The sequence below is a fragment of the Dipodomys spectabilis genome, unplaced genomic scaffold (assembly GCF_019054845.1).
Source record: "Dipodomys spectabilis isolate Male_0828 unplaced genomic scaffold, ASM1905484v1 ptg000173l, whole genome shotgun sequence".
Taxonomy (NCBI): domain Eukaryota; kingdom Metazoa; phylum Chordata; class Mammalia; order Rodentia; family Heteromyidae; genus Dipodomys; species Dipodomys spectabilis.
This window is the reverse complement of record NW_024870850.1, coordinates 1,265,137-1,494,340: the sequence shown is the minus strand read 5'-3', so window position 1 is coordinate 1,494,340 and position 229,204 is coordinate 1,265,137. Positions and strand designations below refer to the sequence as shown.

At 37.8% G+C, this 229,204-nt stretch overlaps 2 protein-coding genes and 2 pseudogenes across 2 annotated transcripts; 3 read left to right on the top strand and 1 right to left on the bottom strand.

Moving 5' to 3' along the window:
* The first annotated feature begins 22,893 nt into the window (after window positions 1-22,893).
* Window positions 22,894-87,571, top strand: LOC122119863 (vomeronasal type-2 receptor 116-like). The gene is made up of 7 exons (XM_042693931.1): window positions 22,894-23,006; window positions 27,802-28,090; window positions 29,531-30,334; window positions 34,099-34,326; window positions 35,404-35,527; window positions 36,427-37,312; window positions 87,385-87,571. Exons 1-7 carry the CDS (start codon window positions 22,894-22,896, stop codon window positions 87,569-87,571), a joined length of 2,631 nt encoding a protein of 876 aa, XP_042549865.1.
* Window positions 87,572-99,483: 11,912 nt separating this feature from the next.
* On the top strand, window positions 99,484-138,481 carry LOC122119862 (vomeronasal type-2 receptor 116-like). The gene is made up of 8 exons (XM_042693929.1): window positions 99,484-99,488; window positions 102,606-102,752; window positions 114,760-115,048; window positions 116,187-116,993; window positions 125,684-125,911; window positions 126,829-126,952; window positions 127,830-128,729; window positions 138,192-138,481. Exons 1-8 carry the CDS (start codon window positions 99,484-99,486, stop codon window positions 138,479-138,481), a joined length of 2,790 nt encoding a protein of 929 aa, XP_042549863.1.
* A 1,213-nt stretch (window positions 138,482-139,694) lies between these two features.
* Window positions 139,695-160,933, top strand: LOC122119861 (annotated as a pseudogene).
* Window positions 160,934-221,495: 60,562 nt separating this feature from the next.
* Window positions 221,496-221,991, bottom strand: LOC122119784 (annotated as a pseudogene).
* Between the last annotated feature and the right edge of the window lie 7,213 nt (window positions 221,992-229,204).

Genomic DNA, 229,204 nt, shown 5'->3' with positions numbered 1-229,204 from the left:
TTAATATCATCCTTAGAGTCTGTTTTGTTCAATACTTGAATATGTGTATGCAAACTTTCATCTTTTGCAATGATCCTGAGTTTCTTTTGTGTGACTTTTCTCTGTGTGTCTGTCTCTGTCTCTATCACTCTCATTCTCCATCTCCTTTTCTCTCTGCCTCCTTCCTCTCACTTTTTCCTCATATGGTGTTAGTAATAACTAAGCTATGTAAAAATACTCTTCAGTTTAAGATTACAATGTATATTTTTGGCATTTCTCTTATGATTAAAGTAATGCATCATAGTTTCATCTACCGTGTCTTCACATAACTTTCAATTTATTCTTGTTTAATCACTCCTTATTAATTTAGTACAAGGAAATTTCTGCATTAAATATACATAAGAAAGCTTTTTAATGGTATTATTTCTTACAATCTGTTGACACATGAACATTTTCATCTGCCACATTTCAAAACTCTTAATTTGGTAAGAAAAGCATCACTTAATGTTTCAAATAGGTTGACTTGGTGGCTTCTATACTATTGCTACAGAATCACATATTTAAGACATATAGACAATAGCACTCATTTCTTGTCTGTTCCAGTGGTCATTACATGATTCTTCTGAAATTAATTAAATGTATTCTTGAACTCAGGGCATAGACTGTCCCTAACCTTTTTCACTCAAGTCTGCTTTACCACTTGAACCACAGCTTCATTTCTAGCTTTTTCATCTTTTATTGGAAAGAAGAGTCTCATGGATTTTCCTGCTCAAGATGACTTTGAATCTCGTCTGATATTTTCATTTCAAATAAAAAAGACTATGAAACTGACTATTAATTTGTACTAATTAAATTTTAGTTGACAAGTAAACAATGTATTGACAATAAATATTGTGTGCATGATCTATTTTTTGAGTGTGTGCTGTTTAACCAATGTAAATGTAAATATACTATCTTCACAACTTCATCAGTATGGTAATCAAGATATAATTAAAATACTCATCAGTTTCTATTGAATTTTTCTCTTTCTTATTTGTTTCACACTTCCACTGCTACAGTTGTGTTTATATTATTGTGTAAAAAACAGTCCTCATTGTGTAAAATGAAAATATTTTGTTTGGGGGCTTTTATATAATGTATATATTCCTCGTTAATTTTTCTTAGTTGAGATTTCAGCAAAGTTACCCAACAATCTTTTCTCTTAAATGAGGGAATGAAAAGAATATATACGCGGTTGGGTTGAAGAGTTGAAGCAAGTATGTATGGGAGGCAGGCAGGGAGAGAATAATGGCACATAATAGGGAATCTGACAGATAAATAGAAGTACAGAAATACAAAAAATGGAACCAGTTAAATGTAGCCATATAAAATTATTTTTCTTTTGTGTTATAATAAAACTTTATTCATAAAAGGAAGGCTGATTTGGCCCCTGAGTCAAAGTTTCCCCATTTTTGTTTTGTGAGTGTGTGTGTGTGTGTGTGTGTGTGTGTGTGTGTACATGCACGTGTGTGCGTGCATCTGTCTGTATGCCATTCTGTCTGTGTCTGTGTCTGTGTCAAGTGGTATTGGGAATGCAATGCCAAATGAAAATTTTATCTGATTTGTTGTTGTTTTCAAAGGTTTAGACATATACTGTGAAAACATTAGGGATTTTCTATGCATGAATGAAAATAAAATACTGTAGGTCATTAGGATAATGTAATGTTTTAGAGAAAATAAAAAGTAATGGATAAAGATGCATCAGATAAAAAGACTTCATGTGCCCTATAAAACTATCATAATGAAATCCATTTGTAACATATACACTAGAAAATTTAAAGTAATACAAAAATTAAATTTAAAAGACAGTCCACTTACAGTTGGAAAAATAACTTCTCTTTGGTCTGTTTGCCTAAACTTAATTTTTTTGTTGTCGGTGATGGGGTTTGAACTGTGGACCTGGGTGCTGTGGCTCAGCTCTTCAGCTCAAGGCGAGCACTCTACCACTTGAACCACAGTGCCACATGTGGTTTTCTGGTGGTTTATTGGAGATAAGAGTCTCATGCACTTTCTTTCTGGGCTGGCTTTGAACCCTGATCCTCATATCTCAGCTTCCTGAGTAGATAGGATTACAGGCATGAGCCCCCATGCAGAGATAAACTTAATTTTTAATCCATTAAGGTAAACTAAACAGAACCTCATACTTGATTTTATATGTACTTTGAAATGTCAGCTTTACAAAAAAATTCTAAGATTTAAAACCTAATGGAGGATCTGTTTAAGACCTATACACTGAAAGTCAAACCTTTAAAGTCAGAAATTGGGAAACCAGGAAATAGAAAGAATTCTTATGTGCACAGAATGGCAGGATTAAAACTGTGAATGTGGCTATATTCCCAGTAGTACCCTATAGATTTAATGCTATTTCCTTGAAAATTGTTGGGCACTGTTTTGCGGAACAGAAAAACAAAAATCCCAAACCAAAAGCAATCAAGAACGTCTTTAATCACAATTGAGAATGTGAAGAGCCTTGTCTGAACCCAGGAGGGGCAAAGAGTATATGAGTGGGATGGCAGATACCTGTCATCCCACCTCTGTAAAAAGTAGAGATGGAAGGCATCAGAGTACCACTCAGGCCTATACAGATGTTAGTGTCCACAGTAGTACATGCCTGTAATCACAGCTATGATGGGAATGGACAAAAGGATTGAAATTCTGGGCTTTGTTCAGATCTGCTGGCGAGTTTGCAATATGAGGGGCACAGTAGACTAGTGATTTGGTCTGATATGTGTCTAGAATAGACTGATGCCTAGTGAGGGGTGCTCAGTATGCCCCTGGTCATGAATTTACATCTATTTTTTGAGGGACCGGAAGCAGCCTTCCAGCATCCAGATATGATATCTGGGAAGGAAGGCACTGGTCTCAATTATGCTTTAATGGGAGGTTGTCTCTGGACAAGTGCTGGGTTGGCAGATGCAGGCCTCAGAGGGAGTGTCTTCACTTGTATCCTAGAGTGGCATCTGACTTGTCCCCAGCTGGTTTCTACTTCACATGGACGTACGGAGTGTGGCCCTGCACTGGCAGGCTCTTGGTCCAGACCTGACTTGTTTGCACCTAGTTGGTGGCAAATGATTGGCCCCAGTCTGGCTCATGAATGACAAGTGGCTTGTGCTTGGCCCTAGGCTAACTCACACTTGGTGAACTAGTCTGGCTCAGCCCCATGGCTGGCAAGCTCTTCTCTGATGGGTGGGTACTTTGTATGGCATGAGGTTGGGGCCGTGGGGACTAAATTCAGGTGTCAGGGGTGGGCGTGAGATATGGAAAGGACCTGCTCCCATCAGGTGAGAGTGAGATTATCCACAGAATCTTTTAGCAGATCAGAGTTTTCTACAGGCAGTGAGGACTGGGTAGAATGCTTGGTCCTATTGCTGAACCAGTTTTAGTACCAGGGGTCTCTCGTTGGAAACAGACAAGTGAAGGGTTTGAGGAAGTCTTCTGGCCTCTTTGTCTTCTTCAAGTATGGTGTCCATAGAGGTAGGGGTTGGGCCTAGCACTCTGGGTCACCAGCAATGCTGGCAGTACCAGGAGATTGGTCCCTAGCATGGTACTCACAGTTCCTGGCGCTCATCCTGGGCTGACAGGCAGCACTGTGAAGGTCTTCTGCCTCAGGATGCTGCAGTCTCATGTTGTTGATCTGTGTCCCAGGGTGCACGAATCAGGATCCGAGTATTGTGAACATTTTCTGCATCTGGATGCTGTGGACTCACATTGATCTGGATCAATGTATGTGTTGATTAGGGTCCTGGCATTGGGAAAATTTTCTGCATGTTGATACTGTGATCTCACATTGCTGATCTGTGCCACTGTGTGCTCTGGTCAGGGTCCTGGGGCAGCCTTGGGGTCACTATTTGTGAACTTGTCATCATTATCTATATTGCAATTTTACCGTTAGTCTGCATTTAATAACAACAATGGTGCTTGCAACAGAAGTAATAGTTATTGAAGAAAGACAAAAGATTAAGTGAAAGGAATAGGAAATATATTTAACAAAATTCTTCAGACACCTTCCTGAACATCCAAAATGATAGAACCATTCAGATACAAGAAGCCTTTAGAACCCCAAACAGACCAGACCAGAACAGAACGTTTCACTCCCACATTGCTATCTGAACAGAATCAATAGATACCAAGGAAAGGATCCATAAACTGTAAGGGACAAAAGATCAATGACCTGCCTATAAAGCAAAACCAATCCCAATAAATACAGATTTCTCAGCCAAGACCATGAAAGCAAAGAGAGCCTGGAATGAGGTATGCTATGCCTTAATGGCAAATAACTACCAACCAAAAATAGTATATACAGATAAGCTCTCCTTCTTAACCAAGAGACAAATACAAACCTTCCACAACAAGAAATATGGAAACAATTGATCTCCACCAAACCAGAATTACAAAAAAATACTCAGACATTCTGCATATAGAAAACCAACAAGAACACAATATTGACTGAGAAAACCATATCAGAGAACCCGATAAATATAGTAAGAAAGGAGAAGGCACAGCACCTAAAAAAGTGGATAACAAGCCAGGAACTTCCAGAGACTTCTCAGTCCTAACTCTCAATATTAATGGACTTAAATCTCCTATTAAGCAACATACATTAACTAGCTCAATCAAAAAGACCTATGGGAGGTTCCTCAAAAGACTTCACATAGAACTCCCCTATGACCCAGCAATACCACTTTTGGGCATTTACCCTAATGTTTACAAAAAAGACCACACTAAAGCTACCAGCACAACTATGTTTATTGCAGCATTATTTACCATAGCTAAGATATGGAACCAACCCAGATGCCCCTCAGTAGATGAATGGACAAGAAAATGTGGTATATATACACAATGGAATTATATGCCTCCATCAGAAAGAATGACATTTCCCCATTTGTTAGGAAATGGAAAGGCTTGGAAAAAATTATATTAAGTGAAGTAAGCCAGGCCCAAAGAAACATGGGTCCCATGGTTTCCCTTATTTGCAATATCTAGTATAGGTATGAGTCAAGCGGAAAAAGTCAGAGAATGTGATGTTAGGAAAACGAACCCTCAAATATGTATTTTAATGTTTTTGTTTCTTTCATGCATGTGTTTCTAACGCATTTATAAGATTATTTCTTTGTTGCTTTGTATGTCCCTCCCCCACAGTGTAACCCCCGCTTTCACTATATTTGATGTCAGTATAACATGTGGAGGAGACGGGGACAAACAAGTCCTTTAAGGATTCAGGTGGACCTGTTGCAACAATGAGAAGTACAAAATGTCATGCCAAAACCAGCTTTACAATGTCGGTGGGGGGGAGGGGGGTATGATTGGGTGGGGGGGAGGGGGGAGGCTGGGAAGGGAGGTGAAGGGTAAACAAAGGAGGAGGCTGCAATGCTTGCTAAGAAATGTATGCATTATCCTGCCCATGTAATTGTAACCCCTCTGTACAGTATGTTCTCAAATAAAATAAAATAAAACTTAAAAAAAAAAAAAGACCTATGGCCACCTAAACTCTGATAAGAGAGCAAAAACACAGGATGGAAGGACAGCCTCCTTGACACATGGTACTAGAAGAATTGGCCATACACATGCAGAAAACTGAAGTTAGATCCTTATACAACACCTTGCACTAGAATCAATTTCAAATGGATCAAAGACCTCAGTGTCAGACCAGATACTTGTAATATTACCAGAAGTGTTAGGGGAAATACTAGGGGACCTTGGCACAGGTCAAAACTTACGTAAAGATCCAGAAACATGACAAATCAAAGAAAGGCCAAATAAATGGGATTACTTTAAACTGATGAGTTCCTGCCTAGCAAAGGACATACCTAGCAGAATAAATAGAAAGAATGGGAGAAGATATTTACTAACTACACAACAGAGAAGGGCTTCATATCTAAAATATGAAACTTCTTTGAAGAAGAAATAAGAACGGCCATTAGATACAGGCAGAAATGTTCAACTTCTTCTGGCCATGAAAGAAATGGTAATTTAATCACCTTGGGAGTCTACCTCATCCCAGTTAGAATGGCCATTATCAAGAAAACAAATAATAACAGATGCTGGCAGAGAGGTGGCCAAAGGGAATGCTTTTAACTTGTTAGTGGGAGTGTAAGCTTGTACAACGACTCCGGAAAGCACTACGGAAGTTCCTCAAAAGAGTAAACATAGAACTTCCCTAGGACCTAGCAATCCCACTCCTGGGCATTTATCCAAATGAACATAAATTGGTCCACACTAAAGCTACCAGCACAACCATGTTCACTGCAGCACTGCTTACCATAAGTAAAATTTGGAATCAATCCAGATGGCCCTCAGTAGATGAATGGATCAATCAAGAAAATATGGTATATACCCACTATAGAATTCTATGCTTCCACCAGAAAGAATGACATTGTCCCATTTGTAAGGAAATGGAAAGGCCTGGGAAAAGTATATTAAGCTAAATAAGCCAGATCCAAAGAAACAGGCTCTGCATGGTTTCCCTCACTTGTAATAATTAAAATATGTCTAGGATATTCTTAGCAGAGGATCACAATGGCTCAATAGTTGTGTCTATATGACTATATAACAAAATACTTATTGAAATCAAATCAAAAGAAGGTTTTTTCTTGTATGATTTGTAGACACTTCTTTTTTCTTTCTTTTTCTTCCTTTTTTATTTCCTGTTGTCACTTTTTTCTGAACCTTTTCTCTTGCACATAAATTCATCCAATTTGGAAAATGGAAGAGGAATCACAGAGACAGTAGGACAAAAAATGAAACAATTCGACAGTGGTACTCACCACACACTTCTGAAAATGAGGAAATGGAGTCAGAGGCACAGTGAGAGAAAATGGAGTGGCTAACACTGTTCAAAAAGAAATGTACTCATTATCTTACTTATGCAACTGTATCCCTTGTATGCCATCTTTACAATAAAACTTTAAAAAATAGAATTCCAAAGATGGATGGTTATAGTCTACATAACTTCTCCTAAATTTAGTCTTACAATGAATTCAATGTATGTACTAATATTTGATGAAAGGTATAGAGGCAAAATAGTGCTACTTTGCTCAACATGATTGAAAGTACTTCCATAGTTACTCTTTACTACATTACAAATATTACTTTTATGAAATAGATGTATGTAGCAATTCCTTGTTATATCATCAATTAATGTTTTTAGGATAGGCTTATAGCTTGAAAACCTTTATCTCAAACAATTCAAATAACTCATTATGGAAAATATTATTTCATACAAATTTATTGAATTCTGCTTTATATAATCATATGACTATCACACATGGTCACATAATGGCAATTCTTTCTATTCTCTTTTTAAATTCTATTTTCTGGTAAAGATGCTGTACGGAGAGGTTGCTGTTACATCAGTAAGGTAGTTACATTTCTTGTCAGGCATTATTACCCCTCCTTTGTTTTTCTCTCACTATCCCCCTCTCCTACCTCCCCCACTCTATTCTCTTCTCTTATTTTTTAAATTATTGTAAAGGTGAAGTACAGGTGGCTTTCTCTTCTATTCATCACTTCCTCTTACTTATCTTTCATATCGCTACTACTATGATTGATTACATATCCAATTGTGGAACTCTATTATTTTTACTGCTGTTGCAATATAACAATGTTTTAGCAAAAAAAGTGTCAATGTTGCCTTTTGAGGTGGTATTATTTAGGACATAAAAGTGTATTCTTTTATTTGTAACATCCTCAATATATTTATCAAGTAATGGTTAAGATATTTGTTTCTAATTAACTTATTTTTTCCTTCTGATGTAAGAAATTTTATGAATGGAATTGAACACTTACTACTGTGTAAAACACTAAATCTAGATTTTTGTGATGTGCTTTATGAGGCTACTGGCGGAATATTTTAAGCCTTTTGTATAATTTTTGTTAGTCTAGTGGCTTCAACACTGGGCCTGGGCACTGTCGCTGATCTTTTGTGTTCAAGGCTAGTGTTCTATCATTTCAGCCACAGCTCCACTTCCAAAATTTTAATTGCAGATGAGAGTGTCATGGACTTTCCTGCTCAACTTTACTTTGAACCATGGACCTCAGATCCAGCCACCTAAGTAGCTATAATTAGACATGAATCACGGAACCCAAGCTCTTGTCTAATATTCTAATGACACACTCAATAGTATCCCTTCCTACATTTTTCTTTGCAGTTTTAAGGGAACTTACACAATAGTTACACTCTGAAATGTAGGAAAGAAGAAAAGGTAGGCATGGAGGAATAGATGTATTGCAAAATGGTTGGATGGGAGACAGGCAATAGGTTAATGGCAGTGAGAGAAGTTCATGGGTAAATGGGTGGACATAGGAAAGGCAAAGAAAACTAAAACTAAAACATAGCAAGATATTAACATTTTACTGCTTTTTTCAAAAAGGTTCCTGTGAATTCTAACAAAATATTAAGAACTACTCATGTATGAAGAAAACCATTAATTGAGCACATTAAAATTGTTTTGAAAAGTTGTGGGTGGAACAAGAAAGAGGGATGAGGGGAAATTTATTTTTTAAAAAAATCACAAACATATGTCATAATGAATCCCATTTTTACAAATAAAAATGTAAGAAAATCTCCAGGCTATCTACAAATTCAATGTGAAACATACCAATAGTCCAACCTCATTCTTCAAGGAAATAGAAGAGGCAATCCAAAAATTCATACTGCACAATAAAAGACCCCAAATAGAAAAAAAAAAACCTTAACAGAAAGCACAGTTCTGGAGGAATATCAATACCAAATTTCAAACTCTACTACAAAGCCATAGTAATCAAAACAGCTTGGTACTGCCACAAGAAGAGTCATCAGGACCAATGGAATAGAATTGAAAACCCAGAAATGAACCCACAGACCTACAGTCATCTATTCTTCCAGAAGGGAACTAAAAAAAAGAACAGAAAAAAGACAGCCTCTTCAGTAAATGGTATTGGTAAAATTGATTAATCACTTGTAGATAACTAAATCTAGATCCTTATATATCATCCTGCACCAGAATCAACTCCAAATGGATCAAAGACCTCGGAGTCAAAGCAGACACTCTGAAAACCTTACAGGATGGAATAGGAGAAATCCTAGGAACAGGCCAAAATTTTCTTAAAAGAGAATCAGAAGCACAACAGATCAAAGAAAGGTTGGACAAATGGGATTGCATGAAATTGCAGAGCTTCTGCATGGCAAAGGATATAGTTAGCAAGATCAATAGAAAACCCATGGATTGGGAGAAGATCTTCACTAGTCATACAACAGACAAGGGCCTCATATCTAAAATATAACTGGAATTCAAAAAATTATATCCTCCGACAACAAATCCTCAAAGAAACAACTGCCCAATAAATAAGTGGGCTAAAGACTTAAAGAGAAACTTCCCTGAAGAGGAAAGGATGGCCAATAGACACATGAAGAAATGCTCAAGCTACCTAGCCATAAAAGAAATGCAAATGAAAGCAACATTGAGATACCACCTCACCCCAGTTAGAATGGCTATCATCAAGACTCTGATAAAGGGGGTGGGGGGGGTTGGGGGGTGGATGGGAAGGGATGGGAAGGGGAAACAAAGGAGGAGGCTACAATGCTTGATAAGAAATGTACTCATTATCTTGCCCATGTAATTGTAACCCCTCTGTACAGTATTTTCACAATAAAAAAAAAAACAATAAAAAACAACTCTGATAACAACATATGCTGGAGGGGATGTGGCTAGAAAGCAGTTTTAGAGTTCCAGTGAACAGTCCTAAGCCAGAGAATCACACCAAGTGTGCCTTCACAGGACAGAGAGTTAGGCCAGAGAGAGAAACTACAGGCAAGGAGACAGCCCTGAGCACTTGCCAGCAGCCGCCGCCGCGGCTCTCTCTCTACTTTCATCCCACCCAACTTATTTCCTGCTTTGAGATTAGGACTTAGTTAACACTCCCTGTGCCTTCCCACATCACTCTATTCTAATTTTTTAGCCACTTCTCTTCTTAACCAAATAATTTCTGGTTTACAAAATTCTTCATTGCAGTTCATAGCCCATTAATATATAGTTGTTTGATGTTGAATAGATGTATGTGTTGAACTAGAATGTATCTGCAGTCTATTGAATGTGCAAATTCAGACTTTGTTTGATGCTTGACTTAAGATAGTGTTCTAGCACAAAACTGGTGTTAATTTCACCCCAAATGGGCAGAGTAAGCAGGAAAAACACAAGAAAAATGGCAAGTTCAGGTATCTCAACTCCCACTCATGATAATCAGGGGACAGAAGAGATAATGAATAATACAGAGGAGAGTTCCCAAATAGTTCTACAAACACTGCTGGCAAACATAATAAATGAAAAATTAAAACATACAAAGGACTCTGTAGGAGCGTGATAGGGAGAGAGAGGAGGCAATCCAAAAGTTTATGCAGGAATATCATAAGCATAAGGAAGCTACTCAAAGACTGATACAGGATTTGCATGAGCAACTTGAGAATACTCAAAGAGAAAGGCAGGAATGGCGTGAGCAGGCTGAGAACACTCAAAGAGAACTACAGGAATCGCACGAACGGGAGGAAGCTAATCAAAGAGTAATACAGAAATTGAGAAAGCAGGATGAGAACACACAAAGATCACTAAAGGCATTCGTGGAATCCATTAACAAAGAGCTGAAGGAAGTCAGGGAGACCACAAAGGGAATGCTGAATGGAACCCAACAGAAGGAATGGGAATCCAAGGAAACCATAACCAATCCACTAAGTGATTTGAGAATAAACACTGAACAGCAAATTAAGGAAGTAGAGAAGTTGATACAAAATCTAAAACAAAGCTTCAACAAAGAATTTGAAGCCATCAAAGCTAACCAATTAGAAGGAAAAGAAATAAAAAAAAAAAAGTAGAAAGTCTGGACAGCAGGTTAGACCATGCAGAAGATCAAATCACGGGGAATGAAGATAGCCTAGACATTATAGAGAAAGAACATACAACAATCCAAGACAAATCCAGGAAATATGAGAGATCTATCCAACACTTGGAAGACACCATCAGAAGGCCTAATCTAAGGAAAATGGGTGTAGAGGAGCACTAGAAACAGAAGTTAATGGTCTAGGAAATTTGTTTAACAGGATCCTAGCAGAGAACTTCCCATACATGCAAAAAGATAGGCCTATTCAAATCAAGAAGCTATAAGAACTCCAAATAGACCAGACCAGAATAGGACATCCCACTGTCACATTATAATCCACACAGGATCAATTCAGACCAAGGAAAAGATCCTTAGAGCTGTCAAGGAGAAAAGATTAATCATCTATAAAGGGAAACCAATTAGAATCACCTCAGATTTCTCAGCAGAGACAATCAAAGCAAGAAGAGCCTGGAATGATGTATGCCATGCCCTAAAAACAACTATCAACCAAGAATACTGTACCCAGCTAAACTCTCCTTCATAACTGAAGGCCAAATAAAAATCTTCCATAGCGAAGAAAAATTGAAACAATATATCTCCACCAAACCAGCCCTACAAAAGATTCTTAAAGATGTCCTACACATAGAAAACCAACAAGACCACAATAAAGGTCAAGAAACTGCACCCAAACTGAGAATCAAGAACCATAGGAAGAACTCAGTTTTTGCAGTCCCCAAGAAGGTGGATAACATGGCAGGAACTCGCAAATATCTCTCAGTCCTTTCTATCAATATTAACAGATTTAACTCTCCAATTAAGCGACATAGACTGTCTAGTTGGATTTTTTAAAAAAAGATCCTTCTATCTGCTGCCTTCAGGAATCACATCTTGCCCGTAAAAACAAACACATTTTCAATGTTAATGGCTGGAACAAAATCTACCAAGCAAACAGCCCCAATAAACAGGCGGGAGTTACAATCATAATATCAGATGAAATAAACTTCAAATTAAAATTTGTGAGAAGAGATAAAGAAGGTCCTTACATACTAATTAAGGGATCTCTCCTTCAGGAGGATATTACAATTCTAAATATCTATTTGCCAAACAACAGAGCACCCAAATTTATCCAAGAAACACTACTTTCCCTCAAATGCCACATAGATCCAAAGACATTAATTGTTGCGGATTTTAACACACCACTCTCCCCACTAGATAGATCAACTCGGCAAAAACTCAACAGAGAAACTGCAGCTCTAAACAGCTGCATAGATCAACTAGACTTAAAAGATATCTACCGAACATTTCACCCAGCAGCATCAGAATACACGTTTTTCTCAGCAGCACATGGAACATTTTCTAAAATAGACCACATTTTAGGCCACAAAGCAAACTTGTCCAAATTCAGAAACATTGAAGTTACACCTTGCATTCTCTCAGACCACAAGGGAATAAAATTAGAACTCAACACCAAAAGCCACCAAAGAAAGTCCGGTAAAACATGAAGGCTGAACAACACACTGCTGAATCACGAGTGGGTCAAGGAAGAGATAGAAAGGAAATTCAAATGTTCATGCTATTCAACAAAAATGAGTACACAAATTACCAGCTCCTCTGGGACACAGGAAAGGCAGTACTCAGAGGCAAGTTTATAGCTCTGAGTTCCTACATCAACAAATTGGAGAGATCGGAAACCAAAAATTTAATGAGACATCTGAACCTCCTTGAAAAAGAGCAGCAAGATAAACCCCAATCCAGTAGATGGAAGGAAATAATTAAAATTAACTCAGAATTAAATGAATTAGAATCCAAAAAAACTATAGAAAGAATCAACAAAAGAAAGGGTTGGTTCTTCGAAAAAATTTACTAAATTGACAGATCCTTACCAAAGCTTATCAGAAAAAGAAGAGAACACACCTAAATAAATAAACTCAAAGATGAGAATGGAAATATCACCACAGAAACAAAAAAGATTCAGAACATTATAAGGGAATAATTCTCAAAACATTATGCTAATAAGTTTGAGAACTTGGCAGAAATGGACCTTTTCCTAGCAAAAATTGACATGCCAAAACTAAACCAAGATGAGTTAAACAATCTTAACAGGCCCAGATCAAGCATTGAAATAGAAACAGCAATGAGACCTCCTAGCTAACAAAAGTCCAGGACCAGATGGTTTTACAGTGGAATTCTACAAGGCCTTCAAAGCAGAGCTCACACCAATACTCCTCCAACTCTTCAATGAAATTGAAAGAGAAAGTTCACTACCGAACACATTTTATGAAGCCATCATAACCCTCATCCCAAAACCAGGCAGGGACTAATCAAACAAAGAGAACTCTAGACCCATTTATTTGATGAACATTGATGCAAAACTTCTCAACAAAATTTTGACCAATCGCATTCAACAATTCATCCAAAAAATCATACACCACGATCAAACAGGATTCATTTCAGGGATGCAAAGCTGGTTCAATATACGCAAATCAATTAATATAATTCATCACATCAACAGGAGCAAGGATAAGAACCACATGGTTATCTCAATAGATGCAGAAAAAGCATTCGAAAAGATCCAACACCCCTTCATGATGAAGGTTTTGGAAAAATTAGGAATCCATGGAACATTCCTCAATACAATAAAGGCTGTATATGACAAACCTACAGCCAGCATTATACTTAATGGTGAAAAACTAAAGCCATTTCCTCTTAACTCAGGAACAAGACAAGGATGTCCACACTCTGCACTTCCCTTTAATCTACTATTAGAATGCCTAGCTACAGCAATAAGACAAGATGCAGACATAAAGGGGATCCAAATAGGGAAAGAAGAAATAAAACTCTCCCTCTTTGCAGATGACATGATCTTGTATTTAAAGAATCCCATAGACTCCACTCCCAAATTACTCAAGCTGATTCAAAACTTTGGCAAAGTAGCAGGGTATAAAATTAACCCCCCAAAATCAATGGCATTTCTGTATGCCAACAAGGAGATAAGTGGGGTTGAAATTAGGAAACCAACTCCATTTGTAATAACCCCACAAAAAATAAATACGTAGGAATTAACTTAACCAAAGAAGTAAAGGACCTCTATGATGAAAACTTTAAAAACTTGAAAAAGGAAATCAAAACAGAACTTAGAAAATGGGAAAAACTCCCGTGCTCCGGGATTGAAAAGATTAACATCGTGAAAATGGCAATACTTCCCAAGGCTATCTGCAAATTCAATGCCATACCTATCAAAATTCCAACCTCATTCTTCAAGGAAATAGAAGAGGCAATCCAAAAATTCATATGAAACAATAAAAGACCCTGAATAGCAAAAACGCTCCTCAACGGAAAGAACATTGCTGGAAGAATATCAATACCAAATTTCAAACTCTACTATAAAGCCAAGTAATGAAAACAGCTTGGTACTGGCACAAGAAGAGACCTCAGGACCAATGGAATACAATTGAAAACCCAGAAATGAACCTACAGAAACATAGCCATCTAATCTTTGATAAGGGAGCTAAAAAAATAGAATGGAAGAAAGACAGCCTCTTCAATGAATGGTGCTGGCAAAATTGGTTACCTACTTGTAGAAAACTAAAGCTAGATCCTTATATATCATCCTGCACCAGAATCAACTCCAAATGGATCAAAGACCTCGAAGTCAAAGCAGACACTCTGAAAACATTACAGGATGGAATAGGAGAAACCCTAGGTCTCCTTGGCTCAGGCCGAAATTTTCTGAATAGAGACCCGGAAACACAACAAATCACAGAAAGGTTGGACAAATGGGATTGCATGAAGTTGCAGAGCTTCTGCATGGCAAAGGACATAGCTAGCAAGATCAATAGAAAGCCCACGGATTGAGAGAAGATCTTCACTGGCCATAAAACGGACAAGGGTCTCATATCTAAAATATAGTTGGAACTCAAAAAATTAAATCTCCCAACAACAAATCCTCAAAGAAACAACTGCCCAATAAATAAGTGGACTAAAGACTTAAAGAGAAACTTCTCTGAAGTGGAAAGAAGGATGGCCAATAGACACATGAAGAAATGCTCAACCTCCCTAGCCATAAAAGAAATGCAAATCAAACCAACATTGTGATACCACCTCACCCCAGTTAGAATGGCAAAAATCAAGAATTCTAATAACAACAGATGCTGGAGGGGATGACAGAAGGGAACCTTACTTCATTGTTGGTGGGAGTGTAAACTTGTTCAACCACTTTGGAAAGTAGTATGGAGGTTCTTCAAAAGACTTCACATAGAGCTCACCTATGACCCAGCAATCCCACTTTTGGGCATTTACCCTAATGTTTACAAACAAGACCACACTAAAGCTACCAGCACAAGTATGTTTATTGCAGCATTATTTACTATAGCTAAGCTCTGGAACCAACCCAGATGCCCCTCTGTAGATGGATGGATCAAGAAAATGTGGTATATATACAAAATGGAATTCTATGCCTCCATAAGAAAGAATGACAGTGCCGCCTTTGTTAGGAAATGGAAAGACTTGGAAAAAATTATGTTAAGTGAAGTAAGCCAAGTCCAAAGAAGCATAGGTCCCATGATTTCCCTTATTTGCAATATCTAGTATATATATGAGTTAAGCAGAAAGGTCAGATAAGGTGATGTTAGGAAAATGAACCCTAGGATATGTATTCAAATGTTTTTTTTTTTCTTTCATGCATTTGTTTCTAACAAATAATTAAAATTAAATCTGAATAAAATGAATTAGAGTCCAAAAAAGTATAGAAAGAATTAACAAAATGAAGAGTTTGTTCTTCAAAAAACTAATAAAATTGACAGACCCTAAGCAAATCTTATGAGAAAAAAGAGAACACACCCAAATAAACAAACTCAGAGATGAGAATGGAAACATCACTACAGAAACAGCCAAGATTCAGAATATAAAAAGGGGGTACTTCACAAACCTTTATGCTATTAAGTTTGAGAATCTGAAAGATATGGACAAATTTCTAGCAAATATTGACATGCCAAAACTAAACCAAGATGAGTTAAACCGTCTTAACAGCCCCATATCAAGCATTGAAATAGAAACAGCAATAAGAGACCTCATCTAAGAAAAGTCCAGGACCAGATGGTTTTACAGCAGAATTCTACAAGGCCTTCAAAGCAGAGCTGACACCTGTACTTCTCCAACTCTTCAATGAAATTGAAAGAGAACGTTCACTACCAAACACATTCTATGAAGTCATCATAACTCTCATCCCAAAACCAGGCAGGGACTCATTCAAGAAAGAGAACTATATACCCATTTCTTTGATGAACATTGATGTATAACTTCTCAACAAAATTTTGGCCAATCAACTTCAACAATCCATCCAAAAAGTCATACACCATGATCAAACAGGATTCATTTCAGGGATGCAAACCTGGTTCAATATATGCAAATCTATTAATATAATTCATCACATCAACAGGAGCAAGGATAAGAACCACGTGGTTATTTCAATAGATGCAGAAAAAGCATTTGACATGATCCAACACACCTTTATGATGAAGGCTCTAGAAAAACTAGGAATCCATGAAACATTCCTCAATACAATAAAGCCTATATATGACAAACCTACAGCCAGCATTATACTTAATGGTAAAAGTTAAAGCCATTTCCTCTAAATTCAGGAACAAGACAAGGGTGTTAGCTCTCCCCACTACTCTTCAAACTAGTATTAGAATGCCTAGCTATAGCAATAAGATAAGATGCAGACATAAAGGGGATCCAGATAGGGAAGGATGAAGTAAAACTTTCCCTCTTTGCAGATGACATGATCTCGTATTTAAAGAACCCCATGGACTCCACTCCCAAGTTACTTGAGCAGATTGGAACCTTTAGCAAAGTAGTAGGGTACAAAATTAACCCTCAGAAATCAATGGCTTTCCTGTATGACAATAATGAGAAGAGCACAGCTGAAATTAGGAAAGCAATCCCTTTTGTAGTAGCCACACAAAAAATAAAATATCTAGGAGTTAACTTAACAAAAGAGGTGAAGGACCTGTATGACGAAAACTTTTAAAACTGAAAAAGGGAATTAAAGAGAAATACGCAAGTGGAAAAACCTCCCATGCTCCTGGATTGGGAGGATTAACATTGTGAAAATGACAATATACAAAAAACTATCTAAAAATTCAATGGGATACCTATCAACATTCCAACTTCATTCTTCAATCAAATAGAAGAAACAACCCAAAAATTCATATGGAATAATAAAAGATTCCGAATTGTATAAACAATCCTTAGTAGAACGAACAGCACTGGAGAAATATCAATACCAAATTCAAACGCTACTACAAATCCCTAGTAATCAAAACAGCGTGCTACTGGCACAAGAATAGACCTGAGGACCAATGGTATAAGACTGAAGACCCAGAAATGAACCCACAGACCTATAGCTATCTAATCTTTGACAAGGGAGATAAAGAAATAGAATGGAAGAAAAGACAGGCTTTTCAGTAAATGGTGCTGGCAAAATTGGTTAGTCACTTGTAGAAAGCTAAAATTAGGTCCATGTATATCACCCTGCACCCAGAATCAACTCCAAATGGATCAAAGACCTCAAAATAAAAGCAGGCTCCATGAAAACATTACAAGAAAGAATAGGAGAAACTCTGGGCTCTTTGGCACAGGTAAAATTTTTCTTAATAGAGACACAGAAGCACAACAAATCAAAGAAACGTTGGTATTGCATGAAACTGTAAAGCTTCTTCAAAGCAAAGGACATAGCTAGTAAGATAAACAGAAACCACGGATTTGGAGAAGATCTTCACTAGCCATACAACAGACACGGTCTCTTATCTAAAATATAGCTGGAACTCAAAAAATAAAATCTCCCAACAACAAATCCTCAAGGAAACAACTGCCTGATTAAAAAATGGGCTAAAGACTTAAAGAGAGACTTCTCTGAAGAGGAAATAAAAATGGCCAATAGACACATGAAGAAATGCTCAACCTATCTAGCCATAAAAGATGCAAATCAAGACAACGCTGAGATTCCACCTCATCCAGCTAGAATGTCTATAATCAAGAAATCTAATAACAACTATGTTTATCACAGCATTATCTACCATAGCTAAGATATGGAACCAACCCAGATGCCCCTCAGTAGATGAACGGATCAAAAAAATGTGGTATATATACACAATGCAATGCTATGTCTCCATCAGAAAGAATGACATTGCCCCATTTGTTAGGAAATGGAAAGACTTGGAAAAAATTATATTAAGTGAAGTAAGCCAGGCCCAAAGAAACATAGGTCCCATGGTTTCCCTTATTTGCAATAACTAGTATATGTCTAAGTCAAGCAGAAAAGGTCAGATAAATTGATGTTAGGGGAATGAACCCCAAGATAAGTATTCAAATGTTTTTTTTTCTCTTTCATGCAATTGTTTCTAACATATTTATGGATTTCTATGTTTCTTTTTATGTCCCTCCCCCATGGTATAACTCTGCTTTCACTGTATTTGATTTTGGTATAATTTGTGGAGAGGCAGGGCAAAAACTGATCGTTTAACTAGGGATACAGGTGGACCCATTGCAACAATGAGATGTACAAGTCGTTATGTCAAAAAATTAAATTTACAATTTTGGTGGGTGAGGGAGGATGGCGGGGAGGTGGGGGAAGTATGGGAAGGGACGGGAAGGGGAAACAAAGAGGAGGCAACCATGCTTGATAAGAAATGTGCTCCTTATCTTGCCCGTGTAATTGTAACTCCTCTCTATGGTATTCTCACAATAGAAAAAAAAAAAAAAAGAAATCTAGTAACAACAGATGCTGGAGGGAATTTGGTCACAAGGGAATCCTACTGCATTGCTGGCAGGAGTGTAAACTTGTTCAACCACTCTGGGAAGCAGTATGAAGGTTCCTCAAAACACTCCACAGACCCAGCAATCCCATTTTGGGGCATTTACCCAAAAACTCACAAGTTCATACCAAAGTACCAGCATAACCATGTTTATCGTGGCATTATTTATCATAGCTAAGATATGGAACCAATGTAGATGCCCCTCAGTAAATGAATGGATCAAGAAAATATGGTATACATACACACACACATATATGCATATATATATATACATATATATATATGTATATATATATATATATATATCTTTGAATTCTATGCCTCCTTCAGAAAAAATGACATTGCCTCTTTTGTTATGAAATGGAAAGACTTGGAAAAAATCATATTAAGTGAAGTAAGCCAAGCCCAAAGAAACATAGGTTCCACGGTTTCCTTTGTTTGCAGTGACTAGTGCATGTCTAGGACAAGCCAAGAAGGTCAAAGGCTATGTACATACGACCACATGAGAAGTTAACCAAAATATACTCCAAGACAGGGACACAACAGCTTTTTTTCTTTCTTGCTAGTGTTTTTAATGTACTTACAATACACTAATTGATTCTTTTGCTTCTATTTTATGTTCTTTCCCCATGGCATAAACCCTGTTTTCACTCGATTTGATGCCAGTGCTCTGCACCTTGTATATATATTTTTGTAATTTGGGGAGGGGAAGGAATATGGCAGGATGCTTAAATGCAGATGCAGGTTGACCATTGTGACCACAAGATGTACAGGACACTATATTGGAAATGAACTTTACAATGTCCAGGTGGGGGGTGGCGGGAGGAGTTGGGAAGGTGGGGAGGGAAGTGACAGTAGGGGAAAAATAAAGGAGGAGATAACAATGCTCTCTTTGAAATGTACTCATTACCGTACTCATGTAACTGTAACCCCTCTGTACAATATTTTTACAAAAAAATAATATATTAAAACAAAAAAGAAAATATAAAAATGAAAACAACAGCAGTTAATTCATAGTTGTAAAAAAGTTAATTTCTCTTTTCTTTGCTCTGGCCTAAACCTACTAGAGGACCAAGATCTCTCCTTATGCCTCCCCTGAATCTAGCACCAGAACCCAATGACTGAAATACATTCTTCCTTATTCAGAACTTGAACTTTCTCAATCGTCTCCATTTTCCCCATTTGTCATGGCCTTTTTTCTACCTTAGTCACTACATTGAATATTTAATTAACTTTCTTTAACAAACTTGCTCTAAGGGAGGAAAGGTAAATAATTTCCATCCTTACACATTATTCAACAGAGTTTGGAATAATTGGCATAAATGTACAATACCTGAATGTTTCTGGAGCACTTTCTTTGTCAGTCATGAACTTGAACTTTGGGCCTGGATGCTGTCCCTGTGCTCTTCAGCTCAAGGTGAGCTCTCTACCACTTGAGCCACAGTGTCAATTCCGGTTTGCTGGTGGTTAACTGGAGATAAGAGTCTCACAGACTTTCCTGCCAAGGCTGGCTTTGAACCGTGATCCTCAAATCTCAGCCTTCTGAGTAGCTAGGATTACCAGCGTGAGCCACCAGCACCCCAGGTGTTTATTGCTTTTTTTTTTTTTTTTTTGATAAGGCATTATTTCTTCTTAACTCATCCTAGAAATTTCTAGATTTGCAGACTCCTCCGCCCTTTTCTGATTCCCTCAGAGGAAATTGACCACACACATTTTTGTGGTTCCTTTGGGCCGCAGTCACACATGGTGGTTCTTCACTTCTCACTGGGAAAATGACCACTCCCCTGCTTCTGTATATGGCAATTTTCCACCTGAATTCCTTGGAACACTTAAAAATGGTGGGTGGAACCTTTTCAACAATTCAGAAACTCTGGCAAGTCTATTTTTAAAACACCTTGTAAAAGGCTCACCTGTACTCAGGTCACATTGCCACTGTTTTGCACACAAGTGGCATTGGGAATGAAAAATTCAACACACAATGATTCTAAGGATATGGAGAACCTGCACTTTTTACTTATGTAAGTAAAGGATAAATTCTTTCATGTTATCTGTGCATATGATTATGAGAAAAAAATCTGCTAGGTTTCCTCATAGAGTACCTGCAAAATTCGGAAACATTAGCTCTATCTGACACAGTTTAATTCTTAAAAATACTAAGTGGAAAAATGATTCATTGTAGAAGATTCCTTTCTCCACATCTTCAAAGGAACTTCTGGCTGCAAGGAGACTTGTAGCCATAGGTAACCAGGCAGGTTACCTATGGTTGTCTCACGTGTGTACACACAAGCACAGTACATGGGCTGATTAAAGATGTCCACTAACAGAGCTTCTATTTCTATGACACATTGGAGCCATCTTCTAAATGCTGTGGCCAGGTGTCTCATGATCCCCTAATTTGTGATTGATCCTTGTTTTCTTAGTCCTTGGAAATTCAGAAGCTAAAACTTAAGATAAAGCTGTACTGTACACATCACAAAAACTATGAAATGTTTTGTATAAGCTGTCACTTCCTAATTAAAACTTTAAATAGCTCAGTAAATAAGAACAAGAATTTACAGATGGGATTACATCAAACCAAAAACCTTTGGCAAAACCAAGCAGTCACTGGACTGAACAGATGACTTACATAATTTGCCAATTAAATATCCAGCAAATGATTCAGAACCAGAATAGACAAGAAGCTCGGAAAACTAAACTCATAAAGTATCAACAAGCCAATGAACAAACTGGGAGACAACGTCAATACAGTTCTCAAAACCAGAAGTATACATGGCTAGTAAAGGAAATTCAAAGCCAAGCAATAGTTAATTATGTCTCATTCCACTGACAATGCTGCTAAGGATGTTGGTAAGAATGGAGGGAAAGGGCACACTTACACACTATTCATAGGAAAGTAATTTCATTCAACCACTGTGAAAATCAGTATATAGGTTCCTCAAGAAACTATAGATGTATGATATGAACTAGTGCCACCACCTTATGAGACTAAAGGGTACATATACACGGGTAAATAAACCATCTGTCCAGATAACATAGGCTACTAAGAATTTAAAGGTAAGTGATCAAATCCTATATAATGTAATAAATAGACAAGTGTGAAAGCCCCTTGGAAATATCATTAGGAAAGGTTTTCATTTCTCCTGAACTTCTAAAGTATGTGTTGTATATTGTCTGAGACCCAGTGCATGATGATGGATAAGTGTACCCAATGTGCACCCAACACTACAGCTTTGTACAGACTGTCCACTGTTCTGAAGTCTCCACATGAAATTTGGATCTAACATATGTTGGCAACTTGAAAACATAGAGTTGCTTTTGATATTGGTCTGTTTGTGATAGAGAAGACTTTCCTCTATTATGACAGGTTCTCTGACCATTCCATCATGGAAAAGTCTTGATGTATGTTAGCATATTTAGTAATAATTATCTGTTGAATGCAAAATGGAACTCAATCTCAGCACTGACTTTGAGTTATTCACATGTAATTGCTAGTTTCAGTAGCATCATTGCTTTCTCAGGCAACAATAAATGGGCACATTTCTGGATTCCTCTGTATATGGAATTCATCTTGAAACCTCCCTGTATCAACCACCATGTTCTGTGGTTATTATGGACATTGTGTGTGTGAACACACCCTCTGGCTATGATGCCTTCATAACTTCAGTTGATATCCCACAAGCATAGACTTTGTGTGAACATTTCACCATGTACTGGGCATGGCATTTTCTGAGGCAATCCAGTTGCATCATCACAACTGGCTTTTGTGAGCATAGTTTCTTGGCACAGATGTTGACAAAAAAAACATTCAAGATAACTCCATCTCTGGAGCCTCACTCTCTGCGGTCTTGGATGAAATCATAACTCCTGGGGTGAAGGAGGCAAATATACAAACATGTTTTCCAACTCATGTTTTTCTCCTGAATGAAAGTTACAGATGTAGAGCCCCAGGAAATACTTTTACACATGACTTCGGTGTATTCACAAGAGTCTTTGATGAAAGGAGAGCTGTGTTGCAGATCTCTATCAATAAAAAGACACATATGCACACATAAAAATGTATATGAATATACATACCTGACATGAGGTCCTCACTTCTAGACAGAATTTCAGTGAGGCAGAGGCTTCAGGGATGTATCTTGTGTCTTTCACACTCCTTCTCCAGCTTCCCCTCCCTGTCAGGTCCTTGGCTGGCACTAGCTGCTTCTCTACTATGAAGCACCGAGCACATATGGATGGAGATGTGATGATCACTGGCTTTTTCCCTCTCTACACTTTGGGAATCGATCATAGTAATAGCGATTCCACCAGACAAGACCACACACCGTAAGTAACTCTTCCTTTTATTCCCATTTACTGTTTTGTTCTGAGGATGGGCAGTGGCTGAGGGAGCTCTGGGTGCACACATCAATGTTCTGTCTCCTCTCCAGTGACCTCCTGTCCTTATTGCACCAAGAACAGCTCAATTTCATGATTTAGCTTTATTTCTACTGCTAGTATGAGAGGACTCTATCTTGTTCCATGTATCTTCTACTTTCCAGGCCAGTAAGGTCTTCACTTTAGTCCAGAATCTCTGCATCTTCTCCATCCCAGCTGCCATCACAGAAAATGAAGGAATGTTATTACAATCAAGCTGAGTCCCTGGAATGAGTTTGGGACTAAAAGGCTGAAGCTACATTTTCTGTCCCCCTGGGCCAATAATCTGAGAACTTTTCCTTTTTAACACCTATATTTTGAAGACATTGATAAAAATTCTTATTGGAGGCTGGTGGCTCATGCCTGTAATCCTAACTACTCATAGGGCTGATATCTGTGGATGGAGATTTGAAGCCAGCCCAGGCACAAAAAAAATCTGTGAGACTTTTATCTCCAATTAACAAGCCAAAAGCTGTCAGTGGAGATATTTCTCAACTTACAGAGTGATGATTGTGAGTAAAAAAAAAACCTCAAGGACAGTGTCTGATGCTGATTTCAAGCTCTAATATTGCCACACACAGACACACAAACACACACACACACACACACACACACACACACACACATTATTACTATAGTCAGGTAGATAATGTTCCAAACTAAGCATTGTGTCATTATTTCATGTCAGAAGTGCTCCACAATCCAAGCCTTTACCAGGCAGCTCAGCATTATCAAAGATCCCTTATTGGAGAATTTTATTAGCCCTGAAGAGTTCTGCCTTACTTGTGCACATGCATATTCTTGGCGTTTAGTCGGTACCAGAGAGTCTCAAAGCAAATAAAGAAAAAAGAAAAATGAGTGTAACGAACTTCAGGAAATGTTAGCAAACTATCTGATTCCTAGTGCAAGGGAACCTGTCATTGTTTTTTTTTTTTTAATCATTTTCACTTCTTTCCAAGGACCACTATGACAATGATAGCCTAAGGTAGCTGCCCAAGCATGAGAGTGTAATCACAGGACAGGAATTACTCTCCTGCTATCAAAGATATGTATCCTTGTCTTACATGTCACTGGTGTGCTTATCTTTCTTTCTTTTGTGGTGGTCCTGGGAACTGTCCCTCCACTGTTTTGCTGAAGGCTAGTGCTCTAGCATTTGAGCCTCATCTCCACTTCTGGCACTTTCTGGTGGTTTAATGGAGATTAAAGTCTTACAGACATCCCTGCCAAAGCTGGCTTCAAAACATTATCCTCAGATCTCAACCTCCTAAGTATCTAAGAATACAGGTGTGAATCACTAGTGCCTGGCTTAGTTTATTCTTTTATTCCCCACTGTTTAACCATATTTAGCTGATTTTCATTCTCTTAATTTTTCAAAATGTTTGAGGACTTTTGTTAGTGTGTATTATGATTTCAGCCAATGAAGGTTTCTTATCTGCCCACAAATATGAAATGAAGTATGGTCTGGGCTAGTAAAATTTTATGCATGGTATTGCCTATGGACAGCAGTATTTATCCATGAAGACTTTCTTGTAGCTAAATGGAGCACTGTGATTAGACATCAGTAGGTGAGAGATTTGACTCACCTCTGCACCCACTGATGTTACAGCAATGTTCCTCAATTTTTACACAATATGGTGCTTATGCTAATTATCTGGTTCATATTGTAGTTCCACCATGCATGTCTCATACTTTCAGTAGTCACTCACTATATTTATGACCACTTCAAATATCTTGTCCCATGTCTTTGTTCACTCTGCCACATCTGTCATTTCTTCTGCTCACTTTCAGAGTCTTGAAATAGCTAGGATTAGAGGCAGGAGCCATAGTGACTGGCTTGCTTTACACTCTTGATTGGCTTTTTCTCTCAAGGCTGATGTTCTATCATTTGAGCTATACCTCCACTTCTAGCTTCTTGTTGGTTGACTGGAGATAAAGAATGTCATGGACTCTTCTGCCCAGCAGGCCTTGACTCAAGACTCTTACCTCTCAGCCTCCTGTTCAGCTAGGATTGCAGGCATGAACCACCAGTGGAGGTAGTTTTAATTTCTTGAGGAATCTCCAATCTTTAAGTTTTATATACCATCACCAAAACTGCAATCTGTGTCTGAGTTGGTAGGCAACCCATTATAACTTTGATTTGTATTTTCCTGATTGCTGAAATAATTGAATCTTTTTCTCTTAATTGATTTTCCATTAGTACTTTTTCATTTTTAAATTATCTGTTCCTTGATTGGATTATCCATACTGTTTTCCACTATGCTATTATTCCTCTGTGAGATGCATAGCAACCAAGATATTTAACAATGCATTTGGCTAATTCACCATTGCTTTCATTGTGCTGAAGCTTTTCCATTGGATACAACAACAGCTGCTTTACATTTCCAGTGCTGGGAGTACAATTCAGGACCTTGTGGGTGAGACAAAGTATTCTGCCAACCCCTTAGTCAAATCCAGAGCCTAATTCTTGATTTCATTTTATGAACTATTTGAGTTGTATTTAAGTTACCTGTGTATGTACGCTTCCTTTCATTTTGTCTATTACTTGCAAAGTTCCAGGCTCTATTAAGAACTGACTGATTTTGAGTTTAAAAAAAATACTGGTGGAAGGGTAGAGATTAGTTTTAGTGTACATATGGAAACCCAGTTTCACAGTTCCACTCCATACTAATAGTGCCATCTTTAGGCCATATATTATTTGGCAACTTCTCTAAAAATCAGATATCTATAGTTGTTTGCAATTACTTCTTGGTCTTATATTTCTTTGATCCATGTGTCTGTTTGATCAATTTTTTCTGTTATTATGGCACCACAGTATAGAAAAACAGATATAAGGATACTTCATTATTGTTCTTCTGCCTTAAGACAGTGCTGGCTAATAGAGGATTTACTTTTTCATAAAATTTAGTCTTCCCTTTTCTATTTCTGTAAATGAAGTAATTACTACATGTATTTGATTTTTCCCCTCTTTATAAGAACTAGCCTTTCATTTTGTCTACCACATTTACTACGTTTGAACATTCTCAGATCTGTTGTATAGTCACTCTTACCAATAAGTTTTATACATATTTTAAATCTTATTTTCTTTATAAAGGAATTGATATTCAATGTGAGAGTTTATGAACACACTGCCTCTTGCTCAATGTCACCCCTTTTAACTTTCTTACCCACTCCTCTCACACGACTTCTTCTTTCACTTTCTTAATTTTAGATTATTTGTTGAATTTTGTCATTTAACAAAGCAATTTATGTATATAATAGCTTGATCATTGTAATCCCTTTAATATGCCCCCCTATACCCATCAGTATTTTCTCAGTTCTGTGGCCTATACAATGCATTCTTGCCTACATTCTACTCATTTCCCCTATTCATACTTCTATCTCTCTTCTGTTTCCTACCCTCCGCAACACACACAGGTATTCCTAGTACTCATTTTTTGTGCTTTGACATTATATTTCTAAAGAATTATACTAATTGTGGCCTTCATATAGTCACTTATACCTCAATAAATTCATTTATAACTGCTTGGGTGCTTACTTCCATTGTCATACAGTTACTGAATCCCCAAAACACTAATTTTGCTTTTCTGAAACACTGTTGTCAGCATTTAACAAAATTTTTATTCACACTCTTCACTCATGCTTCCAGTTTCCTCCTCCTTATGTGTATGATCAATCAGCTTTCCTTCAACCTATTTTCTTCCGTTTAGAAGATAGCACTCACATGATAGGCTTCCATGGGGATAATTTCTTATATGACTGTATAAGTCAAACAAGTCTATTCTTTCCTTTGTATTTCCATCTTCCCTTCATTGTTCCTTTTTAAAAATGCGTGTTGATTTCATGATATTAATTTCTTTATAATGCACATTCACACACACACGAACACATACAGACAGGACAGAGAGAAAGAAAAGTACTTTGATCCTCTTTACTCCTTTTTATTCTTTCTTTTTGGGATTTCAACCTAAATATATTGGGAAGAGGGTTGTGATCCTTGTATTTTACCATAGTGGTCTTGGAACTGGGAGTTCAATGTAAAGCTTACTTACAATTCTTTCCTCATCCACTGTGATTGAGATTCCTCTCTCCATGAGTTCATTGAAGTTGGATGCATCCATTTTTTAAAGTTTCATAAAGAAGAATAAAATTCCCTTACCTGATATTTGAGCTCTTCTTCTGGATGATATTGAAGAAAGAGCTATTCAGTGATTTGGGTCTGTGAACAGAATTTTTCTATAATATAGAAAAATATAGAATTTTTCACAAATAACACTTCGTTTCTGAAAGTTGCTCTTAAAGTGAACATTCATTAGTTAGCCTAGCCTGCCACGTAACATAAATTGGGTGATTAAACCACAAGATTTATTTTTCACACAGGTGGAACTAACTATGTTTTGATACAGGAAACAGAATATTTGATGTTTTATGAAAGCCTAATCCACGTTTAACAGACAACAGCTTTTTGTTGTGGTGCATGTGGTAGTGAGGGAAAAGCATGCTCTTTTTTGGTATTTAAGCCATAAATCTCATTTAGGCATATTCCCTTCGTGTCCTTATCTAATTCTATATACAACCATAAGACACTACATTCACATTCCATCCCAATTGAGGATAATATTTTAACATGTTCATCAGCAAAGAAGCAAGCATTCAATCCAGCAAAGTCATAAGTTTTGAAATACTCCTCAATTTCTATCCTATGCAGATTTATCTTCAAGAACTATCAGTTTCTTTTGGCCTTGGCTTTTGCTATTGAGGAAATCAACAAAAACCCTGATCTTTTGCATAACTTGACTCTGGGATTTGATGTCTATGATGTTCAATTTGGAGCTTGGAGGGTATTTAAGACTCCCTTCATTTGGCTCTTTGGGAAGTACAAGATTCCAAACTACTCTTGTATAAGAGACAGCAAGTCTATAGCAATACTAACAGGACCATTAGGAATAACATCTGCCCGCATTGGGACATTGCTGCAACTCTACAGATTTCCACAGGTGAGGGTGGGAAGGATACAAAAATGTCTAATTGGTGCCATTTTAGGTGTTAGAAGAGAATAATAGGAAGAGCCTTGATTTATGAGCCTATCCAATTTTATGATACCAAAAAATAAGCACTCAAAGACAGTGGGATATGTATATTCCTATTGTTTGGGGGAAGAGATAGACAAATTAGACAAACAAATGTATTACTTATTATTTCAAGTCTTACCAATAATTTCCTTGTGGTGTGAAGATATGATGAGCAGAGTACTGATGGTTCACACCTGAAAACCTACCTACTCAGGAAACTTACCTCCAATTAACCAGCAAGAAAACAGGAAGTAAATGTGTGGCTCAATGGAAGAGTACAAGCCTTGAGGTAAAAAAAGTCAAGCAAGTGTCTGACACCTTGAGTTTGTACCCATGTACTAGCATTCACATGCACACAAACACAAACACACACACACACACACACACACACACACACACACACACACACACACACAAGATATTATGTTGAGTTTAACAGGTCTGGCTTGGGACCACAAATAGAAATGTTTTCTCTCACATGCGAAAGTCAGATCTACAATGTTAGCATGTAGTATGAACCAAAATGGGACACATACATAGCCATTTGCATGCATACATGATCAAACTGACTAAAGTATGATATACATAGGGGTAAAACACCATGGTGGAATCCAAAAAGATGAAGCATATCATGTGAGGAGGGTAAATGTTAAGGGGGAAAGGTAGGGAATAGGAAATGGATGGGAGGGAAAAATAACACAATATTCAAAGTACATATCTGAAAATGGAATGAGGACAAATGAGTTGATAGAAATGGGAAGGTGGCTCAGTAGTACAGTGCTTGCCTTGCATGCATGAGGCCCTGGGTTCAATTCCTCAGCACCATATAAGCAGAAATGGCCCGAAGTGGGGTTGACACTCAAGTGGTAGAGTGCTGGCCTTCAGCTGAAGAGCTGAGGGACAGAGCCCAGGGCCAGAGTTTGGGCCCCATGACTGACCAAAAAAAATGGTGACAAAGATTAAGAGGCATCTTATAAGTAATCAGATAGGTTGCACAACTATTAAATAAAAATTCAGGGGCTGGGGAAGGTGGCTCAGTGATAGTGTGCTTTCCTGGCATGCATGAGGCCCTGGGTTAGATTCCTCAGCACCACATAACAAAACAAAGCTGGAAGTGGTGCTTGGCTCTATTGGTAGAGTGCGAGCTTGCCCAGAATAGCAGAGGGACAGTGCCCAGGCCCAGAGTTCAGCCCCACAACTGACAAAAATATATAAATAAATAAAAATTCAAATATTTTTTCCAAATATTAAACCAAAACCCTAGCTTTCACCTACATCAACTGCTTCTTAACAGACTTCAAGACTAAGATTATGATGGATGGCAATTTCCTCACTCATGGAGCATCCAAATTTTTTTCCCTTTAGTTTACTTTTGGGCCTTTTGATCATGCCCTGAGTGACCATCACAAGTTTCCTGCTCTCTATCAGATGGCCCCAAAGGACACATCAATAGCCACTGCAATGGTCTCCTTACTGCTTCATTTCAGCTGGAACTGGGTGGGACTGTTCACCTCACAAGATGAGAATGGCTTGTGGATTCTTCCTGAATTGAAAGAAGAAATGGCCAAGAACAGCGTTTGTGTAGCCTATGAGCTACTGATATCAAGCAAAGGCATTGCACATATAATCAGAATCATGGCAGTTTATAATGAGATAAATAAATCTTCAGCAAATGTCCTCATCATATATGGTGACAATGAATCACTACTAGATTTAATGCTATTTATTGAGCACATTTTAATGAAAGGCAAAGTTTGTATCATGAACTCACAATGGAATTTAAAAACAAGGAGATATTTCATGCTAGGCTCATTGCATGTACCTCTTATTTTTACACACCATCATGCAGATGTTTCTGGATTCACAGATTTTGTCAAGGCAGTTCATCCTTCCAAATACCCAGAAGACTTTTTTCTTGCAAAGCTATGGTTTCTCTCTTTTAATTGCTCAGACATTGAGTCTGATTGTATAGCATGGGACGAATGTCCTCATGATGCCTCCTTGGATTGGTTGCCTAGGCATATTTTTGACATTTCCATGTCTGGGGACAGTTACAATATATACAATACTGTGTATACTGTGGCCCAGGCTCTCCATGAGATGCTTCTTCGTCAAACAGAAGTTCAAACAATGGGAAATAGAAAATGGACAGCACCTTCCCCTGCACTGGTAATTTCTTGTATATTGGATGGCACACATCATGAGCAAAGGCACTTCCTGGAGAATATAGTGTATGAAATTAAATATTGGGTTGTTTGGCCAAATCCCAGGAAATTACTTTTTTGTTTTTTTTTAATCTGTCATGAGGCTTGACCTCTGGGCCTGAGCCCTGTCTGTCAGCTCTTCAGCTCAAGGCTAGCACTCTACCACTAGAGCTAAAGCACAACTTCCAGATTTCTGGTGGTTTATTGGAAATAAGAGTCACACAGACTTTCCCACCTGGGCTGGCTTTAAACTGCAATCCTCAGATCTCAGCCTCCTGAGTAGCTAGGAATACAGGCACGAGCAACCAGCACCAGGCCAAGAAATTTTTTTCCTTTTGTTTTTTTGGTACTGTTTTTATTCTAAAAATACCTTACGGAGGGGTTATAGTTACATGAGCAAGGTAATGAGTGCATTAACTATCAAGCATCGTTGCCTCCACCTGGTTTTTCCCCTACCATCCCATCCCTTCAACTTGGACAACAATACTCCCCCATTGTAAAATTTGTTTTCAACATAGTGTCTTGTACATCATATGGTTACAATGTTCCAACCTGTTTCCCTATTTAAGCATATGGTTTACACTCCCACCAAAAAGGTAGTAGGGTTTCCTTTTGGGCAGAGCCTCTCCTGCATCTGTTGACTATAGCCATTCTAAGTAGGGTGAGGTGGTATCTAAATGTTGTCTTGATTTGCATTTCTTTTATGGCTAGAGAGGTTGAGCATTTCTTCATGTGTCTATTGGCCATTCTTATTTCCTCTTTAGGGAAGTTTCTCTGTAAGTCTTAAGGGCACTTTTTAATGGGCAGTTGTTTTTTGAGGATTTGTTGTTCGGGGATTTAATGTTTTGTTTCCAGGTATATTTTAGATATGAGACCTTTGTCCACTGTATGGCTAGTGAAGATCTTCTCCCAATCAGTGGGCTTTCTATTCATCTAGTTAGCTATTTCCTTTGCCAGGCAAAAGCTATGCAGTATCATGTAATCCCATTTGTCCAACCTTTCTTTGATTTGTTGTGTTTCTGGGTCTCTATTAAGAAAATTAGGGCCAGTGCCAAGGAGCCCTCGAGTTTCTCCGATTCCTTCCTGTAATGTTTTCAGAGGGTCTGCTTTGACTCCGAGGCCTGTGATCCATTTGGAGTTGATTCTGGTGCAGAGTGATATAGAAGGATCTAGCTTTAGTCTTCTACAGGTGATTAACCAATTTTTCCAGCAACATTTATTGAAGAGGTTGTCATTCTTACATTCCATTTTTTAGCTTCTTTATTGAAGATTATGTGGTTATAGGTCTGTGGGTTCATTTCTGGGTTTTCAATTCTGTTCCATTGGTCCTGAGGTCTGTTCTTGTGCCAGTAGTAAGCTGTTTTGATTACTATGGCTTTGTAGTAGAGTTTGAAATTTCGTATTGATATTCCTCTATCACTGTACTTTCTGTTAAGGATTGTTTTCTATTTGGGGTCTTTTCTTGTTCCGTATGAATTTTTGAATTGCCTCTTCTATTTCCTTGAAGAATGAGGTTGGCATATTGATAGGTTTCGCATTGAATTTGAAGATAGCCTTGGGATGTATTGCCATTTTCATGATGTTGATGCTTCTAATCCAGGAGCATGGGAAGTTTTTCCACTTCCTAAGTTCTGCTTTGATTTCCTTTTTCAGGTTTTCAAAGTTTTCATCATAGAGGTCCTTCACTTCTCTACTTAACTCATAGATATTTTATTTTTTGTGGGGCTATTACAAAAGGAGTTGCTTTCCTGATTTCAGTCGCACTCTTCTCATTATTGGCATACAGAAAAGCTATTGATTTTAGGGCTAATTTTATATCCTGCTACTTTGCTAAAGTTTTGAGTCAGCTTGAGTAATTTGGGGGTGGAGTTTGTTGGATTCTTCAAATACAAGATTATGTCATCTGCAAAGAGGGAGAGTTTTACTTCATCTTTCCTTATTTGGATCCCTTTTATGTTTGCTTCTTGTCTTATTGCTGTAGCTAGGCATTCTACTATGAAATTGAAGAGAAGTGGAGAGAGTGGACATCCTTGTCTTGTTCCTGAGTTTAGGGGAAATGGCTTTCGTTTTTCACCGTTGTGTGTGTATAATACTGTCTGTAGGTTTGTCATATACAGCCTTTATTGTATTAAGGAATGTTTCCTGGATTCCTAGGTTTTCCACAGCCTTCATCTTAAAGGGGTGTTGAAAATTGTCAAATGCCTTATCTGCATCTACTGAGATAATCATTTGGTACTTACCCTTGCTCTTGTTCATGTGATGAATTATATTAATTGATTTGCATATATTGAACCAGCTTTGCATCCCTGAAATGAATCCTGTTTTATCGTGGTGTATGATTTTTTTGATGAGTTGTTCAAGTGGATTGGCCAAAATTTTGTTGAGAAGTTTTGCATCAATGTTCATCAAAGAAATGGGTCTATAGTTCTCTTTCTTTGACGAGTCCCTGCCTGGTTTTGGGATGAGAGTTATGATGGCTTCATAAAGAGTGTGGTAGTGAATTTTTTATTTGAATTTCATTGAAGAGATGGAAGAGTATTGGTGTGAGCTCTGCTTTGAAGGCCTTGTAGAATGCTGCTGTAAATCTATCCAGTCTTGTACTTTTCTTAGATGGGCAGTCTCTTATTGATGTTTCTATTTCAGTGCTTGATATGGGCCTGTTAAGATGGTTTAACTCATCTTGGTTTAGTTTTGGCATATGGATATTTGCTGGGAACTCGACCGTTTCTTCCACATTCTCAAAATTATTGGCATAAAGATTGGAAAAGTATTCCCTTATAATGTTCTGAATCCTGGTTGTTTCTGTGGTGATATTTCCATTCTCATCTCTGAGCTTGTTTAGTTGGGTGTGTTCTCTTCTTTTCCTGATAAGATTTGCTAAGGGAATGTCAATTTTGTTAATTTTTTCAAAGAACCAACTCTTTGTTTTATTGATTCTATCTATGGTTATTTTAGATTCTAATTCGTTTAATTCTGATTTAACTTCAATTATTTGTTTCCATCTACTGGATTGAGGTTTTAGCTTGCTGCTCTTTTTCAATGAACTACAGATGTCTCATTATTCCCTTTGTGCATTCCCTTTGGGGCTTCCCTGGATTCCTTCAGCTGTCTATTTATGGATTCCATGAATGCCTCCATTGATCTTTGTCTATTCTAACCATGCTAATGCAATACCTGTAATACTCTATGACTATTCTCAGCAGTTCCTGTATTAATCTTTGAGTAGTCTCCTCATGCTTATGACATTGCTGTACTAATTTTTGGTTAGTCTCATCATGCTTGCAAAGTTCCTGTATTAATCTTTGGTTAGCCTCATCTCATCTTGTTCCCTATCAATCTCACACTGAATCCTTTGCTGGTTTTCAATCTTTTCATTTACCATTTTTACCAGTAGTGTTTGTAGAGCTTTTTGGGAACTCTACTCTGGATTATTCATCAACTGTTTTGTCACCTGTAGCTAAACAACTTAGTACTGTCTCACTTCTGCCTGTTTGCATAGTATTGGTTTCTCTAATTATTTTTAAAAAGGCCTTCTGATCCTTTTCTGGCACATTAGGATTTAGAAAGATTATTTTCATTCCTACATGGAATTTCTCTTCCAATACTTCATTAGGTGGCTGTGCTACTCTTGGATTCAGAAACAGGGTCTGAAGGCAATCAGGAGCTTTTCTTACTTCCAGTTGTTAACTATGGGATGTACTTCACCATAAGATGATGTATCTCTTTTAGCTGCACCCTTTTCTGAAAAATATCCAATTTTACAATCCTGCTGGAGACCAAGTAATTTTGGGTGAGAAAAGGAAATTGGAGCCAGAGTATGACATTCTGAACATTTGGGATTTTCCAGAAGGTCTTCAATTTGATGTGAAAGTAGGAAAGTTTTCTCCATATGCTCTCCATGGTAATCAACTGTCTTTATCTGAAGATATGATAGAGTGGGCCATAGGAACTGCAGAGGTGGGTTGCATCTAATACAGATTTTTTAAATGTTACTTTATTGTAAAGATGCTAAATAGAGGTATTACAGTTACATGAAGAAGGCAATGAGTACATTTCTTATCGAGCATTGTTACCCCTTCCCTTGTTGTTCTCCCACTCTCCCTGCTCTCTCCCACATCCTTCAAATCATAATTTTAAGCATATATATATATATATATATATATGTAAAAGTCATCATTTAAATTTATACTTGCCTGCCTGCCAGAAACCTTCACCTGTAACCTATCTATTCAGATAGCTAAGATCTGAATAATCACCATTTAAAATTAATCCAAATATGAAGGTCTTTGAGACACTTATCACCAATCAACCACCAAAAATCTGGAAGTGGAGCTGTGACTCAAGTAGTGGCATGGTAAACTTGAGCAAAAAATGCTCAAATCCACCACTTAGACCTTGAGTTCAAGCCCCAGGTCTGACTACCATCAAAAAAAATTAAATGTGTTCCTAAATGTTGATTTTGAATATAGTCATAAAAATAAGTAATATCTCTCAGTAAGTTTCTAACACTATGATAAAGTACCTGATGAATCACTGTACTTGCTTGAAAGGTTTATTTTGCTCCATTCAGTGGAGATTTTTCATTCAATGATTGGTTGGCCCGCTACTTAGGCATCTTCAGTAAGAGGAATCATTGAAGGCACCTGTGAGAAAAGTCTCACCTCATGGTTGTTGGAAAACAAAGAGAAAGATATGATGGGTCTGGGGTTCACAAAATCCTATAAAAAGGAGGTTTTCCTCCAGGTTCTTCTCCATAATGACGTGAACTCAAGCCAGTTCATTAGGTCTCTGCACTGGACTTACTTTCTCACCATTAATTTTCCATACTTTTCACGAATTCAACTGGCTAAATATCAAGTTTATTAAGAATATTAAGAATAATGGCATATAGAATCTATAACAGAATTCAATTAAGAGACTACATTTACCCACATAGAAACATCATCCTTAATAATCTGATTTTTTTAACAATGGACTATTGGGAGAGTTGGCATGAGTCTAAACAATTACTGACACACCTCTGACTTTTGTCAGACTCCTCACTCTGTCTGCAGTGAGAGTTGTGGTCCTGGATTCAGGAAATCTCCTCAGGAGGGAAAGCCTGCCTGTTGCTTTGATTATAACCCTTGCCAACAGAATGAGATTGCTAATGGGACAGGTAAGTCCATGTCTTAGGAAGGAATTCTTCAATTCACTTTAGTTTTCCTCAGTCGAACCATGTCAATGCAAATATTGTGGATTAGGATGACAGAGCCCATTTCTCCTCTCTCTGTTATAGTGTTATTGCTAATGAAATATGATAGATCATGATTTTGAATTACATATTTAGTAATATTTTCTGGTATATTGCAGGCAAAGTTATCTCCAGAAATGCCTCTTAACAAGAATCATTAGCACAAGGGTAAACTCTGAAATGAAATTGAACATGTCTTATTAAGGACAGTGATCATCTTAAAAGTTGCATTTTTGTCCACACAGAAAAGATGAATCTTGAATTTTATTATTTTTCAGTACCCATAACTGTTCTTGGCACAGAACAAGTGTTCAGAAAGGTGGATTCAGTAGAAGAAGTGAGCATGACTATAGAGTGTCCAAGAGTGTTCTCTCTGTTTCTACTCTTTCACAGATAAGTAAGCAAGAAAAACATAATTAGGTGAATTCAAGTATGGGCCACAGCAATAAAATGGTTTTACAGAGACATGAACAAGACTGTAACATGTACAATTACAATTTTCAATAAGATTGCAGAATAGGGCACATTTCTCTTAATAAGAGTGAGGAAAAGTGTAGAAAATTGTTGATAGGAGATTCCAGTATCCCCAAATTTCAAATTATTAATATTTGTAACCATCACTGAGTGAAAAAAGTTGAATATAAAAGCCTGAATAAAGAAGTAGATTATAAGGAGAACAGGTTATTATTTAGAAAAGAAACAGAAAATGCATTTATTGTAACTGGTGACATGTTAGGATAACATCTAAGTGAACAATTTCCTAAAATCTTTGAAGTAAAAGAAGTTCACAAAAGAAATTAATGGTAGTTTACACTTCCCACCAGATATGGAGCAGTGTGTGAAGTGTACAGATCATCAGTATGCCAACACACAGAGAAACAAGTGCATCCGGAGAGATGAAACTTTCCTGGCTTTAGGAGATCCCTTGGGCATGGCTCTGGCCTGCATGGGTATTTGTTTCTCTTTGCTAACTGCTGCTATTCTTGGAATGTTTCTCAAACACCAAGACACTGCCATTGTCAAAGCTAATAACCGGACTCTCAGCTACATCTTGCTCATCTCTCTCATCTTTTGTTTCCTCTGTTCCTTGCTCTTCATTGGCCGTCCCAACACAGTCACCTGCATCCTGCAGCAGATCACATTTGGGGTTGTCTTCACTGTGGCTGTTTCCACAGTGTTGGCCAAAACAGTAACTGTGGTTCTGGCCTTCAAGGTTATTTCTCCAGGGAGAAGGATAAGGTGGCTGCTGGTATCAGGAGCTCCTAACCTTATCATCCCCTTATGCACCCTCATCCAGATGACTTTCTGTGGATTCTGGCTGGGAACCTCTCCTCCCTTTGTGGACACAGATGCACACTCTGAACATGGCCACATCATCATCCTGTGCAACAAGGGCTCTCTCACCGCCTTCTACTGTGTCCTGGGATACCTGGGCTCCCTGGCCATGGCCAGCTTCACTGTGGCTTTTCTGGCCAGGAACCTGCCTGACACCTTCAATGAAGCCAAGTTCCTGACCTTCAGCATGTTGGTGTTCTGCAGTGTGTGGCTCACCTTCCTGCCTGTCTACCACAGTGCCAAGGGGAAGATCATGGTGGCTGTGGAGGTCTTCTCTATCTTGGCTTCCAGTGCAGGGCTCCTAGGCTGCATTTTTGTCCCAAAATGTTACAACATCTTGTTAATGCCAAATAAAAATTCTCTGCATGTATTCAGGTATAAAAGACATAACAGGAGAAATAAGCATTAAGATTATACTTATATGTTTAATTAGTAACAATTTCTGTACTAAATTTACAGTAATTTTCTCTTGTAATACTATTATGAAATTTTTACGTCAATTAGTAAGGATCTATTTTGCATTTTTCTAGTAGTAATAGTCACAAGTGATGGTGATCATCATTTAAACTGGAATTTTTTTCTATATTTGGGTTCCTCCTATTTAATCTACATTTGATTCTATCACACACTCTTCATGTCTATTCAATGTTGTCTCTCTAACTCACTTTTCTAAATTTTTATTATATTAACTTCCTGTGTGCATACCACCATGTTGCAGAGTCATCTAATACATTTCATTAATATTTTACTCTTGACAAATGTTGATCTTTTAATATCGTCATTAGAGACTGTTTTGTTCACTACTTGTATATTTCTACTCACGCATTCACCTTATGCAAGTTTACTGAGTCTCTCTCTGTGTCACCTTTCTCAATGTGTCTGTCTGTGTCTCTCTCTTTGCCATTCTCCATTTCCTTCTCTCTCTTCAATCCTCCCTCTCATGCTGCTTTCATCCTATGGCTTTAGGAATGAGCTGTTTAAGTTACAGAAATATTCTTCACTTTAAGATTACAATGTAGGAGTTCCGGGAAGATGGCGGAGGAGAAGCTGGAATCTGAACAAGCTCTTGCATAGAAAACAGTTTCAGAGTTCCAGTGAACAGTCCCAAGCCAGAGAATCACACCAAGTGTGCCATCACAGGACAGAGAGTTAGTCAAGAGAGGGGAAGCCAAGCAGACACATCTGAGCGCCTGCCAGCAGCTGCTGTTGCAGCGGCAGGGTCGCGGCAGCGACCACCGCCGCGGGGGCACACCTGAGACACATTCCGGGCCGAAGGAGCCAGACGCAGCGGACGAGCGGTTTCTACTCAACACCAGCAAGAACCGACAAGGAGCGGACAACTTCATCCTGCACTTTGCAGACCAGAGACGACCCAGGATCCAAGACTCGGCGTGAGTAGAAGCTCGACTTCCTCACTCCTTCTCAGGGAGCAGAGGAGGGAAGGCCACCCCTTCCCCCCCCAGCACCGGTGATCTCCATCTTGGATACCGACAAAGCTCGGAGGAGTGGCTAGCTCCAGCTCAGGCCTTGGAATAAAACTAGTCATTTAGCAGGTCACAAGAACTTAACGGCGAAGTGACCTCACAGACTCAGTTCCATCCAGGGAAAAGTCACCCAGCCCAGGCGCCAGCCATTGGAGTGGCTCTCCTCACCGGGTAACCAGAGCCAGAGGCTGCCCCTCCCTCTAGCAGCCACCACAATCAATTGAAAAACAGAAACCCTGAGAATGGCTCCAGGCTGGGTGCTGTGAGTTTTTTTCACAAAATAGCCCCAGGGAAAAGCTACTGTTGGTTGAAAGGCCTCAACTCTACCCAGAACCTAGCCTCATCACTGCATTCCCCTCTTTTGTGATTCTCAAAGCAGATCACCCTCCCAGTAAACTAACCTGGGAGGGGGATCTCAAAATCTTGGGTAAAGCAGAGCATTTTTCTGCCTGTTCCAACAAACTGACTTAAGAAACCAATCAAGCCACAGGAACTCAAGCTGACCAGAGACTCCAACCAGACTCTGGTTACAGACAAAAGGGAGATACAGGACTCTTCCCACCCCTCCCAAAAAAAAAAAAATCAAAGAACTTTTTTTTTTCTTCTTCTTTTCTTTTTTTCTTTTTTTTGTTTTGTTTTTTTTTTGTTTTTTGTTACCTTATATATATAAATTTTTTTTTTTGCTTTTCTAAAACTTTTATTAATCTTTAATTTTTGCCTCTTCTGAAAAAATAATTGTTTTCCATTAACTTTTTTTTTTTTCTCCTCTTATAATTTTTATTTTAGGAATACGTGAATGTGTGTTTTCCTTTCTTTTCTTGTCTTCTTTCTCTTTTTCTTTCATTCTTAATTATCTTTTTGTTTTTTGTCTAGCTCTACTGAACTTCTGATCTTTTCTTCTCACTTTCCTATCCTTTCCATCTTTTCCTCTTTGTTCTTCTTTATGTGACTTAACTCTTGTCCTGCACATCCTCAGATAAACCCGTAGTTAACCAGTAGACCCTATCCCCCATTGTGTACACACTTAATCCACAAACTTATTACTCAATTCAAAACCTCTGAGACTTAAACTCATTAATAGCAGTACTACCTCTTTATACCTATATAATATTTTAAGCATTTTTTTAAAGTTTTTCACATCTCCTCTATGGCCCTCCCTTTCTCTCAACATATTCATATTCCTCTATAAATAGATGGTCTTTTAATCTCTAAAATAACATTAATTTTTACGTTTCTATTTTTTTTTCTGGTCTCTTTTCATTCCCCTTTCCCTTTCTTCTTTCTCTCTCTCTCTCTACTTGCATCCTACCCAACCTATTTCCTGCATTGTGATTAGGACATAGTTAACTCTCCCTGTGCCTCCCCACACCAATCTATTCCTATTTTTTACCCACATCTATCCCTAACCCTAATAATTTCTGGTTTTCCAAATTCTTCTCTGCGGTTCGAAGCCCTTTAACATATAGTTGTTTGATGTCGAATAGATGTATCTGTTGAACTAGATTGTATCTGTAGACTATTGACACTGCTGTCAAACATGATAAATGAAAAGTTTGACAACGTACAAAGGACTCTGTATGAGCATGACAGGGAGAGAGAGGAGGCATCCCAGAAGTTTATACAGGAATATCATAAGCATGAGGAAGCTACTCAAAAACTGATACAGGATTTGCGTGAACAACTTCAGAATACTCAAAGAGAAAGGGAGGAATGGCGTGAGCAGGCTGAGAACACTCAAAGAGATCTGCAGGAATCCCACGAACGGGAGGAAGCTAATCAAAGAGTAATACAGGAATTGAGAGACCAGGTAGAGAACACACAAAGATCACTAAAGGCATTCATGGAATCCATTAACAAAGAGCTGAAGGAAGTCAGGGAGACCACAAAGGGAATGCTGAATGGAACCCAACAGAAGGAATGGGAGCCCAAAGAAACCAGAACCAATCATCTAAGTGATTTGAGGACAAACACTGAACACCAAATTAAGGAAGTAAAGAAATTCATACAAGACCTAAAACAGAGCTTCAACAAAGAACTTGAAGTCATCAAAGCTGACCAACTAGAAGGAAAAGAGATAAAAAACAAAGTAGAGTGTCTTGACAACAGGTTAGACCATGCAGAAGATCGAATCTCAGGGATTGAAGACAGCCTAGATATTATAGAGAAAGAACATACAACCATCCAAGACAAGTCCAAGAAATATGACAGATCTATCCAACACCTGGAAGACACCATCAGAAGGCCTAATCTAAGGATAATGGGTGTAGAGGAGCACCTAGAAACAGAAGTTAATGGTGTAGGAAATTTGTTTAACAGGATCCTAGCAGAGAACTTCCCAAACATGCAAAAAGATAGGCCTGTCCAGATACAAGAAGCCTTTAGAACCCCAAATAGACCAGACCAGAATAGGACATCCCACCGCCACATTATAATCCACACAGGATCAACTCAGAACAAGGAAAAGATCCTTAAAGCTGTCAGAGAGAAAAGGGTAATCACTTATAAAGGGAAACCAATTAGAATCACCTCAGATTTCTCAGCAGAGACAATCAAAGCAAGAAGAGCCTGGAATGATGTATGCCATGCCCTAAAAACAAACAACTATCAACCAAGAATACTGTACCCAGCTAAACTCTCCTTCATAACTGAAGGCCAAATAAAAACCTTCCATAGCAAAGAAAAATGGAAACAATACATCTCCACCAAACCAGCCCTACAAAAGATTCTTAAAGATGTCCTACACATAGAAAACCAACAAGACCGCAATAAAGGCCAAGAAACTGCACCCAAACTGAGAATCCAAGAACCATAGGAAGAACCCAGTTTTCGCAACCCCAAGAAGGTAGATAACATGGCAGGAACTCCCAAATACCTCTCAGTCCTATCTCTTAATGTTAACGGACTGAACTCTCCAATTAAGCAACATAGACTGCCTAGTTGGATTAAAAAACAAGACCCTTCTATCTGCTGCCTGCAGGAGTCACATCTTGCCCGTAAAAACAAACACATTTTCAATGTTAAAGGCTAGAACAAAATCTACCAAGCCAACGGACCGCATAAACAGGCGGGAGTTGCAATCCTAATATCAGATAAATTAGACTTCAAATTAAAATTCGTGAAAAGAGATAAAGAAGGTCGCTACATACTAATTAAAGGATCTCTCCTTCAGGAGGATATAACAATTCTAAATATCTATTCGCCAAACAATGGAGCACCCAAATTTATGAAAGAAACACTACTTTCCCTCAAATCCCATATAGATCCAAAGACATTAATTGTTGGGGATTTTAACACACCACTCTCCCCACTAGATAGATCAGCTCGGCAAAAACTCAACAGAGAAACCGCAGATCTAAACAGCTGCATAGATCAACTAGACTTAACAGACATTTACCGAACATTTCACCCAGCAGCATCAGAATACACGTTTTTCTCAGCAGCACATGGAACGTTTTCTATAATAGACCACATTATAGGCCACAAAGCAAACTTGAGTAAATTCAGAAACTTTGAAGTTATACCTTGCATTCTCTCTGACCACAAGGGAATCAAATTAGAACTCAACACCAAAAGCCACCAAAGAAAGTCCGGTATCACATGGAGGCTGAACAACACACTGCTGAATCATGAGTGGGTCATGGAAGAGATTAGAAAGGAAATTCAAATGTTCATGCTATTCAACAAAAATGAACACACAAAATACCAGCTCCTCTGGGACACAGCAAAGGCAGTACTCAGAGGCAAGTTTATAGCTCTGAGCTCTTACAGCAACAAATTGGAGAGATCTGAAACTAACAATTTAATGACACATCTAAACCTCCTTGAAAAAGAGCAGCAAGATAAACCCCAATCCAGTAGACGGAAAGAAATAATCAGAATTAAATGAATTAGAATCCAAAAAAACTATAGAAAGAATCAACAAAACAAAGAGTTGGTTCTTCGAAAAAATTAACAAAATTGACAGACCCTTAGCAAATCTTATCAGAAAAAGAAGAGAACACACCCAAATTAATAAACTCAGAGATGAGAATGGAAACATCACCACGGAAACAACCAAGATTCAGAACATTATAAGGGAATACTTCTCAAAACTTTATGCTAATAAGTTTGAGAACTTGACAGAAATGGACCTCTTCCTAGCAAATATTGACATGCCAAAACTAAACCAAGATGAGTTAAACTATCTTAACAGGCCCATATCAAGCATTGAAATAGAAACAGCAATAAGAGACCTCCCAGCTAAGAAAAGTCCAGGACCTGATGGTTTTACAGCGGAATTTTACAAGGCCTTCAAAGCAGAGCTCACACCAATTCTCCTCCAACTCTTCAATGAAATTGAAAGAGAAAGCTCACTACCGAACACATTTTATGAAGCCATCATAACCCTCATCCCAAAACTAAGCAGGGACTCATCAAAGAAAGAGAACTATAGACCCATTTCTTTGATGAACATTGATGCAAAACTTCTCAACAAAATTTTGGCCAACCGACTTCAACAATTCATCCAAAAATCATACACCACGATCAAACAGGATTCATTTCAGGGATGCAAAGCTGGTTCAATATACGCAAATCAATTAATATTATTCATCACATCAACAGGAGCAAGAATAAGAACCACATGGTTATCTCAATAGACGCAGAAAAAGCATTCGACAAGATCAAACACCCCTTCCTGATGAAGGTTTTGGAAAAATTAGGAATCCATGGAACATTCCTCAATACAATAAAGGCTGTATATGACAAACCTACAGCCAGCATTATACTCAACGGTGAAAAACTAAAGCCATTTCCTCTTAACTCAGGAACAAGACAAGGATGCCCACTCTCTCCACTTCTCTTCAATCTAGTATTAGAATGCCTAGCTACAGCAATAAGACAAGATGCAGACATAAAGGGGATCCAAATAGGGAAAGAAGAAATAAAACTCTCCCTCTTTGCAGATGACATGATCTTGTATTTAAAGAATCCCATAGACTCCACTCCCAAATTACTCAAGCTGATTCAAAACTTTGGCAAAGTATCAGGTTATAAAATTAACCCCCAATAATCAATGGCTTTTCTGTATGCCAACAATGAGAAAAGTGTGGCTGAAATTAGGAAAGCAACTCCATTTGTAATAGCCCCAAAAAATAAAATACCTAGGAATTAACTTAACTAAAGAAGTGAAGGACCTCTATGATGAAAACTTTAAAATCTTGAAAAAGGAAATCAACACCGAACTTAGAAAATGGCAAAACCTCCCATGATCCTGGATTGGAAAGATTAACATCGTGCAAATGGCAATACTTCCCAAGGCTATCTACAAATTCAACGCAATACCTATCCAAATTCCAACCTCATTCTTCAAGGAAATAGAAGAGGCAATCCAAAAATTCATATGGAACAATAAAAGACCCCGAATAGCAAAAACGCTCCTCAACGGAAAGAACACTGCTGGAGGAATATCAATACCAAATTTCAAACTCTACTATAAAGCCATTGTAATCAAAACAGCTTGGTATTGGCATAAGAACAGACCTCAGGACCAATGGAATAGAATTGAAAACCCAGAAATGAACCTACAGACCTATAGCCATCTAATCTTCGATAAGGGAGCTAAAACAATAGAATGGAAGAAGACAGCCTCTTCAGTAAATGGTGCTGGCTAAACTGGTTAACTACATGTAGAAAACTAAACCTAGATCCTTATATATCACCCTGCACCAGAATCAACTCCAAATGGATCAAAGACCTTGAACTCAAAGCAGACACTCTGAAAACATTACAGGATGGAATAGGAGAAACCCTGGGTCTCCTTGGCTCAGGCCGAAATTTTCTGAATAGAGACCCGGAAACACAACAAATCAAAGAAAGGTTGGACAAATGGGATTGTATAAGGTTGCAGAGCTTCTGCAGGGCAAATGACATAGCTAGCAAGATCAATAGAAAGCCCACGGACTGGGAGAAGATCTTTACTAGCCATACAACGGACAAGGGTCTCATATCTAAAATATACTTGGAACTCAAAAAATTAAACCACCCAACAACAAATCCTCAAAGAAACAACTGCCCAATAAGTAAGTGGGCGAAAGACTTAAAGAGAAGCTTCTCTGAAGAAGAAAGGATGGCCAATAGACACATGAAGAAATGTTCAACATCCCTAGCCATAAAAGAAATGCAAATCAAAACAACATTGAGATATCACCTCACTCCAGTTAGAACAGCAAAAATCAAGAACTTTAACAACAACAGATGCTGGAGGGGATGTGGACAGAAAGGAACCTTACTTCATTGTTGGTGGGAATGTAAACTTGTTCAACCACTTTGGAAAGCAGTATGGAAGTTCCTCAAAAGACTCCACATAGAGCTCCCCAATGACCCAGCAATCCCACTTTTGGGCATTTACCCAAATGATCACAAACAAGGCCACACTAAAGCTACCAGCACAACTATGTTTATTGCAGCATTATTTACCATAGCTAAGATATGGAACCAACCCAGATGCCCCTCAGTAGATGAATGGATCAAGAAGATGTGGTATATATACACAATGGAATTCTATGCCTCCATCAGAAAGAATGACATTGCCCCATTTGTTAGGAAATGGAAAGGCTTGGAAAAAATTATATTAAGTGAAGTAAGCCAGGCCCAAAGAAACATAGGTCCCATGGTTTCCCTTATTTGCAATATCTAGTATAGGTATGAGTCAAGCGGAAAAAGTCAGAGATTGTGATGTTAGGAAAACAAACCCTCAAATATGTATTTTAATGTTTTTGTTTCTTTCATGCATGTGTTTCTAACGCATTTATAAGATTATTTCTTTGTTGCTTTGTATGTCCCTCCCCCACATTGTAACCCCGCTTTCAGTATATTTGATGTCAGTATAACATGTGGAGGAGACGGGGACAAACAAGCCGTTTAAGGATTCAGGTGGACCTGTTGCAACAATGAGAAGTACAAAATGTCATGTCAAAACCAGCTTTAGAATGTCGGGGGGGGAGGGGGGGTATGATTGGGTGTGGGGGAGGGGGGAGGCTGGGAAGGGAGGTGAAGGGTAAACAAAGGAGGAGGCTGCAATGCTTGGTAAGAAATGTATGCATTATCCTGCCCATGTAATTGTAACCCCTCTGTACAGTATGTTCTCAAATAAAATAAAATTAAATTAAAAAAAAAAAAAGATTACAATGTAGAGGATCATCTGACTTTTCTCTAAGATTAAATTCTGTAATGCATCATAGTTTTCTCTTGCATACCTAAATATACTTCTTAATTTATTGTTGATTAATCATTTTTTACTAATTTGATACACAGGATTGTGAATGATAAATATATATATGATTACTTTTTGTAATGTAGCATTTATTAGAATCTGTTGAATATGAACATTTTTTAATTTTTGTTGTTGTTGTTGGCTGTGGGGCTTGAACTCAGCCTGGGTACACAAACTGAGATCTTCAGCTCAAGACAAGCATTCTACCATATGAGCCACAATGCCACTTCTGGTTTTCTGTGGAAATAAGTTGGAAATAAGAGTAGTCCTACAGACTTTCCTGTCCAGGCTAGCTTTGAACTGTGATCATCTGATCACAGTCTCCTGAGTAGCTAGGATTACAGGCATGAGTCACCAGCATCTGGCTATAACATGAACATTTTTATCTGTCACATTTCAAAACTCTCAATTTGATAAGGAAAACATGACTTACTATTTCAAATAGGTTGATTTAGTGGGTTCTATACTATTTTTACAGAATCATATATTTAAGATATATTGACACAATTGTACTCACTTCTCATCTCTTCTAGTGTCTGTTACATGTTTCATCTTACATTAAATTCATTTTGCATGCTTGAACTCAAGGTCTATACTATGCCTTACATTTTTCAACCTTGTCTGCATTGCTACTTGAACCACAGCTCAATTTCTAGCTCTTTGGTCTTTCCTTGAAAATAATAATCATATGGACTTTCCTGCCCAGACATTGAACCCCTTCTCACAATTACATATCTGATAGAGAAATGACTATATAACTGACTCTAGTTTGCTATAAATTAAATTTTTATTGAAAATATAACAATGTTTGGCAAAAACTGTGTGCATGTTCTTTTGTTGAGGGTACACAAATTAAATTAACAAATTAAAATTTAATTAATTTCCAACTTCTTCAGTATGTTCATCAAGATATAATCAAAATACTCATCAGTTTCTATTGAGTTCTTTCCATCTTCCTTATTCATTTTAGAAATTTCATGAACAGGGATGAGTTTATATTATTGAGAAAAATACTGGATCTTCATTGTGTGGTGTGAAATCATTGGGAGAACATGAGATTTCAGTAGTTACACATAATATGTTGTAGTCCTTGCTAATTTTCTTAAACTTTTCTTTTCTTTTCTGATTGTGAAAATATTGTAAAGAATGGTTACAATTACATGGGCAAGGTAATGAGTACATTTCTTATCAAGCATTGTTGCCTCCTCCTTTGTTTCCCCTTTCCATCCGTTCCCATCTCCACCCTGGCACACGACCCCCCCCTCTTATACAACACTTATTCTCTTAAATGTATAAACAAAAAGAATGAACACATGGATGGGTTGATAAGTTGAAGTAAGATTGGATAAGTGAGAGGCAAGAAAAAAGTTAATGGAGTTTAAAGGAAAAGTTTGTGGAGAAATAGGACAGAGGTAAGAAGAAAGGAACAAGGGAAATGAAGCCATATAAATTTTTTCATTTGTGATACAATAAAACTTTACTCATAAGAAGCAGGCTGGATTTGGCCCTTGAATCATGGTTTGCCTATCTTCCTTGTGTGTGTGTGTGTGTGTGTGTGTGTGTGTGTGTGTGTGTGTGTGTGTGTGTGTGTTTATGGAATTGGGAATCATATGTCATATTTTATATGATTTTTGTTGCTTTCAAAAAGTTTAGATATATTCTATCAAACACTGCAGATTTTAATTCATGGTTGAAAATAAAATAATGAAGGCCATTAAGATAAGTTAAATTTTTAGAAAAAATAAAAAGTAATGTACATAAGCACATTTGGATAAAATAGTTTGTGTGCTCATATAATACTATCATAATGAAACAACATTTGAACTATATATATATGAGTAAAAAATTAAAGTAATACAAAAAATAAAATCTAAAATCAATCCTCCAGCTGGGAATAGGTGGTTCATGCCTGTAATCCTAGCTATTCAGGAGGCTGAAATCTGAGGATCACAGTTCAAACCCAGTATAGGCAGCAAGGTCCCTGATACTCTTATCTCCAATTAACCACCAGAAAACCAGAAGTAGAACTGTGGCACAAGTGGTAGAGTGCTTGCCTTGTGCTCAAGAGCTGAGGGACAGCACCCCGTACCAGAGTTCAAGTGCCAAGACTGACAAAAAAATATCAATCTACTGCCGAGTCCCAGTGGCTCATGCCTGTAATCCTAGCTACTCAGGTGGCTGAAATCTGAGGATCACAGTTCAAAGCTAGCCCCATCAGGAAAGTCCCTGAGACTCTTATCTCCAATAAACCACTAGAAAACCAGAAGTGGTGTTGTGGCTCAAATGGTAGCAGGCTGGCTTGAGCTGAAGAGCTGAGGGATTGCTCCCAAGCCTAGAGTTCAAGCCCCACGACCAAACCAAAAAAAAAAAAATCAGTTTATGTAGAGTTGAAAAAAATACCATCTCTTTTTCTATTTGGACTAAAAAAAATTAATCCCTTAAGATAAAACAAACTAAAGATGAACCCAATGTTCCTTTCACATAAACCTTCAAATGTTGGCTTTACAAAAACAAATACCTAGGACTCAAAACCTATGAAAAGATCTCTAAAGACCTGTACAATGAAAAGTAATGCTATGAAATAAGATGTTGGATAACAACCAGAAAATGGAAAGACATCTCTCTTCAGAGATGGACAGAATTAAAATTGTGAAAGTGACTATATTCCCAAAAGTAAACTATAGTTTCAATGTTATTTCACTGAAAATTAGAGTGCATATTTTGCAGGAATAGAAAAAATAATCCTAAGCAAAAAACTAGTTGTGAGCACCTATAATCCGTATTGAGAATAAGGAGACCCTCTCTAAATCCAGTCTGGGATAAAAAGCTTAGGGGACCTCTTACCTGGGTGGAATGACAGATGTCTGTCATTCCAGCTCTATAAAAGGTGGAGATTGAGGGAATCAGAGCTCCTGTACAGTCATGTGCAGATGTTAGTCTCACTAATGGTGTATTCCTACAATCACTGCTAACATGGGAATGTAAAACAGCACTGAAGTTCATTTGCTGTCCTACTAGGAATTAAACACTTATCACAAAAAAAAATAATGCACAAGCCAGACACAGGTGGCTGATGCCTGTAATCCTAGCTACTTGGGAGCCTGAGATCTGAGGATCATAGTTCAAAGCCATTCCAGGCAGGAAAGTCTGTGAAACTCTTATCTCCAATAAACCACCAGAAAATCAGAAGTGGCACTGTAGCTCATGTGGTAGAGCGCTCATCTTGAGCTAAAGGGCTGAGGGACAACACTCAGGCCCAGAGTTCAAGCCCCATAACCAACAAATAATAATAATAATTAATAATAATAATAATGCCCACAGCAAGCTAGTTTTGATGACTCATGCTTGTAATTCTAGCTACTCAGGAAGGTGATATCTGAGCTTTGTGGTTCAAAGCCAGCCTGGACTGGAAAAACTGTGAGCCTCTTTTCTTCAAGTAACTACCAAAAATCTGGAACTGGAGTTATGGCTCAAAGTGGTAGATCACTAGAATTGAGCACAAAAAAATCAACAGCTGTTCCCAATACTGAGAATCCAGACATGGTATCAAAAAACAAAAACTATAAAAACAGAGAATAGAAGAGAAGAGACATAGAAGGGTTGTGATGGAGCTATATTACCTTTTAGTCTTCATTGTGGGAACCCTATAGTAAAATAGCCAGTCTCTCACATGACTCACAGCAGAAGAGCTAAGAAAATGAGGACTGGAAGCAAAATAGTTTAGAATTAATCAACAGCACCAGAGTGGATTTCAGGTAGGGCAAACATGACCATGGCAGCTGTTCTACCTCCTGAACTCCTACATCCCCACAGACTTACTTCAGCAGAGAAACAATGAACACACCTACATAAAAGCTGCCAGTGAAACAAAATGAGAGGCCTCAGGTGGGCAGGACATTAGGGCCAACTACACACAGCTGCATCACAGCTCAGCAGCTTCCAAGGAGGAAAACCAAGGCCAAGAATAGCATACACTGTGAGTGGATGGTAAATAAAGCCCACAGGTTGGTAAAAACTGAGTGAGCCTGGGGAGGGGGAGGAGGGCTAAGGGCTCAGACCTCTAAAATGTTCATTGAAGATCACATTGAGATCTTATGCTAGAAAATGCGTGCTAATAGACTCAATTCCACAGTAAAATCTATCAAATGTCAACCAGTACATTAAAACTGTCACTTTCAAGAAATGGACTGAGAATTATGACATTTAAAAAAATCATCACAAAGCAAGTTAAACATGTTCAGCAAGGCATCTACAAAACAGCAATCACCAGACTGAGGAAGAACTCAGAGAAATCATCAAATTCCACTTCCCAATGCAAAGTTTCTGAAATACCTAGGAATAAAGGTAACCAAGAAAGTGAAAGAGATATGCCAAGAAAACCAAGTAAGTAGAAGACATAAGAAGAAATAAAATATCTCCATTGGTCATGGTTTGGGAAATGAATATTGTGAAAACATCTGTATCACCAAAAGGATATATAGATTTAAAGCAATCCTTATAAGAAATCCCAAAGTCACTCTTGATAGAAATGGAAAAGTCAATCCAAAAACTGATACACAAACACAAAAGATCCCCCAAAACCCAAAGAGATCTGAAGCAAAGAGAGTAATGCAGGAGTTATTACAACACAAATTAGAGAGCCCTACTAACATACTCAGTATTGTACTTGCCAAACCCAGACATTCAAACCAACAAAACAGATCAGATGATCTCAAGATACATTTGACAAAGGAGTCCCCCTTGCCAACTCACACATATGCACAATCAAGATTGACAAAACTGCATAAAAGTCAAAAAACTGTAAAGCAGAACTCAGGAAGTGGAAAAAATCCCACACTTCTGGATTGGGAGGATTAATATAATGAAAATGGCAATACAGCCAAAAGCTATCTACACATTCAATGCAATACCCATAAATATCCCAAACTCATACTTCAATGAAATACAAGAAGCAAACCAAAAATTTACATGAACAATAAAAGACCCCAAATACCAAAAAACAAATCTTAGTAGAAAGAATAGTGCTAGAGGAATATCAATACCAAATCTCAAACTCTACTACAAAGACATAGTAATCAAAACAGCTGGTACTGGCACAAGAACAGACCTGAAGACCAATGGATTAAAACTGAAGACTCAGAAATGAACCTGCCAACTAATTTTCTATCAGGCTATATAACTATAGCCAACGAATGTTTGATATGAGAGCTAAAAATTTAGTATGGATGAAAGACACCTTTTCAGTCTAGTGCTGGCTACATTGGTGAAACAGTTGTAGAAAACTAAAGTTAGACCTTTATATATCACCCTGCACCAGAATCAACTCCAAATGGATCAAAGTCCTCAAAGTAAAAGCAGACACCCTGAAAACATTACAGGAAGGAATAGGAGAAATTATAGGACTCCTTGGCACAGGCTGAAATTTTTTTAATAAAAACCCAGAAACACAACCAATCAAAGAAAGGTTGGACAATTGGGATTGCGTGAAACTGCAGTTTCTGCATGGCAAAGAACATAGCAAGATATAGAGAAAGCCTATGGATTAGGATAAGATCTTCAGTAGGCATACATGAGACAAGGGACTCATAACTAAAATATACTTAGAGCTCAAAAAATTAAATCCAACAACAAATCCTCAAAGAAACAACTGCCCCACTAATAAGTGGACTAAGAGAGACAACTCTAAAGAAGAAATATAAATGGCCAATAGACGAGTGAAGAAATGCTCAACTTCTTTGGCCATAAAAGAAATGCAATTCAAAACAACATTGAGATTCCACCTCACCCCAGTTAGAATGGCTATAGTCAAGTAATCTAATAACAACAGATGCTGTAGGGCATATGGCCAAAAGGGAACCCTACTGCATTGTTGGTGGGAGTGAAACTAGTTCAAATAGTTTGGAAAACATTATGGAGGTTCTTCAAAAGACTCCACATAGAGCTTTCCTATGACCCAGCAATCCAACTTTTGGGCATTTACCCAAACAATCACAAACAAGGCTATACGAAAGCCACCAACACAAGTATGTATATTGCAGCATTATTCACCATAGCTAAGAAATGGAACTAACCCAGATGCCCCTCAGTAGATGAATAGATCAAGAAAAATGGTATAGAAATAATGACATCACCCCATTTGTTAGGAAATAGAAAGACTTGGGAAAAGTATATTAAGTAAATAAGTCAGACCAAAGATACATAGGCCCCATGGTTTCCCTTATATGTGGTAACTAGCATACATCTACGATAATCTCAACCAGGCAAGCAGAAAAGTTAGAAAGCTATGTATGTATGACCATATAAGATGATGCTAGGCAAAATTAACATCAACATAGGGGCACAAATTTTTTTTTCCTTGTCTCTATTGTTTTTAATGTATTATGTGATTTTTTTTCGTTCTTTTGTATGTTCATCCCCCATGATATAACCCCTGTTTTCACTGTATTTGATTCAGGTGACCTGCATGTATATATTTTTTCTAATTTGGGGAGGGGAAGGGAAATAACAAAATGCTGAAACAAGGATACAGGTTGACCCATTGTAACAATGAGATGTACAAGGCACTGTTGAAAACGAACTTTACAACTTCAGGGGTAGGGGAGGGAGGAGTTGGGGAGCTGGTGAGGGAGGGGAAGCTAGGGGAAAAACAAAGGAGGGGATAACAAAACCCGATGTGAAATGCCTTACTCATGTAAGTGTAACCACTCTGTACAGTATCTTTACAATAAAAAATTTTTTGAGGGCTGGGAAGGTGGCTCAGTGGTAGAGTGCTTGTCTCTCATGCATGAGGCCCTGGGTTCGATTCGTCAGCACCACATTAGCAGAAAAAGCCAGGAGTGGTGCTGTGGCTCAAAATGGTAGAACGGTAGCCTTGAGCTGAAGACCTGAGGGACAGTGCCCAGGTCCAGAGTTCAGGCCCTATGATGGAAAAAAAACAAATGGAAAAAAACATTGAGATTCCACCTCACCCCAGTTAGTGGCTATAATCAGGGAGGGGGTAACAATGCTCCACAAGAAATGTACTCATTCCCTTATTCATGTAACTATAACCCCTCTTACATCATCTTTACAATAAAACGATTTTTTAAAAAAAGAAATCTAATAACAACTAATGCTGGAGGGTATGTGACCATGTGGCCAAAGGGAAACCTACTGCATTGTTGGTGGGAGTGTAAACTTGTTCAACCACTCTGGAAAGCAGTATTGAGGTTCCTTCCTCAAAAACTACACTTAGAGCTGCCCTATGACCCAGCAATCCCACTTTTGAGCATTTACCCAAATGATCAAAAATAAGGCCATGCTAAAGCTACCAGCACAACTATGTTTATCAAGCATTATTCACCATAGACAACATATGGAACCAACTCAGATGCCCTCAGGACATGAACAGATCAAGAAAATGTGGTATATATACAATGCAATTCTATGCTTTCATTAACCTCCATTTTTAAAGTATATATGTGTTGTATATTTTCTGAAATCCAGTGCATGATTTGGGTCTAACACATGTTGTCAGCTTAAAAACATAGAGATGTTTTTGATAGTGATTTATGTTGGTGATACAGAATAATTTCCTCTGCTACCACATATTCTCAACCAGTTCACCATGAAAATGTCTTCATCTCTGTTTGCATGGATAATAATAATAATCTGTGGGGCTGGGAAGGTGGCTCAGTGGTAGAGCACTTGCATTGCATGCATGAAACCCTGGGTTCGACTCCCCAGCACCACATAAGCGAAAAGAAAAAAAACCGGAAGCAGCGCTGTGGCTCAAGTGGTAGAGCACTAGCCTTGAGCTGAAAGCTGAGGGACAGCACCCAGGCCCAGAGTTCAGGCCCCACGACCAGACCCAAAAATAATAATAATAATAATAATAATCTGTTTGAAGGTAAAATTTCAGAATGCAAAAGCAGAACTCAATTTCATCATTGACTGTGAGTTATTGACATATAATTGGTAGGTTCATTGACAACACTGCTTCCTCAGGCAATAGTAAATGGCTGTATTTCTGGAGGCTTCTTCACATGGAATTCTTATTGATAGCTGCTGGCATCAACCACTAAGATTCTATGGATGTTATTTACACTGTGTGTGGGAATCGGCCCTCTGGGTATGATGCTCTCAGAACTTTAGCTGGCATCTCACAGGCATAAACTTTTGGTGGACATTTCACCATGCACAGGACATTTTGTCCTCTGAGGCAATTCAGTTGCTTCATCCCAAATGGCTTTCATCCCTCTCCCCAAAGGTGATTATAAGGTATTGTAAATTTTGTATGAATTTAATGAGGATAGGGAGTGTGTTTAGGGTCTTTGACAGCTAAACAAAATGGAATATTAAAAATAAAATCTATTGAGGTCTAAGTATCAATTAGCTCTTAAAAAACCTACATTCTGTTTTTTGTCACTCTAAATGAGGAACTCAGGTATAGAGAATTTAATTCAATGGCATCTGGATAGTAATGCAGGGTGAAATTGAATCAATTTGGCATTCAGTAAAGATTAAAAAATAAATATAAGCCATACAATAAAGGGTTATACCCAAATATGGTTCAGAAATTCTGCTCAATGAATAACATTATCTCTGTCTTATGAGATGCTTGATTGTATTTATTTCATTTGCCTAAGAAAATAATCTTAAGGCAATGATACCTAGTGTAAATAAAAGGAATATGCTCTAAGGGAATAAGATTGAATCTTGTATATTTTGATACTATATTGTTAAGTCATACAATAAAGAATATCATTGATATATTCTAATTTTTACAAATGAGGGAAATCATGCAAGCTACTTTTCTTTGGGTCTCTTTTAATTAACTTAATAAAAATTTTCCAAGTCTTTCCATTTTCTTACAAATGGAGCAACTTTATTCTTTCTGATAGAAGCATCGAATTCCATTGTGTTGTGTGTGCATGTGTATGTGTATCACATTTTCTTGATATATTCATCTATACTGAGGTGGAGCTGGGTTGGTTCCATATCTTATTTTTAATGAATAATGCTGCAATAAACATAGCTGTGCTAGTTACTTTAATATGGCTTTGTTTATGATGATTTATTTAAATGTCCAGAAGTGGGATTGCTGGGTCATAGTGGAGCTCTATGTGGAGTCTTTTGAGGAACCTTCATACTGCTTTCCAGAAAGATTGAACAAGTTTACACTCATACCAACAGTGTAGTAGTGTTCCTTTCTGGTCACATCTCCTCCAGCATCTGTTATTATTAGATTTCTTGACTATAGCCATTCTAACTGGGGTGAGGTGGAATCTCAATGTTGTTTTGATTTGCATTCTTTTATGGCCAGAGACGTTGAGCATTTTTTCATGTGTCTATTGGCCATTCTTATTTCCTCTTCAGAGAATTTTCTCATTAAGTCTTCAGCCCATTTATTAATGGGGCGATTGTTTCTTTGAGGATTTGTTTTTGGAAGATTTAATTTTTGCAGATGACATAATCTTGAAGCAGGATACAAAATTAATCCTCAAAACTCAGTGGCTTGTTTTTTGTAGCATTATTTACCATACCTAAGATATGGAACCAACCCAGATGCACCTCAGTAGATGAATGGATAAGAAAATGTGATATATATGTGTGTGTATATATATCATGGAATTCTATGCCTCCATCAGAAAGAATGACATTGCCTCATTAATTAGGAAATGGAAAGACTTGGAAAAAATTATATTAAGAGAAGTAAGCCAGGCCCAAAGAAACATAGGTCCCATGGTTTCCCTTGTTTGCAATGACTAGTACATGTCTAGGACAAAGAGAGACGGTCAAAGACTATGTACATATGACCACATGAAGTAATGTTAAGCAAAATGTACCCCAAGACAGGGATACAAGTGGTTTTTTTTTTCTTGCTAGTGTTTTTAAAGTACTTACAGTGCACTATGTGATTCTTGCATTTCATTTGTATGTTCTTCCCCCACAGTATAACTCCTGTTCTCACTGGATTTGATGCCAGTGTTCTGCATCTTGTATATACATTTTTGTAATTTGGGGAGGGGAAGGGATATTGGGGAATGCTTAAATGGGGATGCAAGTTGACCCATTGTGACATAGCTTCTGCATAGCAAAGGACATAGCTAGCAAGATCAACAGAAAGCCTGCAGAGTGGGAGAAGGTTTTCACTAGTCATACAAATGACAAGGATCTCATATCTAAAATATACTTAGAAATCAAAAACATAAATCCCCCAAGAATAAATCTTGAAAGAAACAATTTCCCAATCAATAAGTGGGCTAAAGGCTTAAAGAGAGATTCTCTTAAAAGGAAATAAGAATGACCAATAAACACGTGGAGAAATGCTCAACCTCTCTAGCCGTAAAAGAAATGCAAATCAAAACATCATTGAGATTCTACCTCACCCAAGTTAGAATGGCTATAATCAAGAACTCTTATAACAATAGGTGCTGGAGGGGATGTGGACAGAAGGGAACCCTACTGCATTGTAGGTGGGAGTGTAAACTTGCTCAATCACTTTGGAAAGTAGTATGGAGTTTCCTCAAAAGACTCCACTTAGAGCTCCCCTATGACCCAGCAATCCCACTTTTGGGCATTTACCCAAATGACCACAAACAAGACGATACTAAAGCTACCAGCACAACTATGTTTATAGCAGTATTATTTACCATAGCTAAGAAATGGAACTAACACAGATACCCCTCAGTAGACGAATGGATCAAGAAAATGTGGTATATATACACAATGGAATTCTATGCCTCCATCAGAAAGAATAGCATTGCCCCATTTGTTAGGAAGTAGAAAGACTTGGTAAAAATATATTAAGTGAAGTAAGACCAGGCCCAAAGAAACATAGGTCCCATGCTTTCTCTTATTTGCAATAACTAGTACATGTATAAGACAAGTAGAAAAGGTCAAAAGGTCAAAAGCTATGTACATAGGACCATGTAAGATGACTTGAAGCCAAATGAACCCCAAGATAGGAACAAAAATATTTTTTCTCTCTTTCCATTGTTTCTAACATATTTATAATGTACCATGTGATTTTTTTGTTTCTATTTATGTTCGTCCCCCATGGTATAACACCTCTTTTCACTGTATTTGATGTCGGTGCCCTACACCTTGTATATGCACTTCTCTAATGCGGGGAGAGGAAGGAACAAAACAAAATGCTTAAATAGAGATACAGGATGACCCATTGTAACAATGAGATGTAAAAGACACTATGTGGAAAACAAACTTTACAACTTTGGCGTCAGGGGGTAGTTTGGAGGTGGGAAGGAAAACCAAGGAGGAGGCATCAATGCTCAACAGGAAATGTATTCATTACCTTCCTCTTGTATCTGTGACCCCTCTGTAAAGTATTTTTACAATAAAAAAGGTACAAAAATGGAATGGAAGTAAGACAGTCTCTTCAGTAAATGGACCTGGAAAACTGGTTAATCACTCGTAGAAAACTAAAGCTAGATCCTTATATACCACCCTGCACCACAAACAATTCCAAATGGATCAAAGAGCTTGAAGTCAAGGCAGACACCCTGAAAACATTGCAGGAAGGGGAAACTAGGGCTCCTTGACACAGGCCAAAATTTTCTTCATAAAGATGCAGAAACTCAACAAATCAAAGAACGGTGGGACCAATGGGACCAATGCATGAAACTGAAGAGCTTGTGCATGGCAAAGGACATAGCAAGCAAGATCAATAGAAAGCCCATAGATTGGGAGAAGATTTTCACTAGCCATACAACAGACAAAGGTCTCGTATCTAAAATATACTTGGAACTCAAAAAAGTTAAATCCCCCAACAACAAATCCTCAAAGAAATAACTGCCCAATTAATAAGTGGGCTAAAGCCAGAAAGAGAGATTTCTCTGAAGAGGAAATAAAAATGGCCAATAGACACATGAGGAAATGCTCAACTTCTCTAGCCATAGAAGAAATGTAACTCAAAACAGCATTGAGATTCCATCTCACCCCAGTTAGTATGGCTATAATCAAGAACAGCAGATGCTGGAGGGGATAGGGACCGAAAGGAACTCTACTGCCTTATTGGTGGGAGTGTAAACTTATTCAGCCAATTTGGAAAGCAGTATGGAGGTTCCTCAAAAGACTCCACATAGGGCACCCCTATGACCCAGCATTCCCACGTTTGGGCACTTATCCAAACGATCACAAACAAGGCCATATCAAAGTTACCAGCACATTTTTGTTTATCACAGCATTATTCACCATAGCTAAAAAATGGAACCAACCCAGATGCCCCTCAGTAGATCAATGGATCAAGAAAATGTGATACACACACACACACATACACACACACACTCACACAATGAAATTCTATGCCTCCATCAGAAAGAATGACATTGCCCCATATGTTAGGAAATGAAAAGACATGGAAAAAGTTATATTAAGTGAAGTAAGCCAGACTCAAAGCGCCGTATGTCCCGTGGTTTCCCTTATCTTCAATAAGTAGTATATGTCTAGGACAAGCAGAAGAGATCAAAAGCTATGTGCATATGACCATAAAACCTGATCCTAAGTGAACTGAACCACGAGAAAGGGACAGAAGAAATTTTATCTTTCTTATTGTTCTTTTTAATGTACTTATAATGTACTTTGTGATATTTTTTGTTTTTTGTATGTTCTTCCTTCATGTTACAACCACTATGATCACTGTAGTTGATTCTGGTGTTCTGCACCTTGTACATATATTTTTCTAATTTGGGTAGAGGAAGGGAAATAACAAAATGCTGATATACAGAAGGTTACTGCTACATGAGCTAGGTAATTAGTAATGAGGACAATTCCTTTTGAAGAATGTCTCTCCTTCCATCAATCTCTCCCAGTTTTTCCCGCCTGTTTCCACAAATGGGTAGAGAGGGGTTACAATTATATAGACAAGATAATGAGTACATTTCTTACCAAGCATTGTAACCTCCTCCTTTGTTTCCTCTTCCCATCCCTTCACAACCTCCCCCTTTCCCCCCCACCAAATCCTCCCCACTCCTCCTCCCCCTTCCCCCACCAAAGTTGTAAAGTTCGTTTTCGACATTACAACTTGTACATCTCATTGTTGCAATGGGTCCACATGCAATCCTATTTTAAACGATTTGTTTTTCCCCTTCCCCTCCACAAATCATACCGACATCAAATACAGTGAAAGCAGGGGATATATTGTGGGGGAGGGACATACAAAGCAAAAAAGAAATTATCTTATAAATGTCTTAGAAAAAATTGCATGAAAGAAACAAAACATTTGAATACAAATCTTAGGGTTCATTTCCCTAACATCACCTTTTCTTACCTTTTCTGCTTGATTCAGACATATACTAGATATTGCAGATAAGGGAAACCCTCGGACCTATGTTTCTTTGGGCCTGGCTTACTTCAGTTAATATAATTTTTTCCAAGTCTTTCCATTTCCTAACAAATGGGGCAATGTCATTCTTTCTGATGGAGGCATAGAATTCCACATTTTCTTGATACATTCATCTACTGAGGGGCATCTGGATTGGTTCCATATCTTAGCTATAGTAAATAGTGCTCCAATAAACATAGTCATGTTGGTAGCTTTAGTGTGGTCTTGTTTGTAAACATTTGGGTAAATACCCAAAAGTGGGATTGCTGGGTCATAGGGGAGCTCTATGTGGAGTCTTTTGAGGAACCTCCATACTACTTTCCAAAGTGGTTGAACAAGTTTACACTCCCACCAACAATGCAGTAAGGTTCCCTTCTCTCGACATCCCGTCCAGCATCTATTTTCTCAATAGATGCAGAAAAAGCATTCGACAAGATCCAACACCCCTTTATGATGAAGGTCTTGAAAAAATTAGGAATCCATGGAACATTCCTCAATACAATAAAGGCTGTATATGACAAACCTACAGCCAGCGTTATACTTAATAGTGAAAAACTAAAGCCATTTCCTCTTAACTCAGGAACAAGACAAGGATGTCCACTCTCTCCACTTCTCTTCAATCTAGTATTAGAATGCCTGCCTACAGCAATAAGACAAGATGCGAACATAAAGGGGATCCAAATAGGGAAAGAATTAAAACTCTCCCTCTTTGCATATGACATGATCTTGTATTTAAAGAATCCCATAGACTCCACTCCCAAATTACTCAAGCTGATTCAACACTTTGGCACAGTAGCAGGGTATAAAATCAACCCTCAAAAATCAATGGCTTTTCTGTATGCCAACAATGAGAAAAGTGGGTCTTAAATTCTCAAAGAAACAACTGCCCAATAAATAAGTGGGCTAAAGACTTAAAGAGAAACTTCTCTGAAGAGGAAAGAAGGATGTCCAATAGACACATGAAGACATGCTCAACCTCCCTAGCCCTAAAAGAAATGCAAATCAAAACAACATTGAGGGAGAGTGAAGGAAGATTGCGGAGGAGAAGCTGGAGTCTAAGTAAGCTCTCGCATAGAAAGCAGTTTTAGAGTTCCAGTGAACAGTCCTAAGTCAGAGAATTACACCAAGTGAGCCATCACAGGACAGTTAGTCTAGAGAAGGAAACCCAGGCAAGGAGACACTTCTGAGCCCTTGCCAGCAGCCGCCGCCGGCGGCAGCGGTGGCTGTGGCGGGCGAGCTCAGCCACCATACCTGAGCAACAGAGAGTCTGGGACGAAGGAGCCAGACGCAGCAGGTAAGCGGATTCTACTCAACACCAGCAAGAACCGACAAGGAGCGGACACCTTCATCCTGAAGTTCGCAGACCAGAAACGACCCAGGAACCAAGACTCGGCGTGAGTAGAAGCCTGACGTCCTCACTCCTTCTCAGGGAGCAGAGGAGGGAAGGCCACCTCTCCCAGCCCCAGCAACGGTGATCTCCATCTTGGATACCGACAAAGCTCGGAGGATCTGCTAGCTCCAGCTCAGGCCTTGGAATAAAACGAGTCATTTAGCAAGTCACAAGAACTTAATGGCGGCGTGACCTCCCAGACTCAGCTCCACCCAGGGAAAAGTCACCCAGCTAGGGCGCCAGCCCGAGGAGTGGGTTTCTTCACTGGGTAATCAGAGCCAGAGGCTGCCCCTCCCTCTAGCAGCCTAGACAAGCAATTGAAAATCAGTGAACAGAAACCCTGAGAATGGCTCCAGGTTGCCCTCTGTGAGGTTTTCACAAACCAGCCCCGGAAAAGCTACCAGAACCTAGCCTCATCACTGCATCCCCCTCTTTTGTGATACTCAAAGCAGATCTGTCTCCCAATGAACTAGCCTAGGAGGAGGATCGCCAAATCCTGGGGAAAGCAGAGCATTTTACTGCCTGTTCAAACAAACTGACTTAAGAAACCAACCAAGCCACAGGACCACAACCAGACCAGAGACTCCAACAAGAGGCTCATTAAAGACACAAGGGAGATAAAGGATTTTTCCCACTCCTCCCAAAAAAAAATCAAAGAAGTTTTTTTGTTTTGTTTTTTGTTTTTTGTTTTTTTGTTGTTTTTTTTTCCTTTTTTCTCTTCTTCTTCGTCTTCTTTTTTTTTAGTTTTTATTTTTGGTACCTTATATAAAAAAATTTTTTTTTCTTTTCTAAAACTTTTTTCAATCTTTAATCTTTGCCTTTTTTGATAAAAAAATTGTTTTCCAGAAATTTTCTTTTCCTCTTATAATTTTTATTTTGGGGATACGGAAGTGTGTGTTTTTGCTTTCTTTTTGGGTCTTCTTTCTCTTTTTTTTTTCTTTTTAAATTATCTTTTTGTTTTTTGTTTAGCTCTACTGAACTTCTCATCTTTTTCTTCTTCCTTCCTTATCCTTTTCACCTTCTCCTCTCGTTCTTCTTTATGTGACTTAATTCTTGTCCTGCACATCCTCAGATAAACCCATAGTTGACTATTAGACCCTATCCCCCATTGTGTACACACTTAATCCACAAATTGATTACTCAAGTAAAAACCTCTAAGACTTAAATTCCTTAATAGCAGTACTACCTCTTTATACCTATATAATATATTAAGCATTTTTATTTTTAAGTTTTTCACATCTCCTTTATATCCCTCCCCTTCTCTCAATACATTCACGTTCTTATCTAAATAGATTGTTATCGAATCTACATAATTTCATTAATTTCTACCTTTCTATTTTTTCTGGTCTCTTTTCTTTTCCCGTTCCCTTTCTTTTTTTCTCTCTCTCTCTACTTGCATCCTACCCAACCTATTTCCTGCTTTGAGATTAAGACTTAGTTAACTCTCCCTGAGCCTCCCCACACCAATCTATTCCTATTTTTTTACCCACATCTCTCCCTAACCCTAATAATTTCTGGTCTTCCAAATTCATCTTTGCGGTTCGTAGCCCATTAATGTATAGTTGTTTGATGCTGAATAGATGTATCCGTTGAACTAGAGTGTATCTGTAGACTATTGACTGTGCAAATTCAGACTGGGGTTGATGCTTGCCTTAAGATAGTGTTCTAGCACAAAACTGATGCTATTTTCATCTCAAATGGGCACAGTAAGCCAGAAAAACACAAGAAAAATGGCAAATCCGGGTATCTCAATTCCCAATCGCGATAATCAGGGGACAGAACAGATAATGAATAATCCAGAGGAGAATTCCCAAATAGCTCTACAAACACTGCTGGCAAACATGATAAATCAAAAGATTGAAAGCATACAAAAGTCTCTGTATGAGCGTGATAGGGAGAGAGAGGAGGCATTCCAAAAGTTTATACAGGAATATCATAAGTGTGAGGAAGCTACTCAAAAGCTCATACAGGATTTGCATGAGCAGCTTGAGAATACTCAGAGAGAAAGGCAGGAATGGCGAGAACAGGCTAAGAACACTCAAAGAGAACTACAGGAATCCCACCAAAAGGAGGAAGCTAATCAAAGAGTAATACAGGAATTGAGAGAGCAGGAAGAGAATACACAAAGATCACTAAAGGCATTCATGGAATCCATTAACAAAGAGCTGAAGGAAGTCAGGGAGACCACAAAGGGAATGCTGAATGGAACCCAACAGAAGGAATGGGAGTCCAAGGAAACCATAAACAATCAACTAAGTGATCTGAGAATAAACACCGAACATCAAAATAAGGAAGTAAAGTAGTTCATACAAGATCTAAAACAAATCTTCAACAAAGAACTTGAGTCCATCAAAGCTGACCAATTAGAAGGAAAAGAGACAAAAAACAAAGTAGAAAGTCTTGACAGCAGGTTAGACCATACAGAAGATCGAATTTCAGGGATTGAAGACAGCCTAGATATTATAGAGAAAGAACATACAACCATCCAACACAAGTCCAAGAAATATGATAGATCTATCCAACACCTGGAAGACACCATCAGGCCTAATCTAAGGATAATGGGTGTAGAGAAGCACCTAGAAACAGAAGTTAATGGCCTAGGAAATTTGTTTAACAGGATCCTAGCAGAGAACTTCCCAAACATGCAAAAAGATAGGCCTATTCAGATACAAGAAGCTTTTAGAACTCCAAACAGACCAGACCAGAATAGGACATCCCACCGCCACATTATAATCCACACAGGATCAACTCAGAACAAGGAAAAGATCCTTAAAACTGTCAAGGAGAATAGATCAATCACCTATAAAGGAAAACCAATTAGAATCACCTCAGATTTCTCAGCAGAGACAATCAAAGCAAGAAGAGCCTGGAATGATGTATGCCATGCCCTAAAAACAAGCAATTATCAACCAAGAATACTGTGCTCAGCTAAACTCTCCTTCATAACTGAAGGCCAAATAAAAACCTTCCATAGCAAAGAAAAATGGAAACAATACATCTCCACCAAACCAGCCCTACAAAAGATTCTTAAAGATGTCCTACACATAGAAAAACAACAAGACCACACTGCACCCAAACTGAGAATCCAAGAGCCATAAGAAGAACCCAGTTTTCGCAACCCCCAAGAAGGTGGATAACATGGCAGGAACTCCCAAATACCTCTCAGTCCTTTCTCTTAAGGTTAACGGACTGAACTCTCCAATTAAGCGACATAGACTGTCTAGTTGGATTAAAAAACAAGACCCTTCTATCTGCTGCCTTCAGGAGTCACATCTTGCCAGTAAAAACAAACACATTTTCAATGTTAAAGGTTGGAACAAAATCTACCAAGCAAATGGCCCCCATAAACAGGCGGGAGTTGCAATCCTAATATCAGATAAAATAGACTTCAAATTAAAATTCGTGAGAAGAGATAAAGAAGGTCGCTACATACTAATTAAGGGATCTCTCTCTCAGGAGGATATTACAATTCTAAATATCTACTCGCCAAACAATGGAGCACCCAAATTTATCCAAGAAACACTACTTTCCCTCAAATCCCATATAACTCCAAAGACATTAATTGTTGGGGATTTTAACACACCACTCTCCCCACTAGATAGATCAACTCGGCAAAAACTCAACAGAGAAACCACAGATCTAAACAGCTGCATAGATCAACTAGACTTAACAGATATCTACCGAACATTTCACCCAGCAGCATCAGAATACACGTTTTTCTCAGCAGCACATGGAACATTTTCTAAAATAGATCACATTTTAGGCCACAAAGCAAACTTGTCCAAATTCAGAAACATTGAAATTATACCTTGCATTCTCTCAGGCCATAAGGGAATAAAATTAGAACTCAACACCAAATGCCACCAAAGAAAATCTGGTATCACATGGAGGCTGAACAACACACTGCTGTATCAAGAGTGGGTCCTGGAAGAGATTAGAAAGGAAATTCAATGTTCATGCTATTCAACAAAAATGAACACACAAATTACCAGCTCCTATGGGACACAGCAAAAGCAGTACTCAGAGTCAAGTTTATAGCTCTGAGTTCCTACATCAACAAATTGGTGAGATCTGAAACCAACAATTTAATGACACATCTAAACCTCCTTGAAAAAGAGCAGCAAGATAAACCTCAATCCAGTAGATGGAAAGAAATAATTAAAATTAAATCAGAATTAAATGAATTAGAATCCAAAAAAACTATAGAAAGAATCAACAAAACAAAGAGTTGGTTCTTTGAAAAAATTAACAAAATTGACAGACCCTTAGCAAATCTTATCAGAAAAAGAAGAGAACACACCCAAATAAATAAACTCAGAGACGAGAATGGAAACATCACCACGGAAACAACCAAGATTCAAAACATTATAAGGGAATACTTCTCAAAACTTTATGCTAATAAGTTTGACAACTTGACAGAAATGGACCTTTTCCTAGCAAATATTCACATGCCAAAACTAAACCAAGATGAGTTAAACCAGCTTAACAGGCCCATATCAAGCATTGAAATAGAAACACCAATAAGAAACCTTCCAGCTAAGAAAAGTCCAGGACCAGATGGTTTTACAGCAGAATTCTACAATGCCTTCAAATCAGAGCTCACACCAATACTCCTCCAACTCTTCAATGAAATTGAAAAAGAAAGTTCACTACCAAACACACTCTATGAAGCCATCATAACCCTCATCCCAAAACCAGGCAGGGACTCATCAAAGAAAGAGAACTATGGACCCATTTCTTTGATGAACATTGATGCAAAACTTCTCAACAAAATATTCCCCAACTGACTTCAATAATTCATCCAAAAAATCATACACCATGATCAAACAAAATTCATTTCAGGGATGCAAAGCTGGTTCAATATACGCAAATCAATTAATATTATTCATCACATCAACAGGAGCAAGAATAAGAACCACATGGTTATCTCAATAGATGCAGAAAAAGCATTTGACACCCTTTATGATGAAGGTTTTGGAAAAATTAGGAATCCATGGAACATTCCTCAATACAATAAAGGCTGTATATGACAAACCTACAGCCACCATTATACTTAATGGTGAAAAAATAAATCCATTTCCTCTTAACTCAGGAACAAGACAAGGATGTCCACTCTCTCCACTTCTCTTTAATGTAGTATTAGAATGCCTAGCTACAGCAATAAGACAAGATGCAGACATAAAGGGGATCCAAATAGGGAAAGAAGAAATAAAACCCTCCCTCTTTGCAGACGACATGATCTTGTATTTAAAGAATTCCATAGAATCCACTCCCAAATTACTCAAGCTGATTCAACACTTTGGCACAGTAGCAGGGTATAAAATCAACCCTCAAAAAACAATGGCTTTTCTGTATGCCAACAATGAGAAAAGTGTGGCTGAAATTAGGAAAGCAACTCCATTTGTAGTAGCCCCACAAAAAATAAAATACCTAAGAATTAACTTAACCAAAGAAGTGAAGGACCTCTATGATGAAAACATTAAAATCTTGAAAAAGGAAATCAACACTGAACTTAGAAAATGGCAAAACCTCCCATGATCCTGGATTGGAAAGATTAACTTCGTGAAAATGTCAATACTTCCCAAGGCTATCTACAAATTCAACGCGATACCTATCAAAATTCCAAGCTCATTCCTCAAGGAAATAGAAGAGGCAATCCAAAAATTCATATGGAACAATACAAGACCCCAAATAGCAAAAACGCTCCTCAACAGAAAGAACACTGCTGGAGGAATATCAATGCCAAATTTCAAACTCTACTATAAAGCCATAGTAATCAAAACAGCTTGGTATGGGCATTAAGAACAGACCTCAGGACCAATGGAATAGAATTGAAAACCCAGAAATGAACCTACAGACCTATAGCCATCTAATCTTCAATAAGGGAGCTAAAACAATATAATGGAAGAAAGAGAGCCTCTTCAGTAAATGGTGCTGGCAAAATTGGTTAACTACTTGTAGAAAACTAAAGCTAGATCCTTATATATCACCCTGCACCAGAATCAACTCCAAATGGATCAAAGCCCTCGAAGTCAAAGCAGACACTCTGAAAACATTAGAGGATGGAATAGGAGAAACCCTAGGTCTCCTTGGCTCTGGCCGAAATTTTCTGAATAGAGACCCGGAAACACAACAAATCAAAGAAAGGTTGAATAAATGGGATTGCATAAAGTTGCAGAGCTTCTGCTTGGCAAAGGACATAGCTAGCGAGATCAATAGAAAGCCCACGGATTGGGAGAAGATCTTTACTAGCCATGCAACGGACAAGGGTCTCACATCTAAAATATACTTTGAACTCAAAAAATTAAATCCCCCAACAACAAATCCTCAAAGAAACAACTGCCCAATAAACGAAAGACTTAAAGAGAAACTTCTCTGAAGAAGAAAGAAGGATGGCCAATAGACACATGAAGAAATGCTCAACATCCCTAGCCATAAAAGAAATGCAAATAAAAACAACATGGAGATACCACCTCACTCCAGTTAGAATGGCAAAAATCAAGAACTCTAACAACAATAGATACTGGAGGGCATGTGGACAGAAGGGAACCTTACTTCATTGTTGGTGGGGGTGTAAACTTGTTCAACCACTTTGGAAAGCAGTATGGAGGTTCCTCAAAAGACTCCACATAGAACTCCCCTATGACCCAGCAATCCCACTTTGGGCATTTACCCAAATGTTTACAAACAAGACCACACTAAAGCTACCAGCACAGCTATGTTTATTGCAGCATTATTTACCATAGCTAAGATCTGGAACCAACCCAGATGCCCCTCAGTAGCTGAGTGTATCAAGAAAATGTGGTATACATACACAATGGAATTCTATGCCTCCATCAGAAAGAATGACATTGCCCCATTTGTTAGGAAATGGAAAGACTTGGAAAAAATTATATTAAGCGAAGTAAGCCAGGCCCAAAGAAACATAGGCCCCATGGTATCCCTTATTTGGAATATTTAGTATATGTACGAGTCAAGCGGAAGAGGTCAGATAATGTGATGTTAGGAAAATGAACCCTTAGATATGTATTTTAATGTTTTTTTCTTTCATGCATGTGTTTCTAACGCATTTATAAGATTATTTCTTTGTTGCTTTGTATGTCCCTCCCCCACAGTATAACCCCTGCTTTCACTATATTTGATGTCACTATAACTTGTGGAGGAGACCGGAAAAAACAAGTCGTTTAAGGATACAGGTGGACCTGTTGCAACAATGAGAAGTACAAGTTGTTCTGTCCAAAACGAGCTTTACAACGTCGATGAGGTGGGGGGAAGGATTGGTAATTGGTGGGGTGGGGGGAAGCTGGGAAGGGATGTGAAGGGTAAACAAAGGAGGAGGCTGCAATGCTTGGTAAGAAATGTACGCAACATCCTGCCCATGTAATTGTAACCCCTCTGTACAGTATGTTCACAAATAAAATATATTAAAAAAAAAGCAAATATACACTCAAACGGTAGAGGACTATGAGTAATTCCATAAATGAATGTACAGAAATGTTATAATGAAAGCTTTTCATTTAACTTTTAATGAGATTTTTCATTGAATAATTTAAGATAAAATATTAAAGACATACAAACGAAAACTGAAACTGCATTTTATTCCTCCCATCTTTTGTAATACTAGATATCCATGTGATATAGTAATTCCTAGAAATATTAGTAATTTCCTACTTCCTAAGAATTAAGTGTATTATTTGTTTAACACATTCACAATGTTAGAACATTCTCAGCTTACTTGTATAGTCATTCTTATCAATAAGTTTTATAAATTTTGAAATTATATCTTCCTGAGGTAACTGTACAAAAGTGTTGTCATTCAACAGATTAATTTATAAATACAGTGCCTCTTGATCAAGGTCTTCGTGTTCTTTCTGGGTCTTCTATTCTATTCCATTGATCCTTTGCCCTACCATTTTCCCAGCACCAAGCTGGTGTCATTACTATGGCTCTGTAATAGGGTTTGAAGTATGGTAATATCAGTTATCCAACACTGTTCTGACTGTTAAGTATTGCCCTAGTGTTCGTGGTGCTTTTTATTTTCCATGAACTTTTGGATTGCTTTCTCTATCTCTTTCAAGAATTTTGTTGGGATTTTGATGGATATTACATTGAATTTGGAAATTGCTTTGTGCACTATTGTCATTTTTCACAATGCTAATTCTTAAAATCCAGGAGTATAATATTTCTTTTCATCTGTTTAAGTCATCTTGCATTTCCTTTTCCATTATAGAGGTCTGTCACTTATTAGTTATGGTCCATGCATTTTATATGTTTGAGGCAATTGCTAATGAGGTTGCTTTTATAATTTCAGCATTGATCCTCTTAACAACAGCTTAAAGAAAGGTAATTGATTTTTTATTGTTTTTTTATTGTGAAAATACTGTACAGAGGGGTTACAATTACATGGGCAAGATAATGAGTACATTTCTTATCAAGCATTGTAGCCTCCTCCTTTGTTTCCCCTTCTCATACTTTCCCATCCTCCCCTGCCCCCCTCCTAATTCTCCCCCCCCACCAAAGTTGTAAAGTTCGTTTTTCCACATAACGACTTGTACATCTCATTGTTGTAATGGATCCACCTGTATCCCTATTTAAATGATGTGTTTTTTCCCTTCCCCTCCACAAATTATACTGACATCAAATACAGTGAAAGCAGGGGTTATACCATGGGGGAGGGACATACAAAGCAACAAAGAAATAATATTATAAATGTGTTAGAAACAATCACCTGAATGAAAAAAAATTGAATACACATCTTAGGGTTCATTTCTCTAACATCAGTCAAGCAGAAAAGGTAAATGATTTTTTTGGTGGATTTCATACCTAGCTATTTTGCCAATTTTGGAGACACTTAAGTACAGTATATTGTCATCTCTAAAAAGGCATAAATTTATTCTTGCTTCTCTACTTGGTTCCCATAAATGTTTTTCCCTTGTTTTCTGCTTTTGCTAGGAATTCCAATACAAGGTTGAAGACGAATGGAGAGACTGGATATCCTTGTCTTGTTCATGATTTTAAAGGAAATGGCTTTACTTGTTCACCATTGAGCATAATGTTGGCTATAGGTTTGTCATATACAGCCTTTGTTTTATTGAGGAATGTCCTAAAGGTCCATAGCTTCTCCCGAGTCTTTATCACAAAGGGTTGTTGGATCTTAGCAAAGGCTTTTTCTGTATTGATCGGGATGATCATGTGGTTCTTGCCTTTGCTTCTGTTGATATGTTCTAATATGCAAATTGACTTACATATGTTAAACTATATTTGCATCCCTGGGATAAATCCTGTTTGATCATAGTGTATGATATTTTCATCAGTGTTTGGATTCTATTTATCAGTTTTTTGTTGAGCATTGTTGCATAAATGTTCACCAACGAGATAGAGCTGAAGTTCCCTTTTCTCAATGTGCACTCATCTTATTTGAGGATAAGTGTAATGCTTGATTCATAAAATGAATAGTGTTTCCTCACTTTCTATTTCATTGAAGAGTTTGAGAATAATTGATAATAATTTTATAGGTCTTTTAGAGTTCGACTGCAATGCCACCAGGTCCTGGGCTTTTCCTGGAAGGGTCGTTTGCTATTGCCAATTCAATCTCATTGTTTGTGATGTGTCTGTATTCATTTGATGTTATTTATTTGGTTTTATTTTTATTGTTACTGTAAAGTTAATATTGACAAGGGTTACAGTTACATGAGTTAGATAATCAGTAATGAGGACAATTCTTTTTCAAGAATGTTTCCCCTTCCATCTCTCTCTCTCCCACTCTTTTCTTCTTGTCCTCACCCACAAGATGGCCAATTCATTTTCCACAGTGTCTAGTGAGTATCACTGTTGTACTTTTTTATCCTTGTTCAACCTTTTATGTGCCCTCAATTACCCTCCAAAATACAAACAAACAAAAGAAAATGTAAAGAGAACAAAACAACAGCAACAATGGAAAATAAAAATTTTTCCTTTTCTTGGAGTTTATTTCATAGTATATAATTTTATATAGTCATCTGTACATGTCTACCATGACTTTGTCTACCATTCCTATAGATATCTTCCCTTGATCTCTCTATGTTAATGTCTAGGGTACCATAAAATATATCATCTCCCAGTGTGTGTGTGTGTGTGTGTGTGTGTGTGTGTGTGTGTGTGTGTGTGTGTGTGTGGTGTGTTTGTTGTAGTCACTTAGTTTACTTGTAGATTTATGGACATGTTTAGTTACAGAAAGGAGGGGAAATATTCAGCTTTTATTTCTCTGGCTCTGGCTTACTTTGCTTAATATAATTTTTCAAAGTACTTCCATTTCCTTACGAATATCATTTTTTATGATGGATGAGTAGAATTTCATTGTGTATATAACATGTTTTCTTGTTCTATTTTCCACTGAAGGATTTCTACATCGATTGCATATCTTGGCTGTGGTAAACAAGGTTATAATAAACATGGTTGTGCTTAGGGCTTTAGAATGGCCTGGTTTGTGATCCATTGAATAAATGTCCAGTAGTAGAATTGCTAGGTCATAGGGAAGCTCTGTGTTTAGTCTTTTAAGAAACTTTCATACTGGTTTCCAGAGTGATTGAACAAGTTTACATTCCCAACAACAGATTCACAGAATTCCATTTTGGACACATCTCTGTCAACATATGTTAGTGTTAGTTTTCTTGATAAAGGCCATTCTAATTGGAGTGAGGTGCACTATCAATGTTACTTTGATTGGCACTTCTCTTATGGCCAGAGATATTGAATACTTATTCATGTGCCTCTTGGCCATTCTTTTTGCTTCCTCTGAAAAGTATCTCTTTTAAGTCTTTGATTTATAGTGAATGAAGATTTTCTCTCATGCTGTGGGCTATTTATCTTGTTAGCTATGTCCCCTGCTATGCAGAAACCCTTCACTTTGATATGATCCAGTCTTTATCCAGTCTTTCTTTGATTTGTTGTGATTCTGGATTTTTGTTTAGAAAGTTTTGCCCATTCCTAGAAGGATTAGGATTTCCCTTTCCCCTTCTTGAAATATTTGCACCATATCTGCCCTTACATTGAGGTTTTCTTTCATCCATTTAAGAATTGATTCTGGTGAAAGATGATATATTGTTATGTAGCTTCAATTTTCTGCATGTAGATACCCAATTTTGTGATCACCATTTGTTTTAGAGCTGTCTTTCTTCCAAACTGTGTTTTTGTCTCCCTTATCAAATATTAGCTGGCTATATGTTTGTGGGATCATTTCTGTGTCTTCTACTGTGTGGTATTTGTTCTTAGGCATATTCTTGTGCCAGTATCAAGCTATTTTTCTTACTATTGTTTTGAAATAAAGCTTGAAATTTGGTACTGATATTCCTCCAGCATGGTTCTTCCTAATGAAGATTGGTTTCGCTATGCTAGGTCTTTTCTTATTCTCTTTGAATTTTTGGGTTCATATTCCTAATTCTTTGGAGAAAATTGCTGGGATTTTTTTTTTGGGGTCCAGTCATGGGGCTTGAACTCTGGGCCTGGGCGCTGTCCCTCAGCTTTCAGCTCAAGGTTAGCGCTCTACCACTTGAGCCACAGTGCCATTTCTGGTTTTTTTTCTTTTTGCTTATGTGGTGCTGGGGAGTCGAACCCAGGGCCTCATGCATGCAAGGCAAGCGCTCTACCACTGAGCCACCTTCCCAGCCCCAGTTGCTGGGATTTTAATGGATATAGCATTTTTTGTTTGTTTTTTGTTTTCTTTGTTGGTCATGGTGCTTGAACTCTAGGCGTGGGTGCTGCTTCTCAGCTCTTCGGCTCAATGCTAGCATTCTACCACTTGAGCCACTGTGCCACTTCCAGTTTTCTGGTGGTTTATTGGAGATAAGAGTCTCATGGCTTTTCCTGCCCAGGCTGGCTTTGAACCACGATCCTCACATCTCAGCCTCCTGGGTAGTTAGGATTACAGGTGTGAGCCACCGGTGCCTAGCTTTGCATTAGTTTTACATATTCCTCTGGGCTGAATTTCCATTTTCAAGATATTAATTCTTCCAAACCAAGTGCACAGGGTATTTCTCCATTTCCTTAAGTCTGCTTCAATTTTGATTTCAGAGACAAAAAGTTTTTACATTATAGATCCTTCCCATTTTTGCTGAAGTTAATTTCAAAATATTTTATTTTTATGAGGCTATTACAGATGATGTTGCTTTTCTGATTGAGTACTTTGGGCACCCAGGAAGGGTGCTGATATTTGTAGTTTGCCAAAGTTTTGAATCAAATCAAGTAGCTTGAGTTAGGAATCCATAGGATTATTTCAATACAGGATCATATCATCTGCAGAGAGGGATAACTTTACTTTTATTCATATCACCTTTATGTGTTTCTCTTGCCTTTTTTCTCTTGGTAAGAATTCCAGCACTGGAGTTCCGGGAAGATGGCGGAGGAGAAGCTGGAATCTGAACAAGCTCTTGCATAGAAAACAGTTTCAGAGTTCCAGTGAACAGTCCCAAGCCAGAGAATCACACCAAGTGTGCCATCACACGACAGAGAGTTAGTCAAGAGAGGGGAAGCCAAGCAGACAAATCTGAGCAGCTGCCGCTGCGGCGGCAGGGTCGCAGCGGCGACCACCGCCGCGGAGGCATACCTGAGACGCAGTCCGGGACGAAGGAGCCAGACACAGCGGACGAGCGGATTCTACTCAACACCAGCAAGAACCGACAAGGAGCGGACAACTTCATCCTGCACTTTGCAGACCAGAGACGACCCGAGATCCAAGACTCCGCGTGAGTAGAAGCCCCACTTCCTCACTCCTCTGGGAGCAGAGGAGGGAAGGCCACCCCTCCCCCCCCAGCACCGGTGATCTCCATCTTGGATACCGACAAAGCTCGGAGGAGCGGCTAGCTCCAGCTCAGGCCTTGGAATAGAGCTAGTCATTTGGCAGGTCACAGGAACTTGGCGGCGAGGTGACCTCACAGACTCAGTTCCATCCAGGGAGGGGTCGCCCAGCTCAGGCACCAGCCACTGGAGTGGCTCTCCTCGCTGGGTGGCCAGAGCCAGAGGCTGCCCCTCCCTCTAGCAGCCACCACAATCAATTGAAAAACAGAAACCCTGAGAATGGCTCCAGGCTGGGTGCTGTGAGTTTTTTTTTCACAAAATAGCCCCAGGGAAAAGCTACTGTTCTTTGAAAGGCCTCAACTCTACCCAGAACCTAGCCTCATCACTGCATCCCCCTCTTTTGTGATTCTCAAAGCAGATCACCCTCCCAGTAAACTAACCTGGGAGGGGGATCTCAAAATCTTGGGTAAAGCAGAGCATTTTCCTGCCTGTTCCAACAAACTGACTTAAGAAACCAATCAAGCCACAGGACCTCAAGCTGACCAGAGACTCCAACCAGACTCTGGTTACAGACAAAAGGGAGATACAGGACACTTCCCACCCCTCCCAAAAAAAAAAAAAAAAAAATCAAAGAACTTTTTTTTTTCTTCTTCTTCTTTTCTATTTTTCTTTTTCTTGTTTTGTTTTTTTTCGTTTTTTGTTACCTTATATATATATAAAAAATTTTTTTTGCTTTTCTAAAACTTTTATTAATCTTTAATTTTTGCCTCTTCTGAAAAAATAATTGTTTTCCAATAACTTTTTTTTTTCTCCTCTTATAATTTTTATTCTAGGAATACGTGAATGTGTGTTTTCTTTTCTTTTCTTGTCTTCTTTCTCTTTTTCTTTCATTCTTAATTATCTTTTTGTTTTTTTTTCTAGCTCTACTGAACTTCTGATCTTTTCTTCTCACTTTCCTATCCTTTCCATCTTTTCCTCTTTGTTCATCTTTATGTGACTTAACTCTTGTCCTGCACATCCTCAGATAAACCCGTAGTTAACCAGTAGACCCTATCCCCCATTGTGTACACACTTAATCCACAAACTTATTACTCAATTCAAAACCTCTGAGACTTAAATTCACTAATAGCAGTACTTTATACCTATACAATATTTTAAGCATTTTTTTAAAGTTTTTCACATCTCCTCTATGTCCCTCCCTTTCTCTCAACATATTCATATTCCTCTATAAATAGATGGTCTTTTAATCTCTAAAATAACATTAATTTTTACGTTTCTATTTTTTTTCTGGTCTCTTTTCATTCCCCTTTCCCTTCCTTCTTTTTCTCTCTCTCTCTACTTACATCCTACCCAACCTATTTCCTGCATTGTGATTAGGACATAGTTAACCCTCCCTGTGCCTCCCCACACCAATCTATTCCTATTTTTTACCCACATCTCTTCCTAACCCTAATAATTTCTGGCTTTCCAAATTCTTCTCTGCGGTTCGAAGTTCTTTAACATATAGTTGTTTGATGTCGAATAGATGTATTTGTTGAACTAGATTGTATCTGTAGACTATTGACTGTACAAATGCAAACTTTGGTTGATGGTTGCCTTAAGATAGTGTTCTAGCACAAAACTGGTGCTATCTTCATCTCAAATGGGCAGAGTAAGCCGGAGAAACACAAGAAAAATGGCAAATTCGGGTATCTCAATTCCCAATCCTGATAATCAGGGGTTAGAACAGATAATGAATAATCCAGAGGAGAGTTCCCAAACAGCTCTACAAACACTGGTGGCAAACATGATAAATGAAAAGTTTGACAACGTACAAAGGACTCTGTATGAGCGTGATAGGGAGAGAGAGGAGGCATCCCAGAAGTTTATACAGGAATATCATAAGCGTGAGGAAGCTACTCAAAAACTGATACAGGATTTGCGTGAACAACTTGAGAATACTCAAAGAGAAAGGGAGGAATGGCGTGAGCAGGCTGAGAACACTCAAAGAGATCTGCAGGAATCCCACGAACGGGAGGAAGCTAATCAAAGAGTAATACAGGAATTGAGAGACCAGGTAGAGAACACACAAAGATCACTAAAGGCATTCATGGAATCCATTAACAAAGAGCTGAAGGAAGTCAGGGAGACCACAAAGGGAATGCTGAATGGAACCCAACAGAAGGAATGGGAGCCCAAAGAAACCATAACCAATCAACTAAGTGATTTGAGGACAAACACTGAACACCAAATTAAGGAAGTAAAGAAATTCATACAAGACCTAAAACAGAGCTTCAACAAAGAACTTGAAGCCATCAAAGCTGACCAACTAGAAGGAAAAGAGATAAAAAACAAAGTAGAGAGTCTTGACAGCAGGTTAGACCATGCAGAAGATCGAATCTCAGGGATTGAAGACAGCCTAGATATTATAGAGAAAGAACATACAACCATCCAAGACAAGTCCAAGAAATATGATAGATCTATCCAACACCTGGAAGACACCATCAGAAGGCCTAATCTAAGGATAATGGGTGTAGAGGAGCACCTAGAAACAGAAGTTAATGGTCTAGGAAATCTGTTTAACAGGATCCTAGCAGAGAACTTCCCAAACATGCAAAAAGATAGGCCTGTCCAGATACAAGAAGCCTTTAGAACCCCAAATAGACCAGACCAGAATAGGACATCCCACCGTCACATTATAATCCACACAGGATCAACTCAGAACAAGGAAAAGATCCTTAAAGCTGTCAGGGAGAAAAGGGTAATCACTTATAAAGGGAAACCAATTAGAATCACCTCAGATTTCTCAGCAGAGACAATCAAAGCAAGAAGAGCCTGGAATGATGTATGCCATGCCCTAAAAACAAACAACTATCAACCAAGAATACTGTACCCAGCTAAACTCTCCTTCATAACTGAAGGCCAAATAAAAACCTTCCATAGCAAAGAAAAATTGAAACAATACATCTCCACCAAACCAGCCCTACAAAAGATTCTTAAAGATGTCCTACACATAGAAAACCAACAAGACCGCAATAAAGGCCAAGAAACTGCACCCAAACTGAGAATCCAAGAACCATAGGAAGAACCCAGTTTTCGCAGCCCCCAAGAAGGTAGATAACATGGCAGGAACTCCCAAATACCTCTCAGTCCTATCTCTTAATGTTAACGGACTGAACTCTCCAATTAAGCGACATAGACTGTCTAGTTGGATTAAAAAACAAGACCCTTCTATCTGCTGCCTGCAGGAGTCACATCTTGCCCATAAAAACAAACACATTTTCAATGTTAAAGGCTGGAACAAAATCTACCAAGCAAACGGACCGCATAAACAGGCGGGAGTTGCAATCCTAATATCAGATAAAATAGACTTCACATTAAAATTCATGAAAAGAGATAAAGAAGGTCGCTACATACTAATTAAAGGATCTCTCCTTCAGGAGGATATTACAATTCTAAATATCTATTCGCCAAACAATGGAGCACCCAAATTTATCAAAGAAACACTACTTTCCCTCAAATCCCATATAGATCCAAAGACATTAATCGTTGGGGATTTTAACACACCACTCTCCCCACTAGATAGATCAACTCGGCAAAAACTCAACAGAGAAACCGCAGATCTAAACAGCTGCATAGATCAACTAGACTTAACAGACATTTACCGAACATTTCACCCAGCAGCATCAGAATACACGTTTTTCTCAGCAGCACATGGAACGTTTTCTAAAATAGACCACATTTTAGGCCACAAAGCAAACTTGTCTAAATTCAGAAACATTGAAGTTATACCTTGCATTCTCTCTGACCACAAGGGAATAAAGTTAGAACTCAACACCAAAAGCCACCAAAGAAAGTCCGGTATCACATGGAGGCTGAACAACACACTGCTGAATCATGAGTGGGTCATGGAAGAGATTAGAAAGGAAATTCAAATGTTCATGCTATTCAACAAAAATGAACACACAAAATACCAGCTCCTCTGGGACACAGCAAAGGCAGTACTCAGAGGCAAGTTTATAGCTCTGAGCTCCTACATCAACAAATTGGAGAGATCTGAAACTAACAATTTAATGACACATCTAAACCTCCTTGAAAAAGAGCAGCAAGATAAACCCCAATCCAGTAGACGGAAAGAAATAATCAAAATTAAATCAGAATTAAATGAATTAGAATCCAAAAAAACTATAGAAAGAATCAACAAAACAAAGAGTTGGTTCTTCGAAAAACTTAACAAAATTGACAGACCCTTAGCAAATCTTATCAGAAAAAGAAGAGAACACACCCAAATTAATAAACTCAGAGATGAGAATGGAAACATCACCACGGAAACAACCAAGATTCAGAACATTATAAGGGAATACTTCTCAAAACTTTATGCTAATAAGTTTGAGAACTTGACAGAAATGGACCTCTTCCTAGCAAATATTGACATGCCAAAACTAAACCAAGATGAGGTAAACTATCTTAACAGGCCCATATCAAGCATTGAAATAGAAACAGCAATAAGAGACCTCCCAGCTAAGAAAAGTCCAGGACCTGATGGTTTTACAGCGGAATTTTACAAGGCCTTCAAAGCAGAGCTCACACCAATTCTCCTCCAACTCTTCAATGAAATTGAAAGAGAAAGCTCACTACCGAACACATTCTATGAAGCCATCATAACCCTCATCCCAAAACCAGGCAGGGACTCATCAAAGAAAGAGAACTATAGACCCATTTCTTTGATGAACATTGATGCAAAACTTCTCAACAAAATTTTGGCCAATCGACTTCAACAATTCATCCAAAAAATCATACACCACGATCAAACAGGATTCATTTCAGGGATGCAAAGCTGGTTCAATATACGCAAATCAATCAATATTATTCATCACATCAACAGGAGCAAGAATAAGAACCACATGGTTATCTCAATAGACGCAGAAAAAGCATTTGACAAGATCCAACACCCCTTTATGATGAAGGTTTTGGAAAAATTAGGAATCCATGGAACATTCCTCAATACAATAAAGGCTGTATATGACAAACCTACAGCCAGCATTATACTCAATGGTGAAAAACTAAAGCCATTTCCTCTTAACTCAGGAACAAGACAAGGATGCCCACTCTCTCCACTTCTCTTCAATCTAGTATTAGAATGCCTAGCTACAGCAATAAGACAAGATGCAGACATAAAGGGGATCCAAATAGGGAAAGAAGAAATAAAACTCTCCCTCTTTGCAGATGACATGATCTTGTATTTAAAGAATCCCATAGACTCCACTCCCAAATTACTCAAGCTGATTCAAAACTTTGGCAAAGTAGCAGGTTATAAAATTAACCCCCAAAAATCAATGGCTTTTCTGTATGCCAACAATGAGAAAAGTGTGGCTGAAATTAGGAAAGCAACTCCATTTGTAATAGCCTCACAAAAAATAAAATACCTAGGAATTAACTTAACTAAAGAAGTGAAGGACCTCTATGATGAAAACTTTAAAATCTTGAAAAAGGAAATCAACACAGAACTTAAAAAATGGCAAAACCTCCCATGCTCCTGGATTGGAAAGATTAACATCGTGAAAATGGCTATACTGCCCAAGGCTATCTACAAATTCAACGCAATACCTATCAAAATTCCACCCTCATTCTTCAAGGAAATAGAAGAGGCAATCCAAAAATTCATATGGAACAATAAAAGACCCCGAATAGCAAAAACGCTCCTCAACGGAAAGAATACTGCTGGAGGAATATCAATACCAAATTTCAAACTCTACTATAAAGCCATAGTAATCAAAACAGCTTGGTATTGGCATAAGAACAGACCTCAGGACCAATGGAATAGAATTGAAAACCCAGAAATGAACCTACAGACCTATAGCCATCTAATCTTCGATAAGGGAGCTAAAACAATAGAATGGAAGACAGACAGCCTCTTCAGTAAATGGTGCTGGCAAAACTGGTTAACTACATGTAGAAAACTAAAGCTAGATCCTTATATATCACCCTGCACCAGAATCAACTCCAAATGGATCAAAGACCTTGAACTCAAAGCAGACACTCTGAAAACATTACAGGATGGAATAGGAGAAACCCTGGGTCTCCTTGGCTCAGGCCGAAATTTTCTGAATAGAGACCCGGAAACACAACAAATCAAAGAAAGGCTGGACAAATGGGATTGTATAAGGTTGCAGAGCTTCTGCAGGGCAAATGACATAGCTAGCAAGATCAATAGAAAGCCCACGGACTGGGAGAAGTTCTTTACTAGCCATACAACGGACAAGGGTCTCATATCTAAAATATACTTGGAACTCAAAAAATTAAACCACCCAACAACAAATCTTCAAAGAAACAACTGCCCAATAAGTAAGTGGGCGAAAGACTTAAAGAGAAGCTTCTCTGAAGAAGAAAGAAGGATGGCCAATAGACACATGAAGAAATGTTCAACATCCCTAGCCATAAAAGAAATGCAAATCAAAACAACATTGAGATATCACCTCACTCCAGTTAGAACAGCAAAAATCAAGAACTCTAACAACAACAGATGCTGGAGGGGATGTGGACAGAAAGGAACCTTACTTCATTGTTGGTGGGAATGTAAACTTGTTCAACCACTTTGGAAAGCAGTATGGAGGTTCCTCAAAAGACTCCACATAGAGCTCCCCAACGACCCAGCAATCCCACTTTTGGGCATTTACCCAAATGATCACAAACAAGGCCACACTAAAGCTACCAGCACAACTATGTTTATTGCAGCATTATTTACCATAGCTAAGACATGGAACCAACCCAGATGCCCCTCAGTAGATGAATGGATCAAGAAGATGTGGTATATATACACAATGGAATTCTATGCCTCCATCAGAAAAAATGACATTGCCCCATTTGTTAGGAAATGGAAAGGCTTGGAAAAAATTATATTAAGTGAAGTAAGCCAGGCCCAAAGAAACATAGGTCCCATGGTTTCCCTTATTTGCAATATCTAGTATAGGTATGAGTCAAGCGGAAAAAGTCATATAATGTGATGTTAGGAAAACAAAACCTCAAATATGTATTTTAATGTTTTTGTTTCTTTCATGCATGTGTTTCTAATGCATTTATAAGATTATTTCTTTGTTGCTTTGTGTGTCCCTCCCCCACAGTGTAACCCCTGCTTTCACTATATTTGATGTCAGTATAACATGTGGAGGAGACGGGGACAAACAAGTCGTTTAAGGATTCAGGTGGACCTGTTGCAACAATGAGAAGTACAAAATGTCATGTCAAAACCAGCTTTACAATGTCGGTGGGGGGGGGGGAGGGGGGGTATGATTGGGTGGGAGGGAGGGGGGAGGCTGGGAAGGGAGGTGAAGGGTAAACAAAGGAGGAGGATGCAATGCTTGGTAAGAAATGTATGCATTATCCTGCCCATGTAATTGTAACCCCTCTGTACAGTATGTTCTCAAATAAAATAAAATAAAATTTAAAAAAAAAAAAAAAAAAAAAAAAAAGAATTCCAGCACTATGTTGAAGAGGGATGGAGAAAATGGGCCTTCTATTCTTTTTCTTGATTCTAGAGGGAATGCTTTGAAATTTTCCCCATTAAGTATAATTCTGGCTATAGATTTTGTCATATACAGGAACTGCTTCTGAAAGATAGAAGCTGTATATTTTCCTTTGTTGAGATGTCGGTCCTTGTGTGAATGAGTAGAGCAATCAGAATTGAAAACAAATGTTTTCAGGCCCCAAATTCTGAGTGCTCTACCTTGTCAGTTGCATCCTAAGCTCCAAAGGGTGATGACTTTTGTCAAATGACTTTTCTACATCTATTGAGATGATCATGCTGTTGGGTGAGAGTCTGCTGTTAAATCTAGTTGGTTGGTGTAGTTTAGAGTTCTGAAGGTTCTTGGGTGAGTTTTTGCCTAACTGATCTATCCAGCAGTGACAATGATGTGTTAAAGCCACCAACTATCAATGTGTTTGATCTATGTGTATTTTTAAGATGTATATGTTTGATGAAATTGATTAGTCCAGCCTTTGGTGTGAAGATATTTAGAATTTTCATTTCTTCCCAGAATATAGTTCCCTTTATTAGTATGTAATGACCTTGTTTGTCTTTCTTTACTGATTTTAATTTGAAATCTATGTTAAAATATTGATTGGGACTCTGGCTCTTTTATTTATTTTCTTCCAACCCTTTATTTTGAGAATGCTTTGTTAGCAAGATGTGTCTTTTGTAGGCAGCAGATGGACAGATCTTGCTTTTGGATCCAAGAAGTCAGTCTGTATTTTAATTGGAGAGTTAAGTCCATTGATATTGGGGGTTAGGACTGAGAGGTGTCTGGTAATGCCTACCAGCTTATTTCCATCTTTAGTGGTCATGACTCCTCTTTTCCTGCTATGTTTCTCTGGTTCTCTGGTAAGGGGCAATTTCTCTGCCTACAAGTTATCCTTGTCTGTATGAAGGGCAGCTTTTAATATTTTTTTAGAGGGCTAGTTGGTTGGACATAAATTGTTTCAAGTTTTCTGTGTTATGGAATATATCAATTTGTCCTTGAATTATGAAGGAGAACTTTGCTAAGTTCACTATTCTTGGTTGATAATTGCTTGATTTTATGGTTTGGAACACAACATTCCTTACTCTTCTTGTTTTTGTGTTCTCAGCTGAGAAGTTTGTGCTTATTCAGATAGGTTTTCCTTTATAAGTAATCAACCATCTCTCGCTGACACATTTTAGGATCCTTTCCTGGGTCTCTACTGATCCTGTATGAATTGTAATGTGGCTATTTTTTATTCTATTCCAATCCAGCCTTTTGGGTGTCCTAAATGTTTCTTGTATCTGAATAGGCCTTTCTTTTTAGATATTTGGGAGGTTCTCTGCTAAGATTCTGTGAACTATGTTTCCTATCCCCTTGTCTATCTGCTCTTCCCCCTTGTATTGTGTATTGTTAGTCCTGAAAATGGCTTGTTTCTTAGATTTTTTCTGCATAATAACTTCCTGGCATGCCATTTAATCTATTCTATCTTCCAGATCTGAGACTCTGTCTTTTGTTTCATCTATTCTGGTACAGAATCTTTCCCCTTTCTAGTTTAATTCTCTGTTTTCTGTTTGGTCATTTCTGAGGGTTTCTATCTCTTACTAGAATTCTGGTTTTAGGCTGTGTAAAGACTCTTTACATCACAAATTTGTTTGTATTTTCCTTAATCTCTTTACTATCTTGGTTCAGGGTTTGTAGAGATCATTGAGGGTTAATGTGGGTTCTGATGCGCTGTGCAATTGTACTATTTAATTTTGACTGTCAGATGAACGTATTGAGCTGGTGAGGTTAAGGTTAGAATGGAGAAGGTTAGTTTTCAGGATAATATTTGATTGAGATGGGTACACGTTTTAAAGGAATTAGAGGAAAAAATAAGCAGGAGATAGGGAATGAGTGTGGTGAAGGATATAAGTGAGGGAGAGGAAGGAAGAGAAAAAGAAATGGAAGGGAAAGAGAAAAGAAGAAACAAACATATTGAGGAAGAAGTCAGGTAAAGAAAAGTTGGATTAAGCTCTCTAAAGCCTAATGCTGCCTTCTCTAAAAGGTCCAAGGTCATTGCTGTCTCCTGTCAGAGTTCAGCTCTTCTTATAAAGAGAGAAGGGCCATATAAGGAAGAATAGGTTATTATTTAGGTGTACTTTGCAAACAACAGACCATAACTTGTGAAAACACATATTTCAAATCATCACATCTGTAGACCCAAAACATTCAAGTTGGATATTCATGTTCTCTGAAGAGTGAGGAAGGGAAAGAGGGAAAAAGAAAAACATTCTTTGCTAAGAGATAAGGGCAGTTCTGCATTGCAGTTTCTATAGGAATGGCTGAATTAGGACACCTTTGGTGGAAGATCCTGAGTTTCCAGTGGTAACTTGACTCTAGTTGCTCCTAGAACTCTATGCAGCTGTTCCCATAAGAGATGCTTGGATGGGAAATGTAGTGGGAGATATCATTGTTGTCACCATTTTTCCTGTGTTGTGGTGAGTCCTGGTGCTGTTTTTGTGGTGTCTCCCTGGATGCATGTGCTCCCTAGGGTGTTGCTGTCCTCATGGTGGAGTTTGGGGAGAGTTGGGAATTGTCCTTTGCTGGTACATGGGTGGGTCCTGGTTTGTCTTCCCAGGTGCTCCCTTGCCTATGTGTGGTATTGATGTCAGCCAGTGGGAGTATGGAGGAGAGTTGGGAGTTTTAGTTTGCTGGCAGAGGAGGAGAGCTCTATCTCTTGAGACTTGTCACTGTAGCTCCAGATGATGTGGATCTTTTTCCTCTTCAAATATGTTGCTGCCCTCTTCAGCGGGGGGTTCAGTCAGGGCACTTTGGGTCACCAAAGGAAGCTGGTCCTTCAAGGCAAGGTTATGGGTTGGGTACTCACAGATTCTGGAGCCTGTGCTTAGTGGGCTAGGGAAGTCTTGGTGAGGGACTTCTTTGTCTGGATGTGTCCATGTCAAACTCCTCTTTCTGGTTTCCTCTCCTCTCTCCAGTCCTGTGGTGTGTCTATCCTCTTCTTAGTCTCCCTGAGCTGCCTGGAGTGGCATGGGGCCTAGACTGTCTGCTAAGAGTGAGTATGCGTACTAGCTTGCTGTCTTCTGCTTTTGCATTTATGCAGTGAGATATTGCATTAGAATTACTTTCTGTTTAAAGTTTGATTGGTGTGGATCTCTTGTGGAAAAATGTGTGGTAGGACCTTAAATCTCTATTTGGTCAGTGATATCTAAGGAGTTTACCTGTGATGATGCCACCATCTTATTATAAATATCAGGTCTGTTTTTGATATGCATCATTAGGGTATTGACCTGAGGTTTTTCTAATTTGTTGATGCAATCATGAACATGAACTGTTCTCTGGGTATTGCATTTTTGGTCCCCATCCAGTTGGTATTTCATGTTTTTATCTACATTGAATCCTAGAAATGATCAAATATCCTATCTAATTTCTTCAAAGACTTACTGATTATTCAGTAATGAATTGTTCACATTCTATGAGTTTGAGTATTTTCTGTGAAGGGTTTTCCTGTTGAACTCTACTTTTATTGTATTGCCAGGATACAGGATATATATATATATATATGTGTGTGTGTGTGTGTGTGTGTGTGTATTTATTATTTATTGTAAATACAATAAATACACACACATATCTACACACACACATTCTTGTATCTTTTTCTTGCTCATTAACAGTTCTGCCTTTTGGACTGGAAAATTACTTAAATATTACTTGTAGGAGTTGTCTGCTGGAAATTTATTCTCTTAACTATGCTTGTCTGGGGAGATTATTATTCCACCTTCATTACTAAAAGATATCTTTCTCCCTAAAATACTCCTGGTGGATAATTTGGATATTTTTATAGTCAATATTGTAAAGATACCCTGACATCTTCTCCTGACTCTTGTGGATTCTACTGAGAAGTCTGTGGTTCAGGAAACAGGGACATAGCTATGTGTTATGGGTCTAAATTCTCTTCTAGACTAGAGAATCTACCCTGTATACGTATTTCACTTGTGAGAGCTTGATCATAAAACAGTTTGATGTAGATGTCATGGTCAGAAATTTGTTTATCCTTTAATTTTTAGGTAACTTACATCCTATCCTTGTCTATGCTAGGAATTTTAAATTCTGTCACTACTTATTAGAACAGGCATTTAAAATTATGGGCATTCCCAACCATTTGCTGAATGCCAAAAACACTATTATTTGCTTTTTGGAAAATGCTTTGTCAACTTTTACAACCCTTTTTCACACATTTTCGCTCTTATAGTTTACATCTCTATATGTGTATATTCAATCAAGTTTTCTTCATGTTCACTATTTTCTTCTGCTTAGAAGACTTCACTAAATTTGATACGCTTTCATTGTCATTGTTTCTCATATACTTACACCATATGTTGAACAAATTAATCCTTTTATTTGTGTTTCCATCATGCCTTCATTGTTTTACTTTAAAACAATGCCTGTTTATTTCATTATATGAATTTCTTTAGAATAGGCACATGCACAAACACATCATTGCACACAGACAGGACAGAGAGAAAGAAACTACTTTACTTTGATCCTCTGTCTTCCATTGTATTGGTTTATTTTTCATATCTCAAACTAATATTTTAGAAAGAGAGTAGTCATCACTACATTTTACCATGGTAAAATGGAACTGGGATTTCAATGTAAAGCATTCCTTACATTTCTCTTCTCATCCATTGTATTTGTGGTTCCTTTCTCCATAATGACTTTATTGGAGTTGCATGCATCTCTTTAATTTTGGTACATAAATAAAAATAAAGTTGCCTCACCTTATATTTGAGCTCTTCTTCTGGTTGATATTGCAGGAAGAGATGTTCAATATGTTAGGTCTGTGAGCAGAGATTGCTGTAGAATCTTTCATAATTAACACTTTGTTTCTGAAAGCTGCTCATAAATTGAACATTTGTTAGTTAGACTGGCCTGCCACACAAGCATATAATATAAACTAGGTGACTAAAGTAGACTTATTTTTTACACAGATGAACTTAGTTACCTTAAGATAAAGGCAAGAGAATATTTGCTGTCTGATGAAAACCTAAAACAATGGTCAACAGCTATTTCCTGAGGTGCATGTGGTAGTGGGGAAAATCGCTCTCTCTCTCACTTTCTCTCTTTCTTTTTCTTATTGTGAAAATACTGTATAGAGGGGTTATAATTACATGTGCAAGATAATGAGTACATTTCTTATCAAGCATTGTAGCCTCCTCCTTTGTTTCCCCTTCCAATCCCTTCCCATCCTCCCCCCCACCCCCACACCCAATCCTCCCTGCCCCCCACCGCACAAAAGTTGTAAAGTTTGTTTTCTACATAACGACTTGCACATCTCATTGTTGCAATGGGTCCAACTGTATCCCTATTTAAGCGATTTGTTTTCCCCTTCCTCTCCAGAAATTATACCGACATCAAATACAGCGAAAGCAGGGGTTATACTGTGGGGAAGGGACATACAAAGCAACAAAAAAATATTCTTATAAATGTGTTAGAAACAATCGCATGAAAGAAAAAAAAAACATTTCAATACATATCTTAAGGTTCATTTCCCTAACATCACCTTATCTGACCTTTTCTGCTTGACTCAGACATATACTAGATATTGCAAATAAGGGAAAACCTGGGACCTATGTTTCTTTGGGCCTGGCTTACTTCGCTTAATATAATTTTTCCAAGCCTTTCCATTTCCTAACAAATGGGGCAATGTCATTCTTTCTGATGGAGGCATAGAATTCCATTGTGTATGTATACCACATTTTCTTGATACACTCAGCTACTGAGGGGCATCTGGGTTGGTTCCAGATCTTAGCTATGGTAAATAATGCTGCAATAAACATAGTTGTGCTGGTAGCTTTAGTGTGGTCTTGTTTGTAAACATTTGGGTAAATGCCCAAAAGTGGGATTGCTGGGTCATAGGGGAGTTCTATGTGGAGTCTTTTGAGAAACCTCCATACTGCTTTCCAAAGTGGTTGAACAAGTTTACACTCCCACCAACAATGAAGTAAGGTTCCCTTCTGTCCACATCCCCTCCAGTATCTGTTGTTGTTAGAGTTCTTGTTTTTTGCCATTCTAACTGGAGTGAGGTGGTATCTCAATGTTGTTTTGATTTGCATTTCTTTTATCTCGAAGTAGGTTGAGCATTTCTTCATGTGTCTATTGGCCATCCTTCTTTCTTCTTCAGAGAAGTTTCTCTTTATGTCTTTAGCCCACTTATTTATTGGGTAGTTGTTTCTTTGAGGATTTGTTGCTGGGGATTTAATTTTTTGAGTTCCAGGTATATTTTAGATATGAGACCCCTGTCCGTTGTATGGCTAGTGAAGATCTTCTCCCAATCCGTGGGCTTTCTATTGATCTTGCTAGCTATGTCCTTTGCCATGCAGAAGCTCTGCAATTTCATGCAATCCCATTTGTCCAACCGTTCTTTGATTTGTTGTGTTTCTGGGTCTTTATTAAGAAAATTTCAGCCTGTTCCAAGGAGACCTAGGGTTTCTCCTATTCCATCCTATAATGTTTTCAGAGTGTCTGCTTTTTCTGTCTCTCTCTCTCATCTTAAATAAGTTTCTGAATCTCATTCATGACAAATTCCCTTCATGTTCTTTCCTATTTCTATATACAAGCATAAGACAATACATTCATATTCCATCAAAATTGATAATGTTTTAACATATTTATGGACAAAGAAACAAGGATTCAATCCAGAAAATCATAAGTTTTGAAATACTCCTACTCAATTTCTATACTCATTATGTAGGATCTTCAAGAACTATCAGTTTGTTTTGGCCGTGGCTTTTGCTATTGAGATCAACAAAAACCCTGATCTTTTGCATATCTTGACTCTCAGACTTGATATCTATGATGTTCACTTCAGAGCTTGGACAATGCTTAAGAATCCCTTCATTTGGCTCTTTGGAAAATACAAGATTCCAAACTACTCCTGAATGAGAGACAGGAGGTCTATGGCAGTACTTACAGGACTATCAGGAATAACATCTGACCAGATTGGGACATTGCTGGGACTCTACAGATTTCCACAGGTGATGGTGGGAGATGTGGAAGTATACAAAAATGTCTAATTTGGTGGCATTTTAGGTGTTAGAAGAGAATAAAAAAAAGAAGAGAATGGTAGGAAGAGACTGGATTTATAAACCTATCAAATGTTGTGGTACTGCAGAGTAAGTACTTAAAGATGGTGGAATATATATTCCACTGTTTGGAAAAGGAGATGGAAAAGTTCAAACAGATAAATGGATAATTTATTGATTCAAGCCTTATCAATAATTTTCTTTAATAAATTACAAAATGGAAAATGACTTTGCAGTGTGAAAATATGTTGAGCAGTGTACTGATGGCTCACACTTGTAATACAGGCTGCTCAGAAAGCTAGTATCTCCAATTAACCAGTAAAAACACAAAGTGAATGTGTGACTCAAATAGTAGAGCACCAGTCTTTGGGGGAAAAGCCAAGGAAAGAGGCCATGAGTTTATGCACCTGTACTTGTATGTACAAACACATACACACACACACACACACACACACACATACAAACAAACACACACACACACACATAGAAAATGTGTTAAATGAAGAAAGTCAGCATCAGAACAAGAAAGGATAAATGAGTTCTCTCATATGTGAAAGTTAGATCTACAATATGAATATGTAATATGAAATAAATATGGAACACACATAGTTATTTACATAAATACATGATCAATATGGTATAATGAGGCGTGGAACTCCATTGTTTAACTTTTCTGATCTACTCACAGTATAAAAAAAGAACACCAGAAGGCTGAAGCATGCCTTGTCTGACTGGAGTAGATATTTAGGGGGAAAGGCAGATGAATACCAAATGGACAGATGGGGAAAACAACATAATATTCAATGTACATATGTGGAAATGGAATTAGGAAAGCTATGGAGTGGGTAGAGTTGATATAAATAGGAAGAATTCTTGGAAATAGTGACAAAGAGCAAGACACATTTTACAAATAAATCAACATGTTGTACAACTATTTGAAAATGATTAAAATATCATTTCAAAAATAAAAACTTACCTTCCACCTACTTCAGCTGGTTCTTAACATACTTCAAGAGTGAGATTGTGACTCATGTAGTTGTATCCCCTCTATACAATAAAATTAAAAATTAAAAAGCCAGGAAAAACAAAAGAGTCAGATTGTGATTGATGGCAATCTTCTCATTCATGGAGCATCCAATTTTTTTCCCCGTTAGTTTACCTTTGAGCCTTTTGATCATGCCCTGAATGATCATAAGAAATTTCCTGCTCTCTATCAGATGGCTCCAAAGGACACATCAATAGCCAATGCCATGCTCTCTTTACTGTTTAACTTCAGCTGGAATTGGGTGGGACTGTTGACCTCACAAGATGAGAATGGTGCATGGGTTCTTGCTGAACTAAAAGAAGAGAAGGTCAAGAAAAGAGTTTGTGTAGACTATGAGATAGTGATCTCAAGCCAATCCAATTCACATATATTCAAACTCATGGCAGTTTATAACAAGATCAACAAATCTTCAGCAAATGTCCTCATCATATATGGTGACAATGATTCATTAATAACTATAATAGTGTGTCTTGAGAAAATTTTAATACAAGGCAAAGTTTGTGTCATGAATTCACAGTGGGATTTCACCATAAGAACGAGATATTTCACTCTAGGCTCATTGAATGTACCTCTTATTTTTACACAGCATCATGTATATGTTTCTAGATTCACAGATTTTATCAAGGCAGTAAACCCTTCCAAATACCCAGAAGACATTTTTCTTGCTAGGCTGTGGTTTTTGTCTTTTAATTGTTCAGGTCTGAGTCTGACTGTGTACCATGGGACAACTGTCCTCATGACGCCTCTTTGGATTGGTTGCCTAGGCACATTTTTGACATGACTATGTCTGGACACAGTTACAATATATACAATGCTGAGTATGCTGTGGCCCAGGCTCTCCATGAGATGCTTCTTCAACAAACAGAAGTTCAAACAGTGGGAAATAGGAAAGGAACAGTGCTTTCCCCTGCAAAGGTAATTTCTTCTATGTTGGAGAGCCCACACGATGAGCAAAGGCATTTGCTAGAGGGGTTTCTTATTGTATGAATTTCAATATTTCTGGATGTATGCATGTATGTTTATGTATATATACACATATGTATATGTACACACATTTATATAACTGTATTCATAGGTCATACATACCTTGGATTCTGATATTAATGAATTATATTTCAGTATATGAAGTAATTTTCTCAAATGTGAAGCTCTATCTTTAATATTAACAAAACCTACTGTAAATACAAAATTGAGTAAACATAGATTAATGCTTAAAAATTAAATATATCAGGTGCTTTTGAGGCCCAAAAAATTCTTTATGTTGCAGTGTCTGTGAGATACTCTAGACCAAGTGCATATGCTCTTAAGTAAACACCAGGTCAGTAACAGGGATACAATATATTCCATGTTTCTATAAATTATGTTTTTTCAAGTTCAGGGGCTTAAACTCAGGACCTGGGCTGAGTCTCTTTGCGCTCAAGGATTGCATTCAACCACTTAAGCACAGCACTGCTTCTAGATTTTTCTGAGTAGTTTATTGGAAACAAAGCTCTCACAGACTTTTCTTCCCAGCCTGGCTTTGAAGCATGATCCCCTGATCTGGACCTCCAGAATAGATAAGAATACATTCATGAGTCACCGGCACCTTGCTGATAAATTTCATTAGTTTCCAATAACTTCAGCATGTTCATAGCTAATGTTTTGAAAACTGTAAATTCAGCTTTTCTTCAATCATAGCAAGATATGACCTACTGAACAGAATTGTCCATATTTTTCATAAGTGACCTGGGTTCATTCAACTTTTGGTATTAAAATTTAGTAAGTCAAACTATTAACATTCACGAAAAAGTGATTTGGCAAGCTATAGCAAAATGGTTTCTCTTGAAAAAAGGCCTTCTACTCCTTTTCTGACAGATAAGGTTATTTTTCAGAAAGATTATTTTATTCTGCCATAGATTTTCTTCTGGGATATTTCATTAGGTGTCTGTGATATTCTTGAATTCAGATTTAGAGATTAAAGGCAATCAGAAGCTTTTCTTACATTTTCTGTCAAAAATCTGGGAGTGTACCTCACCATAAGAAAATATCTCCCTTATAGCTGCACCCTTTTCTGAAGAACATCCAGTTTTACAGTTCTATTGGAGACCAAGTGATTTGGGATAAGAAAAGGAAATTGGAGCCAGAGTATGATATTCTGAACATTTGGGATTTTCCATCAGGTCTTGAACTTGCAGTGAAAATAGGAATGTTTTCTCCATATGCTCCACATGGCAATCGACTGTCTTTATCTGAAGATTTGATAGAGTGGGTCATTCGAACTACAGAGATGGGTTGGATCTAATCCTAATAATTTTGAGGACACACAAGTCAGCAAAAGTCACCCTTTAAATGCATACCTGGCTGAGTGTCAGCGACGTTCTCTCATAATCCTACTTACTCAGTGAGCTGAGTTCTGAATATCATAGTTTAAAATAAGCTCACCCAGGAAAGTCTCTGAGACACTTATCTCCAATTAACCACCAAAAATCTGGAAGTAAAGCTCTGACTCAATAGTACTGTGCTAAACTTGAGCAAAAACACCAATTCCAGTGCCCAGATCTTGAGTTATAACCCAAAGATCAGATCTGAAACAAGTAAATATGTTTCTAAATATTGATTTAGAATATTGTCATAAGATATAAACTATATATTTCTCAGTAGATTTCTAACACTGTGATAAAGTACCTGATGAGTTGCTCCCTTCTATAGAAATTCATTCAATGGTTAATTGACCTGCTACTTAACAGGCTACAGTGAAAGGAATCTTTGAAGGCACCTGTGAGAAGATTCTCACATCATGGACACTGGAAAGGGAACAGAAAGATACAATAGTCCTGTGGTTTACATAACCCTATAAAGTGGAGGTCTTCCTCCTTACCCTTCCCCATGTAACAGAAGATATGTATAAGACAACATATATGACACAAATTAAAGTAAATCCCATAGGGCTGTACACTAGGAATTACTTTCTCACCACTAGTTTCTACCTTTTAAAGATCTCATACATTTCAATAACTGAACAGGCTAGAAATCAAGGTTGTAGCATATAAGGTTTTGGAAATCATAGCTGTAACAAATCATAGCTGTAACAAAATTCAATTACTCCACTACACTCATCTTCATAGAAACATTATGCTTAATAATACATTATTTAAAGCAATGGTCTTTTTGGACTGTTAGCTATAAGTCTGAAGAGTTACTAAACATCTCTGATTTTCCTCAGACTCCTCACTCTATCTGCAGTGAGAATTGTGGGACCGGATTCAGGAAATCTCCTCAGGAAGGAAAGGCTGCCTGTTGTTTTGATTGCACCCCTTGCCCAGAGAATGAGATTGCTAATGGGACAGGTAATTCTGTGACTAATGAAGAAATTCTTCAACCCACCCTAGTTGTCTTCAACCCAAACAAGCAATGCAAAAGTTGTTTATTAGGATTACAGAGCCCCTCTTCCTTCTATCTATTAATAAATTAATTTTGAAAAATACAGGTATTGCTAATTACAATATGATAGATCATGCCTTTGAATTACTTATTTAGTAATTTTTAGTCTATTGCAGTCAAAATTTTCTCCAGGAATCCTTCTTATCACTGAACATTAGGGCAAGTAAACTCTAACATGAAATTTAAAAAAGTCTTATTAAGGACTGTTTTGATCTTAAAAGTTACACAAAAAATATGGATCTTGCATACCATTGTTTGACAGTTCCCAGAACTGTTATTAGCACAGGGCAAGGTCTCAGAAAGGTGGATTCAGTATGAGAAGTGAGCATGACTATTGAGTGCCTAAGAGTGGCCACTCTATTCCTACAGTTGCAGAGGTGAGTAGGCCACACAAACGTAAGGAGATGAATTCAAATACGCCATAGGATAAAATTAATGACTTTTTATATACACCTGTAAAATTACAAATTTAAATATGATTTGAAAAACAGTTAATGAGAGTGAACAAAACTGTAGAAAATATATTAGGTTTTACAATGCCTCAACTATTACATTATCAATAGGTTTGATAGTCACAGAAGGAAAACAGTTGAATAAAAAAGCCTGAAGAAGTTGGAAATAGGAGGTGGTTATGGTTTGGTAAAGAAAAATACTTTTATGATAGTAAGTACTGAAGTCTTAGGATTATACCTAAGTAAATAATTTCCTAAATTCTTTGAAGAAAAAGAAGTTCATAAAAACAACTAATGGAAGTGTAAACTTTCCACCAGAAATGCAGCAATGTATGAAGTGTCCAGAACATAAGTATGCCAACACACACAGGATTCAATGCCTCCTGAGAGCTGTAAGTTTCCTGGCCTTTGGAGATCCCTTGGGCATGGCTCTGGCCTGTTTGTCTATGCTAACTGCTGTTGTTCTTGGGATGTTTGTGAAACATCAAGACACTGCCATTGTCAGGGCCAATAACCGGGCTCTCAGCTACATCTTGCTCATCTCCCTCATCTTCTGTTTCCTCTGTTCCTTGCTCTTTCTTGGACATCCCAACAGTCACCTGCATCCTGCAGCAGGTCACTTTTGGGATTGTGTTCACTGTGGCTGTATCCACAGTGTTGGCCAAAACAGTGACTGTGGTTCTGGCCTTCAAGGCCACTTCTCCAGGGAGAAGGATGAGGTGACTGCTGGTATCGGGGGCTCCTAACTTCATCATCCTCATCTGCATCTTTGTCCAGGTGACTCTCTGTGGACTCTGGCTGGCAAACTCCCCTCCCTTTGTGGACACAGATGCACACTCTGAACATGGCCACATCATCATCCTGTGCAACAAGGGATCCCTCACTGCCTTCTACTGTGTCCTGGGATACCTGGGATCCCTGGCCATGGCCAGCTTCACTGTGGCTTTTCTGGCCAGGAACCTGCCTGACACCTTCAATGAAGCCAAGTTCCTGACCTTCAGCATGCTGGTGTTCTGCAGTGTGTGGGTCACCTTCCTGACTGTCTACCACAGTGCCCAGGGGAAGGTCATGGTGACTGTGGAGGTCTTCTCCATCTTGGCCTCTGGGGCAGGGGTTCTAGGCTGCATTTTTGCCCCCAAATGTTACATCTTGTTAGTGCCCAATAGAAATTCTCTGCATGGTTTCAGGGATAAAATACATAGTAGGAGACATTAGCTTTCTTATGATTAAACTCCTGTTTCATTAGTATACAGGAGGTCTGGTCTAAATCTACAGTAATTTTCCATTGTTCTATTAATGTGTATTGTGGAATTTTTACTTCAATGAATGAGGATCTATTGCTCATGTTTCTACTAATGGAAGTGACAAATGGTGGGGAACACCATTTCAATTAGAATTTTTCTTGTATAGTTTTGGTTCCTTCTATTCCTCATATTTGATTCCTCCTTCTCCCTTCTCAGTTTCTTTCACTGTTGTGTTTTGCAATCATGTTCCCAAATTTTCAAGTATACTGACTTTGTTTATTCACACTAATATGTTGAAAAATCCTCTAATACTTTTTATTGAGCTTTTCTTCTCATAAAGTTTCACCTTTTAATATGATCCTTAGAAATTGTTTTGTTCAATACTTGTATATTTCTACTCACACATTCACCTTTTTCAATAATCCTGAGTCTCTTTTGTGGCACTCTTCTCATGGTCTCTGTCTCTCTTTCTCTTTGCCACTCTCCATCTCCTCTATCTTCCTCCTCCCTCTCATGCTTCTTTCTTTTTTTCAAATTATATTTTACTGTAAAGATGCTGAACAGAGGTGCTACCATTACATGAGTAATGCAATGAGTACATTACTTGTCGATCATTGTTACCCCTTCCCTTGTTGTTGTCCCACAATCCCTTCCCTCCCCCACCTCCCACACTCCTCTCACCCCACCCTACCCCACCTGACTGGAAGTTTATGTCTATGACAGGATGAAGAGGTCAAAAGCTATGTACATATGACCATATAAGCTGATGCTAAGCAAAATGAACCCTAATATAGGACACAAGATTTTTTTTATCTTTCCTGCTGTTGTTTTTATTGTACTTATAATGTACTATGTGATTTTTTGTTTCTTTGTATGTTCTTCCCAAATGTATAATCCCTTTGTCATTGTATTTGATTCTGGTGTCCTTTATCTTGTATATACATTTTTCTAATTTGGGGAGGGAAAGTGAAATAACCAAATGCTGAAATAAGGTTATAGGTTGACCCACTGTAACAATGAGATGTACAAGACATTCTGTTGAAAATGAACTTTACAACTTTGGAGGGGAGGAAGGAGTTGAGGAGGTGGGAGGTAAGGGAGAGTAGGGGAAAACAGGAGGGGGTAACAATGCTCAATAGGAAATGGACTCATTACATTGTTTATGTAACTGTAACCCTTCTGTACAGTATCTTTACAATAATATATATATATATATATATAAAGATAAAAGTCCTTAATACATCATACTTTGTTCCTCTATGGTTGGCTATACCTTCCAATTTATTTGTGTTTAATCATTCTTTAATTAATTTTGGTATGTAGAATTTTGTGCATTAAATATATATAACATTATCTCTTATAAGTTTATCACATTTATAATCTGTTAAAACATGAACATTTTTATATGTCACATTTCAAAAGTCTATATTTGATAAGGAAACATTACTTATTGTTGCAAATATTCTGACTTAGTGGGTTCTATACTATTGCTATATAATTAAGACATATCGACACAACTGCACTCATTTCTTGCCTCTTCTAGTGTTCATTACATGTTTCTTTTGATATTATTAATTCATTTATGCATGCTTCAGTTCAAGGCTTACACTGTGCCAGGCACCAGTGGCAAAAGTCCTGCAATCCTAGCTACTCAGGAGGCTGAGATCTGAGGATCGTGATTCAAAGCCAGCCCGGGCAGGAAAGTCAGTGAAACTCATCTCCAATAAACCAGAAGTGGCATTGTAGCTCAAGTGGTAGAGTGCTATCCTTGATCTAAGGGACCGTGCTCAGGCCCAGAGTTCAAGCCCCATGATGAACAAAAAAAAAATAAAAAATAAAAAAGGGAGTACCATCATGGCTTTTCTGCAAAGACTGGGATTGAATCCTGATCCTCAAATCTCAGGCACCTGAGTAGCTAAGAGTTACAGGCATGAGCCACCAGCCACCAGCTCTTACATATTTTAAAGATGTACTCAATAGTATTCTTTTCTAGATTTTCATTGCAATTTTAAGTGAACTTACACAATATTTACACTCTGAAATGTATAGGCATGGATGAATGGATGTATTGAAAGATGGATGGATGGATGGGAGGCATGGAAGATTAATGTGAGTGAGAGAAGTTTGTGATTAAATGGATGAAGGACATATGCAAAGAAAGGAAGGAGTGTAAAAATTTTGCTGATTTTTTTCAAAGATTTCTGTAAATTCTAACAAAACATTATGTCTAATGTATGAAAAAATAATAACGGAGTTCCTTGAAACTGGTTTGAAACGAGGAATGAGTGAATGTTATAAAAATCACAAACATGTATAAAATATCATTGTGAATCCCATTTTTGCAAATACACACTGATAAAAATAAATGAAAATATAAAAATGAATATTTAAGGTCCTTCAACTTCGAAGAGTTAAACAATATTTTCTCTGTGCCCCAAAGTTATTGGAGGACAAAGAGCTTTCCTCATTCCTCCCCTCAATCTAGCACCAGGAGTAATGACTGAAATAAATTCTTCCTTACATACAACTTGAACTTTTTCACTCATCTCTATTTTCTTTTTCTTCTTTATTGAGATTAATTATATAACTTTCACAGTAATGTGGTGTAGTGATACTTAGCTAAAGTCACTAACACATTTTAACCTTCACAATGCAACTTGTCATTGTCTTCATCTACAAAGTTTATGAACTCTACAGACTTTAACAATAAAAGCATTTCTTCCAAACTAGGTGATTTGTACATTTCTTTCCCTTTGCTTAGTGTCATCTGTTTCCTTTCTCTCTGTCATCTTTACCTCCCATCGCCACCCTTGAGTTGCTTAGTTCACTTTCATCAATGTGCAGAGCAGCTGATGGGCCACTCTGATGTATTTTTTCACCTGTTTGCCTCTAGTTCTGGGCCCTCCTACTAGTTTCCCTCAAATGTGTACATCTATACACCATATATGGGTCAAGAACATAGAGTCATCTAGAAACTACATGACAAATTAAGAAGAGGTCCTTTGTTTCTTTGGTCCTATTTAATCATCTGTTTTCCACATTTATAATGCCTTTCATTCTATTTCAGTCACTACATTGAATATTCAATTGAATTTATCATACCAAACTTGCTCTACAGAAGAAAAGGTAAATGTTTTCCATCCTTTTATACATAATTCAATATAGCCTGGAATAAACGGCATGAATGTAAAAAACTTTCTTAGCATATTCTAAAGACTTTGGGGTAAATCTCTTAAAATACTTTACATGTCCTGTAAGATTCAGATCAAGAGAAGAAACTTGTCCCATTACTGGAAAGAGATTTTGTTTCAGGACAGAAAACTACCCTCCATGAGGGCTTTCACTGTCAATATGTACTTCTCCACCGACATCTTCTCTACTCACTCACAAAGCTGTTGAGCAATAACAAGGCTGAATTTAACAAGGAGAGGGAATTCACCTTAACCAGAAATACCAGTGTGAATCACTGAAACTTTCTGTCATGGGTCCCCTAATCTAAACCAGATACACTGGAAGAGTGAACTAAGAAACAAGGAATCTCAATATGGTTTTCATTTGCATTTCTTTTATGGTTAGAGAGGTTGAGCTTTTCTTCATGTGTCTATTGGCCATTCTTCTTTCCTCTTCAGAGAAGTTTTTCTTTAAGTCTTCAGCCCACTTATTTATCAGGCAGTTGTTTCTTTGAGGATTTGTTGTTGGGGGATTTAATTTTTTTGTGTCCCAAGTATATTTTAGAGAAGAGACCCTTATCCATTGTATGGCTAGTGAAGATCTCCCAATCTGTGGGCTTTCTATTGATCTTGCTAACTATGTCGTTTGCCATGCAGAAGCTCTGCAGCTTCATACAATCCCATTTGTCCAACTTTTCTTTGATTTGTTGTGTTTCTGAGTCTCTACTGAGAAAATTTTGGCCTGTGCCAAGGAGATCTAGGGTTTCTCCTATTCCATCCTGTAATTTTTTCAGGGTGTCTGATTTGACTTGGAGGACTTTGATCGATTTGGAGTTGATTCTGGTGCAGGGTGACATATAAGGATCTAACTTTAGTTTCTACAGGTGATTAACAAATTTTGCCAGCACCATTTACTGAAGAGGATGTCATTCTTCCGTTCTATTTTTAACTCTCATACCGAAAATTAGGTGGCTGTAAGTTTGTGGGTTCGTTTCTGGGTTTTCAGTTCTATTCTATTGGTCCTCATGTCTGTTCTTGTGCCAATACAAAGCTGTTTTGATTACTATGGCCATGTAGTTGAGTTTGAGAATTGGTATTTATATTCCTTCAGCTCTATTCTTTCCATTCACCATTTGGGTAATTATATTCCTTCAGTTCTTTCTGTTTTCACTATTCGGGTCTTTTATTGTTCCATATGAATTTTTGGATTGTTTCTTCTATTTCATTGAAGAATGAGGTTGGAATATTGATAGGTATCACATTGAATTTGTAGATAGCCTTGGGAAGAATTGCCATTTTCACGATGTTGATGCTTCCAATCCAGGAGCAGGGAGGTTTTTCCACTTCCTAAGTTCTGCTTTGATTTCCTTTTTCATGTTTTTAAAGTTTTCGTCAGAGTGGTCATTCACCTCTTAGTTAATTCCTACGTATTTTGTTTTTTGTGGGGCTATTACGAATGGAGTTGCTTTCCGGATGTCAGCCACGCTTTTCTCATTGCTGGCATACAGAGAAGCCATTGATTTTTGAGGGTTACTTTTATACCCTGCTATTTTGCCAAAGTTTCAAATCAGCTCGAGTAATTTGGGAGTGGAGTCCATGGGATTCTTTAAACAAAAGATCATGTCATCTGCAAAAATGGAGAGAGTTTTACTTGTTCAACCACTTCGGAAAAAAGTATGAAGATTCCTCAAAAGACTCCACATAGAGCTCCCCTATGACCCAGCAATCCCACTTTTGGGCATTTACCCAAATGATCATAAGCAAGACTATACTAAAGCTATCAGCACAACTATGTTTATTGCAACATTCTTTACTTTAGCTAAGATATAAAAACAACCCAGATGCCCCTTGGTAGATGAATGGATCAAGAAAATGTGGTATATATACATATACAAAATTTCTATCCCTCCACCAGAAAGAATGATCCACCCCATTTGTTAGGAAATAGAAAGACTTGGAAAAACTTATATTAAGTGATGTAAGCCAACCCAAAAAACATAGGTCCCATGGTTTCTGTTATTGGCAATAACTAGTATATGTTAGGATAAGCAGAAAAGGTCAAAAGTTACGTACGTATGACCAGATATGATGATGTTAAGTGAAGTGAACCCCAAGATAGGGACACAAATGGCTTTTTTTCTTTCTTAGTATTGTTTCTAACATTTATAATGTACCATATGATTTTTTTTCTTTGTGTGTTCCTCCCCCTTGGTATAACCCCTTTTTTCACTCTATCGGATGTCGGTGCCCTGCATCTTGTATATACATTTCTCTAATTTGGGGAGTGGAAGGGGAAAATGCTTAAATAGGGATACAAGTTGACTCATTGTTAACAATGAGATGTAAAATACACCATGTTATAAAATGAACTTTACTATTTAGACGGAGGAGGAGGGGAGTTTAGTTGTGGGAGGGAATTTATGGTGGGGAAAAAAGGATGGCGTAAACAATGCTTGATAGTAAATGTCCTCATTACCTTGCTCATGTATCTGTAACCCCTATGCACAGTATTTTTACAATAAAAACATATAAAAATGTAAAAAAAACTACAAAGAAGTCCTTGTGTACACTAAGGTCACAATTCATGTGGTGGCTCAATTGTCAGTGACCAGAAAACATACTCTTACACATCAATTATCATTAAATTCATGTACATTATTCAATATTTCTCAAGATCCAAATCTTCAGTTCACTGAACACAAGTCACATACAGACACTTGTCTCCAGAAAAACAAGCCATTCTCAGTATTTTCTGAGTTCATGCTGTTCTTGCACTTCCAAAGGTTTGTTCTAGCTTTTGTACCAAGGCATTTTTCTTCCTAACTCATCCTAGAAGACTGTAACTTTACAGACTCCTCGACCCATCTAAGATTCCTGACGCAGTGAGTGAAATGGTCTCAGACATTTTGGTTCCTTTGGGCAGCAGTCACACATGGTGGTTCTTCAATTCTGACCAGGAAGTGACCGCATCCTCTGCTTTGGTAGATCAGGATTCCCCACCTGAATTCTATGGAATATTTTTAAATGCTGGGTGGAACATTTTGAAGAATTCAGAAACTCTGACAAGTGAAGTCTAGTACTAAAACACCTTGTAAAAACTCACCTGCACCCAGGTCCAACGCCAATATTTTCCACACAAGTGGCACCAGGAATGACAAACCCTACATACAATCACTCTAGGGAAATAGAGAAGCTGCATTTGTTACTTGAGTAAGTAAAAGGTAAAATGCTTCATATATTACTTGTTATGAGTAGAAATACATTAGGTTTCCTAATACAGTAGTGGGAAAATTTGGAAACATTAGTTCTATGTAACAGTGTAATTCTTAAAAATACCAAATGGATAAATGCTTCACCATACAAGATTCCTTTCTCAGCATCTTGGAAGCAACTTCTGGATGCAGGAAGACTTCTCATCTATGATCCAGGCAGGTTGTCTATGGTTGCAAAAGTCCAACTTGCATACACACAATGGCAGTACATGTGCTGATTACATGTTTCCACTAACAGACCTTCTATCTCTATGCCACCTTGCCGCCATCTTCTCCAGGACCCTGGGGCCAGGTAGCTCAGGATGTCCTAATTTATGAATGATCCTTATTTTCCTACCCTCCATGAATTCAGAAACTAAAACTTAACCCAGTATGGAACAGATAACAAAAACAACAAAATATTTAGTATAGGCAGTCACTTCCTAATTAAAATTTCAAATAACTCAGTAAATAATAATAAGAATTTACAAATGTGATTGCATCAAACTAAATGCCTTTGGTTAAACAAAGTTAGCAGTCTCAAGACTAAATAGATGGCCTACAGAATTTGCCAACTAAACATCTGGCAAGTGATTCATAACCAGAATATAAAAGAAACTCAGAAAACTAAACTCCTAAAGAACCAAAAATCCAACTAACAAATTGCCAGACAAACTTAAGCACACTTCTCAAAACCAGAAGCATAAATGGTTAATAAAGGAAAAGCAAAACCAAACAACACTAAATTTTATGTCACTTCAGTGACACAGTCTATCATCAAAAATACAACTGAGGAATTTTCCTAAGAATATAGTGAAAGGGGACACTTACATATTATTCATGGGAACGTAATTTCATGCAACCACTATAGATGTAGGATCCTCAAGATATTATAGATTTATGATATGAACCAGTGCCACCACCTTGTGAGGCTGAGGCCCATTGCATGCATACATGTACACAACAAAGTTAATCCTCTATCCATCTAACATATGCTACTAAGAATTTTTAAAGTAACTGATCAGATCCTTTAAAATGTAATAATTATACAACTTTAAAAGACCAGTGGCAATTTCATTAGAAACGTTTTTTTCTTTTCGTCCCACATTTTAAAGTACATATGTGATGTATATTGTCTGATACCCTAATGCATGATTGTGAACAAGTGTACCAAAATATGCATCCAAAACTACAGCCTTGTGTAGAGTATGTCCACCGCCCTCAAGTAGCTCTGTTCTCCAGGGCCACTGAAGTCTCTGAATGGAATTTGGGTCTAACATATGTTGACAAGTAGAAAACATAGAGTTGCTTTTGATATTGATTTAGGTTTCTGACAGAAAAGAATTTCCTCTATTATCACATGTTCTCAGACCACTGCATCCTGAAATGTCTTGATCTATGTTAGCAACATACGTAATAGTTACCTGTTTGAAGGTAAAAGTTGAGAATGCAAAAGTGGAACTCAATTTCACCATTGACCTTGAGTTATTCACTTGTAATTGCTTGCTTCAGCAGCATCACTGATTCCTTGGGCAACAGCATTTCTAGAGGCCTCTGCACATGCAATTCTTATTGAAACTTCCGTGTTATCAACCACCAATGCCACCAATGTTCTGTGGCTGGCATGTATCTATATATCTCATCTCTCTCTTTCTCTCTCTCTCTCTCTCTCTCTCTCTCTCTCTCTCTCTCTATATATATATATATATATATATATATATAGTGTGTGTGTGTGTGTGTGTGTGTGTGTGTGTGTGTGTGTGAATCAATCCTCTGAGTGTGATGCCCTTATAACTTTCATTGACATCTCACAGGCATGGACTTTGTGTGGACACTTCACCATGCATAGGACATGGAATCCTCTGAGGGAGTCCAGTTGCATCAGATGGCTTTCATGAAAATAGTTTCTTGACACACACCATGGACCAAATACATCCAAGATAACTGTCTCTGGGGCCTCATTCTCTGCAGTCTTGGATGAAATCATAGCACCTGGAGTGAAGAAGGTAAATCTGCAAACATGTTTTCCAACTCATGTTTTTCTCCTGGATGAAGGCCACCAAAGCCAGGCCTCAGGGAAGAGTTTTACAAATTACTTCTGGTGACACACAAGAGGCTTTGAGGAAAGGTGAGCTATAGTGTATACCTCTGTCAATATAAAGACACATACGTACATATATAAAGATATATGAAGATACATACCTGAAACTGTGGGCCTTACTTCCAGCCAGAATTTCAGCTTAGAATATGATTCAGGGATGTGGCCTTTGACTTTCACACTCCTTCTCCAGTTTCCCCTCTTTATCAGGTCCTTGGCTGGCACTAGCTGCTTTTCTACTATGAAGCAACGAGCACACATGGATGGAGATGTGATGATCACTGGGTTTTTCCCTCTCTATGCTCTGGAAAAAGCTCATAGTAACCTTGATGCTTCCAGACAAGAAGAGAACACGCTGTAAGTAATTCAATATTTTATTCCCATGTACTGTTCTCTCCTGAGGATGGGTGATGGCTGAGGGAACTCTAGGTACACACATCAATGTCTGTATTTTCTACACTGACTATCATCTGTATTGAAGCAGGAACAGCTCAATTTCATTGTTTTATCTTGCATCTATTGTTGAGTGATTTTCTGCCTGCTAGTAGGACAGGACTCTATTTCCATACAGCTTCTCCTTTGCAGGCCAGTAAATTCTTCACTTTACTTCTGCATGCCTGTATCTCCTCCACTTCAGCTGTCATTGCAGAAAGTGAAGTGATGTTATTACAATCAACCTGAATCACTGGCATGACATCTGTACTAAAGGGCTATAGTTACATTTCCTGGCCCCCTAAGCCAGTAGTTTTGTGAACTTTTCTCTAGGAACATCTATATTTTGAGAATGTTGATAAAGTGTCGTATGGTAGGCTGGAGGCTCATGCCTGTAGTCATAACTACTCATGGGGCAGATAATTAAGAATGGAAGTTTGAAGCTGGCCCAGGCACAAAAATCTGTGAGACTTTTATCTCCAATTAACCAACCCAAAGCTAGAAGTGTGGCTCAAGTGACAGTGTGCTAGCCTTGAACATAAAAAGTTCAAGGACAGTGTCCAGACACTGATTTTATGCTCTAGGACTGTGTCTCCTCCTTGGCTCTCTCCGTGTTCTCTGTGTCTTGCTCTCTGTCTCTCACACATGTCCACACACATATTCTTATTATAGACAAGTAGTTACTGTCCCAAATTAAGCATTGTATCATTATTTTATGTCAAATATGATGCACAACCCATGCCTTACGAGGCTGGTTAGTGTGATAAGGATCACTTACTGGAGAATTTTATCTGCCACGGTAAGTTCTGCTTTACTTGTGCACATTCATATTCTTAAATTTGGTTCTGTAACATAGAGTCTCAGCAATACATAGCTGTACTTAAAAAAGAAAAGAAGTAGTTGGAGAGGTGGGGAGGGAAGGGATGATAGGGGAAAAACAAAGGAGGAGGTAACAATGCTCTATAGGAAATGTACTCATTACCTTACTCATGAAACCGTAACCCATCTGTACACTATTTGAACAATAAAAACATGTAAAAAAAAGAAAAGAAAAGAACTGCACAGAACTTCAAGAAATTCTAGCAAAGTGATTCCTACTGCAAAAGAAAATGTCATTGTGTCTATCATTTTCACTCCTTTTCAAGTACTGGTGTGACAACTATAGACTGAGGTAGCTGCCCACAATTAAGAGCAGAGATCCCAGGATAGGAATTGCTCTCTTCCCTGCAATAGCATATATTTTTCCTTATTGGTCACTAGTACATTCATCTTTCTTTAGTGCTGGGAACTCAGAGCCCGGCACTGTGCTGTCCTTGAACATTTTGCTGAAGGCTAGTGCTCTAGCACTTAAGCCACAGCTCCACTTCCAGCATTTTTGGTGGTTAAATGGAAATAAGAGTCTCACAGATATTCCTGCCCAAGCTAGCTTCAAAACACAATCCTCATATCTCAGCCTCATGAGTAGTTAAGACTACAGGCACGACACACTAGTGTCTGGCTTAACTTATTCTTTATATTACCCACTATTTACACACGTTTGGCTGATTTTCATTCTCTTAATTTCCCAAAAATATATTTGAGTGCTTTTGTTAAGGCATTGATATAGACACATCGAGTAGTATGATTTCAGCCAATGATGTTTCTTAGCTACCAATAGATATGAAGTAAAGTCTTACCTGGCTTAGGAAAATTTTATGTGTGCTATTGACTACAGATAGCAATAATTATTGACTAAGTCTTTCTTGTAGATAAATAGCACACTGCAATTAGACATGAGTAGGTGACAGATTTGACTCAAGTCTACACCCATTGATTTGGGGTGATGCTTATCAATTTTGATAAAAGATAGAGCTTATGCCAAGTACCTGATTCATATTGTAGTTCCACCATGCATGTAACATATTTTGATTATATTCACGCATTCTTTTATAACCATTTTATTGTGTCACACTTCTTTTTTCTCTCCAATATTTCCAATTTCTTTTACTCATTTTAATTTTTCTGAGGTAGCTAGGAGTGAGCCACTGATCATTGGCTTGCTTTACATTCTTGATTGTCTTTTCCTCTCAAAACTGATACTCTACCACTTGAGCTACACTTCCACTTATAGCTTTTTGTTAGTTAACTAGAGATAAAGTGTGTCATGGTCTTTTCTGTACCACCTTGCTTTGACTCAGAATTCTTAGCCCTTTGCTTCCTGTTTAGCTAGGATTGCAGACATAAGCCACCATTAGAGATAGCTTCAATTTCTTGAAGTATCTCCAAGCTTTACTTCTTATATACCTTTATCAAAAATGCAATTTTTGTCTGGATTGATATATAACTGATGTATATCCTGCTTGCTCAAATGATTGAACATTTTTTTCTGATGTGATTTTGTATTTCTAATTTTTTTATTGTGAAAATACCATACACAGGGGTTACAATTACATGGACAAGATAATGAATGCATTTCTTATCAAGCATTATTGCCTCCTCCTTTGTTTCCCCTTACCATCCATTCCCATCTCCCACCTACACAGTCCTCTCCTCTCCCCCCTTCCCTTCTACCCCCCACGTCAAAGTTGTAAAGTTTATTTTTGACATAACATCTTGTACATCTCATTGTTGCAATGGGTCCACATGTATCACTATTTAAACAATTTTTTCCCTTCCCCTCCACAAATTATACCAACATCAAATACAGTGAAAACAGGGGTTATACCATGGGGGAGGGACATACAAAGCAACAAAGAAATATTTTATAAGTATGTTTGAAACAATAGCAAGAAAGAAAACGCATTCGAGTCCTTATCTTGGGGTTCATTTCACTTAACATCAACTTATCTGACCATTTCTGCTTGTCTTGGAAAAAATTATATTAAGTGAAGTAAGCCAGCAACAAAGAAACATAGGTCCCATTGTTTTCCTTCTTTGCAATATCTATTTCTAATTTTTAAGTGTGTATTTCTTGATTAGATTTTGTCTCTACTGGTGTTTTAGAGTTGTTTTTCACTATTTTTTTCATATATATGTATATATATATTATAAAAAATACTGTACAGAGGGGTTACAGTGACATGAGTAAAGTAATGAGTACATTTTGCATCGATCAGTGTTACCTCCTCTTTTGATTTCCCCTACCACCCTTCCCTCCCAACCTCCCCAACTCCTCCCCCCAATTGTAAAGTTCATTTTCAACATAGTGTCATGTACATCTCATTGCTACAATGGGTCAACCTGTATCCTTATTTCAGCAGTTTGTTATTTCTCTTCCTTTTCCCAAATTAGAAAAATGTATAGGTGAGATTCAGGGCACCAGAATCAAATACAGTGAAAACAGGGGTATTACCATGGGAGAACATACAAAAGAAACAAAAAAATCACATAGTACATTATAAATACATTACAAACAACAGCAAGAAAGATAAAACCTATTTTTTTGTTTTTTTAAATGTTTTTATTACAAAAATAGTGTACAGAGGGGTTACAGTTACATGAGTAAGGTAATGAGTACATTTCCCATCGAACATTCTTACCTCCTTTATTTTACCCCTACCATCCCTTCCCTCCCTACCTCCCTAACTCCTCCGTCCCTCCTCCCCACAAGTTGTAAAGTTCGTTTTCAACATAGTGTCTTGTACATCTCATTGTTACCATGGGTCAACCTGTATCAACCTGCATTTTGTTTTTTCCCTTCCCCTCCCCAAATTTTGTGTCCCTATCTTGGAGTTCAATTCACTTAGCATCATCTTATATGGTCATATGTACATAGATTTTATCTTTTCCGTTTGTCTTAGACATATATTAGTTATTGCAAATAAGGGAAACTATGAAACCTATGTTTCTTTGGGCCTGACTTACTTCACTTAATATAATTGTTTCCAGTCCTCTCTGAAATGAATAGCTAGCAAGATTTTTAACTATTCAATTGTCTGTTTCAAAGTTTCTTTCATTATGCTGTATATTTTCAATTGAATACCAACACAGCTGCTTTAACTTCCATTTCTGGAGGTGGAATTTAAGGCCTTGTATATGAGACAATTGATTCTAGCACATAGTCAAAAGCAGAGATTAATTCTTGCTGTTGTTTTATGAGCTATTTGAATTGTATTTAAGTTACCTGTGTGTGTATGGTCCCCTCATTTTCTCTATTACTTGCAAAGTTTAGGTCTCTATTAAGAACTAATCTATTTTTTTATTGAAAAGGTCATGAGCTGGGGGTTACAATTACATAGGTAAGACTATAAGTAAATTTGTTTTTAATCATTGTTTCCCCATCCCTCTTTACATCTAACTTAACACTTCCCTCTCCCCCAAAAAAGTTGAAATGTTCATATCCTACATAGTGTCAAATGAATATCAATGTTGCTATGGCTCATCAATTGTTCTGCTGCTTCTGTGATTCTCTTTCCCCTCCACATATTGCATTGTCTATTATGCAAAACACAAGGTACAAAAAAACTAATAGAAATGAATAAAGAAAAAAACAATGATGAAGGTAAAAAAAAACCTATATGCAGGGTCTAATGAGAATCTCTTGTTTCCACAAGTTGTAGTTCCTGTTCATATGCTTCATTATCAAACCAAATGCCCCTCAGTAGATGAATGGATCAAGAAAATGTGGTATATACACACAATGGAAGTCTAGGCTTCCATCAGAAAGAATAACATTGTTCCATTCATAACTAAACGGAAAGACTTGCAAAAATTTTTATTAAGTGAAATAAGCCAGACCCAAAGAAAAGCTTGTCACATGATTTCCCTCATTTTTCAGAATTAGAATATGTGTATGATATTCTTAACAGAGGTTCTCAATAACCCAAGTGCTTAGTGCAAAGAACTAATCAATTTTGACATTAAAAAATATATGGTGTTTCACGCATAAATGCCCAGTTTCACAATGTCATCCCTTCTTATGGGTGTGGGGTTTAAGCCATGTATTATTTGGCACCTTCTCCAAGAATCAGATATCTATTGTTTGCAATTACTTTTTGGTCTTTTATTTCCTTGATCCATGTATCTGTTTTCATCAGAATTTTTTCTGCTATTATAGCTCTGCAGTATAAGAGAAAACCAGATATAGAGATACTGTCATGTTGTTCTTCTGCCTTAAGGTAGCTCAGGCTACCTTTTTCATAAAATTTAGTTGTACCTTTTTAATTTTTGTGAGGGAACTGATAGGAATTTTGATGGAGACTCCAATGAATCTGTAGCTGGTTTTTCAGTAATACCGCTATTTTCACCATACTGATAGTGGGATCCAGAATAATGGGTGATATGTGTTGATATGTGTAATTTTGTTGCTTTTGCTTTTGATATTGCACGATTTTTACTTCAGTCTTATCTCCCTGTTGTTTTTGTAAAGCCTCCTCTTTGCTTTATTGATTATTGCTATTGTGTTCTTTATTCTCTAATTCTTTTCCTTATACTTGATTATTTCATTATTTCTACTTATCTTGGGTTTATTTTTCTAGTTCCATGAGATACAGCATAGATTCTTTAGTACAGTGTCTGTACTCCTGATTTCAGCAAAGGTTGTTAAAGTGCCATTTCATTCCTCTTTTTCTGTATCTGTAGATTCTGATAATTGTTTTCATTTTTTGTTCCAAAAAGCAGTTATCTTCTTGAAGTTTGGCTTGAAAACAAATCATTTAATGATGCATTAATCACTGAATGAAATTGAATATTTTAAATGAAATTTATTTTTTTACCTCAAAAATAATTCATTTCATTTCCATGTTATGGGCATATTTTCGGTGTTTTCCTGGTTAATTTCTACTCTTACTACAGTGTGGTCTACAGATGTGCTCGACATACTTTCAATACTTTTTAAATCTGGCTAGATTTGTGTGTTATCATACGATCTCTTCTGGAGATCAAATGCTCAGTATGTTGATGAAAAATGGTTTATTCAGACATTGGTGAAATGTTCTATAAGTGGATGTGAGACTCATCTAATCAAAGGTGACATTTAATCCTCATACCTCCCTGTTGAGCTTCTCTGGATGATCTCTCCAGAAAATCTTCAACTATTAATATATCGAGGACTATTTCAAAGGCTGCTTAAGTAGAGTTAAGTGATTGGATAGTGTGTTAATATACATTTACAATTGTTATGTCATCTTGTTGATTTGATCCATCTATCATTACTACAAACTTGTCACATTCGGTTGCTTTGATTAAAGTCTGTTTGTGATATACGATGGATGCTTCTGCTTTCTTTTGGCTTTTATGTGCGTGAGCCGCCTTATTCCACTGCTTTTTTGTCCTTTCACTTATTGTTTATTTCTATTATAAAGCTGATGTACAGAGGGGGTTACAGTTGCATAAGTGAAAGAGTACATTTCTTTTGGAACAACGTCAACTGTTCCCTTGCTATGTTTGCTTCCCATCCTCAGCCACAACTTCAATAGTTTATTTTCAACATAGTGTCTAGTGAGTAGCACTGCCTCATTTGTTTACACTTTGTTCCACCATTTCTGTGCCCCCATGCTCTCACAAAAACACATGCATGAACAAACCAAAGGTAGATAAAATAGCAAAATAAGTAAAATAAACAAATAAACAAACAAAAACCTCTTGTGACCATTTACTGGAGTTCATTTTGACAAATATAATTTTGCATGATCAGATGCACATCGTTATGTCACCTTTGTGTTCCTCTCCTAAATATAATCTTTATTCACACTGTGTGGAGTACCTAGAGACCTGTACAATTTATCATGTTCAAGTGACTTTTTATTGTTGGTGGTGGTGGTCATGGGGCTTGAACTCTGGTGCTGTCCCTGAGCTCTTCAGCTCAAGGCAAGCACTCTACCGCTTGACACAGCACCGCTTCTGGTTTTCTAGTGGTTCTTTGGAGTTAAGAGTTTCAAGGACTTTCCTGCTTGGGCTCTCTTTGAACCATGATCCTCATATCTAAGTCTTCTGAGTAGCTAGGATTACAGGCATGAACCACCAGCACCCAACCCAAGAGTCTTTTTTAAATTTTTTTTTTTTATTTTTATCATTTGGCTTGTTTATTTGTAGATTTAGAAGTACATTCTAGCTACTACATTCAGAAAAACCATGCAAACTATGCTTCTCTGGGTCGGCCTTACACTACTTTCTTATACTCATTGAGGGCCACCGAGAGTGAATTGTGTTTCTTGGAATCAAACTATCATTTGGATTGGAGGTTTTATTCATTCAGACATTCTAACTCTTATTGGTAGTTTCTTGCGTTTCCATTCCCAGTCATTATTGACAGATCACTTGTCACTACTTCCAATATGTGACTTCTTCTTCAGGTTTATTGCAACTTCTTCCACCCTTGCTCTCCATCTAGAATCTTCTATTGAGTTCAATAGTAGTGACTTTTGACTTTTGGAATATGAGTTTTAATTTGTCGGTTATACATTCTGTGGTGCTTGTGGGGCTAAAATAGATTACAACAAACTATTTAGGAATGATGACAACTATCCTTGACAATGAGGATAAAACAGAAACAAAATATACACACACAAATAGTAGAGGACTGTGATCAAATCCATAAATGAATTACAGAAAGGTTATAATGAAATCTTTTCATTTAACTGTTAGTGAAACTTTTTCATTTAATATTTTAATATAAAATATTAAAGACATACAAATGAAAACTGCAACTGTATTGTATTCCTCCCATCATTTGTAAATTGGATATTCAATTTTATATTGATCTATGGTAATTACTAGATATATTACCAATTTTTCCCTCTTCATAGGAATTATGTGTAAGATTTGTCTACCACATTTACAATGTTAGAACATTCGCAGGTCACTTTTTATAGTCACTCTTACCAGTAAGTTTTATACAGTTTTAGATTTTTATTCTCTTTTGATAGAAGTACAACAAATTACCATTCAATAGAACAGTTTATGAATACAGTGCCTCTTGATCAGTGCCCCTTTCAACATTCTCACCCACACCTCCCACCTCACTCCCTTCTTTTCTTAATTTTAGGTTATGTATTGAATTGTTTTTTGCCATTTAACAAACAATTTATGTGCACTTTATGTATACTGATGTATATATACCCTCATCCTAGCACTCATTTTTTGGACTTGGACTCTATCTTTCTAAAGAATTATACTATTTGTGTTCTCCATAGATTCTATTAAACTCAGTTAATTCATTTATAAATGCTTGTGTGCCCCAGGCACATTTTAGTTCCCAACAATCATACAACTTGTGCTTCTCTGAGTCTGGTTTACTTCACTTAACACAATCCTTTCCTAGTCTTTCCATTTCTTTATGAATGGTTTGATGTCATTCTTTGTAATGGATGAACAGAATTCCATTGTGTATACAGACTACATTTTCCTCCACTGAGGAACATCTGGACTGCTTCCATATCTTGCCTATAGTAAATAAAGCTGCAATAAGCATGGTTGTAGTGGCAGCATTGTTGGAACATTCTCAGCTCAATGGTAAAGTCACTCTTACTAGTAAGTTTAATAGATTTTTTAAATTTTATTTGCTTTATGCAGTTGTATAAAGAGAGCAGTTGATGAATTCAGTGCCTCAATATCACTCCCACCTGAACCCCATGCTTCATTTTCTTAATTTTAGATTAGGCCTTGATTTTTTGCCATTTATCAAAGCAATTCATGTATACAATGCATCTTCATCTGTGTCATCCCTTCAATATGTTTCACCCAACCCTTCCCTTATTTGTCCTAATTTTGTGGCATATACAATGCATTCTTGCCTGCATTCTACTCATCTCCCATATTCATGCTTCTATTCCTATACATTTGACCTCCTACACCCTGCAGGTATTCCTAATACTCATTTTGTTGGGCTTAGACTTTATCTTTCTTAGTAATTACATTATTTTTGCTCTCCAAGTATTCCTTTTTTAAATTTATTTATTGTGAAAATACTGTACAGAGGAGTTACAATTACATGGGCAAGATAAGGAGTACATTTCTTATCAAGCATTGTTGCTTCTTCTTTGTTTCCCCTTCCCATCCCTTCCCATACTCCCCCTACTTCCCCCACTCTATCCTCCCCGCCCCCACCAAAGCTGTAAAGTTCATTTTTCGACATAACTACTTGTACATCTCATTGTTGCAAATGTGTCTACCTGTATCCCTAGTTAAACGATTTGTTTTTGCCCTTCCCATCCACAAATTATACAAACATCAAATATAGTGAAAGTAAGGGTTATACCTTGGGGAGGGACCTAGAAAGCAACACACAAATCATCTTATAAATATGTTAGAAACAATTGCATGAAAGAAAAAAAAACATTTGAATACTTATCTTGGGGTCTCCATAGATTCTATTATACTTCAGTTAATTCATTTAAAATGGCTTGGATACCACTCAGTGTGCTTACTTCCAGATTTATAGACACATTCTAGTTTCCATTAAAGAGAGAAATCATACAATCTGCGTTTCTCTGGGTCTGACTTACTTCACATTTCATAATCCTCTCCAAATCTTTCCATTCCTTTATCTTTTTTTTTTTTTTTTGGTCAGCCATGGGGCTTGAACTCTGGGACTAAGCGCTGTCTCTCAGCTCTTCAGCTCAAGATGAGCACTCTACCACTTGAGCTACAGTGCCACTTCCAGTTTTCTGGTGGTTTATTGGTGATAAGAGTTTCAGGGACATTCCTGCCCGGGCTGGCTTTGAACTGCGATCCTCAGATCTCAGCCTCCTGAAAATCTAGGATTACAGGTGTGAGCCATCGGCACCTGGCTTCCATTTCTTTATTAATGGTTCAATGCCATTCTTTATCATGAATAAGCAGAATTCCATTGTGTATATAGATGTATCTGGGCTAATTCAATACCTTGGCTATACTAAATAAAGCTGCAATAAACATGGTTGTGGTGATGGCTTTAATGTTTTTTTGTTTGTTCAATATTGGATATATTCTCAGAAGTGGAGTTGTTGGCTCCTAGGGTAGGTTTATGTTTAGTGTTTGAGGACCCTCCATACTACTTTCCAAACTAGTTGAACAAATTTCTATTCCCACCAACAGTGTAATAGAGTCTCTTTGGACCACATCCTCACCAACATTTCTTATTGTTTTCTTGATAATGGCCATTCTGAGTTGAGACACAATCCCATTTCGGTCTTCATTTGCATTTCTTTATGGAAAGAGATGTTCAACATTTTTTGATGTGTTTATTTGCCATTCTTATTTCTTCTTCTGAGAAGTCTCTCTGAAGTCATTAGCTCATTCATTACTCAGATACTCTTAACTGTGCTTCTCTGAGAACATCTTTATCCTTTCTTCATTTCTAATGGATATCTTTTGTAGGCTCAGTATTCTTTGTGGATAATTTACATATATTTTATCTGCATTATTAATGTAAAGATTTCTTGCCACATTCTTTAGATTATATGGATACTACTGAGGATTCAGCTATTAGGGAAATGAGAGCACACCTATATGATATGAGTCCCATTTCTGTTATAGTTTAGAGAATCCTCCCTGTATATGTATCTCACTTGTGAAATAATGATGAGACAGCTTGCTGTAGATGTTATAGTCAAAAATTTCATTGTCCTTCATGTTAAGGAATAGTACACTGTATCCTTGTTCACAATTCCTTTTTTGAAAATAATCAACTTTTGAAAAACCTTTTCACACATCTTCATTCTTACTTACAGTTTGCTTTGCCATATGTGTGGTTCAATTAGATTTCCCTCAAAGTCACTATTTTCTTCTTCACAAACATGATAGGTTTTCATTGTAATCATTTCATATATACCTACAGCATATGTTGAACAAGTTTATCCTTTAATTAGTAGTTCCGATGTGCCTTCATTGTTTCCATTTTTGAAGAATGTCTGTTGATTTCATTATATAAATTTCTTTAGAATGTGCATAACACATGTACATGTGGGCAAGTGCGTACATGTGCATGTGTGTGCGCATGTGCACGTGCACGTGCATGTACACATACACACACCTGGCACTCACAGACATGAAACACAGAAAAATAGAAGAGTACTTTGAAACTTTTTTTTGGGTGGGGTCCGGTCATGGGGCCTGAACTCTGGGCCAGGGTGCTGTCCCTCAACTCTTCAGCTCAATGCTAGCACTCTACCACTTGAGCCACAGCACCACTTCCAGCTTTTATTTTTGCTTATGTGGTGCTGAGGAATCGAACCCAGGACCTCATGTATGCAAGGCCAGCACTTTACCACTGAGCTACCTTCCCAGCCCACTCTGAAACTTTTTATTTCTCTCTATTTGTTCCTTTTCAGTTTCTCAATCTATATATATTTGGAAGAGAATAGTGAGCACAGCATTTTACCATGGTGGCCTTGGAATTGGGATTGCATTGTAATTCTTCCTTACAATTCTCTTCTCAACCTCCATATTGGATGCTCCCCTCTCCATAATTAGTTCATTGGAGTTGGATGCAACCCTTTTGCTTTATTGTATAAATAAAAATAAAATTCTCTTACCTTATATTTTAGCTCTTGTTCTTGTTGATATTCCAGGAAGAGCTGTTCAACAAGTTGAGTCTGTTGGAACAGTTTGCTATATAATCTTTCATAAATAACACTTTGCTTCTGAAAGTTGCTCTTAATTTGAACATTCATTAGTTAGTCTGACCTGCCATACAAACCCATAACACAACTGGGTGACCCAAACACAAGATTTCCAGAATATTTTCTGCCTCATGAAAACCTAATGCAATGGATAACAGCTTTTTGCTGTGGTGCATGCAATAGTGGGAGAAAAGGAAGCTGTCTCTCAGTTTAATTAAGTTTCTGAATCTCATTCATGGCATGTTCCTTTCATGTCCTTAACTAATTCTATATACAAACATAAGACATTGCATTCACATTCTATTCCAATTAGGATAATATTTTAACAGTCATTAGCAGAGAATTGAGAATTCATTCCATGAAAATCCTAAGTTTTGTAAAAATCCTCCTAAATTTCTATGCTTATTATACAGGCTTATCTTCAAGAACTATCAGTTTGTTTTGACCTTGGCTTTTGCTATTGAAGAGATCAACAAAAACCCTGATCTTTTACACAACTTCTCTCTGGGATTTGATATGTATAATATTCACTTCAGAGCTTGGACAATATTCAAGAATCCGTTCACTTGGCTCTTTGGGAAGTACAAGATTCCAAACTACTTCTGTATGAGAGAAATGAGGTCTATAGCAGTACTTACAGGACCATCAGGAATAACATCTGAACAAATTGGGACGTTGCTGGGACTCTACAGATTTCCACAGGTGAGGGTGGAAGATGTAGAAGGATATAAAAATGACTAATATTTCATGTGCTAGAAGAGAATGAAGGAAGAGACTTATGAGCCTATCAAATTTTGTGGCATCAAAAAGTAAGTATTCAAAATTATATGTAAAGTGGGATGTGTGTGTGTGTGTGTGTGTGTGTGTGTGTGTGTGTGTGTGTGTGTGTATGTGTGTGTGTGTATTCACTGTTCAAGAAAGGGGAAATGGAGAGTTAGAGCAGACAAATAATTTATTGTTTCAAGCCTTATCAATATTTTTCTTTAAGACAATCAGGAAATGGAAAAAGACTTTGTAGTGTGAAGATATGTTGAGCAGGGTACTGATGACCCACACCTGTATGCTAACTAATCAGGAAACTTATATCTGCAATTAACCAGCAACAAGCAGAAAGTAAATGTGTTGATCAACTGATCGAGCAGTCTTGAGGGGAAAAACCAAGGAAATGCATGAGGACATGAGTTTTCACCCCTCTACTGGCTTGTAACTACACACTTGCACACAGAGATGTGCAAGATATTATGTTGAATGAAGTAAGTCAGGCTCAGATCGAGAAATGTGAAATGTGTTCTCTCATATGTGAAAGTTAGATCTAAAATATGAACTATGTAATATGAAATTAATATGGCACATACACATAGCCTCTTACATATATATTTACATATGTATATATATATATATATATGTATATATATATATATATATATATATGATCAATCTGGTGAAAGTATGGTACACATAGGGGTGAAAGTCCATGCTGTGACTTTTCTAATAAAAAATAAACACCAGATTGCATATTTTGTCTGAGTCAGGTAGCTGTTGACAGAAAAGGCAGAAGAACAAGGAATGGATAGGTGGAAATAAACAATGTAATATTCAATATACATGTGTGAAAATGGAATTAAAAAAGGCAGGGAGTGGGTGGGGTTGATATTGATGGGAAAAGTTAATAAAAATTGTGACAGATCAGGAGATATTTCACAAATAATTTCACATGTTCTACAACTATTCAAAAACAATTAAACTAATTTTTCAAAACTAAAACAAAACCTACCTTCCACCTACTTTACCTACTGGTAATCTTCTCATTCATGAAGCATCCAATTTTCTTTCTCTTTAGCTTACCATGGGGCCTTTTGATCATGCCCTGAGTGACCATCACAATTTTCCTGCTCTCTATCAGCTGGCCCCAAAGGACACATCAATAGCCACTGCCATGGTCTCCTTACTGCTTTATTTCAGCTGGAGCTGGGTGGGTCTATTGACCTCACAGGATGAAAATGGTTCATGGGTTCTTGCTGAATTGAAAGAAGAGATGACCAAGAACAGAGTTTGTGTGGCCTATGAGCTACTGATCTCAAGCAAAGGTGTGTCTCATCTATTCAAATTAATCGAAGTTTATAATGAGATAAATAAATCTTCAGCAAATGTCCTCATCATATATGGTGATAATGAATCACTACTAGATTTAATGGTGTGTATTGAGCAACTTTTAATCAAAGGCAAAGTTTGTATCATGAACTCACAGTGGGATTTAACCATGAGAAGGAAATATTTCATTCTAGGCTCATTGCATGTTCCTCTTATTTTTTCACATCATCATACAGATCTTTCTGGATTCACAGATTTTGTCAAGGCAGTAAACCCTTCCAAATACCCAGAAGACATTTTTCTTGCTAGGATGTGGTTTCTGTCATTTAATTGCTCAGATGCTGACTCTGACTGTGTAACATGGGACAATTGTCCTCATGAAGCCTCTTTGGATTGGTTGTCTGGGTATATTTCTGTCATGACTATGTCTGGAGATAGTTACAATATATACAATGCTGTGTATGCTGTGGCCCAGGCTCTCCATGAGATGCTTCTTCATCAAACAGAAGATCACACAATGGGAAATAGAAAAGGAACAGTGCCTTCCCCTGCACAGGTAATTTCACCTTTGTTCAATGGCATATACCATGAACAAAGGCACTTCCTAGAATGTGTTTTATTCTATAAAATTAAATATTCCAGGTGTTTTCCCAAACTCAGGAAATAACTTTTTTTGTCGGTTGTGGGGCTTGAACTCTCGGCTTGGGCACTACTCAGCTCAAGGCGAACGCTTTACCACTTGAGCCACAGCACCACTTCCAGTTTTCTAGTGGTTTTTATTGGAGATGAGAGTCTCATGGACTTTCCTGCCCAGGCTGGCTTTGAACCGTGATCCTTAGATCTCAGCCTCCTGAGTAGCTAGGATTACAGGCATGAGCCACTGGCACCCAGCCAGGAAATAACTTTTGTTTAAATATTATGAGGTCTTACAGACATATGTTCAAATGCTCTTCTGAAATCAACTGGCCAGTAACAAGAATAAAATGTATTCCATAATTCTGTATATTGTTTTTATTTTGTTGGTTCAGAGGCATGAATGTTTTTTTTTTAATTTTATTTTATTTTAATTGAGAACATACTGTACAGAGGGGTTAAAATTACATGGGCAGGAAAATGCATACATTTCTTACCAAGCATTGCAGCCTCCTCCTTTGTTTACCCTTCACCTCCCTTCCCAGCCTCCCCCCTCCCCCCCCACCCAATCATACCCCCCCTCCCCCCCCACCGACATTGTAAAGCTGGTTTTGACATGACATTTTGTACTTCTCATTGTTGCAACAGGTCCACCTGAGTCCTTAAACGACTTGTTTGTCCCCGCCTCCTCCACATGTTATACTGACATCAAATATAGTGAAAGCGGGGATCTAGCTTTAGTTTTCTACAAGTAGGTAACCAATTTTGCCAGCACCATTCATTGAAGAGGCTGTCTTTCTTCCATTCTATTTTTTTAGCTCCCTTATCAAAGATTAGATGGCTATGTTTCTGTAGGTTCATTTCTGGGTTTTCAATTGTATTCCATTGGTCCTGAGGTCTCTTCTTGTGCCAGTACCAAGCTGTTTTCATTACTTGGCTTTATAGTAGAGTTTGAAATTTGGTATTGATATTCTTCCAGCAATGTTCTTTCCGTTGAGGAGCGTTTTTGCTATTCAGGGTCTTTTATTGTTTCATATGAATTTTTGGATTGCCTCTTCTATTTCCTTGAAGAATGAGGTTGGAATTTTGATAGGTATGGCATTGAATTTGCAGATAGCCTTGGGAAGTATTGCCATTTTCACGATGTTAATCTTTTCAATCCCGGAGCACGGGAGTTTTTCCCATTTTCTAAGTTCTGTTTTGATTTCCTTTTTCAAGTTTTTAAAGTTTTCATCATAGAGGTCCTTTACTTCTTTGGTTAAGTTAATTCCTACGTATTTATTTTTTGTGGGGTTATTACAAATGGAGTTGGTTTCCTAATTTCAACCCCACTTATCTCCTTGTTGGCATACAGAAATGCCATTGATTTTGGGGGGTTAATTTTATACCCTGCTACTTTGCCAAAGTTTTGAATCAGCTTGAGTAATTTGGGAGTGGAGTCTATGGGATTCTTTAAATACAAGATCATGTCATCTGCAAAGAGGGAGAGTTTTATTTCTTCTTTCCCTATTTGGATCCCCTTTATGTCTGCATCTTGTCTTATTGCTGTAGCTAGGCATTCTAATACTAGATTGAAGAGAAGTGGAGAGAGTGGGCATCCTTGTCTTGTTCCTGAGTTAAGAGGAAATGGCTTTAGTTTTGCACCATTGAGTATAATGCTGGCTGTAGGTTTGTCATATACAGCCTTTATTGTATTGAGGAATGTTCCATGGATTCCTAATTTTTCCAAAACCTTCATCAGGAAGGGGTGTTGGATCTTGTCGAATGCTTTTTCTGCGTCTATTGAGATAACCATGTGGTTCTTATTCTTGCTCCTGTTGATGTGATGAATAATATTAATTGATTTGCGTATATTGAACCAGCTTTGCATCCCTGAAATGAATCCTGTTTGATCGTGGTGTATGATTTTTTGGATGAATTGTTGAAGTCGGTTGGCCAAAATTTTGTTGAAAAGTTTTGCATCAATGTTCATCAAAGAAATGGGTCTATAGTTCTCTTTCTTTGATGAGTCCCTGCCTGGTTTTGGGATGAGGGTTATGATGGCTTCATAGAATGTGTTCGGTAGTGAGCTTTCTCTTTCAATTTCATTGAAGAGTTGGAGGAGAATTGGTGTGAGCTCTGCTTTGAAGGCCTTGTAAAATTCCGCTGTAAAACCATCTGGTCCTGGACTTTTCTTAGCTGGGAGGTCTCTTATTGCTGTTTCTATTTCAATGCTTGATATGGGCCTGTTAATATAGTTTAACTCATCTTGGTTTAGTTTTGGCATGTCAATATTTGCTAGGAAGAGGTCCATTTCTGTCAAGTTCTCAAACTTATTAGCATACAGTTTTGAGAAGTATTCCCTTATAATGTTCTGAATCTTGGTTGTTTCCGTGGTGATGTTTCCATTCTCATCTCTGAGTTTATTAATTTGGGTGTGTTCTCTTCTTTTTCTGATAAGATGTGCTAAGGGTCTGTCAATTTTGTTAAGTTTTTCGAAGAACCAACTCTTTGTTTTGTTGATTCTTTCTATAGTTTTTTTGGATTCTAATTCATTTAATTCTGATTTAATTTTGATTATTTCTTTCCGTCTACTGGATTGGGGTTTATCTTGCTGCTCTTTTTCAAGGAGGTTTAGATGCGTCATTAAATTGCTAGTTTCAGATCTCTCCAATTTGTTGATGTAGGAGCTCAGAGCTATAAACTTGCCTCTGAGTACTGCCTTTGCTGTGTCCCAGAGGAGCTGGTATTTTGTGTGTTCATTTTTGTTAAATAGCATGAACATTTGAATTTCCTTTCTAATCTCTTCCATGACCCACTCATGATTCAGCAGTGTGTTGTTCAGCCTCCATGTGATACCGGACTTTCTTTGGTGGCTTTTGGTGTTGAGTTCTAATTTTATTCCCTTGTGGTCAGAGAGAATGCAAGGTATAACTTCAATGTTTCTGAATTTAGACAAGTTTGCTTTGTGGCCTAAAATGTGGTCTATTTTAGAAAACGTTCCATGTGCTGCTGAGAAAAACGTGTATTCCGATGCTGCTGGGTGAAATGTTCAGTAAATGTCTGTTAAGTCTAGTTGATCTATGCAGCTGTTTAGATCTGCGGTTTCTCTGTTGAGTTTTTGCCAAGTTGATCTATCTAGTGGGGAGAGTGGTGTGTTAAAATCCCCAACAATTAATGTCTTTGGATCTATATGGGATTTGAGGGAAAGTAGTGTTTCTTTGATAAATTTGGGTGCTCCATTGTTTGGTGAATAGATATTTAGAATTGTAATATCCTCCTGAAGGAGAGATCCTTTAATTAGTATGTAGTGACCTTCTTTATCTCTTTTCACGAATTTTAATTTGAAGTCTAATTTATCTGATATTAGGATTGCAACTCCCGCCTGTTTATGCGGTCCGTTTGCTTGGTAGATTTTGTTCCAGCCTTTAACATTGAAAATGTGTTTGTTTTTACGGGCAAGATGTGACTCCTGCAGGCAGCAGATAGAAGGGTCTTGTTTTTTAATCCAACTAGACAGTCTATGTCGCTTAATTGGAGAGTTCAGTCCGTTAACATTAAGAGATAGGACTGAGAGGTATTTGGGAGTTCCTGCCATGTTATCTACCTTCTTGGGGGCTGCGAAAACTGGGTTCTTCCTATGGTTCTTGGATTCTCAGTTTGGGTGCAGTTTCTTGGCCTTTATTGCGATCTTGTTGGTTTTCTATGTGTAGGACATCTTTAAGAATCTTTTGTAGGGCTGGTTTGGTGGAGATGTATTGTTTCAATTTTTCTTTGCTATGGAAGGTTTTTATTTGGCCTTCGGTTATGAAGGAGAGTTTAGCTGGGTACAGTATTCTTGGTTGATAGTTGTTTGTTTTTAGGGCATGGCATACATCATTCCAGGCTCTTCTTGCTTTGATTGTCTCTGCTGAGAAATCTGAGGTGATTCTAATTGGTTTCCCTTTATAAGTGATTACCCTTTTCTCTCTGACAGCTTTAAGGATCTTTTCCTTGTTCTGAGTTGATCCTGTGTGGATTATAATGTGGCGGTGGGATGTCCTATTCTGGTCTGGTCTATTTGGGGTTCTAAAGGCTTCTTGTATCTGGACAGGCCTATCTTTTTGCATGTTTGGGAAGTTCTCTGCTAGGATTCTGTTAAACAAATTTCCTACACCATTAACTTCTGTTTCTAGGTGCTCCTCTACACCCATTATCCTTAGATTAGGCCTTCTGATGGTGTCTTCCAGGTGTTGGATAGATCTGTCATATTTCTTGGACTTGTCTTGGATGGTTGTATGTTCTTTCTCTATAATATCTAGGCTGTCTTCAATCCCTGAGATTCGATCTTCTGCATGGTCTAACCTGCTGTCAAGACTCTCTACTTTGTTTTTTATCTCTTTTCCTTCTAGTTGGTCAGCTTTGATGGCTTCAAGTTCTTTGTTGAAGCTCTGTTTTAGGTCTTGTATGAATTTCTTTACTTCCTTAATTTGGTGTTCAGTGTTTGTCCTCAAATCACTTAGTTGATTGGTTATGGTTTCTTTGGGCTCCCATTCCTTCTGTTGGGTTCCATTCAGCATTACCTTTGTGGTCTCCCTGACTTCCTTCAGCTCTTTGTTAATGGATTCCATGAATGCCTTTAGTGATCTTTGTGTGTTCTCTACCTGGTCTCTCAATTCCTGTATTACTCTTTGATTAGCTTCCTCCCGTTCGTGGGATTCCTGCAGATCTCTTTGAGTGTTCTCAGCCTGCTCACGCCATTCCTCCCTTTCTCTTTGAGTATTCTCAAGTTGTTCACGCAAATCCTGTATCAGTTTTTGAGTAGCTTCCTCACGCTTATGATATTCCTGTATAAACTTCTGGGATGCCTCCTCTCTCTCCCTGTCACGCTCATACAGAGTCCTTTGTACATTGTCAAACTTTTCATTTATCATGTTTGCCAGCAGTGTTTGTAGAGCTGTTTGGGAACTCTCCTCTGGATTATTCATTATCTGTTCTAACCCCTCATTATCAAGATTGGGAATTGAGATACCCGAATTTGCCATTTTTCTTGTGTTTTTCCGGCTTACTCTGCCCATTTGAGATGAAGATAGCACCAGTTTTGTGCTAGAACACTATCTTAAGGCAACCATCAACCAAAGTTTGCATTTGTACAGTCAATAGTCTACAGATACAATCTAGTTCAACAGATACATCTATTCGACATCAAACAACTATATGTTAAAGGACTTCGAACCACAGAGAAGAATTTGGAAAACCAGAAATTATTAGGGTTAGGGAGAGATGTGGGTAAAAAATAGGAATAGATTGGTGTGGGGAGGCACAGGGAGAGTTAACTATGTCCTAATCACAGTGCAGGAAATAGGTTGGGTAGGATGCAAGTAGAGAGAGAGAGAAAAAGAAGAAAGGGAAAGGGGAATGAAAAGAGACCAGAAAAAAAAATAGAAACGTAAAAATTAATGTTATTTTAGAGATTAAAAGACCATCTATTTATAGAGGAATATGAATATGTTGAGAGAAAGGGAGGGACATAGAGGAGATGTGAAAAACTTTAAAAAAAATGCTTAAAATATTATATAGGTATAAAGAGGTAGTACTGCTATTAATGAATTTAAGTCTCAGAGGTTTTGAATTGAGTAATAAGTTTGTGGATTAAGTGTGTACACAATGGGGGGTAGGGTCTACTGGTTAACTACGGGTTTATCTGAGGATGTGCAGGACAAGAGTTAAGTCACATAAAGAAGAACAAAGAGGAAAAGATGGAAAGGATAGGAAAGTGAGAAGAAAAGATCAGAAGTTCAGTAGAGCTAGACAAAAAACAAAAAAATAATTAAGAATGAAAGAAAAAGAGAAAGAAGACAAGAAAAGAAAGGAAAACACACATTCACGTATTCCTAAAATAAAAATTATAAGAGGAGAAAAGAAAAAAAAAAGTTAATGGAAAACAATTATTTTTTCAGAAGAGTCAAAAATTAAAGATTAATAAAAGTTTTAGAAAAGCAAAAAAAAATTTTTTATATATATAAGGTAACAAAAAACGAAAAAAAAAAAAAAAAGAAAAGAAGAAGAAGAAAAAAAAAAGTCTTTGTTTTTTTTTTGGGGGGGGGAGGGGTGGGAAGAGTCCTGTATCTCCCTTTTGTCTGTAACCAGAGTGTGGTTGGAGTCTCTGGTCAGCTTGAGGTCCTGTGGCTTGATTGGTTTCTTAAGTCAGTTTGTTGGAACAGGCAGAAAAATGCTCTGCTTTACCCAAGATTTTGAGATTCCCCCTCCCAGGTTAGTTTACTGGGAGGGTGATCTGCTTTGAGAATCACAAAAGAGGGGGATGCAGTGATGAGGCTAGGTTCTGGGTAGAGTTGAGGCCTTTCAACAAACAGTAGCTTTTCCCTGGGGCTATTTTGTGAAAAAAACTCACAGCACCCAGCCTGGAGCCATTCTCAGGGTTTCTGTTTTTCAATTGATTGTGGTGGCTGCTAGAGGGAGGGGCAGCCTCTGGCTCTGGTTACCCAGTGAGGAGAGCCACTCCAATGGCTGGCGCCTGAGCTGGGTGACTTTTCCCTGGATGGAACTGAGTCTGTGAGGTCACTTCGCCGTTAAGTTCTTGTGACCTGCTAAATGACTCGTTTTATTCCAAGGCCTGAGCTGGAGCTAGCCACTCCTCCGAGCTTTGTTGGTATCCAAGATGGAGATCACCGGTGCTGGGTGGGGGAAGGGGTGGCCTTCCCTCCTCTGCTCCCTGGGAAGGAGTGAGGAAGTGGGGCTTCTACTCACGCCGAGTCTTGGATCCTGGGTCGTCTCTGGTCTGCAAAGTGCAGGATGAAGTTGTCCGCTCCTTGTCGGTTCTTGCTGGTGTTGAGTAGAATCCGCTCGCCCGCTGCGTCTGGCTCCTTCGTCCCGGACTCTCTGTGTGAGCGCTCAGGTATGGCCGCAGCTGCGGTCGCCGCTGCGACCCTGCCGCCGCAGCAGCAGCTGCTGGCAGACGCTCAGATGTCTCTGCTTGGCTTCCCCTCTCTTGACTAAGTCTCTGTCCTGTGATGGCACACTTGGTGTGATTCTCTGGCTTGGGACTGTTCACTGGAACTCTGAAACTGTTTTCTATGCAAGAGCTTGTTCAGATTCCAGCTTCTCCTCCGCCATCTGCCCGGAACTCGCATGAATGTTTTATCTGGGTCCCTTTGACTTAGGCTAGCACTCTATCACTTGAGCCATACCAGTACATCTCTTTTTTTCTGAGTAGTTTATTGGAGACAAGTCTCACGGACTTTCAGCCCATTCTGGATTTTAGCGGCAATACTCAAATCTCAGCCTCCTGAATAGCTGAGTGTAGAGGTGTGAACCACCTGGCTTATGAAATCATTTAGTTACAGATAACTTCAATATGCTCATAGCAAATGTTGTGAAAACTGTAAATGCAGTTTTCCCTTATGAGTTTTTCAATAATAACAAAGGAAGACCTACTGAACAGAATTTTTCATATATTTCATAAATCATCAAGTTTCATTCAACTTTGGTATTAAAAATTTAGCAAGCTCAAAGTATAGAACTTCATAAAAATAGTGCTTATGCTAAGCTATACCTACACAATGGAAAAATTGTCTCATTCATAACTACTTACATCACATTGGTTTATTTTTTAATACAATTTTATTGTAAAAATACTGTACAGAAGGGTTACAGTTACATGAGCAAGGTAATGAGTACATTTCTTATCAAGCACTGTTACCTCCTCCTTTGTTTTTCCCCTACCACCCCTTCCTTTCCACCTCCACAACTGCTCTCCCCCACCCCGAAGTTGTAAAGTTCATTTTCAACATAATGTCTTGTGCATCTCATTGTTACAATGGGTCAATCTGTATCCTTATTTAAGCATTTTGTTTTTTGCCTTCCTCACCCAAAATTAGATAAGTGTAGTTTAAACGAGATGCAGGGCACCAACATCAAATACAGTGAAAACAGGGGTTATACCGTGGAGGAGGAACATACAAAGAAACAAAAAATTCACACGTTACATTACAAATGCATTAGAAAAAATAGCAAGAAATAAAAATCACTTGTGTCCCTATCTTAGGGTTCATTTTGCTTAACATCATCTTATCTGGTCATATGTACATAGCTTTTGACCTTTTCTGTAATTGCACATAAGGGAAACCATGGGACCTATGTTTCTTTTAGCCTGGCTTACTTTACTTAATATAATTTTTTCCAAGGCTTTCCATTTCTTAACAAATGGGGCAATGTCATTCTTTCTGATAAAAGCATAGAATTCCAGTGTGTGTGTGTGTGTGTGTGTGTGTGTGTGTGTGTGTGTTCACATTTTCTTGATCCATTCATATACTGAGGGGCATCTAAGTTTGTTCCATACCTTAGCTATGGTAAATAATGCTGCAATAAACATATTTGTGTGCTGGTAGCTTTAGTGTGGTTCACCTTGGTTTCTCTTTGGGATTAAAGATCATCTATTCCTTTTATAAGTGACCAGAATTCAAAAAGATTATTTTTATTCCTCCATAGGTTTTATTCTGTGATATTTCATTAGGTATCTCTCCTATTCTTCAATTCAGAATCAGGGATTAAAGGCAATCAGGAACTTTTCTTAGTTCAGGTTTTCTGTCTTAACTGTGGGATATACTTCACCATAAGATGATGTATCTATTTTAGCTGCACCCTTTTCTGAAAAACATCCAATTTTACAATCCTGTGGGAGAACAAGTGATTTTGGATGAGAAAAGGAAATTGGAGCCAGAGTATGACATTCTGAACATTTGGAATTTTCCAGAAGGTCTTCAATTTACAGTGAAAGTAGGAAAGTTTTCTCCATATGCTCTCCATGATAATCAACTGTCCTTATCAGAAGATATGGTAGAGTGGACCATAGGAACTGCAGAGGTGGGTTGGATCTAATCATAATGATTTTAAGGACAAATACATAAGCAAATGTCATCCTTTAAATTTATACCTGACTGAGTGCCAGCCACTTTCCTCTATATTCCTAGCTACTTGGATAGCTGTGATTTGAATATCATGGTTTAAAATCAGCCCAAGCAGGAAAGTTTATGAGACTGTTACTGCCAATTAACCACCAAAAATCTGGAAGTAGAGCTGTGACTCAAGTAGTGGAGTTATAACCTTGAGCAAAAAAACTCAAGGCCACTGTCTAGATCTTGAGTTCAAACCCCAGGATCAGCAGCAAAAAATTAAATGTTTCTAAATATTGATTTAGAATATTGTCATAAAATATAAATTATATCTTTTTGGTAGGTTCCCTACACTGTGATAAAATACCTGAGGAATCACTTTATGTAATGGAACATTTTAGTTTGTTCCCTTCTGTGAATGCTACTTAGGCAGCTTTTGTGAGAGGAAACTTTGAAGGTGTCTGTGATAAGATTTATTCTTCAGGGCCACCGAAACTTAGGCCTGGGGTTCACATAACCTTATAAGAGCTAGGTCCTCCTCCTTGCTTTGCCACATGTCACAGATGAGTAGGAGACAAAATATAATGACATGAATTCTCAAAAGCTCCATGGCACTGCCTATTAGGACTTTTTCTTCACCATTATTTTCTAACTTTTAAAGAGTCCATACTGTTCAATAGTTCAACAAGCTAGAAATTCAGGTGGAACATAAAAGTCTTTTAGAATAATGGGATATAGAATTATAACCAAATTCAATTAATTGACTGGACTGGACTTAGTTGCATAGAAACATTATGCTTAATAATCTGATTCTTTAAAACAATGGATTTTTGAAGAACTAGTTAAGAAAGTTTGAAGAGTTACTGATATATACCTGATTTTCCTCAGACTCCTCACTCTGTCTGCAGTGAGAATTGTTGTCCTGGATTCAGGAAATCTCATCAAGAAGGAAAAGCTGACTGTTGTTTTGATTGTACCCTTTGCCCAGAGAATGAGATTGCTAATGAGACAGGTAAGTCTGTAACTTACTAAGAAATTGTTCATCTCTCCTCCGTTTTCTTCAATTTAATGAAGTCAATGCAAAAGTTGTACATCATTTTACTTCTCTCTGTTAATAATTTCATTTTCACAAGTGGTAGTATTGCTAGTTGATATATGATAGGTCATGAGCTTGAGTTACAAATTTTAATGGTATTTTCTAGTCTACTGCAGGCCAAGTTATTTCATTAATCTCTCTTATCACCTAGGGTTAATACAACTATAAACTCTAATATGAAAGTAAACACAGTCATCTTAAAATTTACATTTTGTTCACACAGAACACATGGATGTTGCAAATATATTTCCCTCTGCCCAGAACTGCTCATATCACAAAGCAAGTATTAGAAAGGTGGATTCATTTTAAGAAGTGAGCATGAATATGTGCCCAGGAGTGGTTACTCTGTTCCTACTACTTCACAGAAGAGTTAGAGAGAAAAGTAGAATGAGATGAATCAAGGATGTGCCACAGGATAAAATTAATATTTTACAGAGACATGTAGGAAAATGTAAGACATATTATTTACAATTTTCAATTGGATTGCAGAACAGGGTATAGTTCTGTTAATAAACATTAGAAAAAAGGTGTAGGAAGTCACTGGTACATTAGAATGCCTCAAATGTCACATTATCAACAGATGTGATCATCACTGAAAGAAAAAAAGTTGAATACAAAAGCCAAAATAAAAAAGATGCAAATGAGAGGAAGTTATGGTTTAGAAAATAAATAAAAGTAGGTTTATGATACTTAATGTTAGAATTATATCCAAATGAACAATACCCTAATTTCTTTGAAGAAAGGGGCTTCACAACAAGAACTAATGATAATGGCAGCTTAAACTTCTTAACAGATATGGAACAGTGTGTGAAGTGTCCAGATCATCAGTATGCCAACACCCAGAGAGACCACTGCCTCCTGAGAGCTGAAAGTTTCCTGGCCTTTGGAGATCCCTTAGGCATGGCTCTGGCCTGCATGGCTCTCTGTTTCTCTATGCTCACTGCTGCTGTTCTTGGGATATTTGTGAAACACCAAGATACTGCCATTGTCAAGGCCAATAACAGGGCTCTCAGCTACATCTTGCTCATTTCCCTCATCTTCTGCTTCCTCTGTTCCTTGCTCTTTCTTGGACGTCCCAACACAGTCACCTGCATCCTGCAACAGATCACATTTGGGGTTGCATTCACTGTGTCTGTTTCTACTGTTTTGGCCAAAACAGTGACTGTGGTCCTGGCCTTCAAGGCCACTTCCCCAGGGAGAAAGATGAGGTGGCTGCTGGTATCAGGGGCTCCAAACCTCATCATTCCCATCTGCACCCTGATCCAGGTGACCCTCTGTGGACTCTGGTTGGGGACCTATCCTCCCTTTGTGGACACAGATGCGCAGTCTGAACATGGCCACATCATTATCCTGTGCAACAAGGGCTCCCTCACTGCCTTCTACTGTGTCCTGGGATACCTGGGCTCCCTGGCCCTGGCCAGTTTCACTGTGGCTTTTCTGGCCAGGAATCTGCCTGACACCTTCAATGAAGCCAAGTTTCTGACCTTCAGCATGCTGGTGTTCTGCTGTGTGTGGGTCACCTTCCTGCCTGTCTACCACAGTGCCAAGGGGAAGGTCATGGTGGCAGTGGAGGTCTTCTCCATTTTGGCATCTGGTGCAGGACTCCTAAGCTGCATTTTTGCCCCAAGGTGCTACAATATCTTGTTAATGCTCAACAGAGATTCTCTACATGGCTTCAGGGATAAAAGACTATGTAGTAGAAGAAATTAATTTTCTCATGTTTAAACTCATATGCTTGATTAGTATATATGTCTGGTATAAATCTACAGTAATTTCTCATTGTTATACTACTTTGTATTGTGAAATTATTATTTCAATGAATAAGGGTCTTTTGCTCATTTTTCTACTAGTAGCAGCCGAAAAGTGGTGGTGCTCACTTTTTAAATTCAACTGTTCCTGGTATAGTTTGGTTCCTCCTATTTAATCTGCATTTAATATTATCCCCTCTTCTCAGTTTATGTTCACTCTTGTCTTTCTGAATCATTTTTCTAAATTTTCAAGTATATTAACTTCTTTGTGACACTCTACCATGTTGCATAGTCCTTTAATGAATTTCGTTAGTATTTTTTTCTTTACAAAGTTTCATCTTTTAACATGATCGGTAGAGGTTGTTTAGTTCAGTACTTGTAAATTTCTACTCACATATTTTCCTTTTACAATAATCCCGAGTCTCTTTCGTGGGACCATTCTCTATATATCTATCTTTCTCTTTTTCTCTTTGTCTATCTCTATATCCTTCTAACTCTTCTTCTTCCCTCTCACTCTGCTTTCCTCAGAAATGACTTGTATAAGCTACTAAACTACTCTTCAATTTAAAATTACAATGTAGAAGAACCTTTTGGGTTTTGTCTTAAAATTAATGTCTGTAATGCTTCATAGTTTGCTCCACATGGCAATTATTGTTGTTTAATAACCCTTTATTAATTTGGTAAATAGAAATTTCTGCATTAAATATACATAAGATTATTTCTTATAATGGTATCACTTCTTACACTCTATTGACACATGAACATTTTTGTCATATTCGAAAACTCTGAATTTGATAAGGAAAGCATTAGTTATTGTTTCAATTAGGTTGACTTAGTGGGTTCTGTACTATTTTTTTTACCAAATCATATATTTAAGACATATGAACACAATCACATTCGTTTTTTGTCTCTTCTAATTCTTATTACATGTTTCTTCTGATATTAAGTAAATTTATACATGATTGAACTCTAGGCCTAGACTGTCCTTACCATTTTCACTCAAGGTTACCTTGAACCCCAGCTTCATTTCTAGCTTTTTCACCTTTAATTGGAAATAAGAGTCTCATGGATTTTCCTGATCAGGATGACTTTAACTCTCTTCTCACATTTATATTTCTGACAAAGAAATGACTATGTAAGTGACTATTAATTTCTGTTAATTAAATTTTTAGTTGACAATAAAACAATATATTAACAAAAATGTTTTGTGCATGCTCTCTTCTTAAGGGCATGGTGTTTAACAATTGAAAAATATATGTGTGTTTTATTTCCAACTCCTCAGCATGGTGATCAAGATATGATCAAAATACTTACCAGTTTCTATTGAGTTTTCATATAGACGTTACAATTCCATTATTAGAGTTAAGTCTATATTATTTTTCTATATTTCTATTGTAAAAATACTGTACAGAGGGGTTACAGTTACTTGAGTAAGGTAATAAGAACATTTCCTATCGAGCATTGTTGCCTCCTTCTTTGTTTTTCCCCTACCATCCTTTCTTTCCCCACCTCCCCAACTACTCCCCCCCACACCCTGCTGAAGTTGTAAAGTTTGTTTTCAACATAGTGTTCTGTACATCAAATTGTTACAATGGGTCAACCTGTATCCCTATTTAACATTTTTTTTGTTTTTTTTCTTTCCTCTTTTACTATAAAAATGCTGTACAGGAGGGGTTACAGTAACATGAGTAAGGTAATGAGCACATTTCATAGTGAGCTTTATTACCTCCTCCTTTATTTTCTCCCTACCATCACTTCCCTCCCCACAACCCCAACTCGTCCCACCCAACCTTCCACCCCAATATTGTAATGTTCATTTTCAATATAGGGTCCTGTACATCTCGTCATCACAATGGGTCAGCCTGCATCCCCAATTAAGCATTCTGCAATATCCATTCCCCTCCCCAAATTAGAAAAATGTGTATAAAGGTGCAGAACACCGGTATCAAGTCCAGTGAAAACAGGGGTTATACCATGGGGGAAGAACATACAATACAAACAAAAGAATCACATAGTGCATTGTAAGTACATTAAAAACACTAGCAAGCAAGAAAGAAAAATAAATTAAAAAAACCTCTTGTGTCCCAGTCTTGGGGTACACTTTGCTTAGCATTATCTCATGTGCTCATATGTACATAGCCTTTGACATTCTCTGCTTGTCCTAGACATGTACTAGTCACTGCAAACAAGGGAAAACATGGGACCTATGTTTCTTTGCGCCTGGCTTACTTCAGTTAATACAATTTTTTCCAAGTCTTTCCATTTCCTAACGAAAGAGGCAGTCATCTTTTTCTGACGGAGGCATAGAATTCCATTATTTTTATATATATATATATATATATATATATATATATATATAAAACATTTTCTTGATCCATGCATTTACTGAGAGGTATCTGGGTTGGTTTCATATCTTAGCTATGGTAAATAATGCTGCTATTAACATGGTTGTGCTGGTAGCTTTGATATAACCTTGTTTGTGATCAATTGGTTAAATTCCCCAAAGTGAGATTGCTAGGTCAGAAAAGAGCTCTATGTGGAGTCTTTTGAGGAAACTCCATACTGCTTTCCAGAGCGTTTGAACAAGTTTACACTCCCACCAACAATGCAGTAGCGTTCCCTTTGACCACATCCCTTCCAGCATCATGACAGTGCTCTTACAGGTATCCCCCACTATGTTTCTTGGACCAAAAGAAGATCTAGGGGCACAGCCACACTTTACCTCAAGAGATCCATGCCAATCAAACTCTAAACTCCTAAACACTTTTGCTACTACAAGAGGTCTATCCTAGCAGGCAAATAAGGAAAGAGGAAAGAGAGACAGTGATTGGGACCCCTGCAGAGCAGCTTCACCAGGAGGCTCCTGCTGCCCCCCCCCCCCCCTGCTCTGGGACTGTCTGCAGACTTTAAGCAGAGGAGCACCCAAAAACTGAAGAAAGCGCTCAACACTAGACCCACAGAAAGTTAGGAGGGAATCTGCAAGCGAATCCCCCAGCTCAACCCACCTCCTCCCCTGGGGCGGCTATGAGAAAGGAGTGAACTCAGCAATACTGCCATTACAATCGCCAGAAATTCGCACTACTGGGTAAGTCCCCAAACTCAGCCCAAGACTGTAGTGCTGACAGGATTCCCTTGGGCCCCAGCCAACCCCACACAAGGTTCCCAGGAAACCATAGCCACAACCAATCCATTGCTCTAAGCTCTTTTGGCCAACTCTCCTGAAGACTTGGCACTCTGCTGGGACCTGCTCCCTCCCTGCTGCCACCCTGGCTCTCACAGCCTCAGCACCACCAAGATTCTATAGGCATCTCCACAGAAACACCTAGCAGCTGCAGGCAGACAGCCCCAAGGCTGCCCTGGCTGCCGGCTGGCCACCTCCCTCTACCTCTGCTGCAAACCAGCATGTACTCCTGCAGCCCACATCAGCCTGCTGCACCAACCTCCACCTGGGACCTCAGCACCAGGACTCCCCATGCCACCACAGAGGAGACCCTTCAGCATCAGCAGAGCCACCCCCCCATCTGTACCTGCCAACGCCCAGACCTTCTGACTGAGAACCTGCCAACTCCATACTACCCTCCAGAGCACAGGCTCTGTGGTCCAGCACAGCACCAACTACAGACCTCATGAGTAACCCAACTGAGTCCACTCCCTGGGTGGCAATCCCTGTGGGATCCCAAAGCTCTCTGATCCAAGCCCCCTTCCAAAAGGGAGGGATCATACCAGAACAGAACAGGGACCTAAGCTCTGTTCCTAAGGCTCTTGTGACTACCTGGGAAAGCTGGGTACAGAGCTCCAGGCCTATGTTAACAGTCTACAAACCTGAAACCCCCAAAACTCCCTCTCACCAGGCCTGAGAGTGGGACTATGGATAGCAGGCACCCTCCCCCATCAAAAGCATTTTGTTTTTTCCCTTTTCCTCCCCAAATTAGAAATATGCAAGATGCAGGGCACCAGAATCAAATACGGTGAAAACAGGTGTTATACCATGGGGGAGGAACATACCAAAGAAACAAAAAAACCACATAGTGCATTAGAAATATGTTAAAAAAAACAATAGCAAGAAAGGAAAAACCATTTGTGTCTCTATCTTGGGGTTCATTTCACTTATCATCACCTTATATGGTCATAGCAATCCCACTTTTGGGGATATACGTAAATGATCACAAACAAGGGTACACTAAATCTACCAGCACAACTATGTTTATCGCAGCATTATTTACCATAGCTGAGATATGGAACCAACCCAGATGCCCCTCAGTAGATGAATGGATCAAGAAAATGTGACACATATATACACACATATATATGTATGTACACATACACACACACACAATGGAATTCTATGCCTCTATAAGAAAAAATGACATCGTCCCATTTGTTAGGAAATGGAAAGACTTGGAAAAATTATATTAAGTGAAGTAAGCCAGACCCAAAGAAACATAGGTCCCATGGTTTTCCTTATTTGCAATAACTAGTATATGTCTAGGACAAGCAGAAAAGGTGTAAAGCTATGTACATATGTCCACATAAGATGATGTTAAGCAAATTGAGTCTATATTATTGTGTAGAATACTGAATCCTCATAGTGTGAAATGAAATGGTTGGAAGAATATTTGATTTTAGTGCTTTTGCCTAATATTTTGAACCCTGCTCATTTCTTATTAGTTGGGATTTCGGTAAAGATGCATCATGCTCTCTGTCTTCTTAAATGAAGGAATAAAGAGAATGTATACATGGATGGATTAAAGTGCTCAAGCAAGAGTGTATGGATGGCAGGACTGGAGAAATCTAATGGCACATAAAAAAAGAAGCTTATAGAGTATAAAAAGGACAGAAACATGAAGAATGGAACAAGGAAAATGTAGCAATATGAAGTTACTTTTCTTTTGTGTTACAATAAAACTTTATTCATGAAAAGTAGGCTGGATTTGGCTCCTAAATTATGTTTTGCCTATCTTGGTGTTGTGTGTGTGTCTGTGTGTGTGTGTGTGTGTGTGTGTGTGTGTGTGTGAGTGTGTGTGTGTGTGGTATTGAGAATCAAATGCCATATGAAAAAAATTATCTAATTTTTGTTGCTTTCAACAGCTTAGATATATTCTATTAAGACATTAGGGATTTCACATGCATGAATGAAAATAAAACACTGTAGGGCACTAAGATAATTTAAATTTTTAAAGGAAATAAATAAACAGTAATGGATATGAGCACATTAGATCAAAAGACTTCATGTGCCCATATCATATAGAAATCCATTTTACCATATACACTAGAAAATTTAAAGTAATACACAAACTAAATTTAAAGGTCAGTCTACTTAGAGTTGATAAAATAACTTTTTTTTGTCTGTTTGGCCCAATTGAATTTTTACTCCATTAAGATAAACTAAACTAAACAAACACACAATTGATGTCATATTAACTTCAAATGATGGTTTTACAAAAAGTAAATAAAACTAGGATCCAAAATCTAATAAAAGACATAATAGATTTCTATGATGAAAAGTAAAGCTTTGAAGTAAGAAAGTGGATAAGAACCAGAAAATGGGAAGCATTCCTGTGTGTATAGACTGGCATAATTAAAACTATGGATGTAACAATGTTCCGAAAAGTATACCATAGATTCAATGCTATTTCCCTGAAATTACTGGAAATTTTTTCAGGAATAGAAAAAAAATAATCCTAAACCAAAAACCAATGACAAACACCTATAATCCTAGTTGAGAATATGAAGATGCTTGACGTATTTCAGCTGGGACAAAGTGTATATAAGATCTCTTACCTGGGTGGGGTAGCAGACATCTGTCATCCCAGCTCTGTAAGAATCGGAGATGGAGGGAATCAGAGTTCCAGTGGAGTACTGTACAGATGTTGGTGTCAACAGTGGTGAGCGCCTGGAATCACAGCTATGATGGGAATGTACAAAAGGATTGATGTCCTGGCCTATGTTTATGCCCGATGACATGTTGGTGTCATTTGGCACACAGAAGACAAGAGTCTTGGTCTGGTTTATTTTCTACGGTATCCACTAGTCATGGTGGCGGGGGGACTTGTTATGGCCCTCGTCTTGGATTGGCATCTATTTCCAGAGGGACCAGGAGCAGCATTCCAGTACCCAGACCTCATTTGAGATCTGAGGTGAAGGCACTGGTTCCCATTATGATTTAAAGGGAGATTGTCCCCACACAACTGGATTGAGACAGATGTGGGTCTCCAATGGGACCAGCTCCCACAGGCTGGTGCAGGAGATTATCTTCATTCATATATTTGGCCCGCATCTTCCTTGTTCCAGGTTTGTTTCTATTTCCCATGGAGTGAGGGACTCCAGCCACTGGACTGGCATACATACTTTCAAATGTTGACTTTATGAAAAAAAATACCTAGGATACAAATTCTAATGAAAGACCTGTAAAAGACTCCTATACTGAAAGGTAAAGCTTTGATGTAAGAAATTTGAAAAACTCCCCCTTGGTGTAATCCCTGTTTTCACAGTATTTGATGTTGGTATAATTTGTGGAGGAGAAGGGAAAAAACAAATTGTTTAAATAGGGATACAAGTGGATACATTGCAACAAAGAGATGTACAAGTCCTTATGTGAAAAAACGAACTTTACAACTTTGGGTGGGGGTGTTGGGAGGGCAGGGATGGTAAGGAGGAGGCAACAATGCTTGATAAGAAATGTACTCATTACCTTGCTCATGTAATTGTAACCCCTCTGTATGGTATTTTTACAATAAAAAACTTATTAATAAAAAACATACTTCACTTAATATAAATTTTTCCAAGTCTTTCCATTTCCTAACAAATGGGGCAATGTCATTCTTTCTGATGGAGGCATAGAATTCCATTGTGTTTATATACCACATTTTCTTGGTCCATTCATCTACTGAGGGGCATCTGGAACGATATTTTCACAATAAAAAATTAAAAAATAATAATGAAGAAAATACAGGAAAATAAAGAAATTGGAAAACCAGAAAATGGAAAGAATTCCTGTGTCCACAAACTGGAAGAATTAAAATTCTGAATGTGGCTATGTTCCTAAAAGACATTATAGATTCAATGTTTTTCCCCTGAAAATTTCTGGGCATTTTTTTTTCTGGAACAGAAAGGGAAATCTTTGTCTGAATCTAGGTGGGGCAAAAATTTTTTGGTGGACAAGAAATGTACTCATTACCTTACGTGTGTAACTGAAACCCCTCCGTATATCACCTTCACAATTAAAAAAAAGTTTATGGGATTTCTTGCTGTGTGGATAGCAGATGTCTGTCCTCCCAGCTCTGTAAGGGGTGGAGCTTGAGAGAATCAGAGCTCCAGTGCAGTCCTGTACAGATGTTAATGTCAATAGTAGTGCACTCCTGTAATCATTCCTATGATGGGAATGTGCAAAAGGATGGAATTCTGTCATATATTTAAGCCCAGTGGCTTGTTCACGGTTTGTAGCACACAGTAGACCAGTGTCTTGGCCCAGTTTGTGTCTCGGATAGGCAAATTCCTGCTAGTCATACTGGGAAGGGGAGGAGGGAGATGGCAACTCATTATGGCCCTAGTCATGGATTCATATTATTTCCAGAGGTGCCAGTAGCAGCGTTCCAGCACTCAGATCTCATTTGAGACGTAGGAGGGAAGGCACTGGTTTTGACTTTGCTTTCACAGGAAATTGTTCCCACACAAGGTCCTGGATTGAGACAGATGTGGGTCTTGTAGGGTGCGGGCTCCCACATTCTGGTTCAGGAAATTGTTTTCACTTGTATCCTAGGCTGACATCTTCCTGACCCCGGGTTGGTTTCTACTTCCTTCGGAGAGTGGGTGTGAGGCATCGGACTGGCAGGCTCTTGGCCCTGGGCTGGCTGGCTTGCACCTGGTTGGTAGTAAGTGCTTGGCCCCGCCCTGGCCTAAGCCTGGCAAGTGGCGCGTGCATAGCCCTGGGCTAACTCATGCTGGTGCACTAGCACGTGCTTGGCCCCCAGGCTGGCAAGCTCTTCTCAGACTGGTGGGTTATCTGGCTGGCCTGAAGTAAGGTCTGAGGGAGTCTAAATTCAGACCTCAGGGGTGACCGTGAGCTTTGGAAGGGGCATGCTCCCAACAGGTGAGAGGGAGATTCTCTCCGCTGTCTTTTTAGCAAATCAGGTTTCCACAGGCAGCCAGGATTACATAAGGTGTTTGGTCTTATTTCTGAACCAGTATTAGTACCAGTGGTCTCTTGCTGGAATCAGACAAATGAGAGGGATGAAGATGGTTTCTGGCCTCTTTATCCTCTTCGAGTATGGTGTCCTGGGAGGGAAAGGTCTGGGCCTAGCACTCTGGGTCATTAGCAGTGCAGGCCTCCCATGTGACTGGTCTTCAGATGGGTATTCACAGTGCTGCATGATGGTACTGGGCTGACCAGCTGCACTATGAAAGTATCCTGCCCCTGGATGCTGGACCCTCATCTATTTGATCTGTGCCCTTGGGTGTGCTGGTCAAATTCCTAGCACCATGAACGTTTTCTGCATCTGGATACTGTGGTCTCACCTTAACCTGTGTCGCTGTGTGTGCTGGTTGGGGTCCTGACATTTTGAAAGTTTTCTGCATCTGGTTGCTGTGATTTCACATTGTTGATCCTTGCTGCTCTGGACACAGGTTGATCTACCTATGAGAAAAATCTTAATTTGTACTGCAATTTTAGGCTTAGTCCGCATTTAATACTACCCTTTTTAATTAATATATTACCCCTTTTCTTGTGTCTTTTCTAATTGCTTTCCTAAATATGTAAACTAAAGTTCTGCCCTTCTATCATTATATTGCTTAGTTCTCTAAGATATTTCCTGCTTATCAACGTTCTAAATTTTAAAGTGCTCATGGAGTATGTTTGGTTCAAGAGTCTATTCATATATTTGCATTCTACAATATTCTTGAGTCTATTTGGTTCAATCTCTCCCTATCTCCAAATTGCCTTTAAAAATCTAGGAATGTGTGGAGAGCTGCGGGAGCCGACCAAAGATGGCGCGGCTGCTTGTCGTGGCCACGACCACAGATGGCGCTGGCTTCCGCCTTCTGCCTTCCCGATGGCGAGTGCTCTCTGTGAAAAACAACTCCTTATATGGCTATGGCTTGGCTACTGGCTTGCTTCCGTGTTTGCGACCCTATTGTATATGCCATGTGGCACCTCGGGATTGGCCATCCAGGAGGCTTATAACCGGAGTGCGGATGCGGGGAGGGAGAGAAGCTAACAATCAAGGTTCCTAAATAAACTGCTTTGAGAAGAATCCCGGGTCATGTCTTCCTTGCTGGTTGAGGTGGTTGTGACAGGAATGGAAGGAGTTCCAGAAGATGGTGGAAAATTAACAGGGGACCAACAGAACTCTCTCTGAAGAGCAGAATTTTAGAGTCTGGTTGGTTACATGATGTAAGCTGCAATTACACAGGGATTAATACAAAAGAAGAAAATTATAAGCAGCCTGCATACCAAGACAGATTTAAGCACCTGCCGGTGTCATCAGCGGCAAAGATGGTGGCTGGGGGAGCCATGACATACTGTGATGGCAGCAGAGACAGCATGCACTTGGACTTTCCACTTTACCTTCACCATGAACTCAAAGACCAAGAAAGGAAATCCACAACCCAGCTGGCCACAGACACATGCAGAAAGAACTCACCACATTGTGGATGGTCTGAAACACCACAAGAAAATGTGACCACCCCACCAAGAACATAATCCCTTCCTTCCAAAGAACAACACCTGGAAGGAAATTCTTCCCCCTACCAGAGAAGAATGTCATCTTTAATAGTGGCATGGAGTCTACCAGAGCAACTGAACAGTAACACTTGCTGGAGAAACAGTGACATTTTTCAAAATGGCAAATGACTCTGGTGTCCTTGCATCTCTCCTCTCTAGCAGAAAAAAATCTGACTCCAGGGGAAGGGGGGCAGCTCCACTCAGGGGGTGGCAGGGTCAGGGAGAGAAGGCCACACATCTCTCCAGAACATAAAAACGAGCTCAGCATCCAGGAATATTGCAGCCCAACCTGCAGCTAGCCAGGCATCTTGGAATTATAAACAAAAATTCTCACTAAAAAAAAAACTGGACAGGTCATAAAATTTGAGGACAGTTTCAGGCTGGGCCAAAAGGAAGGTCTTAGGATCTTGCCCCTCTCAGGATCTAGAACCTCTCAGGTTCTACCCCCTCTGTCTAAATGAAGCCTCTGCCCAGCTTCCATATGCAACTAAGAATTTTAAAAGTAAGTGATAAAATCCTATCAATGTAATAAATAAACAAATGTAAATGACCCTTGATAATATTATTAGAAAAGTTTTTTTCCTCCTGCAGTTTTAAAGTACATGCATGATATATTTTCTGACACCCAGTGCATGATAATGGATAAGTGTCCCACAACGTGCATCAAACACTACAGCCTTGTACAGACTGTTTATTATGCTGAAGTATCTCTGTTCTCCAGGGCCACTGAAGTCTACATGGAATTTGAATCTAAAATATGTTGACAACTTGAAAACATAGAGTTGCTTTTGATATTGACTTAGGTTTGTGATAGAAAAAATTTCCTCTATTATCGTGTGTTCTCAGACTACTACATCCTGAAAATGTCTTGATGTGTGTTAGCATATTTAGTAGTCATTATCTTTCTGAAAAGGAAAATTCAGAATGCAAAAGTGGAACTCAATCTCAACACTGACTTTGAGCTATTTATTCACATGTAATTGCTAGTTTCAGCAGCATCATTGCTTCCTCAGGCAACAATAAGTGGGTACATTTCTAGAGGCCACTGCATATGGAATTCTTGTGAGAACATCCCTGTATCAACCACCAATGTTCTGTGGCTATTATGGACATTGTGGGTGGGAATCAACCTTCTTGGTATGATACCCTTGTAACTTTACTTGAGGTATAGACTTTTTGTGGACATTTCACCATGCACATCAAATGGCATCCTCTGAGGAAATCCAGTTGCATCATCCCAAATGGCTTTCATGAAAACAGCTACTTGACACAGATGTTGACCAAAAAAACCATCCAAGGTAACTCCATCTCTTGGGCCTCACAATCTGTGGTCTTGGATGAAATCATAGCACCTGGGGTAATTCCACAAACATGTTTCCCAACTCATGGTTTTCTCCTGAATAAAGGCCACAGATGTAGAGCCCCAGGGAATACTTTTACACATGACTTCTGGGGACTCACAGGAGGCTTTGATGAAAGGTGAGCTATAGTATAGATTCCTATCAATAAAAGGACACATATGTACATAAAAAGATATTTGTCTTCGGGTCCTCACTTCTAGACAGAATTTCAGAGTGGCAGAGGCTTCAGGGATGTACCTTTTGTCTTTCATACTCCTACTTCTCCAGCTTCCCCTCCCTGTCAGGTCCTTGGCTGGCACTAGCTGCTTCTCTACTATGAAGCACCGAGCACACATGGATGGAGACCTGATGATCACTGGATTGTTCCCTCTCTACACTTTGGGAATTGATCGCAGTAATAGCGATTCTTCCTGGAAAGAAGACCACACACCGTAAGTAACTCATCATTACTGTTTTATTCTGAGGATGGGCAGTGGCTCAGGGAGCTCAATGTTCTGTCTCCTCTCCACTGACCTCCTGTCCATATTGTACCAGGAACAGCTCAATTTCATAATTTAGTCTTATATCTACAGCTAGTAGGAAAGGACTCTATCTTGTTCCAGGTATCTTCTACTTTCCAGGTTGGTAGGGTCTTCACTTTAGTCCAGAAACTCTTATCACTTCTCTATCCCAGGTGCCATCACAGAAAATGAAGGAATGTTATTACAATCAAGCTGAGTCCCTGGAATGAGTCTGGGACTCAAAGGATGCAGCTACATATTCTGACCCCTGGGCTAGTAATCTTAGAACTTTTCCTTATTAACACCTATATTTTGAAGACATGGATAAAAATTCTTATTGAAGGCTGGGTGACTCACGCCTGTAATCCTAACTACTCATGTGGCTGATATCTGAGGATGGAGATTTGAAGCCTGTCAAGGCACAAAAATCTTCAAGACTTTTATCTCCAATTAACAAGCCAAAAGCTGTCAGTGGAGATATTTCTCAATGACAGAGTGCTAGCTTTGAGTAAAAAAACTCAAGGACAGTTTCTGATGTACTGATTTCAAGCCCTAGGATTGCCACACACAAAGACACACACACTTATTACTAAAGACAAGAAGATACTGTTGCAAACTAAGCCTTGTGTCATTATTTCATGTCAGAAATGCTCCACAATCCAAGCATTACCAGGCAGCTCCATGGTAAATTTTCCCTTATGGGAAAATTTTATATGCCCTGATGAGTTCTGCTTTACTTGTGCAAATGCATATTCTTGGCTTTTAGTTGGTTCCAGGGTCTCATTAAGTAAAAGCCAATAAAGAAAAAAGGAAAATGACCATGAAGAACTTCAAAGAATTCTGGCAAATGATCTGATTCCTACTGCATTGTTTCTACTGTCATTGTTTTCATCATTTACACTTCTTTTCAAGTACCTCTATGACAAGTATAACATAATGTAGCTGCCCGAAGATGAGAGCAGAGATCACAGGACAGGAATTACTCTTTTCCCTGCTATAGTAGATGTATACCCTTGTCTTATATGTCACTGATGTGGGTAACTTTCTTTTATTTTAGTACTGGGAACTGGCCCTGAACTGTTTTGCTGAAGGCTAGTGCTCTAGCATTTCAGCCACATCTCCACTTCTGGCACTTTCTGGTGGTTAAATAGAGATAAGAGTCTCACAGACATCCCTGCCCAAGCTGGTTTCAAAACACTGTTCTCAGATCCCAGCTTCTTAAGTGTATAAGAATACAGGTGTGAATCCCTAGTGCCTGGCTTAGTTTATTTTTATTATCCACTATTTTACCAAGTTTACTTGATTTTCATTCTCTTAATTTCCTAAAATGTTTGAGTACTTTTTATCATGTGCTAATATAACTGCATTAAGTATTATGGTTTCAGCCAATGGATGTTTATTATCTACACATAGATATGAAATGAAGTCTGGTCTGGGATAGTAAAATTTTATGTGTAGTATTGGCTATGGATAGCAGTATTTATTCAATAAGATTTTCTTGTAGATAAATGTAGCATGGCAACTAGACATCAGTAGATGAGAGATTTGACTGAACTCTATACCCACTGATGTTACAGCAATGTTTCTCAATTTTTACACAATGTGGTGCTTGTGCCAATTATATGGTCCATATTGTAGTTTCACCACGCATGCCTCATACATTGAGTTGAGGCATTCACTATATTTATGATTATTTTTATATCTTTTGCTACGTCCTTTTTCACTCTGCCATATCTATCATTTCTTCTGCTCATTTTTAGAGTCCTCAAAATAGCTAGGATTAGAGGCAGGAGCCATGGTGACTGGCTTGCTTTGCACTCTTGATTGGCTTTTTCTCTCAAGGCTGATGCTCTATCACTTGAGCTACACCTCCACTTCTAGCTTCTTGTTGGTTAATTGGAGATGAAGAGTGTCATGGACTGTTCTGCCACTGCTGGCCTTGGCTCAAGACCCTTGCCTCTTAGCCTCCTGTTCGGCTAGGATTTCAAGCATGAGCCACCAGTGGAGGTAGTTTTAATTTCTTGAGAAATCACCAGTCTTTAAGTTTTATGTACCATCACCAAAACTGCAATCTGTGTCTGGGTTGATAGGCAACACATAATCGCTGATTTGTATTTTCCTAATTGCTCAAATGGTTGAACCTTTTGTTCTTCATTGGTTTTCCATTTGTACTTTTTCATTTTTAAATTGTCTGTTCCTTTATTGAATTATCCTACTGGTATATAAGTTTTGGAGCTGTTTTCCACTATGCTATTATTCCTCTATGAAATGAATAGCTAGCAAGATATTTAACAATGCATTTGGCTGCCCTAGCATTTCTTTCATTGTACCAAAGATTTCAATTGGATACAACCACAGCTTCTTTCCCTATCCAAGAATCAGATATCTGTAGTTGTTTGCAATTACTTCTTGGTCTTATTTTTCTTTGATCCATGTGTCTGTTTTATTGATTTTTTCTACTATTATGACAACACAGTATAAGTGCAATTTAGTGTCTTGGGAACGAGATAAAGTATTCTATCACTTAGTCCAACCCACAGCTTAATTATTGCTGTCATTTTATGAGCTATTTGAGTTCTGTTTAAGTTACCTGTGTATGTACATTTCCTCTCATTTTCTCTATTACTTTCAAAGTTCCAGGCTCTATTAAGAACTGACCAATTTTCAGTTTAAAAAAAAAACAAGTTGAAAATAGAAACTAGTTTTTGTGTGGAAACTCAATTTTACAATGCCACCCCATAATAAGGGTGCCATCTTTAAGCTGTGTATTATTTCATAACTTCTCCAAGAATCAGATATCTGTAGTTGTTTGCAATTACTTGTTGGTTTTATATTTCTTTGATCCATGTGTCTGCTATATTGATTTTTTTCTGCTATAATGGCAAAACAGTATAAGAGAAAAACAGATGTAAGTATAATTCAGAATTGTTCTTGTGCCTTAAGATAGCTCTTGCTAATAGAGGATTTACTTTTCATAAAATTTAGTCTTCCTTGTTCTATTTCTATAAAGGAAGTGATGGGGAATTTTGATGGAGACTGCACTGAATCTTCAGATGACTTTTCAATAAAAATGATTATTTTCATGAGACTGACTCTCACATCCAGAATAATGGAGTGTTTGTGTTGGTATGTGTAATTTTGTTGCTTTACCCTCTGATTGTTCATGATTTTGACTTCAGTCTGATCACACTGTTATTTATGTAGAACCTCCTCTTTGCGTTATTGAATATTACTATTGTGTTATTATTTTCTGATACTTTTTCTTCTACTGATTATTTCAATTCCTTCTACTGAGTTGGGATTTATTTTTCTAGTTTCTTGAGATGCATTTTATGGCCTTTAGAACAGTTTCTGCACTCCTGATTTAAGCAAAGAGTGTTACCCTTTCATTTTTTTCCCTCCCTGTTCTGTACCTACAGATTCTGATATTCTCTGTTTTGCAAGGAAATTTGTTTTGAAAAACAGTTCATTTAATTTTGTGCTAATCATTTAATTAAATTGAGTAATTTAATTTCATTATTTATTCATGGTTGAAAAATAATTCATTTCTAAGGTTATGTGCATATATTTTCTGTTTTTTCTTGTGTGATCTGTATATGTTCATGGTAGACTCAATATTTTAAAAACCTGGTTAGTTTTGTGTCCTATCCCATGATCTTTCCTGGAAAATTCTTGGTATGTTCATGAAAGATGATTTATTCAGACTTTGGATGAACTGTTCAATAGGTGAATGTGAAGCTCATCTTGTCAAGGGTGAAACTGAATTCCAGTACCTCTCTGTTTATTTTCATGATGATCTCTCCATAAAATCTTCAGCTTTTATTGTGTTGATTATTTTAAAGTCTGCTTAAATATAGTTAAATGCTTTGATAGTCTGTTAATATACATTCAGAATTGCTAAGTCATCTTGTTGATTTTATCCTTCATCATTTCATTACAAACTTGTCACATTTTGGTGCTTTCATTGAAGTCTATTTGATCTGATATGTGATGGGTACTTCAGTTTTCTCTTGTTTTTCATTTGCATGGACTGCCTTATTCCATTCCTTTTTCACGAATTGTATATTGTTATTATAAAGGTGATGTACAGCCTGATTACATGTACATGAGTCAGATAAAGAGTACTTTGCTTTTTGACCATTATTACTTCTTCCATCCCTCTCTGTCTTTCCCTCCCATCCTCACCCACAAGTTATATAGTTCATTTTGAGTATGCTGTCTAGTGAGTACTACTGTTGAACTTGTTCATGCTTTGTCTCATTGCTTTTGTGTCCCCATTCCATCCCAAAAAACATATGAATGAACAAAACAAGATAAATCAAAACAACAACAAAGAAAAAGAACCTTTAGTTTCCATTTCCTGGAGTTCATTTCAATGAATATTATTTTATATGATCAGATGCACATAGGTATAGAGCCTTTGCATTCCTCTCCTAAGATTATCCTCCCTTATTCTCATTGTGCAGAATGCCTAGACAGTTGTAAAATATATCATGTCTCAGTTGGGTGTTTTTATACTTAGTTTCTTTACTTGCAGATTTATGTGAACACTCTATATGCACATTCATTTCCCTGGGTATGGCTTACATTTCTTTCTTCCAGTCATTGAGGGACATTGATGGTGAACTGAGTTTCTTGGAACCAACAAATCATTTGGCCTCAAATTTTCATTCATTGAGCCATTCTATTGATAGATTTTCCTGCATTTCCATCCCAGTCATTATTGACAGATCACATCTCACTACTGCCATTATGTATCTTGTTCTCCAGGTTTCTTAAAACTTCTTCTACACTTTCTCTCTTCTTAGAGACTTCAGTGGCTATTGAGTTCAATAGTCGAGAATATGGATTTCCAGATTAGGAGTTTACATTTCTCTGTTTTGAACTTTGTGGTACTTAGAGGTATTAAAATAGGTTACAACAAGTTCTTTTAGAAGGATGACAACAATCCATGATGATGAGGATGAAATAAAAAGAGAAAATACACACAAATAGTAGAGGGTTATGATCAAATCCATGTAAATGTGCAGAAATGTTATAATGAAATTTTTCTTTAAATATTTATGATTTTTTATTACATATAATGTATATTATCATTATATATTATCATATTATTACATATATAATGTATATTATATATTACATATAATATACATAATATAAATTATGTATATAATATATTATGTATATTATATATAGTATTATATAATATATATTATATATGTAATAAAAAGTTTCATATAGATAGATAGATAGATAGATAGTCTGTCATGGGGCTTGAACTCTGCGCCTGGGTGCTGTCCCTCAACTATTCAGCTCAAGGCTAGCACACTACCTCTTGAGTCATAAGATCACTTCCAGTTTTCTGGTCATTTATTGGAGATAAGAGTCTCACAGTCTTTCCTGCCCCGTCTGGCTTTGAACTATGATCCTCTGATCTCAGCCTCCTAAATAGCTAGGATTACAGGAGTGAGCCACCACCACCCAGCTTTCATTTAATATTTTAAGATACAATATTAATGAAATACAAATGAAAACTGTAACTGCCTTGTATTCCTCGCCATCATTTGTAATATTGGATATCCAAATTTACATTGCTCTATAGTAATCACTACATATATTAATAATTTTCCCTCTTCAGAAGAATTATCCTTACAATTTGCCTAGAATATTTACTAGGTTAGAACATTCTCAGATCAGTTGTCTTGTCACTCTTTTTTTTTGGGGGGGGGAGGGTCCAGTCATGAGCCTGAACTCTGGGCCTGGGCACTGTCCCTCAGCTCTTTAGCTCAAGGCTACCGCTCTACCACTTGAGCCACAGTGCCACTTCCAGCTTTTTTTTCTGTTTATGTGGTGCTGAGGAATCAAACCCAGGGCCTCATACATACAAGGCAAGCACTCTACCACTGAGCCACCTTCCCAGCCTGTATTTTCATTCTTACCAATAGGTTTTATATAATTTTTAATCTCATTTTCTTTAGATTCTAGTAAACAGGAATTAATATTCAACATAAAAGTTTATGAATACACTGCCTCTTGATCAATGTCACCACTTTTAACATTCTCACCCACCCCTCCTACACCTCCTCTTCCTTCACTTTTTTTTGGGGGGGGGTCCAGTCATGGGGCCTGAACTCTGGGCCTGGGCGCTGTCCCTCAGCTCTTCAGCTCAAGGCTAGTGCTCTACCACTTGAGCCACAACACCACTTCTGGCTTTTTTCTTATGTGGTGCTGAGGAATTGAACCCAGGGCCTCATGCATGCAAGGCAAGTGTTGTACCACTGAGCCACCTTCCCAGCCCTCATTCACTTTCTTAATTTTAGATTATGTGTTGAATTTTATCATTTAACAGAGAAATTTATGTATATAATACATTTGATCATTGTCATCCTTTTAACATGCTCTCCTTTACCCATCCCTGTTTTCTAAGTTCTGTGGCCTATACAATGCATTCTTGCCTACTCATTTCCCCTATTCATACTTCTATCCCTCTTCTTTTTGTCTTACCTCCCCCCGACACACACAGATTCCAATTACTCATTTTGTTGAGCTTTCACTTTATATTTCTAAAGAATTATACTAATTTTGTCCTCTATAAAGTCTCTTATACTTCAATAAATTCATTTATAACTACTTGGGTGCTTACTTCTATTTTTACCCAGTTACTGAATCCCCAAAACACTAATATTTGCTTTTCTGAAATACTGTTGTCAAAATTTAACAAAGCCTTTTTTTGGTCGGTCATGGGGCTTGAACTCTGGGCCTGGGTGCTGTCGCTCAGCTCTTCAGCTCAAGGCTAGTACTGTACTATTTGAACCACACGGCTCTGGTGGTTTTTATTGGAGACAAGAGTTTCATGGACTTTCTTGCCTGAGTTGGTTCTGACCTGCAATCCTCAGATCTTAGCCTCCTGAGTATTTAGGAATATAGGCATGAGCCATCAGTGCCCGGTGATGAAACTTTTATTCACTCTTCACTCTTGCTTCCAGTTTACTCGTCCATATGTGTATGATCAATCAGCTTTTCTTCAATCTCACTATTTTCTTCTGTTTAGAAGATATCACCAACATGATAGGCATCCATGGGGATGATTTCACATATGACTGTATATGTCAAACATATTGTTTCCTTTTAAAAATGGGTGTTGATTTCATGATATTAATTTCTTTATAATGCACATGCACATACACACACAAACACACACTTGTACACACAGACAGGACACAGAGAAAGGTAAAAGAGTACTTTGATCCCCTTTATTCCTCTCTATTCTTTTCTTTACAGTATTTCAATCTAAATATATTGGGAAGTGGGTAGTGATCACTATACTTTACAATATTGGCCTTGGTCCTGGGATTTCAATGTAAAGCTTGCTTACAATTCTCTCCTCATCCACTGTGTTTGAGGTTCCTCTCTCCATAATGAGTTCATTGGAGTTGGATGCATACATTTTTTAGTTACATAAAGAAGAATAAAATTCCCTCACCTGATACTTGAGCTCTTCTTCTGAATGATATTGGGAGAGCTGTTCAATACGTTGGGTTTGTGAACACAGCTTGGTATAGAAACTTTCGCAAATAAGACTTTGCTTCTGAAAGTTGCTCTTAAAGTGAACATTGGTTAGTTAGCCTTGCCAGCTACAAAACATAATTTTGGTGCTTAAAAACAAGATTTATTTTTCACACAGATAGAACTAGTTATCCTATGATAAAAGAAATGGAATATTTGATGATCACGAAAGCCTAATCCATGTTTACCAGACAACAGCTTTTTGTTGTGGTGCATATGATAGTGAGGAAAAAGCATGCTCTTTTCAGCTGAATCACATTCATGACATACTCTCTTCATGTCATTACCTGATTCTGTATACAACCATAAAACACTGCATTCCTATTCCATCCCAAATGAAGATAATGTTTTAACATATTCATTAGCAAAGAAGCAAGCATTCAATGCAGCAAAGTCATAAGTCTTGAAATGCTCCACAATTTCTATGCTCATTATGCAGGTTTGTCTTCAAGAACTATCAGTTTGTTTTGGCCTTGGCTTTTGCTATTGAGGAGATCAACAAAAACCCTGAACTCTTACATAACTTGACTCTGGGATTTGATGTCTATGATGTCCAATTTGGAACGTGGAGAATATTTAAGAATCCCTTCATTTGGCTTTTTGGGAAGTACAAGATTCCAAACTACTCTTGTCTGAGAGAAAACAGGTCTAGAGCAGTACTAACAGGACCATTTGGAATAACATCTGCCCTCATTGGGAAATTGCTGCAACTCTACAGATTTCCACAGGTGAGGGTTGGAGGGATACAAAAATCTCTAATTGGTGCCATTTTCGGTGTTAGAAGATAATGATAGGAAGAACCTGAATTTATGTGCCTATCAAGTTTTATGGTATCAAAAATAAGTACTCCAAGCTAGTGGGATATGTATATTCCTACTGTTTGGGAAAATAGAAGAATTAGTCTAACCAATGTATTATTTATTATCTCAAGTCTTACCAATAATTTCCTTGTGGTGTGAAGATATGATGAGCAGAGTACTGGTGACTTGTACCTGAAACCTTAGCTACTCAGGAAACATTTCCAATTAACCAGCAAAAAGCAAGATGTGAATGTGTGGCTCAAACAGTAGAGTACAAGCCTTGAAATAAAAAGCCAAGCAAGTGTCTGATGCCTTGAGTTTGTGCCCCTGTACTAGCATGCACATTCACACAAACACAAGTACATAAACACACATATACACACACACACACAAGATATTACGTTGAGTGTAACCATTCTGGCTTAGAACGAGAAGTGGAAATGTTTTCTCTCATATGTAAAAGTTAGATCTAAAATGCGAGCAAGCCATATTAAAATATATAGGACACATATATAGCCATTTATATATATACATGATCAATCCAACTAAAGTATGGTATACATAAAGGTGGAACACCATAGTAAAATTTCTGGAATTCTAGAAAGATGATGCATATCTTCTGCAAGGAGGGTAAATGTTAAGGGGAAAAGGTAGAGAATAGGGAATGGATTGGATGGGAAAACAACACAGTATTCAATGTACATATTTGAAAATAGAAAAGAAAACTGAAGGCATGGGTAGGGTTGATATAGATGGGAGAAGTTGATAGAAATAGTGACAGAGATTAAGAGACATTTTATAAGTAATTGGATAGATTGTACAACTATTAAATAATTCAAATATTTCTTTCAAAAATTAAACCAAAACCCTAGCTTTCACCTACTTCAACTGTTTCTTAACATATTTCAAGACTGCGATTATGATGGATGGCAATCTTCTCGTTCATGGAGCATCCAATTTTCTTTCCGTTTAGCTTACATTTGGGCCTTTTGATCATTCCCTGAGTGACCATCACAAGTTTCCTGCTCTCTATCAGGTGGCCCCAAAGGACACATCAATAGCCACTGCCATGGTGTCATTACTGCTTCACTTCACCTGGAGCTGGGTTGGACTGTTCACTTCACAAGATGAGAATGGCTTGTGGATGCTTCCTGAACTTAAAGAAGAAATGGCCAAGAATAGAGTTTGTGTAGCCTATGAGCTACCAATATCAAGCAAAGGCACTGAACATATAATCAGAATTATGGCCGTTTATAATGAGATAAATAAATCTTCAGCAAATGTCCTCATCATTTATGGTGATAATGAATGAATCACTATTAGATTTAATGCTGTTTGTTGAGCAATTTTTAATAAAAGGCAAAGTTTGTATCATGAACTCACAGTGGGATTTAAAAACGAGGAGATATTTCATGCTAGGCTCATTCCCTGTACCTCTTATTTTCTCACATCATCATGCAGATGTTTCTGGATTCACAGATTTTGTCAAAGCAGTTCACCCTTCCAAATACCCAGAAGACTTTTTTCTTGCAAAGCTGTGGTTTCTCTCTTATAATTGTTCAGATGCTGACTCTGACTGTGTATCATGGGACAGTTGTCCTCGTGATGCCTCCTTGGATTGGTTGCCTAGGCACATTTTTGACATTACCATGTCTAGAGACAGTTACAATATATATAATGCTGTGTATGCTGTGGCCCAGGCTCTCCATGAGATGCTTCTTCATCAAACAGAAGTTCAAACAATGGGAAATAGAAAAGGGGCAGTGCATTCCCCTGTACAGGTAATTTCTCTTTACTGGTTGGCACACATCATGAGCAAAAGCACTTCCTGGAAAATGTACTGGATGAAATTAAATATTTGGATTGATTTTCCAAAACCCAGGAAATTACTTTTTTATCTATCATGGGGCTTGAACTCTGGGCCTGGGCACTGTCCCTCAGCTCTTCAGCTCAAGGCTAGCTCTCTACCACTTGAGCCAAAGCACGACTCTCAGTTTTCTGGTGGTTTATTGGAGATAAGAGTCACACAGACTTCCCACCTGGGCTGGCTTTGAACCATGATCCTCAGATCTCAGCCTCCTAAGAAGCTAGGATTATAAGCATGAGCCACCAGTGCTATGCCAGGAAATTATTTTGTTTAAATGTCTTAGAGATACTCTAGATATATTTGCAAAATTTCTTACAAATAAACAGGCCAGTAACAAAAATTAAATATAATTCATATTTTTATAATGCATTTTGTGCCTTTGTTGGCTTTTTGTATTCATTTGGTTTTTGCAGATCCTAGGGCTTGACATCAGGGACTGGATGCTGTTCCAAGATCACTTTGTACTAATACCTAGTGCTCTACCACTAGAGCCATGCCACCACTTCCAGCTTTTACTGAGTAGTTTTTTAAGAGTCTTATGGGATTTTCTGCCTGGAATGGTTTCCAACCATGATCTTCAGAGCTTATCCTCCTGAGTACCTAAAATTTTAGGCATGAGCCACCAGATCTTGGCTTATGAGTTGGTTTCATTACAAATAACCTCAACATGCTCATAGTTAATGTTTTGAAAACTGTAAATTCAGCTTCTTTCTATGAGTTTCTTGAATAATAGCAAAGGATCATCTGTTCAACAGAATTATCCATATTTTTCATATGTGATCTATTTTCATTCAACTTCCATATTAAAAGTTTAGCAAACTCCAAGTATAGGCATTCATAAAAAAATGATAGTTGGGAAAAACTGTAGCTAAGCAACCGAGTATTATCTCATTCCTGGCTGTTTGTTTGGAATTGGTTTCACTTATTTAAACAAAAATCCTTCTGATCCTTTTCTGACAGATCAGGATTCAGAGAGATTATTTCATTCCTCCATAGAATTTCTTCTGCTATACTTCATTAGGTGGCTATGCTATGCTTGGATTGAGAGACAGAGTTTGAAGGCAATCAGGAGCTTTTCTTACTTCAGGTTTTCTGTCTTAACTTGGATATACTTCACCAGAAAATGATGTATCTCTTTTAGCTGCACCCTTTTCTGAAAAACATCCAATTTTACAACCCTGCTGGAGACCAAGTGATTTTGGATGAGAAAAGGAAATTGGAGCCAGAGTATGACATTCTGAACATTTGGAATTTTCCAGAAGGTCTTCAACTGGAGGTGAAAGTAGGAAACTTTTCTCCATATGCTCTCCATGGTAATCAACTGTCTTTATCTGAAGATATGGTAGAGTGGGCCATAGGAACTACAGAGGTGGGTTGGCTCTAATCATAATGACTTTTTAAATTTCATTTTATTGTAAAGATGCTATATAGAGGGGTTACAGTCACATGACTAAGGCAATGAGTACATTTCTTATCGAGCATTGATTCCCTTTCCCTAGTTGTTCTCCCACTATTCCTGCCCTCCCCCATATCACTAAAATCATAATAATTTTAAGGACATCTATGTAAGTAAAAGTCATCATTCAACTTTACACCTGTTTGACTATCAGCAACTTTCACTTGTAACTTAGCTATTCAGATAGCTGAGATCTGAATATCACAATTTAAAATTAGTCCACACATGAACATCTATGAAGTTCTTATTGCCAATTAACCACCAAAAATCAGGAAGTGGAGATGTAATTCAAGGAGTAGAGTGCTAAACTTGAGCAAAAATGCTCAAGGCCACTGCTTAGAGTCTTGAGTTCAAGCCCCAGGTCTGATTACCATCAAAAAAATTTTTTAATGTTTTCCTAAATGTTGATTTTGAATACCTTCATAAAAATAAATAATATATTTTAGTAAGTTTCTCACACTGTGATAAAGTATGTGATGAATCACTGTATTTAGATGAATGGTTTATTCTGTGGCGTTTTCATTCCATAGAAAGTTGATCAGCTACATAGGCATCTTTGGGAAGAGGAATCATTGAAGATGCCTGGGAAAAGAGTCTCACTTCATGGTCACTGGAAAACCAAGAGAAAGATGATTCTGGGGTTCACAAAACACTATAAAAAAAGGAGGTTTTCCTCCAGTCTCTTCTCCATTTTACACATGAGGAGGGGACAACACATAATGACATGAACTCATGCCAGTTCATTAGGCTCTCCACAGGGACTTACTTTCTCTAAATGAGTATCCCATACTTTTCACTAGTTCAACAGGCTACTAATAAGGTTGCATCTCATAAGCCTTTGAGAATAATGGCATTTAAAATCTATAACAGAATTCAAATAATTGACTACATTTACCCACATAGAAACATAATCCTTAATAATCTGATTTTTAAAAAAAAAAACAATGGTATTTTTGGAGTGTGGGGTATGAGTCTAAACAGTTACTGACACACCTCTGACTTTCGTCACACTCCTCACTCTGTCTGCAGTGAGAGTTGTGGTCCAGGATTCAGGAAATCTCCTCAGGAGGGAAAGGCTGCCTGTTGCTTTTCTTGTAACCCTTGCCAACAGAATGAGATCACTAATGGGACAGGTAAGTCCATGTCTTAGTAAGGAATTCTTCATTTCTCTCTTGTTTTCCTCAGTCAAACAAACTCAATGCAAAAGTTGTGTATTAGGGTTGCCCAGCCCATTTGCCTTTTCTCTGGTATGGTGGTATTGCTAGTGAAATATATCATTGTTTTGAATTACATATTTAGTAATATTTTTGATATACTGCAGGCAAAGTTATTTGCAAGAATGCCTCTTATCATGAATCATTGGACAAGGGTGAACTGAAATAAATTAAATGTAAGTTTTATTAAGGACAGTGATCTTTTTTATGTTGATACTGTTTTTATTGTAAAAATACTGTTCAGAGGGGATACAGTTATATGAGCAAGGTAATGAGTACATTTCCTATCAAGCATTGTTGCCTCAACGTTTGTTTTTACCCTACTATCCTACCCACCCACCTCCACAACTACACTGCCCCCCACAACCCCACCTAAATTATAAAGTTCATTTTTCAACATAATGTCTTGTACATCTCATTGTTACAATGGGTCAACCTGTATCCCTATTTAAGAATTATGTTTTTCCCTCCCTCTTCCCAAATTAGAGAAAGTTATATACAATATGTAGGGCATCAAATACTGTGAAAAGCGGGGTTATACCGTGGGGGAGGAACATACAAAGAAAAAATCACATGGTACATTATAACTAGGTTAGAAACAATAGCAAGAAAAAACAAACCACTTGTGTCCCTATCTTGGGGTTCATTTCACTTAACATCATCTTATCTGGTCATATGTACATAATCATCTTTCTGCTTGTCCCAGACATATAAGTTACTGCAAATAAGGTAAATCATGGGACCCATGTTTCTTTGGGCCTGGCTTACTAAACTTAATATAATTTTTTCCAAGTCTTTCCATTTCCTAACAGATGGGGCAATGGCATTCTTTCTGATGGAGGCATAGAATTCCATTGTGTGTGTGTGTGTGTGTGTGTGTGTGTGTGTGTGTGTGTGTGTGTGTGTGTGTGTGTGTATCACATTTTCTTGATCCATTCATCTATTGAGGAGCATCTGAGTTGGTTCCATACCTTAGCTATAGTAAATAATTCTGCAATAAACATAGTTGTGCTGTTAGCTTTTGTATGGTCTTGTTTGTGATCATTTGGGTACATGCCAAAAATAGGGATTGCTGGGATACAGGGGAGGTCTATGTGGAGTCTTTTGAGGAACCTCCATACTGTTTTCCAGAGTGATTGAACGAGTTTGCACCCCAACCAACAGAGAAGTAAGGTTCCAGTCTGGCCACATCCCCTCCAGCATCTATGGTTGTTAGAGTTCTTGATTATAGCCATTCTTTTTTTTTTTTTTGGTCGGTCTTGGGGCTTGAACCAGGCTTGGGCGCTGTCCTTGCACTCTTCGGTTCAAGGCAAGCACTCTACTGCTTGAGCCACGACACCACTTTTGGTTTTCTAGTGGTTTATTGGAGATAAGAGTCTCACGGACTTTCCTGCCCGGGCTGGCTTTGAACCATGATCCTCACATCTCAGCCTCCGGAGTAGCTAGGATAACAGGCATGAGCCACCATCGCCCCGCTGATTATTCTAACAGGGGTGAGGTGCAATCTCAATTTTCTTTTGATTTGCATTTCTTTTATGGCTATAGAGGTTGAGCCATTCATGTGTCTATTGGCCATTCTTATTTCCTCCTCAGAGAAGTTTCTCTTTAAGTCTTTAGCCAACTTATTGGACAGTTGTTTCTTTGAGATTTGTTGTTGGGGGATTTCTTTTTTTGAATTCCAAGTAAATTTTAGATATGAGACCCTTGTCCATTGTATAGCTAGTGAAGATCTTCTCCCAGGCTATGGACTTTCTATTGGTCTTGTTAGCTATGTGCCTTGCCATACAGAAGTTCTGCAGCTTCATGCAATCCCACTTATCCAAACTTTTTTTGATTTGTTGTGTTTCTGGGGCTGTATTAGAAAAATTTCAGCCTATGCCAAGGATACCTAAGGTTTCCCCTATTCCTTCCCCTAATGTTTTCATGGAGTCTGCTTTGCCTCCGAGGTCGTTGATCCATTTGGAGTTGATTCTGGTTCAGGGTGATATATAAAGATCTAGCTTAAGTTTTCTACAGGTGATTAACTAATTCTGCCACCACCATTTACTGAAGAGGCTGTCTTTCTTCCATTCTATTTTTAGTCCTGTTATTGAAAAATATTTAACTATATGTCTGTGGGTTCATTTCTGGAATTTCAATTCTATTCCATTGGTCCTGAGGTCTGTTCTTGTGCCAGTACCAAGCTATTTTGATTACTCTGGCTTTGTAGTAGAGTTTGAAATTTGCCATTGATATTCCTCCAGCATTGTTCTTTCTGTAAAAGATTGTTTTTGCTATTCAGGGTCTTTTATTGTTGCATATGAATTTTTAGATTGCCTCTTCTATTTCCTTGAAGAATGAGGTTAGAATATTGATAGGTATCACATTGAACTTGTAGATACCCTTGGGAATTATTGCCATTTTCATGATTTTGATCCTTCCAATCCAGGAGCATGGGAGATTTTTCCTCTTCCTAAGTTCTGCTTTGATTTCCTTTTTCAGGTTTTTAAAGTTTTCATCATAGAGGTCCTTCACTTTAGTTGTTAATTCTTAGGTATTTTATTTTTTGTGAGCTACTACAAAAGGAGTTGCTTTCCTGATTTCAGGTGCCCTCTTCTCATTGTTGTCATAGAGAAAAGCCATTGATTTTTGAGGGTTAATTTTATACCCCGCTACTTTGCCAAAGTTTCAAATCAGCTCGAGTAATTTGGGAGTGGAGTCTATGGGATTCTTTAAATACAAGATCATGTCATCTGCAAAGAGGGAGAGTTTTACTTGATCTTTTCCTATTTGGACCCCTTTTATGTTTGTATCTTGTCTTATTGCTATAGCTAGGCATTCTAATACTAAATTGAAGAGAAGTGAAGAAATTGGACATCCTTTTCTCATTCCTGAGTTTAGAAGAAATGGCTTCAGTTTTTCACCATTAAGTATAATACTGGCTGTAGGCTTGTCATATACGGCCTTTATTGTATTGAGGAATGTTCCATGAATTCCTAGTTTTTCCAGAGTCTTCATCATAAAGGGGTGTTGGATCTTGTCAAATGCTTTTTCTGCATCTATTGAGATAACCATGTGGTTCTTATCCTTGCTTCTGTTGATTTGATGAATCATATTAATTGATTTGTGTATATTGAACCAGTTTTGCATCCCTGACATGAATCCTGTTTGATCGTGGTGTACGATTTTTTGGATGAATTGTTGAAGTTGATTGGCCAAAATTTTGTTAAGTTTTGCATCAATATTCATAAAAGAAAAGGGTCTATAGTTCTCTTTCTTTGATGAGTCCTTGCCTGGTTTTGGGATGAGGGTTAAGATGGCTTCATAGAGTTTGGTAGTGAAATTTCAATTTCAGTTTCATTGACGAGTTGGAGGAGTATTGGTGTACGTTCTGCTTTTAAGCCCTTGTAGAATTCAGCTGTAAATCCATCCTGAGCTTTTCTTAGGTGGGAGGACTCTTATTGCTTTTTGTGTTTCAAGGCTTCATATGGGTCTGTTAAGTTGGTTTAACTCATCTTGGTTTAGTTTCAGCATCTTGATATTTGCAAGGAAATAGTCCATTTCTTCCACATTCTCAAACTTATTAGCATAAATGTTTGAAAAGTATTTGCTTATAATACTCTGAATCTTAGTTGGTTCTGCTATGAGGTTTCCATTCTCAACTCTGAGTTTGTTTATTAGGTTGTGTTCTCTTATTTTTGTTGATTCTTTCTATGGTTTTTTTTTTATTCTAATTAATTTAATTCTGATTTAATTTAATTCATTTCTTTCTGTCTACTGGATTGGGGTTTAGCTTGCTGCTCATTTTCAAAGAGATTCAGATGTCTCATTAAATTGTTGGTTTTAGATATCTCCAGTTTGTTGCTATAGTAACTCAGAGCTATAAATTTGCCTCTGAGTACTGCCTTTGCTGTGTCCCAGAGGAGCTGGTAATTTCTGTGTTCATTTTTGTTGGATATCATGAACATTTGATTTTCCTTTGTCAATCTTTCAGCCCCCATGAGTTACAGGACTTTCTTTGGTTGCTTTTGGTGTTGACTTCTAATTTTATTCCTTTGTGGTCTGAGAGAATGGGGGCGTAAGTTCAATGTTTCTGAATTTGGAAAAGTTTGCTTTGTGACCTAAAATGCGGTCTATTTTGGAAAATGTTCCATGTGCTGCTGGGAAAAACATGTATTCTGATGCTTCTGGGTGAAATATTAGGTAGATGTCTGTTAAATCTATTTGATCTATGCAGTTGTTTAGATCTGCAGAATCTCTGTTGAGTTTTTGCCGAGTTGATCTATCTAGTGGGGATAGTGGTGTGTTAAAGTCTCCAAAAATTAATGTCTTTGGATCTATGTGAGATTTGAAGGGAAGTAGTGTTTCTTGGATACATTTGGGTGCTCCGTTGTTTGGTGAATAGATATTTAAGGGTCGCAATATCCTCCTTAAGGAGAGATATTAGTATGTAGTGGAGAGGTAAAAGGAAAGATTGAACTTAACGCAATCCTAATCTCACAGAGGAAATGGGTAGAACAGAATGAATAGAGAGAAATAAACAAGAAAAAATTGAAAAAACAAAAGTTTAAATTTTAGAAATGAAACTCTTAAAATCTATGTAAGTATAAACAAATAACACTGATAGTAGAAAAGGATAGAATGAGAGAAGGAAAAAGAAAAAGGAAAAAGGAAAGGAATAAAAAATAAAAAATTTAATAATGGAATACTTAAAAAGTATATAGGTGTAACCAAATAATACTACTATTAAAGAAGTTAAGACTAATATGTTGTGAATTAAGTAATCAATTTCTGAATTAAGTACGTTGAAAATGAAGGATAAGGTCTAATAATTGACGATGGGTATATATCTGTGGATGAGCAGAACACCAATTAAGTCAGGCAAAAATAAAGACAAAAATAAAAGGACCAAAATGTTAAAAGAGATTTAAAACATGAACACACACAAACACATACACACACCCTAAAATAAAAATTATGAAGAAATAAAAGAGAAACTTTTTTATTGAAAAATAGGTAGAAAAAGAGTTCTTTGATTTTTTTGGGTAGCTAGGGGGAAGATTTGTATATCCCATCTGTCTGTAACCAGTCTCATGGTGGAGTCTCTGGTTTGCTTGTGGTGTTTGGTTTTCCTGTTTCTTGATTGTTTCTTAAGTCAGTTTTTTTGAGCAGGCAGAAAAAAGCTCTGCCTTACCCAGAACTTTGTGATCCTCCTCCCAGGCTAGTTCAGTGGGAGGGTCATCTGCTGAGTATCACAAAAAAGTCAGATGGCTGTTTCTTCTAGCTTGGAGTTGCTGTGATGAGGCTAAGTTCTGGGTAGGGTTGAAGCCTGTCAGCAATCAGTAGCTTTTCCTTGAGTGGCTAGCTCTGGAGATAAACACATTGCCCAGCCTGGAGCCATTCTCAGGATTTATGTTTACTGAGTTTCAATTGTTTGTCTTTTATCCCTCCTCCTGCTGGGTGTCCTGTCTAGGCTGCAGTGGGAAGGGACAGCCTCTGGCTCTGTTTACCCAGTGAAGAAAGTCATTCCTCTGGTGGCAGAGCTCCCTCTGCCTGGGAAAGGCAACTTTCCACTGGGTGGAGCTGAGCCTGGCAGGTCGGATCAGGTTCCTGTGACCTGTTGAATGGCTCCTATTGCTTTCTTCCAAGACCTGAGTTGGAGCTAGTTGCTTGTGCCAGGCCTTTGTCAGTATGAAAGATGGGGTTCTTCTCCAGTGGTGGTGGAGGGGCTACCTTCCACTGCTGCTCCTTGAGAAGGAGTAAAGATGTCTTGGAGGTATTCATATCAGCCTATTGGTTTCGGGGCCATCTATGTTCTGTGATCAGCAGGATGAAGATTCCGGCTCCTTATCAGTTCTTGCTGGTGGTGAGTAGAATCCACTCATACACCATGTCTGGTGCCTTTGTCTCGGGATCTCTCTGTTGATATGATGGCCACCACCAGGGACATTGGCAAGTGCTCCTTGACCAAGCAACCGGGATTTTTCTTCTCTGGCCAAACTCTCTGTAGTGTGATGGCACACTTGGTGTGATTTTCTAGCCTAGGACTGTTCACTAGAACACTAAAAGTGCTTTCTATGCAAGAGCTGGATTAGCTTCCAGGTTCTCCTCTGCCATCTTCCTACAGATTCCACAGTGATTGTTTTAAGTTACACTTTTGTCAACACAGAAAAGATGAATCTTGCATATTGCTATTTTTCAGTGCCCACAACTGTTCTTGGCACAGGACAAGCGTTCAGAAAGGCAGATTCAGTTGAAGAAGTGAGCATTACTATAGAGTTTCCAAGACTGTTTTCTCTGCTCCTACTGTTTCACAGATAAATAGGCAAGATGAACATAATTAGATGAATTCAAGTATGTGCCACAAGAATCAAATTGTTTTACAAAGTCATGCAGGAAATTGTGACATGTACAATTAAAATTTTCAGTAGGATTGGAAAATAGGGCACAGCTCAGTTCATAAGAGTGAGGAAAAGTGCAGAAAATTGTCAGGATATTAGAATACCCCAACTGTCATGATGTTAATATATGTGATAATCACTGAAGGAACAAAGTTGAATTTTCATGTAAAAGCCTGAATAAAGAACTAGATGATAATGGAAACAGGTCATGGTTTAGAAAAGAAAAAAATACTTTTATTGTAAATGCTGACAGGTTAGGATAACTTCTAAGTGAAAAATTTCCTAAATTCTTTGAAGTAAAAGACATTCACAACAAGAACTAATGGTAGCTTACACTTCCCACCAGATATGGGCCAGTGTGTGAAATGTGCAGATCATCAGTATGTCAACACACAGAGAAATCAGTGCCTCCTGAAAGATGCAAGTTTCCTGGCTTTTGGAGATCCCTTGGGCATGGCTCTGGCCTGCATGGCTCTCTGCTTCTCTATGCTAACTGTTGCTGTTCTTGGGATATTTGTGAAACACCAAGACACTGCCATTGTCAAGGCCAATAACCGGACTCTCAGCTACATCTTGCTCATCTCCCTCATCTTCTGTTTCCTCTGTTCCTTGCTCTTTCTGGGCCATCCCAACACAGTCACCTGCATCCTGCAACAGGTCACATTTGGAGTGGTGTTCACTGTGGCTGTTTCCACAGTACTGGCTAAAACAGTGACTGTGGTCCTGGCCTTCAAGGCCACTTCCCCAGGGAGAAAGATGAGGTGGCTGCTGGTATCAGGGGCGCCAAACCTCATCATTCCCATCTGCACCCTGATCCAGGTGACAATCTGTGGACTCTGGTTGGGGACCTATCCTCCCTTTGTGGACACAGATGCGCAGTCTGAACATGGCCACATCATCATCCTGTGCAACAAGGGCTCTCTCACTGCCTTCTACTGTGTCCTGGGATACCTGGGCTCTCTGGCCCTGGCCAGCTTCACTGTGGCTTTTCTGGCCAGGAACCTGCCTGACACCTTCAATGAAGCCAAGTTCCTGACCTTCAGCATGCTGGTGTTTTGCAGTGTGTGGGTCACCTTCCTGCCTGTCTACCACAGTGCCACAGGGAAGGTCATGGTGGCTGTGGAGGTCTTCTCCATCTTGGCCTCTGGTGCAGGACTCCTAGGCTGCATATTTGCACCAAAGTGTTACAACATCTTGTTAGTGCCAAATAAAAATTCTCTGCATTGTTTCAGTGATAAAAAACCTAGTAGGAGAAACATTCTTAAGACTATACTCACATTTTGATTACTAACGTTTTTTACAGTAATTTTTTTTCTTCTTGTAATGCTTAGTATTATGAAATGTTTACTTCGATAATAAGGATCTATTGTGCATTTTCTAGTCGTGGTAGTCACAAGTATTCACCATTTAAAGTGGAATTTTTCTGCTATATTTTTGCTTCTTCCTATTCAATCTAAACATTACTCTATCATACCCTCTTTTTAGTGTCTTTTTCACTGATGATTTTCGAAATCACTTTTCTAAATTTTTAAATATATTAACTTCCGCTCTGAATACCACCATGATAGAGAGTCCTCTAATATGTTTCATTAGTATTTTACTCTTGACAAATTTTCCTCTTTAAATATCATCCTCAGAGATTGTTTTGGTCACTACTTCTGTATTTCTATTCACACATTCACCTTTTGCAAGTATGCTGCGTCTCTTTGGTGGCACCTTTCTTGATGTGTCTTTGTCTCTCTTTCTTTTTGCCATTCTCCATCTCCTTCTCTCTCAGCAGTCCTCCCTCTCAGGCTGCTTTCCTCATATGGCATTAGGAATGACTTGGATAAGCTATAAAAATATTCTTCACTTTAAGATTATAATGTAGAAGATCTTTTGACTCTTCTAAGATTAAATTCTCTAATGCATCATAGCTTGCTCTCCATGTCTAGATATACTTTTTAATTTGTTGTTCATTAATGAATTTTTACTCATTTAATAAATAAAATTTTAAATAATGAATATATATGATTATTTCTTTTAATGTAGCACTTCTTACAATCTGTTGAAAGATGAATAATTTTTAATTTTGTTGTTGGTTGTGGGGCTTGAACTCTGGGACTGTGTGCTCTCCTTGAGCCCTTCAGCTCAAGATCAGCAATCTACCATTGAACCACAGCACCATTTCCAGTTTTCTGGTGGTTAGTTGGAGATAAGAGTCCCACAGACTTTATTGCCAAGGGTGGTTTTGAACCAAAATCCTCAGATCTCAGCCTCCTGAGTAGTTGGGGTTACAGGCATAAGCCAGCAGTGCCTGGATGAAATATGAACATTTCAAAACTCTCAATTTGATAAGGAAAGCATGACTTATTCTTTCAAATAGATTGACTTAGTAGATTCTATACTGTTTCTACAGAATCACATATTCAAGTCATATAGACACAATTGTACCCATTTCTCATCTCTTCTAGTGTTCATTACAAGTTTCTTCTTACATTAATTAAATTCATTAAAATAATTAAATTTTTCATGCTTGAACTATACTGTGTTTTTCAATCATGTCTCTGTTACCACTTGAGCCACAGCTCCATTTCTAGCTTTTTTGGTCTTTCATTGACATTCCTGCCCACATAGACTTTCCTGCCCAAACTGAAGGCCAACCTCTTCTCACAGTTACATTTCTCATAAAGAAATGACTGTGTAACTGACTCTAGTTTTCTATAAATTAATTTTTTGAAAATATAACAATATTTGGGGAAAATTATGTGCATTGTTTTGGTTGAGGGCAGACTGTTTAACAAATGAAAATGTAATTAATTTCCAACTTCTTCAGTATGTTAATTAGATATATAAAAATACTCATCAGCGCTGAGAAGGTGTCTCAGTGGTAGAGTGCTTGCCTTGCATGCCTGAGGCCCTGGGTTCGATTCCTCAGCACCTCATAAGCAAAAAGAAAAAAAACAGAAGTGGCACGGTGGCTCAAGTGGTAGAGCACTAACCTTGAGCTGAAGAGCTGAGGGATAGTGCCCAGGCCCACAGTTCAGGCCCCACACACGACCGGACCCCAAATAAATAAATAAATAATACTCTTCAGTTTCTATTCAGTTTTTTCGATCTTCCTTTTTTTGTGTTAGGAATTTCATAAATAGGGATGAGTTTATATTATTGAGTAAACAAAGGGGGAGGCAACAATGCTTGATAAGAAATGTACTCATTATCTTGCCCATGTAATTGTAAGCCATCTGTATGCTATTTTCACATTAAATAAAATACTGAATCTGGGGCTGGGAAGGTGGCTCAGTGGTACAGCGCTTGCCTTGCATGCTTGAGGCCCTGGGTTCGATTCCTCAGCACCATATAAGCAGAAGTGGCACTGTGGCTCAAATGGTAGTGCACTAGCCTTGAGCTGAAGAACTGAGGGACAGGGCCCAGGCCCAGAATCCAGGCCCCACGACCGGACCCAAAAAAAAAAAATTGAATCTTCATTGTGTGATTTGAAATTGTTCGGAGAACATGTGATTTCAGTGAATTTGCACAATATTTTGTAGTCCTTGCTAACTTTTCTTTTTTCACATTTTTATATGTTTTTATTGTAAAATACTGTACAAAGGGGTTACAGTTACATGAGTAGGTTAATGAGTACATTTCCTATCGAGCACTGTTACCTCCTCCTTTGCTTTTCCCTTTCCATCCTTTCCCTTGCCACCTCCCTAATGCTTCTCTTCCCCACCTGACATTGTAAAGTTCCTTTTGTACATCTCCTTGTTACAATGGGTCATCCTATTATTTCAGCATTTTGTTTCTTCCTTTCCCCTCCCCAAATTAGAAAAATGTATATACAAGATGCAGGACACTGGAATCAAATACAGTGACAATGGGGACTATACAATGTGAAATTGTTGTGAGAACATGTGAGTTCAGTGATTTTGCATAATATTTTATAGACTTTGCTAATTTTTCTTACGAGTTCAGTAAACTTACAAAACACTTTTTCTCTTAAGTGAAGAAACAAAAAGAATGCATGGATGGATTTGATGTGTTAAAGTAAGATTGGATGGATGGAAGACAAGGAAAAAGTTAATGGACTGTAAAGGAATAGTTCATGGAAAACTAGGAAAGTGGTAGGGAGAAATGAACAAGGAAAATGTAGCCATATACATTTTTTTCGTTTGTGTTAAAATAAAACTTTACTCATAAAAAGAAGGCTGGAGGTGGCCCTTGAATCATGATTTGCCTATCTTGTGTGTGTGTGTGTGTGTGTGTGTGTATGTGTGTGTGTGTGTGTGTATGGTATTGGGATCATATGTCATATTTTATATGATTTTTGTTGCTTTCAAAAGGTTTAGATATATTCTATCAAGCACTACAGATTCAATTCATCATTGAAAAATGACGTAATGGAAGCCATTAAGGTAATTTCAATTTTTAGAGGAAATAAAAAGTAATGGATATAAGCACATTTGGAGAAAAGAATGCATGTGCCCATATAAAATGATCATAATGAAACCCATTTTTACTATATACACTAGCTTGATGTTGGTGGCTCACTCCTTCAATCCTAGCTACTCAGGAGGCTTAGTTATGAGGATCGCAATTCAAAGCCAGTCCAAGCAGGAAACGCTATTTGACTCTTAGCTCCAATTAACCACCAGAAAACTAGAAGAAGTGCTGTGGCTCAAGTGGTAGGGTGCTTCCCTTGAGCTGAGGAGCTCAGGGACAGCACCCAGGCCAGAGTTCAAGCCCCAAGACCAACAAAAGAAAATCAATCTACTTAGAGTTGGAAAAATAATATCTCTTTTGTCTATTTGGACTAAAAAAAAATTAATTCTTTAAAATAAAAGAAACTAAAGATGGACTCAAATTTGCTTCCATATATACCTTCAAGTTCTGGCTTTATAAAAACAAATGCATAGAACTCAAAACCTGTGAAAAGATCTGTAAAGACCTCTACAATGAAAAGCAAAGCTATGAAATAAGAAATTGTATAACAGCCAGAAAATGGAAACACATCCTATTTTCAGAGATGGGCAGAATTAAAATTGTGAAAGTGACTATAATCTCATAAGTAAATTATACTTTCAATGGTATTTCAATGAAAATTACAGTGTATGTTTTGCAGGAATTGAAAAATCCTAAGCAAAAATCCAGTCTTGAACACATATAATCTGTATTGAGAATAAGAATATCCTCGCTGAATCCAAACTGAGAAAAAAAGCTAATGGTATTTGTTACCTGGATGTGGTGACAGATGTCTGTCATCCCAGCTCTGTAAAAGGTGGAGATTGAAGGAATCAGAGCTCCAGTACAGTCATGTACAGATGTTAATCTCAACAGTGGTGCATTCCTATAATCACCGCTATGATGGGAATGTAAAAAAAGCATTGAAGTCCCTTTGCTGGCACTGATAGGAAAGGAGCATAAAATCACAAAAAATAATGCACAGAGCAAACTGGTGTTGGAGACTCAGGCCTATAATTCTAGTGACTCAGGCAGGTGAGATCTGAGCATTGTGTTCAAAACCAGCCTGGACTGGAAAGACTGTGAGCCTCTTATCTTCAAGTAACTAATAAAAAGGTGGAAATGGAGATATGACTCAAAGTGGTAGATCACTAGAATTGAGCACAAAAACTCAAGAACAGTTCCCAGGTCCTGAGTGTCCAGAAATGGTACCAAAATTAAAAAAAAAGAAACCAAAAAGACAGAGTAGAAGAGAAGAGACATAGCAGGGTTATGATAAAGTAACATTACCTTTTAGTCTTCACTGTGGGAACCCTCCAGTAAAACAGCCAGTCTATCACATGACTTACAGCAGAAGAGCTAAGAAAATGAGGCCAGGAAGCAAAGTAGCTTGGAATCAATAAATAGCACCAGAGTGGATTTCAGATAGAGTAACTACACGACCATGCATCTCCTGAACTCCAAGAGATGAACAAGCTTCTGTACATCCCCACAGACTTTAGCAGAGAAACAATGAACACACCTACATGAAATCTGTCAGAAAAACAAGATGAGAGGCTTCAGGTGGGCAGGACATTGGGGCCAGCTACATCATTATGTGTGGAACCGTAGCTCAGCAGCTTCCAAGGAGGAAAACAATGGCCAAGAGCAGAATAAACTCTGAGTGGTTGGTTGAGTTGGGGTAAATAAAAGCCACAGGCTGGTAAAAACTGTGTGAGGCTGGGAGGCTAAGGGGTCAGACCTCTAAAATTTTCACTGAAGATCACATTGAGCTCCTATGCTGGAAAAATGAGCGCAAATAGATTCAATTTCAAAATGCAATCTATCAAATATCACCGAGTGCCTCAAAAATGTCACTTTCAAAAAAGGAATGACAATTGTGATATATTAAAAAATAATCACAAAGCAATTTAAACAAAACAGCAATCACCAGACTGAGGAAGAAGTCAGGAAAATCATCAATGTCCACTTCCCAACACAAAATATCTGAAATACCTAGGAACAAATGTAAGCAAGGAGTGGAAAGAGATAAGCTAAGAAACACAACAAAGTAGAAGACATAGGAAGAAATAAAATATCTCTATTGGTAATGGTTTGGGAAAAGGAATATTGTGAAAACATCTGTATTACCCAAAAGTATATATAGATCTAAAGCAATTCTTATAAGAAATCCCAAAATTACTCTTCATAAAATTGAAAATTCAGTTCAAAAGCTCATACAGAAGCAAAGATCCCCAAAAGCCAAAGCGATCTAAAGCAAAAATAGTAATGCAGGAGTGATTACAACACAGATTACTACAGAGCCCTACTAATATACTCAGCATTGTACTTTCCCAAACTCAAACATTTAAACCAGAAAATAGATCAGAGGACCTCAAAATAAATTTGACAAAGGAGTCCACCATGCCCACTCACACAATATGCACACTCAAGTGTGGTAAAACTTGATAAAAGTCAGAAAACTGTGAAGCACATCTCAGGAAGTGTAAAAACCTCCCATGCTCCTGGATTGGGAGGATTAACATCATGAAAATGGCAATACTGCCAAAGGCTATCTACAATTTCATTGAAATACCCATCAACATCCCATTCTCATTTTTCAATGAAATAGAAGCAGCAAATAAAATTTCGTATGGAACGATGAAAGACCCAGAACAGCAAAAACAATGCTTACCAGAAAGTAACGTGCTGGAGAAATATCAATACCAAACTTCAAACTCTACTACAAAGCCATAGTAATTTAAATGGGTTGGTACTGGCACAAGAACAGACCTGAGGATTAATGAATACAACTAAAAACACAGAAATGAACCTGCAGACCTAGCGCCACCTAGTCTTCAATAAGGGAGCCACAAAAAAAAAAAAAAATAGGATGGATGAAAGAAAACCTCTTCAGTACATAGTGCTGGAAAAATTGATTAAACACCTATAGATAACTAAAGTTAGTTCCTTATGTGTCACCATGCATCATCTTAAACTCCAAGTGTACCAAAGACCTCAAAGTAAAAGAAGAAATCCTGAAAACATTAAAGGAAGAAATAGGAGAAAGTCTAGGGCTCCATGTCACAGGCTGATATTTTCTCAATAAAGACCCAGAAACATACAAATCAAAGAAAGTTTGGACAAATGGGATTGTATGACATTACAGAGCTTCTGCATGGCAAAGGACATAGCTAGCAAGATCAATAGAAAGCCCATGGATTGGGAAAAGAGCTTCACTAGCCAGACAACAGAAAAGATACTCATAACTAAAACATATTTAAAATAAAAAAATTAAATCCCCCCAAAACAAATCTTCAAAGAGACAACAATCCCTTTAATAAGTGAGCTAAAATTTAAATTCTTCTCAAAAGAAGAAATACGAATGGCCAATAGACATATAAAAAATGATCAAGCTCTCTCACCATAAAAGATACCAAAATCAAAACAACATCAAGATCTACCTTACCCAATTAGAGTATGTATAATCAAGAAATCTAATAACAACAGACGCTGGAGGGGATGATGCCAAAAGGGAACCCTACTGCCTTAAAGTCAAATAACTACCAACAAAGAATATTCTACCCAGCTAAGCGCTCATTCATAGCAGAAGGACAAATAAAATTCCACAGCAAGGAAAATTGGAAGCAATATATCGCTACCAAATCAGCTCGTCAAAAAAATTCTCAAAGACCTTCTTCATATAAAAGAAACAACAAGAACAGAATATAGGCAATAAAGCTGTCCACAAACAGAGAAATACATAATCACAACAAGAAAAGCGAAGACACAAATTTCCCGTCCCCCCACCACAAAAAAAAGGGACAAAGAGGTAGGGACAGCCAGCCACCTCTCAATCCTAACCCTCAATATTAATGGTCTTAACTTTCCAATTAAGTGACAGATTGTCCAGTTGGATCAAAAAGCAAGATCCATCTATTTGCTGTTTTCAAGAGACACACCTTGCCCACAAAAATAAGCATATTCTGAAAGTGAAAGGCTGGAATAAAATATATCAAGCAAATGGCCCACATAAACAGGTGAGAGTTGCAATCCTAATATCAGATAAAATAGACTTCAACTTAAAATCAATGAGAACTGATAAAGAAGTTCACTACATACTAATTAAGGGATCTCTCCTTCGGCAGGATATTACAATTCTAAATATCTACTCACCAAGTAACAGAGCACCCAAATTTATACAAGAAACGAAAACAAATTGTTTGAATAGGGATATAGGTGGACAAATTGAAACAATGAGATGTACAAGACGCTATGCTGAAAAACAAACTTTACAACTTTGGCGAGAAGGGGGGAAGGGAGGGAAGCTGGTGGGGGGAGGGGATATAGGAGGGCAGAGATGGTAAGGGAAAACAAAGGAGGAAGCCACAATCCTTGATAAGAAATGTACTCATTACCTTGCTCATGTAATTGTAACCTCTCTGTATGGTATTTTCACAATAAACAAAACCTTATTAATAAAAAAAGAAACACTACTTTCCCTCAAATCTCACATAGATCCAAAGACATAAATTGGTGCTGATTTAATACACCACTATCCCCACTAGATAGATCAACCTAGAAAAAACTCGACAAAGAAACCTTGGGTCTCAAAATCTAAATAGATCAACTAGACTTAACAGATATATACTGAATATTTCACCTAGCAGCATCAGATTACACCTTCTTCTCAGCAGCACATGGAATATTCTCCAAAATAGAACACATTCTAGGCCACAAAGCAAATCTGTCCAAATTCAGAAAGCTTGAAATTATGCCCTACATTCCTCAGACCACAAGGAAATAGAATTAGAATTCAACACCAAAAGCCACCAAAGAAATACTGTAACACATGGAGGCTGAAAAACACACTGTTGAACCACCAGTTGGTCATGGAAGAGATTAGAAAGAAAATTCAAATCTTCATGTTATTTAACAAAAATGAACACACAAACTATCAACTCCTCTGGGACACAGAAAAGGCAGTACTCAGAGGCAAGTTTATAGCTCTGAGGTCCTACATCAACAAATGGGAAAGATCTGAAATCAACTATTTAATGAGGCACCTAAATCTCCTTGAAAAAAAACAAAAAGCTAAACCCCAATCCAGTAGACAGAAAAAAATAATTAAAATTAAATTCGAATTAAATGAATTAGAGTCCCAAAAATCTATAGAAAGAATTAACAAAGCAAAGATTTGGTTTTTCAAAAAATTAATAAAATTGATAGACCCTTAGCAACTCTTATGAGAAAAAACAGAACACACCCAAATAAACTCAGAGATGAGAATGGAAATATCACTACAGAAACAGCCAAGATTCAGAATATAATAAGGGGATACTTCTCAAACCTGTATGCTAGTAAATTTGAGAATCTGAAAGATAAGGACAAATTTCTAGCAAATGTTGACATGCCCAAACTAAACCAACATGATTTAAAATTACTTAACAGACCCATACCAAGCATCGAAATAGAAGCAGCAATAAAAGACCTCCCACCCAACAAAAGCACAGGACCAGATAGATTTACTGCTGAATTCTCCAAGGCCTTCCAAGCAGAACTCGCACTAATACTTCTCCATCTCTTCAATGAAATGGAAAGCAAAAATTCACTACCACACTCTTTTTATGAAGCCAGAATAACCCTCATCCCCAAACCAGGCAGGGACTCATCAATGAAAGAGAACTAAAGACTCATTTCTTTGATGAATATCGATGCAAAACTTCTCAACAAAATCTTGGCCAATCGACTTCAACAACTCATCAAAAACAAAATCACACACCACGATCAAACAGGATTCTTTTCAGGGATGCAAAGCAGGTTCAATGTACGCATAACAATGTAATTCATCACATCAAAAAGAGCAAAGATAAGAACCACATCATTTTTTAGCCTTTATTGTGGTCTTTTTGGTTTTCTATGTGTAGGACATCTTTAAGTACCTTTTGGAGAGCTGGTTTGGTGGAGATAGACTTTAAGTTTTTCTTTCCTATGAAAGGTTTTCATTTGACCTCCGGTTATGAAGGAGAGTTTAGCTGGATACAGTATTCTTGGTTGATAGTTTTTTGTCTTTAGGGCGTGGCATACATCATTCCAGACTCTTCTTGCTTTCATTGTCTCTGCTGAGAAATCTGAGGTGATTTTAATTGGTTTCCTTTTATAGGTGATTGATCTTTTCTCCTTGACAGCTTTAAGGATTTTTTCCTTGGTCTGAATTGATCCTGTGTGGATTATAATATGATGGTGGGATGTCCTATTCTGGTCTGGTCTATTTGGAGTTCTAAAAGCTTCTTGTATCTGAATAGGCCTATCTTTTTGCATGTTTGGGAAGTTTTCTGCTAGCATTCTGTTAAACAAATTTTCAAATCCATTAACTTCTGTTTCTAGGTGCTACTCTACACCCATTATCCTCAGATTAGGCTTTCTGATGGTGTCTTCCAAGTATTGAATTGATCTATCATATTTCTTGTCTTGGATGGTTAAGTGTTCTTTCTCTATAATATCTATGGTGTCTTCAATCGCCGAGATTCGATCTTCTGCATGGTCTAACCTGCTGTCAAGACTTTCTACTTTGTTTTTTATTTCTTTTCCTTCTAATTGGTCAGCTTTGATGACTTCAAATTCTTTGTTGGAGCTTTGTTTTAGATCTTGTATGAACTTCTTTCTTCCTTAATTTGGTGTTCAGTGTTTATTCTCAAATCACTTAGTTGATTGGTTATGGTTTCCTTGGACTCCCATTGCTTCTGTTGGGCTCTATTCAGCATTCCCTTTGTGGTCTCCCTGAATTCTTTCAGATGTCTGTTTATGGATTCCATGAATGCCTCTTTGATCTTTGTCTATTTTCATCCTGCTCTTGCAACTCTAGTATTACTCTTTGATTAACTTCCTCACATTCATTCAATTCCTGTAGTTCTCTTTGACTGTTCTCACCCTGCTCATGCAATTCCTGTTTCTCTTTGACAATTCTCAGCCTGTTCATGCAATTCCTTTATTTCTCTTTGACTGTTCTCAACCTGCTCATTCAATTCCTGTATCAATCTTTGAGTAGCTTCCTCAAGCTCATGGGATTCCTCTATTAATCTTTTGTTTGCTTCCTCTTTTCCCTATCACACTCACACTGAGTCCTTTGCAGTTTTCAACCTTTTCATAAACCATGTAATGTTTGTAGAGCTTTTGGGGAACTCTCCTATGGATTATTCATGAACTTTTCTGTCACCTGATTATCATTCGTGGGAGTTGAGATACCCGGACTTGCCATTTTTCTGGCGTTTTTCTGGCTTGTTCTGCCCATTTGGTATGGAAGTAACACCAATTTTGAGCTAGAATACTATTTTAAGGAATGCATCAACCAGAGCCCTATACTTGCACAGTCAAATTGGCTGCAGATACAGTCTACTTCAACAGATACAATCTATTCAACATCAAACAACTTCCCTAGCCATAAAAGAAATGCAAATCAACACATTGAGATACCACCTCACCTCAGTTAGAATGGCTATAATCAAGAACTCTAATAACAACATATGCTGGAGAAGATGTGGACAGAAGGGAACCTTACTGCATTGTTGGTGGGAGTGTAAACTTGTTCATCAGCTTCGGAAAGCACTATGGAGGTTCCTCAAAAGACTCCACAAAGAGTTCCCCTAAGACCCAGCAATCCCACTTTTGGGCATTTACCAAATGATCACATACAAGAACATGCTAAAGCTACCAACACAACTATGTTTATTGAAGCATTATTTGCCATATGGAACCAACCCAGATGCCCCACAGTAGATGAGTGGATCAAGATAATGTGGTATATATACACAATGGAATTCTATGCCTCCATCAGAAAGAATGGCATTGCCCAATTTGTTAGGAAATGTAAAGACTTGGAAAAAATTATATTAAGTTAAGTAAGCCAGGCTCTAAGAAACATGGTTTCCCTTATTTGCAATAACTCGTATATGTCAGAAACAGTGAGATAAATTGATGGTAGGCAAAATGAACCCCAAGATATGGACTCAAATGTTTTTTTTCTTTCTCACTATTGTGTCTAACATATTTATAAGCTATTTCTTTGTTGCTGTGTATGTCCCTTCCCCACGGTATAACCCCTGTTTTCACTGTATTTGATGTTGGTATAATTTGTGGAGGGGAAGGGAAAAAACTAATAGTTTAAATAGGGGTACATGGGGACCCATTGCAACAATGAGATATACAAGACATTATGTTGAAAAATGAACTTTATAACTTTGGTGTGGGGAGTGGGGGGAGGCATAAGGGGGTTGAAGAGGAAAATTGGAAGGCAACGGGAAACAAAGGAGGAGGCACCCATGCTTCATAAGAAAAGTACTCATTACCTTGCCCATGTAATTGTAACCCCTCTGTACAGTATTTTCACAATTAAAAAAATTAATTCAAAATAAAAAAAGAACCACAGCATATGCAGAAAAAGCATTTGACAAGATCCAACACCCCTTTATCATGAAAGCTCTGGAAAAACTTGGAATCCATGGAACATTACTCAATATAATAAAGGCTGTATATGACAAACCTACAGCCAGCACTATACTTAATGGCGAAAAGTTAAAGCCTCTAAATTCAGGAGCAATACAATGATTTCCACTCTCTGCACTCCTCTTCAACCTAATATTAGAATGCGTGGTTGGGGAAATAAGACAAGATGCAGACAAAATGGTGATCCAAATAGGGAAAGATGAAATAAAACTCTCCCTCTTTGCAGATGACAAAATCTTGTCCTTAAAGAACCCCATGGACTCTGCACCAAAGTTACATGAGCTGATTAGAAACTGGCAAAGTAGCAGGGTATAAAAATTAACCATCAGAAATCAATTGCTCTATGCCAATAATGAGAAGAGCAGGACTGAAATTAGGAAAGCAACCCCTTTTAATAGCTACACAAAAAATAAAATACTTAGGAGTTCACAAAAGGGGTGAAGGACCAGTATGACAAAAACTTTAAAAACCTGAATAAGGAAATTGAAGCAGAGCTAAGCAAGTAGAAAAACTTCCTTTGCTCCTGGATTGGGAGGATTAACAACATGAAAATGGCAATACTACCAAAGGCTATCTACAAATTCAATGTGATACCATCAATATCCCAACCTCATTCTTCAATGAAATAGAAGAAGCACTCCAAAATTTTTTTTTTGGGGTCCGGTGGTGGGGCCTGAATTCTGGGCCTGGGCGCTGTCCCTCAGCTCTTCAGCTCAAGGCTAGCACTCTACCACTTGAGCCACAGCGCCACTTCCGGCTTTTTTTCTTTTTGCTTATGTGGGGCTGAGGAATCGAATCCAGGGCCTGGAGCATGCAAGGCAAGCGCTCTACCACTGAGCCACCTTCCCAGCCCCACAATCCAAAATTTTATATGGAACAATTAAAGACCTCACATAGCAAAAACAATCCTTAGTAGAAAGAACAGCGCCAGGGGGATACCAATTCCAAATTTCAAACTCTACTACAAATCCATAATAACCAAACCAACTTGGTACTGGCACAGAACAGACCTGATGACCAATGGAATAGGACTGAAGACCCAGAAATGAACCCACAGACTATAGCCACCTAAATTTTGACAAGGGAGCTAAAGAAATTGAATGGAAGAAAAATAGCCTTTTCAGTAAATGGGGCTGGCAAAATTGGTTAAACACTTGTAAAAAAACTTAAACTAAATCCATATATACCACCCTGCACCAGAATCAACTCCAAATGGATCAAAGACCTCAAAATAAAAGCAGACTCCATGAAAGCATTATAGGAAGCAATAGGAGAAACTCTAGGGCTCCTAGGTACAGGCCAAAATTATCTTACTAGACACCCACAAGCACCACAAATCAAAGAAAGGTTGAACAAATCTGATTGCATGAAACTGTGGAGCTTCTGCAAGGCAAAGGACATAGCTAGCAAGATCAACAGAAGGCTCACAGCCTGGGAGAAGAGCTTCATTAGCCATACAACAGACAAGGGTCTCATATCTAAAATATACTTAGAACTCAAAAAACTAAATCCAGCAACAAATCCTCAAAGAAACAATTGCCCGATTAATAAATGAGCTAAATACTTAAAGAGAAACTTCTCTGAAGAAAATGGCCAATAGACACATGAAGAAATGCTCAGCTTCTCAAGTCATAAAAGAAATGCAAATCAAGACAACGTTGAGATTCCACCTCACTCCAGTTAGAATGGCCTTAATCAAGAAATCTAGTAACAACAGATGCTGGAGGGAATGTGCTCCAAAGGAAACCCTACTGCATTTTTGTTGAGAGTGTAAACTTGTTCAACCACTTTCAAAAGCAGTATGGATGTTCCTCAAAAGACTCCATATAGAGCTCCCTTATGACCTAGCAATCCCACTTTTGGGCATTTACCTGAACAATCACAAATAAGACAATACTAAAGCTACCAGCATAATCATGTTTATTGCAACATTATTTACCATAGCTAAGATATGGAACCAACCCAGATGCCCCTCAGTAGATGAATATATCAAGAAAATGTGATACAGATGCACGCACACACTCACACACACACACAATGGAATTCTATGCCTCCGTCAGAAAGAATGACATTGCCTCATTTGTTAGGAAATGGAAAGTCTTGGAAAAATTACATTAAATGAAGTAAGCCAGGCCCAAAAAACATAGGTCCCATGGTTTCCCTTTTTTGCAATGACTAGTAAATGGACAAAAGGAGAAGGTCAAAGGCTATGTATATATGACCACATGAGATCATGTTAAGCAAAATGTACCCCAAGACAGGGATACAAGTGGATTTTTTTTCTTGATAGTGTTTTTAATGTACTTACAATACACTACCTGATTCTTTTGTTTCTTTTGTATGTTCTTCGCCCACAGTATAACCCCTGTTCTCACTGAATTTGATGCCCGTGTTCTGCACGCTGTATATATATTTTTGTAATTTGGAGAGGGTAAGGGATATTGGGGAACGCTTAAATGGGGATGCAGGCTGACCCATTGTGACAATGATATGTAGAGGACACTATGTTGAAAACGAACTTTACAATGTCGGGGTGGTTGGGGGTTGGGATGAGTTGGGGAGGTGGGGAGGGAAGTGATGGTATGGGGAAAACAAAGGAGGTAACAACCCTTGCTACGAAATGTATTCATTACCCCACTCATGTAACTGTAACCCCTCTATGCATTATTTTTACAACAACTATATATGAAATAAAAAAGTAGTTCTTATAAACTTACCACTTTTTTATATCTTTTGAAACATGGAATTTTTATTAATATATATTTATTATAAAGATACTGTACAGAAAAGTTACAGTTACATGAGTAAGATAATGAGTACATTTCTTATCAAGCATTGTTGCCCACTCCTTTGTTTTTCCCCTACCGTCCACTGCCTCCCAACCTCCCCAACTCCTCCCTCCCCCGTGAAGTCATAAAGTTCGTTTGCAACATAGTGTCATGTACATCTCATTGCTACAATGGGTCAACGTGTATCCTTATTTCAGCAATTTGTCATTTCCCCTCCCCTCCCCAAATTAGAAAAATGTATATACAAGATGCAGGGAACCAAAATCAAATACAGTGAAAACGGGTTATACCATGGGGAAAGAACATACAAAAGAAACAAAAAAATCACATAGTACTTTATAAGTACATTAAAAACAACAGCAAGAAACATGAACATTTTTATCTGTCACATTTCAAATGTCTACATTTGATAAGGAAGCATTACTTATTATTTCAAATATTCTGATTTAGTGTGTTCTATACTATTTCTGTGTATTTAAGACATATCCACACAACTGCACTCACTTCTGGTCTCTCTTCTAGGGCTCATTACATGTTACATCTTATATTCATTAAATTCATTTATGCATATTTCAACTCAAGACCTACACTGTCCCTTAGCTTTATAATTTGAGGTTGCTTTACCACTTGAACCACAACTCTACATCCAGTTTTTTGTCGTAAATTGTAGATAAGAGTATCATCATGAACTTTCCAACTCAGACTGAGATTGACTTGTGATCCCCAGATCTCGGGCACCTAGTAGCTAGAGTTACAGGCATGAGCCACCAGCCCCCAGCTCTTGCATAATATTAAAGATGCACTCAATAATGCTCATTTCTAGTTTCTCCTTTGCAGTCGTAAGTGAGCTTACACAATATTTACACTCCGAAATGTATAGGCATGGATGAATGGATGTATTGAAAGATGGATGGATGGATGGATGGATGGATGGATGGATGGATGGATGGATGGTTGGGAGGCATTGAAAGATTAATGGCAGTGAGAGAATTTTGTGGTTAAATGGATGAAAGACATAGGCAAAGAAAGGAAGGGATGTAAAAAATTTTACTGATTGTTTTCAAAAGGTTCTATGAATTCGAACAAAACATTAGGTCTAATGTATGAAAAAATAATGTAGCTCATTAAAATTGGCTTGAAATGTCAATGGAGCAAGAAAAAAGGATGAGGCAAATATAAGAAACCACAAACATGTATAAAATATCATTATGAACCCCATTTTTACAAATACACAATACTAAGAAAATATAAAATGAAAAATTAAGGTCAGTCAACTAAGAGTAGTTCAACAATACTTTCTCTGAGCTTTGCTTTGGCCCAAACATACTAGAGGGCAAAGACCTCTCCTCATGCCTCTCCTCAATCTAGCACAAAGACCTAATGATTGAAATAAATTCTTCCTTACTTACAACTTGAACTTTCTCACTCATCTCTATTTTCTTTTTCTTCTTTATTGAGATTAAGTAATCCCATAAATTTCACAGTACTGGGGCATAGTGATACTTAGCTAAGGTCATTAACACATTTTAACCTTCTCAATGCAACTTGTCATCATCTTCATTTGCAAAGCTTGAGAATTACAGATTTTAACAATAAAACTAGTTCTTCCAAACTAGGTGATTTGTACATTTCTTTCCTTTTGCTTAGTGTCAGTCGTTTCCTCTTTCTCTCTCTTTCCCACCCTCCCATCACCAGCCTTGAGTTGCTTAGTTCACTTTCATCAATGTGCAGAGCAGCTGATAGGCCCCTCTGCGTATTTTTTCACCAGTTTGCCTCTAGTTCTGTGCCCTCCTGCTAGCTTCCCTCAGATATGTACATGTACACACCATACATGGGGACAAGAACATAGAGTCATCTAGAAACTGTATGACAAATTAAGAAGAGGTCCTTTGTTTCTTGGGTCTTATTTAATCATCTGTTTTCTACATTTGTCATGCCTTTTATTCTATTTCAGTCACTACATTGAAAATTCAATTGAATTTATCATACCAAAATTGCTCTACAGAAGAAAAGGTAAAAGTTTTCCATCTTTTTACAGACAATTCAATATAGCCTAGAATAATGGCATAAACATAAAAAAAAAAACTTCCTTACTTCCTTAGCATACTAACTTCTAGAGACTTTGGGGTCAATCTCTTAAAATAATTTATATGTACTGTAAGATTCAGATCATGAGAAGAAAGTTGTCTTTTTCCTGGAGAGATTCTATTTCAGGACAGAAAACCAGCCTTCATGAGGGCTTTCACTGTCAATAGCTCTTTTTCCATAGACATCCTCTCTGCTCACAAACATGAAGAGCAATAACAAGGTTGAACTTAGCAAGAAGGAATCATCAGCATCCACCCTTGACCACTGTTCCCAGAATGTACTGAGAAATAAGGAAGCCCTCGTGTACCCTAAGGTCACAATTCAGGTAGTGGCTCAGGCTCATACATTGTCTATGACAAGAGAACATACTGTTGCATGTCAATTATCATTAAAGTCATGTACATTATTCAATATTTCTTAAAATCCAAATCTTCCTATCACTGAACACAAATCATGTACAGAAATCTGTCTCCAGTATTTTCTGAGGTCATGCTATTCTTACACTTCTGAAGGCTTGTTGTTCTAGTTTTTGTACCAAGACATTTTTCTTCCTAACTCATCCTAGAAGATTGTAGCTTTACAGACTCCTCGACTCATTTAAGATTCCTGACCCTGTGAGTGAAATGGACTCAGACATTGTGGTTCCATTGGGCAGCAGTCACACATGGTTGTTCCTCAGTTCTGACCAAGAAATGACCACATCCTCTGCTTTGGTAGATGGGGATTCCCCACCTGAATTCTGTGGAATATTTTCAAGTGCTGTGTGAAACATTTTGAAGAATTCAGGAACTCTGACAAGTGAGGTCTAGTACTAAAACACTTTGTAAAATGCTCACTTGCATCCAGGTCACAATAGGAATGTTTTGCATTCAAATGGCACCAGGAATGACAAACTCTACATATAATGATTCTAGGGAGGGAGAAAAGCTGCACTTGTTACTTGAGTAAGTAAAAGGTAACATCTTTCATGTATTATTGTTATGAGAAGAAATGAATTCTGTTTCCTAATACAGTACTGGGAAAATTTGGAAACTTTATTTCTATATATCACAGTGTAATTCTTTTTTAATAATAATTCTTATTGAGATTGAATGATTACATAAATATCACAAATTTCACAGTATTGTAGGATAGTGATACTTAAAGTTACAAACACATTTTAACTTTCACAAGGCAAACTGTCATTATCTTGGTCTATAAAGTGAATTCTATAACGTTTGACAGTACAACTATTTCTTATGCATTGGGTGATATGTACATTTCTTTTGCTTAATGTTAGCTGTTCTCAGTGTAGTTCATAAAAAATACTAAATGGATAAATGTTTCACCATAGAAGATTCCTTTCTCAGAATCTTAGAAGGTATTTCTGGCTGCAGGAAGACTTCTCATCTATGATCCAGGCAGGTTGCCTGTGGTTGAAAAAGTCTAACTTGTGTACACACAAGGGCAGTACATGTGCTGATTTCATAGTTCCACAAACAGAACTTCTATCACTATGCCATATTGCAGCCATCTTCTCCTGGACAGTGTGGCCAGGTAGCTCAGGATGCCCTAATTTCGGAATGATCCTTGTTTTCCCTAGCCTCAAGAAATTCAGGAGATTAAAGTTAAAGTAGTACAGTACAGACAACAAAAACAATGAATCATTTAGGATAGACAGTCACTTCCTAATTAAAACTTCAAATATAATTATACCTGGACATAATTAAGCAGCACTCAACACTCACACAGTGTCAACAAAGCAGGATATTCTTAGGAGAGAATAACAAGGGCTCAAAAGCTATGTGTAAGATGACAGAGGAGAAGCTGGAGGCTAAACAAGCTCTCACCTAGAAAGCTGTTTTAGTGTTCCAGTGAACAGTTGTAAGCCAGAGAATCACACCAAGTGTGCCATCACAGTACAGAGAATTAGGCCAGAGAGGGAAAATCCAAGCAAGGAGACAGATCTGAGCACTTGCCAGCTGCAGAGGCGGTGGCCGTACCCACCATACCTGCAACACAGAGAGTCCAGGACGAAGGAGTCAGACAAAGCAGGCCAGCATAGTCTACTCAACACCAGCAAGAACCAACAAAAAGCAGACATCTTCATCCTGCACTTCACAAACCAGAGATGACCCAGGAACCAAGACTCAGCATGAGTAGAAGCCAGATGTCCTCACTCCTTCTCAGGGAGCAAAGGAGGGAAAGCCACCCTTCCTCCCCCCACTACCGGAGATCTCCATCTTTGATACTGACAAAGGCCCGGCTGAGCACCTAGCTCCAACTCAGGCCTTGGAAGAAAACTAGAGTCATTTAGCAGGTCACAAGAACCTATCCTGACCTGTCAGACTCAGCTCCACCCAGGGAAAAGTCACCCAGATCCGGCTGCCAGCCCCAGGAGTGGCTTTCTTCACAGAGTAAACAGAGCCTGAGGCTGCCCCTCCCTTTAGCAGCCTGGACAATCTATTGAAATTCAGTAAATATAAACCCTGAGAATGGCTCCAGGCTGGGCTCTGTGAGTTTCTCACAAGCTAGCCCCTCAGGGAAAAGCTACTGTTTGCTGAAAGGCCTCAACTCTACCCAGAACCTAGCCTAATCACAACATCTCCAAACTAGAGGAAACAGCCATCTCCCTCTTTTGTGATACTCAAAGCAGAACTCCCTCCCATTGAAGTAGCCTGGGAGGAGGATCACAAAATCTTGGGTAAAGCAGAGCATATTTCTGCCTGCTCAAACAACCTGACTTAAGAAACCAAAGCCACAGGAAAATCAAACACCACAAGCAGACCAGAGAAAACTAGAGACTGGTTATGGACACAAGGGAGATACAGGATCTTCCCATTCTCCCCTCAAAAAAATCAAATAACTTTTTTTTGTACCTTTTATAAAAAATTTTTTATATCTAAAACTTTTTTTAATTTTTATCTTTTAAAAAAACAATTGTTTCCTACTATCTTTTTTTCTTTCTCTTATAATTTTTATTTTAGGGGTATATGTGTGTGCCCGTTTTTCTTTCTTTTTTATTTTTAAAAAAAAAAATTTATGTTTTTTGTTTTTTTTTAGCTCTACTGAACTTTTGATCTTTTTTTCTTTCTTTCTCATTCTTTTTACCTTTTCTTCTCTTTTGTTCTTCTTTGTGTGACTTAATTGCTATTCTGCACATCCTCAGATATAACCTTAGTCGAATATTAGACCTTATCCCCCATTGTGTACACACTTAATCCAGAAATTTATTACTCAATTCAAAAACTCTTAGACTTAAATTTCTTCATAGCAGTACTACCGCTTTACACCTATATAAAATTTTAAGCATTTTTATTTTTACGTTTTTAATGTCTCCTTTATATCCCCCCTTCTCTCATTATATGCACGTTCTTCTCTGAATATTTTGTTTTAAATTTTGCATAGTTTTTAAGCATTGCACTGTTTATTTTTTAATTTTTGCTTTTCTATTTTCCTTGTCTCTTTTTTTCTCTTTCTCTTTCTTATTTTTGTCTCTCTCTATACTTTCATCCTATCCAACCTATTTCCCGCTTTGAGATTAGGACTTAGTTAACTCTCCCTGTGCCTTCAAACATCCCTTTATTCGGATTTTTACCCACATCTCTCCCTAAACCTAATAATTTCTAGTTTGCCAAATTCTTCTTTGCGGTTTGTAGCTCATTAATATATAGTTGTTTGATGTTGAATAGATATATCTGTTGAACTAGATTGTATCTGCAGACTTTGGTTGATGCTTGCCTTCAGATAATGTTCTAGCACAAAACTGGTGTTACTTTCATCCCAAATGGGGAGAGTAAGGAGGAAAAGCACAAGAAAAATGGCAAGACTGGGTATCTCAACTCCAACTCCTGATAATCAGGAGACATAAGAGATAATGAATAATCCAGAGGAGACTTCCCAAATAGCTCGACAAACACTGCTGGCAAACATGATAAACGAAAAGATGGAAAACCTATAAAGGTCTCTGTATGAGCTTGATAGGGAGAGAGAGGAGGCAAACCAAAGGTTAATACAGGAATATCATGAGCGTGAGGAAGCTCCTCAAAAACTGATACAAGAATTGTGTAAGCCGCTTGAGAAGACTCAAAGAGAAAGGCAGGAATGGCATGAGAGGCTGAGAGCACTCAAAGAGAACTACAGGAATGGTGTGAACATGAGGAAGCTAAGCAAAGAGTAATACAGGAATTGAGAGAGCAGGATGAGAATACACAGAGATCTCTAAAGGCCTTCAGGGAATCCATTAACAAGGAGCTGAAGGAAGTCAGGGAAACCACAAAGGGAATGCTTAATGGAACCCAACGGAAGGAATGGGAATCCAAGGAAACCATAACCAATCAATTAAATGATTTGAGAATAAACACTGAACACCAAATTAAGGAAGTAAAGAAGTCCATACAAGATCTAAAACAAAGCTTCAACAAAGAATTTGAAGCCATAAAAGCTGACCAATTAGAAGGAAAAGAAATAATAAAAAGTAGAAAGTCTTGACACCAGGTTAGACCATGCAGAAGATCGAATCTCGGCGATTGAAGACACCATAGATATTATAGAGAAAGAACACTTAACCATCCAAGACAAGAAATATGATAGATCAATTCAATACTTGGAAGACACCATCAGAAAGCCTAATCTGAGGATAATGGGTGTAGAGTAGCACCTAGAAACAGAAGTTAATGGTCTAGAAAATTTGTTTAACAGGATGCTAGCAGAGAACTTCCCAAACATGCAAAAAGATAGGCCTATTCAGATACAAGAAGCTTTTGGAACTCCAAATAGACCAGACCAGAATAGGACATCCCACCATCACATTATAATCCACACAGGAACAATTCAGACCAAGGAAAAAATCCTTAAAGCTGTCAAGGAGAAAAGATTAATCACCTATAAAAGGAAACCAATTAGAATCACTTCAGATTTCTCAGCAGAGACAATCAAAGCAAGAAGAGCCTGCAATAATGTATCCCATGCCCTAAAGACAAACAACTATCAACCAAGAATACTGTATCCAGCTAAACTCTCCTTCATAACTGAAGAGCAAATAAAAACCTTACATAGCAAAGAAAAATTGAAACAATATATCTCCACCAAACCAGCCCTACAAAAGATTCTTAAAGATGTCCTACACATAGAAAACCAAAAAGACCACAATAAAGGCCAAGAAACTACACCCAAACTGATAATCCAAGAACCATAGGAAGAACCCAGTAGCTGCAGCCCCCAAGAAGGTGGATTAAATGTCAGGGACTCACAAATACCTCTCAGTCCTATCTCTCAACATTAACGGAATTAACTCTCCAATTAAGCCACATAGACTGTCAAGTTGGATTAAAAAGCACGATCGTTCTATCTATTACCTTCAAGAGTCACATCTTGCCCATAAAAACAAACACATTTTCAATGTTAAAGGCTAGAACAAAATCTACCAAGCAAATGGCCCCCATAAACAGGCAGGAGTTGCAATCCTAATATTAGATAAAATAGACTTCAAATTAAAATTCATGAGGAGAGATAAAGACGGGCGCTACATACTAATTAAGTGATCTCTCCTTCAGGAGGTTATTACAATTCTAAATATCTATTCACCAAACAACGGAGCACCCAAATGTATCCAAGAAACACTACTTTCCCTCAAATCCCACACAGATCCAAAGACATTCATTGTTGAGGATTTTAACACACCACTTTCCCAACTAGATAGATCAACTCCGCAAAAATTCAACGGAGAAACTGCAGATCTAAACAACCGCATAGATCAACTAGATTTAACAGACACCTACAGAATATTTCACCCAGCAGCATCAGAATACACGTGCTTCTCAGCAGCACATAGAACATTTTCTAAAAGAGACCACATTTTGGGCTATGAAGCAAACTAGTCCAAATTCAGAAACACTGAAGTTATACCTTGCATTCTCTCAGACCACAAGGGAATAAAATTAGAACTCAACACCAAAAGCCACCAAAGAATATCTGGTAACACATGGAGGCTGAACAACACACTGTTGAATCTCATGAGTGGGTCATGGAAGAGATTAGAAAGGAAATTCAAATGCTCATGATATACAACAAAAATGAGCACACAAATTACCAGCTCCTCTGGGACACAGCAAAGGCAGTACTCAGGAGCAAGTTTATAGCTATGAGTTCCTACATCAACAAATTGGAGAGATTTCAAACCACCAATTTAATGAGACATCTGAACCTCCTTGAAAAAGAGCAGCAAGGTAAACCCTAATCCAGTAGACAGAAAGAAATAATTAAAGTTAAATCAGAATTAAATAAATTAGAATCTAAAAAAAACTATTGAAAGAATCAACAAAACAAAGAGTTGGTTCTTCGAAAAAATTTACAACATTGACAGACCCTTAGCAAATCTTATCAGAAAAAGAAGAGAACACACCCAAATAAATAAACTCAGAGATGAGATTGGAAGCATCACCTCAGAAACAACCAAGATTCAGAACTTTATGAGGGAATACTTCTCAAAACTTTATGCTAATAAGTTTGAGAACTTGACAGAAATGGACCTTTTCCTAGCAAATATTGACCTGCCAAAATTAAACCAAGGTGAGTTAAGCCACCTTAACAGGCCCATATCAAGCATTGAAATAGAAACAGCAATAAGAGACCTCGCAGCTAAGAAAAGTCCAGGACCAGATGGTTTTACAGCGGAATTCTACAAGGCCTTCAAAGCAGAGCTCACACAAACACATTCTATGAAGCCATCATAACCCTCATCCCAAAACCAGGCAGGGACTCATCAAAGAAAGAGAACTATAGACCCATTTATTTGTTGAACATTGATGCAAAACTTCTCAACAAAATTTTGGCCAATCGACTTTAACAATCCATCCAAAAAATCATACACCATGATCAAACAGGATTCATTTCAGGGATGCAAAGCTGGTTCAATATACGCAAATCAAGTAATATAATCATCACTTCAACAGGAGCAAGGATAAGAACCACGTGGTTATCTCAACAGATGCAGAAAAAGCATTTGACAAGATCCGACACTCCTTTATGATAAAGGTTCTGAAAAAATTAGGAATCCATGGAACATTCCTCAATGTAATAAAGGCTGTATATGACCAACCTATAACCAGTATTATACTTAACGGTGAAAAACTAAAGCCATTTCCTCTTAACTCAGGAATGAGACAAGGATGTCCATTTTCTCCACTTGTCTTCAATCTAGTGTTAGAATGCCTAGCTACAGCAATAAGACAAGATGCAAACATAAAGGGGATCCAAATAGGGAAAGAAGAAGTAAAACTCTCCCTCTTTGCAGATGGCATGGTCTTGTATTTAAAGAATCCCCTAGACTCCACTCCCAAATTACTCAAGCTGTTTCAAAACTTTAGCAAAGTAGCAGGGTATAAAATTAACCCTCAAAAACCTATGGCTTTTCTGTATGCTAACAATGAGAAAAGTGTGGCTGAAATTAGGAAAGGAACACCATTCGTAATATTCCCACAAAAAATATAATACCTAGGAATTAACTTAACCAAAGAAGTGAAGGACCTCTCTGATGAAAACTTTAAAAACTTGAAAAAGGAAATCAAAACAGAACTTTGAAAGTGGCAAAAACTCCCATGCTCCTGGATTGGAAAGATAACAATCATGAAAATGGCAATACTTCCCAAGGCTATCTACAAATTCCATGCGATACCTATCAAAATTCCAACCTCATTCTTCAAGGAAATAGAAGAGGCAATCCAAAAATTCATATGGAACAATAAAAGACCCCAAATAGCGAAAACGATCCTCAACAGAAAGAACAGTGCTGGAGGAATATCAATATCAAATTTAAAACTCTATTTAAAGCCATAGTAATCAAAACAGCTTGTTACCGGCACCAGAACAGACCTTGGAACCAATGGAATAGAATTGAAAACACAGAAATGAACCTACAGACCTATAGCCAACTAATCTTCGATAAGGGAGCTAAAAAAAAATAGAATGGAAGAAAGACAGCCTCTTCAGTAAATGGTGCTGTCAAAATTGGTTAACTACTTGTAGAAAACTAAAACTAGATCCTCATATATCACCCTGCACCAGAATCAACTCCAAATGGATCAAAGACCTCAGAGTCAAAGCAGACACTCTGAAAACATTACAGGATGGAATAAGAGAAACCCTAGGTTTCCTTGGCACAGGCCAAAATTTTCTTAATAGAGACCCAGAAGCACAAGTCAAAGAAAGGTTGGACAAATGGGATTGCATGAAATTGCAAAGCTTCTGCATGGGAAACGACATAGGTAGCAAGATCAATAGAAAGCCCACGGATTGGGAGAAGATCTTCACTAGGCATACAACAGAAAATGGTCTCATATCTAAAATATCCCTTGAACTCAATAAATTATATCCCCAACAACAAATCTTCAAAGAAACAAATGACCAATAAACAAGTGGGCTAAAGATTTAAAGAGAAACTTCTCTGAAGAGGAAAGAAAGATGGCCAATAGACACATGAATAAATGCTCAACCTCCCTAGTCATAAAAGAAATGCAAATCAAAAGGACATTGAGATACCACCTCACCCCAGTTAGAATGGCTAAAATCAAGAACTCTAATAACAGCAGATCCTGGAGGGGCTGTGGACAGAAGGGAACCTTACCGCATTGTTGGTGGGAGTGTAAACTTGTTCAACCACTTTGGAAAGCAGTATGGAGGTTCCTCATAAGACTCCACATAGAGCTCCCCTATGACTCAGCAATCCCACTTTTGGGCATTTACTCAAATGTTTACAAAGAAGACCACACTAAAGCTACCAACCCGACTATGTTTATTACAGCATTATTTACTATAGCTAAGATATGGAACCAACCCAGATGCCCCTCAGTAGATGAATGGATCAAGAAAATGTGGTATATATACAAAATGGAATTCTATGCCTCCATCAGAAAGAATGACATTGCCCCATTTGCTAGGAAATGGAAAGACTTGGAAAAAAATTATATTAAGTGAAGTAAACCAGGCCCAAAGAAACATAGGTCCCATGGTTTCCCTTATTTGAAATATCTAGTATATGTCTAAGTCAAGCAGAAAAGGTCAGATAAGGTGATGTTAGGGAAATGAACCCTAAGATATGTATTCAAATGTTTTTTTTTCTTTCATGTGATTGTTTCTAACACATTTATAAGATTTTTTCTTGGTTGCTTTGTATGTCCCTCCCCCACAGAATAACCCCTGCTTTCACTGTATTTCATGTCGGTATAATTTGTAGAGGGGAAGGGGAAAATCAAATCGTTTAAATAGAGATACAGGTGGGCCCATTGCAACAATGAGATGTACAAGTCGTTATGTCGAAAACGAGCTTTACAACTTTGGTGGGGGGGACGGGAGGATTAGGTAGTGGGGAGGTGAGGGGATAATGTGAAGGGATGGGAGGGGGAAACAAGGGAGGAGGCTACAATGCTTGATAAGAAATGTACTCATTATCTTGCCCACCTAATTTTAACCCATCTGTACAATATTTTCACAATAAATAAATTTAGAAAGCTATGTGTATATAATCATATAAAATGATGTTTATTGAAATTAACCTCAAAAATGGAAACAAGGTGTTCTTTATTGTACTATTTGCAGTTCTTTTTTTCCATCCTTGTTTTTATTGATTTATTCCTCTTTGTTGCTATTTTTTAATTTCTTTACTCTTTGTCATGGATGTAAGTTTACGTGATTTAGGGAGGGAAAATGGAAGCAGACAAATGGTGGGACGAAAAGTAAACACTGTTCAAAAAGAACTCTTCTCACTTATGTACTTATGTAACTGCAACTATCTGTACATCACCTTTACAATAAAATTTAATTTTTTTAAACTTCAAATAACTCAGCAAATAAGAACAAGAATTTGCAAATGAGATTAATCAAACTAAAAACCTTTGGCAACACAAAATTAACAGTCACCAGACTGAATAGATGGCCTGCAGAATTTACCAACTAAACATCTGGCAAGTGACTAGTGACAAGAATATATAGGAAGCTCAGAAAACTAAACCCCTAAAGAATTAACAATACAATTAACAAATTGGCGAACAAACTCGAAGATACTTCTCAAAATCAGAAGTCTAAATGGTTAATAAAGGAAATGCAAAGCCAAACAACACTTAATTTAATCTTACTCCAGTGATCATGTCTATCATAAGGAATATTTTTAAGAATGGAGGGAAAGGGGAGGTCACACACTATTGATGGAAATGTAATTTCATGCAACCACTATGGACATCAGTATGTAGGTTTCTCAACAAACTATAAATTTATGATTTGAACAAGTGCCACCACCTTGTGAGACTGAGGTCCATTGGATGCGTACATGCACCTGTCTAACTCAATCCTCTGTCCAGCAAATTCATGCTACTAATAATTTAAAAAAATAAGTGATAAAATCTTACATAATGTACAGAATATACAACTGTAAAGATGAGTGGCAATCTCATTTTTTTAGCTTTTCCTTCTACATTTTAAAGTATTTTTACTGTAAAGATGCTGTACTAAGGGGTTATAGTTACATGAGTAAGGTAATGAGTGCATTTCCTATCGAGCATTGTTACCCGCTCCTTTGTTTATCCCCTACTATCCCTTCTCTCCCTACCTCTCCATATACTCCATTCCCCGGAAATGTAAAGTTCATTTTCAACATAGTGTCTTGTACATCTCATTGTTACAATAGGTCAACCTGTGTCCTTGCTTTAGCATTTTGTCATTTCCTTTCTCCTCCCCAAATTAGAAAATTGTATATTCAAGAGACAGGGCACCAGAATCAAATACAATGACAAAATTTTCTCCTGCATTTTTAAAGTACATATGTGATGTATATTTTCTGAGACCCAGTATATGGTTCTGAAGAAATGTATCAAAATATGCATTGAACACCACAGCCTTGTGTAGAATATATCAACAGCCCTGATGTAGCTCTGCTCTCTGGGACCACTGAAATCTCTGAATGGAATTCACATCTAATATATGTGAGCAAGTAGAAAGCATAAAGTTACTTTTGATACTAATTTAGCTTTGTGATACAGAAGAATTTCTTCTATCACAGGCTCTCAACCCAGTGCATCATGAATAAGTCTTGATCTATTTTAGCAACTTAAGTAATAATAAATTTTTTGAAGGTAAAATTTCAGACTGCAAAAGTGGAATTCAATTTCAGCATTAACCTTGAGTTATTGACATGTAATTTCTAGTTTGAGCAGCAGCATTGCTTCCTCAGGCAATACTAAATGACTGAATTTTTAGAGTGCTCTTATTGAAAGCTCCCTGTTATCAACCACCAATGTTCTGTGGCTGTTATGGACATTGTGTGTGTGTGTGTGTGTGTGTGTGTGTGTGTGTGTGTGTGTGTGTGTGAACACATCCTCTGGGTGTGATGCTCTCAGAACTTTAGTTGACATCTCACAGGCATATGCTTTTTGTGGACATTTCACCATGCACAGCACATGGCATCCTCTGAGGTGATCCAGTTGCATCATCCCAAATGCCTTTTATGCAAACAGTTTCTTGACACAGATATTGGACAAAATTCCAAGATAACTCCATCTCTGGGGCCTCACTATCTGTGGTCCTGGATGAAATCATAGCACCTGGGGTGAAGAAAACTCCACAAATGTGTTTTCCATCTCATGTTTTTCTCCTGGATGAAGGCCCTGGGGAATAATTTTATACATTATTTCGGGGACTCAAAAGGCTTTGATGAAAGGGGAGTTATAGTGTAGATCACTATCAAAAAGGAGACACATATGCACATATAAAAAGACATACAAATATACATACCTGACATGTGGGCCTCACTTCTAACCAGAAATTCAGCATGGCAGATGCTTCAGGGATGTGCCTTTTGGTTTTCACACTCCTTCTTCTCCAGCTTCCCCTCTTTGTCAGGTCCTTGGCTGGCACTAGCTGCTTCTCTACTATGAAGCACCGAACACATATGGATGGAGATGTGATGATCGCTGGATTTTTCCCACTCAACACTTTGGGAATAGATCACAGTAACAACCATGATTCCAGCCAAGAAGATCAAATGCCATCAGTAACTCATCTTTTTATTCCCATTTACTGTTTTGTTCTGAGGATGGGCAATGGCTGAGGAAATCCTGGGGCACACATCAATGTAATCTGTCTTGTCTATGCTGAACTCCATCTGATTGCACCATGAGCAGCTCAGTCTCATCCTGTCATACGACTACAGTTGAATGATTTTCTGCCTGCTAATAGGAGAAGACCCTACTTCCTTCATACAGATTCTCCTTTCCAGGTCAGAAAATTCTTCACTTTAACAGCCCTGTGTCTCCTCCATTTCAGCTGTCATTACAGAGAATGAAGTAATGTTATCACACTGAAGCTGAATCACTCACATGTGATCTGTACTAAAAGGCTGAAGCCACATTTACTGCTTCCATAGGCCAGTATTGTAAGAACTTTTCTTCAGTAACATCTACGTTATGAGAATATGGATAAAATTTCTTATGGTAGGCTGGTGGCTCATGCCTGTAAATTTAACTACTTATGGTGCTGATATCTAAAGATCAAGGTTTGAAGCCAGCTCAGGCAGTTAAATCTGTAGACTTTTATTTCCAATTAACCATCCAAAAGCTGTAAGTGAAGCTGTGGATCAAGTGACAGAAGTATTAGCCTGGATCAGAAAAGCTCAAGGACACTGTCCAGGCACTGATTTCATGACCTTGAACTCTCTGTCTCTCTGTCTCTGTGTCTCTCCCCCCCCTCTCTCTCTCTCACACACACACACACAAACACACACATTCTTACTGTAGACAAGTAGTTACTGTTTCAAACTATACCTTGTGTCATTATTTTATGTCAGATATGCTGCCTAACCCATGTCTTACCAGAAAAGTTAGCTTTTTAAAGTTCACTTATGGGAGAAGTTTATCTGCCCCAGGTGAGTTCTACTTTACTTGAATGATCTACTTTACTTCAATGAATGTTCTTGACTTTTGGTCTGTAACACAGAGTCTCACTAATAAATGGTTACACTAAAAAATAGAAAGAAAAGAAAACACTGTACAGAAATTCAAGAAACTCTAGCAAACTGATTCTTATTGCAAGAGAAAAATGTCATTGTGACTACTATTTCCACTTGTTTACAAGGGATGGTGTGGCATACTCTGAGGTAGCTGCCCACATTTGAGAACAGTGATCCAAGGGTAGGAATTACTCTCTTCTGTGCCATGGAAGATATATGACTTTACCTTATATATCACTGGTATGTAGATTATCTTTTTTCCTTTTGTGCAGGTCCTTGGAACTAAGGACCTGGGCCCTGTTTCTGAACAGTTTTGATGAAAGCTATTGCTCTAGCATTTAAACCACAGGTCCACTTCTGGCCTTTTTGGTAGTAAAATGGGGATAAGAGTCTCACAAACATCCCTGCTCAACCTAGCTTCAAACATTCTCGTCAGATCTCAGCCTCAGATCTCAGTATTTAAGCCTCTAAGCATGAATCACTAGTGCCTGGCTTAGCTTATTCTTTGTATTCCCCACTATTTACCCATGTTCGTCTGATTTTTATTCTCTAAATTTCCAAAAATACATTTGATTATTTTTGTTAGTGTGCTAATATAGACATACTGAGTATTATGGCTTAATCCATGGATGTTTCTTAGCTACCCACAGATACAAAGTAAGTCTGGTTTGGTTAGCAACATTTGATGTATGCTATTGACTACAGATAGCAATATTGATCCATAAGCTTTTCTTGCAGATAGAACACTAAATTTCAACATGAGTAGGTAAGAGATTTAGCTTGAATTTAAGCCTGCTGGCATTACAGTGATGTTTACCAATTTTTACACAATATTGGATTGTGTCAATACCTGGTTTATATTGCAGTTCCACAACACAGGTGTGTACTTTGATTATATTCAAACACTCTTTTATGATCATGTTTTATACCTTGTTGTACATCCTTTTTTCTCTCCCATATCTCTAAGTTCTTCTGCTCATTTTCAGCTTTCTGATGTCGCTAAGCTCAAGATACTAGTAATTTGTTTGCTTCACATTTGTGGATAGCTTTTTCTCTCGAAGATGATACTCTTCCAATTGAGCTTCATATCCACTTCTAGCTTTTTGTTGATTAACTTAAGATAGAATATCATGGACTTTTCTGCCCCAGCTGGTTTTGACTCAGGATCTGTGGTTCTCAGCCTCTTGATCAGCCAGGATTAAAGGCAAAATCTACCAGTAGAGGTAGTTTTAATTTCTTGAAGAATCTCCAATCTTTAATTTTTATATACCATCACCAAATGGACAATTTATATCTGTGTTGATGGGCAATTGATGGGTGTCATCATTGCTCAAATCATTAAATATTTTTTGGTGCTGATTTCTATTTGTACTTTTAATTTTCAAAGGCTCTCTTCCTTGATTGGATTTTTCTCAAATGCTATTTAAGTCTTAAAATTGTTTTACACTGTGCTGTCTGTCCTCTGTGAGATGAGTACCTAGCAAGATTTTTAATTATTCATTTGTCTGTCCCACCAGTTCTCTCATTGTGCTGAAGCTTTTCTATTAGGTACAAGGACAGTTACTTTACTTTACCACTTTTGGGAGTGGAATTTAGGGCCTTGCAAATGAGACAAATGACTCTACAACTTAGTGAAAAACAGAGTTTAATCCGTGCTATTATTTTATGAGCTATTTGAGTTCTGTGTAAGTTACTTCTGTATGTATGGTTTCCTTTTCTCTATTACATGCAAAGATCTAGTCTCTATTAAGAGCTAATTAGGATATGGAGCTGTGGCTCAAAGTGGCAAAGTGCTAACTTTGAGCAGAAGAGCTCAGGGACAGCACCCAAGCTCTGACTTTAAGCTCCATGATTGACAAAAAGGGAAAAAAAGAAAAAAACTGTTTAAAAAGCTGATTAATTTTGATTTTACAAATACAAAGGGTCTAGTTTTAGCATTTCACACATGTATACCCAGTTTCACAATGCTACTCTTGCTAAAGTTGTCATGTTTAGGCTATCTATTATTTAGCAACTTCCCCAAAAATCACATACCTGTAGTGTTTTTGTAATTACTTCTTGGCCTTATTTTTAAAGTTACTTTTGTATGGATGTTTTCCTTCATTTTTTCTATTACTTGTAAAACTCCAGTCTTTAGTAAAAATATAATTAGGAGCTGTGGCTCATATGCTAGACACTAACCTTGAGCAGAAGAGCTCAGGGACAGCACCCAGGTCCTGAGTTCAAGCCCCATGATGGACTAAAAACATTGCTTTTAAAGAACTGATTAATTTTGATTTTAAAAATATTAGGGGTCCAGTTTTAGTGTTTTACACATCGATACCCAATTTCACAATGCCACCCTTTGCTAAGAGTATCATGTTTAGACTCTGGATTATTTGGAAGCTTCTCCAAGAATCAGCTATCTGTAGTTTTTTTGCAATTACTAACTTGGCCTTATTTTTTGTATCTATGTGTCTATTTTTAATCAGTGTTTTCTTCTGCTCTTATGGCAGAAAAATAGGCATAGGGATAGTTCAGTATTACTCATGTCTGAAGATAGCTCTGGTTAATTGAATAATTCTTTTTCCCAATATTTCATTTTGCCATTTCTACTTGTGTGATTGAAGTGTAAGGAATATTGATGGAGACTAAACTGAATCTGTAAATAATTTTTCAGCAATATATTCACTGTACTGATTCTAGCATCCAGAATAATGGGAGGTATGTGTGGCTGACATGTGTAATGTTATTGCTTTCCCATTTGATGCATCATGATTTTTACTTAAGTCTTATGGCTGTGTTGTTTTTGTGGAACTTTCTGTTTGCTAGATTGATGAATGTTGTTGTGTTTTTTCTCTAATACTTTTACTTCTACTTGAATATTTCATTCCTTCTACTAAATTTGTTTTTTTTTTTCTAGTTTCATGAGATACAGAGTATCTATACTCATGATTTAAACAAAGGTCCTTTTTTCATTTAATTTCCTTTTTTATATTTGTAGGTAATAAGTAAATTTCTGGTCAAACTTGTTACCACTTCCTTCATTTTCTCCTACTTTCCCTCCTACACACATCAACATCTCCAAGTTGTATAGGTCATTTCCAATATATTGTCTTGTTTATATTGCTGTTGCATTGGTTTCCCCCTTGTCCTTTGTCTCACCATTCTGTTGTTCCCATTCCTTTCCCTAGTTCGAATATATATATATACATATATATATATAATTCCAGGGTACCAAAATCAAATACAGAGAGAACAAGTGATATAGTATCATTTTATTGCTCCTTTCTCAATATCTATAGATTCTCACATTCTGTTTTAATTTTTTTGTCCAAATGGTTTTGTTTATTTCTTGTTTTCCTTAAAAACATGTCATTTAACATTTAATCAAGTTTTAATCAGTTAATTAAACTGAATAATTTTGACTACATTAAATTATTCATTTATTGATAAAAAACTATTCCATTGTATGTTCATGTTAAGTGCATATTGTCAGGGTTTTCCTGTAGCCTTACTAGAGTGTGATGGGCATGTGTACTCAAGATACTTTCAATACATTTAATATCTGACTTGGTTTCATGTCCTCCCATATGAACTCTCCTGGAGAACACTTAATACGTTGTTGAAAGTTGGTTTATTCCGAAGTTGGATGAAAGGTTCTGTAGTTGTATGTGAGGCCCACCTAATTAAGGGTGAAATTTAACTCTGATAACTGCATGTTGATTTTGTCTGGATGATTTCTAGTAAATCCGCAACTATAATTGTATTGAAGAATACCTCAAAGTCTGCTTAAATAGAACTAAATGCTTGCAGAGTGTATTAATACACATTTACAATTCTTATATCCTCTTGTTTGGTTGCATTGATTAAAGTCTACTTGATTTGATATGTTATGAATACATCTGCTTTCCTTTCACTTTCATTTGCATGAAATGCCTTATTTCATTTATTTTTGACCTTTCATGTGTTGATTAGTGCTATTTTAAAAATGATATATTTACATAAGTTAAAGAGTCTTTATTATATATGTTTTTATGTAAAAATATTTTACAGAGGAGTTACAGTTACCCAGTAAGGTAGTGAGTACATTTCCTATTGAGCATTATTACCCCCTCCTTTGTTTTCCCCTCCCAAACACCCCAATGCCTCCCTCTCCCCCAACCACACCCGAAGTTGTAAAGTTTGTTTTCAACATACTGTCTTGTACATCTCATTGTTACAATCTCATTGCTTCATTGGGTCAAACTGTATCCTTATTTAAGCATTTTGTTATTGGCCATCGCCTCTCCAAATTAGAAAAAAAAGTATATACAAGATGGAGCGCACCAGAATCAAATACAGTGAAAACAGGCATTATATCACGGGGGAAGAACATACAAAAGAAACGAAAAACTCACACAATATATTATAAATACATTAAAAACAGTAAGAGATAAAACCCCACTTGTTTCCCTATCTTGGGGTTCATTTGACTTAACATCAACTTATATGGTCATATATACATAGCTTTTGAACTTTTCTGCTTATTCTAGACATGTACTAGTTATTGCACATAAGGGAAACCATGGGACCTATATTTCTTTGGGCTTCGCTTACCTCACTTAATATAATTTTTTGAGGTCTTTCCATTTCCTAACAAATGGGGCAATGTCATTCTTTCTGATGAAGGCATAGAATTCCATTGTATATTTATAGACCACATTTGTTGATCCATTCATCTACAGAGGGAAAACTGGGTTGGTTTGGTATTGTAAAAAATGCTGTCATAAACATAGTTGTGCTGGTAGCCTTAGTAAGGCCTGGTTTGTGATCCTTCGGGTAAATGCCCAAAAGTGGGATCGCTGGGTCATAGAGCAGCTCTATGTGGAGTCTTTTGAGGAACCTCCATACTACTTTCTAAATTGGTTGAACAAGTAAGTTTACACTCCCACCAACAATACAGTAAGGGTCCCTTCTGTCCACATCCCCTCCAGCATCTGTTGTTTTTAGAGTTCTTGATTTTAGCCATTCTAACTGGATATCAATGTCGTTTTGATTTGCATTTCTTTTATGGCTAGGGAGGTTGAGCATTTCTTAATGTGTCTATTGGCCATCCTTCTTTCCTCTTCAGAGAACTTTCTCTTTAAATCTTCAGCCCACTTATTTATTGGGCAGTTGTTTCTTTGAAGATTTGTTGTTGGCGGATTTAATTTTTTGAGTTCCAGGTATATTTTAGATATGAGACCATTGTCCGTTGTATGCCTAGTGAAGATCTTCTCTCATTCCATGGGCTTTCTATTGATCTTGCTAGCTATGTCCTTTGCTATGCAGAAGCTGTGAAACTTCATGGAATTCCATTTGTCCAACCTTTCTTTGATTTGTTGTGTTTCTGGGTCTCTATTAAGAAAATTTTGGCCTGTGCCAAGGAGACCTGGAGTTTCTCCTAATCCATCCTGTAATGTTTTCAGAGTGTCTACTTGACTCCGAGATCTTTGATCCATTTGGAGTTGATTCTGGTGCAGGTGATATATAAGGATCTAGCTTAGTTTTCTACAAGTAGTTAACGAATTTTTCCAGCACCATTTACTGAAGACGCTGTCTTTCTTCCATTCTATTTTTTTAGCTCCCTTATCAAAGATTAAATGGCTATAGGTCTGTAGGTTCATGTCTGGGTTTTCAATTCTATTCCATTGGTCCTGAGGTTGTTCTTGTGCCAGTACCAAGCTGTTTTGATTACTATGGCTTTATAGTAGAGGTCGAAATTTGGTATTGATATTCCTCCAGTACTGTTCTTTCTGTTGAGGATCGTTTTTGCTATTCGGAGTCTTTTAATGTTCCATATGATTTTTTGGATTGCCTCTTCTATTTCCTTGAAGAATGAGGTTGGAATTTTGATAGGTATCGCATTGAATTTGTAGATAGCCTTGGGAAGTATTGCCATTTTCACGATGTTGATCTTTCCAATCCAGGAGCATGGGAGTTTTGCCACTTTCTAAGTTTTGTTTTGATTTCCTTTTTCAAGTTTTTAAAGTTTTCATCATAGAGGTCCTTCAATTCTTCGGTTAAGTTTATTTCGAGATATTTTATTTTTTGTGGGGCTATTACGAATGGAGTTGCTTTGCTAATTTCAGCCACACTTTTCTCATTGTTGGCATACAGAAAAGCCATAGGTTTTTGAGGGTATAAATTAGAGATTATAAAATTAAACCTGCTTCTTTGCCAAAATTTTGAAGCAGCTTGAGTAATTTGGGAGTAGAGTCTATGGGATTCTTTAAATACAAGATCATGTCATCTGCAAAGAGGGAGAGTTTTACTTCTTCTTTCTCAATTTGGATCCCCTTTATGTTTGCATCTTGTCTTATTGCTGTAGCTAGGCATTCTAATACTACATTAAAGAGAAGTGGAGAGAGTGGACATCCTTATCTTATTCCTGAGTTAAGAGGAAATGGCTTTTGTTTTTCACCTTTAAGTATAATACTGGCTGTAGTTTTGTCATATACAGCCTTTATTGTATTGAGGAATGTTCCATGGATTCCTAATTTTTCTAGAACTTTCATCATAAAAGAGTGTTGGATCTTGTCAAATGCTTTTTCTGCATCTATTGAGATAATCATGTGGTTCTTATCCTTGCTCCTGTTGATGTGATGATTATATTAATTGATTTGCGTGTATTGAACCAGCTTTGCATCCCTGAAATGAATTTTGTTTGATCACGGTGTATTACTTTTTGGATGGATTGTTGAAGTCGATTGGCCAAAATTTTGTTGAGTAGTTTCCATCAATGTTCATCAAAGAATTGGATCTATAGTTCTCTTTCTTTGATGAGTCCCTGCCTGGTTTGGGGATGAGGGTTATGATGGCTTTATAGAATGTGTTTGGTAGTGATCTTTCCCTTTCAATTTCATTGAAGAGTTGGAGGAGTGTTGGTGTGAGCTCTGCTTTGAAGGCCTTGTAGAATTCCGCTGTAAAACCGTCTGGTCCTGGACTTTTCTTAGCTGGGAGGTCTCTTATTGCTGTTTCTATTTCAATGCTTGATATGGGCCTGTTAAGATGTCTTAACATATCTTGGTTTAGTTTTGGCATGTCAATATTTGCTAGGAAATGGTCCATTCTGCCAAGTTCTCAAACATATTAGCATGAAGTTTTGAGAAGTATTCCCTCATAAAGTTCTGAATCTTGGTTGTTTCTGTGGTGATGTTTCCATTCTCAGCGCTGAGTTTATTTATTTGGATGTGTTCTCTTCTTTTGCTGATAAGATTTGCTAAGGGTCTGTCAATATTGTAAATTTTTTCGAAGAACCAACTCTTTGTTTTGTTGATTCTTTCTATAGTTTTTTTGGATTCTAATTCATTTAATTCTGATTTAATTTTAATTATTTCTTTCTGTCTACTGGATAGGGGTTTACCTTGCTGATCTTTTTCAAGGAGGTTCAGATGTCTCATTATATTGTTGGTTTCAGATCTCTCCAATTTGTTGATATAGGAACTCAGAGCTATAAACTTGTCCCTGAGTACTGCCTTTGCTGTGTCCCAGAGGAGCTGGTAATTTGTGTGCTCATTTTTGTTGAATATCATGAACATTTGAATTTCCTTTCTAATCTTTTCCATGACCCACTCATGATTCAACAGTGTGTTGTTCAGCCTCCATGTGTTACCAGATATTCTTTGGTGGCTTTTGGTGTCGAGTTATAATTTTTTCCCTTGTGGTCTGAGAGAATGCAAGGTATAACTTCAGTATTTCTGAATTTGGACAAGTTGCTTCGTGGCCTAAAATGTGGTCTTTTTTAGAAAATGTTCCATGAGCTGCTGAGAAAATTGTGTATTCTGATGCTGCTGGGTGAAATATTCTGTAGGTGTCTGTTAAATCTAGTTGATCTATGCAGTTGTTTAGATCTGCAGTTTCTCCCTTGAATTTTTGCGGAGTTGATCTATCTAGTTGAGAAAGTGGTGTGTTAAAATCCCCAACAATGAATATCTTTGGATCTATGTGGAATTTGAGGAAAGTAGTGTTTCTTGGATACATTTGGGTGCTCCGTTGTTTGGCAAATAGATATTTAGAATTGTATTATCCTACTGAAGGCGAGATCCCTTAATTAGTATATAGCGACCTTCTTTACCTCTTCTCATGAATTTTAATTTGAAGTCTATTTTATCTGATATTAGGATTGCAACTCCCACCTGTTTATGGGGGCCGTTTGCTTGGTAGATTTTGTTCCAGCCGTTAACATTGAAAATGTGTTTGTTTTTATGGGGCAAGTTGTGACTCCTGAAGGCAGCAGATAGAAGGATCTTGCTTTTTAATCCAGCTGACAGCCTATGTCGCTTAATTGGAGAGTTAAGTCCGTTAATGTTGAGAGATAGGACTGAGAGGTATTTGGGTGTACCTGGCATTTAATCCACCTTCTTGGGGGCTGCAGTTACTGGGTTCTTCCTATGGTTCTTGGATTCTCAGTTTGGGTGCAGTTTCTTGGCCTTTATTGTGGTCTTTTTGGTTTTCTATGTGTAGGACATCTTTAAGAATATTTTGTAAGGCTGGTTTGGTGGAGATATATTGTTTCAATTTTTCTTTGCTATGGAAGGTTTTTATTTGCTCTTCAGTTATGAAGGAGAGTTTAGCTGGGTACAGTACTCTTGGTTGATAGTTGTTCATCTTTAGGGCATGGCATACATTATTCCAGGGAAGGGCAGCCTCAGGCTCTGTTTCCCCAGTGAAGAAAGCCACTCCTGGGGCTGGTGGCCCAAGTTGGGTGACTTTTCCCTGGGTGGAGTTGAGTCTGGCAGGTCAGCTTAGGTTCTGGTGACCTGCTAAATGACTCTAGTTTTCTTCCAAGGCCTTAGTTGGAGCTAGCAGCTCAGCCGGGCCTTCAAAGATGGAGATCTCCAGTAGTGGGAGGGGAGGGGTGGCCTTCCCTCCTCTGCTCCCTGAGAAGGAGTGAGGACATCTGGCTTCTACTCACATCGAGTCTTGGTTCCTGGGTCATCTCTGGTCTTCGAACTGCAGGCTGAAGATGTCTGCTCCTTGTCAGTTCTTACTGGTGTTGAGTAGAATCCGCTCGCCCATTGTGTCTGGCTCCTTCATCCCGGACTCTTTGTGCAGGTATGGCGGCTATGGCCGCGCTGCTACCACAGCTGCCGCCGCAGTGGCGGATGCTGGGAAGTGCTCAGATCTGTCTCCTTGCCTGGATTTTCCCTCTCTGGCTTTTCCCTCTCTGTACTGTGATAGCACAGTTGGTGTGATTCTCTGGCTTAGGACAGTTCACTGAACACTAAAACTGCTTTCTATGCGAGAGCTTGTTTAGCCTCCAGCTTCTTCTCCGCCATCTTCCCGGAACTCCCAGCTTCAATTTCTTGAAGAATCTCCAAGCTTTACTTTTTGTATACCTTTACCAAAATTGCAATTTTTTGTCTGGGTTAATGAATAACTGATATGTGTCCTGATTGCTCAAATTACTGAACATTTTTTTCTGATGTGATTTTCTATTTCTAATTTTTACATGTCTGTTCCTTGATTAGATTTTGTCTCTACTTATGTTTTAGAGTTATTTCCCACTATTCTGACAATTTTTGTTACAGTTACATGAGTAAGGTAATGAGTACATTTTGTATCAAGAATTTTTACCTCCTCATTTGTTTTCTCCTACCATCCCTTCCCTCCCTACCTCCCCAACTCCATCCTCCCCACAAGTTGTAAAGCTCGTTTCAGCATAGTGTCATGTGCATATCATTGTTACAATGGGTCAACCTCTATCCTTATTTCAGCACTTTGTTATTTCCCTTCCCCTCCCTAAATTAGAAAAATGTATATACAAGATTCAGGGCACACGAATCAAATTCAGTGAAAACAGGGGCTAAACCATGGGAGAAGACCATACAAAAGAAACAAAAAAACCACATAGTACATTATAAATACATTAAAAACAGCAGCAAGAAAGATAAAACCTCTTGTGTACCTATCTTAGTGTTCAATTAACTTAGCATCATCTTATATGGTCATATGTACATAGCTTTTTACCTTTTCTGCTTGTCTTAGACATATATTAGTTATTGCAAATAATAGAAACCATGGGACCAATGTTTTTTTGGGCCTGGCCTACTTCACTTAATATAATTTTTTCCAATCCTCTCTGAGATGAATAGCTAGCAAGATTTTTAACTATTCAATTGGCTATTTCAAAGTTTCTTTCATTGTGCTGTAGACTTTCAATTGGATACCACCACAGCTACTTTACATTTCCAGTGCTAGAGGTGGAATTTAGGGCCTTGTATATGAAACAATGGATTCTAGCACACAATCAAAAGCAGAGATTAATTCTTGCTATTATTTTATGAGCTACTTGAGTTCTATTTAAGATACCTGTGCGTGTATGAGCCCCTCATTTTCTCTATTACATGCAAAGTTCAAGTCTCTATTAAGAATGAATCTATTTTTTATTTTTTTAATTGAAAAGGTGATAATCTGGGGGTTACATTTACATAGGTAAGGCTATAATTACATTTGTTTAAATCAGTGTTTCCCCATCCTTCTTTATTTCCAACTTAACACCTCCCTCTTCCCCACCCCAAAATTGAAATGTCATATCCCACATAGTATCAAGTGAGTAACAACATTTGTATGGTTCATTCGTTGTTCTGCTGTTTCTGTGATTCCCTTTCCCCTCCACATATTGCATTGTCTATTAGGCAAAACACAAGGAACAAAAAATTAATAGAAATAAAGAAAGTAAAAAACAATGATGAAGTGAAAAAAAAAACTATATACAGGGTCTAATGAGACACTCCTGTTTCCACAACCTGTAGTTCATGTACATATGCTTTATTATCAAAACAAATGTCCCTTAGTAGATGAATGGATCAAGAAAATGTGGTACATACGCACATACATAAGGAAATGGAGTAGTACAACTTTGGTGGGGGGACGGGGAGGATTGGGTGGGGGGGACAGGGGGAGGATGGGAAGGGATGGGAAGGGGAAACAAAGGAGGAGGCTACAATGCTTGATAAGAAATGTACTCATTATCTTGCCCATGTAATTGTAACCCCTCTGTACAGTATTTTCACAATAAAATCAAAATAAGGAAATGGAAAGACTTGGAAAAACTTCTATTAAGTGAAGTAAGCGATACCCAAAGAAAAGCAGGTCACATGATTTCCCTCATTTGTCAGAACTAGAATATGTATATGATATTTTTTTTTCTTTTCAGCATGGTTTTTATTTATTATTAATAACTTTTTATTGTGAAAATACCATACAGAGGGGTTACAATTACATGAGCAAGTTATGAGTACATTTCTTATAAAGCATTGTTGCCTCCTGGGTTCTTAACAGTCCAAGTGCTTAGTGCAAAGTACTAATCAATTTTGACATTAAAAAATACATGGTCCCTGTTTTCTCTGTATTTGATGTTGGTATACATTGTGGAGGGGAAAGGAAAAATAATTGTTTAAATAGGGATAGAGGTGGACCCATTGCAACAATGAGATGTACAAGACGTTCTGTCGAAAAATGAATTTACAATTTTGGTGTGGGCGGGGAGATTTGAAGGTAAGGGAAGGGGAAACAAAGGAGGCAACAATGCACTCATTACCTTGCCCAAGTAATTGTAACTCCTCTGTACGGTATTTTCATACTTTAAAAAAAAAGTAATAACAAAAACAAATAACTGCAACACATAAAAAAAATACATGGTCTAGATTTAGTGTTTCACACATGCCCATTTCACAACGTCATCCCTTCCTATGGGTGTCGGGTTTAAGTCATGTATTACTGGCACCTTCTCCAAGAATCAGATATCTATTGTTTGCCATTACTTTTTGGTCTTATATTTCCTTGATCCATATGTCTGTTTTAATCAGAATTTTTTCTGCTATTACAGCTTTGCAGTATAAGAGAAAAACAGATATAGAGATACTGTCATGTTGTTCTTCTGCCTTAAGGTAGCTCAGGCTAATTGAGGATTTCCTTTTTCATAAAATTTAGTTGTGACTTTCTTATTTTTGTGAAGGAACTGATAGGAATTTTGATGGAGACTCCACTGAATCTGTAGCTGGTTTTTCAGTAATACCGCTATTTTCAACATACTGATAGTGGGATCCAAAATAAGGAGCGGGGGTAATGTGTTGATATGTGTAATTTTCTTGCTTTTCCCTTTGATAGTGCACGATTTTTACTTCAGTATTATCCTCCTGTTGTTTTTGTAAAGCCTCCTCTTTGCTTTATTGATTATTGCTATTATATTCTTTATTCTCTAATTCTTTTCCTTGTTTGATTATTTCAATATTTCTACTTATCTTGGGTTTATTTTTCTAGTTCCGTGAGATGCAGCATAGATTCTTTTTTTTAAAATTTAATTTAATTTTATTTGAGAACATACTGTACAGAGGGGTAACAATTACATGGGCAGGATAATGCATACATTTCTTACCAAGCATTGCAGCCTCTTCCTTTGTTTACCCTTCACCTCCCTTCCCTGCATCCACCTCCCCCCCACGCAATGCTTCCCTCCCTCCCCCCCCCCCACACCGACATTGTAAAGCTAGGTTTTGACATGACATTTTGTACTTCTCATTGTTGCAACAGGTCCACCTGAATCCTTAAACGACTTGTTTGTCCCCATCTCCACAAGTTATACTGACATCAAATATAGTGAAAGGGGGGATTACACTGTGGGGGAGGGACATACAAAACAACAAAGAAATAATCTTATAAATGCGTTAGAAACACATGCATGAAAGAAAAAAAACATTAAAATACATATTTAAGGGATCGTATTCCTAACATCACATTATCTGACCTTTTCCGCTTGACTCATACATATACTAGATATTGTATATAAGGGAAACCATGGGACTTATGTTTCTTTGGGCCTGGCTTACTTCACTTAATACAATTTTTTCCAAGCCTTTCCATTTCCTAACAAATGGCGAAATGTCATTCTTTCTGATGGAGACATAGAATTCCATTGTATATTTATAGACCACATTTGTTGATCCATTCATCTACAGAGGGAAAACTGGGTTGGTTTGGTATTGTAAAAAATGCTGTCATAAACATAGTTGTGCTGGTAGCCTTAGTAAGGCCTGGTTTGTGATCCTTCGGGTAAATGCCCAAAAGTGGGATCGCTGGGTCATAGAGCAGCTCTATGTGGAGTCTTTTGAGGAACCTCCATACTACTTTCTAAATTGGTTGAACAAGTAAGTTTACACTCCCACCAACAATACAGTAAGGGTCCCTTCAGTCCACATCCCCTCCAGCATCTGTTGTTTTTAGAGTTCTTGATTTTAGCCATTCTAACTGGATATCAATGTCGTTTTGATTTGCATTTCTTTTATGGCTAGGGAGGTTGAGCATTTCTTAATGTGTCTATTGGCCATCCTTCTTTCCTCTTCAGAGAACTTTCTCTTTAAATCTTCAGCCCACTTATTTATTGGGCAGTTGTTTCTTTGAAGATTTGTTGTTGGCGGATTTAATTTTTTGAGTTCCAGGTATATTTTAGATATGAGACCATTGTCCGTTGTATGCCTAGTGAAGATCTTCTCTCATTCCATGGGCTTTCTATTGATCTTGCTAGCTATGTCCTTTGCTATGCAGAAGCTATGAAACTTCATGGAATTCCATTTGTCCAACCTTTCTTTGATTTGTTGTGTTTCTGGGTCTCTATTAAGAAAATTTTGGCCTGTGCCAAGGAGACCTGGAGTTTCTCCTAATCCATCCTGTAATGTTTTCAGAGTGTCTACTTGACTCCGAGATCTTTGATCCATTTGGAGTTGATTCTGGTGCAGGTGATATATAAGGATCTAGCTTAGTTTTCTACAATTAGTTAACGAATTTTTCCAGCACCATTTACTGAAGACGCTGTCTTTCTTCCATTCTATTTTTTTAGCTCCCTTATCAAAGATTAAATGGCTATAGGTCTGTAGGTTCATGTCTGGGTTTTCAATTCTATTCCATTGGTCCTGAGGTTGTTCTTGTGCCAGTACCAAGCTGTTTTGATTACTATGGCTTTATAGTAGAGGTCGAAATTTGGTATTGATATTCCTCCAGTACTGTTCTTTCTGTTGAGGATCGTTTTTGCTATTCGGAGTCTTTTAATGTTCCATATGATTTTTTGGATTGCCTCTTCTATTTCCTTGAAGAATGAGGTTGGAATTTTGATAGGTATCGCATTGAATTTGTAGATAGCCTTGGGAAGTATTGCCATTTTCACGATGTTGATCTTTCCAATCCAGGAGCATGGGAGTTTTGCCACTTTCTAAGTTTTGTTTTGATTTCCTTTTTCAAGTTTTTAAAGTTTTCATCATAGAGGTCCTTCAATTCTTCGGTTAAGTTTATTTCGAGATATTTTATTTTTTGTGGGGCTATTATGAATGGAGTTGCTTTGCTAGTTTCAGCCACACTTTTCTCATTGTTGGCATACAGAAAAGCCATAGGTTTTTGAGGGTATAAATTAGAGATTATAAAATTAAACCTGCTTCTTTGCCAAAATTTTGAAGCAGCTTGAGTAATTTGGGAGTAGAGTCTATGGGATTCTTTAAATACAAGATCATGTCATCTGCAAAGAGGGAGAGTTTTACTTCTTCTTTCTCAATTTGGATCCCCTTTATGTTTGCATCTTGTCTTATTGCTGTAGCTAGGCATTCTAATACTACATTAAAGAGAAGTGGAGAGAGTGGACATCCTTATCTTATTCCTGAGTTAAGAGGAAATGGCTTTTGTTTTTCACCTTTAAGTATAATACTGGCTGTAGTTTTGTCATATACAGCCTTTATTGTATTGAGGAATGTTCCATGGATTCCTAATTTTTCTAGAACTTTCATCATAAAAGAGTGTTGGATCTTGTCAAATGCTTTTTCTGCATCTACTGAGATAATCATGTGGTTCTTATCCTTGCTCCTGTTGATGTGATGATTATATTAATTGATTTGCGTGTATTGAACCAGCTTTGCATCCCTGAAATGAATTTTGTTTGATCACGGTGTATTACTTTTTGGATGGATTGTTGAAGTCGATTGGCCAAAATTTTGTTGAGTAGTTTCCATCAATGTTCATCAAAGAATTGGATCTATAGTTCTCTTTCTTTGATGAGTCCCTGCCTGGTTTGGGGATGAGGGTTATGATGGCTTTATAGAATGTGTTTGGTAGTGAACTTTCCCTTTCAATTTCATTGAAGAGTTGGAGGAGTGTTGGTGTGAGCTCTGCTTTGAAGGCCTTGTAGAATTCCGCTGTAAAACCGTCTGGTCCTGGACTTTTCTTAGCTGGGAGGTCTCTTATTGCTGTTTCTATTTCAATGCTTGATATGGGCCTGTTAAGATGTCTTAACTCATCTTGGTTTAGTTTTGGCATGTCAATATTTGCTAGGAAATGGTCCATTCTGCCAAGTTCTCAAACATATTAGCATGAAGTTTTGAGAAGTATTCCCTCATAAAGTTTTGAATCTTGGTTGTTTCTGTGGTGATGTTTCCATTCTCAGCGCTGAGTTTATTTATTTGGATGTGTTCTCTTCTTTTGCTGATAAGATTTGCTAAGGGTCTGTCAATATTGTAAATTTTTTCGAAGAACCAACTCTTTGTTTTGTTGATTCTTTCTATAGTTTTTTTGGATTCTAATTCATTTAATTCTGATTTAATTTTAATTATTTCTTTCTGTCTACTGGATAGGGGTTTACCTTGCTGATCTTTTTCAAGGAGGTTCAGATGTCTCATTATATTGTTGGTTTCAGATCTCTCCAATTTGTTGATATAGGAACTCAGAGCTATAAACTTGTCCCTGAGTACTGCCTTTGCTGTGTCCCAGAGGAGCTGGTAATTTGTGTGCTCATTTTTGTTGAATATCATGAACATTTGAATTTCCTTTCTAATCTTTTCCATGACCCACTCATGATTCAACAGTGTGTTGTTCAGCCTCCATGTGTTACCAGATATTCTTTGGTGGCTTTTGGTGTCGAGTTATAATTTTTTCCCTTGTGGTCTGAGAGAATGCAAGGTATAACTTCAGTATTTCTGAATTTGGACAAGTTGCTTCGTGGCCTAAAATGTGGTCTTTTTTAGAAAATGTTCCATGAGCTGCTGAGAAAATTGTGTATTCTGATGCTGCTGGGTGAAATATTCTGTAGGTGTCTGTTAAATCTAGTTGATCTATGCAGTTGTTTAGATCTGCAGTTTCTCCCTTGAATTTTTGCGGAGTTGATCTATCTAGTTGAGAAAGTGGTGTGTTAAAATCCCCAACAATGAATATCTTTGGATCTATGTGGAATTTGAGGAAAGTAGTGTTTCTTGGATACATTTGGGTGCTCCGTTGTTTGGCAAATAGATATTTAGAATTGTATTATCCTACTGAAGGCGAGATCCCTTAATTAGTATATAGCGACCTTCTTTACCTCTTCTCATGAATTTTAATTTGAAGTCTATTTTATCTGATATTAGGATTGCAACTCCCACCTGTTTATGGGGGCCGTTTGCTTGGTAGATTTTGTTCCAGCCGTTAACATTGAAAATGTGTTTGTTTTTATGGGGCAAGTTGTGACTCCTGAAGGCAGCAGATAGAAGGATCTTGCTTTTTAATCCAGCTGACAGCCTATGTCGCTTAATTGGAGAGTTAAGTCCGTTAATGTTGAGAGATAGGACTGAGAGGTATTTGGGTGTACCTGGCATTTAATCCACCTTCTTGGGGGCTGCAGTTACTGGGTTCTTCCTATGGTTCTTGGATTCTCAGTTTGGGTGCAGTTTCTTGGCCTTTATTGTGGTCTTTTTGGTTTTCTATGTGTAGGACATCTTTAAGAATATTTTGTAAGGCTGGTTTGGTGGAGATATATTGTTTCAATTTTTCTTTGCTATGGAAGGTTTTTATTTGCTCTTCAGTTATGAAGGAGAGTTTAGCTGGGTACAGTACTCTTGGTTGATAGTTGTTCATCTTTAGGGCATGGCATACATTATTCCAGGGAAGGGCAGCCTCAGGCTCTGTTTCCCCAGTGAAGAAAGCCACTCCTGGGGCTGGTGGCCCAAGTTGGGTGACTTTTCCCTGGGTGGAGTTGAGTCTGGCAGGTCAGCTTAGGTTCTGGTGACCTGCTAAATGACTCTAGTTTTCTTCCAAGGCCTTAGTTGGAGCTAGCAGCTCAGCCGGGCCTTCAAAGATGGAGATCTCCAGTAGTGGGAGGGGAGGGGTGGCCTTCCCTCCTCTGCTCCCTGAGAAGGAGTGAGGACATCTGGCTTCTACTCACATCGAGTCTTGGTTCCTGGGTCATCTCTGGTCTTCAAACTGCAGGCTGAAGATGTCTGCTCCTTGTCAGTTCTTACTGGTGTTGTGTAGAATCCGCTTGCCCATTGTGTCTGGCTCCTTCATCCCGGACTCTTTGTGCAGGTATGGCGGCTATGGCCGCGCTGCTACCACAGCTGCTGCCGCAGTGGCGGATGCTGGGAACTGCTCAGATCTGTCTCCTTGCCTGGATTTTCCCTCTCTGGCTTTTCCCTCTCTGTACTGTGATAGCACAGTTGGTGTGATTCTCTGGCTTAGGACAGTTCACTGAACACTAAAACTGCTTTCTATGCGAGAGCTTGTTTAGCCTCCAGCTTCTTCTCCGCCATCTTCCCGGAACTCCCAGCTTCAATTTCTTGAAGAATCTCCAAGCTTTACTTTTTGTATACCTTTACCAAAATTGCAATTTTTTGTCTGGGTTAATGAATAACTGATATGTGTCCTGATTGCTCAAATTACTGAACATTTTTTTCTGATGTGATTTTCTATTTCTAATTTTTACATGTCTGTTCCTTGATTAGATTTTGTCTCTACTTATGTTTTAGAGTTATTTCCCACTATTCTGACAATTTTTGTTACAGTTACATGAGTAAGGTAATGAGTACATTTTGTATCAAGAATTTTTACCTCCTCATTTGTTTTCTCCTACCATCCCTTCCCTCCCTACCTCCCCAACTCCATCCTCCCCACAAGTTGTAAAGCTCGTTTCAGCATAGTGTCATGTGCATATCATTGTTACAATGGGTCAACCTCTATCCTTATTTCAGCACTTTGTTATTTCCCTTCCCCTCCCTAAATTAGAAAAATGTATATACAAGATTCAGGGCACACGAATCAAATTCAGTGAAAACAGGGGCTAAACCATGGGAGAAGACCATACAAAAGAAACAAAAAAACCACATAGTACATTATAAATACATTAAAAACAGCAGCAAGAAAGATAAAACCTCTTGTGTACCTATCTTAGTGTTCAATTAACTTAGCATCATCTTATATGGTCATATGTACATAGCTTTTTACCTTTTCTGCTTGTCTTAGACATATATTAGTTATTGCAAATAATAGAAACCATGGGACCAATGTTTTTTTGGGCCTGGCCTACTTCACTTAATATAATTTTTTCCAATCCTCTCTGAGATGAATAGCTAGCAAGATTTTTAACTATTCAATTGGCTATTTCAAAGTTTCTTTCATTGTGCTGTAGACTTTCAATTGGATACCACCACAGCTACTTTACATTTCCAGTGCTAGAGGTGGAATTTAGGGCCTTGTATATGAAACAATGGATTCTAGCACACAATCAAAAGCAGAGATTAATTCTTGCTATTATTTTATGAGCTACTTGAGTTCTATTTAAGATACCTGTGCGTGTATGAGCCCCTCATTTTCTCTATTACATGCAAAGTTCAAGTCTCTATTAAGAATGAATCTATTTTTTATTTTTTTAATTGAAAAGGTGATAATCTGGGGGTTACATTTACATAGGTAAGGCTATAATTACATTTGTTTAAATCAGTGTTTCCCCATCCTTCTTTATTTCCAACTTAACACCTCCCTCTTCCCCACCCCAAAATTGAAATGTCATATCCCACATAGTATCAAGTGAGTAACAACATTTGTATGGTTCATTCGTTGTTCTGCTGTTTCTGTGATTCCCTTTCCCCTCCACATATTGCATTGTCTATTAGGCAAAACACAAGGAACAAAAAATTAATAGAAATAAAGAAAGTAAAAAACAATGATGAAGTGAAAAAAAAAACTATATACAGGGTCTAATGAGACACTCCTGTTTCCACAACCTGTAGTTCATGTACATATGCTTTATTATCAAAACAAATGTCCCTTAGTAGATGAATGGATCAAGAAAATGTGGTACATACGCACATACATAAGGAAATGGAGTAGTACAACTTTGGTGGGGGGACGGGGAGGATTGGGTGGGGGGGACAGGGGGAGGATGGGAAGGGATGGGAAGGGGAAACAAAGGAGGAGGCTACAATGCTTGATAAGAAATGTACTCATTATCTTGCCCATGTAATTGTAACCCCTCTGTACAGTATTTTCACAATAAAATCAAAATAAGGAAATGGAAAGACTTGGAAAAACTTCTATTAAGTGAAGTAAGCGATACCCAAAGAAAAGCAGGTCACATGATTTCCCTCATTTGTCAGAACTAGAATATGTATATGATATTTTTTTTTCTTTTCAGCATGGTTTTTATTTATTATTAATAACTTTTTATTGTGAAAATACCATACAGAGGGGTTACAATTACATGAGCAAGTTATGAGTACATTTCTTATAAAGCATTGTTGCCTCCTGGGTTCTTAACAGTCCAAGTGCTTAGTGCAAAGTACTAATCAATTTTGACATTAAAAAATACATGGTCCCTGTTTTCTCTGTATTTGATGTTGGTATACATTGTGGAGGGGAAAGGAAAAATAATTGTTTAAATAGGGATAGAGGTGGACCCATTGCAACAATGAGATGTACAAGACGTTCTGTCGAAAAATGAATTTACAATTTTGGTGTGGGCGGGGAGATTTGAAGGTAAGGGAAGGGGAAACAAAGGAGGCAACAATGCACTCATTACCTTGCCCAAGTAATTGTAACTCCTCTGTACGGTATTTTCATACTTTAAAAAAAAAGTAATAACAAAAACAAATAACTGCAACACATAAAAAAAATACATGGTCTAGATTTAGTGTTTCACACATGCCCATTTCACAACGTCATCCCTTCCTATGGGTGTCGGGTTTAAGTCATGTATTACTGGCACCTTCTCCAAGAATCAGATATCTATTGTTTGCCATTACTTTTTGGTCTTATATTTCCTTGATCCATATGTCTGTTTTAATCAGAATTTTTTCTGCTATTATAGCTTTGCAGTATAAGAGAAAAACAGATATAGAGATACTGTCATGTTGTTCTTCTGCCTTAAGGTAGCTCAGGTTAATTGAGTATTTCCTTTTCCATAAAATTTAGTTGTGACTTTCTTATTTTTGTGAAGGAACTGATAGGAATTTTGATGGAGACTCCACTGAATCTGTAGCTGGTTTTTCAGTAATACCGCTATTTTCAACATACTGATAGTGGGATCCAAAATAAGGAGCGGGGGGTAATGTGTTGATATGTGTAATTTTCTTGCTTTTCCCTTTGATAGTGCACGATTTTTACTTCAGTATTATCCTCCTGTTGTTTTTGTAAAGCCTCCTCTTTGCTTTATTGATTATTGCTATTATATTCTTTATTCTCTAATTCTTTTCCTTGTTTGATTATTTCAATATTTCTACTTATCTTGGGTTTATTTTTCTAGTTCCGTGAGATGCAGCATAGATTCTTTTTTTTAAAATTTAATTTAATTTTATTTGAGAACATACTGTACAGAGGGGTAACAATTACATGGGCAGGATAATGCATACATTTCTTACCAAGCATTGCAGCCTCTTCCTTTGTTTACCCTTCACCTCCCTTCCCTGCATCCACCTCCCCCCCACGCAATGCTTCCCTCCCTCCCCCCCCCCACACCGACATTGTAAAGCTCGGTTTTGACATGACATTTTGTACTTCTCATTGTTGCAACAGGTCCACCTGAATCCTTAAACGACTTGTTTGTCCCCATCTCCACAAGTTATACTGACATCAAATATAGTGAAAGGGGGGATTACACTGTGGGGGAGGGACATACAAAACAACAAAGAAATAATCTTATAAATGCGTTAGAAACACATGCATGAAAGAAAAAAAACATTAAAATACATATTTAAGGGATCGTATTCCTAACATCACATTATCTGACCTTTTCCGCTTGACTCATACATATACTAGATATTGCATATAAGGGAAACCATGGGACCTATGTTTCTTTGGGCCTGGCTTACTTCACTTAATACAATTTTTTCCAAGCCTTTCCATTTCCTAACAAATGGCGAAATGTCATTCTTTCTGATGGAGACATAGAATTCCATTGTATATATATACCACATTTTCTTGATCCATTCATCTACTGAGGGGCATCTGGGTTGGTTCCATATCTTAGCTATGGTAAATAATGCTGCAATAAACATAGTTGTGCTGGTAGCTTTAGTGTGGTCTTGTTTGTAAACATTTGGGTAAATGCCCAAAAGTGGGATTGCTGGGTCATAGGGGAGCTCTATGTGAAGTCTTTTCAGGAACCTCCATACTAATTTCCAAAGTGGTTGAACAAGTCTACACTCCAACCAACAATGAAGTAAGGTTCCCTTCTGTCCACATACCCTCCAGCATCTGTTGTTATTAGAGTTCTTGATTTTAGCCATTCTAACTGGAGTGAGGTGGTATCTCAATGTTGTTTTGATTTGCATTTCTTTTATGGCTAGGGAGATTGAGCATTTCTTCATGTGTCTATTGGCCATCCTTCTTTCTTCTTCAGAGAAGTTTCTCTTTAAGTCTTTAGCCCACTTATTTATTGGGCAGTTGTTTCTTTGGGGATTTGTTGTTGGGGGATTTAATTTTTTGAGTTCCAAGTATATTTTAGATATGAGACCCTTGTCCGTTGTATGGTACTGAAGATCTTCTCCCAATCCGTAAGGCTTTCTGTTGATCTTGCTAGCTATGTCCTTTGCCATGCAGAAGCTCTGCAACTTCATGCAATCCCATTTGTCCAACCTTTCTTTGATTTTTTGTGTTTCTGGGTCTCTATTAAGAAAATTTCAGCCTGAGCCAAGGAGACCTGGGGTTTCTCCTATTCCATCCTGTAATGTTTTCAGAGTGTCTGCTTTGACTTCGAGGTCTTTGATCCATTTGGAGTTGATTCTGGTGCACGGTGATATATAAAGATCGAGCTTTACTTTTCTACAAGTAGTTAACCAATTTTGCCAGCACCATTTACTGAAGAGGCTGTCTTTCTTTCATTCTATTTTTTTAACTCCTTTATCGAAGATTAGATGGCTATAGGTCTGTAGGTTCATTTCTTGGTTTTCAATTCTTTTCCATTGGTCCTGAGGTCTGCTTTTGTGCCAGTACCAAGCTGTTTTGATTACTATGGCTTTATAGTAGAGTTTGAAATTTGGTATTGATATTCCTCCAGCACTGATCTTTCTGTTGAGGATGGTTTTTGCTATTCAGGATCTTTTATTGTTCCATATGAATTTTTCTCTTGCCTCTTCTATTTCCTTGAAGAATGTAGTTGGAATTTTGATGGTATCTCATTGAATTTGTAGATAGCCTTGGGAAGTATTGCCATTTTCACGATGTTAATCTTTCCAATGCAGGAGCATGGGAGTTTTTGCCACTTTCTAAGTTCTGATTTGATTTCCTTTTTCAAGTTTTTAAAGAGGTCTTTCACTTTTTTGGTTAATTCCTAGATAGTTTATTTTTTGTGGGGCTATTACGAATGGAGTTGCTTTCCTAATTTCAGCCCCACTTTTCTCATTGTTGGCATACAGAAAAGCCATTGATTTGGGGGGGTTAATTTTATAACCTCCTACTTTGCCAAAGTTTTGAATCAGCTTGAGTAATTTGGGAATGGGGTCTATGGGATTCTTTAAATACAAGATCATGTCATCTGCAAAGAAGGGGAGTTTTATTTCTTCTTTCCCTACTTGGATCCTCTTTATGTGAAACCAAAAATTTTAATGAGATATCTGACCCTCCTTAAAAAAGAGGAGCAAGAAAACTCCAATACATTAGAAGGAAAGAAATAATTAACATTAAATCAGAATTAAATGGATTAGAATTAAAAAAAAAAAGTAAGAATCAACAAAACAAAAAGTTGGTTCTTTGAAAAAATTAACAAAATTGACAGACTCTCAACAAATCTTGTCAGAAAAAGAAGAGAACACATGCAGACAAATAAACTCAGAGATGAGAATGGAAATATCACCACAGACACAACCAGGATTCAGAACATTATAAGGGAAGACTTCTCAAAACTTTATGCTAATAAGTTTGACAACTTGGCAGAAATTGACCTTTTCCTAGCAAATATCAACATGCTGAAACTAAACCAAGATGAGTTAAACCATCATAACAGGCCCATATCAAGCATTGAAATAGAAACAACAATAAAAGACTTCCCATCTAAGAAAAGCCCAGGACCAGATGGGTTTACAGCAGAATTCTACAAGGGCTTCAAAGCAGAGCTCACACCAATAGTCCTCCAACTCTTCAATGAAATCGAAAGATAATGTTCACTACAGAACTCATTCTATGAAACCATCATAACACATACCAAACCAGGCAGGGACTCATCAAAGAAAGAGAACTATAGACCCATATCTTTGATGAACATCCATGCAAAACTTCTCAACAAAATTTTGGTCAATCGAATTCAACAATTCTTCCAAAAAAATATACAAAACGATCAAACAAGATACATTTCAGGGATACAAAGCTGGTGCAATATATGCAAATCAATTAATATAATTCATCACATCAACAAGAGCAAAGATAATAACTGCATGATTATCTCAATAGATGCAGAAACAGCATTTGACAAGGTCTAAAACCCCTTTATGATGAAGGCTCTTGAAAAAGTAGGAATCCAGGGAACATTCCTCAATACAATAAAAGCTATCTATGACAAACCCACAGCCAGCATTATACTTAATGGTGAAAAATTAAAGCCATTTCCTCTTAACCCAGGAATGAGATGAGGATGTCCACTCTTTCCACTTCTCTTTAATTTATTATTAGAATGCCCAGTTGCAGCAATAAGACAAGTAGCAAACATAAAAGATATCCAAATAGGGAAAGATGAAGTAAAACTCTCCCTCTTTGGAGATGATATCATCTTTTATTTATAGAATCCCACGGACTCCACTCCCAAATTACTCAAGCTGATTCAAAACTTTGGCAAAGTAGCAGGGTATAAAATTTACCCTCAAAAACCAATGGCTTTTTTGTATGCCAACAATGAGAAGAGCGTGTCTGAAATCAAGAAAGCAACTCCATTTGTAATAGCCCCACAAAAAATAAAATACCTAGGAATTAACTTAACCAAAGAAGTGAAGGACCTCAATAATGAGAACTTTAAAAACATGAAAAAGGAAATCAAAACAGGACTTAGAAAGTGGAAAACCTTTCAGCTCCTGGATTGGAAGGATCAACATCTTGGAAATGACAAAACTTCCCAAGGCTATCCACAAATTCAATTCGACACCTGTCAATATTCAAACCTCATTCTTCAAGGAAATAGAAGAGGCAATCCAAAAATTCATATGGAACAATAAAAGACCCCGAATAGCAAAAATGATCCTTAACAGAAAGAACAGTGCTGGAGGAATATCAATACCAAATTTCAAACTCTACTACAAAGCCATAGAAATCAAAACAGCTTGGTACTGGTACAAGAGCAGACCTCAGGACCAAAGGGATAGAACTGAAAACCCAGAAATGAATCCACAGATCTATAGCCATCTAATCTTTGATAAGGGAGCTAAAAAAAAATGCAAGAAAGACAAACTTTTCAGTAAACAGTGCTGACAAAATTGGTTAATCACTTGTAGGAAACAAAAACTAGATCCTTATATATCACTCTGTACTATAATCAACTCCAAATGGATCAAATGCCTCAGAATCAAAGCAGACACTCTGCAAACATTACAGGATGGAATTGGAGAAACCCTAGGTCTCCTTAGCACAGGCTGAAATTTTCTTATAATGAAAGAAGTGTAGGACAAATGGTATTGCATGAAATTGCAGAACTTCTGCATGGCAAAGGATCATAGCTAGCAAGATCAATAGAAAGCCCAGGAATTGGGAGAAGATCTTCACTAGCAATACAATGGACAAAGGTCTCATATCTAAAATATACTTGGAACACAAAAAATTAAATCCCCCAACAAAAAATCCTCAAAGAAACAACTGCCCAATCAACAACTGGGCCAAAGACTTACAGAGAAGGCTGGGAAGGTGGCTCAGTGGTAGAGTGCTTGCCTTGCATGCATGAAGCCCTGGGTTCGATTATTCAGCACCACATAAGCAAATAGAAAAAAGCCGTAAGTGGCATTGTGGCTTAAGTGGTAGAATGCTAGCCTTGAACTGAAGAGCTGAGGGACAGCGCCAGGCCCAGAGTTCAGGCCCCACAACGGGATCCAAAAAAAAAAAACTCACAGAGAAACTTTTCTGATACATGCAGAAATGCTCAACTTCCCTAGCCATAAAATTCAAATCAAACAACCTTGAGATAGCACCTCACCCCAGTTAGAATGGCTATCATCAAGAACTCTAATAACAACAGATGCTGGAGGGGATGTGGACAGAAGGGAACCTTACTGCATTGTTGGTGGGAGTGTAAACTTTTTCAACCACTTTGGAAAGTAGTATGGAGGTTCCTCAAAAGAATCCATCCACATAGAGCTCCCCTATGACCCAGCAATCCCACTTTTGGGCATTTACCCAAATGATCACAAACAAGGCCATACTAAAGCTACCAGCACAACTATGTTTATTGCAACATTACTTATCATTTCAGCCACAACTCTACTTCCAAACTTGTGGATAATAGCACATGAGGGTATCATGGAGTTTCCTGCTCAACTTTTACTTTGAACCATGAACCTTAGATCCAACCACTTGAGTAGCTAGACTTAGGCATGAATCATGGGTCTCAAGCTCTTGTGTAATATTCCTTTTCTTGAACTCTGGGCCTGGCTTTGTCCCTGAGCTCAAGGCCAGTGCTCTACCACTTGAGCCGCAGCACCACTTCTGGTTTTTTGAGTGGTTTATTGGAGATCAGAGTCTCATGGCCTTTCCTGCCCAAACTGGCTTTGAACCGTGATCCTCAGATCTCAGCCTCGTGAGTAGCTAGGATGACAGGCTTGAGCTACCAGAGCCCAGCTCTGATTCTTGTTGTTTTTTTTTTTTTAAATTTTATTTTATTTTATTTGAGAACATAATGTACAGAGGGGTTACAATTACATGGGTAGGATAATGCATACATTTCTTACCAAGCATTGCAGCCTCCTCCTTTGTTTACCCTTCACCTCCCTTCCCAGCCTTCCCCCTCCCCCCCACCCAATCCTTCCCTCCCCCCACCGACATTGTAGAGCTCATTTTTGACATGACATTTTGTACTTCTCATTGTTGCAACAGGTCCACCTGAATCCTTAAACGACTTGTTTGTCCCCATCTCCTCCACAAGTTATACTGACATCAAATATAGTGAAAGAGGGGGTTACACTGTGGGGGAGGGACATACAAAGCAACAAAGAAATAATCTCATAAATGCATTAGAAACACATGCATGTAAGGAAAAAAACATTAAAATACATATTTAAGGGTTCGTTTTCCTAACATCACATTATTTGACCTTTTCCGCTTGACCAGGCACTATATCTCCCTAACTCATCCTAGACGTTTCTAGATTTACAGACCCCCCTGCCCTTTTCTGATTCTCTCTGAGGGAAATGGGCTCAGATATTTTTGTGGTTGCTTTGGGCAGCAGTCACACATTGTGGGTCCTCACTTCGCACTAGGGAAATAGCCACTCCCCTGCTTCTGTATATGGCGATTCCCCACCTGAATTCTGTGGAACACTTTGAGATGATGGGTAGAACAATTCAGAAACTCTGGCAAGTCTTGTAAAAGGCTCACCTCTACCCAGGTCACAATGCCAATATTTTGCACCCAAATGGCATTGGGAATGACAAAATCAACACACAATGATTCTAAGGAGATAGAGAAACTGCACTTACTACTTATGTAAGTAAAGGGTAAAACCTTTCATGTTATCTGCACATACGATTATGAGCAAAAGTGCAGTAAGTTTCCTCGTGGGATACCTGGAAAATTTGGAAATATTAGTTCTATCTGATACAGTGGAATTCTTAAAAATACTAAGTGGAAAAATGATTCATTGTAGAAGATTCCTTTCTCAGCATCTTGGAAGCATCTTCTAGCTGCAAGGAGAGTTTTAGTCTATGATCCAGGCAGGTTACCCATGGTTGCAAAGGTCTCATGTGTGTAGACACAAACAAAGTACATGGGCTGATTAAACAGTTCCATTAACAGAGCTTCTATCTCTATGCTACATTACAACCATCTTCTAGACACTGTGGCCAGGTAGCTCATGATCCCCTAATTTGTGAACTATCCTTGTTTTCTTTTTCTTGGGGGGGCGTGCAGGATGGGGATCCAGTCGTGGGCCTGAAATCTGGGCCTGGGTGCTGTCTCTCAGCTCTTCAGCTAGCGCTCTACTACTTGAGCCACAGTGCCACTTCTGGCATTTTTTTCTGCTTTTGTGGTGCTGAGGAATCGAACCCAGGGCCTCATGCATGCAAGGCAAGCACTCTACCACTGAGCCACCTTCCCAGCCTGATCTTTGTTTTCTTAGACTCTGGAAATTCAGAAGCTAAAACTTAAGATAAAGCTCTACTGTATCGATCACAAAAACAATGAGACATTTTGTATAGGCTGTCACTTCCTAATTAAAACCTTAAATAGCACAGTAAATGTAAACAAGAATTTACAGATGGGATTACATCAAACTAAAAGCCTTTGGCACAACAAAGCAGTCACTAGACCGAAGAGATGTCCTACACAATTGACCAATTAAATATCTATCTGGCAAGTGATTCATAACCAGAATATACAAGAAGCTCAGAAAATAAACTTCTAAAGCATCAACAAACCAATGCACTAATTGGAAAACAAACTTAAGGACACTTCTCAAAACCAGAAGTATAAATGGCTAGTAAAGGAAATGCAAAGCCAAACAACAGTTAATTATGTTTCATTCCACTGACAATGCTGGTAAGAAAATGTTGGTAATTTTTTTGAAATGTTGGTAAGAATGGAGGGAAAGGGGACACTTACATACTATTCATGGGAATGTAATTTCATGTGACCATTGTGAAAATCAGTATGTAGGTTTCTCAAGAAGCTATAGATGTATGATATGAATGATATGAATGAGTGCCCCACCTTATGAAACTAAAGCATACATGTACATGTGTAAATAACCCATATGTCCAGCTAACATATGCTACTAAGAATTTAAAAGTAAGGGTTCAAATCCTATATAAAGTAATAAATATACAAGTGTAAAATGCCCTTGGAAATATCATTAGAGTAGTTTTCATTTTCCTCCTGCAGTTTTAAAGTACATATATGATGTATATTTTCTGAGACCCAGTGCATGATGATGGGTAAGTGTATCCCAATGCGCATCCAATACTACAGCCTTGTACAGACTGTTCACTCTCCTGAAGTAGCACTGTTCTCCAGAGTCACTGAAGTCTCTGCATGGAATTTGGACCTAACATATGCTCACAAGTTGAAAACATAGAATTGCTTTTGATATTGACTTAGGTTTGTGATAGAGAAGAATTTCTTCTATTATTACAAGTTCTCAGACCACTGCATCATGAAAATGTCTTCATCTATGTTAATGTATTAATAATGATCTCTTTGAAGGGGAAAGTTTAGAATGCACAAGTAGAACTCAATCTCAGCACTGACTGTGAGTTATTCACATGTAATTGTTAGTTTCAGCAGCATCATTGCTTCCTGAGGCAACAATAAATAGGCACATTTTTGGAGGCCTCTGCATATGGAATTGGTGTGGAAATCTCCCTGTATCAACCACCATGTTCTGTGGCTGTTATGGGCATTGTGTGTGTGAACTGACCCTCTGGGTGTGATGCTCTTAGAACTTTAGTTGATCTCACAGGCATAGACTTTGTCTGGACATTTCACCATGCACAGCACATGGCATCCTCTGAGGCGATCCAGTTGCCTCATCCCAAATGGCTTTCATGAAAATATCTCCAAGATAACTCCATCTCTCAGCCTCACTCTCTGCGGTCTTGGATGAAATCATAACTCCTGGGGTAAAGAAGGCATATGTACAAACATGTTTTCCGACTCATGTTTTTCTCTTGAATGAAGGCCACAGATGTAGAGCTGCAGGGTATACTTTTACACATGACTTCTGGGGCTTTGATGAAAAGGAAGCTATAGTGTAGAGCTCTATCAATAAAAAGATACATATGCACATATAAAATGTATATAAATATACATACCTGACAAGAGGTCCTCACTTCTAGACAGAATTTCAGTGCGGCAGAGGCTTCAGGGATGTATCTTTTGTCTTTCACACTCATACTTCTCCAGCTTCCCCTCCCTGTCAGGTCCTTGGCTGGCACTACCTGCTTCTCTACTATGAAGCACCGAACACACATGGATGGAGACGTGATGATCGCTGGGTTTTTCCCTCTCTATGCTTTGGGAATCGATCGTAGTAATAGCGATTCTTCCAGGCAAGAAGACCACACACCGTAAGTAACTCATCATTTTATTCCCATTTACTGTTCTGAGGATGGGCAGTGGCTGAGGGAGCTCTGGGTACACACATCAATGTTCCGTCTCCTCTCCACTGACCTCCTGTCCCTATTGCACCAGGAACAGCTCAATTTCATAATTTAGTCTTTTATCCACTGCTAGTAGGAGAGGATTCCATCTTGTTCCATATATCTTCTACTTTTCAGGTTTGTAGGGTCCTCACTTTAGTCTAGAAACTCTGCATCTTCTCCATCTCAGGTGCCATCACAGAAAATGAAGGAATGTTATTATAATCAAGCTGAGTCCCTGGAATGAGTTGGGTCTAAAAGGCTGCAGCTACATTTTCTGTCAGTAATCTGAGAACTTTTCCTTATTAACACCTATATTTTGAAGACATGGATACAAATTCTTATGGAAGGTTGGTGGCTCATGCCTGTAATCCTAACTACTCATGGGGCTGATATCTGAGGATGGAGGTTTGAAGCCAGCCCAGGCACAAAAAAAAATCTGTGAGACTTTAATCTCCAATTAACAAGCCAAAAGCTGTCAGTGGAGATATTTCTCAAGTGACAGAGTGCTAGCTTTGAGGAAAAAAAACTCAAGGGCAGTATCTGATGCACTAATTTCAAGCCCTAGGACTACCACACACAAAGACACACACATACATTATTACTATAGACAAGTAGATATTGTTGCAAACAAAGCCTTGTGTCATTATTTCATATCAGAAATGTTCCACAATCCAAGTGTTACCAGACAGATCAGCATTATCAAAGATCCCTTAAGGGAGAATTTTATCTGCCCTACTGAATTCTCCTGTACTTGTGCACATGCATATTCTTGGCTTTTACTTGGTACCAGAGAGTTTCACTAATAAATAGCCAATAAAGATAACAGAAAAATGACTGTGAAAAACTTCAAGAAATTCTAGCAAACTATCTGGTTCTTACTATAAGGGAAACTGTCATTATTTTTATCATTTGCACTTCTTCTCAAGTGCTACTATGACAAGTATAGGCTAATGTAGCTGCCCAAAGATGAGAGCAGAGATCATAGGACAGGAATTAACCTCTTCCCTGCTATAGAAGATAAATATATATGTGTATATATGTATGTATACATGTATTATACATTTATATGTATATATACATATATATTTACCTTCTTTTATATATCATATATATATATATATATGCCCTTGTCTTATATGTCACTGGTGTGTTTTTCTTTCTTTCTTTTGTGGTGGTCCTGGGAACTGTCACTAATCTGTTTTGCTGAAGGCTAGTGCCCTAGCATTTGAGCCACATCTCCACTTCTGGCACTTTCTGGTGATTAATGAAGATAAGAGACATACAGACATCCCTGCCCAAGCTGGCTTCAAAACACTGCCCTCAGATCTTAGTCTCCTAAGTATCTAAGAATACATATGTGAATCACTAATGCCTGGCTTAGTTTATTCTTTTTATTCTCTGCTATTTAACCATGTTTAGCTGATTTTCATTCTTTTAATTTCCCAAAATGTTTGAGTACTTTTGTTACTGTGCTAGTATAAACACATTGAGTATTATGCTTTCAGCCAATGGATGTTTCTTTTTCTTTTTTGGAAGGCTTTTACAGTTTATTAATCCCTTTCTGAAAAATTCGTCATCACCACAGGTCTAGTCAGTCCAGGATCTTTATTCCTTTGGCTGTTATCCAATCTCCAGCTCACTTCTTGCCAGCTCCAACATTGGCTTTTGCAGTCGCTCTAACTTTCTAAGTTCTGTTTTTGCATTCCTTTCGCTGTTTCCTCAAGGTCTTTTCTTTTCATACAGGCCATGTCTTGCATGTCTGTGTTTGGGCTCATTTTCCTTTGCATAATCCAAAGAATCATAAATCACGTCAAATCCAGTTGTTTTGCCACCACCAAAATGGGTTCCGAATCCAAATACAAAGATGACATTGGGTGTGGTCTTGTACATTTTGGCAAGTTTTCGACGAATTTCTGTCTTAGGTACTGTTGCCTTTCCAGGGTGAAGGACATCAATGACAATCTGCTTTCTCTAAAGTAGTCGGGTGGTCATGCACTTCCTGGTCCGGATAGTTACTGTCTCATTCATGATGGCAGCAGATCTTCGGACAGCCAAGGAGGAAAAGAGTTGATGGATGTTTCTTATTTACCCACAGATATGAAATGAAGTCTGGTTTAGGATAGTAAAATTTTATGCATGTTATTGGCTATGGATAGCAATATTTATCCACTAAGACTTTCTTGTAGACAAATGGAGCATGGTAATTAGAGAGCTGAGAGATCTGACTGAACTCTGCAACCACTGATGTTACAGCTATGTTTCTCAATTGTTACACAATATGGTGCTTGTGTCAATTCTCTGGTTCATATTGAAGTTCCACCATGCATGTCTCATACTTTGAGTAGTGTTCACTCACTATATTTATGACCATTTTTATATCTTATCCCTCATCCATTTTCACTCTGCCATATCTGTCATTTCTTCTGCTCATTTTCAGAGTCCTGAAAGAGCTAGAATTAGAGGCAGTAGCCATGGTGACTAGCTTGCTTTGCACTCTGGATTGGCTTTTTTTCTCAAGGCTGATGCTCTATCACTTATCTACACATCCACTTCTAGTTTATTGTTGATTAACTGGAGATAAAGTGTCATGGACTGCTCTGCTGCAGCTGGCTTTGACTCAAGATCCTTGCCTCTCAGCCTCCTGTTCAGCTAGGATTGCAAGCATGAGCCACCAGTGCAGGTAGTTTCAATTTCTTGAGGAATCTCCAATCTTTTTTATACATTTTTATTGTAAAAATACTGAACAAAGGGGTTACAGTTACGTGAGCAAGGTAATGAGTACGTTTCCTATCAAGCATTTTTACTTCCTCCTTTGTTTTTCCCCTACCATCCCTTCCCTTCCATCTCCACAAGTACATTCCCTCCCCCACCTAAATTGTAAAGTTTGTTTTTCAACATAATATCTTGTGCATCTCATTATTACAATGGGTCAACCTGTATGCCTATTTAAGCATTTTGTGTTTTCCCTTCTCCTCCCCAAATTAGAGAAGTGTATATACAAGATGCAGGGCACCAACATCAAATACAGTGAAAACAGGGGTTATGCCACAGAGGAGGAACATACAAAGAAATAAACGTTGTACATTTTTAATGTACAAACATTGTACATTATAAACACGTTAGCAACAATAGCAAGAAGGAAAAAAAAACACATGTGTCCCTATCTTGGGGTTCATTTCATTTAACATCATCTTATATGGTCATATGTACATAGCTTTTGAATATCCAATCTTTAAGTTTCATATAACATCACCAAAACTGCAATCTGTGTCTGGGTTGGTAAGCAACCCATTTATAACTGATTTGTATTTTCCTGATTGCTCAGATGATTGAACCTTTCATTCTTTATTGATTTTCCATTTATACTTTTTCATTTTTAAATTGTCTATTCCTTGATTGGATTATCCTACTGGTGATTAAGTTGTTTTCCAATATGGTATTATTCCTCTGGGCGATGAATAGCTAGCAAGATATTTAACAATGCATTTGGCTATTCCACCATTTCTTTCATTGTGCCAAAGCTTTTTAATTGGATAAAACCACAACTACTTTACATTTCCAGTGCTGGGAGTGCAATTTAGTGCCTTGGGAATGAGACAAAGTATTCTACAACTTAGTTAAATCCAGAGCCTAATTCTTGCTGTCTGGTTTGAGTTCTATTTGTTACCTATGTATGTAGGTTTCCTTCCATTTTCTCTATTACTTGTAAAGTTCCAGGCTCTATTAAGAACTGACCAATTTTAAGTTAAAAAAAATTCAAGTTGAAAGATAGAGCTTAGTCTCAGTGTGCAAATGGAAACCCAGTTTCACAGTGCCACTCCATACTAAGGGTGCCATCTTTAGGCTCTGTATTGTTTGGCAACTTCTCCAAGAATCAGATATCTATAGTTGTTTGCAATTACTTCTTGGTCTTATATTTCTTTGATCCATGTGTCTGTTTTTTTTCTGCTATTATGGCACCACAGTATAGAAAAACAGATACAATGATACTTCAGTATTATTCTTGTGCCTAATTATAGCTCTGGCTAATGGAGGATTTACTTTTTTATATATAAATTTAGTCTTCCATGGTCTATTTCTGTAAAGAAAGTGATGGGGAATTTTGATGGAAACTGCACTGAATCTGGAGATGATTTTTCAGTAAAAATGATTATTTTCACCATGCTGATTCTTACATCCAGAATTGTGGGAGGTTTGTGTTGATATATGTACTTTTGTTGCTTTACCCTCTGATTGTTAATGATTTTGATTCAGTCTGATCACCATGTCATTTATGTAGAACCTCCTCTTTGCCTTATTGAATACTATTGTGTTTTTTTCTCTGATATTTTTTCTTCTACTGATTATTTCAACTCCTTCTACTGAGTTGGGATTTATTTTCCTAGTTTCTAGAGATGCAATGTAGGGCCTTTAGTACAGTATCTGCACTCTTGATTTAAGCAAAGAGCCTTACAATTTCATTTTTTCCTCCTTTTTCTATATCGACGGATTCTGATATTCTGTGCTTTTGCAAGGAAATTTGCCTCAAAAAACAATTCATTTAATCGTGCTGATCATTTAATTAACTTGAATAATTTATTTATACATGGTTGAAAAATAATTCATTTCTAAGATTATGTGCATATTTTCTGTTTTTTTCTTATGTTATCTGCATAAGTGCATGAGAGACTCAATATTTTAAATATATGGTTAGTTTTGTTTCCTATCCCATGCTCTTTCCTGGAAAATTCTCAGTAGGTTCACAAAAGATGATTTATTCAGACTTTGGGTGAAACTGCTATGTAGGTGTATGCGAAGCTCACCTTGTCAAGAGTGAAACTGAATTCCAGTACCTCCCTGTTGGTCTTCTCGATGATCTCTCCATAAAATCTTCAGCTTTTATTGTGTCGAGGACTATTTTAAAGTTTGCCTAAGTATAGTTAAATGTTTGGATTGTCTGTCAATATTCATTAAGAATTGCTATGTCATCTTGTTGATTTGGTCCCTTCATCATTGCATTGCAAACTTGTCACATTTTGCTGCTTTGATTGAAGCCTATTTTTGATGTGATTTCTGATGGATACTTCTGATTTCTTTTGTCTTTCATTTGCATGGACTGATTTATTGCATTCCTTTTTACACACATTGTATATTATTAGAAAGGCGATGTACAGGCTGATTACAGTTATGTAAGTTAGATAAAGGGTAATTTGCTTTTTGACCATTGTCACTCTTTCCTCACTCTATTTTTCCCTCCCATTCTCACCCACAAGTTGTATAGTACATTTTGCATATAGTGTCTAATGAGAACTGCTGTTGCACTTGTTCTTCCTTTCACCCATTTTGTGTCCTCATTCTTTCCCCCAAATAAATGAACAACAACAACAACAAAAAAAGATAAAACAAAAGAGCAACAAAGAAAAAGAATCCCTAGATTCCATTTCCTGGAGTTTATTTCAATGAATATTATTTTATATGATCAGATGCACATAGGTATTGTGCCTTTGCATTCCTCTCCTAAGGATATTCTCCCTTGTTCTCATTTTGCAGAATGGCTAGACACGTGTAAAATATACCATGTCCCAGTGGGGTTTTTATTCACATTCTACTACAATGAGGGAAAACATGTTTCTCTGCATCTGGCTTACATTCCTTTCTTCCAGTCATTGAGGAACATTGATGAAGAATTGAGTTTCTTGGAATCAATAAATCATTTGGCCTCGAGTTTTCATTCATTATTGACAGATTTTCCTGCATTTCCATCACAGTCATTATTGACAGATCACATCTCACAACTGCCTTTATGTAACTTGTTTTCCAGGTTTTTTGGAGCTTCTCCCACACTTTCTTTCCTTTTAGAGACTTCAGTGGCTATTGAGTTCAATAGTGGAGAACATGGATTTCTGGATTAGGAATTTCTATTAGTCTGTTATGGATTTTGTGGTACTTAGAGGGTTTAAAACAGATTGCAACAAGCTCTTTTGGAAGGATGACAACAATTCATCTTGGGGAGGATGAAAGAAAAAGAGAAAATATGCACAAATAGTAGAGGGTTATGCTCAAATCTGTAAGTGAATGTACAGAAATGCTATAATGAAATCTTTTCATTATATTTTTTGTGCTTTTCTTTTTTTATTTTTTTTTAATATATTTTTATTGTGGAAATACTGTACAGAGGGGTTACAATTACGTGGGTAAGATAATGAGCACATTTCTTATCAAGCATTGTAGCCTCCTGCTTTGTTTCCCCTTCCCTTCGTATCCTTCCCCCCCCACCCCCCACCCCCATCCTCCCCCACCAAAGTTGTAAAGTTCATTTTTCGACATAACGACTTGTACATCTCATTGTTGCAATGGGTCCTCCTATATCCCTGTTTTTACAATTTGTTTTTTCCCTTCCCCTCCACATATACCAACATCATATATAGTGAAAACAGGGGTTGTACCATGGGGGAGGGACATACAAGGCAACAAAGACATAATCTTATAAATATGTTAGAAACAATCACATGAAAGATCTCTCTCTCTCTCTCTCTCTCTCTCTCTCTCTCTCTCTCTCTCTCTCTCTCTCTCTCTGTCAGTCATGGGGCTTGAGCTGTAGACCTGGGAGCTGTCCCTGAACAATTCAGCTCAAGGCTCATGCTCTACCACTTGAGCCATTGCGTCACTTCTAGTTTTCTGGTGCTTTTTTTTTTAATTGTGATTAAGTGATTACATAATTTCCCAAATTTCACAGTATTGTGGAATAATGATGCTCATTTAAAGTCACAAGCTCATTCTAACTTTCCTGGAGCAATTTATCTATCACGGTCTATAACATATAATGGTGTACACATATACACCATACATGTGATCAGCAGCATGGGGATATTTAGTAGTGGTTCGACCAGATGAGTGGAAGTTCTTTGTTTCTTAAGTCCTGTTAATTTTGTCATATCACCTAACATTTTTTTCATTATATTTTAAAGAGTTTTCCCTTTAATATTTTAAGATACAATATTAAATCATACACATGAAAACTGTAACTGCTTTGTATTCCTCCCCTCATTTGTAATATTAGATATCCAACTTTACATTTTTCCTATAGTAATCACTACATTTATTAATAATTTTTCCCCTCAGAAGAATTATCCTTACAATTTGTATAGCATATTTACTAGATTAGAATATTTTCAGATCAGTTGTATGGCCACTCTTACCAATAGGTTTTATACATATTTTAAATCTTATTTTCTTTAGATACTAGTATAGTGGAATTGATATTCAACATAAGAGTTTATTAATACATTGCCTCTTGACCAATGTATCCCTTTTAACATTCTTACCAACTCCTCCCACACCACCTCTTCCTTCACTTTTCTTACTTTTAGATTATGTATTGAATTTTTGTCATTTAACAAAGAAATTTATATATATATATATATATATTGATCCTTGTCATACATTTAATATGCCCTCTTTACCCATCCCTTCTCAGTTTTCTCAGTACTGTGGCCTATACAATGCATTCTTTTTACATTCTTCTCATTTCCCCATTCATACTTCTATCCCTCTTCTTCTTTCTTACCCCCCCAACACATTCCTAGTGCACATTTTGTTGGGCTTTGACTTTATATTTCTAAAGAATTACACTAATTGTGTCCTCCATTGAGTCTCTTATACTTCAATAAATTCATTTATAACTTATTGATGCTTACTTCCACTGTCACCCAGTTACTGAATCCCCAAAACATGAATATTTGCTTTTCTAAAATACTGTTGTCAAAATTTAACAAAACATTTTTGTTTTTTGTTGTTGTTGTTTTTGTTTTGGTCAGTCCTGGGGCTTGAACTCTAGGCCTGCGCACTGTCCCTCAGCTCTTCAGTTCAAGGCTAGTGCTCTACCACTTGAGCTACAGTGCAACTACTGGTTTTCTGGTGGTTTATTGGAGATAAGAGTCACATGGTCTTTCCTGCCCTGGCTGTTCAATATGTTGGGTCTGTAAGCACAGCTTGGTATAGAATCTTCCTTAAAGGACACTTTGCTTCTGAAACATGCTCTTAAATTGAACACTAGCTAGCCTATCTTGCCATATAAACACATAACATAAATTGGGTACTTAAAAGCACAATATTTATTTTTCAAACAGATGAAGCTATTATCTTATAACAAAGGAAACAGAATATTTGATGTTTCATGAAAGCCTAATTCATGTTTAAGAGACACCATCTTTTTGTTGTGGTGTATGTGGCAGTGGGAAAAAGTCATTCTCTCTCTTGGCTTACATACATTTCTGAATCTCATTCATGACATACTCCCTTCATGTCCTTACACTACATTCATATTCCATCTCAACTGAGGCTAATATTTTAACATGTTCATTAGCAAAGAAGCAAGCATTCAATGCAGCAAAGTCATAAGTTTTGAAATACTCCTAATTTCTATGCTCATTATGCAGGTTTGTCTTCAAGAACTATCAGTTTGTGTTGGCTTTGGCTTTTGCTATTGAGGAGATCAACAAAGACCCTCATATTTTACATAACTTGACACTGGGATTTGATGTCTATGATGTTCAATTTGGAGCTTGGAGAGTATTTAAGAATCCCTTCATTTGTCTCTTTGGGGAGCATAAGATTCCAAATTACTCCTGCATGAGAGACAGCAGGTCTACAGCAGTGCTTACAGGACCACTAGGAGTAACATCTGCTCACATTGGGACATTGCTGCAACTCTACAGATTTCCACAGGTGAGGGATACAAATATGGATAATTTGGTGCCATTTTAGGTATTAGAAGAGAATGATAGGAAGAGCCTGGATTTATGAGCCTATCAAATTTTATGGTATCAAAAAGTAACTACTCCAAGATAGTGGGTTATGTATATTCCTACAGTTTGGGAAAAGAGATAGAAGAATTAGACTAACAAGTGTATTATTTATTATTTCAAGTCTTACCAATAATTTTCTTTTTAAAAATGAGGAAATGGAAAATGACTTTGAGGTGTGATCTGAGGAGCAGAGGACTGGTAACTCACACCTGAAATCCTAGCTACTCAAGAAACATCTCCAATTAACCAACAAAAAGCAGGATGCGAATGTGTGGCCCAAGTGGTAGAGTACAAGCCTTGAGGTAAAAAGCCAAGCAAGTCTTTGACCTTGAGTTTGTGCCCCTATACCAGCATGCACATGCACACAAACATAAGCACACACACATATGTGTGCGCGCGCACATACACACACACAAGATATTATGTTGAGTATAACAAGTCTAGCTTAGAATGAG

Excerpts from the sequence above, each read along its gene's own strand:
- LOC122119863 (XM_042693931.1), top strand. The coding sequence starts at position 22,894 with ATGAAGCACCGAGCACATATGGATGGAGATGTGATGATCACTGGCTTT. Across the intron at positions 35,528-36,426 it reads TGAGATTGCTAATGGGACAG|ATATGGAGCAGTGTGTGAAG; the intron begins GTAAGTCCATGT and ends ACTTCCCACCAG. Across the intron at positions 37,313-87,384 it reads AATTCTCTGCATGTATTCAG|GATCTTCAAGAACTATCAGT; the intron begins GTATAAAAGACA and ends CTCATTATGTAG.
- LOC122119862 (XM_042693929.1), top strand. Across the intron at positions 115,049-116,186 it reads GACTCTACAGATTTCCACAG|CTTACCATGGGGCCTTTTGA; the intron begins GTGAGGGTGGAA and ends CTTTCTCTTTAG. Across the intron at positions 125,912-126,828 it reads GGACCATAGGAACTGCAGAG|ACTCCTCACTCTGTCTGCAG; the intron begins GTGGGTTGGATC and ends GATTTTCCTCAG.